This window comes from Nesoenas mayeri (genome assembly GCF_963082525.1).
Source record: "Nesoenas mayeri genome assembly, chromosome: 4".
Taxonomy (NCBI): Eukaryota; Metazoa; Chordata; class Aves; order Columbiformes; family Columbidae; genus Nesoenas; species Nesoenas mayeri.
The window spans coordinates 40,160,204-40,448,561 of NC_137540.1; the positions used below are offsets into that span (position 1 = coordinate 40,160,204).

General features: G+C 35.6%; 3 protein-coding genes across 11 annotated transcripts in view; 1 reads left to right on the forward strand and 2 right to left on the reverse strand.

The window, feature by feature from the left end:
- Nucleotides 1-41,768: 41,768 nt before the first annotated feature.
- On the reverse strand, nucleotides 41,769-152,900 carry GPM6A (glycoprotein M6A; the record flags this gene model as incomplete). Its single annotated transcript, XM_080343137.1, has 7 exons — nucleotides 41,769-41,969; nucleotides 48,231-48,296; nucleotides 49,558-49,634; nucleotides 51,795-51,948; nucleotides 64,823-64,979; nucleotides 78,361-78,553; nucleotides 152,864-152,900. The coding sequence occupies 7 exons, from the start codon at nucleotides 152,898-152,900 to the stop codon at nucleotides 41,817-41,819; spliced, it is 837 nt and encodes a 278-aa protein (XP_080199263.1). The 3' UTR covers nucleotides 41,769-41,816.
- Nucleotides 152,901-225,260: 72,360 nt separating this feature from the next.
- Nucleotides 225,261-267,008, forward strand: WDR17 (WD repeat domain 17; the record flags this gene model as incomplete). Its single annotated transcript, XM_080344228.1, has 30 exons — nucleotides 225,261-225,371; nucleotides 230,723-230,851; nucleotides 231,936-232,119; nucleotides 233,859-234,089; nucleotides 239,772-240,023; nucleotides 240,529-240,651; nucleotides 240,990-241,177; nucleotides 242,327-242,495; nucleotides 244,493-244,584; nucleotides 245,724-245,806; nucleotides 246,726-246,812; nucleotides 247,547-247,711; nucleotides 248,263-248,465; nucleotides 248,605-248,754; nucleotides 248,858-248,988; nucleotides 250,771-250,896; nucleotides 253,151-253,306; nucleotides 253,573-253,637; nucleotides 254,036-254,168; nucleotides 255,144-255,235; nucleotides 256,109-256,208; nucleotides 257,394-257,533; nucleotides 259,883-259,903; nucleotides 260,816-260,927; nucleotides 261,674-261,815; nucleotides 261,903-262,005; nucleotides 262,871-262,972; nucleotides 265,309-265,404; nucleotides 265,589-265,772; nucleotides 266,889-267,008. 30 exons carry the CDS (start codon nucleotides 225,261-225,263, stop codon nucleotides 267,006-267,008), a joined length of 3,990 nt encoding a protein of 1,329 aa, XP_080200354.1.
- An 8,578-nt stretch (nucleotides 267,009-275,586) lies between these two features.
- Nucleotides 275,587-288,358, reverse strand: part of ASB5 (ankyrin repeat and SOCS box containing 5) — a 37,755-nt gene continuing 24,983 nt past the window's right edge. For 5 of the 9 annotated variants that reach the window (XM_080344491.1, XM_080344484.1, XM_080344492.1 and 2 more), the window contains 5 exons: nucleotides 282,961-283,040; nucleotides 281,814-281,921; nucleotides 280,073-280,223; nucleotides 279,805-279,939; nucleotides 277,255-277,716 (listed from right to left, as the gene is read on the reverse strand). In XM_080344491.1, coding sequence (XP_080200617.1) covers nucleotides 277,391-277,716; nucleotides 279,805-279,939; nucleotides 280,073-280,223; nucleotides 281,814-281,921; nucleotides 282,961-283,040 — 800 coding nt within the window. In that variant the 3' untranslated portion in view covers nucleotides 277,255-277,390. Of the gene's footprint in view, nucleotides 276,167-277,254; nucleotides 277,717-279,804; nucleotides 279,940-280,072; nucleotides 280,224-281,813; nucleotides 281,922-282,960; nucleotides 283,041-286,334; nucleotides 286,757-287,566; nucleotides 287,633-288,358 lie in introns of those variants that run through there. The other 4 variants (XM_080344490.1, XM_080344489.1, XM_080344487.1 and 1 more) reach the window with 4 other exon arrangements.

Below are 288,358 nucleotides of genomic sequence, written 5' to 3' on the forward strand. Positions count from 1 at the left end.
CTTGTGTGGAAAGGGTTATGTGCACTAATTAGCACATAGGGAGAAGAGTATAACAGCAGGACTGCTAAAATGTTCCTACATAAAAGTGTGTTACCATGAGGATGGACAGTTTTTGCATCTGTATAGTAGCTTGTCCTTTAAGATAACACACAAAATCAAATGAAAAAGCACCAACTGAGCACAAAATGAGCAACTCTTTATCAGCTACATGTTTCTAAATAATTCTTATTGCTCCGATTTTATCTTGTGAATCATCCACTATCCAATATACCATAAGATCAAAGAAAAAGAAGAAAGATCATAGAAATCAGAGCAAATTATGTAATACTATCAGGTAATTTCATAATTGCTATATACAACACTTAATTAATTACATAACACTTTAGAATTAGCATCACTTTACATATATTGCTTTAGTGACCATTTGCTGTCTTTCAGAAAGCAAAAATTTAAAGAAAGAACAAGAACTTATCCCATATCTTTTACATGTTCTCCTAATAAATTGATTTGAGTTTATTGTGCTGTTTCTCTTTATGCTGTTGAAATTAATCACTTAAGGAAGAGTTCTTACTAGTACATGTGTACATGTATTTAAATGTATACATATACATATTTGTCATTATTTTGTACATAGTCCATATAAAAAACTTATGTAATCATCACAATTTTACTGTGTGATAACTATTACATAATATAACATTTATTATACTATAGTAATATAAAATTTACATTGCTATCTATGATCAGCCAGCCAATACCAATTCTAAGCTACTGATGAAATTTTCCATCTTCTGTTCATAATTATTTGCTTACTAGACAACCACTTTTCATGGGAAACAGTAGCTTGTGACATACTTTTAAGAATTGTAGTTTAAATGTTATTTATGAAAAGCATGCTTAATAAATGTAATTATGCAAGAATAAAGTATATCAATTCAATATATTATATCGTTCTGTGAGCTGGCCTCAAATATATTCCTTTTTTATTTTAACTGCTCATAGAGCAGAACGTCTCTTTATGGATTTCTAAGTACCAATTGGGCTACTCAGCTATAAATAAGAATATTTATACCTTTCCAATGTTATATAAAATTTGGCTATTTTTAATAAATGTAGAAAAAAACCATTTCATTTGGATCCTTTCTTTTCCCATATAGTCATACATATAATAAGTACGATCTCTCTGTATTGTGCAGGCCTATGTGTAAATACCAGGTCATTTAGATTTTCTCTTTGCTAAATGATAAATGCAGTCTGAAGTGCCCCACCTAAGGAACAATAGATTTTCCTTGTCTCAGTGAAAGACAGGTTAAATTAAGCTATCCATTTTTTAAAATAATGTACAAAGCCCTGAATGGTTCTGAAAGAACCTGAACCACTTTTAGCATATATAAGAACTGATGCTTGAGTGCTGCATTTCAGTGTGTCTCCTGTCCCTTCCTCTGTAGAACTCATATTTCTCCCCAGCTTAGAAGTGTAGAGCTGAAGACAAATTATGTTCTGTATTCTAAACACCAGTGCTACTCACACAGTAGGAAAATATACTATATATGTCACATGAAGAAAATTAGTCACAGAATTGTTTTGTTTTGGTTTAGGTTGTTTTGGGGTTTTTTTTGGTTGGTTTTGTTTGGTTTTGAGGTTTTTGGTGGGTTTTGTGTGTTTTGTTTTGTTTGTTTGTTTTTTATAAAGGGTAATTTTCAAATTAAAAAACAAAACAAAACAAAAAACCTTATTTGAACAGCTCTCCAGTCAGAAGAACTGATTCTGCCTGAAGCTATTACCAAAGATCACAAATAATTGCTGGAACAGCCCTTGGTCCACCTTACTCCTTGTTGTGCATCTGACAACAGTGGTGCCTAGAGACAACTTCAGAAGTTTCAGGAAAACATGTCTGCAAATGTAAGATGTTGTCCTTATCAATTAGATTTTATACTTCTACAGAATTACTTCAGCAATTTAAAGTGATCGCCACAGAATCTTTCTTACAGTCAATTGCAATAACTGTATTTTTCTGTTAGCCTTATGCATGTTATGTTTTTTTAATCTTGAAATGAATGGCTGTGTTGCATTAAAAAAGGTGTGGGGCTTTTTTTAATGATCATTTGGAAAATGGATTCTGACCATTTTTTGTATTTTTTTATACTTAAGTAAATGCAACTAAGGAAACATAGTGAGGTTGATTTTTGCACAGCTAGTTTAACTAGATTTCACATAGAAATTATGATACAGGAAATGCATCCTTGTAAAGTAAGAAACTTAGCAAGTTCCTGGACCCAGGATTCCACAACAATTTCAATAACTCCAGATATTATATGACTATAGACCTGACAAAAGTAGTTGAAGTTGTGCAAGAGCTAGACTCCTTCCTAGGCACTTTGGCAAAGCCATTATTGTGAGCGGAATATTCTGTGCATCGACAAACCAAACCATCACCAAATATTTTCAGATCAATTGCAGTACAAAGTAAACTTTTTATAATGTGCAGAGACAGAGTATAGAGACTGCAATACAAAACAGTGTTTTCTTTTGAGCCCTTTGGATTTGAAAGGGTGCTTCTAAATGAAATAATCTGGATTTTTTTTCTGTCGCTTAATTCAAATATTTTAAGTCTGAATCTCAACTCACACCTAGCAATTCCAGTGGATTTCTTTCTGCTATATATTGATCTAACTGGCAGTAGAATCAGACCATGCAATTTGGTACAGCTATAACAAGAAAAACAGTACATATAGTGTAGCTTTTGAGCATTTAAGTTTTCTGTTTAAGCACTCATTTAACATAGATTTCTGGTGGCATTTCAAGGCAATGCATGCTTGCTTCTTACCGTATTAGTAACAAAACTAAAACAAGTCATAATTTTTATATTAATATACCTGATATCCAGTTCTGCTAATTCACTCAGAATCATTATTTGTGCTGATCCCACAGAAGCAGAAAGCCTTTCAGCCTTCTAGACCATTGAATAATTATGTTTATATTTTCAGGAATCTTTCCAGAATGACTGATATTGTAGATTGCATTCCCTTCTCTACTGCTGTATGACACACATATGCAATAAAGTCACTGAAGAGCCTTCAGCTCCTTACAGATGAATAAAAGTCTTCACATTAAGCTCAACAGACATATTGATTCCTCTTAATTTTACTTTCATGACACTTTGCAGTTTTGCCAGGAATTCATGTCATCCATGTATTCCAGACAAAATTACAAATGTCAAATGTAATATGTAACAGTAGATAAACTCAAGCAAAGTCTCCAATGATTTGAAAGTTAATGAAGAAAAAAGACAAAGGAAAAAAAAGACACAAAGTAGATTTTTTATGTCCTTGTATTGCTGGTGAGTGGCATACTGAATCTAGGTTTTAGTGGCATATTACGACATCTTGTCATTCATCTTTTTACTTCAATATAGAAAGAAATAATATATTGATCTAGTGAGATACAAAATGCTTTTTTTAAACATGGGTGATGCTGTATTGTTAATGCAACATCTTCAGACGGAAAACAAGTGATAAGATAACTGGAAACTAGGATAACAAATAAGCTGCTTTTTACTTTTGCTATGGTTAGTACTATTTTGTTTGATAATAAGGTATCTAGAAGTTTTTATTTCTTTTTGGTTCCCTTCAGGCAGGTAAACTGCAACCTCCTTTAAAGTTTTCATTAGGTAGCCTATTATTCCCTTGAAAGAAATCATATTCTATGCATTATTCATTAGGGACAGCAAATCTTCACAGCAGCCACACAGGCTGCAGTATCACAGAACTACTTAAAATTCTATGGCTTCTTTCTCCATTTCTGCTGAATTCAGTTCTGGTCTAATCTCCATGTATAATGGAATATCTCTGGCTAATTCTGATATTGCAATGCTGAAGGAAACTTATATTCTTTACTTTATAAGTACTGAATAAAATACCCTCACTTCTATTTATCAAATGCTTGTAGTGTACTCTGTGTATGACAGTTTCCTCTGCTCTCTCCTGCTTGCCTCTTAGAGTTCTATTTTTTCCAGAAGTCTGTTTTATGTCTACTTTAGTAGCTTTGTGTACTTGTTAAGACTGTTAGGGTGTGCTTCCCTCACTGTTTCCTCCCAGCTGACATATTACACTTTATGGGGACAAACATTCGACCCTTCTTTTATAGGCATCGGAAAATCCCCACTTGACAAACTATGCTGAAAGTGGTCTAGACAATGAACTAATAAAATAATTCAGATAGTTTTCTTGAGTCTTTTGTTTTCTCCTTCTGTCCTCAACATGTTTCTTCTAAACAATGTGATGTAAGACTAGGCTCAGCAGAAAGGCCACTGCACCAAGGCACAGACATTCATCCCATTCCTGACTGGGCTACTGACCGTCCACGAGTCACTTCTGTTTTCTGTTTTTCTCCCTTTACCCAGTGCTTTTGCATGTCATTTCTGCTTAGTATGTAACTAAGAACACCAGGGTGTCATTTGGTATTTATATATTCAAAGACTCACAAAATCCTCATGACACTGGGGAACTCCAGAGACCTTTTTTTTTTTTTTAAAAAAAAAAAAATCATATGGAGTTTTTTAGTTGCTGCTTTTCACCTCATGTCAGTCATCTCATATCAGTGCAGTTATTGATTTTGTCCTTCATTTCTTCTCTCACTTTTCATGTCTCTGTGTATTTTCTGACTACTAACAGTTCAGGTCTTTTTAACTGCAGAACTTCATGAAAGAATTAGGAAGGTAATTGTGGTGTTACAACCCCAAATCTGTTGATCTGCACCTTTTCTACCTTTCAATTACTGTATCTTTACTACATTAACTGCTGCTGGGGTACTGTGAAACCAAATATGCTACCACAGCTGTTCTGTGACAAAGCTTCTCTCTAGTCAGGACTAGTTTTTGCTTAAGCTATGAGACACAGTATTTCACTGTATACCTTTTTTAACTTTTATTTTTTTCTCTATTTGTAGTACTTAGTGCTTAGGAGATTGGACTAGATAATCTTTTGAGGTCCCTTCCAATCCCTAACATTCTGTGATTCTGTGATTCTCTTTGATCTCTGAATAAAAACTTAAAAAAAGAAGAGAAAATTTTATCTAAGAGGCCATCTGAACTGTTTAAAGACAAAGTAAATGATATCCTGCAAATGATACTAAAACAAATTCCAGAGTTCCATAACCATATAAATACAAAGAACATCAGAGGGGAAAAAAAGAAGACAGTTATGCAATAATAATTGGGAGATAATAGACCGTTATACCTCCCCCAAAAAAATAAGTGGTGCTGGTTAGTTTGGTTTTTTTTTCCTCTAATTTTGAACTCAAGTATGAGGTGACAGTAAAATACCTACAGAAAATATAATAATGAAAATATAAATTACTTTATCTAGCATTGAAGCTAATTTGAAAAAGCAAAGAAGGGACTTGTTGTCTAAATTACCTCCATGCATAATTTCTGAATCTAGAGTAAATAAATACATAAATACATTAAAAAATTATTTCACAAACTTAAATTCACATTACAGAATTAATTAAGAGGTTTAATAATTTTCACTGAATACTACCATACTTCTTACATATAACTATCTCTTTGTTTTCCAGTTCTATTGGCCACTTAATCTGCTAGAACTACGAAGTGGATAACTCTTCTTATATGAATCACAGAATCACAGAATGGTCAGGGTTGGAAAGGACCTCTGGAGATCATCTAGTCCAGCCTCCCTGGTAAAGCAGGTTCACCTACAGCAGACTGCACAGGAATGTGTCCAGCCGAGTCTTGAATATCTCCGGAGAAGGAGACTCCACAGCCTTTCTGGGCAGCCTGTTCCAGTGCTCTGGCAACCTCAAAGTAAAGAAGTTTCTCCTCATATTCAGATGGAACCTCCTATACTTCAGTCTGTGTCAATTGCCTCTCATCCTATCATTGGGCACTACATTTCATTTCATTTTCTTCAATTATGTATTAAAATACTAGCACTGTATTCTTCATCAACCACACTCATTTGGCATGATAAAATATGTACTAAATGTATATACAAGTGAGATCATGTGGGAAAAGTTCAAAATGCCAACATAGTAAACCTTTTTATTATTATTGTTATTTAAAGATGTCAGATACTAACTAGGATCAGGATTTTCATTTCACTTGTGTTTCCTTCAGAGACATGAAGGATTATCTATAGCTTTGAGTATGGGACTGGAAGGTAAGGTCTTGAACTAAGACAGATGATTAGTATTCATATTTTACAGAGGATAAATTTTCACATTAAATATACAGACACTCATGTATACTGAATGTCACTAGGGATTAGCATAATATTTCTATTAGTGATGCTAGCTTATCTAACTGAACAACACAGTGTAGTTAAGAACAAAGCACTGGAATGGTGAAAACGGGCTTTAAGTGTTTCTAGAATGGGTTAAGGAGGGAGAGTGACCGCTTCCACTGGCGACTATTTAACCTTAACCTCTCTGTATTTCCAACAAAAAGTCTCTGTCCTTATGTAACTTTCTTCTGTATTCTTCTTCCCTATTTTCTGTATTCCAATAATTTCTCCCTTTCTCCATCATGCTGCTTACCCCAGACTCTTAACCAAATGAAACAGAAGAAACTAAAATTCTACTATGGAATCAAGGAAAACTGAACTTGCTGTCTTTTAGGATAGTTTCTGGTAAAAATAGCTCTTGTGTATGTCAGTTATATCTTTTTCAATGTTGTGTACATCCCAAAATAAGAAATACAGTATTTTGTGTTATTATTATTGCTATTTGCTATTGCTACTGCAACTGATCACTTAAAGAAAATTATTTTCTTAAATGTTACATTATTTATTCTATGTCCACCTTTTCCTAATTTTTTATAATTATGCTGTTTCCAGTCCACACAGAGGGATTTAACACAGAGTATCACTGCTCTTTATATAAACATATGAAAGTTATATGAACAGTGCAGATTACATTTACACCATGGATCACAGAACAGGATATTCTTGACGTTGTCTCCCAAATAAGTGTTCAGGAAGATGCTGTGACTTTAACCAAAAGTACAAAGAACAGTGACAAGGTTTCATTTCAAAGCTATGGAGTTTCCTTTGGAAAGATCTTTCCACAGTGAAGACCTGGTACTGTTTTCATATTTTAAAATAAAGATATCAGACTGAAATATTTGGTTTAAGCCAATCATCATTCTTATTACAAAAGCACATTAACTTAAAGGCTGAGACTGATCACCTTAATACAGGAAGAAATCAAAAGAAACAAAGCAAGGCAAGGAGCCAGGACACAAAGTGCATCTGAGTTAAAAAATCCTCTCTGATTTCTGGCTCATTTTTTTTTAAGTCAAATTTTATCTGACGCAATTTTATTTTTTTTCTAAATCATATACAGTAAAATCTAGGGTCTTCACACTGTTCTGTACCCCTAGCTGAAAACAGTTGAAACAGAATGGAGAAGGGTGCCCTGTGTGTTAAAATACTGACAGTAATTATTTCACTATTTGGATACATAATGCATATGCATAGAACTATGTCACTATATTTTCAAATAAAGTTATTAGCTCATATTTTGATGACAGGAAGTAAAAAAACCCACTTTCTGCACAGAAGGAAGAGGAAACGTGCTGGATTGAAATTCATTTCAGATAAGTGTAATACTAATTAACTTTTAGTTAAATAATGACAGAGAAAACAAAAACTTGATAATTTAGATGTCAGTAGCACCCATGACAAAAAAATATTTCATGAAAAAAACATAATGCATTGATTCAGTATATAGATCCCATCATGCTCCCAGCCCTATATATCCTTTTGTGTCAAATCAAATCAAATCAAATCAGAAAGAAGGTGAACTGAAACAATTTTTTAAACCATTTCTTTAAATTCTATGAACAGTTCAGGAACACAGATTTAATTTTTTTTGCAAGTCCACTGCAGTATAATATATCCAAAACAGTCTTCCTTGCTTGAGCAGCAATTTGTGATTAGAGGTGACTGAATATCAGAATTTCCATTCTGCTGGAACTTGATGGGAAGGGTAGGAGTGAAAGTGTTCAATTTTGTAGAAGAAAAAAAGTTAGAAATTTCCTAACAATCAGGAATTGAATTCTATATAACTGAGCTTCATTTGCAAAGTTTTCAAATAAAATTGAGCTTGAGTATAGCTGTGCTCCTAGCTTCTTGCATACTCTTAACAGAGTGATAAGGAGCCAGAAACCCAGCAGGCAGAGCTTCCAAACCTCCAGGTCTGCAATGGGGAGTACAAGGAGGATGACTGAGCCAGGCCGTGGATACAAATGTACATAATGGAAATCCCCACCAAAAAACGAAAAGCTTCTTATTCCCATCAGAACATAAGTAAACTCTTGCACTGAATTAATCAATGTTTTATGCATTATCGTGAGCTTGATCATGTGATGTCTGGCTAATGTTCTCTCCCATTGGTTTCCCCTTCCCTGTTTTTATTTATTATTTCACCAAGTCCTTGCCCAATTAATGTATTTCATGTGTCACAATCCAGGCCTATCAGCAGAAAGGTGGCATCTTTCCCACAATGGGAGTAACCCCAAACATGATTTATTGAATGACCTATGAAATCTTTCCTTAGTCTGCATTCAATAAACATATTCTCATTTTGGTAGCAGAAGGTCATTATCAAACCTCCTCAACAATTAATATTCCTATCTTTATGTAATGGATGATCAGTCATAATCACTTGATATATTTTTCCCACAGAAAATTCCTGTTCTATTTCTTCCAATAATGATCTTCATGTGAGGTGATGCACAGATTTTCACTGGGCATCATTTCACCAAACAAACCAACAAAACCCGTTTCCATTGCTTGCTTTCCTTACTTTACTGGTGATTCAGGTTCTCAGAAAGCCTTTATCTGGCAATACCCTTTCTCTACTCCATCATATGAATTATTACCAAGCAATCACTAGCCATATGTCTTCTCATTGAAAAATAGTTCAAAGACACTATCTGCCTTTTTCATTCACTGTGTGATTTTCTGGTGGAGAGAATTATGCTAGGACAGTCTGTCATTACAACAATGCTCTCAACACTACTGCTTTCAACATCTCAACCGGCGTAACATCAGTGTATGTCACCATCCCATGTCTCATCATCTTAGCAACAGGAGTTTCCACCACAACAATAGACCCTCTGGGGCTGTTCTTTGAACATTCATCCCCCTACAGTTTCCTCAGATGTTTTTACTGAATTCATTTCTGTAAAATCACTACTGTCTGCTGATGACTTTATTATTCTTCTATCTATTATATTCTGACCCTGCATAGGTTTACAAATCCTTATCATCTAGCCCAAAACTAAAAAGGATTTGGCTGTAAGACCCCAGCTTTGCTCCTGCTGAAGTACAAACTTTCTGTTAGTAAATTTAGACATAAGCATAGCAATAAAATAAAAGTTTGTTTGTTGTGGTTTTTTTTGTTTTTCTTTTTTTTTAAATGTAACGATCAATTTTTCCTCTAGACTCTAAAAGATGTCTAGGCAAAATTTAATAAAAATATCTGATGGCTACTTTCTGTTCCACATATCACCATAAAAATATATGTGTATTTTGCATTCTGACTGTAAAGTGCCCTATGGCTATAGCTTTGATCCACATTCTTTATTTTTTAAAAATATTTTTTAAATTTTATTTATTATTTTTTAATCTTATTGCCAGATTACTATAAATGAAACAAGAAAAGTAAGATCTGTCATACATTAGAATCGTTAGCTCTTGCAAAGGATTTGTCCAAAAAAAGCATAAAACAACTCCTTATAGTGAAAGCAGAGATATTCCTTATTGTAATGCTAAAACCATTTGCCACTCTCTGAATAAGGTTTCTATGTTCAGGAAGGAACAATAATAACCATATCTTAATCCTATCAGTGCCAAGGAAATTGTGTTACTGAAAGCAACTAACATATTACTTATTTCTTTTTCACATAGCCAAACTAATTCTGTTTGAAGTTCATAAAACATCTAAGAGGTGCTGAACAAATGTGTAATTATTAATTGGGGGGAAAAAAAAAAAAAAGGCTTGTATTTAAAAATTAGGGTTCCCTTTGAATTTTTTCCTAATTCTTGTACTGGGAGTCACATAACAGAATCTGAGGAACATTCAATTATTGCAAATAGCTTTAAGATGTAATGGAATCCCAGGTCATTAATTAACAGAACACTATCTAAATTAGGGAAAACAAATCCATACAGTCCATGTACAGAAATGTCTGTAATACCAGAACAAAAAGACCATCTTACATTGCATTCATTTTTTAATAGAAAAGGCTGTATTTTTAATTTTTGAGTAGGAAATTCTGAAATGTCATAATTTTCAGTAGAATCAAAATTCTCAGAAGAGCAATATTGCAACCTCCCTAAAAAAACAGTCTGTTTCCTCGTGCATCCTACTTGTGGATTTTGAGCACAGATCACTGTAGGTCAATGTGTTGTCCTGATTCCTTTTCTACATAGATATACTAAATGTAGACCCTGTAAGATGTTTGAGATGTTTCTGATTTTTTTGTTTGTATGTTTTGGTTTGTTTTGTATTTTGTTGTTGCAGTTGTTGCTTTGGGGTCATTTGTTTCTTTGTTTTCCTCCAGTATTAATTACATTGTATTTCTCAATAGTGAACTTTATCATCATACTTTGGGAAATACTAACCCACATTAGTAACTGTGAGTTTCAGAAGAGTGAAGGTACCTTTCTGAGTCATGGAACTGGACATTTCACTCTCTGCAAGGTGCAGGATTAAGTCAAACTTTCTTGTGGCCATTTTGTGTTTCAGTGATTCATCATTTAGTGTGAATCCTGAATCCCTTTAGACCTCACATTTCCAATCACTGTAAGGGGTTCTTGGAAATTTTCTTACTGGTGAGACATCTAAATGTTGAATTTAAACACCTAAATTGTGTTATGGCCTATTCATTATCCATCAAATAGTCTAAGTTTCTCCGCAAAATTTTTGGCTCATAATTAAATTAGTCTTGGTAGCTCAACTAAAAGCAATCGGGTCTGAAAATTTTGTCTTAGTGTATCAAAAGTAATCTCCATTATATTTCTTAATGTTCATATTTTGGGAGAAAATCATACACCAGTCATAAAAATTTGTCCTTATTACATCCTCGTATTCCCAAGGAAATCATGAGGGATGTAAATCTCTGCTTTAAAGAACTGTGTACAATAGAAAACATATCTTAATTTTCTGTGTGTGGGAATCCATCATGAAGGAATAATTAAAACTCAAGACTGCATGAAAAAAATATTTTATAACTCCTAAGCATTCATGGCTTTTCTTTGATTTTCTTATTCCTTTTTTTTTTTTTTTTTTTTTTTTAATGGTGCTTTATTCATTTGTCGGTTTTACCTCATATAAGCATATATTTCATTTCATCCAAAATAGTATTTTACCAAACTAGCCAATGCTGTCCAGAGGGTTGGCAGTGTTGAAGTGCTCATATAAAGAACCTGTGTGTTCAATGATTCTGTATAGCAAAGTGACCAGATAAAACCAATGGAAAATATTCAAAAATGTATTTAATATATGATAAAATAGTTCTTTGTGGTTTTATTGTAGATTTATTTACATAGTAGAAAATTAGCCGTGGTTTCTAATTTATGTGCTTTATATTCTTACAGTCCTAATGGTAGTTATCCTAGTAGGCCCACAATGACATCTTGTGGCTACTTTGGGCTGATCTTTCAGTGATATTATGAAAAATTCTACTGACTTTCCTAGAAATCTTTCCTGCATGAACAGAAAAGTTAACTTTGGTGAAGAGTCTGTATAAAATCGCTGCCTGTGACAGCGATGCCTGGTCTTTCTAACTCACCAACAGCCATTCCACCTTCTCCATTTTACTGCCAGTAGAAGATAAACTAATTAACTTTTCATAAAACCATCTTCTGTGAAAGTGGCTACACTACACTGAGGTGACAGTTGAAACACTTCAGCCTTTCAAAAGCTAATAAATGACTTTAAATCTCCAGCATTAGGAAGACAGAAGTTAAACCTAAGCGAGTGAACTACAAAAGGCAGGTCCAAATTAAAGCCTTTTGCACAATCTTTGGAAATTTTGTGTTCTGTTTTATCCTTTCACTTCTTTGAGATGGATGGCTGTTATGTTGGTTGACTAGTTGCACTTCTTTGTTTTACATCAGTCCTGAAATATTTTGATCAAGTATCCATTCTCATTCACTTCTCTTTCTGCAAATATCAATTGCAATAAACTTCTTGGGATATGTACCTATACCTAGAGCTCCGAAGCGAATGGTAAAATTACTATGGCTGTTATCTGCCTACACATTTCTCTGACTTCTTACACACTTTTGAATCCTTGACTATTTCTTCAATGGCTTCTTAACTTCAGGTGAACTCTTTCAGTGACTGTCTTGGGGTTTTTTTGTTTGGTTGGTTGTAGTTTTGGTTGGTTTTTGTTTGGATTTTTTTTTGGTTTCTTGTTTTGTTTTGTTTGTTGTTTGTTTGTTTGTTTTTTCCTTAGATATTCACTTTTTAATACACAGTGGCCATGTCCTCCCCCTGCCTCTGCTAGATCATAGCTTCTGAACTGAAATGCCTGATAAAAGTTGAGGATGCATTGCAAACATTTATTTTAATATTTCCACAAATCTTAGATATTTATGCATTTTCAAGGCAGTTTTGGGGTAGAATGGTAACTTTCTAATTTTGCCTTTTGCAGACCTATATGCCCTCACTGAGGAATTGTCAGCAGTAAAATTTGGTATATTATTTGATTTCAAAGATAGTTTGTTTTTTTTTTTTTTCTTTTGGAAGACCAATGCATGAAAGTACCATGACAATTTAACAGAGGTAATCCAGTGCTCAAACCCTTTCCCTTTGAGCTAGGTCACAATGAATTATAAGTAAACTTTTATATATATGCATTTATGCACATATATCTATATATCTCCATATATACATTTGAAGTGTGTGTTCTGTGGGGATTGGTAGGGAATTTATTGAAGACAAGAGGAATGTTTATCTTTTATTAAATCTAAGATTTGTACAGCCATGCTTCGTTTTCCCGAACATTACGTGTGGTAAATCTGATGAAATGCTTATTTATTACTCTTCTCTGAACACAGATAGTTTTATACAAGGTCTGAAGTATGGGATACATAAAACAGCAGTTTGGCTCAGGGGGTAACACTGGGGGAGTCATCTCTGAGGGGTAGGAAACAGCATTGTACCCCTTCCAGCAGTGCAATGGGAGGTTCAGGGAAGGAGCCGGCAGGATGGATGTGAACTGTGGGCTCCTTGTCAGTGGCTGAAAACTCTCACTGAAGAAGGAGTCAATGTCAGACTGAAGATATGATCATCAGTTATCCTACCAAGAATCAATAGCAGCATGAGATGAAGGCTGAGGTTGTGAAAGGGTTTTGGCAAAAGGAGGCTGCTGGAAGAGTGAAGAGGAAAAGAAGAAGTAGAGGCAATCTGTTTGCAAACAGTTCCTTGAGTGATTGTCATTGAAGGTGGCCATACATACTTGTTACATATAAATGAGTAGGAATGAGTGGGAAGAATGACAAACTCTGAATAGCTGAGCTTGTCCCTGAATTATTGTGTGCGAGATTCAAGGTCTAGCTCTATGATGGAATTGAACCTCACTCTTGGTGAGAAGGTGCAGTTTTTTCAACTATTACTAGTGTGCAGTTGATGGACTAGAAATTACCAGCATTAAGAACGTCTTGCTACTGCCAACAGTATTACAGTGCCTACTGGTATGCTTTAAACTGTGAAGTACTGGCTCAAAAACCTTTGGCAAAAAAAATACATGCAAGTATTTGTTATGAATATATGATTTCTATTAGCTAAACAGCTAATAGGCAACTTGAGTTGATCAGTAGCATATGCAACAATGCTAGGAAATAGCACTAAACCCTAGAAAAAATCAAATGGATTGGAAGGGACCTCTGGAGGTCTTCTAGTCCAAGCTCCTGCTCAAAGAAGGTCAAGCTGAAGCAGGTTGCTTGGGGCCTCATCAGTTAGAAATCAGAATATCTCCATGGATGGAGATTTTACAGCCTCTCTGGGAAATGTGATCCAATGTTTGACAGTGTAAAGAGTAAAAAAATCTCCCTGCCCTTGCAGTTAATTTCTATTTCTTTATTACCTCAATTTCTGCTAGAATTTGGTAGGCCATGAGTTAATAAATGAAAAGTAATTTGTGTTTTTCACCAAGTTACAGCTACAGTATTTGTTCATTTACTCACACTGCCATTCCAACCAGAATGATGATAGAGCAAAATTTGTCTAACTCTACATTTGGAGATGACGCCTTAGACATCTGCTGGCAATCTTCACTGAGTCATAAGCCAGAAACTGCCACCATCCTCACAGAGGTAAGAATCCAGTTTCCTCGGGCACTTTGAAATTCAGGAAATTAATAGTGTTGCACTTTGGTTCCCTGAGGACATTGATCCAATATGCACCAACACACAAAAAAGAATTCATTGCGAAGTGCCCGATTAGGCAGATAAAAGTCCACCTTTCACAAGAACTGCCTTATGTAAGGAGTTCAAACCACCCACATGCAGCCAGCCTCTTGACATACATGAACAGGCACAAGCACAGGGAGGTCTTGTTTGGCAGTAACTGTGTATATGTTGTTTTGGTTTGTTGGACAATAGATTGTCACTGTCAGCTGACTGGCAGCTAAAATCAGTCAACTCATTGAAGCTCTTGGCTTTCCCATCCAAGCTATTCACAAGGTCTGATCAAAGAATGCAGGCAGTCCTGGACTTGCATCCCCCCTCAGGATACCACAACAAGACCAAGGGAGTACCATGTTTGTGAGGCACTAAAAGTTAAAAGCAAGATTTATATGACAACACAGTTTGGGGTCCAACTGCAATCATGAATAATAGGAGTAAGAAGGCAGGAAAGAGTATGGAACTGAATTGCTGTTACTGTGAAAGAGGGGGGCTAGCAGCATGTATCCAAACAAATGCAAGGTAATTTGCCTTTGGTTATACCTCATCCAACCTTTTCCTCACTAATGAGTGAGTGAAAGGCTCAGGTTTGCTTCCCACACTTAAAAAGAATTTTAAAACAAACAAACAAACAAAAAACCACAGAAACAAAACAACAAAAGAGGGAAAGAAGAAGAAGGGAAAAAGTTAAAAAGGAAGAGGGGATTCTCCTAGGCACCAGGTCATTATATAGCTTTCTACAGTGAAAAGAATTCTTCCTGTGTTTCCTGTTGAATTCGGTCAAGAGTTTAGCTAAGAATATGAGCATCATAGTCCTAGGCATGATGCTGTATAGTGTCATAGCACATACCTGAGAAAGTAGAGCCCATTTATGATATTTCCAATATTTGTCTGTTGAGGATGGATTTTTGGTTTTGTTTTTTGTTTTGTTTTGTTTTGATTTTATTTATTTTAGTTAAATTAAAAAAGTCTATAATCTCGAGATTACAGAACACAGCTTCAGGTCACCTTGGATTCTTCCACAGCCCCTGAGGAGGTTTCTTGTAAAACACAAAAATTGTTAAGATATTTCCAAAATTATTGCACCCTCCACATGAAGCTTCCCTGTATTCTAGAGTTCAAAGCTTCTCTCCAACCTTAAAATGGGAAAATCATCAGAAAACAGTCTTATATCTATTCACTGCAAGGCGAGTCCTAATTGGTCCCTGCTACATTATATCACTCTCACCTTTTGTCAATATCTTATTCAGCCCCCAAAGTTCCAAAAGGACTGTGATATGGCATGGGTAAATACAAACGTGATGGGAACAGCAGGATTTCATAGCTTCACCAACCTTTCTTGTGACAAGGAAACCTGTGCCAAGCCTAATGCCAGCACATACAGAGGGGATAAAAAGCTGCCTGTCCAACTTGGATAAATCCACAATTTCTTATTTGGACTTCTCTTCATATAAACCTGAAAACCTAGCAGTGGGATCTCATGCTGTAACAAAAGTCGAAGTAAAATCTGGCTGAGGCGAATCTTGCTGACTCACAATTACACTGAATAGGTTTCCTCTGAGACTCAAAATATTGTTGTCACAGAATCACATCTTCATCACCCATGGGAATCTGCTTATTTTCTCTGCCTTCATTCTAATCTTTAGAGTGTGAACAGTAAATGCCATATTAGGACAGAATTCCCTCCTCTTATCTGCTTCATTCCCCAGATGTTTGATATCATACTCTAAACTCAACCTTTAAAGGAAAGAATGAATAATGGAATTCATTAGACTTTATTGCTATCGTAAATTGTCCTGTGGTGCACAAACTATCCTTTTATTACTTTCTTGATTACAACGAAATTGCACCTGTCTGTTGTATAAAAGCTAATGATCCAATAGTGTTAATGGAAACACCACTAACAGCTAATAAAATAGTTAAGTAATGTATGCCATTAAATAGCTTAAAATACTGTATTTATGTCTTACTGATAGTAAAACTATTCATCTACAGTGAACTTCCATCATGATTAAGAATTGCAGAAATTGTGTAATAATGCATCATTTTAGTAGTAATGGAATTTTCCAGTGTAGAACATAATTCAGAAGATTGAGATCAAAACTTTTAAAATCAAACATGTAGGATAAAGCAATGATACACAGCCCTGACAAATGTGAGTACTAGTTACTAAAGCCATGTTATGGATTAAATCTTTAACATGCAATTTACAAGCATCTCCAGAACAGACCACTGAAAAGGATGGTTTGGGGCTTAAAAAGCAATGAAAGCATGCAGTGGATACTTGCAGTGTTATAGGGAAAAGAATATAACAAATGTAATATGTAAATCGATATGGCCTGAATTAAACGTATGATGCTGTTTATGACTAGAACTTGGGTGTGTCCCTAGCAACCAGACAAAAGAATAAAACCAATAGAAATGGCATGACAAAGACATAATACATAATTAATAGATGCAGGATGAGTAGATGAAGAGTCATTGATATAGGAATCACAGTTCAGATCCATGCTGCCGTGTGGCTGTAACTGAATGTCACTTGATTGGTCGCCAGCACATCTACTAGTCAGCACAACTCCTACTTACTCTATTATTCTAGTGCAAAATAATGGCTGGTAACTCTGCTTACCAGCATTCCTCAAGTGGAGTTTTGATGATGAACCAGTCTGGTGACACCAGAAGAGGCACAAATGCTTTCCTGAGCTGGCCAGACCCTCAGGGGGAAGAGTGTAGTGGCTCAGACCAACAAGGAGTATAAAATCTGACCAACAAACAAAATGACCTTAGAAGAAAGTAGAGGAGCCATCTTCAACTTATGTAATCCTTCCAGAAACTGGGGTGGTCCAGCCTTGTGACAGTGAGCACTGGTAATGGGAATCGCATTTGTATTGTCATCCAACAGTATATTGCAGTTGCTATATTGTGCTTGTGTTCTGGTTTCAATACATTACTGTATCACACTGCTAAATCAAAATCCTGTGCAGAGTCAAACTTCTTCAAATAAGTAAATTTGGTATTAAAACATTAAAGCCTTCCTGCATGGAATATCTCAAAGAATCTGTTCTGAGAGTATGGGACCCTGACATAACTTGTCATAGTTATGTGGAATTAATCTAACCTGGAAATTTGTGTGCTCAGTTTGCAAAGATGCAAATGTATGCGAGTCTCTCTTGACTGGTTGTGGCACATGCTTCTTCTTGATTTAAGACATCATATGCAGTATTTCTTCTACCTTTAGATGCGTGTAACACAACACACAGTTAAATTAACATGGTTAATTAGTATTCTAGTTCAAATACCATGAGTTTTCTGCTTCCTGCAGCTCTTGATCAAGCCAATGCTTAACTTCCTCCTTAATAACTAAGGGCTTTTAAAATTTATCTCAAACAAGAAAGTTGGTGAGCTCTAAAATAATTTGTGTTGCTTCTGAAATACAATAGCCAAACTAGGCAAAACATTCTAGTAAAAGAGCTCATTATTACCATGAAACATTCTTTTTCCTATTATGTTTAGTTCATAATTTCCTTAGAGCTGATTTATGTGCATTATAATTTTTTACATTTTATTTTACCTTGTGTTATACTGCAATGTCCATTCTTATTTGGATTCAGCATTACAAGATAAACTTTTACTTTTATAAACCAGCATATTTTTCTGTAATTATAGGACTAGAATATTGAAGTTTAAATCCAGGATAATAAATCATTAGGTAAATGAAGCATAAGATCAATTTTAAATCAAACAAAGTGGAAAATATTGAATTGAACTCTCTCAGGACCAGTGCTTAAAAATCCTTAAGATTATACTGTTCCAGTTATTAAAACAAGCCTATATTGTATTGTAGGTCACTCTAGGAAAAGCTACTGTGTTTATTTGAATCCCTGACTTGTAAGATGAAATTTCACTTCCACAAACTTTGTGAAGGAGTACAAACTATGAACAAAGCCCTGTACAAAGCAAATTTATTGATATGAAACATCCCTTCATCCCCACCTTGTGGAAGTTTTCTGCATACATTATTACTTTAAAAATAGGTTTGTTGGTATGATCTGAACCATTCCAGTAATGTAGCTGTAATATGTAATGTTAAGATCCTCTTAAATTCATCTTGTCACGGAGTTTGTAGCCTCAAAATTAGGTTTGCATTTAGATGAGTCTGAGAGGAATCTGTTCGTCAGAATCATCAGGAGAACAGATGAAAGGGTAAGAGAGGCGATCACAGTATCAGAGTAGGTAAAAAATTCAGACTGAGATTTTGTTCCAAAAATTATGGATTCCAAACTTGAATCTGAAACACAGATACTAAAATATTAAATAAGCTGAATTGATATTATAGGATATTGTAAGATGCTGCTATATTTCTTTGCACTAGTCCTACCCATCCTCAAAACAAGCCACTGAAGCACTGAATAGTTCATTATACAAAAAGAAAACAGAAACTGGTGGTAGTATTAAAAAAATTCTTACCTCGATCTGTAAGTAAGAGTCCTGCAGTGTAAAACTTGTTTAACTGACAGCTCCCCTGTGAATCTCTCTTCTCCCAGTTATCTTCTGTCACAGAAAATATATTTTCCTCTGGCATTTAATGATTTAGAAATTAAGGCAGAAGTGCAGACCTAGAGTGATTCCTGGGATTATTGCATTTGATTCTTTGCTATTATAAAAAATTGCCATAAAATTATTTAAAAATCACTGTTAAGTTCTGTTTAAAATATATATATATATATATATTTTTCCCCTTTTATTTTCCCAGTAGAAGTTTGTTACAGAAAATCTTTACATTAAAGGTTTCAATCTTTTTAATTTTATTTTTTAATTTCCAGCCTAAAACAATGATGGTTAACTTTTACGTATTTATTGTTTTGTCAGTATTAGCTAATAGATTACATAACTATTTCACAGTATCACAGAACGTTCAGGATTGGAAAGGATCTCAAAAGATCATCTAGTCCAATCCCCCTGCTGGAGCAGGAACACCTAGATGAGGTTACACAGAAATGTGTCTACAGCATAGGAGACTCCACAACCCTCCTGGGCAGCCTGTTCCAGTGTTCTGTTACCCTCACTGAGAAGAGATTTCCTCTCAAATTTAAGGGGAACCTCTTTTGTTCCAGTTTGAACCCATTACCCCTTGTCCTATCATTGGTTGTCACCAAGAACCTGGCTCCATCCTCGTGACACTCACCCTTTATATATTTGTGAACATTAATAAGGTCACACCTCAGTCTCCTCTTCTCCAAGCTAAAGGGACCCAGCTCCCTCAGCCTTTCCCCATAAGGGAGATGCTCCACTCCCTTAATCATCTTTGTCACCCTGCACTGGACCCTCTCCAGCAGTTCCCTGTCCTTCTTGAACTGAGGGGCCCAGAACTGGACACAATATTCCAGGTGTGGTCTCAATCAGGGCAGAGTAGAGGAGAAGGAGAGCCTCTCTTGATCTACTAACCACCCTGCTTCAAATACACCCCAGGATGCCATTGGCATCCTCATTGTTATGAAGGTACCCCAAAAGTCAATTTAGGCAGGCAACAAGCTCCAAACAGACTGTATTCTAACCAGAACCAAAATCTTACATTCTTACAAAATGAAGACTCTCAAAAGTACCCAGATGGCTTACCAGGTCACAAGGTGAGGATCCTTGGATGGTCAGTCTAAGCAAGAGAGTCTTCAACTGCAGACTTGCTGCTCCAAGAAGACCAACTCTTTGGCAGGGACCCTGTTTATAGCCTGGTCAGATCTGGCTGTGGTCATAGAATCACAGAATAGTTTGGGTTGGAAGGGATCTTCAAAGGTCATTCAGTCCAACCCCCCTGCAATGAGCAGGGACATCTTCAACTAAGTCAGGTTGCTTAGAGGCCTGTCCAGCCTGGCCTTGAATGTCCCCAGGGATGGAGCATCTACTATCTCTCTGGGCAACCTGTGCCAATGTTTCACCACCATCACTGTAAAAAATTTCTTCCTCATTTCTAGCCTGAATCTCCCTTTCTTAAGTTTAAAACCATTACCTCTTGTCCTATCATAACAAGCCCTGCTAGAAAGTCTGTCTGCATCATTCTTATAGGCACCTTTAAGTCATTACAAACATGGTCCAGAAGTTTCTCTGGGCCTGGGCACCTCCTTGGCTGAGGACTCTGTACACTGATCGAGGATCCTGCCCTTCCTACTCCCCCAAGCTGGGGCAGGTGAACATGAGGAGTGTCCTGCGGTGGGGGGATATGACTATTGGCAGGACCAAGGTGGACAAGTGAGGCCAGGCACAGGAGGATACAAAAGGTGCTAAACAGCCATCGGCTGCCCTATTGAAAGCTCCAAATCTCATCAGGGCGTTGTGCAGCTGCCACGCTCTTTCCCACAAATCTTCTGTTACAGAGAACAACCATATCCCCTCAGTTTTTTCTTTAGTTGGCTGAATAGGTCAGTCTCCTTATGCCCTCTGTTGCATTTACCTGGTCATCTTTGAAACATTTTCATGAGTTTTTGCTAGAGTCAACTGCTTTGAACTACACAGTGTTTTAGCAGACACCTTACCCAAGGTACTTCTGATATCATATTAAAGCATTTCTTCCAAGTTAGCATGACAACAGTATGAGAGTTCTGCAGAAACTCTGCCCACTCTGCCTGCGTTTGATATGTTCAAAAGATATATATTTTTCTTCAATGCTTCTGATTTCCATTACTCTATTGGCAAAATTTATTTGTTGATATGGGACAAAAGAGAAATAAACAACAGTACAATGAAAGAAAGAGGTTTCACATTAATTTTCAGCTAAGAAAATTCCACATTTTAAATGTTTCTTCCTAATCTTTGTTTAGTATGGTTTCAAATCCAATATATGTAGTAAATATGGTATTGCTTATTTCCCAGTTTGGAAAAGACAAGCAATTTTGCTGGGCAGCTAAAAACAAACAAACAAAACATCAACAACAACAAAACCACCAACACCCAGACAAACAGTAGTCTTACTATTTTTGTAACTAGTATATTTATTTCTGCTATTCTTTATGTGTTATTCTTCATTTCAACTTAGGGACAAGAAGGAAAAAAAATGGGTGGGTTTTTTTTTTTCCTGACTTTAGTGAGAGATGGTGTTTTCTTCTTGTAGAAAGCCTTTCAGGAGTTTTTAAATCTCCTGCTCCAAGCTATATCTTAATGGAAGAATGTAAAACCTTTCAAAAATACTACTGAGAACACAAACTACTTCCACAATAAATGCTAACAAAAGGAAGATTATGTAAACAAACAAATAGAACAAAGCAAGGCACCATTGCCTCAAGGTGACCCTGCATGGTATAGACTGGCCACATCCATACTGCACAGCTCTTGACTGTCTCTCTCCTCTAGCCTGTATATGGTATCTTGACAACTCTATAACATAACTTATTTTCTTTAGTTATTTAAAGTTCTGAGTAATCCATCAGAACATTTTTATATGGTAAACTAAGGATGGGTGTTATAAACATTATATGCAAACATGGAAAGATAACAACAAACTAATAATAACTAAAGAATGTAACAGTGAACACCTATTTTTACCTATTTTTTTTTTTCCTGTGATGAACGTCTTGAAATGTATCTTATGAAGTCAAGCTAAATCTACAGAGAATCTGAAAGGAGCTCTGAAAGGCCTTCCTCAAACCACCAGGACCAGTGGTCTGGAGGGAGCCACATGCCAGCCACCAAATGGTTGTGGCTTGGAGACAGGGAATGCTGTTGCCACTCTTCTCTGTCTTACAGAGTTATACAGAGGCCTCTTGTTTTTATTTGTCAGTTACTACTCTTTCATTAACCCAGGAGAGATTTACAGCCTTTGATATCTTGCTTGGGGGAGTGTCCTGGTTTTGTTAAAAAACAAGTATCTCTTTTAGTGAATTTACCTGTCAGCTAAAGCCTTCATATTAACTGCATTTTCCTGGAGAACCAGACACATGTTTTGGTAAACATAGCAATGGAATGTGAAGTTATTGATAAGCATGGATGGACATCTCACCAGAGGGACAACGAGAAACAAGTGACCAAGAAACTGACCAACTGTGTATAACATTCCATTCACGTGAATACTTCATGTACAAGTGGGAGATCATGAGGATCTCGTCCCTTTTCCCTATGACCGACATTAGGAGAGGACCTTGCTAGTTGTCCCTTTGAACTGAGGCCTAGTGAGAGACTGAATCCAGCTCCGGTTGGCTGCAGAGTCCAATCCAGGACTTTGGGTGCCGGCTCTGCAGTTGTTGAGACTTTCAAGATTGGTTTTGTATATTTTGTATTATTTTCTCTATTCTTATTAGTAGCGTTAGTAAAACATCTTTAATTTTTCCAACTCTCTTCTCTCTGTCCTTCTTTCCCTCCCGATTGCCTGTCCTTAGTAGGAAGAGGGGAGAGGGAGGGGCAAACAGGGGAAGTGGCGGGGAGAGGGGGTTAACAATACATCTGCCAGGGTTTTATTGTCACCCCGCAATCTAAACCCTCGACAGGGAGGGAGAGATCCCTGCTTTCATCTCTTCTTGGCTTTAGTCTGGTTAAAGCAGCATTTTGACAGCTGTCTTTTTTGTTTGTTTGTTTTAATGGCACAGCTGTGTACATGCTTTTATGTGGATATGTAAGCATGAGATTTTGAGAGTGGCAGATATGGAAGCATATGAAAAGCAGAGACCTAAATGGACCTCCAGCTGACATTCAGGCATAGCATTTAACCCTGTATTTTTTTTCTCATATGAATATCTACACAATTCAAGGGACTATACAATTAGCATAGCATTTCCATTTTAATCTCATAATTAAATTAATCAGAAGGATAAGATTTGGAATCTTCCTTCAATCTTACAAATAAAATCTCCTGTACTTGTTTAAAAACTGTATCATAAACTGAATATTTTCTCCTTGTTTAAAGTCTATTTAGAAAGTACAATATCACAAATGTAATTCAATCCTGGGGATAACTATTCCAACCACTCTATGTGACAACACCAGATGGCAGCAAGAGATCTGTTTTTAGCCTTCAGAAAAACACACTGGTTACTAATACAGGAAGTGATCAGTTATTTCCAACTGGAGTGAGTCCTCTCATGAAAATAGTTTTCCCCAAATCAAACTGTTATTTGGGAAAAATGGCCCCCAAATGTTTTTCACTGAAACTGAGATAAAAAGGCTTGGTTTGGTTTAGTTCTAGATAAACCAAAGCTACCTGACACATCATTTCAAATTGATTTTAAAAAATCTTAAGACATTAAACTGTTTCTTTTGCATAGCACTTTGGGGAAGTGGTAACGTGAGCCTTCAGTCTCCTCAGGTGAGTTCCTGAATGTTCTGAAAGGTGCAAGAACCTCTGCAATGTGGGCTCAACCAGGCCTGACGGCCAAGTCAGTGCTGCACCATGCCAGTCTTGTGAAGACATCCATGTGAAGAAAAAACAAAGTAATTTAATGACTAACAAAATATTTACATTTCAGAAATTCTGAAATAGAATGAAATGAAAATACAGAAGGATTTTTTCACAAAATTCAGAATCAAATGCATTCTTAGGGTTTTCTCTGGTTTTGAAATTTATTAATTCCATTTACAAACACTGAAACAGCAAAATTTCTGAATTTCACTAATTTCTGGCTACTACTTCCCTCTGCCTATTTTAGTATCCTCCAGCTAACCTAAACAGACCCTTACCAGAATAGACTAGAAACACCGGTATGTCACTAGGCAATCTTTCATAACTTTTGTTTGTCATGTACTTAATTTGTTTCACATCAGATCCTCAGGCCAGCACATTTTTGTGCTTATTGTTAAACAAACATAAGAAAAGGCATTTGTGAGAGCTGGAAAACAGATTAGAGAAGAAGATGCAGCAGACAAAAGAAAACTAGGACCTAACCCAAGCCAACATGAAAGGCTCTGTGCACATCATCATCTATCTGTAGCCAGAGAACACATCCTCTGAATTAAACACTCCACAAACAAGTAACACAGCAGACAATTCCTATCACCCTAAGAAGTTACAAAAAGACAAAACAGAGAGGCTGATAAGAACAATCACGATGATTACATTGAAAAAAAAAAGCAGATATGAGGAAAAAAAAAAGTATTGGTGTTGCCTCATCCTTTACCTCCTATCAGAAGGACTCTTAAGATGCACCAGGAGGCTCTGGCATGAGCATCAGTATTATTTCTGGCTGAGAGTTGGAGGTGTTGTGTGCTCCCTGTTTCCGTCTGGCTGGGCAGCAGTGCAGACAAATTCATTTTCCATAAAGGATATGTCTTGCCACAAATATAAAATTATAACACCTTCTGAACCTAAACCTAAACACTTCCAATATACTTAATTTCCTTGGTTTTGTTAGGTTTATCTTTTTCATTACTATTGCTATTTTGACAACTATTTTGACATTAAAAAAAGGTTACTAGCAAGAAGTACCAGACAAATCACAAAATCACACAGGCTATAGGTCCCTTTGTGGTGTTCAGTGTTCAGTGGGACACGGATAGGCTCTGGAAATGTGAAGACTCAGTCTCAATAAAGAAAGACAGTTTCCTTTTCCAAACTCATGGAATAGATAAGCAAACTACAGAAGACTGGGTAAACAGCAGTTTAAAGTACATTTACATTTTTATGGAAAGAAATTACCTTTGGGAATGCTTGTTTTATTTCCTGTAACTATGTGCTGTATAAATTCTTAATATTCTACACAACTTTTTAAAAATACAGCAGAGAAATCCTGCTGGATGTTTAAAATCTTTTTGCTGCTTGTTATAATTCTGATGTTATAAAGGAATTCAAAAGGTAATACACTTCTTTCATTTACTGTCTGTTCTTATGTGATCTTCTTCCTCGGTCTCAATGACTAAGACACTTTGCGGTGACTCACAGAGGAAGATCTTTCATCTTTCCTTTAGCTTTTTGTTTCATCCTTATTACAGGTGTTCCCGGATGTTTTACTGTCAAGAGGCACTTAATGTAAGTGTCTCCAGGCAACTCTTTATTTTTTATTCCAAGGTTGCACTGAGTTTGCAAATTGTCCACAACTACTTTCTCTCTGGACTCAAGAGCAGGAGCTCCAACTCCTGCTAAGCAGTTTTGCATATCTATTTGTGTATAGTTTGTGTATAGTTTTTTTCAATTCTTTCCCACCCATTCAAATCTGCCCTCTAGTCTTGTATAAGTTTGTCAATTGCCTCCCCGCTTCAGTGGGTTTCCCACCCTGTCCCTTGTTCTGGGAGTGACCCATCCCTGCTCTGCATTCACTCTGAGAGTTCCCTGCTACATCACATCAAGTTCTGAGTCGCTCCCGTCCCCGTAAGGCCCTTAGTTGTTTTTAACCTGTCATCCCTCATTTTGTCTTGTCTCTTCTTTTTCTCATCACATCCTCTTTATCCTACTAACAATACCCATTTGCCCATTTTTTCCACTGCTTGTCTGCACCAGTTCATTGGAATAGTTTGCTGTCCTCTTTCAACACCAGCTCTGAGAGAGGTGCGCACAAATCACCAAAATGTTTACCAGCCTGTGTAGCACAGGTGGCTGTGTGGCAGTTAAGTGGAGACACTGCTATCATAAGCATAAGTATTGACATGTGGGAAATGTAGTGAACCAAGTAATCAAAAAAATACATTTAAAAAGCATGTGCTGACAGTCCCTTTACCTGTGTTTCACATCAGAAGCCAAGTTCCAGGATTCTTTCCAGGCTGCAGAGGCTGCAGAAGTAACAAGAGGGGTGGAGGAAGATAATTCACACCTTTGGGGGATGGAAAGGGGGAATGACAGTGAAGTCGGTCTTTGGCAGCTAACCTGTGTTTAACTTCTGCCGACACTTCTACCTGAACCAGAAATCTGACTGACTACAGATATTTTGCCTTTGAATTTGTCTAGTCACTTATTTTGGTGCCTTATTCTGGACTTAGGGTCTGACTTTCACAGTATCACAGTATGTTTGGGATTGGAAGGGACCTCAAAAGATCATCTAGTCCAATCCCTCTGCTGGAGCAGGAACGCCTAGGTGAGGTCGCACAGGAATATGTCCAGGTGGGTCTTGAATGTCTCCAGAGAAGGAGACTCCACAACCCCCCTGGGCAGCCAGTTCCAGTGTTCTGTCACCCTCACTGAGAAGAAGTTTCTTCTCAAATTTAAGTGGAACCTCTTGTGTTCCAGCTTGATCCCATTACCCCTTGTCCTATCATTGTTTGCCAACGAGAAGAGCCTGGCTCCATCCTCATGGCACTCACCCTTTATATATTTATAAACATTAATAAGATCACCCCTCAGTCTCCTCTTCTCCAAACTAAAGAGACCCAGCTCCCTCAGCCTTTCCTCATAAGGGAGGTGCTCCACTCCTTAATCATCTTTGTTGCCCTACGCTGGACCCTCTCCAGCAGTTCCCTGTCCTTCTTGAATTGAGGGGCCCACAACTGGACACAATATTCCAGATGGGGTCTCACCAGGGCAGAGTAGAGGGGAAGGAGGACCTCTCTCGATCTACTAACCACCCCCCTTCTAATACACCCCAGGATGCCATTGGCCTTCCTGGCTACAAGGGCACAGTGCTGGTTCATGGTCATCCTGTTGTCCACCAGGACCCCCAGGTCCCTTTCCCCTACACTGCTCTCTAATATGTAATTTCCCAACCTATACTGGAACCTGGGCTTGTTCCTGCCCAGATGCAGGACTCTACACTTTTCCTTGTTAAATTTCATCAGGTTATTCCCCGCCCAACTCTCCAGCCTGTCCAGGTCTCGCTGGATGGCAGCACAGTCTTCTGACGTGTCAGCCACTCCTCCCACCTTAGTGTCATCAGCAAACTTGCTGATAGTACACTCTATTCCCTCGTCTAAATCGTTAATGAATATATTGAATAATACTGGCCCCAGTACAGACCCCTGAGGCACTGCACTAGATACTGGCCTCCAACTAGACTCCGCACCATTGACTGCCACTCTCTGGCTTCTCTCCTTAAGCCAGTTTGTAACCCACCTCACTACTCTATTGTCTAGACCACACCTCCTCAACTTAGCAACTAGGATGCTGTGGGACACTGTGTCAAAGGCTTTACTGAAGTCAAGGTAGACCACATCCACAGCTCTGCCATCATCCATCCACTTTGTTACATTCTCATAAAAGGCTATGAGGTTGGTCAAGCATGACCTACCCTTGGTAAAGCCATGCTGACTGCCCCTAATAACACTCTTATCCTTGATATGCCTTGAGATGGCACCAAGGAGTTTCTTTGCAGTGAGTTTTGAATTAGTTTTAAGATAAAAGGTTTGTGAAGAAACTTACGTCTCAGTCACTTCAGAAAGGAAGTCCAGGGTTCAGGAACCCAGCAAGGATCTCTTCTCATCCCACATTCACTGGTCACCTCTCTCTGGTCATTTTTCCTACTTGAACTGCACAGTCCCAAGTCCTGTACTGCAGTCCTCCTACTCTGCTTCACAGGCTCACACCTCAGCAACCTCTTTCCACTGACTATAGAGCTTCAGCAATTTCACATCTCCCTTTTCTCTTTGTCAAGGTTTAAGGCAAGGCGGCAATAAACTGTGGCAGACACTCCCTGTTATCCCCTTTACCTCCCGCCACCCCTTCTCATTAGATCAGAAAGATGGTAAGAAAGATAAGGGAAAAGGAAGAGAGACTTAGACTCCAACTTGGAGAGTTTTAAGGGGTTTTACTAATGCTACTAAAAAATAGAGAGTATATATATAAAATATACAAAACCAACCTCACGGGCTCGATGTGGAGTTGGCGTCACTCCAGCAGCAGAGCTGGGTGTGCGGAGCTGGCGGCTCCAGCAGCTGAAGCTCAGGCCCCCAGAAGTCATGGGCGGAACTTCACAGCAAACCAGAACCTGGTTGCAGGGATGCAGGGCCCAAGGCCTGTAGGTCACAGGCAGACAGACAGGGTTCTCTCTAGATGCCGGCCATGGTCGAAGAGAGCTTGACCCTCGTGATCACCCTCTTAAATAGAGGGTGTGATGATTATGGGATAAAATACTTCTGTTGGTCAGTTCTAGTCACCTGTTTTATCCACCCCTCCTCAAACACGCCCCACTTTCAGCAGAACATGGGAAAACTTATCAGTCTTTCTTGGCTACCATAGTAATAAATCTAAACACGAGCTTCTTCAGCATTCCGTTAGTCTTCTTATCAGCACCGAGTACAGCATCCTAGGAAAAATATGCAGGCTAAGACTCAGAAAAGTACAGCTACCTAGAAGAACTTAGCTGAAAGAAAAATCACTGAAAGAGAACTGGTCTTGCTTTTAACAAAACCAGGACACTCTTGTAGACCTTATTTCTTCATAATTTGCTACTCTTCTCTATGCTCTGTGGCTGAAAATTTTGTAATAGTGTTTGTCTTGAGTTCTCTGTTTCACAGGGTACCTTTCTTTTCAACTTTAGCCTTTAGACTTCATTTGGAAACCTTCAAAATACAGCCACATCATATCTGCTGGATGGATCTCTGCCTGAGTCTGCAGGAAGGCAAAACAGGACTTCCAAGAGAAAAACAGCTCCAGGCCTCTCAGTAAGACATTACCTCTGATATTTAGGATTTGTGTGCAGAAGCAAGCAAGCAAGCAGTATAGCAGACCCAGCTCTGATATCCAAGTAGATACCGCTCAGTCATGGAATAATGTATTGCTGTATGTCAAACCCCGACTGCATAGAGAGAGGAGACCTGCACCCCAAAACTTCTCAGCTATTAGATTTGCATTTCTAATTAAGTTAGCTTGACTACATAAGGTTGTACTTCTTGGCTTTCATCAGGCGTATTACTAAAAACAACCCCTAAAGTACCTAGAGCATGCCTTTAATATTCCTGGGCTTCTGTACATTTTGATCATGTGTGTATTTCTCAAAGATTGCTTCTACTTCTGGAAATTTTTGAAGTATTGTGATGCTCGAACACCTGAATTTAGGTGTTTGTATATAAGCAAAACATGTAAGATCTCATTATAGCTAGTTTAGATCTCAGGTTCAACTCAGTTACCTGAATGCACCTAATGCCTTTGGAGATGACACCCCGGTATATCTGTGATACGTGCATGGGGCTGGTAGTTGTCTTGATGGATCTGGCATAAAAATTACAGGGGACTTATACCTTTCTGTGCTGGCAACTGAAGGCCAAGTGGGACATCCTACAACATCTGAGTAAATACCCATGGCTAGGCAATCAAATCAAGCCATATTGGTAGTTGGTGGATCTTGCAGTGATACAGCTACCGAGCTCCTGGGTATCATATTTTGCTGGTCTGAAATGCTTTCTAGATTCCGTGTGCTGGAAGAGGAGGAGCTTAGACACTAGATCACACATACGCCTGACACATGCGGGTGCCTCTAGTTCTCTTACTGAAGAGCTCAATTCCCCTCTATTGTCCCACTCCATGACAGTGCTCATCTGTGACCCCACACAGATCCAAGAGGGATCCTGTATCTTTTTCAGGAGCACAGCAGTCAAGTCATACATTCAGCCTGCTAATATATAGAAAAAAGGAGAACTGCAACTTGCATTCAATCACTACTACTGAAAAATGATTCTACTGGTTTTGAGTCTGTGATGGGAACTTTCCAAAACCACTTCTCTGAAATCAAGCTATATTACAAAGTGATCCAGATTACTAATATTCTAAATAGTATTTGTGTGTGAGTGTGTTTAAAAATACTTTAACAAATATGCCTTTATGATTTTCCAGTCATATTTATGATCAGTATTATGTATATGAACCCTAAGTAGTTGTGATCCCCATAATTTCCAAAATAATCATTTTAATGTGAATAGTCTTTAAGGAAGACACGACACCGCTTCTTCATAATAATCTTTAGGAGAATGTTGTCCTTGTTGATTTTGGTAAGAAGCATGTCTTGACAGGTAAGTAATTAATGTTTCAATTAATATCAATATTTTATACTCAACTCTTTACACTAGTGTACCAGTTATAATAAGGACATTCTTTACCACATTGTCACATTAATCATCTATATTTTCATGTAATAATGGCATCAAATAATTATATTCAAGAACCATTTGGATAATGGCCTCAGACACATGGTGTGAATTTTGGCGTAGTCTTATACAGGGACAGGATTTGGACTCGATGATCCTTGTGGGTCCCATCTAATTCAAACGCCTAAGATTATTTATTTATTTATTTATTTAATGATTCTATGATTTAGTAAAACAAGAGTTTGTATTACCATATTAACTCTTGCCGGAAAATATAATGTTAAAAGTGATCAAAATGTCAAATTCCACATTTTCTTTGACGTTAAATAAATGACGAATTTACAGTAAAGTAATTTTCAATACTAGTCAGAGCATATCTAGCAAGAGGTAATTGACATTTTTCTCATGTGCACTAGACCAAATAAAAATTGTGCTAAGTTACTGACCTTTGTTTCAGGATGTTGATAAATCACATGTAATACATCTTTTCTTTTTAGGAATCTTTAAAAAACAAATAAACAACCAAAATCTACTAAGGTGAAGAACGTTGCTCTTTGAATCAAGTTCCCTGAAAACTCATAGAGAAGCAAGGGCTTAGCTAAAGAGTTTTACAGAATATTTATTTAAAGACAAAAGTACAATAACCTAAATTCAAATAAAATTAGTCTGGATATCTGAAAAGTCTTAATGCAATTGGCTCCAGAAATGATAAAAACATATTTATATCCAACAACTAATTTTTTATGCTGTTATTTTTTGGGGAAAAAAAAAAACCACCACAACAAATGTCACCAATTCAGCCTAACAATTAGTTCAATCAAACAGGATACCAAGATGTATTGGTATCTATTGTCACCTAGACAAGATCTTTATGCAAGTCAACTTAAGTACCTCTTAAAATTAAACAGTGGCAAAGGCACACTTGCCATACTTCAAAATATCACAAAATATCACAAAATTTCAAAAAACATTTTGACCATTTTATTTAGAGCAGTCCTTTTGTGCTGGTCTGTAAGTTTCTTCCTGGGAAGGGACTATTCATTATTAAACTGAACTAAGGAAGGACTAAGAAAATTATGTGTTTAGCAAGGTATTTAGCTCTTTTTTTTTTTTTTTTTTTAATAGGTTGTGCTCCTCTTGCTATAATCTTGTTTCCATAATGCCTTAATTACTGATAAGGCTCCCTTCACTTAAAAAAAGCACAGACGAATTGAATTAATTTATTTTTAAAAATATTTTTCTTAACATTAAATATAATTATTATTTTCCATTTCAGTCACCAAGTAAGTCTGCTCTATAAAGGCACCAGACTGTGAAGGGTTAAGGTTCTCATCTGTCCTGAGGAGTAATCCTTCCTGAGTAAATCATATCCGTATTTTAATGATCTGTTAAGGGGAAACGCTATATCAGGAGCAGGGCTACATGTGCAATGTATGTACACGTTGTTCCTCCAGCTGGGATCCTGTGAGAGCCGGAAGAGCCACAGATGGATTTGCCTGTGCTGTCTTCTTGCCAAGGAGCACAGACTGGGGGCCTGAGCCAGAGACAGCAGCAGGGTTGGCTCTACTGGCTTCCCTGTGCTGACAAAACACTGGAGATCAAGAGATATAAGACTCAACTACCTAAGCCTAGTAACTTAGTGCATTTTGTATGTTTTAGGGTGTTTGATACCCTCTACAGGGCTGCTAGGTGTGAGACATATGTTTGAAATCCCTTCTGGAGTAGTAGCTGAAGACAAGGAGAGATACCATAAGGCATCTAAAATGACCACAAGTGTCACCCAGTCTGTCCCCCTTTATGTTTTAGTCTCTGGCTATAACACAACTTGGTTTTGAACAGCTGCTTGGCTAGTTAGATGCTAAGGCAGCTCACCCTGTACCTTCCACGTCTGCAGAGGTAACACCACTTACCACAACTCCTGGCTTCTCGACCAAGCAGTGCTCTGTTCCAAGTGAATCTAGAACTGTGCTTGTTGCTCTAATGGCAAATAACGCTTAGATATCACTAAAAGCTGCTGCTAAGACAACTCACTAGTTTAAATTAAACATATGTTTATGCTAGAAAGTGGTAAGGCATTTCTAATAGACAAGCAGCCTTTTTCTTTTTTTCCCAACAGGTAAGGTAAGTAAGCATCATAGATAGATTTTTTTAGAAATTGCACCTGTAATATAAAAAAGCCACCCCATACTATATAAATAAGTAGTATATTTTTCCTTTTTTATTTTGTTTTTTAAATTCAGAGTATTGTCTTGCAATAGTAATTATTTACGAAGGTGATTCTTAAAGCAGATAGCAAAATTTGTGAAATAATGCAAAAATGCTTTTAGCTTAGTAAGAAATGCCAAGAAGTCAGGTTCACCACTGAAATCTTTTAATTATTCACTTCCTGTAAATTTTTTGATTACAACTAAGATTTAAGTGATGAATCTACCTATATTTTTATATAAGGACAGAATGTTTATGTGTTTTTCAGCTATGTTATGGAATAATATCTAAATACACACAACTAGAAAAGAAACAGATTGGTGTAATCTACTGAAAGAGATTATTTAAAATCATACTGTGATCTCAAGGTGACATAAGTAGCCCCATCTTCCTGTTTTAAGTATTTTTACCACCAGATGTCAGCATTCTACAAATTTTATTATGAAATTTACTAGCGTTTTCCCTTTCAACCATTTTCCTTATCGTCATTAAAAGCTACAAAGTAACACCTTACATGGATAATCTCCTTATTCTGCAGGGGTTTATATATATATATATGTAAAGATACCCAAATGCAATGAGGAATAAGCACGAAGATCATCATGCTTCATTTTATCCACAACAGTGTTTTATACTGCTATGATAAAAGCACTGAGTTCTGTCCTACGGGCATAAAATATATTAATTGCACAATAGTTCCACTTCTGTTAGGATTTTCACTGATGTTTATTTAACTTACCTCAAACAGATCTGGTGGGTCTGGTCATCAAGAAACAAACGGACTGAATTTCATAGCAAGATTGTTTAAACCTCACGTGGCTCCACAGGCTATTCATAGTACATGCTGACGTAATGCAGGAGAGAAAAATATGACTAATATCCAATTTCAGTGTCACCACAGAACTTTTACTTGATTACACCCATATTTTTTGTGAATCAAGTTATTTAAGTGGAAGAAAGTTTCAGTTTGAATTTCAGAGACCTTTTAAAAATGAATATAATTTTAAAAGAAAGGATAAGTACAATTAGTTTAATTAGATTTCTCAATCTGAACAAATTCCTAGAAAGAAACAGAGCTGAGATTATTGGATTTTCAAAAATTCATACCGAAAAAAAAATACAAAAAATAATCAGATATATATTTTTAAATGACCAAAAACTTCAATGTCAAACAAGCAAAATGGGATTGACAAAGTCTCTCTACTTACAACCAACACAGCAAAAAATAAATTAGGTCAGCTGTAAGTATATGAAGCAAAAACTGAAGCTGCCACAACAACAACAAAAAATATAGAATAAACAAGGGTACCTTTCTTCAGGCAAATGCAAATTTTGACACCAGATTTCAAGGCACTACAGTCTGTTATACTGGTTGAACATGATCTATGCTTCATAATGGAGAAGAAAAGAATCATCTCCACAACATTTATCAAACCTCACAGGCAGTAGCCAACAGATTTGTTTTTTCTTAGAAAGCTCCCTATTTGGTTTTTTTTCAGTAGGATAAAAGAAAATAAAACAATAGAATTATAAGAAACACCATGGCCCTGAAAAGAGTCACAAATTATGCAGTCTTCTCAGTTAGCCTCCTGGGAAAACCCGTCACAGAATTTAACTGTGATCTTCTGGAACATAATCAAATTGTCTGCGTTTCTATTCATAAATACCTGTTCCACAGATTTGGCCCATATACGAGTCCAGGAACTGAGTAGATTTTGTTTTCGAGAACTTAATCCAATTAGAGAGATTAATGCAGGTAACAAATTCTTACTGCTCACCATGGCACACAGGGAAATCTTTGGTAAGAGGAGACAACTTTCACAGTTTGATAGCTCCTTCAATGAACATGGCTTTTATGTTCTAACAAATACAAATACGTATATGAATCGGTGTATTTATTGTCAAAATACAAAAATATCACATCGTACAGAAATTACCAAAACATTAAAATGCATGTTGTTCCAGAATACTATTAGCCAGCCTTGTACTTTAAATAAACAGTGGGGTTTTTATCTTTTTCCTTAAGAAAAATTTTTAACATCTATAGATCACTTCAGTATATCATATAAATTATGGCAGGAGCTCATATTATTACTTCCAATATTTTTTCATTAACTTAGAGGATTATTATTTTTTTTTAGTCAGCTGCTTTGTCACAGATTAAAACCCCTCCTGAGATTTAGGAAAATATTCTTTTATCTAATATCTTTATGATTTTGTTTGATTTGAAAGAACATCAACAATGAATCCTGAATAGCAGTTGAAAAGTATTGGATAGCACAGATTTGCATAGGATTTGTGGTAATATGATATGGTTTGTATAAAGATGCCCCCAGTTCCTGATTTTCCCTTATTTTTATGCTAAGAATATTGAAAGATGATATATACTGCTTTAGGGAGCTCAGGTTTTTCTCCTTAGTTAACATCTTCTCCATAGTTTTCACCGGGTACTCCCATTACTGCTTTTTCCTCAAATTTGGATAATCAGGCTAAGACAATGCCAGAAGAAGCATGATGAATAATTGTGGCAGGGACTTGACTGGGCAAGAGCTTCACGTTTGCTCAAAGTCGGGTAGGATTAACCCCAGTGTCATTTTCAGCCACTGGCTGCCAGAGAAGACCTGACTTGCAGAGATGAAGGTGGAAGCCGGGCCCAGCATTAGTTACCCAAGGGGCAGTGATGTGTTGGTGAAGGTGGCTACCAGAAAAGAGTTAGGGGAAAGCAAGCATGAAGTTGCAGCACCTGAGGTTACACTCCAGACAGGGGGAGGAGGAATAGTATTTAGCTTGTTAGAGAAAAAAAACAACACCACCAACAAGAAAAACACCTACTCTCACACCTACTTACATTAAATTCTGGCAGAAATCTCAAGTGTTATTATGTTTAAAATTTCTGTCAAGTTGTTTGGAAGATCTGAAGGGGAGAAAAAAATAACACCATGAAGACCCAGAGGCCTGCTATTACCAGAAATCAAACCAAACTGAATAGGCTTAGAAAGAAAAGTCAAAGATGTTATTATTTTCATAGATTGTCTTATAATTTGCACAAGTATCTGATTAATATGGTAGAGTAAAATAAATATCATTGCTCATAAGAAAGAAAGTTCACTAATCATCAAATTTCCTATTTTCCTTTAAAGGTAGCGTTGATATTAGCATAACATGGATGTTTATTCTCTGACTATACAGCTGTTACAAACTTCTAAGGAGGAGGGAATGCTTACTAAGATAAGATTTGTTCAAAGTAGGAACAAGAAAAAGAGAGCTGTGTACCATAAAAAAGAAAGAAGTCCAAAACAACCATCCTCATAAAACACAGAAATGATCAGAAACTCTGCCTGAGAGTGATGGGGATATCCTTTCAGAATTAGGAGGAATCATCCTTAAAGATGAACCCAGAGTCCCAAAATGACCTTGCTCCAGCATAAGACTGTCTTATTTATGATCTGTTAACTAATTATTTACCCATACAAGAAATTGCCTATGGCTGACTAGTCTTAAAACATTTTGACAAGAAACTATGTCAAAAGCCTTTTGGATGTCTAAATAAATTGGAAATGAAAGAGACTGCTGACAACCACATGGCTGCTGACACACTGAAAAGACTCCAGAAGGTTTGTTAATGGACTTCCATTGATAAAAATCATGCCGAGTCTTTCCCAAATGTATTTGATTTATCCAGGTACCCATTAATGTATTTTTTTTTACTGTAGATTCTAAAAATATCCTGTTGAATAAAGATAATGGGCTTACAAGCCCACAGGACATCAGAATACTATAAGAGTCTGCAGGATCTCAGCTGACTCTTCTTCTATAACTAGAATAGAAAAATTTCAGGCAATAGAGTACTGATTAACTCTATATTTAAAATTAAAAAAATCTGTTTTATCAGACTAAATATTTTCTGCATGTGAGTGTATATTTGAAAGATATGAACAGTGCAATCACTTAACTTTAACTATTACATTGCAAAAAATCCTAACATATCTCACTTGGTTTTAAACAAATGATGCAGATGCCAGATTTTCCTGACCGCTCAACCTCAAATCTTGACTTTATTTTCTGTTAATGAATACAACCCTGCTTTGGTGGGGCCAGGATTATGTCTGCAGCAGTGGTCCTCTTCTGCATCAGCCCTGAGCTGCTTTAATTGACACAAACTCTACCTGATTGTTCCATGCTGCATATGTAACACATCTGCTCTGCCATCATGTCACTCATGCTGGGAAGGGAAACCAAGAACACATGGCCAGACCACCAGTGAATTGGTCCTGCTGTCACAATTAAAGGTGACTTGCAGGTACAGGTTTCTGTTGGCCATCATGCAAGCCTCTTGTTAATTTTTTCAAGTCTTTTTTTATAATGATGGGGATCAGTGCCAAAATTGCTGTTGTTACCATGTTGTTGCTATGGCAATATGCAAAGAGCTTCTGCCCTCAAATCATCCTTCTCACAGAAGTTTCAAAAATGCAAAAGAAAAGCAGGTAGATCAGAACTGCTGATTCAAAGAGCAACTAAAGTTATGTTCCCTGGGGCTCACATTTACCTGTCCAGACTCCACTTGACATGGAGAAAGAGTCCACAAGAGCTTGTACAACATGGGCAGAACCATTTTCTCAGGACAAATTTCTCCCTGCAGAATAGCTGCCAGGAATCCTGGTTGATGCTTAGATTACTGAAAGCTCAAGATAATCCACTTCTCTACTAGTAACCAGATCTCTCTTTGTACCAGCAGAACCACTTACCTGCTGCCATCATTGCTAATAACTGTTAAATACTGAAGTGTTGGCATCCTCTGCAGATATCTGAAAGAAAAAAGAAATTATACTTGAAAATCTCAAAACGCAGAAACTGATGGAGTTCTACTCTTGTAAAAAATGTAAGTCAGAAGAATTCACATGGGACAGAAAGAGCTGTTATATATACTAAGCGCTTTGAGCTTGTTCTTCAATGTAAAATGGAGGCAGTATTGAAATGTGATATCACCTGGAGACATGAATCAGTTTGCTGCCTAACAGTATTTATTTGCAGCATTTCTGTGCAACCCCACAGAAAGAAAATGTTGTTTTTTTTAAAAGAGAGCTTGTATAAAAACCACTTTTCCGCTCCTGGGATGAAATTCATTGTAGTTTGCTCCTTAATCAGTAAGGTGAATTGATCTGTGTTCTTCAGAAAACCAGCTATATTAATACTGGTGATAACCTAGAACTGAATAATTAAAAAATGCATTGAATCTTAATGGTGGAAAGAACTCTATGAACTTATGAACTTATGATCAAATACTTATGATCAATGCATACACATGACAATTCAAATAACTGCACTAATTCAAGATTAATAATTCTGTATACTATTAAAGACAATGTATTTATAGATAGCAGAAATTGTAGTAGAAATCCTGTTTTATCTCCTGTAACTAAAATAATAATATCCTTAACTGTTTAGAAATACAAAATTAGCAAATCATTACAGTGTCTCCTATTTTAACTACAGTACCCAACTATATGATACATTGCCCTCAGGAATGAGGAATAGCTGCCTTTTTCTCACACCCTACTGTGGATGCTCATCCCCAATTCACTACTGCCTAAACCACACTGATTGAATGGTTTGTGTGGTTGTGCTGAAAACTAGACATAATGATAAGATCCTGCTGAGGGATAAAATAACCTTGTGTAAAAAAACCATGAGGTCATGTGTGTAAAGGAAAATGGGTTGGAAGGATTTCTAACTGAAACAATTTTTAATCTGTTTTGTAACATGCTATTAGCAATATTGATGGAGCAGAGCAAACTGTGAAGAATAAACAAAACTAGGGCTGAAAACTTCTTAAATTGGAATTTTCATTTAACTGCATCCTTTTGTACAGAAAAAAAAAACCCAAACAAAACAACAACAAATAGATTGATCTACAGTTGGTTTTCTTGTTTCTGAAAAGCACAATAGTCACATGTTTAGACTAAACACAGAAGATACTATAGAAATCACAATTCATGCAACCTACCTTAGGATAAATCAGCTTAGGTTGTCAACAAACAGAGAAGAGTCTGGATTCAACCAAATATGCCCAGACATTGAAGCAAATCAGTTATGACTCATGTGCTGTGGGAAGCTTCTCTGCTCCCTTGGCTTGTGCTGCTGATGAAAAATTGTTTGCCATTATGGCATCTGTTCTCATTAAGAGCACACAAAAAGCCATATAACAGCTAGTTAACCAAGAAACAACCACATTACGTTTTCTTAGTGAACTTGTGTTGATTGACACAGCTATAGATTTCTCTTAAGCATTTAAATTACTTTACATGCTCGGAAGTATGGTAGTACTGTTGTTGAGGTTTTAAAGCATTAGCCACCGTGAAACCTGGGTATCAGTATTCTTAGCAACATTCAAACTGATGTCAGACCACCTTCTGTTGAGCTATTCCAAATGACACTGCAGTAATGTGAATCATGCCCAGTTGTTCCCTTGACTAGCATGTTAAAAATACAACAATATGACATGCTACCTTGCTCTTGATAGACTATGAAATTTTGGTTTTAGAAATTATTTTACTCTCTTGTTGTCAGGATATAGCATTTCTGAAACTAAATGCTGATTAAGAGACTTATTTGAAATAATCTGCACATGGGCAATGACTGGAAATTTTATTGCAGTGGAACAAACTATCCAAAACTGAGGCAGATTTTCTAAAAATGGGAAGGCTGTACACTGTACTTTTACCAGTGTGTGGTTTGTAAAGGTACAGGCCAGAGGGAATTGTGTCATGAAAGGGGATGAGAATATCACTCTTTAGAGTTAGGATTATTTTATCTTAATTATTCATTGCAATGAGATTTTTTTGTCACAGATTTGACAAAGATACATTCTCTAATTAATGTAAAATCTGCAGATTAATATTTTTAAAATTTTATTCCTTGTTCTCATAATTTCTGCTGAAGGAACTATCTCCTTGAACATCTAGAAGTAGGTTGTACAAAAATTGTGTAAAAATTGAGAACAGTCCTCCAATAACAAGGACAACAGAAGGAACAAGCTTATTCCATTTCTGATTACAATGATTTCTCCAGTATAGGCAAAAAACCCCCAAAACAAACGAACAAACAAAAAACCCTACACAACACAAACAATTAATAAGTACACAAAGTACACAAGTGTGTTTATTACATTTTTGCAAGCACTTTGTTCTACATTTCAAAAACGCCACCATCAAGCTGTTGGCACATTTATGTACAAAACAGATTAATTGTAATGCCTGCTACAAAGCATTCTTTGTGAAAATACAAACTCTAATACCAGAGAGGAGCCAAAAGCATTAACATCATTACATGTGTTTAAAAGACATAGTTTTAAAAATCAGCACAAACGTTTTAAGACACAAAACTGAAACACTACAATATAGAATCCAAAAGAGGTTCCTAATACTTTTTGCAGAACTGTAATACCTGTACTGCACATTATCAGAAAACTGCTGATCCTGTAGGACAGCCTAAGCGTTAAAAAAGAAAAGAAAAAAAAGAGAAAAAAAAAACAAAGGCAAAACCCCAAATCAAAAACACAATCAAAAAACCCCCAAAACAAGCAAAAGAAAAGAAAAAGAAAAAGAAAAAAATAAATCAACTAATACTACTTAATGCATTATCATGCCACAAGTAACTATAGGATTACCCTCTACTTACTACAAGAATTGTTAAAAATTACTGATGATGCATGACTAGTAATAGTACAAAGAAGAGTTTTACTCAAGAAGTTTTATTAGAAATGCACTTACACTGAGAGAGAATTCACAATGGTCCAATAAGTGCACAAAACTACCTAGGATTTTTAACACTGACAAAAATGTCTTGTCAGGCTACATCACTTTAAAAGACACTTTACAGCATTCTTGTAGCATTAGAAATAGGCAAAAAAAAAAAAATCCACTAGATTTGGTCCAATAATACTGACTTTTCTTAAATAGGGTTTTTTGTTTTGTTTTTGATACAGGTAATTCTTTCAAATTAAGATGACCTATCTTTCTGATAACATTTTCCTATCAAAATAAAGGTTCAAATATATTACTACACTTTCAAATAATAAGCTCTGTAGTGGTCTTTCACCTTACTTTAACGTAATACAGGTAAACCATTATGTGTAGGAAAGCTAGAAGCCAAGCTACAACATTTATGGAAGTCTCCTTTAATATATCTTTACAGTTCAGACAGGTGCAATCCATTTAAATTTTTAAAGCAGGTAAAAAGACATCTGACTCCTACGGTCACTGCATTTTTGATATATTACTTTCATAAATGTAGCTAAGCAGTAATTTCTTACATTATCACATGAATAGCTTCAATTTAGCATAACCATCTCAGAATTAAAGAGAGATCATTCTGTAAAAAACTATGGTTAACTATCACTTAATTAACAATTGTCTATGTACCATAACTGTTTAACAGGTAGCCGTGGTATTGAATTCCTTCAAAAGGCAAGTGGCCATGCATTGTTAGCACCACGGTCTGCATGCTCACAATACAAACAGGAATTATCACCCATGGAACTTGGAACAAGAGAATATTCTTTAAAAACATCAATAATAATACAATGTTAACAAAGATAAGAAGCACTTTTTTCTTTTTTTTTCTTTTTTTTCTTTTTTCCTCTTTTTTTTTTTAATTTTTATTTTTTTTACCCACTATTACAAATTTAGAAATTGCACCTTTGATTGTTTAGAATGTTCTTAGGACCTTCATTCAAGTTGATCAGGGTCCATCTGGCAAGTTTTCCAAATATAAAGGAAAGTCATCAGAGTATTTTCTTCATATATTGTACATCATGTACAATGGTCCCTTTGATTTATACCTGTAGTTAAAGTAGTTATTGAACTCAAAACTAAAAAGTATAAAAAGCTACCTTTTTTTCAAAAACATATAAGAAACAATGCAAAAGGTGTTATGCATAACACATACAAAGTGATTAAAAAAATCAAACACATATTTGTATCTGACAGTAGTTTAGTATCCTTGATCTAGCAGAACTAATTAGCTTAAAAGGATTCAGAAAAGGCTATTTAGGAGTTCTGTGTTAGAGAATGGTCACACAAAGTAAGAACTAATTAAGAAACCAAGTGCTAGACAACCAAGAATTGTACATGAGTGATATGTAAGTCACCCAAACTATCTTTTGTGAGAAGCACTTTCAATTGTTTTTAAAATAATTGGATGGCCTTTAGTTAAACAACAAAGCATTCACATTAGAAAGTAAGACAAGGTTTTCTTTTATGTGTAAGCATTGAGCCGCTCTTTAGAGCGAGTAGAATGAATATCATGAAGCTCTTGTTCCTCCTTTGATTTAATATCCTCATATTTTTGCATTCTGCAAGCATCTTTCACATAGGCCCAGTTGGCAGACAAGACCATGAGATAATGAACCTGTAAGAGAGGTAACATGGAGTTAGGAATCAACAGAGCTAGTCAGAACAGAACAATTTCAAACTTGAAAGCTGTAGGATAGAGATCAGGTTTTTGTCAGAAGGAACTAAGCGTCTTTAAGTCAAGAAGTAGTACAGCAACATGATGTGAAGTTCAAGCTTGAGTTTCTTTAGTCCTCAGATTACCCAGCTCACAGTTGTTACTGTTACTGTGACTAGTAATTGGTAGCAATGGTTATTAAAAAAAAAAAAAAAAAAATAGAAGAACTGAAAAAAAATCAACAAATCATCCATGCTTTACTATTTCAGTGAGTTTGCAAATCTACATGGAAAAATGCCTTCTGGTTATTTCTGGCAGACTTTTCCCCATTGAATCACTCTTTGTTAAAGTAGTTGCTTAAGACAGAAAAGTGCCATAGACACATCTGTAAACTTCTGATTACATATCTAGTACAATTACAGCAGGATTAGTGGTTGGTTTTTTTCTTGTTAAAGTTAGCATTAACTTTCCATTTAGCCATGATTTCTTTCTTTCACCTACAATTCCAGCTATTTTGTTGAAACTGGCTGATTTGGGAAAAAATGTCAAAAATTGGAAAATATGTTCAGCTAGGCAAAATAAGACAAAATATAGCTACAAATAAACTCAAGGTCTTAAGAGGGCACACATCTGTCATCATTTAATTTAGCAATTTTATTTCACTGTTATATTAGTTATACCTCAAGTTATTTATGTAATTCTTTAAAATGCAGGGGAAACAAAAAAAGTCATTTGTATGATTCCAAAAGACAACTTCTGTATACATCCTGAATGGAGCAGAAACAATTTTTATGTTCCATGTAGATTTTTGAATATGTAAAAATACATTTTTTAAGAAAATGAAATTGTGAGCTTTCCAAGTGTTCCATCCAAAAATAAAATAAAATATTATCTGAAAAGGTGGAGAAAAAACCCCACAGCCTGTGATTATTATACAGTTTATTGGTGAGTATTGGAGATTGGACCTGACTCACTTGCAGCCAACACAAATCACTGGATGAGCTACGATTATATACTGCCAAAGAGCTTGGTTTATATATGTTAGCAAATGGGGAGGACGGAATGTCTATGAATACGTCTCAGGATAAAACATCAGTTAAAGGATATTGGCAATATTGTCACATGAACAAATGTTTTTTACCTGGCTTTAAATAAATTTAATCTGAAAGTCAGTGAAAGGTATCTTACCAGTAGAAATGTTATGTCCTGCAAATGTTTTCCACTATAAATACTGGATGTAAAACACCCTAATTTTACCTTTGAGATGAAGCTTAGTAGCTTATAAAAATCAAATGGCAAGGCTGCCAGTGACTGAGCTTAAAAATCAGTAGATGTCCGGTCTTCTGAATGGTGAAAATGAGTGGTCAAACAAGTAATAAATTCTAACACACCACCAATACAAGGAATGAAGCTGAGGCCTCCTAAGAACTGCTGCCAAAAATACTTTATTCAAAGCTCCTCCTTCAGGGGCAGTTAGGTGCTGCCTGCCTTCAGTATCTTTTGGACTTAGTTTTCTCAGTCTTTGCACTTGTGGCCATCTACAGTGTGAAGTCTACCTCAGCTGCCTGGTAGAGCAACAAACTGCTCTCCTGTTCACTTCAGCTTCCCAAGTCTGAGCCTTTCAGGACATTTGCAGACTTTGAAAGTTTTCCTTTTGAAGGTGGACCTCAAATGTCCAACCTTCAATCTGCTGGATCTGCTTGCAAAAGGCTTCTCACTTTCTCTAAACTTGTCTCCCCCTCACATTAGGATGTGCTCTGTTGGATTTGTATTCAGCCATAAAATAAAAATGTTCAGTAACAGTATTCAACTGATCTGTTCTAGGACTCTCTGGACATTTATTCCTCCACTAGCAGGCTTGCAAATACTTTCTGATGAGAGGATCTTTTAAATTTGTGTTAATCAACCACCTCAGAGGCCACAGATAATTTCCTGAAATAAAACAAATGTTCCAACTCTCCCTAAGAATTCAAGAAACTAAACTAGGATTCAATTAGTGGAAAATGGAATAGAGTAATCATAAAAACACCCTGAGAGCATGCAAATTCCCCTGTCCATATTGGACTGTTGTAGACACACAAGTATCTTAGACTCATATTAAATGAATTGAACCAATTTAGTATGTTCTTTCTTTTTTTTTTTTTTGGAAAGGACAATGCTGGATTTTTCCAGAATGTTTGGTGGCAACTGTTACTGACTAGTGCAGGCTAATGTACGTTCCTTAATCTGAATAATTAAGACAAAGGAAACCATTTTGAAACTCCTCAAAGGACCAAATATTTTTGGTGTCTTTTTTGTCCTGGTGGTTTATGGCAAGCTTTTACCCAGTTAATCCCTGTTTGAGAAATATACGCTGAGTGTGAGGAGCCATAAAACAGGAAGAGGTGTTCAGAGAATCTGTCCTCTAGGAAAAAGACTGCAGGTAGTAGTAGTTCTACTTATCCTTAGGAGTTTCCTAACATCTGTAGCACAACACTAGCAGCACGACCTATAATGATAGTGCAAGTGCTGGAGATGGCAGCATGCACTGTGTTACTCTGGGGCACTTTCTGATCATAATTTAGCACACAGGAAAAAGAAACACCTTATATCTAACTCAGTTGTTCCAAAAGCATTTACTATGAGTGCTCTTCAGATCCGATATTTCTAGATCAAATGAGAGACACTGATGTTGGATCCCCATTCTGCCGAATTAAATGCCTTAAATTTCCTCAATAGTAAAATTCTTGAGAAAAATCAAAAGAAATAGGCTGGTAATCTTTATAATTCTGTCATCTCAGACAATAATAATTTGCATCCAATGAAAACACCAGCACCGGTCCCTCAAGAGTAACATTTCAATTACAAAATGCAATCTGAACTTTGAACAGATTGTAGATACAAGAATCCTAGAAGTGGGGCATTTCTAGGCCGTGTATTCACATCTGCCAGAAAAACTTGCAACTGAAGAATATATGATAGAAATGGGACTGTGTAGGCACATTTCTTATCCTCACCAAATATTTGCTAACAGCCCAGTAAGAGACAAATTTAAAACGAATGTCTTGTAGTTTCACTTGGCATTTTTCTTTTACTAAAAAAAAATAGAAAAATTATTCTGAAGACACACTTGCCACAGTCTGACCTTCACCCAACTCCTATTTTTTGCCTATTCCTTCCTTAAAAGTTCCAGAACCAAACATCTGGAATAACTGTTGAAAATTCTTGGAGTTCACATTCATTATAAGTAGGACAACTTTCCCAGGAACAACTACTTTATCTAATATAATCTCAAATACATATCCATGTTACATAATGACATGTACATTTAACAGTCCCTGTGTTTTTTTTTGTTTAACACCAAGTTCCTAGATAACATTGTAACATGAAGGAGGTCATCTCTAAGTGGCTGTTTAATTGCATTTCACACTTCTGTGACCTGAAAAGCCTGAAGCCAGTGGGGCCCTGTCAAGGCTTGTTCAGACTGAAGCAGGGCAGCTTCCACAGTCTGCCTCAGGATGTTTCAATTACAGACATATGCAAGACAGCACAAAATTGTTCCATACCTATGATACATTCTTGCTTAGATTTCTTCATAAGATGAAATAGTGCTTCAGCCTTTTGAAACTGTGGAATTGCATCTAGGCTAAGAAAGGGATTGGTTTTGCTTTGTTTTTCCTTTCCTTTTGGCATATGTTATTATCTCAGCAGGACAGGAGGCCAAATAACATTTTCCTAGCCTTGCATACATCTAAAATCCTGCAGAAGTGCACAATCATACTGGGGGAGAGAGACTAGACCACTTACACATTTAACTTGTTTCAGGAGAACTGATTGCATCTCCATCTTACAGGACATAAGACTTGTGGAAGTTCAGGCAGAAGAGTACTGCTCATATGGTGACTTTTGAGAAGGGAAACTGTGTATCTCATAATTCAGTTTTGCTGTAGTGGGTTTGGGAAAACATCACAGGCAAGATGCTTACTAACTTTACAATTAACCCTTTGGGATAGCAGAGTTTACATTAAACAACTTTATATCTTCTATATGACAACACTGACAACAATAAAACTAGTATGTATTACTTCAATTATCATTTCTGTATCCATGTCTTATCCATTCAGACATAAAAAATAACAGAGATGTTCAGAATTATGCGTTCAAATGAAGTATGATTCAAAAACCTGGCTATTTTTTCTGTGCCTAAGACTTGCAAAAAGCATCTACAGCATAAGTAATTCTATCAGGATTTTTCATCTTGGCCTGGAGTTTAAGAATAATGATTTTTTTAAACAAACTATTTTACATTTTCCTTTTCTGCAAAATAAAGCTTTCCCTGACAGATACTGTAAAAATATGAGCTTTTCTATACTTTGATCCTAGCTCATATGTTAATTCTCTTTTCAACCCAAAAGAGCATTCTCCTTGGGAGACCGAAGAGACAGCTAGTGAATTGTGAAAAAATTCCAACATTCATATAAAAATCTGAGAGCAAGTGAGAGATTAAAGTAGTAGATATGGGAAGATTGTGACTTGTGACTAATGGTTCTGCAAGTATTAACTTTTGTGTGCACGTGGTTTTTGCATTAAATGACTACATTTTGTTTAAATATATCTTTAAAATACATTTTCATTAAAAGTATCCTGGTGACAGATGGTCTTAATATTTATGAACAAGTTGATTTTTTTCTTTGTGAATTTCATGACAAATATTGACATTAAAAGAGTTAAAGAAATCTGCACATATTAAATAATCTTGCACTTGCGAATGCCTACAAATACAGAAGTTAGGAGAATATCAATGTCATGACTTAAAATGTCATTTAATAGAGCAGGTTTTACCAATTCAGCTATTCAGCAGTCTCACTGATGATGTACTACTATTACTGGTTGGCAATAAATACAAAATACTACTTCAGTCAGATGGACTATTCTATTTTAATCTGTTAACAAGAAATATTTTAAAAGTGTCATAAATTCATAAGTTTTCACTTTTGTAAAGGACCAGTATTTTAAACTAATTTTGCTGTTAAGTAGTAGTATTAAATTGCACAAACACAGAGATCTGCTACTGTCGTGGATATATACAAAGACCAATTTTGTTAAATCATATTTGTGATTATTCTTGCAAAAGCACATATAGGGAGGGGCATTGGTTATCCAGTGACTTAAATGGCTCTGCACACTTTGTTCCTCGCTGTAGCCCATTGCTGATACCTTACCACCTCTCCTAATTTGAGCACAGGATCTAGAGAAAAAGATGTTTTCTTCTTCCTATATAGACATTTAGGACCCAAAATTTATTTTTCCTCCCCTAAATTACTTCTTCCTTGTGAAAGCAAACTTCCCTTAAAGAAAGAGAACCTGTTAATATCTGCATGTCTGACCACAAAATACTGAATTTTCCTTCATGTCTTGTCCTCAGTCTTTGGGCTACAGTGTCAAGTGTGAAGTTTGAAGCACACTGCTCAACCTATAAATGTGGTCTGGTATGTCAGTTCTAGAAAATACCACCATCAAAGAGTGGAATGTGCTAGTCTTTATCAGGTACCCAACATATCATAATCATAGGACAAACCCAAACAATTAAAATACCAAAATAATATATATACAAAACAATTGTGAGCATTTAATAAAACACACTTTAGCAGCATTTGCACGCTACACAATTTACTAGGACTTAAATCTTTAACTTATATTTCTGTTGAAACAGTCAGTGTTACCATGCCTGCACTGTGCAGTCACAGAATCCAATAAGAAGCATACTTGGGTTTGCTTCAAAAATATGTGAATAAATGTGAGCCATCAAAGTGAATTCCTACTGGATTAGTAGGATTCTTTGATATGGTACTGGGAGCGTTGAAGGTTTTTTTTTAAAACTTCATTGAATGTATCACATATTTAAACTACATGGCTTAATATATTTATTTAATTTGCTTCCATTGAAGATCTGTTTGTTTTCACTGAAAATGTTTTGGTGGCTAATCTGATTCAAAACTCTTATGTCAAATGCAGAATTGCTATCCCAACAAAGTAATATTTTATAATTACTACTGAATATACTTCAAAACAATAATGCACTAGAGAACTAATGGTCTCTTGGGTATACCTTTCTAACATTAATGTATATATAGTAATAGCATTGAGTGATAGTATGGAAATTAAGTAACTGATACTAAGTAACAACCAGAATGTATTAGCAATTTGGGTGATGATGGAAGTACAGAGTGTTGGGTAGCTTACCATAGCAATGACTGCTGCTCCAGCTCCAGCAAGTGCCACAATGAAGAGGTGGAATGTCATGTTTAGCTGCAAAGGGGAAAAAAGAAAAGGAGTTTCATGGTCCTAAACTATACAGAAACTGAACAAAAAGTCAGAATAACGTAAATCAAATAATTACCTTTCTGGTGTCACCTCTCTACAAAAGTAATGATGACTAATATTTTTACCAAAATATTGACATCACCCCATGACATTGTGCTTGCTTTGCTACAATACTCATATTAGGGCATAGAGCATAATTATATTTTAAAATATTGTATTTAAATCATAAAATATCAGGAAAACTAATTATTTAAAGATAAACAGTTCAGCACTGGGTTTGGTGTTCTTTGGTTTGTTGTTGTTGGGGTTTTTTTTTTGGTTTTGTGGTGGTTTTTTTGTTTGGTTGGTTTTTTAATTACGAATCTATCTTACCAGATCTACAAATGTTTGTGGTGGTTTCTCTAGTGGCACAAGCAGCCTAAGAAAACCACATTTCCCTTCATTAGCTGTAGCTTTCCATCCTCGTGTATTGATTTATTTGCTTCCCAAATTTGCCAATAAAATTTGTTCATAGTGACATACGATCAAGTTAACCACCTTCCTCACCCCACCCCAAATCAAATTATTATGTTTGGTTTTAATTTCAGTGGTCTATTTTACACAGCATCCACTGAGTGTTAACTGCACAGTAATTCACTCTAAGAAGATTTACTCAAACATAGTAAGACCCAGTGAAACATTTAGTAAAGCACCATCTGTCTCCAGAGTGATGTTCGCCTCTTTTTTTTTGTTGTTGTTTTAGATGTAATTTTGTTTGTCCTTTCTTCATCCCAGATCATTTAAAAACAAAACCAGAAACCTCAGCTGCACTGATATAAGTGGCCTTTGCCTAGAGGGAAAAACTACAAAGAAAAATGTACTAGGAGTTATTATCCTAACACACTGCAAGATTTGGTCAAATCCATTTGAAATTTTTACTTTCCTGTCACAACAGCAATCATAAAATCTTCAAACAGTGATTCTTTCTACAGACCTATTCAGTGTGCAGCAGATGCATTAGCTTTCAAAAACATCTTAGTGAAAATATACATGAGAGTAGCATTCTTAAAAAAATAAAATATAGGTGTATTTAGAAAACAAAAGGCTGTAGAAATTAAGTACTTGCTGACAGTATGTTCCACTGGGATTTTATTTCATCACCATAGCTAGAATTAGAGCATTAAGAGTTAGAAAAACAAACACATCAGTTACTTCCTATTATAACATATGTTAGGGATTTGCCAAAAATATTATCACACTTATTCACCTCATTAGAGTCACACATCTTGATGAAACTTTCTGATGCGGTGCAAACCTTCTTTTCCTCTCCAATAGTTACAATACCTGGAGCAGAATAAATATGCACAGTATTTAGTATTCTTAATACATAGAAGCTTACTCCATATGAGCCAGAAATGCCAAGAAATTCTCATCTCCTTTGCAGAACCTTTTTTGGCAACAAAATCAGTTTTTGTTGATGATCAGGGGGCTGGAGCACCTCCTGTATCAGGACAGACTGCGAGAGTTGAGGTTGTCCAGCCTGGAGAAGAAGAGGCTGCAAAGAGACCTTATAGAAGGCTTCCAGCACCTAAAGGGGACCTCCAGGAAAGATGGGGAGGGACTTTTTGTCAGGGAGTGTAGTGATAGGAGAGGGATAGAGTTTTAAACGGTAAGAGGGTAGATCCAGATTCGATATTAGCAAGAAATTCATCACTGTGAGGGTGGTGAGGCACTGGAATAGGCTGCCCAGAGAAGCTCTGGATGCCCCATCCCTGGCAGTGTTCAAGGAAGGTTGCACAGGGCTTTAGCAACATAGTGTAACAGAAGACATCTCTACCCATGGGAGGAGGCTCAGAACTAGATGGTCTTTAAGGTCGCTTCCAACCCAAATCATTCTATGATTCTATGATAATTTCAGACATCACAAAACTAAAACATCGTTTATTTAGTAAAAGCCCTAGTAGGAAACACACAAATAATGATTTTTCAGCCATTTTTTGAATATTTTCATTCTAGATTTTAATCAGCCCAATAATCAAAACACAAGAAAATTATTTGCAACCAGTATATAGGCTTGCCATGTTGTTCACAAACATTCTCTAACCTCATGTTGGAGAAATGTGCTATATAATTTTTTCAGACATGTTCATCTGGTACACTGCTTCTTTCACAAGTTATAAAAAAGCATCACCCAAATGTATACTTTACTGTTATAATAGTTTCTCTATCAGCAAGAGTAACTGGAATCTGTTATATTGTTTCCTTCAGCTAATCTCCAGATACTAAATCAACTTCTATAACTCAGTTATCACTAAAAACAGTACTGTTCTTTCCTATTAGTAATCATCAGTTTTTACACTGAATTTACAGGAAACCAGTACATTCACAGAATACACTTTTTATATGTTAGTATCCTATGCACATTTTAAATAGAATAAATAATAAAAATAGACATGAACATTAACAAAATGAAAGGTCATAGATTGAAGAATGGATATTCTTGATGAAATCTGTATAAAGAATTGCTTTTTCAACTCACCTGTCATGCTGGGTGGGGGGGGTGGAGTGCAGAATCAATAAATGAAAAAAATATTTTTTCCCCCTTATGAACTCAATAAGGTGAAATATTTTGTTTCAGGTTGAAGTAAAATTTTTAATATGATCTGAACAGTTTAATTACCAAGCAATACAGCTTTTTTAATATCTCAAAATAGCAATTAAAAATATACTCTGAATTTATGTTAGGCCAAGGCAACAAAAGAAAAACTCGAGGAACTTCCTGACAAGAGCATGATTTCCCAAAACTCTGTTGGCTGAGAAACCATTGAGGCCAGAACATCTGGATTCCAATAAGTCTTGTGGCAAAAAGAAATTCAATTATCATCACCAACACAAGAATTCTCAGACTTTTTCATATTCCAAGCCCACTTTTGTCCAAATTTCCTGTTGTCCCAACACACACATATGTGTATATTCCAAATTTATTCTAATCTCCACAGTCTACCCTTTAGCCTTTCCAACAGCCTCTTAGAATGTTACTGTTTGTGTTGTCACTTTTCACCAAAATTTTTGCAAGAAATGAATCTCATGCTGTCCCAATTCATCTCTAGGCTCTGCAGAGACAAATGATAACCTAGGATCTCACATCTCCAAATCAGTGTCCTACCACATGATGAGAGTCATTCTCCAGATAAATGACTAACTAAGCATTTTAGACAAGTTCCAGCAATTCTGAAAGAAGAAACAAAACAGAAGCCTCAGACCAAATTTTCAGTATTCTGGGAAGATGGACAATGTTGATTCAATTTTGTCAGAACTGGAAATGCAGTGCAATTCTAATATACTGCCTTGATTAGTGGGCAAAAGGATAGAAAGAGTTGCTTAACAATTATTTCAAAGACACTGAAACAGTTCATTTCAGATATATGAAAGTAAAGCAATATGATGTTTTCTTCATGAAATCTTGCTATCTTGCTTTACATTTAGTGCTCTTCATTTACATACCATACTGGCGAAGATCCAAGCAGAGATTAGCTCCATCCACTATGGTGGCATTTCGGCAAATGGTCCACAAATTGAAGTACATGTAAACGGGCAGAGAAGTGAAAGCTGTAACACCAAGCCAGGCCAACATAAAGATGTATGTCAGCATAATAAACTGCAGTAAAAGAGGGAAAAACAAAACCAGTGGTAAGTCAGACCTTAACTGGTACTCCATAGCAAAAAAGGAAGCGCAGAGAAGTAACAAACATATTTCTGACTGTTTTTGTCCATTTCTGTCCTTATTCAAATTACAGTTTGGGTCTGATAGTAAATTCATGATCTAGTCAAACTGAGTGACAGAGCACTAACATTATGTTTCTGAAGAACGCACAGTTTTGCTTCCACAAGTGCAAGCTTACTCTACATTCCTGTCACTCTTGGGCCTATGATGGTGTAAAGCACCACATATGAAGTAGAGATAGCTGCATGTTTTGTAAAACATGCCTCTCACTCTCTCTACCACCACCACTACTCCATAGTTAGGAGATCACGTTTGGGTTTTTTTCCACTATCAATCAAGATACAGAAAATTAGAATGTAATACTATACACTTCAATTGGGTTTTTTTTGTAAAGTCTGGATCTTAATAAAAGTGAGTAATTATTATGGCTGCCACAGAATCTCACTGGCAAATCCATTTTGCATTGAACCAATGAGACAATATATTTGTCATATTGTTACTGTGTTTAGACATATTTGAGGTATACGTACAAGCGAATTCATCATTCTAGGGTGCATACCTCTGATGATAAGAAATGCCTTAAATTACATACTTTGCAATGTGTTCTCCAAAGGTTACACATTTTATTTTTTTAGCCATAAGCCTCAAGAATACAGCAATCTATTTGTAGGAGGCATTGAACTCTACTTACCTTCAGGGTCAGTAGTTATGCTGGCACACCCAGCTTCTGTAAATACGTGAGCATGCTACATTACTGCTCTGCCACTAACCTAAGACGACTGGCAGACACATTCATCAATAAAAAATTACCCTTTCAATTTATGCTGTGGAAAGGATATGAAGATGCTACATATTTAAATGTGGAAGATAAGTCAGCCTCTAAATGCTGAATCCAAATAGCCCCAAGATTTGATGGCTTCAGAAATGCTGATGAATCTAAACACAACACATTACTGAAACAGAAAATTCTCAGCACACTAACATTTTTGTAGCTCTTTGCCACAGAAAAAAAAATGCCTCTGAGAATAAGAATTAAGAGCTCTTCTTGAAAGCTGAATAAGCTGGTCCATGATCTGGATAAAATTAAACTTTAAAGAGTAAATAAGAGGAAAACAAGATATTTTCTAGTTCTTTTTTAATGTAAGATCTCTCATATCAGATGATAAAGGAAAAAAAACCAGTATAAATATGGATTTTATTTATGGAAATCATATGAGGTCACACTCAAAAGAGTTGTGAATGGTAGTAAAAATTGTTAGAGTGGCGACTTGTCCATGTGGACCTGATCAGGAAAAGCAATCCAGAAAAAAGTTTAAGTTTCAGGTGTGGTAGTTTTATAACTTTGAAGATATGGGATGGACATTCTCAAGCAATATTACAGAGACAGAGACCTTAATTTGATTTACTTTATCGCTTCCAAAGAATATTAAATAAAAGCCATTTTAATTCTGAGGAAGTGCATTTACATAGGGATTTAATTAATACAGTTTAAAATTCAATTCAGATTAATTTTCCTGACTGTCCCTAGGTAGATGAACCTTTCAGCACTAGTTTGAAAAGCTGGAGGATTTATATCCCTAAAAATAATTATCAGAAGTTTGCAGAAAAGTAAAAGATAAAGTGGAAGAAAGAATAGACATATTCCCTTCAGTACTTTGGGTACCTTCTTCCTAACATTTTCTTTATTTAGTACTCAGCACTTCAGCTTTACCTCCCACTTTGTAAGTTAGGAACCATTTTAACTTTTCTCTTAACATAAAACTAGTTTAAAAAGGAAACTGATGAGTTTAAGTTAAGTTTAAAGATTTTTGAAAAGGTATTCATGCAGGTGACTGTATTCCTTACTCCTTTTTCTCCAAAGCACACTTACTAGAAAGCCAACAGATAAAATAGGAAAAGTGATAGCAAAGTCTATAACAAATATACACCCTTCAATGTTACAGTAGACTTTTCTGTATGTCAGTTTCTTTAGGTAATAGAAGTTTTATACCACCTATTGCAGAGAAAATAATCAACAGAAGTAAATACTGCTCTGTACAAACTACTATTTATTTTTAATTATTGCTCCTTTATTGTTTTCTTTCTTTCTTTTTTTTTTTTTCTTTCCTCTCCATATCACAGTGTTAAAGCTAATAAGACAACATCTGGTTCAACCCCAGGCACTCATTTATAAATAATTACTTGGAAAATTACTTGGGAATGTAGATTCACTTCAAGGTTCTGAATTCCAACTAAAACACTATGTCTGATTTTAATTTATTATCAAGCTAAAGAGTCATACTCAATTTTTCTAAAGCAGGAGCAAGAAATTAGAAACAAAGCTCTCTGTGTGTTCTCAGAACAGCCTTTAAATTCTCATTTTACTATATTCTAGAAATATTTTAAAGGTAAAACCAGCCTCCTAGCTTATATTCTATGAGACTGACAAAAACAAGCAAGTCTGAGGCCTTATTTTTGAGCCTCCTTCTAGAATTTCTGAACTAAATAATACTTAATAAATTTAGTATATCTCGGTGTTGTACATGCAGATTAATTTGAGTACTTAATTGTTGATATTAGTTATATTACTGAACTGTTGGAACTGTTTATAAGACTGGGCTCCGCACAGATTCAGGAATCTTCCCTATCTGCAATTACCACCAAATGGAGGAAGAGGATGAGCCTTACTATGAGCATTACAATTTCTATTTAATATATTTTTATTTTCTGATCTGTAGTAGGGATCAAACTCTCTGCAGCCTTGGTTGTTTAAGAAACTTGCTTAAAAATCTGTATTGAGATAATAAAAAGCATTGGTATAGCAAAGAGAGAAAAAACAGCTTATTAGCTTCCAAAACAATCTGTGTTGGGCATAGAATAAGAGAAGGAGAAATCTGTCAGGTGATGGCTGCTGGGAGTCACAAGAGCTGCCTTCTTAGAAAGAGTTGCGTGATTGTTTACGGAAGGGATTCTCTTTTAAAAACATGAATCTGTGTGGCTGAGTATCTCAGAAAAAGTGAATCAAATGCTGATTTCATTTTAAAATGGTATTTTAGGAAAGGAAGAACTTTATTTTTCTTCTTTCAGTGACTCAACAGAAGATCCAGTGGCCAATGATATGCCCAAATTCATGTCCTAACACCAAGAAGATGGGGGGAAAGAGAGAAAATTCCTTTGTTTCATGCAAGAATAACTAAAATGCAAAATTTCATGTTTAACCACTTGGTAGCTGTGAGTTATCCCTGGAAATTGCTATTACTAGCATCTGTGAAGCAAACCACAAAAATGTGATCTGGGCTGTAATATACCTTCTGCGATAGGGGCAGTAAAAAGCAAAAGGTTAATCTTGCACAACAAGTTAATAGCTTCTAACAATAGAAGGTATTAGCTTATAAATTCTTGTTATAATGGAATGAAATTGTTATTTTTAATTTTTTTTTTTTTTTTTAACTACAGGCAAGGGACTGAAGTGGGTTTTTTAGATAATTTTCTCTGCTATTACAATCTTTCCTTTTTGCTCTAGAGACCTTATAAGAAACATTTAAGGATGCTGTTCACTCCAGAAATTAAATTCAGAACTCAATCTTCTGAGATTCAAAGGTATCATTCTCCTCTGAAGTAACATTTTGCTGTGTGACAAGCCAGAGATTTATGAAATAGCAGTACATCATCTTAAAGAGGTACCGCAGTTTGTTCTTTAGTATGCTATGTATTGCATTGGTAGTGAAAATTACTTTATCTGATCAGTTTTCACTGTAAGAAGCCAAACACATAAACTCAAAAGAAACTGGAAGTGATGTTGAAATTAATCTATCAAATCATTAATATAAAAATTTATTAACCAATACTCAGTTCACATTGGGAAAGAATAGCTAAAGTAGTTAATTATTTGAACAAAACAAAACTTCAATCTTTGTAGCAGTTAATTTCTTGTACCAAAACCATGGATAGTAAAACCCTCTTGCTGTATTTTATAAGGTTTTCATTGCCAGTAATGACTGTCCTGGATCATAAATTATCAAAGTAAGCAAATCCAAAACCCTTTTGGAAAGATTTATATATGCATATATATATATATACATATAAAATCTGTTGCACAGATCAAGGTCAGGAAGTAGAGATTTCAGAGCATGTTGTGAAATGGCATCTATTAATTTATAGCACAACAGCTATATATTTATGGTGGTCATAGCTGTTTGAAATCCTGTTTCCATGGAAAACATTACCCAAATCCTATCTATTTTAATAAGATCAATATTTCAGCTACTGCTTTCTTTTTAAAATTTAAAGGTACTGGTTCCATGAAAAGCACATTCATTAAATTTCAAACACTGTTCTTGTTTTAGTTTTGTTATAAATCTTTTAACACCCCTGAAGAAACACTGTATGATTGCTTCAGTAACCCTAGGGACAGAGACAGTGAAATCGTATCTAAAAGGTACTGTTTCTACAGAGAGAGATTGAAATGGAAACAAAGTAAATTCCAGTCATTTTATTGTATGAGGAGACTGCTGCTTATTAAAAACAAACAAACAAAAACCACATAGCAACAAATTCATAAGTGCCAGAATAAAACATAACTCCAGAAACCTCATGTTGCCAGGTAATTTTATCTTTGTTTCAAACCACTCAGGATTTAGATTTACACCTTCTCTCAATTTAATCATATAGTTATTTTATATTAACTCCCTGACATGAACTCTCAACCCAGAGAGTTGTAACACATACACCTTGCTGTGTTTATAGCTCATTTAGATTTATTATCCTATGACAGACACACAAAATTTCATTGTTTACTTTCCACTTGATGACCTTCCAGACTTCTTCACAGGCTCAGAAATTCTCTTTGACAGTTTTTGCTAGAGATCAAGCCTGCATCTACAGAGATCTATGTACCTCCATCCTGCCAAAAGCCTATTATGCTTCACTATAAAACCCTGCCAGTGCAGAATATCACCTGAAGATGAGCCCAGGACTAGCCTGGCTGTCTCTAACTGGAATGCTGTGAGGCATCTGACCTCCACAGTGTGTTGTGTAGTCCTGGTTCTGGGTGCAGTTTCCCAATTGCACATCAGAAAAAGGTTTTGTATGTCATTTGACAGCAACTCAGAAGCATGAACAGAAAGATCTTATCAATTTCTTACTGAATTGCTGTCTCTCTAATGTTATGATCACATTCAGTCATCTACAGATTTCATTTCAATGCCTCAGTCTTGTCCACTTTTCCTAGGAGCAATTCCTCAGAGTTAATGCTACTGTCTCCTTACCCTGCACATATTCTGCATAAACACATTTACATACTCTTTTAAAATTATTCATTGCAGTCACTATATGTTTTCTGAAATACTGAACTTGTTCTTGCTGAAGTCATACTGACAGAGTGCATAGTTCTTTCTGCAGTTCACAAGAAGTCAGACTTAAAAGTACTACATGTGTTCCTACCTTAGACCTATTGTTTACTTGCATTTGGTTTTCTATAATGCAAGGTTCTGCCTACCACCTTACATCTATAGTCAAGACTCAGTAACCTCTTTTGATCAATAAACTATCATCATAGATAGTGTAAATATTACATATTTTGTTCCTGTTCACAATCTGTATTCTTACACCACAGATGTTTAGATCTTTTTATTTTGGGGAGGTTCAGAATTCATCCAACAGAATTTTTCAGTTTTGCAATTTAAAATAGAATCTCTACATAAATACTCCAACCTCTTCTCAATATTTTTGGCAAGAGCATCTTAAAGATATAGATTCCCATGTGCACATAGTACAGAGAGCAAGTGGAAAACTCACTGAGTCCCTCTGGAACAGACTTTAACATTGCAGAAGCTAAAACAGTCTTTACTGCTTAATTAAAAGTGTTAGGTTGTCTAGAACGAGCAATACTATTCTTATTTATTTAAATTCAAATAAATCATACTGGTTTCTTAAGTGGTCAAGTGAGAAATTAAAAAAAAACTATATAGATGTCTTTAAACTCATGGACATGTCAATGCTTCATGTGTTACAGATAATTCTTTGCCACCCCAGCCAACCTCTCTTGGCATTCGTTCACCCTCTACTTACACACGTTTTGAAATCTGAATGTGTTTCAGGATTGTTAAGTAGGGAGACCAAATGGTCTCTTCTAACATTCTTATTTCTGTGCTAACTAGCACCTCCTGCATCCATGCTTCATTCCTGAACAGAAGTAAAAGGGGAAGCAAAAATATTTTAACTTTTTTCATTTTACATATAATGCTGCTGGAAGAAAGAGACTGATGTTCTGATATTACCACCAAATGCACTATAAATCACCGAAAATACACACAAAGTCTTTTCTGCTTGATCTAAAATATCACTGTCATTGCTAACAGTCACTTGTTGGTCATTTATTATTGTCTCTGCAAAACATGTTCATCCTATCTCTTTGACATATCATATTCATAAACACAGCTCCAAGAGTCTCGTTGAAACATAGGTGCATTCCATGCTGTGCTGTTACTGACATGTGGTTGATTCTTCTTGGCTTGCATTCAAGTCAACTAGTTCAAGAGGGGGAAAGAAAAAAACAAAAACAACAACAAAAACCCACAAACAAAACAACAACAACAACAACAAAACACAAGCAACCAACCAAAACAAAAAAATAACCCACACCAATATTGATTCAAATTTCTCTTCATAGTGGGACAGACTTCTCAGTTTTGTCCAACTGCAATTCATCCATATACTAAATAGAAGTTAATATGACATTCCTTAGATTGTTAAAATCCATTACCAGAAAATTAAATCCCTGAAATTTTAAATTTTAAAGCATTCATTTTATGGAACTGTTTTGTCTGGCGTTTTATAAATATTTTTCTTCTACAAGCATTGTAGATGGATGAAAAACTGATTTTGACAAAATTAAGTCTCCTTCTCTGGAGACATTCAAAACCCACCTGAACACCTTCCTATGTAACCTCATCTAGGTGTTCTTGCTCCAGAGGGAGGATTGGACTAGATGATCTTTCAAGGTCCCTTCCAATTCCTAACTTTCTTTGATTCTGTGCGATTTTGTGAAAAGCAGTTCTCACTATTATTTTCTGCTTTTTCATCTGCACATACATTTTTTTCTAAAATTTCCTTTAAACGTATATTTCAAGGTTAAAATATTCTATGTATGATTTCTATTGCTTTGTGCCTCTTTAGATGCCTGTAAAAAGCTGGTTTGATTTACTCTGAATGGATATACTGGTAACAGTGGGGGAGAAGATTGACACTGCTGTATCAGAAATATGAAAAGATTCTCTAACAATATATTCATTTTTTGAAACTTTGCTTTGTAAACAAATCCACTGGCTATCAGAACATACTCAGTTTGAATAAGATGGCTTTGCATTGATGCAAGACTAGGTTTTTGATGAAGATTCTATAATTTATCTTTTTGGTACTTCCTTATAAACCAACTCTATATTTTTTTTTTTTTTTAATTTCTGAATCTTCTCTATAATGTAAATGGTTTTGTACAATTTTGCTGCTTAAAGTTGTTAGCATTAGTTACTTTATATATTCTTCAGGCAAGACTATCGTTCTTGTAGTCCAATAGGCTTCTGAAGTCCTACAGAGAGCACTGGAGCTTATCTGCTATTTAACAGCAGCAGAATTTCCTACTTCCTACTTAATTTTACAATATTCCAGATAGGAATTAATTTTTCCAAAGATGTTTATGCTTATGTTTTCATATCCAAAGTTTTCATGCTCTTTCCCTTTTTTTTTTTTTTTCTTTTTTTTTGGGGGGGTTGGTGTTTCTGACACTTTGATGTACTCTGGGGATACAGCTCAGCTCTTGGTTCATTGGTGTTGTATTTAAATATGATTACAGACAAATAATCAGGTTCTAAAACTTTTTTTTTTTTTTTTAAGGAGTAGATGTCTTCATTGAATACCTGTGCTTCACGAGTTCTTCAGGCTGTGCTCATGACACATAACTATTCAATTCAAAGACATAAAAACTATCTTTTTGATCATGAACCACTCTCAGCTGGGAAAAGACTGCATTATACAGATTGTTTACATTTTTTATATTGCCAAGATTGTTTACATTCTTTACATTGCCAACACTGCAATATTTGTTCAGAAATCTTGCATGGTCTGTACTTTGGAACAAGACATTGAAGCTTAAACAAGAAAGCAGAAATAATAACTTCTCTACACAGATGTGTCCCTCCACATGAATGCTTGGCTGCCAAAAATAAGAACACGTGTTCCTAACAGGGCTTGAGAAGCCGAGAAGCCTATGAGAGAACCAAGGGGCAGGAACGTTCCTTTCTTGTTTGCTGTCTTGCCAAGCAGTGAAAGTCAATAACACGGCTTTTAATCAGCCAAGGGATTCTAAAAGTGTGACTTTAAATGTTAAAGCTCTTCCGCTGAAAAAAAGTATTGAAAAAAACACTCTGGTTTCCTAAGTTTAGCCAGCCTAACTTGAATGCATGAATAAAAGGGGATAAATCTACAAGTTTCCCTCTTTATTCTTTGGCAAGTGTTAAGACAATTACAATGGTAACTATGAATTTATAAGGCATCAATAGGAAGCTGTAGTTGATATGGAGAACAAGAAGCTCTATATGCTTCGTGTGGATTTGGGGGATAGTAACTTTAATAACTTTCCCTATTTGCCATGTCAGTGTCTGAAGCTACTTGAAGAACTCTTTTCTTCACATTTAGGGAAACAAGAGTTTTCTTGAACGCTTCTCTTATTTTAGATTGGATTAAGAGATTCTAGACCTGTAAGTACATCTGCTGTCTTGGAGAGACTGTTCTTTACTTCTCATAAGTGAAGCAGCAGTGGTATGAAGTGTTCTGCATTCCTCAGATACAGCCGCATTCAGTTAGAAGGAAAGCTTTTCTGTCTGTCAGCTCAGCTTTTTGCCACCAGAACATCCAGATATGGTATCTGATTTTCAGAAATGAGAGCTTCATTTGTACCACTCAGAAATGTTGCATTTGTTTTGGGTGGGAAAGCCAGCTGAGCCTGCACTGAACTCTGTTCCTCATGTTACACAAAGAACCAAATGTCAATATAATGCAGTTTTGCTGCCTCTACGATAACTGGTCTGGTAACAGCAAAATGAAATGACAAGTTCACATCCCATACAGATGTATTTGCAAAGTATTTGCAAAGCTCCCATGGTTTTTCTTGCAAAATAAAATCTGGAAATATTTTGGAAAGTTAAAGTTTTAGTTTAAGCACTCAAGAAACATAGGTCAAATAGTACATAGTTATTCAGGCAGCCAAAATAATTTTCAAAGGCAGAAAAATCCCTTTCACTCATTAAAATTAAAGGTTCCTAAAAACTAAAGATACAGAAGACATATTAGTCAATGCAACTCTGCAGAGCCTTAACATGTTTCTTTGAAAAGGTAAGATACAAAGAAAAATAAATACATTTGCTAGGGTGAAATCTTTATCCTATGTTTTCTGATTAAATAAAAGGTCTGCTTTCTCATTTCATTGCATAAAATTTTCACGAGTAAAATTTTTCAAGGAAGAAAAAGCCTCATTTGTGTTTCTTTCTTTTTTTTTGTGTTTTGTTTTGTTTTGTTTTACTGTGTAAGTAGACATTCTAAAACAAAGTGTAAATGCAGTTTTCCATGATCAAGCTAGCTGAATATAAATAAGAAGGGTATAAAATCACAAATATACAAACAGTGTCACGGTTGACCTCAGGCCTGTCTCCCATTCTTCACTAATCATGCTGCAGCAGAATTATATATAACTGTTTATTTAATTCTCTAAAAGCATGTTCAGGCATCGAAAAACAAAGGCTAAAACCACAGGCATCCCTCCTCGAATGTGACTGGCATTTTTATGCTGCTTTTATTTTAGTTTTCACAGTAAATTAATTCTGAAAACACTGCCAATGAGACTCTTCACTGTCCCTTTCACAGACTCTTGCTCAGATCTGAGGGGGCTGACTCCTCAGCAGCACCAGCATGACTTGTATGTTAAGCCTCTGAATGCTCATACAGGTTGATTAATCAACTATACAATCACTAGAAATGTTATGTTGAGCTATTTCATTTTGGCCATGTAGAGCCAGAAAGTGAACTAATCACAGTGAAGGAGGGAGGTCAAGAAGGGCACATGAAAAATTTCTGCAGATGCTGGCTTTCAATGTTCTTAAAAGCCTGCTTTTCAAATAATATTTTGATAAGAAAGAAAAAGATGTTACTTCTCAGATTTCCAGTGAAAAATATAGCTTGCCCATACAAAGTTAAAATGAGCTCTTTCTCCTTTAATTTTTTTCTTATTGTTTTTCCTCCATTTATCGAACAGGTTTAGTTGCAGACATAATAAATATGCTTATGCAAAATATTAATAAGAAGTAATTGGTGACATGGTGAAGCAGAAGGACTTCATTTTCAGAATTGCTAAACTGATATTTAGAAAGACCGTCAAATTTGATGTAAAATCATAGTCACAAGTGGATTTTTACAAAGGTATTTTTGATGTGGAGCCATTTTTGTCATTTTAATTCTTCAAAACAACAAATATCCTGTGTGTACATTTCTCTTAGTATTAAGGTATTGTTATAAAAACTCAACTGTTTAGTCTTTGACAGCTTCGGTTTTAATATTTACAAAATTACTGTCTCCAAATTTTATAAAGGAAGCTTTCTTGCAACATGCAGTATCTGCCAATCCTCTTCAATAGCATTATATCATTTTGGCAACTGTACATAACAAAATTTATTACAGTAAATTTGCATAGCAATAGAGCAATCTGGGCTTGACACACAAGGGTACTAGTTGGGTTTGATTTGCCTCTCCAACCACCTCTTTGTTGCTCTTAGAACTTATTTCTTCATACCATTGCATGATTTAAGGAACTGAATAAATTATAAACATATCACTGCTGGACTGAAATGTTTTCTAATTCCAATTATTTTAATGTAAACTGTTATTTGTCCCTTAAGAATTTTAAATATGAGATAATAAAAATAAACCTAGTCAAAAAAGATCTCAAGTTTTAATTGACAATACTTCTGTATATACTGTCTTATTCTCAGACCTCTAGAGCACAGAAGTAAAAGCCAGAACAATAACCCAAAATAGCTCCAGACAATCGTATAAGTCTTACTGATATATCATCAGAATAAGACAAGGAATCAAACTGCAGATTTTTTTATTTTTCAAGGAAAAGATAAAAACTTTCACTAACTTAAAGAATAATAAGAACAATGTGTTTAACTCAAAATGATTCATGACTTATCTTAATTGTCATAACAAATAGTATACAGCCTTAATCTTAGCTGCACAACACGTATCAACCCAAGGTCTCTTAAAATAAAACACAAACACTAGAAATTACTGATGAGGAAAGCCAAATGCTGAATAAATTAATTTGATTAATCATTAATAACAACAGTGATATTAACCACAGAACAGCTGCTTAACTGTTCATTTTTTCTAGACACATACTACAGAATTACAGTTTATACTGCAAGGGCATCAAAACTGTGAGAGGATTCAGCATTGGTCTGCTGCAATAATATGCACAGGCATCTCTGGTAGCTGTGAAGAAAAAATAATGTTCTAAAAAATGTGCTACTCTCTACAGAATTTGAACTAGCTTAGTAGGTTCTCAGTGAATATAGATTAGACATTTCTTTCCAGAAGACAAAAGCAGTGTTGGTATAAGCAATTATTATTCTTTACTTAAAATGTTCCCAGTCTTTATACATTTATTTAAAGGCTTTAAAACAATTCTTAGTTAAAGTGCCAAAATCACACAATGACATTTGATAGGAAAAAAAAAAGTTGAAAAAGCAGCATTCCTGTGGAGCATGCTACATCTATGTAGGGATGGCATATTCCCCACATTCTCCAGTTTCCAGTGTGTAGATTATCTGAATTCAGTTTAAGCTTAAATGTCAGAATAACCAAAATACTGGTTTTCATAGACTTTAGTGTGACTGGAAAATATTCTCTATTGCCTATAATTGTTCCTGGTCTGTATTGCTGTTTAATAAATGTTGACATTTGTAGGAGGTTACAATGGGCAACCGTCTTCTGGCTATTTTTTTTATACAGCAGTTATTGTAAATGTAGTATAACATTAAGTGTACCTTAACACCCAGATCTACCTGGCTGGTTTTAGCTGTTTATTTTTCATCAGAAAATATGATTTTTTTGTTACTGATAATGTTTGCAAAAATATCCAATGCCAAAGCTACCAAGCATTCAGTTCTCTTACCTTAGATGCAGAAAAGTCAAATACCAAAACAGTTACCTACCTGATATTGAAAAGACACCTTAAAATAATTCCAGTTCAAATAGTCAGCAATTTTAGTATGAGAAACCTTTGTGTAAGTCCAGGTACAAATCAGAATTTTTTTAATCTAAGGTTTCCAGGATCATAAGTGATTTGTCTCTCCAAACAAGAGATAATATGGGACTAAATAATGGGCTGCTTGCCATTTAAATATAAAACCAAATCTGATTACAGGTCTCAGCTTGTCCCAAAGAGGAACAGGCAAGACTTCTAAAATAACAGTTAAAATATTAGTAAGAAAAATATTTATTGCCCGGTACAGCTGAAGGCTGACTTTGAGTCCTGTCCCAAACAGAAAAGAATAAGTTTTCCCATTCAACCAGCAGAACTAGTTACTCCTTAGCAAGAGCTGCTAAGTGATTAACCTATACAGAGAAGATTTCTGACATTTCTATTCTCCTTTGCTATGATTTTTAACCACTTAACTGAAGTATCAGAAAACATTAAAGAAAAAAAATCATGAGCCACTACAAATGTAGAAAATATGTTGAAATTATCATAAGTACAAAAGCTTTCTTAACTACTTACCCAGGCACTGACACATCTGCCGCAAGTGGTGATTTTGAAATCCCCATAGAGATCCTTGATGGCACCAGTTGTAAAGAATCCCTCCACCATCAGCAAAATGCCATATACAAAGAATGCAGCTGCTACACCATATATCACATACTTGAAGATGTCAATCCTGTATAGGAACAGCAAAAATTATTTATCTGCATAAATATTTAAAGCTGACTCTGAAATTTTAGAATTTTAGGGTGTGGTAAACAGATCCACGAAGCCTCAAAGTTGCTACACTGGTGTCAGCTGCAGTGTTGATGCGCTATAATGACAGCTGAAGCTGAGGACAGGAGTGAATTTTGGAATAAAATAGTGTTGACATAAAAACCATTGGGCCATTTAATTTAATAAAATGTAAAAATGGACAGGTATAGGCAAGACAGCATAATTTGTCAGAATAATTTAAAAGTCAGTTAATTTTTCTTTAAATAAAACACCAAAGAAAGAAAAAGAAAAGAAAAAGAAAACAAGAATCTGACACATCTCCTGAGTAACACATCGTATCCAGCACTTAGGTTATAGAAAGTATATTTTGTTACAATCGTCAATAAATCTTTCTAAATGTACAAGTAGTTCTCAAGCTGCAATGTCATTCTGTATTATCTTCTCCTCATTATTTTTCCACTTATTCTCCAACAGACAAAGTATCTGACACAGAATAATAAAGTCATCGAGAGAGATCCCTAGCTTCAAACCAGAATCATGTTATTACAAAAGTAATAAGGTCAGATCATCTTGAGTTCTTCTATAATGGGGCTTGAAAAAAAAAAAAATCATTTCACAGACCCAAAGCTCAAGAAATAGGAAGACGGCTTACAGTGTAACATGCAGAGCCCTAGAAGGCTCAATTTATTACAAAGAAGATTACCTGGGTTATCATGTGGTTGTGCTGCCCTGCACTGTTTAGAAGCTCAACAGTGGCTCAAGGATAGTCTGCCTTCTACATATTCTCTGCTGACCAAGTTTTATGAAAATATGTTTGAAAGCATCTCTCTGCTCTAAGTGTTTTGTCTAAAGTTGGAAACATTCCCCATGACCATTTTCTTGGATCATCAGGTTTCAATGTTTCCCACTTTTGAACTTCTCTAGAAACTAGACACAGTAAGCTCCCAGTTTATCAATATGACATGGCAGGAGTTGTGCAACTCTAAAGAAAATGGTAATATGCAGGTGTAAGATGTTCATAAGTTCCAGTCATATCGTCCAGGTCAAGATAGTAACAGCTTATAACAATGTAGGACAAAAAATAAGCCAGAAACACATTCGGATCTGCAAGATTAGTTTTGACATGCACCAAACAACTACCCAAAAAGATTAATGCTTGTACTGTTATGAAAAGAAATATTTAATGATAACACTTCTTTAGGATCACACTTTCCATTACCATGCCAAACACAACTCTCAATACATACTTCAAATGTACAATGCAATAAAAAGCTTAAAACTCCATTGAAAGATCTTTGAATTTGGATGGTTTCAAGAGATTCAAAGTCAGATTCAAGTTTACAGTTGGTATTTCAGATGTATGACTGTGTATATAACTTCACTGAAGTATTTTAAGCTTGAATTAGTCTCATAAAAATGCCAGTAAACTTATGACCTGATTCAGAGTGGGAGCAGTATTATAAATGAATACTTTTGGCACCTATTCCAGTATTTTTTCAGAAGGCGATAAATGAAGGGTTCTGGGAATCAGACTAGATATGTTTTTCCTTTGCATTCCAATAACAAAGCTCCCTCAGCTTTATTCTATATCACTTTTTATTTTATTCTCAAGCGAAAACTAGGGTAAGTTGATATCTGAATGGAATAGATACATAAACTATTTAAAAAGGTGAAACAAATTTAACACTATAGACAATCGTTGGATGGTGTGAAGATGAAATTTATTTTAGTACATATAATTGCTGATTACACTGTAAAAAAATCTCACTTCCCTAATTTTATAGTAAACACTGTTTTAACAGGAAAACAATACTTTGAGCCTATCTTGTCATTATTGATGAAAACAAATTTACAAGGAACAGACATCAACTTTGTGACCTCCACCAGTGGCTGAAGTGTGGGAGTTCTGTCAGCAGCAGCTCCCCACAGACCTCTCTGAGCTCAGTGCCGTAGAAATCAAAAGCTACCATTGCCCTAAAGGGATCAAGACATTGGAGAGGTCCAGAGACTATTTCAGGCCTTTTAAAGCATCTGTGCTGAGCCTCCCACTGAGCTGCTTGTATCAAAAAGCGTACTAAAAGATTGCTGCTTTTTCCTTAGCCTTATGTGTAATAAAGGAATAACTTTCACTTAGGCCTTCCTTTCACTAGGCAAGAATATGTGTAGCTATACACTAGCCAAATATAGAAATCAACTTCTTCCTCATACACTCTCTACGGGAAGTAGTAAGATCTCTACTGATCAGACTACATGAGATGAAATATCAACTTATTGCAAGCAGAAAGGATCTTGTATAACGCAGAGTAAAAATACAAACAAAAACTGAAAACAATTATTCAACTACCTCTTAAAAGTCAGACAGAATTATATTGCAACATAACTCTATTTAGTGGGTGCTGTATTTAAAGAAAATATACAACTGTAGCATTTCATACATCTACGGTTTTGAAGAGAGCATTAGTATTAAATTATTCTGCACCATCTAATAAATTTCACATAAGCTTTGATTTTGCAATTAAATTTTAATAGATAATAAAATAAAGGCCTTGTAAAATGGAGACTGCCTTTCTTTGAAATAAAATTTGGTTCTTTGTGGATGAACTCTGAGAGATTAATTGCCATCTGTGTTTCAGCGAAGTCTCTAATGCTGCAGACGGAACATGAGATCAACCAGGGACGTAGAAGGAAATGGCAGAAAGGGTGATGAATATAAGCCAATGGATGAAAAGGATAAGGACAAAAACGAAGTACAAGTAGGGCTTACGCTTGTGTAGGTTGGAATGGAAAGAAAGTGGTAGGTAAGGAGTAAAGGAAGAAGAGAAAAAATTATAAACTGTGTACTCCTGACAGGACTGGAAAGATACATGTTAAGTGGAAACGAAAGCAACACTAAATGAGGAGAACAAAAAGAAATCTTGAATACCTATTCACTAAATGCAGGAGCCCTATGAATATTACATAATGATATAATTAAGGTCATGAAACATTTCTATTAAAAGGCAGTCAATGAAGATTGCAAAAGATAAACCTGATTTTAACAAATTTGCATTTATCATCCAGTCTTCACATATTAGCCTAGGTTGCTGGGTAGAATAAGCTGGATGATTATCTAAACAAAAGTTAATTGTGAAAATCATCTTGAAATTATTAAAAGCCTTTTTTTTTTTTTTAATATAATAATCTAAACCATGTTTTGTGTACTGTCTTAATCTCGTAGATGCTCCACAGGTTCCAGGTCTGCTTTTTCTAACGCTATGTTTAGAAATGTCAAAAACATAAATACCACTGTTTTCAATTTGTGATTTAAATCAAGCTGGTATTTCAATTTTTAGTTGTTTTTCTTATACCAAGTCATTAATTATTCCATATTAAACAGACTTCCTAATTCATTAATCTGAATCTGGATTTCATCCAACAAGATTAATATTAAAATAGCTCTAGAGAAAACACTTTCTTCCTCTGATGGAAGTTATTAATGGAAGCCGTCAATGCTAACATCTCAATGAACAAGTTGTAGCTGAACACAGATTAGACTATCCTAGCAGAGACAAGTCAGAGGTCAGTGAAATCATTCTCAGTGAGTTAGATCAATGTTGCAGATTTCCTACTGTGTATTTTCATGGTGCTTTGCAAATTCAAGAATTAAACAATAAAATAAATCAGCAAGCAATAAGATTAATTGTTGAATGACCATGTGTATGTTTAGCAGGTTTTTGTAAAAAATGTGTTATAACAAATTATTTTTTTGTTCTTGAGACTTCAGTCAACTAAACTTACAATCACTATATCCTGTTTGAAAAATATTTCAATATTCATAATTAGCTTCTGTTTATTTTGTGTAGAAGTAATAATGTTTTAAGCTTGTATAAAAAGTTGCTTCACTGGAGTAAACCAGACGTGTTTCACCATAATAAATTGATCTACTACCCCAAAAGATAAGCCAAGAAAAGCTGTTAACATTGACCCTTTATATTTTATTGTGTCCTAAAAGGAACTGCAAATTGTAGGAGCCCTGAAGCATTTACACTATTCAGTCTAATCACGGGTACACTTTCTACCCTCAGTGTTGAAGGTCAGTACCCAGCTAATGCACATCCATATATATTTTTCTACCCAAATGTTGCTTTGGAACATTCTACATACTAGCTAGGGATACAGTTCTTGAATTTGGTGAGTAGTGGAATGCATTGCAGACTCTTATCTGCAATTAGCAGCAGCAAAGAATACATCACTTTTCACTGTGACACATTATTCTCATGCTGTCCAGAAAAAATTCTTATACAAATAGAGTATGTGTACACTTCAGCCTGGACAAGCTATAAAACACTAACATTACAGAGATTTTGGTTGGCCTAGCCCATCGGTGTACTGGTTATTACTGTGGAACTAGTTTTCCAGCATTTATAATTCTGCTTCACATTCCTCTTCCTCGATTTATAACATAACTTCACCAATATAGATAATGACATTCACAGTATCACAGTATCATAGTATGTTCTGGATTGGAAGGGACCTCAAAAGATCATCTAGTCCAATCTCCCTGCTGGAGCAGGAGCGCCTAAGTGAGGTTGCACAGGAACATGTCCAGGTGGGTCTTGAATCTCTCCAGAGAAGGAGACTCCACAACCCCCCTGGGCAGCCTGTTCCAGTGCTCTGTCACCCTCACTGAGAAGAAGTTTTTTCTCAAATTTAAGTGGAACCTCTTGTGTTCCAGCTTGATCCCATTACCCCTTGTCCTATCATTGTTTGCCAACGAGAAGAGCCTGGCTCCATCCTTATGGCACTCACACTTTATATATTTATAAACAGGTGCAGAATAACCTATAACTGCCAGCAAACTGTACCTATACTCTCTGAGTGCAAGTAGATTCATGTAATTATACCTATTTCCAAGATAAAAGAACATAATAAGGAAAATAAAATACCAAAGCTATCAAAGTACTAAAAAGTAGGTTAGATTATCATAGCACAATTCCTAATTAAAGATTACCTTCTTGTTATAGCTGGCATAGACAATTTAGAAAGATGAGAAATGCATGTAATCATTACTGTTGGGGTAGGTCAGTTCTACTGTTTTGCAGGCTTTTTTTAAAAAATTTATTTATTTTGTTCAATCACAAGGAACTTTGAATAGTTGACGTTCACATCTCAAATACACAATAATCTCTATTATTCCATAAAGCAGTAATGCTGGCCTTTGTGCTAATCTTCTTGCCCCTTGAGGGACTCATGCTAAGAGGATATTAAAAGACTGAGATAGCAGCCTGCCTCCTCAAGCGATCTGAAGCTTGTAGCAGCAGTTTGAGAAACGTACTTTTCGAAAACAAACAAGATATAAGCAGATGTTTGCAAGCAAGAATATTTGTTTAGGGTATGCAGAAACCATGCCCCACAGAAGATTTTAAAAGAGGTGCTCAGGCTCTCCTGCAAACCATCCGGGAACAATTCATTGGTGTAAATTAATGACATTATTCACTTAAGCAGTTTGAGCAAAGAAGAGAGTTGGTATCAAGAAGCATAAAGGAATTGTTAACAAAGGGAGGAGACAAGCAAAGGCAAACTTCAAAAGGCAAACATAACCAGCAGGGAGAAAGAAGTATTTATTAATAATCATGCACTACTTGCAAAGTAAGACTAAAAAACTCCAGGTAACAACATAAATGAGGTAAAAGCAACAGAAATATCCTCACTGTGGAGAAGGGAAAGATGAAACCAGTAAGAAAATGTCAGCATAGGTCCATGAGGGATTTTTCTGGAATTAGGTTAATATGGAGTCTGTACTTTTAAATTTCAGGTGGAAATAAAACAAAATTAGAGTACAGAATGCTCAATTAAAGTTTGTTAAGGAATGATAAAAGAAGAAAGGATTAACAGTCGACAAAGGATAAGAACAACAAACATCTAAATGTATTTTTCTTTTATTAAAGTAGAAATAAAACATAACAAAAGCAAAACAGAAACTCCTGATTCTGTATTTCTGGAAGAAATTTTCTATGCAATCATACAAGCCATTTGCACAAACTAAAGCCAAATTTAGGATTATATAAAGAAGAGATCATCATACTATAATATGCAATTTACACTCACATTCTGTAAGGACAAGATTTTGTTATTCTACTCTGAACAGAAGATGACGTGGCATAAGATCCCATTGATTTTAAGAGATTAATTTGTTGTGTACAACTGTCTGCAGGTATGCAGAATACAACCCTAAATCATCATCCTCTGAAAGTATGACGGTTGCTTCCTTGGAATAGTAGAGTTGAGATGAGATTTCAAGGAACACTTCTAAAAGCAGTAGAGAATTGCAAGGTAATGGAAGAGGAGCAATAGCAGTGAAAACCATATTTCTGCCCTATGAATCTTGCAACTTCCTTGCAACAGGAAAGGACACAGCATAAGAATTTAAATAATCATTAAATATTTGAGTCTAAACCACAAAACTGGTGCATCTACCAAATGATACCAGATCTAAAATGCTGTCTTCTGCGTTTAATCTTTAATATGTTATGTTTGCCCGGTGTTAATTTTCATCTGCGACTGAGGCATTCCAGTGAAATAGAAACTGTTCTCCTTAAGTAAATGGCACTTAAAAAAAAAAAAAGTATCCTTCAATGACTTAATGCTCTCTCTGGTGGTTCCTGACAAATTATAATACACAAACAAGACACACAGGCCAAAGTTAGGCCTTCCTTGCAGAGAAAAAGTCATTCTTCTACACAGAGTCAGAATCCAGGTAGAAGAGCTCAAAGAGTGCTATTAGTGGAAACTCGCATTAGCCTAGTTAGAAGTCTTTTTAGCACTGAGCTCCACGAACAAACCTTTAACCCTACAGCAGCAGGGATTATAGGTACACCCCCATTAGCGTTTTTCCTCAGGAGTGGATTTTTATTTTAAGCAAGTGCTGCATCTGTCCCTACTTATTGAGATATGGTTTGCATCGTGGTTTTCAGAGTGCACAACATGGATTCCTTTCCAATTAAGCTAAATGGGAAGTATGCTCCAGGAGCGCTCCTACTGCACTCCAGCCACTAATGGATGTTCAGTCCATTGTATCAGGTAACACTGAGTACAAAATAAATCCCTCTAATAAATACTGTATGAACAGCAAGTTATTAGCACCAAGTATTTAGGCCTACCAATCACTTTCTATTGTGTTAGCACTGCTTTCTAATGTCTATATAGCCCTATGACTCTTCTGCCTAACTCTGGACTGCATCTTCAGAGCTCACATCTCAAAAACATCAAGAGAGCAGAGTCTCTGAAGAAGGTTTGAATAAGGCAGTTCTCAGCCCACTGTTGTCTGTTTTTCATAGTGCAAGATTATCAGTCTGTGCAGTATACACAGTAGACAGAGAGTATTGCATATCAAGCTAGGAGTTCCACAATACTTAGGTGAAATAAGATTGATTGGTAGAGATTCGCTGTCACAGAAGAAACTACACTTCACATGCACCAAAGTAATAATATTCAGGGATTTTAAGGATAGTTTCCAAGCATTGCATTTGTAAAATATTTTGTAATAAAATATTTTTGCTTATATTTATAACTTTTCTTCAGATACATAACTTTTTTTTTTTCAGATATTTTAGCGGTATCAAATTGACCTAATGCAAAAATAAAATCTATTATCTAAAATAAAACATACTTCTAAGAAGGCATATTTTAAAAATTATTAGCTTTATATAAAGCTATGATTTTATAAGAGCCTTTTAATGCTAATTTTACAGATATTAAGCTAAAAATTCCTTAGATTACACTCCCTAGATAATATATTAATTTGTTATGTAAAGAAAAAGTGAACTATTGTTTAAATAACTACTTGGATATTATCACATAAACAGGAGCATGAAAACAAAAAGGTAGTATACATCTCAAACAAATGATCATACAAGCCTGAGCTTCAACCACAGGGAGTCATCCTACTAGTTTGGTGTATGCCAACTGTGTACATCTCCATTTCTTTCCTATCTCTTCTTCCCATTCATAGGCTCAGATAGCTGAATTGGTGCCCAGAACCAGTGGGGTCATCTCCAAATATTAGTGTGACATACTATACTATACTATACTATACTATACTATACTATACTATACTATACTATACTATACTATACTATACTACAATACTATAGCAATAGTATTTTTAGTGCTACCAATATTTAACTTGTGATAGCTGCAAAGACAACAACAACAACAAAAAAAAAGAACAGTAGAAGATCAGAATAACATCCATTTATCTACCGCTCAAAACATTGGTTTAAAACACTAAGAGGGGGGATATAAAAGCTTCTAAACATGTTTTTTTTGTTTTTCTGCAAACAGTTGCATATACATGCGTGCATTACTAAATTATATGCTTTTAATTAAAAAATGACTATACACTGACTAACAGAAAGGTTATCAACAAGTCAAGTTTGGACACAACAGCATCTGAAACACAGGCTTTCACATTTTGAAAGGAAGAAGGTGGCTCCAGTATAGTGTTTGTGGCACTTCCAACAGAGAAGATGGTGACAACAGATTTACAGATTGTAAATTCATTTAGTTTACTGTTTGGTTTCACACCTTTAAAAGGAAGCAAATTTGCAACGACTTGAATTAGCTCTGACTATAGTAAGAAATGTTGTTAATGTTTCTATCAGGAAGACTTCCTCATTTTCCAGTCTAAGAGCGGGATTCCCTTGTTTCGTGGCCTATATATCACAAACATGTGACAGATGGCACTAGCTGGCCTTGCATACTGAAAAGAATGAACTGTGAAAAGATGCTGTTGGGAAATACACCAAAGTTACCTTGTGCTGCTGATTTCCTGAAACAGTCTTCTGGAATTTGTTCCAAAGACCAAAAAAAATATAAAATCCAGCTGATACAATACATGTTTCATAGTCGTACATCTATTCCTGCTGAGTTTGGAATCTTGTCAAAATCAGTGAATAAGTAAGCAGATCTAGTTACAACCAGTACTTTGCAGATACAGTGTTCATTGGAGTTTATTAAGCTGTTAGAAGAATGACTGAATACCATATCTGCCTCAAGCAGATTACTCAATTTAAGTGAAGCCTACAGAGCTGTTAAGCTTACACAGTGGGCAACATAAACCATTCACCTCTTACAGTTAAAATATTATAAAGGCAGTTTTTAGGATAATTTGTCACCATACTTATTTTTGCCGGATTCCTTTGAATCACAAGGGATTAAAATAACTACACTGTGCACACTCAAGGAATCCACATCCCAAACAACATATTATGACTTGTGTACCTTAAATCCCCAAAAAGGCATTTCTTCACTTGGGGTTGTGAGAAAAGCAGCTACAATTAGAGCCGTGATAATGTTGACAGTGAAGTAGTCTGGGACTATGGAGAATGAAGTTTCAAAAACGTTATTCAGAAAGCAATAGCAATTAGTCCCAATGAAAAGGTCCCTCGTGGATAATTCTGAATTTTTTAATAAACATTTACAAAATATTTATATTTATAAACAAGTATTTAGAAATGACTGTGTAAAGAGCGAAGAGTCTACCTCATTCAGCTTTGTGATTTTTGAAGATATGCTCTCTGCATAAGGAATACCTGTCTGTACAGTATGCCTTGTCGTGAATTTGGATTCATTCTATTTATTTTAGTTTTCAAGAGTTTAGAGAATCTGTTTTACCTGAATCACCCTGAAGAAAATCAAGTCAGGTTGTAATCCAGTACTTTGAAACAAAATCCTTTTTTAAAAAATCATTCTTCTCAGAAACTATTGTTTTTAGGACCACGTTACAGGCCAAATTTGGGGTTGTTTTTTTCCCCCTCAAAACAAGTAAGTGAAAGAGCATTCTTTACTGTAAAACTGTGCTATAAAAGCACTATCTCTACCCAATCCAGAATATCCCCATGACATCTCAAATACCTCAGAATTATTGACTATGACCATTTCATATTTTAATTTGAAAGAAAATAATTTGAGAAAATTGATTTAACTGTCTGGCATAGAAGGAATCTTAAAACCAGACACAAACTTGCTCTTCATTTTTAAAATTATAAATATTTATTACTTATTAGTATTTCCAAAGGATATATGAACAGCAGTTGCTGTATATTATTTGAACTCAGATAAGAGTCCAGGAATTACCAACCATGGTGCAGGGCCAGCACTCGGACCTCCTTTTCTATTCCATGGGGCTGCTGCTCTTAGCTGAACCCCCAAGGCCAGAGCTCCCCAGGGGGACTTCGAGGTCTATTGCAGGTTCATAATTAATTCATCTCTCCCTAGGCATTAGGATACCACAAGGGATGAGGGCTCCCTGTGAGCCACCGAGGACGCATCCCAACACCTCAGCGAGGGATTAGGGTAGCCAGGGCAGTCCCAGGGCCATGGCCAGGTGGGTTTGTGGTGAGGGACTGAGAGCCCCCAGCTGGGCTGAAATTGGATTCTGGACCATAGGCAGGTTGAGGGGAAACCAGGCAGGGCTGTTGATGCTCTCAGAGACATTGATATGTACATTTCTTAATGGCTTTGTTGGATTTAGGTACTTTGACTTTTATTTTAGGTACTTAAAGAGTGTTTCAGATCTTGTTTATGCCCTACTTTCTCTACAGGGGTCTGCTGGTTCTTTTAACTTCCAATGGGCTGCTGTATTGACAAAGATAAAAGGTACAGGTTGGCTTGTGAGTTGTGTTATTTCTGTTCAGAACAAACATAGAAGTGGGAACAATTTAAAAAGCCCTTATTGCTTACCACCCACATAAGTGGCTCTCAGATTGGGACTGATTTTTATTCTGAATGACATTTGAAATCCACTGTGCTAATAAAAATATAGACAGAAACCATGAGCATGATTAAACAGCATCTGACACACTTCACTCCACTGTAGCACCTGCCTAGCACATTTTTCACAGAAGAACAGACTTCAGGTCAGCCTGAGACACTTCACAGCACTAGAAGCATTAAAAGCCAAAATGTCATAAATAAAGAAGTATAATTTAGTAGGGCACACTTTTAGTTTGTTTGGGTTTGGTGTTGCTTTGGTTTTGGTTGGTTGGTTTGGTTTTGTGTGGTTTTGGGGTTTTTGTTTGTTTTGTTGGTTTGGTTTGGGTTTGTTTCTTTGTTTGTTTAAATTCTTATTATTTCTATTCAGAACAACACCAACTAGGTTTTAGTTCCATTTCAATATGTATAGTTTTAAGAATATAGGCACTGTACTGTTTGTTTCTACTTGCATATTTTTTTCTTTCTGCTTTTTGGCCTTTCAAAGCAATATAATTACCACAGGGCTTTTGTGCCATACACTATTAATCAATAGTTGTGACAAAATATTAAGCATTTCTTCTCCCTAAAAATTATTTTAAACAACACATAGAGAATTAGCATATGCACATTTCTTTGAGACTCATACAGTTTATCTAGTTAAAAGCAATGGCTTATCTGCTTTTAGACATAATATTTACTCCTCCTACCTTTAAGACATAACTTTAGAGACATCTTTCACAACTGCATAAACTGAAATTTTTACTCCAGTAGGTTTGCCAAAGAAAGAATTTGGTCTTGTGTATCTTTAAGTGAAGAAAAAAGCCCAAACAAATAAAAAAGCTACTAGCTGAGCCAAACAATTAAATGCCAAGAAAAAAAAAAATCACCTCTACAGTTCCTTAATCATTTTCAGTGCATTATATGGATTTGAACTATGTCTCCTGACTGATATTTTCACTTAAGTATTTAACAGAGGGAAGCTGGAAAACTTGCGATGAAGAGAAACCATCGATTTGTGGCTATTCTGTGCTAATGGCTTCCTGGGGACTAATAAAATAAGTTAGAGCCTAATAAAATGACTGATCTTTCATTCAGGATAACAATGAACCTTAGCCGCCAATTCAAGTCAGATCCATTATTCTAAATGACAAGGCAAAAAGGCCACGCAGAAGCCACACACTTCCCACCAACCCGATCTATTATTAATATGATTATAAAAGAACATCTAAATTCTTTGGTCCTAAGAAGAAATTTGGATATGGCATAGCAGTGACACACTTATTTGGTACGTACTCCCTTCTGGCTACTAATTCCATAAACAATACAGCTAATACTCACAGGGAAGCTTTGAAAATCCTGTTGATAACATGGCACTACACAAGTTGAGAGTTTTAAGATTCTGTTTCTAGCTATCATGACAACAGTGGTACCAAGTCAGATCAAATATCTATCTTGTCTGTTTTCCTATCTCAAAAAATGAATAGCTCTTAATCATCCTCTTTCTCAATTAAAGACTCCTACTACACTAATTTTTTATCCACATAGCCTCTGTTCTATGACTCTAATAATCCTGTTTTGCCTCCTTTAGGGCACCAATATTGTACACAGTATTAATGACATGGATGAAAGATGGATTTATACAATGGCATACTATCTTCTCTGATGCGTTATGATTTTCCCAGTAGTTCCTGGTACTTGATTTGCTTTTTGACCACTGCTAAACAATAAGCTGCTATCATCATGGAACTATCCATCATAAAATGTCCCTGTTTTGACAGATGATCAAATCACTTCACTACTCCAACAAACATTCCTGAAAGAAAAGGCTTACGAATTTGTGGATAGGATGCTTCAGCTGTAGTCATGACCATTAACAGCCAGATAAAACCTTGGTTTTCAAATATCTAAGAAAATCATGTTTTAAAGGGACATTGTTAAAGAGACTTGAAAATACGTCATTTAATTTCAGGTTACAGTAAACTGCTTTATTAAATGTACTTAATTTACTAAAAGGAAGTAGATGTTCAACAAAATTAAGGCCTTCCAGAAACAGGTTTTCAGGAGTAGCAAAGCATGAAACCTTCAAAACAGATGAATTCTAGAAAACCCAGAGGCAAGAGGGTTTTGATATTTCAAGTCTCAGAGTTCTACACAAGTCTCCAGTTACTTCTTTATTGTGTTTATTCCCAGAACAAATCATTCACATGTTAACATGCTCCTGCTTTATCTCTTTAGAGTGTAGAGTTACTGCTGAATTTTATGGGGGTTTTGTTTGGTTTTGGTTTGGAGTTTTTTTACATCTTTCAGCAAATAAATTGTGACAGGATGAAAAGGGTAAAACAAAGGATGTATGGAACAGATTCATTAATATTATGTGAAGTAACGTTAGTAATAAATTAAACTATAACTATGGGATACTAAGTATTATTACAAACTGCTGTAAATATTAAAATTTAAGCTCTGTCAAAATTTCATCTGCTGAGCTTATCCAAATCATTCTTTCTAGGATTTTCATTACAACACATTTTATTGAGTCAAATTTATATCTCCTGTGGAATTTTTCAGCAGTTTTAAAAGAAAACAATCAAAAGAAGCTATCAACTTACATGGTAAAGACATCAATAACATCTCCTGCAGCTCTTGTCATCTCAAAGTAGGTTTGCAGAATGTTGACAGTTCCTGAAAGTGCTTCATGTCCGCAACCACAAAACAGTGCAACTCCAGCGTACAGCAGGATGGTAGCAATCAAAGATGCATAGGGAATACCTCCCAGACATTTGATGCAACACTCAAAGCACCCTACAAGTAAAGAGTATGTGTTAATACATTGTATGAAGAAAGCAATAAAGCTTTTATGCTCAAGAAACACTTTTGAAAACTGAAGACTGCAGGCCAAAGAGAGATTAGGTCACATATAACAACTCATAATGTCAGAAGATCTGTGAAAGGATACAGGCTAATTCAACTTCAGAGTTTTCTCAACTTCCAATTGACCTATTAAATGTAGACATGCCATCTGATTAACATGAGATGTTAAACAATTAATTCCTTGTGCAGCTTAATGTTTTTATTCAGAGCAGGTTACAATATCAATCCCAGGTTATACCTATATTCACAATTCCTGTTGCTCACGTATTGGTTACTGAGGAGGATCCTCAGTAACAGGAAAACCACAAAAAGAGGATATTAATTTCAATCCCTTCCATCACCATAGGTTTATTGCATTTTTTCATCTCTACAAGGCTGACAACAGAATTGCTTCTGCCCATGGCACCAATTCTTTGTGCATCACTCAACTACCTCACAAGAATTAATGAAGATATCCACCAAAATGGCACAAAATTAGACAAAAAGTAGAAGTGGAATTTTACCCTGTGCAATGTTTCTTAAGTGAAGGGAATTGCTCTTGAGTTATACAATGACAACCTTTTGTCCAGCCATTACAGTTTCTAAACCAATGCCCAGTTCTGCAACACACCCTTTCCCCAGCAAGGGTGCTGGAGGTTCCAGCACTGTCTAGTCTAGTTTGTCAAGTAGTTTCGTGAATGCAGCATCTCTGAGTCTCCCAAATCTCACCACTCTCATAATGATTTTTACATCCTGTAGAGGCCTTCCTCTTGCCTTCTGGAAGGACAGAGAGGCTGGAACCATTGGCTGAGGGAAAGCAAACATGCATTGTCTCTGTAGTCAGAAGTTTTATTTTCTCCTAAGCATTACCAGTTTATGAAAGAAAGGTCTACAAATTTTAAATGCTCATACAGATAATTGCCAATTAAAAATTACTCATAAGATGTTCAACAGGTGTAAGTCAATATATTTTAACATGCTCCAAAAGTTTTAAGCTATGCTAAATCACAGGAACACCAGAGATATATTAAAAGAAACAAAAAAAAGGCACGAAGAAGCCATTCTTAAAAGACAGTATGTCTACTTTTCTCAAAGTCCATGTAGACTCTAGATGTAATTTCCTCTTTTGTCCTTTAAGTTAGTAAATTCTTGCTTCCTTTAGCCTGGAAAAACAAAGCAGTAATTTCCTCTGTCTATTCAAACATTCATTTGTTGCTTTTAATGAACAAATATCAATCTGTCTGATATATAGATGTTTAGCAGCTATTTATATACAAGATTCTCTGAAGAGAACAGTTTAAGCCATTTCCAAATATACATACATTTTAGTTAAATAGTAACCTCTATTGATATTTTGTAAATATAGGTCCTACAAAAATCAGTATTTAAAATGCTGGATATTTCCTGTAACAAAAATAAATTATACTACACAGGTGATGGAAAGCAAAATGTGGGAAAGCAAGATGTGTGGTTCCAGCCATCTGGATGATAAAGGAAGATCAATACTAACATGACCATCTGGATGGTTGAAGACATAATACTAACAAAATAATATATAAAGGGCCTTGGACAGATTACTCTGAAGTACGTTCCTCATAATTGTAAAAAGTTATAGCCCAGACTCATGAGAATGGTATCTCGGGCCGGATAACCGCCCCCAAGTGCATGGGATGTGTGAATGTCCTTGGGCCTGGTCTGTGAATGAGTGGAAAAACAAGTGAGACAAACATCACATGAGTTTAGTGTGTTCTTAATAACAATTAGTGGAAAAGCGCCCTTTTGTAAACATCTTAGTTCAGGCCCATACCTGTAAATCCTATAAATTGTCAATGGTGAATAAAGAAGGCAGGCTAGGTCAGCTCTCAGCTTGGCCAGGCTCTGCGCTCCTTCCTGAACAAGATCTCTGCCTCTGCGTGAATTTCTGTCTGCGTCCTGGTATGCGTCGTTCCTAATCGCCGCACACAGGTACAAGACAAACAGGCTTCAAAAATTGGGGTAATTCCCAGCTATGTATGCTGGTTGTATAAAAATAGAAAGATAAGGCTTGAGACTACTTTTGTTTAAGGGCAAATTACTATATTACAGCTACCTGTAAAATACGAAATGAATGTAACACCTTCTACCCTTCCAACGCTTTGGTAACATGATTTTTTTTTTCCCTCTCTGAGCCTATGCAACACTGGATGAAGGATATATCCTTCTTGCAATTCATGTCATCTTACTATATGGACAGTAGGTAGTTTTCCTATTCAGCAGCACAGGGCTTTGAATGTCCAGTGATCACTTTGTGTCTTTCTTCAGTGGCTGTTAGAGTATGGGGTTTATACTCAGGAAGTCTGTGGGCTTTCCAACTGTGGGAGGTCTTAAGAACACACTAGGAAAACATATAAATGCTTTTGGAGTAACTAATTCTGCATGCAGATAAATACAAAAAATCTCTCAAAATTCCTTCAGTCCTCTTTTCTAAGATTACCCTTAACAAGAACTGTGTTTGTTTCCTCAGTGTTTAAAAGCCTACAGAAATACTAGAAAAGGATCCTTTACTGGCTAATACACTGTATCAAAGGCATAAAAATAAGAAAAATGTATTGCAAATATATCCACTGAACAAGGACTGCAGGGAAATACATAGTTGCATGATCTCACAGTTTATCACAAAATGCCCATCACCGTTTTCAGCACGGAATAACAGCAGAAAAAGCCCCAGGACACTAGTAACACTCTACACCTGGCAGCATTATATGAAAAGTTAAAAACAGGGGAGAAGACAACAGTAGAGTAATAATGGGAGTGATGTATGAGAGCCTGTAAAGTGAAAGATGAAGAAACAAGGAAGACCTAAATATTTACAGGGACATATGAACTGTAGGGAGAGCATTTCTTAATATTGCAATAGCTTGGGGCTGGGAGATGGAAGACAGATTTTGTAAAGATTTCTTTTTCACCCTCTGAGACAGGCAAAGTGGAAGAGAGAAAGTTAAAAATATAACAACACAGGAACAGAAAGAGCTAATACTCTGATCTGGAATAAATTTCATTAGGGTCCCACTCACACACAACTACTGTGTTTAATAGACTGACTATTGTTATCTGGAAACAGCTGGCTGTGAACCACCTCCACTTATTTCATGATTAACTCCAGAGTTTTCAGTATTGTCAAATCAACTCAAAACTAAGGAAAATCAGTGAATCAGGACTAAGATTTTTAAAGAGGTATCGCACTTCATTCATACAGCACAGAAACTAGTGTGCTGTAGGTAACATTTGCTCCGATTCTTTTCTTTCAGCTGTTCAGAATGTGAAAATAGCTGTTTAATAAGAGAACAATAGAAATTCTATTTTAACTTGCACAGTGATATTGAACTACTGGTACAGAATGTGACTCAGCTGTGCGATGTGTACATGTCTGCGTGAGACAGGCAGTCACTCGTTACTCTGAACACCACCTTCACAATGAAATTAAAACATACAGCCACAGAAATAATTACTAGGAAAGATAAAAAAAGATTGTATGCTCCTTTGATGTTTGTTTTCTTCTGCAAATACAGGTTTCAGTACTTTTCAAAGAGTTCATCCTGCAAAGTAAGCCTGCACAATAAACTTATGCAATATAATTCAGCATTTAATATTCTTATTTTGCTTATGTTTAACAATATTCTCCCTCAGGTAAAAATCTAGGTCTGCTTGGACAATGTATTTTTACATACACATTAGGAAGCAATCCAAAATACTATTCTTTGTAGCTTTCAATGTGAAGAACTGTACTATTTTTTTTAAAAAAAAAGTTTAACTTCTTATAAAGCATTCCACAGAGAAAATGGAATAATGAAATACATAGAAGATGGCAAGACAAGGAATTTTATTTTACATGGGGGAAATAAAACTTCAAATACTGGTTATATTCAGCTATCGAAATAGTACACATTACTGTTACATTACTTATGTCCACATTCCAGTGAGCAAAGATGTCATAGGCATCTGTTTCTCTCAGCACAATTATTACTGTCTATATGAGAAATACTCTTGATATAGGTATATAAACTTCTGCTTTAAAAGGCCTGCAAAATGTCCCTTATGCAGGCAAATATGTGCATACCTCTTCTAGTTTATGTTGCTTTTTGAGTTCAAGTTTTCTAAGATATCTACAAGTGCACCAGCCATACATAAGTTCACCTTGTCTATTTATACAGTCTCTTTTCTACATTAAGAAGGTAAACGATATAGATCCTGAGCAGAAGTAGAAATTGGCCTTGTGATTTCCATGCTAATTATGCACACAAATTACACTGCCACAATAATTTGTTTGTTTGTTTTTTTAGTGATATGTGAATGCTTTCTCCTCAGCGCAGATCAGGACATATAACGTGATAAATAAAACGCAAAATTACTTTTGGCCAGTGTATTTAAATGAAGCAAACAAACAAACACAACAACAAAAACAAGAGATTCAGAACCTACATATCTTCCCACATGTCTGTGGTGAAAGTGAAGTTTAAACCAATGATTTCAGAATCAATTTCAGTATGCTGTTATGTTACTGTCTTTTACACAAACTGTTAAGAAAACACACCTACGTCAGAATTCTATGGAAAAATTAACATGGAGAAAATAAATATTAAAATGAAATAAAAAATAAACAGAGAATACAGAAGGTTTTTCTAGTTTTGCTTTTTTTTTTTTGCCTTTTCAATGTATTTTCAGGTAGAATTTCTAGGATGATTAATCATAGATATCTACATCTCTAATGCATTACTGATTAATCACAGATAATTACATCTTCAATGGGAACAAGCACCTCTAAAGAGCATATAACATTTTAATGACATTTTTTCTTAACTTGTTTTTCTTAGAGATATTTATATCTAATATTAGGAGACAAGACAGCGGAGCTGAAGCAAAATGCAAGAGAACTATATAAACTTGAAATGGGGGAAAAAAAAAAGAAAATTTCTGTGCCTTCCATGACTGGCTAGATAGGTATTTTTTCATTTCCAAATTTTTACCACTTGTCACACAGTTTTCATGCTGAACCAACTCAAATATAGGTTCACAGACCATCATGAAACATGCAGATTCAGTTCTGAATTTTATTAAGCTAGCCATAACCTCATGAAGCCAAGCTGCTACTATGTAAAATTTTTCTTGAAAAATACATCAATCAAAATACACAGTACTGAAAAAAAGCAGCACATTTTACTTATGTCTAGAACCAAAAAAAACCCAAATTGTTCAACATGTGGCATAACTTCCTGATCTGAAACTGCTCTCCAAGGCATCACAGCAGAGCAAGAGGCAGAAGCAATCCAGCTCCCTTGATACTGTCCCAAGTACAGAAGCCAGGCAAGCCATTTGAAATGCAGTTTAACAAAGCTGCAAATGAGTGAAAGCAACATTTGGGGAATTAATCAGCAAAGATCATCCTTGTGCTGTTATTTGAAAAACCTGTTCAAGAAGTATTTCATGCACATCCCACATGATTGCCCTTTAACTGTCACCCAGGGTCATTCAAGGGATACATTCCCACTCTGCTCCCACAATGTCCCACTATACAAGATCTACAGGAAATGAAAAGAAAACTGAAGTATTGCTCAGGAGATGACTTCTCCTTCAAATTAGCTTTCCATGGGAATGTTTACTATTACATAATTACCTATCAAGCAAAAAAAATTACTGTTAACAAAATATTAATCCTGAAATATTAGTTGCTGAGACTACAGTGGAAGAGTAAATAAATTACACACTATTTTGATTAAACTATTATAAGCAACATGATATGTAAAAGAGCAAGAATAATGCCCACAGAAAATCTCAACAGGATTTTCAGGAAAAAAGGCCAACTAATTGCAAGAAAATACAAAACAAATAGGCAGATATCTTCTTACCCATTAAATTTTGTGTTGTTACTGGATCTACCCTCCTTAGTGTGACTGGATGTTAGCTAATCTGAAATCAATACTGAAAATCAAAGTGTTAGGCCTTTGCAGTCGTTCTGCAGTTAGTAACAGGATCAGTTGCTGCACTTAACAAGGGGACCAAGGCTAAGAGAAATTGTAAAAAGCGTTTTGCTTATTTAGATGCAGAAATTCTTGAACTAAATTGAAATAACTGAGATCATGCATTCTCCCATTTATTGTAATGCATGTTTACCAGTAAGAAACACTCTGGCCAAAATGTCAACTTTAAGCAGTTGAGATACAGTCTGTTTATACTGGATCTTAAAGGCAGCTCCCACAGACCCATCACTTCATCAGACGGCCACCTTTATATTATATTGCATAAAAAAATTCCCAGAAACCACTTTTGGTTTCTGGTAAGGATAACATTGATACTCAAGGGAATTATATGAAGGATCAATATCTCAGCTACCTGCAACCAGAAGCTGCTCTGTAAGGTCTCAGGCCTCCAAAGTTCTCCCTCTGTAGAAATATAACTTTATGCAAACCCATCCAATAATGCAAAAGGAACACGAGATTTACATTTGAAACACTCATTCCAACTGTCTGTGCTCTGATTCTCTAACTTATAGAAAGCTTCAGTTATCAAAAAAATATGACTTAAGTTGTTTGAATGATATTAGGATTATCTGACCATGGACAAGGGAAGTCCCCACATAGATTGGCCACACACAGAAGCCAATAATAATAATAATGATAATATTGCAGCATAAAAATCCACAATTTTCCACCATATTTACTACTACATTTTGTCTTCAGGTTATACACAGAACTTTCAGCAACACCAAAAAAAGCTATAAAAACATAAAATCCTTAAAAGATGTTTCAAAACAAAAATGAAAATAAAAATGACATAAGTAAAGTACTGTGATCTGAAAATGGAGTCTTAAGAAACTGCAGAAACTGAATGTGCATGTGAGGAATCCTTTAGTGACAAAAGAGGCACAATATTATTGCCATCTTTAAGAGGTGATGTTTTATGTGGCTAAATGCTGAAATAGTTGAAATTGAAGTAGTAAAGGTAAAATCTTTGGTCCTTCAGCATAATTTGAATTCTAGAAAATATTTGGAAAGCAAAAGGAATAGAGTGGTCAAAAGGTAAGCAACCTGTCTTAGTTTAGCATTTTCTTCTTAGTAGGGTCACAGAAATAAAATTGAAATAATCAACTGCTTATTTACTCTACTGTATAGAAATGTAAGATAGTTCTGCACTTGTAATAGGAAAGTGCAGACTTACAGATACAGTGTTGTAAGAAGCCTTTTTCTAAACTAATTTAAATCAATTATTTGTGAAATTTTAGTTAGAAATTTTAGAACTATAAGACCGGTTTAGGTCAGTACTCCAATGTGAATTCAAATGTCACACGGAATGCAATTTTTTAAAGTTTCCAAAACCTCCATGTAGCAGCACTAATATTTGTTGAAATAGCAGATTGCAAATTAAAGTGCTTTTTTCAATGAGAAAAATACTATGACCTTCAAAGACCTGCTTTACAAATTCATTTCTTAATGTCTATTAGTGTATATACAAATTGTAAAGTTCTTTCCATTCATTATTATTTTCATTAATTCCAAGTATGGTGATCTGTAGATTACATGCCATTGTAATAAAACATAGTACATGACACAAAATCTCTCCCTCCATTACTTATATTGATACTCTCTTGTTCTGAGTAATGGATAACGATTAAACCTGAACAAGGGCAACAGAATTTGCAATTTTTGTACACTGTTTAAAATTAGCTATAATTTCATTTGAACTATGCACTCAAAACTGCAGTTCAAACTGTAATGTTTAAAAAGCTGCATTCACTAGAAAAACAAAACAAAACAAACAAACAAAACCCCTTTATTTTAACAAGATTACTAATCTATTACTAATCTATCGTGGAACCTTCTATATCAGAAATATAATTTAGACTTGCATTTTCATCATATGCATTGAACATGCTTCTTCAGTTACATTCAGGCTAATAAAATCTCAAATGGGTTGCTTAAATGGGTCCCAAATAATTCACAATTTTAATGCACTCTGGTATTAATATGCAATACACCACTCAAAGAGAAGAAATATTATTTCAAAAAGCCTGCAACAGAATAATACTGAGCTGTTAAAAAAACTGTATTTAGCAAATCCACCTGGCAGAGAGATCCATAATTTCTGTGTTTACATCCCATGCTATAATAAACTTTCAAAGCCAAATTAAAGATGTATTTTATAAATGAGTTACACTATATTAAAAATAACTTTACAATGAAGTATATAGACACACCTAACATAAATAAACATGGTTTTAATTCTCATCAAAGCATTTAGCATGGCAGTTTAAGGCAAGAGGAGGTCCCCTCTCCTAGATTAAGAGTCACATGTATGTACTTACTTATCCCACAGATAATAAACATGCTTCTGCTTTGTTCCACCCTTCTTAACTGCAATGAAACTAGAGAATAATAAAAAAGAACTATCTACAGTCTCTCTTGCTGGGTGACTGAAACACGGCTGGACATGGAGAAATATACATATATATATATATATATATATATACACACATATACTATACATACACACAAATTTTTATTATAATGTCCAACATGGAACAGAATGAAATGCAAAATGTATATGTTGAAAATATTTTTAAAGTAAATCTGAATTAACCAGTACATACAATAATTTCATCCCTTCTTTCATTGGTCATACTTCAGCAATACTCAGTGGTGAGGGTACAAAAATTAATAATCTGTCACACAATGAACTGTAGTCTTTTATCAATGATCAAGTAGCTCGTTGGCTTCCTCTGTTGCACCAAAGTATTCTGCCAACATATTGGTTGAACTTGGATGACTTTCTAATGAATGATGAGAATTGCTAGATATCATACATTAACAAAAGAGCACTGTGCATCAATCCACCTGATTAGTACCTTTTGGCAGAACACAGATCTAAGCTATTGTGACAGTAGAGAATCAGCGGCTTGGTAAAAGTGTCTCATCATGAGTCATGATCAAAGGTCTAGATTTCATGTAGTGATGGTACCTTCCAATCTTTGGCAGAGTCTGCACAACATCTCGAGGACTACTCTGCATCTTTTTCCTACTCTATAACTTTTAAGAACACAGGGAAACTATTTTGGATTCACTGGAATTGCTTCTTTAAAGCAAAATGCTTCTTTCTCTTTGCTAATCAGAAAGGAAACTAGCATTTCTTTTCATCACTTTGTTTTTGTCGTCTTCTTCTTTGATGGGCAGGTAAATGAACATCCTGCATGCTGTATACTTCCTTTAAGGTATCACTGTCACCTTTTCCAGCCCTGTCAATTGTAATTTTAACAAAGAACTAATCTAAGCAAAAGCTCCTGGCTACACATCCCACAGCTTGTCAAAGAAATTGGCTCAGTTACTATTTAGGTGCCCACACAAGGCTCCACTCAGTAAAGTATTGAGCATGTGCTTGTCTGCAAACACGTGGCTTGTCTCATCAACTTAAAATCAAATTAACACTGTAACCTCAAAAAAATATACAGAATCTGAGGCTGATAGCCAGAAGTAGGTGACATCACATCACTATTGTTTCCAAATAGCACCTGAATATCTTGTTGTCTTGGATAAAATTCTATTTAATTTCCTCTAATAATAGCTGAGCGGAAGCAGTAGTAGTTCAGAAGAGGTTTTAGGTCAATTCCTTTCTTTTTTTTTTTTTTTTTTAATACTGGATGTGTCAAGCCCATTAGAAAACACTTCCCACCTCTTGCCCTTTTGTCCCTGAGATCCACCGTCTTTGCTGTTTTCTTTAAGCCTGCTTATATAGTTTGATAGTTGTACTTTAGAAGTAGCTGTAAAACCTAATAAGAATGAGACCTCAGCTGGTGTGCTATATGAGGAACAATTCCAAAAGTAGACAAAATCTGGCTCAGACTTTTCTTAACAAACTTTAGACACCAGTACACATGACACCTTTACTATTTCACATTTGCTTAAAAAACTTTAGAAATGCCCATGATGATTTTGTTTACCCATGTCTAAGTGGGTGATGCTTGTGGTGAGAAAGGAACTGATTATTAAGTGAAAACATTGGAAGGGGGATCTGTACATGCTTGAGAAAGTTTTCTCTTTTTTACAGGTACTGTTAGAGCTTGCAATGTAAACTAATGAAACTTTTTTGAGACAAAGTATTAATTAAAATATTATATATATATATATGTGCAAAAACTTACATATTTACACCTTTAAAAGAAACTACAAATATTAACAAATATTCACATTTGTGGGACATTGATTATTATAACAATGCACATAAAACTCTGTTGTGATTAGCTGTTACAGACTCTTCAGTACATTAGGTTTATTGCTATTTAATGAGACAAATCTTAATCTAGCAGTTAATAAGTATTAAAGTTACTGACACAGAGCAGTCACTGCCTGAAATACAAATCAGTCAGGCATAACACAGTCAATCTTTGTAATCTTAAAAAAAACCTGCTGGCTGATTTAACACAGACAACATTTGTCAGCTTCAAAATCACTCTAAAGCTAAAGGGACAGGAATGAAACAAACCAGTTGCACAAATGTGATACAATTAAAGATGACTAGGGTCAATTAATCCAAATGTTTTGCCCATTATATGTACTTCATATATCCTGTATCTAAGATCTGTACATTAAAGAAACAACTCATTATTGTTAATAAATAAGTTATAAATATGTTATATGTATCAATAATGCATATATGATGATTGACATTATTATAGAGGTTTATAATTATGTTTTTGATCTACTGGAAACAAAAATAGTTTGTAAGAACACTAATGCAAGGGAACATTAATTACTTTTATTATAAAGCAAAAGACAATGCCATAGGTCATAAAACTAGAAAATAAGTAACCTTTCTATCCCTCTCACTTAGAGTTTGTAGAATCAATCCCTCAATCCTTGTCCTCAACCTTGAACAGAGCTATTTCTCCCAAATGAAAAATACTATGAAGTATGTACTGAAACATAATTCTGCAGTATTTTTTTTTCCTCATTCACAAATAGATTGAGTTACACTGGGCTTTAAGCCACATCTTTTTTCTTTTTTTAGTGCATTATCCAAGTCTTGCAAAATCAGAGAACACTCCTCCATGAATTTTTTGTGCATTTATGTGTTTAATTGGAATGTTCTACAAATCTCTTACATATTTAAAAGGTATTTACAGTTTTAAACACCCTCATTTTAGAGAAAGTAGCATCCTCCTTTTTCTCAGGTGGTGGAACAGAGGAACAAACAGATTATTTGTCAAGTGACTTTTCACTTTGGTACTCAGAATAACATTAATATGATTTCTCAGAATACTTATGTTAATACAGCTTTATATAATCACACACAATATCACAGTATCACAGTATCACAGTATGTTTGGGACTGGAAGGGACCTCAGAAGATCATCTAGTCCAATCCCCCTGCTGGGGCAGGAACACCTAGGTGAGGTCGCACAGGAACATGTCCAGGCGGGTTTTGAATGTCTCCAGAGAAGAAGACTCCACAACCTTCCTGGGCAGCCTGTTCCAGTGCTCTGTCACCCTCACTGAGAAGTTTTTTCTCAAATTTAAGTGGAACCTCTTGTGTTCCAGCTTGATCCCATTACACCTTGTCCTATCATTGTTTGCCAACGAGAAGAGCCTGGCTCCATCCTCGTGGCACTCACCCTTTATATATTTATAAGCATTAATAAGGTCACCCCTCGGTCTCCTCTTCTCCAAACTAAAGAGACCCAGCTCCCTCAGCCTTTCTTCATAAGGGAGATGCTCCACTCCCTTAATCATCTTTGTTGCCCTATGCTGGACCCTCTCCAGTAGTTCCCTGTCATTCTTGAACTGAGGGGCCCAGAACTGGACACAATATTCCAGATGGGGTCTCACCAGGGCAGAGTAGAGAGGAAGGAGGACCTCTCTTGATCTACTAACCACCCCCCTTGTAATACACCCCAGGATGCCATTGGCCTTCCTGACCACAAGGGCACAGTGCTGGTTCATGGTCATCCTGTTGTCCACCAGGACTCCCAGGTCTCTTTCCCCTACACTGCTCTCTAATATGTAATTTCCCAACCTATACTGAAACCTGGGGTTGTTCCTGCCCAGATGCAGGACTCTACACTTTCCCTTGTTAAATTTCATCAGGTTATTCCCCACCCAACTCTCCAGCCTGTCCAGGTCCCGCTGGATGGCAGCACAGCCTTCTGGTGTGTCAGCCACTCCTCCCACCTTAGTGTCATCAGCAAACTTGCTGATAGTACACTCCATTCCCTCGTCTAAATCGTTAATATTGAATAATATTGGCCCCAGTACTGACCCCTGAGGCACTCCACTAGATACTGGCCTCCAACTAGACTCCGCACCATTGACTACCACTCTCTGGCTTCTCTCCTTAAGTCAGTTTGCAACCCACCTCACTACTCTATTGTCTAGACCAGACCTCCTCAACTTAGCTGTGAGGATGCTATTGGAGACTGTGTCAAAGCCTTTACTGAACTCAAGGTAGACCACATCCACCCCTCTGCCATCATCCATCCACCTTGTTACATTCTCATAAAAGGCTATGAGGTTGGTCAAGCATGACTTACCCTTGGTAAAGCCATGCTGACTGCCCCTAATAACCCTCTTATCCTTGATATGCCTTGAGATGGCACCAAGGATAAGCTGTTCCATTACTTTTCCAGGGACAGAGGTGTGGCTGACCGGTCCTCCTACTTGCCCTTTTTGAAGACTGGAGTGACATTTGCTTTCCTCCAGTCCTCGGGCACCTCTCCCGTTTCCCAAGACTTGGCAAAGATGTTGGAGAGCGGTCCAGCAATGACTTCAGCCAGCTCCCTCAGCACCCTCGGATGCATCCCATCTGGACCTATGGATTTATGGATGTCCAGACTATTTAATTGCTCCCTAACCCAGTCCTCATTGACTAAAGCAAACTCCTCCATTGACCTGGCTTCATCCGGGGTCTCAGGGGTACAGGGCTCCCCAGGACAGCCTCCGTCAGAGTAGACAGAGACAAAGAAGGCATTCAGTAATTCTGCCTTCTCTGTATCTTCTGCCACCAGGGCACCCACCTCATTCATCACAGTATCACAGTATGTTTGGGATTGGAAGGGACCTCAAAAGATCATCTAGTCCAATCCCCCTGCTGGAGCAGGAACGCCTAGGTGAGGTCACACAGGAACATGTCCAGGCGGGTTTTGAGTGTCTCCAGAGAAGGAGACTCCACAACCTCCCTGGGCAGCCTGTTCCAGTGCTCTATCACCCTTACTGAGAAGAAGTTTTTTCATCAATGGGCCTACATTGCCTCTGGTGTTAGTTTTATCTGCTATGTATTTGAAAAAGTTCTTTTTGCTGTCCTTGACCCCTCTCGCCAGCTGTAATTCTAATGCGGGCTTGGCTATCCTAGCTGCCTTCCTACATCCTCTTAACAGCAGCCTTATATTCTTCCCAAGTGGCCAGCCCCTGCTTCCATGACCTGTAAACTCTCCTCTTCTGCTTGAGCATACCCAACAGATCCCTATTCAACTACACAGGCCTCCTGGCTCCCTTCCTTGACTGTTGTAATTAGTGTTGTAATTTCCAGTTGTGTGCACTAAACACTTGGAAATAATAAAAAAATACAATCAGAGGCAAGTTGTGAATACTTTGATCTCAGGAAATTTTCTGGCAGCTGTGCAGGACACACTGGCAAGAAGTATATCAAGAAAATACCAAACTTTTAGCTGCCTTAATTTCTTTTGCCTTACAAATCTTTCCACTGCTGAAGCAAATAGGGCATGTAGGTTGTACGGCTGTTACCTGATAGCAGTGGAATTCTAAAACTCAAAAATCCTGAGCTCTTGGATGTGACAACGATTAGAACTTTCTCCTATGTCCTCTTGTTTTACATCACTTTTCTCTCAACAGCCTCTCTTTAGCTTCATCTGCTACCTTTACCCTCAGGCTGTCTTCATCCTGGCTACTCTCATTCCCTTGAACACCTATTGGCCTGAGAAACAATCAAAGCAGATAATCTTGCTCATTCTCTTCAAAGCTGGGAGAAACAACAAACTCATCTGCTCTGGGGGATGAGCAGTGTGAACTCAGCATTGCTTCCTTCTTCTCTCCCCATCCTTGTTCTAGCTATCTAATTCCACCACCCCTCTCCAAGGCACTGAGATTCTCCTCAATGAAATGGACACATACATGTTGTGTATGTATTTATTATTCAAAAAAGTAGAATAATTTCAACTAAAGTAGCAGAAAAAATAATTTGGAAAGCTTCAGTCTGAAATTTCAAATATTTCCATCTGGAAATAAAACCATAATCTTTCAACTGAAACATTAAATAACTTTTTATACGACTGTCACTTCCACACATCAGAAAGAAAATAGATGAGGAAATAGATAATGATGAGGCAGATAGTCATCATCCTTCAGGATGATCTGAATAATCCAGTCATAACTTGACTAGTTATGGGAAGACTGTTCCATGAAACTAATGAATATCATCTTGTATATTCTTCAAAATATATATATGAAGATATATAACACTTTAAAATATCTAATCTAGACTTCTTTATATAGTGATTAACCCCTCAATAATTTTTAAAAATGCAGACACATATAAATCTGTGAATAAGCAGTTTTGCAGACATAAATAAAACAGAAACAGAAGTGTTTGCTAATGAACTTAGAATAAACACTTTAAAGGTATCATTTACTTAGTCAGTGCACATTTACACATTCACTTTTTTCATTGATAACAACTTTAAAGATATATGCCATCAGCGAAGTCTCTGTGGACTAGTATGTTACACATTTTCTCAAGCTTACAACTAATAAACTTAACTATATCAAACTGATTTTTTTTTTTTACTGGAATAGAGTAATTAGTTTCCATTCTGCCAAGACCTCAAGTTATGTATTTCTTTTTAACAGGAACATCTGTACTAGCTAACTTCTGTCAGCTTCATAAGGACTATATATTTAAAACCTAAGCCATCTCTTATTAAACGGTGTTTACTACTGACTGCAGCAAGAAGAGAAGTCTCAGCAATTATTCAGTGAAGTGACAACTTTTAGAGTAAAGGAGTGAATAACTGTATCAAGGAAAATGACTCTCAACCAGATAGATTAGAATCTAGTCAAAGATCAATCTGCATTAAGCATGCATTTCATTTTCACTCTCTACCTAAAGTGGAAAAAGCATTTATTCTTGTATATTAAAATACGGAAAGACATTTACAACTTATATGAGAGGTAGACAAGAGAATTCCATTTCAAGAACACAGACTCTGAAATCATGTTTCATATTACTCAACTGCTGCTTTGCCATGAAAGACTTTTTTCTTTCTAGTTTCACAAAGGTTTATCTGTAAGATACTAAAATGCAATTATTTTCATTAACATTTATAGTTTAGTCAATACTCAATGTAGAGAGGATGCTGAAAGTCACCAATAAATCTTAACAACTTTTGTATAGAGATATCTTGACCCCCTCCCCATTTGTGGGTTGTTGGTTTGGGGTTGGTTTTTTTTCCACTAAGTCTTTCTTCAATTAAATAATTGTTAATTTTTTTGAAAGACAATTGCTGCACAAAATTAGAATGTTCTACTAATTCCATGCTTTCTGGAAACTTTTGAGCTAGAATCAAGGCCTATTTTTTTCCCTAAGATAATTTGAAGCTTGATAAAATAATAGGTAACACTGCAACGAGTTCTTCAAGAGCAGAGAAGGTGAAATACAATACAAAAGCCAGTATATCTCCTATAGAACCTAATCCTTACCTAAAATAGCATTAAGACTGTAACTTACAGTTGAATAGTTTTTAGAAAAAAATGAAGTATTAATTTGTGGATTTGAAATTACATGGACCAAAACATATCTACAGGTGATTTAATCAAAATATGAAATTGCAAGACTGCATGAAATTCAGCAGTATACTGATAGCCTGAATAGATCCAGTTTCATCCTCCACCTATTAAATCTTCCAATGTCCTTATCTAACTTTAAAGTCAGAAATGCCTGCAGTAGCTGAATACGATTTATGTTCACTTTAGAATGTTTTGTTACTACAAAATTTATTATTTTTCCCAATTTCCAAATAGCAAGGAAAGGAAAAGCTATCCATGAAATAGAAGAAGATAGGCCCATCCCGAAATAAGAAAGCATTCCCCACAAGCCATGATCACAGAATCACACAGAATCACACAATGTTAGAGACTGGAAGGGACCTCGAAAGATCACCTAGTCCAATCCCCCTGCCGGAGCAGGAACACTTAGATGAGGTTACACAGGAAGGCATCCAGGCAAGTCTTGAATGCCTCCAGAGTAGGAGACTCCACGACCGCCCTGGGCAGCCTGTTCCAGTGCTCTGTCACCCTCACTGAGACGAAGATTCTTCTAAAATTTAAGTGGAACCTTTTGTGTTCCAGTTTGTACCCATTACCGCTTGTCCTATCATTGGTTGTCAATGATCCAGGATGACTAGCTCTCATTTATCATGTATCTCCTGTTCTGCTGGTTTGCTTTACAGAACGAGAGCTCTGCAGTTCTTCACAGTTAAGCCACTGTGATAGGATGCTTTATAATCTCACTTTTCACAGTCAGAAATATCCACCTTCTTGTAAATTATTTCACTGAAGTTATGCCAGAAAAAGAAATAAAACAAAACTAATCAAAAATCAAGAAGCCTGTGTATCATATTGAGAAAGAAACCATAGATATAGTAAAACAAGTTAAAAAGAAAATTTCACATAAGTATTAGAACTTTGGCAGTGACAACCGTGTCTTTTCAAATTCTATTTATAACACCTAAGATTTATACTGCACTTTCCTTATTTAATAGATTTGTAGTTATTTTCTTTTGCTTAACCAAAGAAAATTTCCAGGTAGTGTGCTAGTCTGTCTTTGAGAAACAGATGATTCTTCTCATACTCTCAAAAGGTTCAAGCTTAAAAGCTTTCTAATGTAATATATTATCTTATAAAATATACTAGTGATTTAAAGCAAGGTCACCACAGAAGTGAACAACAGCTGCTTTAGAAACACATAGCTATGATTAGCATACAAATAACAGACATTTGTCTTTTTTACAGCAGTTATTTTTACCTAACATTGTTATTATAAGTCCCATAGTGACCATGGTCAAATACTACTTGGTGAATATCAAATTTATTTTCATTTTATTACCTGAAATGTATAAGTCTCCTTACTCATTCGGTAATCATGAACGGATGAATTGAAGAGCATTAACTCCTATTTGATAAAGCAGTTTAATGTTATGACTAAGTTTATTAAATAAACTATTTTTTTTTCTTTTTTTTTTTTTTTGGCAGGGAGGAGTAAAGGAAACCATATATTTTTACACTAAAATTAAAGCTACAATAGCTGTGAACCACTATTTTTTTAAACTTGAAGTTGGCAGAATGAATCCATTGCAGCCTTTGTGCACTAATTTAATTAGGTTAGTATTAGTATTAGTAGTGTTAGTATTTAAAAAAGTTCACAGTCTCAGGAAGTCTTATTTAGCTCCTGTACAGTCTCTCCATTGTAACACTGTGCTAAGAGTGATATATTTTACTTCTGGGAAATTAAAAAAAAAAAACAAAGCAAACAAACAAACAAACAAAAAAAAAAAAACAGAAGCAAAAAGGTCAACAGAAAGGTTTGAGACAAAAAAAAAAAATAATCATTAAAACAGAGCCAAGCACTTTTGAAGAAAAAAAAAGAAGTAAAAGATACGTATCTATAGGTATCCATACCATACTTATATCCAGAAGTATTTATATAATTTAATTTATGTTAAACTGTTTTGGATGTTTGTTTCTTTAAAAAAAAGCAACTGGAGAATTTGTCTTTTTTTTTACTGTAACAATTTTGATGTCTATGGTAATTATGTCTAAGTTTGGGAATGCAAAGATGAGTCCTTCCATCTGAGATCTCACACATGCCTTTGCAACAACATTAGTCCAGGTACACATCTTCATCCACATTTACATGAGAAACTTCTTGCTAAAGAGAAGTTTTTTTCTTGGAGAGATAAGCAAAGAAAAAAATTTCCGGTTTTCATAAATTGCCAGACATAACATACAGAAACTTGAATTTACTGTCAGCACAGAAGACTTCCACTTTTTTCCTAAACATTTAGCTCTAAATTATTGGAGAGATTACTCTGCTTACCTTCATTAAAAAACAACAACAAAAAATCATATACCTAAAATGCTGACAAGACCACCAAAACAGGGCCAGAACAACATGATTTTCAACAGTCCCTCAAACCAAATCAGTTCTTTTGCAGGTTAGGAAAGCACAAAAACATGGAGTTTGGCAAGATATTTGCCAACAAGTTCCAGTAAGCCAGGTAAAAAAAAAACTAATGAATCTGCAAGTATACCTCCTCTAATGACAGAAAACGCCTCACTTCCCCAAGCAGGAATGCCAATAATGTCTATATGAGATAATGTGAATGACCTTAAAAAGCTTTCTTCTGTTTTGTCAAACAGCATCCTCTGAGAAAAAAAATCACTCTAAAAAGACACGAAAAGGTCAATATAATACTTCAGATTATGATGATGATAAGAAACCTAGGAATCCTTCTGAAACTTAGGCATACCTTCAGACAGCAGGTATACATTTCAGATCCACTCAACTAACATTTAATAAATGAGTTTAGGACTTCCAGAAAGAACCTAATGTGGTAGGGCAAGTACAACAAAGGAAAACTGCAAAACACGCAGCAGGGTGTATCTTCAGCCAAATGTTCTGCACTCTAGTAAAAATCTATTTGGGAGAGCAGATGGTATTTCAGTATGGAGCAATTTGCATCTCTGCTGATGGAAGGTTTTTTGTGGGTTTTTTTATTTGTTTGGTTTGTTTTGAAATGGGTTATTTTATCTTATTTTAAACCTTATTGCAGTTTCAAAGACTCCTACTAAGAGGCTTCTGAAGAACTGTGCTGGCTTGATGGGCTCCAAAATTGCACTAAAAAAAGAAGACAGCTCATTTTCTAGATGATGCCCACTCCCACACACCTAAAATTAGGAGAGTTAAGTATGACCAAAACGTTTGTTCATGTTCTGCTCCAAATAAAATCTTAGTCAAAGAGCCAGTGCATTGCCTGGGAGCATGGTACAACATTTATTAGTGGTGCAGTGTTAAGGTATGCTGTCACACATATGGATTCCCAGTCTGAAATGCTTCTCATGGCCATTGCACTTATGTCCAATGCTAGATAGGCTTCAAAAAACACTGAATATGTTCTGGTTAACTTTTTCTGAGACAGAATTTTTCTCATATACTTTTTTGCAAAGAAGGAGGATTTTACTTCCTCAATAGAAACTTATACATAAGCTTTATTCTCCTATTCACACAGGAAAAGGATAATAAATATTATTTCTGGTTTGTGTTCTAGACACCTCTAGGAATGTCTTGTGAGGGATAAAGAAAATCTTCAGCTGACTACTATCCAGCAGAGATTGGATATTTTAAAGGTCATAAACAAGATAATACAGGTCCTCATGAGAAAAGTACTATTACTGCAGTCATCAATGCACTAGTATTACAAAGACAAGACGAAGACAAATGCAGAAGTTACATAAAAATAAGATCAGTAAAACAATGACACCAGCTGGAACAAACACAAAGTTAACTTGTAATAATTTGGAGTAGAACACTGTTGAAATTGTAGAATCATTATTAATATTTAAAATAATGATTCAAAATAAATTCTTTCTTTTAGAGGTTCCAAATACCAAGCAAAGCAACTAGGAAAAGCTTATGTCCTGTGAGCTATCTTGTGAAGGAAAAAAAAAAAAAAAGAAGTGTTAAGAATCTTCTAGCAAAAACCACGCAATGTCATTGCCTCAGTAAATTAAAAACAAACTTACAGTGACATTGGCCACAAAATATGAACTTACCGCTTGTCAAAATCAGTTAAAATGTTAGAACCTATTTCTGTGCTGCAGTTTGCATTTCCAAATCTAGACTCTTGTCTTTCACTGTGCTGTGTTTTAGCCGTAGGCATTTTTGTGACAATTGTACGTAAGAAAGAGATGTACAGCACTGAAAGTCTCTAGGAACTCCATAATTCAGATTAGTTTTTAAGTCTCTGGCAATACTCACTTTTATTCTGACACTCTAGTACTTTATACAACTGTAGAAACACACTTGCAGACAAGATAACCTTAAAAAAATCCTAAAAGAAAAACATAGGCTAGATAAGTCACCATCATCTTTTCTATTAAAATGCAAGTGTCTTCATGATTTATGCTATGAAAAAAGAAATTCTGCTCTTTGATTGATCCCAGGCAGCTGTTAGAGCACAGATACTCTGCTCTTCGCCTCTTCCTAACCCCAGATGATTTTCAGCTGGGATCCTTTCTTTCCTTTCTAGACCCCCCATAACTAGATTGGCAGTAACCAGCTCCTACATTATCCCTGGTTATCTTCCCTACCTGCACCAGTGTTTTCCATGGATTACATACATCCTGAACCAATGTACTATAGAAAGAAAGTAAAAGGGTTGTGAAGAAAGTACAAGGCAGCCAGGGATGCAGGGAAAAACAATTTCACTTGCATGAGAGGGATATGTAGTGGACAAAACCAAGACCATGTAAGTTAAAGTTAATTTAGTTAAATTTTACGAAAATCCTTAGGCAACCTTTTTTTTTTTTTTTTTTAAATTAAACCTGTGCTTAAGACTTCCTGAACTTGTATACTTTGCTTACTTTGCTTTAGAGCAGTGGTGTCATACTCATTTTCACCGGGGCACACATCAGCCTTGCTGTTGCCTTCAAAGGGCCAAATGTAATTTATACAGTCCTAAAATGTTTGCTCAAAAGTACATCAGAAGTACAGAGAACTGCCTTGTGGTTACATTCAAAATAGAGATGTGACCATATTTCAGAAGGTAGATATTTACGTCTTACAAATTATAGCTATTTTTACATGTTTGTGTGAATGTTTACTTTGATAAAAACATTTCAGGAGTCCCAAATCCTAGAGATTAGAGAGCCTGTTCCCTGCTCAGATCTTCTAAAGACGTGACCATTCAACATGTCCCAAATAGCAAGACTAATAAAGAATTTGCAGCTTGAGTTCACAGTTAGAAATTACTGTATCGCAGTAATTCCTGGAATTCTAAATCAGGCAGGTATACACTGCAGTATGTTCCAGTGTGCTCAGCAAAGCAGTTGTGTCATCACATAGCAACAAAAGCTCCATAATCCACCTGAACAACTCACTCGGTTGTTGGCCTACATTATTTCCAGTGTACACTGATGAGAATACCTAAGGATTTTTTAATGCTTGAAGCAAGATCAGAGATGTCTCCAAGAGCTGCAGTGATATTTTAACTTCTTATTTCTTCCTCCTTTTATAACTACCGTCAATTTACAATAGGCCCTCTAGACAAATCTATCTAGTTCTTGTACCATTGTAACACAAAGATTCTGAAGCAACACAAAAGTCTTCAGTCCACAAAGCAGGTGGGTCAGGTAGCTGGGTCAAATTGAATTTGATTTTATACACATATACTGTAGCTTTTATAGTAAGATTATTTTCTCTGTTGAGGCACTTAATAAGCTACAATTTTTTATTTTTCTGACATAAGCCTGATAAACAGCTTTTAAGCATTTACACTGGCCAAGGGATAAATAAAGAAATTAATAAGACAAAAATGTTTGCTGCAGTTGGCTTAATTTGAGATGGCCTATAAAGGTGAAGAATACTTTAAAGATAAAATACATCTATTTTGTAAGCAAGGGAACAGAGGTGGTGGCAATCAAAGTAAAACAGATTGAATATAGTACAAAAGTCATCAAATATTTACCTCCCTCAAGTGTACAGTAACCGTGGAACTGCACAGGCTGAGAATATTTTCCCTATTGGTGTGGGGTTTTCACTATACTTTCAGTTTGCAAGCACAGTTTTGCTATCAGATCTCATACATGTAAGTTATGTTTTTCACTAATGACAAATTTTGATGATTTACATTATATGTAATTAAAACAATGTTTATAAAGTCAAGATATGCAAAGTAAAAGAAGAGATACAACATATTTATTTTAACAAAGAATAAAACTATTGCAATCAAATGGCAACTATTTATTCAGTGTTGCTAAGAATGGAAGAATGGCTGCAAAGTAACTTTTGTTAATACTTTAAGATTCCTGTCCAGACAAACCAAATCATTACAAAAATTACTTAAATAAAAAATAATTGTGTAGGCAGAGTGTTATCATATTCCTTTGAAAAACGCAGGATCCAGACAAGTTAATGAGATAGTATGTTCAGATATAACTCACTATCCTTCCTTATTCCCAGCCAGATACATCACAACTTTACACCTTTCTTCCTCTTTCTAGATTTTGTAGATCTACATGGAGCTCCAAGCATTAGGATTTTGTTCCTATGAAGCTAAATCAACAAGCTGTTTCTTTATGCCAGTTCTGAATTTTATCTCATCTGCCAAGGTTGCAGAACGATGTGGAATGAATGAACACCTGCTCTTGAAAAGGAAGCCATCTGAAACGCCAGGCTTTGGCAAGAGCAGTATAGAATATGCATGTCACCCAGAAAATCTGTTACAATGACCATTTGCCAAGGCATTTGTTCCCAGTGAAGCACAGGTTAAAACTGCTGTCAATTTGTCTTCAGAAGACAAAGAATCAAGTAGAACCCAGCCAAAATGGAAAGAGAGGGAAAAAACCAAAACAAACAAACAAACAAAACCCCACAAACACAACAACAAACAACAATAACAACAAAATCATAAACACATTCATAAACCCTACATTTGAAAAAAATATGTAAAGCAAAAGATTTGAGGTCATTCTTCCCTACTACTTCTAAACATCTAGAAATAGCTCATTTTCATCGATACATTGAGTCATGATTTGGCCAGATCTGAGTCACTACTTCATTATTTTCCTTAGGGAGAAAAAACTTGTCGATGTACTTTGTAACAAAGTGACTTTAACAGCAAAAATCTGGTGCAAACCTCACCTAAAAACCTATATTTGTTGTGAAGTTAGAAATACAAAAATACGCATACAAAGTTGTTTTGACTATTTAAATTATTTTTTATGTTCTCGTAATGAGACATACAGCCTTCCTTGTCTATTCTGAGAGATTCACCCTATATGAGTAGCATGTTACTGGTGATTAGTATGAGATAAGGTGTAAGGTAGCACTGAAAATCTTAATTCAGAAAAGTTCACTAAATAATCATACATTTTAAGTTGTCAAATTGTCAAAAATTCCAAAATCAGTCTTTAGGCACGAAACAAATTAGGAGCATTAGGAGAATCAACGGCAGAGAAGCCATGCTAATAGGATCCCCTACTTCTGGGGAAATTATGTCCTCATATAATTTATGAAATTTCTTCTGTCTTGTTACATGTTTAAAGACAGAAATGCAGCTGTCTTAGACATTTGCAAATAATGTAATCTTCTGGGACCTATTTGGCATCCATAAGCATGATAGTCTTAAATTTGGTTTAGAAGACATCAAAAGGATAGGTGTTACTCTTTTCTGTTTATAATGCACAGTATTAGACAAAATAGTAGCTTTTTTCTAAAGATAGTAACAATTTTTGTTCTTCATTAGTTGAACATAGAGGACTGCTATTGGCTCTTTTTCTTGCTAACAGCATTTGGCATATACAAGACTAAATTACAACCTTCTTGGCTGCACATTATTTTGTCTTCAGCCAATGGTCTGATACTAAAGCTTTAGCAAAATTCCACCAAATTTTATCTTTTCTCTTACTATTATCGCTGTTTATTTGTTTGAGTCTGAGACATCTCCTTTTAAGGATTTCTACTGATTTCTTCTGCAAAATATCTGTGTGTTTGATGACTGCAAAATCAGATCATTGCACAGTTCGGTTGAGTGCAAATGCATCATTGACACGGAAATCTGGAATAGCCTGTACAAGGTTTCGAAGAGACCACAAAGTCTTGTACAAGTTAGTAAAAAAATAATCTGAATGAGAGTCTATCTACATAATTTTAGGGTGTTGTGGTTTGTTTCTTTTTTTTTTTTTTTCTTTCCTATAGCTTATTAGAAATATTATTCTTCATAAGATTTGTTTTCCTTATTGATTATTGATTTATTTTATTTGTCTTATTTCTCAAATGTCAAAGCCTGGAAGCTAAAAGTGGGACTGTGTGGTTGACTCCCCAGCCGAGGAGAAAGTTCTCAGGGACAACTGGAATTCTTTACATAGTATCTTGCTCTGGCCTCAAGAGATATGATGCTCTAAAATAACAGCATGGGGACTGACAGAGATTTAATCATATTCTTAATGACTTTGGCAAGGAAATACCAGAGGTTTTATTGATCTTAAGTAAAGGCTTCACCTAGTCTGGTTAACATATTTACTTTTGGGCAATTAATTACACATGTCCTCCACTACCGGAGAATGCTGAATTTCTCAGTAACTATGACAGGTCAGTAGGGCAGACGGCCTAAAGGCTTTACAATTGAGCGATTAGCTCAAATTGAAGCTCGTATGGATTTCTAGTTGTAGCAACCTCATCACTGCCTTTTAAAGCTGATTTCATTTTAGTCTTTATAGCACGATTTTATCAAACTGTAGATTTGAAGATTTTTTAAATTTAATTTTCTGCTTTTCCAAAGGATTTCACAGCTTACTGTTCAAAAGTGTTCTATTAGTCATAACATGGCCTACATGTTATGCCCCCCCTTTTTTATTTCTCCTAGCATTTCACAAACTGTGAAGAGCAGATTTTATGCTAACTTTTTCCATCTTTTCATGCAATTATTATAACAGGTGTCAAGATGCAAGTGTAGGAGGGGTAAGGTATGCTAAACTTCCCCCCTCTTACCTTTTATTCTTTTGTTTGTTTGTTTTAACCCAGAACAGACCAGCAGAGTTGCCTGGAACATCTATGCTGAATATAGCATATTTGAAATGTGGAGACTTTAATTTCTATCATTTGATACAAAATGAGAATGAAAAAGCTTCCAAGAGTCACCTAGACCATTTCCTACCATCACAGAGAAAACAGTCATATACAATGCATCATAACTTTCCAGTAGGCTGATCATGAAACCCCTTGCCAATGGATATTCTATTACTTCCGTTTAAAAGGAATTGAGGTGGATTGGCATCTCAGTACATTCTCATCTAACAGCCATCATTGGCGTCTATCTATCCAACAGCCAAAGGTATATCCTCTCTTCTTATTTCCAAGTCAATAAGATAAAAGAAGTTATGAAAAGTCTCCAAAGGTGGAGAAGCTTCTAGGAATAAACCAAGAATATTTGTGGAAAACCAATCTTCAAGGAAAATAAAATAACTAAATAAAATAAAAATGAGGCCCCAAGAATTGCATTTGTCCCCAGGTAAAATGGAGTACGTATTTGGTTAAAGGTCTGGATCTGGATATAGGTCTATCACTATACTATAAGTAATGTGTTACATCACTTACTATGAATCCTTGTTTCCTCATAAATGACTTAAAAAGCCCTGGTTACAATCTCTGTCCTACCTCTTCCTGCTGAGAAAAAAAAATCAGAAGTTATATCATTTAATGATCTATATGAAATTTAAGACATATCTGATACACTATGTAGTAATAAACTACTATGAAACTGTGTATAGCATAAAAACCACATCAGAAAGATAAAAGCAAAGCTAGGGAAATATATAGCTTTTCTCCCACTTCATATGACACCATGACTAGCCATTTACTAAGAGTAAATGAGTCACTAAACAAGTTTTCAGCATTTCTGAAACAGAAACAGCATTTCTGTAAGCAGGCAGATATTTTCATTTGTCAGTATTTCGACATCTGCTAATTGATGACATTACTAGTATGAAAAATTAGGTGTCTAAGATCTTACAAATCAATAACAAATCACAATATTTGGGGTAACAACCCTAATTAAAAGCATACTTCTTGAAATTCAGAAAAACATTTTCATATTAATAATTTTATGTTTTTATGGATGCTTATTGATAATCAATGAGAGAAGTTACATTACTGATTCTCCAGCAGAGTTGAACATAGTGGCAGTACATCTTCCCTGATTTTAAAATACTTAAGAATGTTCTGTTAGGAATAGAATTTCTTCTCAGTTAAGCAAGAACTAAGCTAATGCTTGAAAGGTCATTGCTCTTCTATTATTCTTCCCTTGTAAGCCATTGCTACAATAAAATCAAAAGAGAAAAAATTATTTTCCTCAAAGTTTTCCCTACTGTTCCTATAGAACAGTATCTGAGGTGCTAAAATGTTCCCCCATATGGTTGGTGCAAAGTATCTGAAATCCCTGAAACTACTTTGAAGAGGACCAGAGAGTGAAAAGCTCTTATGTTTTCCATAGCTGAAGTGTCATAAACAAACAGCCTCCAGGCACCAGCCCACTTTCTGCATTAGCTGTCCTGTAAGACAAGATTAGAGGTATAAATTGAACTTAACAAGGAAGCATTCATGTTGACTTCCAAATGGTACACTGCTAATTCGTGTAGTCATTTATTGTATGCAGTGAGGTAACACAGATAAAAGTGAGGTTGTTTTCTAATCTTATTGCTAAATTCAGTTTATTCTAATCTCCAAATCTTGTCAACATCTTGCCTATCAGAACTGAGAGAAGTCGTCACAATGGCCTTCTAAGTACACAGAGCTGGTACAAATAATAAAAATATTTTTTAAAAAAATCATCATGAATTTGTTGTCCCAAGGTAAGCATATTCTAATAGAGGATATCAAAGGTGGTATAGCCTTCCGAAAGACCCAGGATGCGACAACTGAAACTTCAGCAATAGCTTTGTTTGAAAAAAAATACACATTAAATGCATGGCAAGGTCTGGAACCTACAGTAATTTCCAGGCAAATTTTCAGAAGGTCAGAGAGTGCAGAAAATTTCACTTGCACAGTCCAAGGAAATGGTCCAATGGAACAGCTGCTTTATTAAGCTCTCTGTGCAGCTGCAACCTAGATAAAGGCTTCAATACAAAGGAGAATTCTTTTCCAGCTGTACTCTCATTTTTACTGGGAAATCTGCTGGCAGAATAATGCAAAAATGTGTTGAAAAATGGTAAATAAGGAGAAAACATAAGCATCTATTGTTTTAATAGAAGAGGAAGGAACAGAACCCTTCAAGAGGAAGGAAGAGCTTGGGCTGGGTTTTCATGAGTTGATAACACAAACAGCTCAGGATCTATTGATATTTCTAGGAGGTTTAGAACTCTCTCAAAACCACAACAGTAAGTAAAAACTATAGATTCGTATTTCAGGGTATTGAAAAAGTTTTCTAGCAGAAGGTATGCTAGAAGGAAGTTACTACATGTTCATTTCCTGAGGCTGCAGACTTCAAGCTGAAACAAAATCCCTCACACCAAAATACTTGTGTTCACCAGGGACCACCACAAATAGTAACAATGAGGAAGAACAAAACTGTAATCAGCAAACTTGGGGATTATTTGCGGTTTTATTTAGTAATAAAGAATTTGCCTAATAATGGTAGTTGTTTTATTGTCCCATATAAACCCGTCAACAGTCATGATACTTATAAAAATTACTCATGATGGTATGCACTTCAACTGCCTTTGCAAACGGCAAGCTACGGTAGAAACAAGGTCGAGTCTGCTTTATATCTAGCATTAATAAGAAACATCAGAAACATATTTCTGTACTATACTGATTTAGTGATTAATCTATAAAATAGAAATTCCATGGAAAAATATTTAAGTTCTTTTGCCTATATCAATAAAAGTAGAAGACAATGCAAGTTATACATAGTCTTCCAGTCAGTGAACACTGAACTAAGCATAATTTGGACAAACTTTAGATCATTGTTAGAATACATTTTTACTCATTTTTCATGCTCATTTATTCAAATACATCATCCTCCAATGCCTGATATATAAAAATTCAGAAGCTGTAGTTATTACCCTTTCTATACAACTTCTTAATGACTAAATTCGTAGACAAGCTGCAACTAGCACAGCTTTATGCCTGAAATCATTTGACTGAGTTCCCTTCAGCTGTCACTGGGGATATGACTAGAATACTAATCCTCCTTAACACAAACTGCTTGTACAAGCTCTTCCTGTAAGAGTATTTCTTGAAATCCAGAATTCAGGAGTGTGTGATAGTACAGTGGGGATGGGGAGGGAAGAAAAAAAAAAGAAAAAAAAAAAGGCAAGCTTATGAATAAATAGGAGATTCTTAATGAAGTACTGACTGATAAAACTACTGGCAAAGATCTTATTCACTCACTTCATGTCACTGGGCTCTTCTGTATAATCTTTCTAATGCACCAAAGCATCTACAAAAGCACACTATAAATGCACATTGTCAAACACCCAAGCATGCACAGTTATAAAAGTCACAAAGAATGTCTGTATCATGTAAAGACTGCATCTGAGATAAATGAAGATTGTTTACATCAATGAACATCAAGAAACAACCAGTATTTTATGAAATATTAATATTTCTCACATAAAATAAGGATATCTTTGTATTTATAGTAAACCAGGAAAAAAAAACAAAACAGTTTTGGTTGTTTTGAGTATTCTTACAAAACATGGAAAGGTTTCCTTGCTTCATCAACTATGGCTTAACATCTTAACGGCAAAAGAAGGAAAAAAAGTGAAATTATAGTTTTCTAATACTGTGAACTATCTTAGTTGTACTTTCCAGGTCAGAGGTATGTGCATGTTTCTGTTTCTTCACTGAAGTGCTTCAGAGCCTTAAGGTAAGACAGCTACACAACATTATCAATAAGATTACTGATGAGAATGAATTTTTGTAGAGTCCATCAATGAGGGCAAAACTTTTCTTAGTCTTTCATAAGCAGATATTAAATGTTTGATATCATGACCAACATTTAAAACATCATTACACTTTTAGGCTGAAGTTTAAGGGAACTCTTGGAGGCCTGTTCCCTTTTACTGACCCCATACACCATGTATCTCTGGGGAAACACAGAGATGCAGCAAACAGCCTGGGACTGGGTCAGTCTGCAAGAGGTACAACTGCAGGTATCTTAGGAGTATCAGCACCTGTCATAGGCAAAAAAAGACCTTCCAGCTTAAACTGAGACCACTAACAGGTGGCAGATAATGGTGTGTATGTATGTAGGAGGGTTGAATGTCAGGAATTGAATTTTTCAAACTGTCAAACAGAAGTTTTCTATTTGCCAGATGCAAAAAACTACACTCTGTTTGCAAATTTTTGTAACAGCTGGTATAAAAGTGGCATGTCTCAAATCAGGAAGGAAACAAAGTAAGATGAAGAAAAGTCATACTACAGCTTATCGTACTACAGCTACACTCATATACTAAAAGCAGTTTCTGTTACAATTCTAAGTATCTTATAGTAATTTATAACCATACAACCTGATTTAAGTGCTATACGTTTCTTCACTATGCGGGTGATGAGGCACTGGAACAGGCTGCCCAGAGAAGTTGTGGATGTCCCATCCCTGGCAGTATTCAAGGCCAGGTTTGGTAGGGCTTTGAGCAACATGGTCTAGTATGAGGTGCCACTGCCCGTGGCAGGTCAGTTGGAACTAGACAATCTTTAAGATCTTTTCCAACCCAAACCATTCTAATGTAAGTCTATGATTCTATGACAAATAAATGTTAATACTTGCATTTTTCATTAATTTGGTTCAAGTAAAATATTATTTCAGGGAATATATTATAGCAAGTAATTCCTCACAAAAGAGCACGGAGAATTTATAACTTTTAAGGCCTTGGGAAACCTTAACTTGGCACATCCTTCAGTGTATCAAGCAGGTAACAACATGGGTCCTCACTGGGGCTGCACAGGCCAGATAAAAGCTGATACAGCAGAGATCGAGAGAAGCAAAAGCAAATTAATTAAGGCTTGAGACACTCTGACATTCAGTAAAATATTGGGATATCTCCTTCACTCCAAGTGCCCTGTGGCCAGAATGCAGGTAAGGGATCAACAAACTACTGCAGTGAGTTGAACCACACAAGGTGACTGTGACAGGTTCTTTAGCAATAAACTAGAGAACGTATGCTTTGTCTTCTGGAATTCTGCATGCCATATTCAGAACAAGGGAAAGCATATTATAAATTAATTATAAAACCACCAACAAAAATAGACTAATTTTGTGCAAGTTGCCTTTCTGCAACATCTTCCACTTTTCTGTTTCTGCTGTTTTCCAGTGGTTTGGAACTGAAAGGTGAATACCAGCATAACAAAGAAGAAATCATGGCAATTTCTCACATTCATCCCTTAAAAAAAAAAATCCACCATATAAAGCTGAGGCAAGAAGAACTGATCCCAAACCCATACAAGCCACTTGCCCAAACAACATCTCAGGAACCAATCTGTGGAAAATGAAACCCCGTCTCTTCCAGAATAAAAGCAAGAAAGCAATTCTTTTTCCTCAAATGTAAAAGCTTGCCTTTTTTTTTTTTTTCTTTCTCTGTCTTTTGTTTTTTTAACTTTAATAAGCTATCATCACTCCCATGGGAATGAGTAGAAAAGAGAGAAAGGGGAAAAATAAAAATTAAGACTCACTTTTGTTTCAATTTTCAAAAAGTATAAAACAATTTAAAAAATCAAGTGATTAAAATCTTAGAATTTGGGACTCAGCTTTTTTCTTTAAAAAAAATCATTATTTTTACCTGCCTTTGTTAATATTGGCTCTACTTTGTTATCTCTTCATATTTTTCCAAAAGCTTTTCATATGTCCCCCTACCTTTTTACTAAAATGAATTAATTTTCCTTTTATGCTCTCCCTATTTTTTTTCCTTTTCAGTTTAACTAACACTGACATTTTTATTGTTACTTCATTATTTTCCTTTTCTTTTGGGAGCTATTTTTTTCTTAGCCTTACATCTTTAACTGTATCATGAAGGCACTTGGCTTTTTTCCTGTTTCTTTCATTTTGTTCTCTTGGAGATGTGATCAGTCATGCCTTAATCAGTGCGCTTTTTAAGACTGCTCAGCTGTGTTCCATTTTGGCAGAACCTTCTCTCTCATTTTTCACTTTACTTAGTAAATTTCTCAATGCCTTCAAGTTTGCTTTCCCCAATTCTAAAATTCTTGTGTGGCTATATGCTTATAGGACCTATTGTTTCTAGGATGAATCCAAGAAGGCTGCTAACAGTTATTACCAGTCCTAATTTCATACAGTTTCAGGTAACTCATAATAGTTTATATTTGGATAATTTTATAACCTTTCTCTTATTTAAATATTTTGTAAAATTTTCCTATGGCATTTAAACTCCTCAGAATATTTTACCTCAGGAAAAACAAACGCTTACTCATACTACAGATACTAAATCATACTACATATGTTGAAAACATGATATAAAATAATAATTCAATGCAAATGAATTTAGGAAAAAATAAAAATTAAGAAAGTATAACATATATACATGAATAGTTTTTTCATAAACAAAGAAGGAATTCAATTGCTATTTCACAAATTATTTTTTGCAGAGTTTTCTGCTTTTATCCAGATAGTACCATTATTATGCTTGGCACTTTACAGATGTCTTTGAAAATGAGGTCACTGCCTTGAAGAGCTTATAATTAAAACCCCTGTGAATTATATACTAAGTGAGGATAGTACGTATATCCGCCTGTAAGCTCTACAGACAACACTATTCACTGTTATATATTACATATTCCTATTACTTTGGGTTCCAGTTCATATGTTATCTGACATGAAAATAAAAACAAGCAAATGGTGGAAGATACAAGAAAAACAACCTAGCCAGATTAGTTTCCTCATTTGCTTTTTCAGAAATGTAAGCAAAATGAATGGGTTACCAAGACAACCATTTTATAAAATCAGATTGTTAAAACCTGTTAGGAAACAAGTACTCTATAAAATGAGCCTTTGGCTAAATGAAGTCAGCTGATATGATGTAACTTAAATTACCTCATCATTTCAATTAAAGCAACTTGAACCCATTTGGTCTGTGAATGTTGATCATTATCACAGTCCACAATTGTCATTCTTCAAATGATTAGCACTGAAAATGAATAGTCCAACATCTAGGGAACATATAAGACCACGGCACTTCCACTCTTCCTTTCCCCTTCCCTGTTCTTCAATATACATTTTTGTTGTGCTGAGAACCACAACTGAAAATAATTCTCTTGCAGAGCTAGCAGAAAAAAGGTTAAAATTTTCCCAGCCAGAAAGCTGAATTGAAGAGATTGTTTAGTATTCATAATATCACTTGTTTAGGCTCCTTGCTATCTAGGCAACTAGGGATTTAGATCCTGTGTATATAAACCAAAGAAAATAGTGTGAGAAGAATAAAGGATTTGTAATTTCCATTTATATTTGTCACTCCATCTTTGCTTCTCTTTTTCAAGTTCTTACATTTAAAATCAGCAAAAAGTTTTCACTTGCCAATACCATGAACTTTCAATGAGTATTGCTATCAAATGAATGACGTGTTGAGAACATCACAATCTCTGAGAAGGTGTATACCATTTCTGTAATGCTAGTCCTGTATACTGACCTCTTTACAACTGGGGGAGAAAAAAAGCAAAACAAAAACATCTACAGTTTATTTCTGTTTCTTCGTATACATAACATATGCTTTTTACATGCATTCTGTACTTTAAAACACAGAACTACACAGAGATCTTTAAAAGGATGCACTTCTATAACAATGGTCAAAGGGACCTTCCATTAGAAATACTTAAGCTTAGCTGTAGCTTCTTAAACATTCCGATTTTCTGGAATCTCTGGAAAACACTAAGAGCTCCAGATGGAAGAATTTTTTGCAAAGCTTGATTCAAAAGACTTCTGAATTTTGGCAGATAAATGCTGCATATGTTGTGTGGAGGTGATCTCCTGTGGGGGACAGGAAGATGATCTCTTAATGCACATTCACCAACTGTCATAAGGCTGAAAATAATATGCATGTATTGTGCAAAGATACTTACCAAAATTTCAAACCCTGTTTTTCAGTGCAAAAGCTGAAAGAAGTCATAGAAGTGAAAACTTATGTTCTTCAGGGAATGAATTAAACATTCTGTTAAGTGTATTCACCATTAGGAAAAAAAATGTGGTCCTTTTTAATATTTATATAACTGTCTTTAAAAACTATACTTCCAGCAGCATTTTTATTGGGAAAAAAAACAAACCAAACAAAACCAACCAAACACAAAACAAACAAACCAAAAACAAGAAACCAAACAAACAAAAAACAAAACAAAACACAAAACAAGCATGCCAGCATCACATTCAACAATCAAGTTGATATTTTCAGCCTAAGTGAAGGTACAATTCTAAACTAAAAGTAAAATAACCAGACTAAATTAATTTAACTATGACAAAAAGCTGGTTCTGTTGAAACAGCGGCAGTACACTAACTTCTCCACTTAAAAAAATTAGATATCTGTAATGCTATAAAGGATTCAATGGAAGATACAAGCCATTTACTCCATAACAGATCTAAAGGGTACTCATTAAAAAAAACCAACTTACAGTCGTCTTTAAAAATTCTGTCATTTAAAACCGGCCCAGCTGTTATCTTGGCTCCCAAGAGGGCCAGGACAAGTCAGGGAGACCCTTCATGGGCCATGACTTTTGACTGAGTAAAAAACATGTCTCAGTAGACAAAGTTTGGGAAATACTTCTCTAATGGCTGCATGGCAGTATAGAAGCATACAATAAGTTGTGCTGCACTAAAAGTTATACTTCAAATCTCAACATCTTAGTCCTCTGTTGCCAAGTATGGAATAAGTGCCTACTATGAGGGCCATTGTTTGTATAGGAAGGATGAAATAACCTGAAAAACATGGTTCAATAAATTATCTCTGCCCATAATCCCATGTTAAAATTTACAAGGAAAAAGAATTATCAGCAAATAAACAAAAAATCCCACCATTTACATAAAATTGAGATCATTTAACAACTAAGTATATAACATCATTAGTAAATATACCACAATAGGCATTTTTCATTGAATTTTAACTCTCTTACCTACACAAATACTAAGGCATACCCTGTTCAACCACAACTCAAATGATATTTTCTGAGTGGCTACCATGTACATTTTAAAAGATTCAAAGGAAATAAATGCAATTTCCTTGAAAAGCAAATGGCAAGATTGTTTTTGAAAAGACAAAAGTGTTTTGTTAAATGATTAACTAAAATTTTGTTGTTATGCATTTTATTTCTAAACCATTTTTGACCTTTTATACAATTTATTTATAAACATGTATTACATACCAATTACAAATTATTTAAAAATTGTGAAAACAGAAACTGAAATAAATCCTCTCAGCCAGAGACCATTTGATTGGCATGTCCACATATTTGTAAATGCAAAATTCTGGATTATTTGCACAAAAAACTAAAGCAAGCAAACATTTTATTTCTTCAAGATAATTTTTTCTGAAAGTCTTTGTTTAATTCAGGCCAGAGACCCTACGGCACAAGCCCTACAACCTATTATTGGCACCCTGAAACGTACAAACATCTTAGAAACAAAGTGAAGAAACTTTCCCTCATTTTGGATGCTTTATACAAAGCTAATGAAAAAAAATCTCCCTAGAGACACCATAAGCTTCCCCTGCTCTGCCCTCTTCTGCTTTCCCCAGCCAAAGTGCCTTTGCAAAAGCAGTTCAGAAGAATTTTTCTGTAATAAAGAATAAAATGTTTGAAGAATGACTAGAAAATTAATAGCATTCATAAAAAAGCATTAAATTGATTTGGTTGGGTAATCTTGCCTACATAATTTAGGATAGTGTTAAATAGAGGAAAAAAAGGCAACAGTTACTATAGCAACACAGCTATGGATGCAGTATATCTTGCAAATACCACTGCTCCTTTGGCTGACAAAGCAGAGCAGTGTTGTGTGCTTAAGTACACAATAAGAAACAGTAACAAAAAGACTTGAAATTGTATTGTTTATAAACTATTAATATCATAAATAGTGGGTTTGAAGTCTTATCTTTTGAACCAATCACTGTAATTTACACTTATCATAAATGAAATTGAAGTATTTGAAATCTACTAATCCCTGAGAGCTGGCTGCATTTGGGCACTGGCCATAGTCTCTAGTGGCTGTTCTTGTAAGCTTCAAGTTATGAAAAAGTTAATGGCCATAAATTCTTTAAAAAGCTTCTAAGGAAGAGTATGATTATATTTTTTGGCACTAAATTTAGCAGCAGTACCATACTAGTCATTCTTAAAGCAATATCCAAAAAGATTAAAAAAACAAAAAACAAAAACAAAAAACCCACAAAACAAACAAACAAAAAGCCAACCAACCAACAAAAACAACCCACACCACATAAAACACTGTTGTCACTGAACTATTTCATTTCGGTATTCAACATTTCATCTTCCAATAATATGTTTGCAAACATACATATCTGAATTACATTATCTAAGATGTTTTTAGCAGACTTTTAGAAGTTTTAGTTCCACGGATCTGCTTTCTCAAGTCCTTAACAAAGACACTATTTAAACAATAACACAAGCACAGAACTTTAAGAGCTGTAGCTAGTGAATATATACCTCCAAGACACTGTAGTAATATTTGTTAATAACTTGTTACTATCTAACAAATGCATAGAAACATGCAACTTTTCATTTCTGAAAGATATTTTTAAAAATTTGATCTTTTTTCCTTATATATATATAAAAGCCAGTGTCATGTTAAGGCCACTTCTCTTTGGAAGGGCTATAATATATGGAGACTAGGAAGGACAGAGTTGCAGTTAATGTAACTGCCACTAAATATCTGAAATAGACACGAAAATAAGTCTGGTTATGGTTAATATATTTAAATAAGTATAGTCTTGTGTGTCATTCTTCAAATGAATATCAATCATGTCTTTGTTTTGTTTCTTTGCGGCTTTTGTTTGGTTGGTTTTTTGTTTGTTTGTCTCTTTTTTTTGTTTTGGTTTGTTTGCTTTGGTTTAGTTTTGTTTGTTTATTTTAGGTTTATTGTTTGCTTTGTTTTATTTTTCTGCAGTCAGCCAGTCAGCGTCAACTATATCCCAAATAAAGTATGATGTAGTGTCTTATTTTACAAGAAACATTAATAGCAGTGAAAAAGTAGTAAAAATTACGTGACTTGGGGAAATTTTAGAATTACAGGTTATTTACTATACAGGGTGTTTCAAAAAACAAGTTTTAGGAACAATAAATATAAATAAAAATACACTTACTAAGTATTATATTGCATAGCAATTTATGGATGCTTCTTTTCTACAATTAAATTTTATCAAATTGATATCTAGTAACATTCATATCTAATTAAATATTTTTGAGAAAATTTCAGAGGTTAAACAAAAAGCTCTTTGTATCTAATGACTGCCTTCATGGTTCAAATTTTTTTGAAATTGCACTTCTGGAAGAATTGGACAATAAGACTCACAAACATATGCACTAGCACTTTTATTCCTGCTTATACTGGAATTTTATATTGATATCAGTGTCTATAGATTTCAGTTTACTATACAGAATGCTGTAACCTCCAGTATAGGGAAGCTTTTTTACTCAGAAGAAAAAAGAAACTAGTCTGAAACTCACCTTCAAAATAAGGTGTAAAACAACCACATCTTAGATACCATTCATCTGCTAAGTGCTGGCAAATGTTCCTTTTTCAATAATGTTCACATTTTAGTTCAGAAAGAAACTGCTCCACATGAGCTGAAAATGCAACCTTCATTAGACAATTCTCACAGCCTTAGGCTCCTGGCAAAATACCTAGTAATGATTTTTATTTTTTTTTCCAACTTAGAAGATCATGTTTTTGCAATAGATATATACATCCATCTAAAATAAGAAACCACAGCAGTAGCAAAAGCATAAAATCAGCAAGATGAAATTCAATTATATTGTTACCCAAATCACAAGGAAATTAAAATTTAAAAAAAGAAAACAGAGAGAATTACAAGTCTCAGACTAAAAAGGTAAGACAGTGAGTGAAGAGGTGGAAGCTTCTCTGCACTGTAATGTCTTTATTAGAGAACATGTATATCATGTGGTCACTGTTAACAACACTGTCAAAATAACTGCTGTTACAGGAACATTGTGCACAGGAACTCAATTTATCAAGAACACTTCCTGACACTTTTAGAGACTTTTTCACTTGGTTGATTTAAAAGCTTAAAAAGCTTCTTAAAAGTTATACCCATTGGCCAGTAATTGCTTGTGGGAAGGAGAGAAAATGAAAGAAAATACTCCATTTAAAATAATCTTCAAATAAATTAAAAAGAAAACTTCTAAGTTAAAATATACACTGATTAACTGGCACTGTATGGGCAACACCATAATACATGCAAAATTCAAAGGCAAATAAATGAGGATGCTCAGCCAGAAAACAAACAAACAAACACAAACAAAAAACCCACAACAAAACAAAACAAAAAACTACACAGAAACCATGAATAAAGATGCACTAAAACATACGAGACTTAATCAAAAAATAAACCACAATCAATGTATACATTAATAACTACCATAAGGCTTTGAAGCATTTTCTAAAGTTGGGTTTATTTGCCAAGGCTGAAATTTTCGTCAGAAATTTTCATTTATGGTAACAAACTGGGGTTGCCCACATGAAGTGGTCAGACTGTACAGAGCATTGTATCTTTGTACGTGAATGCCTCTCTGAAGATGGGCAAAATATGAGCAAGTTTTGCAATTTTACTCCCTAAACAGAATCCAGAAAGAGGCACAGATGGTGTGGCTTCCTGGTACCCTGCCAAGTAGTAAAATTTAATGTAACCTACTGTTGTGTATTTTAGGAACAACTTGCATACCTGTAAGACATGAAACCAAATAAATTTTCCCATTCAAGAGGGAATACTTAAGCTTCAAAAAAGTATTGAATAGATTCACTTGTAAAAGTGAATTTTATAAAGCTAACCTTGAAAACAACAAGACATGTATTCAAGTCTCTGTTTTAAAAGACCAAAGAATGAAAAAAAAATCAAGGTTATATGTCAATGTTGAAATAGCAAGATAAACCTGGGTATACTTGCGTGCACCTCGCTGTGTTCATATGTCTTTATCTAAAGTATGACCATACCCCTTTTATTTTCTAAAGGTTTTGCTACCTGTGGTCAATTATTTAGTTTTCTCAATATAATGCAAGAATTTTTTTTTTTAATTAGCTACACCATACCGTGCAAGCTAGTATGCAAAAGAAGTGAGAAAATTGTGTCATGTCTTTTTCATATAACTCATACAAACTAGGTATTTATCATGACACTTAGCACACAAACAGTGACTCAGACAGTTAGGAGCACAAAGGAGGTGAATCCAGATGGGGCTGGAAAAAAATAGATTGTGTGATTTGGACCAATTAGCACAGTTCAGAAAACTAAAATTTGGATTGGTTCCAAAAAGGTCAGGTGTGAAAAGTATTTCTTTGATGCCTTAATTTAGTTTGTGTATAACTTATTCAGATACTGATGTTAGAAACATTACAAGGATAGGCTTAAAAAAAATATGTCCTTGAATAAATTATCTGCTCTAGTATGTTACAGACAGACTTTCCTTCAAGAGTGAAGTTTTTTATTCTTCCTATTGCTTTTCACCCCAGAAACCTCTGAAAAGGACATCAGAGTAGTACTACTGTAAGAGTACTACTAGAAGAGTAGTACTACTATGCAATTTGGTGTTTTCACATTTAGATAAGAGCTATATACACTGTAACATCTACAGTTCTAGTATGTCCTGGAAATCACAGCTGAGTTAGTTACTGAAATGTACAGCTCTTATCTGAGAAGTTAAACATAGACTTGTATCCCCCTTACAATATACTTAGACCTATATTTTCCACATACAGATAATTAATGTGGGGGCAGGGACTTTACCATACACCTTATTCTCATCACTCAGTTACTGTTGCCACACCAGCCAATCAGTATGCAACTGTGCTTTGCTAATATATCATTTCTAAAGTACTATAGTCATATAAAAGCTGAGTCTTGCAAATAACTACCAGTGACTACTGTATATTTTAAAAGTAGCTCCCAAATTATGAAAAATAATATTTAAAACATTTTCTTTCTACATGTCTAAAAGAGCTGTCCAAGCACACAGAAAAATTTAATAACCAAGACTGGAGTTGTATAGCACCAAATGGTATTATTTGCAGAGAGAAATCTTCATGGGTTTCAGAAGTATCACTGTAAAGATTATTGACATGAAGAGAATGTGAAGAGGTAGCTCTTAAAGAATAAGCCATGAATGCAAATTGATTTTGCCTTGAATGAGCTGCTGCCCATATTAAGCTGAAATATATATGCAAAACAGTAGCTTTATCATGTGCTAATGCAGAGTACCAGACACACTAATGCAGAGAAGACCAGACTAGTACTTGACTTTATAGTTCAAATTAAATAGATGGGATTTATGTGGATTATATCACAAGTAATTTGTGCATATAGAATGACTTCAAAACTTTGAGTGTTAAGCCATTTTCATGTAAAAAGCATTCTATTTTACTAGTAACTCCTGAAAAGTCAGTCAAGATAAATATATTCAATAATCTATCATGTTAGGAATATCAAATGTCAACACATTTAGCATGCATGCACTTAGCAGTTTTGTGTTACATCTGAAGGTTTTGATAAGGACAAAGCCTCATACCTATAAATTCAGTATGAAGTATTTTGAAAGTGATAAGTACCTCACTGTCTACTGTAAATAACTCCTACACACGTACTAAACCAAAACACATGTAAAACCAATATTTGATTGTGAGATCAACCACTGTCCACAGAACACCAGTACTTGTTCGATAGATCAAATGGTTGGCTGTCTACCAATCAGAACCTGAAATGCATATCTAACAACTGTATGCATACATTGAATGTCTGTTTAATTGTGACTAGAAGGGCATGTTGATAGGCTCATCACTGAATGTTTCACAACACTGTGTTACCTAGAAGATTTCTAGGAGGAAGACTGTAGATGAAGAGAAGTTTGTTGTGAAAGTGTAAAGTATCTGTAACATTAAGGTTTTCATAAACATTATTTGTACCTATTAATCTTTTCTACCTCATATCCAGCATACGTGTATTCTTTGCCTTCATCATCAACTTATTTTCTCCAGCTGATTTCTAGGACAAACATTTATCTTTTTCTGTGATTGTAATGCCTGATGGTCCTGCTAAGCAGAGGAGTGCCACCTGCCTCGGGAAACAGATGACCGGCTACACACAGCAGAGCATGTTGCAGCCAAGGCTACCACGAGCTGACATATGATTCTGTGTCTGGTCAGACAGCTTGCTAACACCTCAAGGTTCAGAGATCCATATTCTTCTTCAGTATATGCAAATTACTAAATGAAAATAAGGCCGAGAGATTTTTCAAATCTTACCTGCCTAGATTGATTACTTTAGCTTTTGCATTTAAAACTATGACAGAGTGTAAGTGTGCAGGCAGGAGGGATGCCTGAGGGCACTGGAGACTTTCTCCCTACCTGTTATGAGAAGAGATAAGAAGCCCTAGCCCCATCATGCCATTACAGTAGATATGCACCCCAAGAAATGCTAGACAAACATTTTTTACATATTACTAATGTATTTAAAAACATATTTTTCGAGAGTTAAAAGTGTTTGTGAATTTATGTTGAATTTTACAAGTGATACTGCTAATGGTCAAAAAGAAAGACAAAAACTAGAGCTCAAAAATTAAATGCACCCTGGCATTAAATTAACTTAGAAATGTAAGCATGTCTCAAAGAGTGAATGCTCTAACTGTTAATCTGTGAAGTAATTTTTCTCTCTTCCTGGAGAAAACCTAGGCAGGCCCTTTTGTTGGCCAATTTGATTCAGCACAACTTTGTTAACAAGATAAGTAAATTCAACTGTTATATTGATCGAATTAAATACACAACTGAAACTGTAGAAATAGCCCAAAAACTGAACTGTGTTGAAATGCAAAATGCCCCATATTCCATGCTATGTTTATTCATATAGTCCCATAATTTTCTCACATTATCAATATTTTAAGTGTCCTGAATAAGTTAGATACAGCAAATTTTCAGATATTACAATATAGAACTATCTCAGGTAGAAAAATAACACAATGAAAGTGAGACTAAAACCTCCACAAATATATATTTACAGAACAAAGGAGTTTGTTCACATTAATGTGGCTTAAGAAACTTCAGTGAAATTTATCAGTTTTTTATTGGAAATTAATTGATGGCCATGAGCCCAAAACTAGAGTAGTTTTGAACCTAGAAGGAATCACTAACAGTTTAAATAATTTTATAGGCATGATGCAAAACTATGTTATAGATTACTCTTAATGAAGAAGACTGTATCAACAGGAAAAAATAACTTAAAGAACGGTATTTTATTCTTCCCCTGTAAGTACACATCAGCAGTGTCACCATCGCCTGTAGCAGTTTTGTACTGGTAAGGACAAGAAAAGTATCAGTTGTCAAAAAGACAATCCAAATTTCTTAGGAGAAAAAAAAAAATCACCACCTGGAAGTCAGTATGACATCTCACTATCAACCACAAGTCAGTTACAATATCTCTATTAGCCTTCTTCAGAGTTATTTAAGTCTATCTCCACAGCTTCCTAACGTGGTATAGTTTAAGCTTATTTGCCTGGTGACTATTTTAAGTCAACATAGGCAGATTGAAATCAAAGCTCCCTCATGGCATGCTTTACACCAGACTAATAGATTGGGTTAAGAAACAAGTTTGAGGCTTTGTTGCTCTAATGTAGCAGAGATTAATTCAATTAAAAAAGGCAAGGATGGACTCTACAGGAAGTGAAGGGCACTACGTATTTCTGCATCAGCTTCTCCTATTACTTAGCACAGGTAAGTAAGCTGTGAGTTGAAATGAGTACCAAAGCAGTGCTACACTTTAATAACTGAGGGCAAGAAAACAAAACTCAGATATTCATTTCAAATGAACACTAGCCACTGTCAGAAGAGCTGAATAAGTTCCTGAGAAACTTCCTTACTTTTGCAGTTGTGCTCAATAAAGAAGATAGGACAGTAAGAAAAACTCCACTGCAATTCTAAAGCTGCAATACGAATCTACCAGTAAAGAGGTTAAAATTACAAATTGCTTAGCAGTTTCTGAAAAGTAGTCATATACTAGCATGACTTCTGCTTAAGCAATTGAAACCTGAATATGCCTATTGTGAATGATCTAATTAGTATTTATCTCAGTCTTGTAAATTTTGGTGTAATGAGATAGAAATATATAATAATAACACTTCAGCCAGTTTTGGTGGTTACTAGCAGTTTTTTGTTTGCTTAAAAGGCAAAATTTTCCGTAGATTTTGTTGAGCCCTTTTTTATTCATACAAAGAACTTTCTAACAACAGCATCATATGTACCAACAAGAAATAAAACAAACCAAGGAGATATATGTACATATATATACACTCATACTGTTTTTTGAAAGGGAAAAATATTATTTAAAGTCACAGTATCACAATATGTCTGGGATTGGAAGGGATCTCAGAAGATCTAGTCCAATCCCCCTGCCAGAGCAGGAACGCCTAGATGAGGTCACACAGGAACATGTCCAGGTGGGTCTTAAATGTCTCCAGGGAAGGAGACTCCACAACCCCCCTGGGCAGCCTGTTCCAGTGCTCTGTCACCCTTACTGAGAAGAAGTTTCTTCTCAAATTTAAGTGGAACCTCTTGTGTTCCAGCTTGATCCCATTACCCCTGGTCCTATCATTGTTTGCCACCGAGAAGAGCCTGGCTCCATTCTCATGGCACTCACCTTTTATATAGTTATAGACATTAATAAGGTCCCCGCTTAGTCTCCTCTTCTCCAAACTAAAGAGACCCAGCTCCCTCAGCCTTTCTTCATAAGGGAGATGCTCCACTCATTCATCTTTGTTGCCCTACGTTGGACCCTCTCCAGCAGTTCCCTGTCCTTCTTGAACTGAGGGGCCCAGAACTGGACACAATACTCTAGATGAGGTCTCACCAGGATGGAGTAGAGTGGAAGGAGAACATCTCTTGATCTACTAACCACCCCCCTTCTTTTTATTACCACATAATTTCTGTAATGTAATTTTCTATATTAAAGCTGTACTATAAACAATATAAAAATGATTTAATGATGCAAAACTGAAACAGTCTGAAAATTTGTGAAGGTTACAAAAATGCAATTAAGAAATAAGAGGACACCCACACTGTTCATAGAACCAAGCCTTTATTTCCAGCTATCAAAGTTCCTTGCAGCCAACTGCTTCTTGAAGCATACTCACATTAGCAAACTCAGATAATGCTGTAACAAAGGGATAAACATAGACTAATGCAGAATTGTATAAAAGAGAGATGCCATCACTGATAACAATGAAAGTTAAATAACAAATCTGGAAATACAGTCACAACTGTTATTAATTATGTAGCTTTGTATGAGACACTGCTTTTACACAGTTCGTTTAGAAATTCACAGTTCCCAGCCATACAGCCCAGCAGCCACACAAGGGACACAACCCCACTGAAGCATATACTATATATTTATGATTCATATTAGACAATTAAATGTTAGGTAGGCTTAAAACTGATAAATAGCGTGATCTAATACTGTCCTTGCTAAGCTAGGCTAAGATATTTGCCTTTGACCATTAAATGAGTTATTCTACACCTGGAAAACTTTGTTCTGTGCCATCTTACATATTTTTACTGGCAAGTGAAGCATCTTCAGTTTAATTAACTTAAAGTACTTCATATTTTCTGGACACTGTCAGTAAAAATAGGGTGTATTTTAAAAATTAGTGGTTCAAATAACAATTTATTTGAATCAATGTATGTGAAGCACTCCAGTCTGGCAGAACATTAATTCTGAACTAAGAAAAGTCATAAACACTGGTATGAATCCAGGTGATGGGGACTATACTAGAATGAAATAGATATGTATATATCTATTCCATCAGAAAACTAATGTGTAGTTGTAACACCAAAAAAAAAGACATTTAAAATATCCCACTCTTCCATGTTGTTTTCCTTCTTTTGTAAACTCAGTAGGAGTTATTATGGGGGTTAACTAAGCCATTTTCTTCTAGTCTCCTCATCCTATTTAATACCATCACTGGAAAAGTATCACTAAGTGATATCAAATGCACTTACATAAAAAACTAGCTAGACAATGACACAACAGATAAGAACAATTTAAACTTCACAGAATTTTGTTACTGTATCACATTTCATTGAATTATTGAAGCCTTTGTTTTTATTAATGCATCATTTACTATTGAGACATACATAAGAAAAAAATTAAGATATGTAAGATATCAGAACAAAGCTTTTCACTGTTACATTTGCTATATCTCACTCATTATATAAGCTTTGCATTTCCCCCAGAAAATTCACCCTAAATTATCTTCAATTAACTGCTATGAACTACTACTTCTAATTTTCTTTCAAATATCTCAAAGAAAAAAATATTTAAAATTTTTAAATGCCTAATATTTACATGGGAAAGTGTCAGCTACATACTTTATCTTCATCTTTACTATTTCATTTACAACAATATTTAAAATTTCAGTTGTTTAGGCAAGAGTCTTTTTTTTTTTTTTTAATATATTTAGCTAGAACCTACTAGATTGTGTTTTAATAATACATGCAAAATGTGCCCATTGAGATCTTGAATTAAATGTCCCATGTATTCTAATGCTATAGGAAGGACTGAACACAAGAGTCTGCACTAAACTGAAATACTCTGGTTTTGAAGGACCAACAACCGCAGAAGCTGAGCATCTAAGAGTATCAGCTGTACTCTTAGGGGACTTCACATTCATTATATTGCATTTTCAGAAAGGTACAAGTAAAAAGCAACCTTGGTATTATATCTCTTTTACAGCATTCAAAAATTCTTTGTAAGATGCACAGGTTCCCTGCCCAGGGCAAGGGCAAGAATTACATGTGTCAGAAAGGAAACAATTAAATACCAGCAAAATAAATAAACTTTCAGGTTCTTATTTCAATAATTCACTTACTGACAGCTTATTTAAAATATAAATGCAAACACTATGCTTCATCATCATGCTCTGTTTATTGTTCCTTTTTTTTAAAAAAAATTCTTCTCACTATTCTACTGAATCTGTAATGATTTTCAGTAAAATCAAAGTTTGAGTAGAAATGGAATAGCCGCCACTTCAACCTGACCTACAGCTTGGTTGTTAGAACATACTCAGAGACACAGAAAATGTGGGTGAGAAGGGAATTGATCCCAAGCACATGCTGTAACCACTAACTTAGCACTCTCCATCTCTGATGTAATTTCAGAAGACACTTTGAAAGATGAAACCTGCAAATGAACACAAGCAAAACAAGACTCTGCACATAGATGAACTTCACAAATGTGCGAAACCCACTAAACCAGTTACTGACAGCTCCACTTCCAGGATGTCTCTAATGCAACTTAGATATTTTGCTAAATAAACGTTTTAGAAGCCACCAGGATTAGGTTTAGTGAGGATCAGAATAAAATACACATACCTAAACTCTATATCCCTCTTGGATGTGTCCTAAGTCTTCCACTCCTTTCATATGGACAATTGAAGAGATTCAGGCTGAGAACATGAGAATATAGTGCTACGGTCCATCACGGCCAACATGGAAATACTGTCATAGACTTCAGGAAGCCTCTCTGCCAGTTCAAATCCAAAACTGAGATGTGGGAGGGTCTCTGGGGACAAGCACCTAGGAATCTTTGGGGAAGACACAAAGAAAAAGACCCGCTCTAGCCTCCACCCCAGGAAAAGAGAAAGGGAGGGAAAGGGAGAGAGAAAAGGAAAAAAAAGAAAAAAACCCAAAGGGTGAAAGGGGGGAAAAAAAAGGGAAAAAATGGGGAAAAAAAAGACCAAAGGGAAAAAAAGGAAAAGAGGACAAAAAGGAAAACAGGAAAAAATTAAAAAAAAAAAAAAAGAAAAATAACAAAACAAAATAAATAGTATGCTGAGAAGCTCTTAGATCTTCTTTTTACTGTTAGGTAGTTTGTATTCCCATGTTTGCTTTTGAAAAGGAGTAGAGCTTGCTTTCATTTATTTTAAAACATAGATATGCTTAAAATAAGCCTATCTGAAAGTTCATGATATAAACACTTGACACAAACCACTGAGGAGGATTGTTGAATATCTTGTGGCAGAAAATGTCAAAATGTATGGCTACCATATCAATGGCTTAGGGCTGCATACGTGTTGAAATGGGGAAAATGCATTCATACCTTTTTCTGAGCAGGAACTTTGACAAAATTATGGTCAGGTCCCAATATTTCTACTGCAGAAAGGTAAGAGAATAGGAAAAATTGCTTTTCCACCCTTTCCTTTCATAGTTTTTTGCTCAGCTTTTTTTTTTGTTGTCCCCTTTAAAGAAGACAAATTAAAAAATCATTGTAAAAAAAGAGGTCCTTGAGTTTCCAGAGAAACTTTAAAATAAAAGACAACAGTGAGATATGTTACAACCACACTGTCTACTGTGCAAATAGAAAACGTGGAAAGAGATGCTTTAGTGGCATTCCGTTAACTCTGCAAGATCTTAAAATACAGAAAGATGTAAATAGTCTCTCTGATGTTTCAATACCTTAAGCTATGCACTATTTCCCCAAGAATGCAGTGGAACTCATATCTAGCACTTTCAAAATTGCCAGTCAAACAAAATATAATTGGAAAAGACTCTGTAAGAAATCCTGCATTGCCAGATCTCAGGCAAAAGACAGATCTTCCCTACATCCCTTTATGGTACTTTAAATATCTCTTGTTTGTCTTTTACTTCTAGTAGGATATTCAAAAACATGACAGCCACGCCAAGAAAAAAAGCTTACCTTTCATCTTGGCTTATAGGTAAAATATTTAATCAAAATAATTTAAATATGAAAATACATTTCTGAGGTTTCTGAAAAATAAATATGTAATTTTATTTAATTATGCAGCAAATCACTTGTCAAAAATTGAAGTGATAGGGTTTTTAGGCATATTTGGCTTGGGAAACCTAGGCATTTTTGGTGCAGGAGAAAGTTATTTTTCCTTAACCTCTTAAAGATATCTTTGTCCCTGCGCACTTAGCTGATTGGGAGCTGGCACAAGCTTAATGTATGCTCAAATGCAGTCCATCTGTTAAAACTGAAATCCACTGAGTATTTAAGATACAGGTACTAGCTATCTCCAAATATGCTGTCTAAAGAAGGGCATCACTGTGGGTGAACAAAGCCCAAGTTCCAAGTCATCTGACAATTAAAAGGTCATTTTGAAGAATATGGAACACACGTTGTAAATCACAGTGCTACAAACAGGAAATAAAAGCAGAGGAAGCTGTGAGATTTAAAGTTGTGACGTATGTCCTCCACTGTCTTATACATCCACTTGAAAATAAACTCCTTAAGCAGAGCCTCTAAAAATCCGAGTCCCTCCCGAGAATTACTGGAGCCATGGTGGATTTTATTTACTGTCCCTGGTTTTATTGCAGCTCTGTCCCTCACATTCTTTCATGTGTTCCAGGGAAATATGATGTATTTATTCCTGGACCTGAAGAAATTTAAAGCACTGCAGAGGCAGATAATTTAAGATCTGACTATACAGCAGTAAAGTCTGTGCAGTTTCATCATTAATTTCCATAAAAGCAGCACTGAGCCCTTAGCCACAAGGACAAATGAGTTAGAATCACAGGACTACTTGAGTCAAACTGAACAGCAGTATGTCTGGCTGTTTTGCTCAGAAGTGAAACAAACAGTGAGAAAATAATAAAGAAAAAACTACAAGAAAATGGGAAAAAAATAAAACAAACTTCCATATAGGAAGAAATAGACAACTCTTTTTGTAAAAATAATAGTGACAAGCTGAGATTTTACATAAGGTTACTTCCCACTTACTCAAGGAACATGTAATGCTTTCAAAGGCCATGGAATTTCTCAAAACTAGAACACAAAATGAATGAAAAGGAAAATTTTCTCTGTTTTTTTGACTGAGAACAACACATAGACTAGTTAATATATGTATCTTGGCCTTAAAAATGCTTACATAATGTTGGTTTTGTTTTCCTTTCTTATTAAAAGGACACCTTTAATTGCTTAGTTAATAATTCAGCAACAAAGGTGAAAGGTTAAAACAACCAGTTTTTCTACCTTAGAAACTGTGATGACTTTCGGTTTGGGTTGGGGTTTTTTTGTTTTTTTTTATTTGTTTGTCTGTTAGCTTTTAAATCAAAACCTCCTGTTCTACTGCCTAAGTCTAGTTCTGGTAGCAGTAGTATTATAATCAACTGATTTTCTAATTCTTCTATTCAAAGCTTCATTTAGTTAAACTATGCAGAGCAAGAATCCAGTCAGACAAGGGTGGTATATGAGAAAAGGGGAGGAGAAATAATCTTAAGAGGACCAAGACTTGTTAGCTTCACATGTTTTCCTCTTTTGCCTAAAATATACACAGACCATAATGCAGCATTGCACCAGATCATGTCACACTGTCCATCTAGCCTCACTTTTAAAATGTAATAACTTTTATCATTAACTTACCCAGCTTCTATTTTCAGTTATTTTGAATTAGAGCTCACATACTTATTTGCCCAGTGTGGCATTGTTTATAAGTGTATATACTTCAGCATATTTTTAAAACCCTTCTGAAATCCCAGGTATGCAAAGCATACACATTGTGAAGGTGACAAGAGTTTCATGCTGTATCAGGTCCAGATATGCAGCATTATGAGATTGGTGTTGCTAGTTTTTTTGGAATAGCTGAGACTTATGTGAAAGATGCAGGGGAGCCTGGCCCCCTGTGGTGTCATGAATGGCAAAAGAGAAGTGGCCGTTGCTAGTGTATCCAGCTTTATGGCTGCTGCTGTGAGAAAACTGAATTGTGGGAATTCCTACCTGAATACATTTATTTTTAAAACACTTGATAGCTACAGAACATGATACAACCCCAGCTCCAAAAAATGCTTTTTATTTTACAAAAACAGGTGTTTTTTCCAATGCCATCAAGATAACAGTCTAATAATTTCTCTTCCAGTCATCAGCTGCTCAGCTGAAGCAAACAAATATGTTGTACATGAAGCAGTGTCACTAACAAAGCTTAGTTTCCTCCAGACACAAGACTTTCATTGATGCCTTGACTTGGTCAGCAGAAATATTTTCATCTCTACGCAGTTATGAAATTCCTTCCTTTTCCCTTCACAACCCTTCTCTTGCAAAGTATTTTAGTAGTAACATTCAGGCTTCAGCATCAACTGTACAAACCAACCATGAAAAAACTCCATTAATTCCTATCTTCTTTACTTGCAAGTGAAGTTTCCTAACTTAGGGAGAGAGAAGCATCTGAACGACGCAGTATAGAATAATTTCCCTTATTTTTTTACCTGTTTAAATCAGAACAAAATTGGTTCAAGAGATTCTGACAATAATGACAAATCTGTAGTTTTAAAGAATGGAGACAGAAACATCTTTTCAGTTATATGTTTGAAGCATCCAACTATTTTCACATGACTTTATTCCCCACACTCTTACATGTGTTGATAGGACAGATCAGAATTCCTTTCAAGTTAGACACAAGAGATTTTATCTTTTCTTTGTTTGGAATTATTGTGTAGTCACAAACTCTAAGTTTATTTCACTTGAGTAAAAATCATACATACGCGACTTGCTTGAAAGTTATTAATTATGCCGACATGTAGAGTCCATTTTGTGGGGACTGGAAATAAAGCTGTCTTTGCACAGGCGGTTTTTAATTCACTGGAGTTTTAACTGTTCTCTGTAAAGATAGCAAAAATATATCACTACAAACACCGAAGAAGATACTTTAATCCCAGCTGTATGAGTCACTTCAACTCTATTTTGAAATACCATTCCAACATCTTCATGTATTGAAGTAAATGAAGTTTTAAAGATATCTACAGAGGATGCATCAACATCTTGCCTTCTTGTAAACATACTAGAGTATTACTATATCATACCATAATTACTACTTAATACTATTAGCGATATCACTAAAATGACTATAACTATATTATTGCTAGCAGTAATTATTACCATATTGTAGTACAGAATAGTATCCTATGCTATTCTAACACCTTTATCCACACTAAAAAGTACAAACTATTGAGGTAAATTTATTTTCAGTTACTTATTTTCTCACCACTTAAAAACTCTAGATTTGCAAAAAAAAATTTAAATCAATGAGAAGGTGATAACATCTATGAAAAAAAAATCCATTAAAATGAGACCAGTTGAAATTACATAATCTTGAGAAATTCATTGACTGCAAAGAGATTATATTAATTTTCTTCTTTCTTTATTATGTGATTTGCCACAATCCAGATCAGGCTGAACAAAAAGCCTGAATTTGTAGCATTTGTATAGCTTGGAAGAGAATTTTTTTTTTCTTCGTCAGCATTTGATGTGCTTCTAGATGAAACTATCTCCATCCAAACTGCTTGTTTTAAACAACCCAGTGAAACAGAAAAATTAAAAATACACAATGGACAATGAAACTGACAGCCTATGGAGTTTATCCTCCTTTTTGTGCCTTTAAGCAAGGGCAGTTCTCTCTCCTTCACCAGTCTCTTCCTAACACCAGGCATCAAAAATTAAAAAAAAATAAAAAAAAAAAAAAAAAAATCCAAAAAAGTCAATGAAAGGTGTCAATTAGTACCACACATAAGAATTCCAACACATGGAATTCTGCTTATTTATAGATTCATGGAATAAGTAATTTATCAGTTGCTTTTCTATAGGGAGGTGTGGATGATGGGGGAAGAGAACAGCAAATCAGACCAAGATCTAAAGCAGTTATGAAATATTTATCTTCTGTCATACATTAGAACAACTAGATCCAACTGATGTATAATGTATTCAATCCCCTCAAACTAAAATACTATCCAAAGACCTAAGTACGAAGCCATAATATATAGCATCAATTGCTGTGGACTACTGCATTTTATTTGTCAGTTTGCATTTCCACACCCCCCTACCACCACTGAAAGGCAACACGCACATTAAAAAAACAGGGAAGAATTCACTGCGCCTTTCAGAATCCCAGGGATTTTTCCTCCCTGCCCTCCGGTGACACCATTTGAAGGCAGCAGGCTGGGGCTTGCTCTGCGCATGTCTCCTGGACCACTGCAGTTGCCTTGCCAACGAGCCGGGAGAACTGGGGGCTTGCAATGGGCGTTTCAGTGCAGTGACCCAATTACTGTCTGTCAACAAATTCAGTGGTACAATAGCGAGTGTAACATATTACTGAGATTAAAACCCAGAGACTGAACTACAAAGATGTCTGGAACAAAATCTTAGTTTGAAAGGCCAGAACACTATAAACAGACTTAGCTGCAATACCTTTTAATCCTCCAATGTATTTGTTGCTTTAGAGGAGAAATTTCTACTGTAATAATCCACATTCATTATTTTTTTATTTATTTTTTAACTATATTGACAAACCTAAGTCAATATTACTGTAATAGTAATTGCAATTAAATATCTTTTGTATATTGCAGTCTTGGCTGGAATTGGACAGAATTAAAACACTTTCTTCCAAGTTGTAAGAATGCAATGGTTAATGTAGACTATATTAATACTTGCACAGACTGTCATTGTGGGAGAAAAACATTTTAAAAAACCCAGTGATTTCTGCAAGACAGTTACTTCATGGTTTTACATTTTAAAAATTAACTATGTGAAGGCTAGTTACAGGTTTTCTGTGCTGTTCTGCTCCTTCACAAATACATTATCACAGGCATGCTCAAAAAGCTTCCACCCCTTCATTACCTAGTTTCATTCTGTTCGTTTCATTCTCTGCAAATAGATTACTTCAATTTAAATAATTTGCTTGAAAAGACTGGAAATCATGAAGAGAACTAAATAGACAATGGCATATGACCAACTGCAAAAATATATATTTAATATATATTTACCTACATTCTTTAGTTTCTTAGCACTATTACTGTCACTTTAAATGAAAGTCAACAATTTTTTTTAAGGCATGTGTCACCAGTTACCAAATGGAATTATCTGAGGAACCATGCAGAGAGCAAAAAATAGCTGCAGCCTTCTGCAGTATCTGTAGAACAGGCTCTTTTTTAAACCACTAAGAGTTTATTTATATGTTTACTCCTAATATATTGTGTACATGTATTAATTGCCTGGCTACAAGAATCCATATTGCAGCAATTTGATATTGTTAAAATTCCGCGATTGTTTCTCTACTACCTGCCTCCAGCAGAAATAGCCTTCTGATTATCACCTAGGAGTGGGTATCATTTCACATCTTGAAACTGAGGTTTCCAAGCCTCATCTGGCTTGTAGATACCCATAGTGTCCATACAACACACTTTTTTCCCCAAAAAAACCTTACTGTCAAGGATGTGGGGGGGATACAAATGTTTGTTATGCTTGCCTGAGATCACTGATACAACACCAACTTAAATGTGAAAACTTCATTCTAGAAAATCCAGCATCAGTAAGCGTAAAAATTGCAGTTCTAGATTATACACATTATCGCTGCCATATTGTGTATTAGTTCAGCTAGCTTATAGAAATGGTGAACTACATACAACCCTTCCACTTCCAGCCACCTTCCTCATGCACTTTTTTTATATCCCACACTACTGAGCACTTCGTCCTTCCTCTGGGCTCTTCTAGCTTTGGGTTTTTCCGAAAATTAAATCCCAGATCTGTCATATCTTCAAAGTGCTCCCTAAGGCCATGCTACTATGCCATGCAAAAGTAAAATAGGATCTCTCCTTTCTGTCCCCCAGGAGAATTATCTTTGTTTATAACCTTACCTCATTCCTCACACAGCAAATTCTCTTTTATATTTGCTCCTGAAAATATCGGAATATTATAAACTACATATGTTATTGATACTTCACACAATACATATTTTGTCAAACCCATATCTCTCATTCTTCACAGATAGTCCACTCCAGTAGTACAGATAAACGCCTGTGTTGATTTGTTATTTCCACTCTTTTCCCCTCTTCCTTACACTCAACTTCTCTCCAATGCAGGGACTTCCCTCGTTATATCAATATTTTCCAATGTAAAACACTGGTTTTATTTACTAATTTTTCAAAATCAAATATTAAGGATGGAATTGGCTATGCATGGTCTCCCTCTAGGCTGCAATCTTTAAAGTTGCAGCCAAAAAACCTCCCACTATTCCAAAGAGTGAAGTTAAAGAAAAATACACTAATTTGTCCTCAGGGGTGGCAAATCTACCAAGCTTTTCCTTGAACAGCTGTAGGATCTCTTCTAGGCTTTACAAGAGGGACATGAAAATGACAATGGGATAGGCATAATCTCAGAGATACGCTTTTTGAAGGATTCCACAAAATTCCCTCACACTTGATGCATGAAATTACCAGTACACACACAGTAGAAATTTGCAGCGTCTGTGGAACAACTGCTGTCAGTATTCCAGTTCACATCAGCTGGGGCACAGCATAGCTTCTCCTGCTTCTCTGTGAAAGAGGACATCAGAATTATCCTGAACTGACTGCATCCTGTGCAAACCCTATGGTGCGTTAATGAAGAGGGAGTTATCTGCTGGTTTATAAAACACTCACCATGATTTCCAATTCCTGGCAATTCTAAAAGATTTAGCACAGCCCAGTCTGCTGTTCTTGACTGCAGGATGTACGAAGCTTCCAGTTTTTCCCACCCTCCAGATCACCTGCTCTACATCTGCCAGTGACTAAAAGGTGCCTAGGTTTCTCCTCAACACATCCTTAAAGCAGAATCATTGTGAAAGAATAAATTCAGAATTTTTGCCTCCATGCAAGTGGAGCTTTCCAAATATCATTTGGCATCAATGTCCTCAGGAGGGCTTGAGAAGGGAAGAAAGCACTACTTCAGCTTTCTGTCCACTTCTCAAACCATAACTGCAAGGGAAAAAGTCACACTCTACTGTCTGCTTTCACTGTTAGGTAGCCTTCCTCTACACACCTCTGTCCTCTCTCCATAGCAGCTTATGGAAAACTCACAGCCAATCCCAGTCTAATGCATTTTATCTCCATAAGAAATGGCAGCAAAATACTTTCAACAGTAACAAATGCTTCCTGACACTGTGGTGCATTTTCCAAAGCCAAAGACTGAGGGCAATAAAAATGAGATAATTCACTCTTTTGTACTAGAGGAACATTTGTGATTGACTGCATATGCTGCACTCAGCTTTTGGTGAGTATCAACAGCTTTAGCATTTTACTATACTTAGGACTTACTGCTCAAAGTAAAGCAATGTTTTTATAAGAATTAGTGTGTGCATCCTACGCAGCACTGCTAGGCAGCTAGTGATACGGGCTAATAGTTCACGGGAACGCTTAAGCTAGAAGCAGACATAGCATTTTCTGTTTCTCCTGTTGTTGCCTGGGGAAAATACTGAAGTTCTCAAGGCTTCCTCTCTGGCTAAAGTTTCAGTGCCAACGGCTACCCCACACACAGCTTCACACAGATAACTGCTACAGAAACGCCTCCTAGCTGAAAAGTGATTCTGGTTTTCTTATCTCAGCTTCTTGTTTCGATAGAAGATAGCAGGAATAAAATATCATGTAGACATCATATCACGCCCCCTAGACACAGAATGAAAGATGGAGACCATCCTGTCATGACAACTCCCTTTCTACACTGAACACTCCCAGTCCATCTAGTTACCTCATTTGCCAGCCACTGGCAACTCCTGTAGCTACCCACCCTCACACCTTGTGCAACGCTATGCAGCCCTGACGGTCTCCGACCCCTCAGAGGTACTTCACTATCCAGCTGCTGCAAGCACAGGTCTTCATCGAACTGATACAGTGATCTAACATTATCCACTCACTGCATTTTACAACAACATTAGACACAAAGCCTCCAACTACATATTCTGAATACCCGTGTTATTAACCACTTTAGGAGCCAGAATATCCATGACTCAAGTGAAAGCAACATCCAAAGCTCTCATCCAAGCAGGAGCCACGGTGGAGTCACGAGCCTCGTTACCATAAAACAGTTAACCGTGCAACAGTACCTTGGTTGCTATAAACTGTAAAGACAGGAAAATCAGGTCCCTTTTTCAAAGGTTCTTGTACTTTCACATGTTTTCTGGTTCCTGAGCCTTCAGAATGCACACTTCACATTTTCAAGATGTTTCATACATTTATGACAGTAAGACTAATATTTTCATTTAATCCCTGTTACTTAGGCCTTGCAAATTTTGAGAACATCAGCAGACATGCCACATAAGTCCAGGCAGCATCCACCTTATGTATTGCAGAGCTGCTCAAAATTCTCTCTTTTTTGTTGGTTATTGTTGTTGTTGTTGTTTTCCAGTGCTAATGAATAATGGTAATCATTTATTTCTCCCAGGCTAATTAACTCTCAGATCTACTTGGCTTTGCTGAACAGTGGAGCATGGGAAAGCTGCAATCACTTTCCATTTTCTTCTCTCTTAATTTCCCTTGGCAAGGAATACTAACATTCAACTGTATCCAATGCTGCTAGCAGAGGAAACCTTATTGGTCTGTTTTATATCATGACTCTGAAATACAATGGCCTAATGCTTGCTTCACAACAAGGTAGAGATTCTACAAAATGCATTTTTTCCCTCAAAATATTTTCTTGAAGCTCTGCTCATCATCATTTATAGGACTTAGTTTCTTCCACAGAACTGAGAAAACCAAAACGTTCTGCAAAATTTCATACACACTGCTTTTCTGGCAACTACAATATAGTTATATTCAGAATATACAATAGTTATTGCACAGTTAGCACAACCTATCATGTGATATAGACCAAGACTGCAATTTCACACATTCCATTTGTCTTCTGAGCACCTTTTACTACTACTTCACCTGCCTCTACTCGGGACTCAGAAAAGCACTTTTCATGACTAAACCAATCTGCTGTACATTTGCTACCTCTTCCAGCAATATATCTGTCTCCCAGGAACAGCAGTGTTTACTTACAAACAAATTGTTTTCTATGCATGTCACAGTATAAAGAAAGAACTAGACTTTTTTATGGAAAAAAATCAAGCAAAAGAGAATAAAACTTTCAGCCTTCACTAGAAGCTGCCATAAGGTTAGATAGAATTTTGAAAAGACTAATCTTTTTCCAAAAAGTTTGAATTAATAAATGCTAGTCTGGATGCTTGTAGCAACTTTGTGCAAAATTAATTCTAAGCTTTCCCTTTCTTCTACTCACTTGGGAAAAAAATTGAAATAATTGGAAATATTCAGTTTCCCCTTTCCTTCTTCCTTTCCCACTCCCTTCACCACCACCACCCCCTCACATACACACTTCTAGCACAAGCAAGTACTCAGTTGTAGAACATATCGGGATATTGACATTTAAAAGCCTTGTAAGCTATGGGTATAAAAACTCTCTTGGCCACTTTAGGGAAATGTTTATTTTATCTCTATACTCCAAGATATTGAATACATGGGCAAAAAAAAAAAGCATTGTTAAAAAAAAGCTGACTTTGTAGAGCTAAAGCTCATTTTGCAGTCAAACAACTCCAATAAAGAGAAAAATTTTAAAAAGTCAGTGAAGTATTCCTCTTTATATAGTGTATGTGACACATATAACTGGTGGATGAATATCACTTCATTATTGAAAGTCATCTGGCATGACCTGATAGCTTACATGTGGTTACACTGTTGGTGAGCAATGAACCACTCTGGCTCCACAGCAATGGCACCCTTTTGCTTGCTTTTGGCAATCTAACTTTGAGTCACAGCAACTTCTTGGCCTTTTCTGGCTATGTAGAGGATTTAAACAGGCCTGATCCTTTTACAGTCACCAGGACACTAATTCAAAGAGCTCATCTGAAAGTGATTGGATCAAATTTCAGATAATCATTACAAGCAATGACAAATGCATTATTATGACTACTCTACATTCAGTTACTAGATTATAATAAAAACTCAGTCAGGGGCTTTGGGGTGACATTTTTTTTTTTTCCTGCCAGTTATGCAAGGAAATAAATGCTTATGGTCTAAAAAAAAAAAAAAAAAAAAAAAAATTACTGTACTATTACTGTACTCATAACACAGTGGTAGTAGAATAGTTCCAATTACTTCACTGACGGTCTGAGGGAGTCATTCCCACCAATATGCTTTCAGACAGATGACTGTTAGCCACAGAAACCAAGCCACACAGCTTCTCTTCCTCTTCCTCTTCATCTCCCTCCCTCCCCCCTCCCCTCCTTTGCCCCACCCAGCCCTGAAATGCACCTTTTAAAATCTTTTTTTCATTCTCCAAAGCCCAAGAAAATGATAGGAGTTGTGACAGAACCTACAGACGCAATGTGAAAACCATGTTTCTTCAGGGATGCAGTACATGGGTTGGTGCTTCAGTGGACTGACATCTTAGTATTATCATTAAACTTCCAGGGAAATTACCCTGCTTTAACAAGTCTTGACTGAGTATTGAAGCCAAAGGTCCCTACAATTTTCCTCAACCTACGTATAAAGAGCCTAACTTCGGAGACCTTTATGTCTTACACTTCATCCGTTTCCTTTGTAATACATTCTTCCTTCTTATTTTTATACCTTGAGAAGTGTATAATAGTTTGATATTGCTCTCAGTCACTCCAATCTTGACATTTGTTGTCTCTGGTCAGACCACAAGGAGAGCAGAACTGCTCTTCATTGTTATTCAGAAAGTTAGGGACAAAGGCTAGGTCCGTCATGTGCTTTGACTCTAAAACTAAAATATCAAAGCCCAAGAGCTACTCTTATTTGCCACAAAAAAAATAATTAAAACAAAACAAAATACAATAACAAAAAAATAAAACCAAACAACATTTCAAGTTATTTGGAAGCATGCAAATGAAAATGAGGATAGCCATATGCATGCTGCAAGTGTCACCAGCACTGTAAGAGTCTCCATATAACCTCTATCTTATTGGTAGAATACATTATATATGTAATTTTAAGAATAACTTTTTCTTTGAAGCCATGAATGACAGAAATTTGCTTTTGTAATGCAACAGCTGAAATTTTGTTCATATTGCATGATTTCAGGAGCTGCTACTGAAGAAGACTTTGAACTTGCAAAAAAGTGAGGGCTGCCTACTTCAACAATTAATCTAAGCGTACATCATGCTAGCAGACAGTGGTGTTAAAGAAAGATCTATAAACAACATTTAAACAAGGTAGTTTAAGTAGCAAAAATAAATCTTGCTATAATAGCGCAGCACTCAACATAATGTACACTTTCCACTAAGATAAATTAGATGGTGATGGTGCTTATAGTCCCAGGTAAAGACTGGATGCTCTGTGACATGATGGGGCACACATCTCATACACCACTGGTGAAGACACTCCAAGTCTCTCTTTGCAGGGGCAGTAAACCAAGTGTATTCAAAGAAGGCACATTTAAGAAACCATCTTCTCTATTAAGAGGTAGGTCTGCTAATTTCCTTCCATACTTCAGTAAGAAATTTTCTTTTTATTTGGGGTTGTATGCTATCATGTGTTGTTAGTGCAAAGTCTACACTTTCTGCTGCCAAAGATACAAGAAACCTTTTAATCATTCCATTAGCTGAAAAGGTTGCAATCACCTTCCTAAAGAAAAATAGCCGCTCATCTGAAGAAAATGCATATTTAAAAAAAAAAAAGCAAACACAGGCCAATTTGTCACTGTTGGGTATCACTTCTGTAAAATGAGTAAGAAGAGACACTGATCCCTAGTAGAATCATATCTGCCTTGAACTTTGCATATCACACATCTATTATCACTAAGAAATCCAGTTCTTTTGAAGGGTCTGAAGTTAACAACTTTCTGAACTGTTCCTTCCTTTGGCATACTGCACAGACATCCACCATATGTATATCACATCATTCTGCCTTAGATTATGCCACTGCTGAAAATCAAAGGTCTGTCACTCTTCATTTTAACAACACATATGCCATATGCATACTGATTGCAAATCCTTTAGTTTTGCTCATTTAAATAAAATATTTGGTTGGAAAATAAAGTGGGAGAGACAAGATACTTCAAGTACCCACTATTCTACCCTTAACAGCAAAAAATATTTAATGGCTGCAATTTGTTTCTTTACCAATCGGTTAGTATTCCCTAGAATATTTCATCTCTCTTTAGAGGCCTCAGCTGAGATTCCCATTGTAGAAATGTAAAGACTATGACCTGCTAAAGCAATAAACAAATCATAGAATGGGTGGAAGAAACGAAAGCCTATGCATGTCCTAAATGGATTTTCACAGATGGGAAACCGAGACACAGTGAGTTCCGAGACACAGTGCATTACTGTAAGATTTCTCAAGGGTACAAACAATTTGGTAATAATTTCTGTAGATCAAATTGGAAAATGTAAGTGACGTAGATAGTCAGTTTCAGATCTTTCATATCCCTGTCCAGAATCTTAAATGATATCCTAATAATTTCAAAAAAATACCATGTCTAAAATGGCAACTAATAAAATACTGACTGAAAGAAGAGCTTACTTTTTAATGCAAACTTTTGATAACTTCACTATTTCATAACAATTTCATTCCTCAGAATAACCAAGCACAATGGAAATTATTGCTGTGACATATTTCCTTTTTTAAACTGTGTACTCATGTATTGGACACAGGTCCAATGTTTGTGCCTACTGAAGCTGCAGACTACTGGAATTACTTTGGAAAGGTCTTTGGCAGGAATTTTTTTGATTGTTTTTACACTATTTGTGGAAAGGCAATTTTTGGTATTTGGTAAAGCTGTTACAGTAGAGCAGTTGTTTTTACTACCGGCTTATACAAGTGTTCTGCCTCACAGAACCAGGCATGTGTTCATTAAGAAATTTATTTCATATCCCCTACAGGTTTACTTTCATCCACATTAACATATTTATGCTTCTGTTGCAGGAGTTTCATAACCCAGTTTCACAAATTGAAAACAATCTTCTCAGTATTCCTTTCTTTAAGTGGTAAAACAGATTAAGATGAGCTGGAAGAGCTCACTAACCTGAATATAATCTTAAGAATTTTGGCTGCATATCACACCTCTCATTTACAAAAAGTGAGGTTTCCCAGGTACATACTGAATACAAATGATCCAACAGCTTAGTTTCGTTGTACATTATCATTACAGTTGCAAACATTCTGGCTGTCTACCCACCTCATTATTAATAGCCCATATATAAAAATCAAGAGAATAAAAGCACATCATTCTGTGAGGAATGCAGCTGAATAATCTATTTGCCCGCCACCCCACATTCTTTTGAAAAAAAAAATCTTTAAAAAACTTGTGTGATTTTTTAAGTTTGCTTTCTCTCAAATCCAACTAGAAAGCTCCAAAAGAGCACAGTATTGGTGCTTAGCTAACATCAACATCAGATTTTGCCAGAGGCTAGTTGCATTAATAGATCCTGTGAAAATTATGTCTTAATACATAATTATTAAAATACATTGCATTCACAGTCTCTTGTCTGGATAACACATTATGTCTTTGAACTGGACAAAATTAGACTCACTATTTAGCTTTTTGACTGCAACAAATTATTCAAATAAACCAAATCAGCTGTGGCCCTCAGTGTACTAACTGTACCAAAAAGGTGGCCACTATCAGGAAGGCGAGTTTACTGTAAACTAGGGAGAAGGAAAATAAAGAGCAATTAAGCATGCAGAATGGTGCTCAGGGCTAAGAAGCTGAGCTGATAAACCTTTAACTAATGTCAGGAGCAGATAGCCTACTAGGGTACATCAGTGGCACTACGGCTCACGGGATGCTCCTCTTGTACAAGAGAGGAGGATGGATTTCATTCATTTCCAAGCCATGCAGTTCACCAGCACGGAAAAATAACAGTAGAATTGAGATAGGAAGCTAAAGGACAGTATTTGACCAGCTAATAGTTCTGAAGAAATGAAAGTATAGCTGATATCAACAAAATAAAAAAGGCCTGTGCTTCTGCACTACCCTGATACTGAGGAACCTATGAAGTTTCGTTTGAAGTTCTTTTTCCTTCGTATTTGTCCCCAAATAGGAATAGTATTGAAATAGCAGAAAAAAAGATTGAATTATATTATGGTTTTTTTCCAGTATAAACCCAGTTCCAGAGCTACAGACTGTTAAGATGTTTTCTTTAATAATATGGTTATTACTACTTTGAATATTCATACCTATTTTTGAACTTCTCTGCACTGCTAATAAGCAAGACCTGCTGAATGCATCTGCAATCTGAGTAACTGAGATGCATAGCACTTTTTACACCATTGCCACTGAGGATGTAAAAAGACATAACTGATAGCAGCTCCAAATACATAATACATAACCAGTTCTATAAGCTGCCTTTAAAATTGTCTAAAATGTCAGACATTAGAGCAGATATTTACCCTCCACATACACATAAAAGCTCAGTTCTTCTTGTATTGAATAGCTTAGATTTACAATGGATTTGTTGGAATGTGCAAGAAATACAGGACTGGAAATGTGGATATTTTATTAGCTGTAGTCATAAAATTGTACACTGACAAGAGTATTTGCCAAGCATTATGTTATAGAGAAATCTACTTTCAGTTTTAAAGCAAATGATGGCATATTCTGAAATGAGAGCACCCAGAATTAGTCATTTTCATTAAAACTATGAAGTAGAATTGCCTAGCAACCAAGAAAATTAATTCAGAGATTAAAATAAACACTGTGACACTGACAGAGCAACTGCTATTCTCTGCCAACAACCATAAAAACCACTCAGAAGAGAGGTTAGTGTTTCTTTAATTTTTCTTAACAAAGGAAAAGCAAACAACTTCATGAAATGAGTCATATGGACAGAGAATAAAAACAAACAGTCAATGCAATTGCATAAAGCAAATGTAATTGCCCTCTTTTTACATAATGTCATTAAAATGAAAAATATGGAAAGTTTTTCATATTCTGACAATAGTGAACAAATTGCCGTGGAGATTTCTAACATGCTTTCCTACTTACAATAAGCAAATGTGTTTCAATACATTCATTCCATGAAGTATTCCATATTTTAGTACATGCTAGCTTAATTTATTACAGAATTTATGACCATGCCTACCTGAAAACACTCTGCTGCATTATTACCCACTACTACCCCTAGCCAAATTATTCCTCATCACATTTCTGTAGGGAAGCTTTTAAATTATCCTGTTTATCACGCTAGGGTTGCTATGGAAAAAAAAAAAAGAAAACGTAACAGATTAAGGACAGTGACGATGACTGTAATAATTTAGTTTAATGACTGCTACTCTAATATTACTTGTTACATCTGGGCCATTGTGCAATTCATTGTCCCTGAAGGGCTACAAAAAGCCTAGTAAAATTATCCCTTTAGATATAAAACAACCACATTCTGTAGTAACACTGAAGTCTATTGCCTTGTGAGGATATTAGATTAGAAGAATGATTACAGATAAGAGATTCCTGAGTGGCAGAACTTTCAGATCTCTAGTAGCAGACAGTCCACCTTTAGAGCTTGAGTTTGGTACACACTCAGTAAAGATAAGGAATTATATGGGCAAGAACAACCAAAAGAAAAAGGAGATCCCAGAGGGTATTGCAAGATTTAGCAACTGCAGCAGCTACATCAAATCTAGTTGAGTCTACATTAAAAGATAATAATAAAATTAAAACAATATGAGAAATAAATCAAGACAGACAACTAAGTATAACTGTGGGTTACAACTGTCCAGGCATGGGCATAATTGTACTCTTCTGTCGAGAAATAACAAGATATTTCAGCTTTTTGGTCATATATAATATTCACAATATACACACACACTTTGCTACAGGTACTTTGAAGTCTTCAAATCTGTGTATCCCAGTCACATTCAAGAAAGGCAGAGGTGCCTAATTTGGATGTTAGAAGTTAAGGCTGTCCGTAAGTATGTAAAAAAGTACATGTTTTTATCTTCTAGGAGGGGATAGGACAGGTAATAACAGAAGGATACCTGCTGGAAGCATAGGCCATACAGATGGTTTTGACATGTGTAACAGATCAACATAAAGAAAATATGAACAGCGTAAGTCCCCCATATGCACACACATCCATAAAGCTGGTAAGAGACCCGAACTGTCCATAACAGGTTCTCCTGTGTTTTCAATATTTAATGACGGGACCAGATGGGGAGGGGGGAGAAATATATCTTGTCTGAACCATTAGCATAAACACAACTGACCTAAAAGACCTACTCACTGCCAGGTTATAATTACTACATTGTTTTCACTAGTGAACAATGGTCATAAACCTAGAATAAATTTGAAAGGTGACATTGCCAGGGAAGGTTCAGATTGGATATTAGGAAACATTTTTTCATGGAAAGAGTTGTGAAGCAGTGGAACAGGCTGCCCAAGGAAGTGGTGGAGTCGCCATCCCTGGAGATGTTTAAAAGACATGTAGATAAGGTTGTTAGATAAATGGCTTAGTTCTAGATATAGGTTATGGTTGGACTTGAAGATCTTGAGGGTCTCTTCCAACTAAAATGATTCTATGATTCTATCTTTGAGAAATGGTAGCCTGCATATACTGTTGAACAGCTGAAATAAATTTACTTTTTATTTTCCGGCTTTTGTGCCACATGGTGTGGGTGTGGTTGTAGTATGCAAGTTTTACTAAACTCTTAGGATAGTCACAGTGATAAGCACCTTTATGATTAATTTTACCTGTATGATAGAAAGTTATAATAAAACCAGAAGATACTCCTGTAAACTCTATACATATCTGACAGTAGTATATTTTTTCCCTTAATGATTTTAAACAGCACAGTTTACATGGCAAAAATCTCAGAATCAAAAGCCCATTTACTTTGTTCACACTGGACATTGTCAGGGTCCAGAGCCTCGTAATAGCAGAAAGCCTTGTAACAGACCCTCAGTTCAGAAGGATTTATCAAATATCCATTCCACTCTACCCTACAAACCACAGGCCACTAACCAACATGCTGCTTTAGATCTGCATTAAAAAATCAAAATTCTGACCTGTAGTTTGTTACAACAGGACAGCAAGAAGAATAATACCAGTGCTAGACTTTGCACTGGCAGCAGGATTTTAATGGAATTAAACTCCTAGACGATCTTAGAAAGCAGACCACTATCATGTTACAGAGAAAAGGTAAAGAGAAGGTCACTAGTACCCTGCCTTGGGGAAAATTCCATCTGCACAGCAAATTTGATGATCAGCTTGGCTTAAGTATGTGAACAAGACACACTAACAAAATATTTCAGTACCACTAGAAGGTCCTGTATACCCTGTCCAAGTGTGAATCCAAATTCTATTAGTTCAAAGGAAAACACAAACAAAAACCCTTAAAAATTAAAACAGACAAGAAAAAAATAATAATAATTTATTGGAACCTGCAGACAGCCACAGGAGGCCTCAAGGCATATTAATCTACTATAATACCATGCAAAACAAACAAACAAAAAAAAGACAACTGATAATCTCCATTCAACCTTCTTTCCACTCTCCTCTCAGATCATTAAATTGCATCATCATATTCTCTCACAGATTTCCTGCCAAAAACCTGACAGCTACACACAAATTACTCTATGGCATTGTTAGGTCTTAATCATAAAGACTGTGCATGTGCTTCCTTTTTGCTTATGTGAATAACTGTTATATAGCCAATGTGATTACTCACAGTACATGACATTAAATACGTACGTGTAAATCTTTGCAAGATCAGAGCCTTGGCCATTGATTTTCCAGATTTTGAAGTTACTTCTGTCTGTAATTTTAGAAGCATTATATTAACCTAAAATGAAGAGCAATATATGCATTTACAGGCGTATCCTACTCATTTCCACAGTATTGGTGGTTAGTGTGAATGAAAGTTGTCCTTAGTACACTACTAGGACTATGAATTTTCCAGCAAAAGGGAAGTATTTTGTAGCAAATATAGTCAAGACTAAATAGAAGAAAAGCTTTATGGCTCAAAGGAGTAGATCTCAAGCTAATTGTGAACACTTGCAAAACAAGATAGTGTTTCCTTTATATCTAGTTCAGCCACCTTGTTAAGTAAATGGTGGTTAGATGCTATTGAATAGTGTGAGAACCACAAAGAGAACCTGCAAGTGTTTATAAGGAACTTCAAACTCCTACCAAGAGGAAAGGCAAGATGGAAAGCATGGTTATGCTTATTTATAATGTGGAAAGTGTATGTTGAGGAGAAGCAGCAGTCAGTCTCTCAGGAAGAAATTAGGAGGCTGAGAAAGTCTCTGAAGACAATGTTACTGCTGTATTCAAGCATCATAACAAGTAGGAAAAGCTTGTTATATATCTAACATACTCAGACTGCTTCATGAGACAGTAAATCACTGTATTTGTGTTAGTCAGTTAGAAACGTAGGTTCCTTTTCTAGGTTTAGCAACAAGTCATAAACAAAGGCAAACCATGTTAGGTGGTAAGCACTTCATGCTAAAGCTACTCAATTTAAAAAGCAATAATACAACATGCAATAATGTAATTTAATACCTTTATGAACAACACAGTGACCAGTAGTCAATTGTCCCTTTCTCAAGAGAGTTTCAAACATTTATTTTCATCTTCAGTTATGCATATCGAGTTACTATTTACAATGACTTAGGAAACTACTACCCCTATAAGTTCACATACATGCTCTTTATTGGTACATAATCTTTATGAAGAACTCTGTCCTTTAAAATATTTTAAGCTCTTTTTTGCCATATACAGAATTAAAAATGCTCTTGATTTTACCATTATTATTAAAAATAAAAATCTGTTAATGGACATTGGTTCAATTAAGTTTTTTCACAATGGACTAATCCAACAGCCATAGAGGTTGAATTTGGGCTCACTGCACCCAGTAGCAGCTACTGTATTCCCTTTCTGCCACTCTACCTACCTGACCTGTTTAATATTGTACTCAGGTAGGGCACAGGAGCATTTGTCTCTTCTGAGTGACAGAAGCACCTTCTGCTCAGTTGTTCCCCACCTCCTCCATTAAAAAAGGACCATATCAAACATAAGCATCCCACAGACCAGATCCAGCCTCCAAGTTGCTCCATGAATCTAGCAAAGAAATTATGCAGAAATATGTAGCTGGAAATGGAATCTTCACCATAGAGGTCACAGAACAAGCAGGCCAGTGAAGAGCAAGAAGTTGCTGAATATAAATCACTTTGTACATATGGCATGAGGACATAATGTGGTATTTAGCTGGTAAAAGGCAAAGATTAATTTACTGGAAAGGTTAAGGAAACTTTAACTTATCATTGCCATTCACTAACAGGGAAGGCAATCATCCATTGAATGATTTCACAGTTAGTAAGGTAATTCACAAATGCTCCCATCAGATTCCTTTTGATCTTTCAAGAGTATGTCTCATCTTGAATGAATATTCTTCTGTCTCTTGAATCAGTAAATGTTAATTCTCCTGTACTTCATTAGGAAGGGTAGATACTTTGTTATATATTACTCAAACTATGTATTTAATTCTCCTTAACCAATAGGAACACCTCAAAATTTGCAGTACCTGTTAGTATTAGCAAAGGCTTATCACAAACCACAGCAAAATATGAGTTATTCAGAGAGCTATCTACCAGTAGGCTACATGCAGATGTCTTTGGCAGCATGCCTAGAAAGCCATGAAATTCAAGGTGTTCAATAAATTCCCACATCATATTCTCAGGCCATTTGGGCTTTCTGCTCAAAATGTACAACTTGAATTTTCCCAAAAGACCAGGCAGACCTGAAATATGGGAGGCTTACTAATGTCTGCAGCATACTTCTATAAGCCAACAAAGAGACTACAAGTTTATTTGGGACACATGCCACTATAATATTTGGAGTCTGGATTTTTTATTCTTTTTCAAAGGATATCAGAAAGAGAACCACCCAAAACTGCAAATGTTTACTAATGGGAAATGTTAAAGAACAGTCTTAAGACTTAGGACTTTTTTACTGATAGAACAAGAACATCAGAATTACCAACACGACTAACTTTTCCGTGGCCTTCCACCTCTAGTGTAGACTTACAGGATTCGCCCTCAGCAGTCTGCATAGTGTCTTGCTCACCACAGTCCAGATTCTCCTTGTCATATTAGGGAAACCTACCACAGCATCAACTTCCATGTGCAGATTCTAGTCTGTAAATATTAAGACCCAAAACACTGAAAAGGTACTGTTAGTTACCTGCATTATATCAGAGCAGAAGACCCTTTGAAGGTGGAAAGATTTAACTTGATTTGAAATTATGCCAGCTGCTTACTATTGCATATAGCTTAATAGAGTGAGAGAAGATTTGGTGGGAAATCAGGGGGTGGCAGGCATTGATTAATTACATAAAGAAAGCTAAGCTGATTCACCAGTAGTAGAGGGTGCCACTACACTGTGGAACCTCCCACACAGGCTACCTCATCTTGCTAAGCAAGGGTTAACAGTATCATCTTCTTTCACCAGAGAAATTAGGCCAATGGGTCAACTGTGATAATGCTTTTCCATGAACATGAAGTGATATACTTTCATTTTCCAGCTACAAGAATCTTGCCTATCTCTCATTGCTTTTAAGATAAAATCAAACTTGCTCTCCCTCTTCCCCTCATCTATATGTAACTTCAAAATAGTTAAAAACTCCCCACAGTTACAATATTACCATAGTAGTATTAACGTAGTAATACTACAATATTACCAATCGGTCATGAACATGGCATGACTACTGTTTTACTCGGGTGAAAAATGTGTTTAAGTTACATATTCACTGTTTTAAAAAGATAATCTGAATTTGTTAATCTGAATTTATGCTTGTAATAACATTTTATGTAAAACTTCTCAAAGGATTTATTTATCAACATTAATCTGCAAATATCAATCTAGTACTACTCTGGTCAGATTACTAACATTTCAGGTGGGGCCTTTTAAGTTTAAAATTATTGAACTTTATTACATTATGTCAACACCTTAAGATTTTTTTTTTTCTTAAGAGACTGAAACAAAGGTTTGGAAGCCATTTGAAAACACTCTACCTTAAAACACACATTTTATTTATAAAGAAGAAACTCCTAAGATTTCCATCAAGGCCCCCTATAGGTCTCGTCTGAAAGGCCAAATGTTAGTATCTTTCATTCTTTTAACTCTAATATTGTCTTCGTCTATTTCTGTATCAATTTCAATCTTCTGAACCCTTCCAAAGGTCTTGCAAGGTATACTGCTTATTCCTTTTTTATTTTCATCATCACAGAATCACAGAATGTTAGGGACTGGAAGGGACCTCGAAAGATCATCTAGTCCAATCCCCCTGCCGGAGCAGGAACACTTAGATGCGGTTACAAAGGAATGTGTCTAGGCGGGTTTTGAATGTCTCCAGAGTAGAAGACTCCACAACCTCCCTGAGCAGCCTGTTCCAGTGTTCTGATACCCTCACTGAGAAGTTGTTTCTTCTCAAATTTAAGTGGAACCTCTTGTGTTCCAGTTTGAACCCATTACCCCTTGTCCTACCGTTGGTTGTCAGCGAGAAGAGCCTGGCTCCATCCTCGTGACACTCACCCTTTATATATTTGTAAACATTAATAACGTCACCCCTCAGTCTCCTCCAAGCTAAAGAGCCCCAGCTCCCTCAGCCTTTCCTCATAAGGGAGATGTTCTACTCCCTTAATCATCTTCGTTGCCCTGCACTGGACTACCATCCTCCCTATAAAACTATTAAGAGGAAATAACATATTGTCACCTCTTTAACTGTAGAAACAGCTTTTTATAAACTTATATTGCTGGTTTGAGACAGTATTTTTCAAGAATTTGTATAAATTACTCATTTTAAATGTAGTCAGTGTTTTTTTCTGAGCATTCACATCTCTTACTTATGAAACATCTTATTTCTAAAATAGCTTATTCATGAAATTGACATACAAATGTCAAAATTACCATGAAGACTTAAATTCTCACACATCGAATTGAGGATTGCATCTGCCTTAGGGCAGCTGGAATACTTTTTTCCCTGTAAGAATATAGTTAAAAGTATAATTAGGTCCTATTAATGCTGGATTTTCATGCCTATGACTAGTATGTTGTTAAGCCTCTAAGAAATACAAAGTTTTCTACTATTAACAGAGACATTTCAATGCTACAGATTAAATAAGCAAGCAAGACTAAATTTACTTACATGTTTATCTGTGAATAAGAGCCTAGTGTATTGAATAATAATGTACTCAAATTGCAACTCTGTAACTCACTGCTCCTAATGTAAGAATACTAAGCAAGGTAGTCTGTAGTTACTACATATATGAGAATAACTCTTACAATATTAGAATAATGAACTTCAAATTCATGTTGAACATTATTTCATTTTTCTTTAATAAACCTTATTGATTAACTACTAATGAATATTAAGCAGGAAATATAGTGAGATACTTTGCCAGATGTTAAAATTTACTTCCATATTTAACATTGATTATGAAGGGAAATTATTTCCTCTGTTAGTGACTTTGATTGTCAGGTGAGTTATTATATCTGACACTTAGTACACACACACACTTTTAAGAATAGGCAATAATAAACATGATGAAAGCTATGACTATTCTGCTCTGAAGGAACAAAGAGTAAAAATGAAAATATATTCCCAAAGGAAACAGAGATTGACCTCTGCCTATCATGTTTTCTTTAAGAATCAAGCATTGCAAAGCCAGGTTTTGTATGAAGAATATGAGCCAGCAAATGTCTGCTACTTCTTACTTACAAGGCCAAATTTAAAAGCTTTTTCCAACTTACAAAATGTATTGTAATGCAGGAGTTCTATAAGACTAGATAGAGTACTAACTACATTAAAAGATCTAACTGAAGGTACAAGCACGGTTCATGCTTACCACTTCATTTACATTAAAGAACAGAAAATAACTCTTCAGCTTTATTTACAAGTGAAAAATATTGAGATTTCCTCATTTTTATTTTAACCAACTTTCTAACAACAGTCAATTAAGAAACAGGACAACTGCTCTTGTTTAGAGGCAGATAAAAAGATTTAGAAGACCAAAACTGCAAAGGATGCCAGCAATGCTTTGGCTATTTTACTGTTGGTTTATTTCTTAATATGAAATAAAAATCACTTTCACCTAGCCTATAGAATCCTACTAACTCAGAGTCTGCCATTTCCCAAAAGTTACTGAAGTAAGTGGAAGTAATTCAGCCTCTCATGGCTGAAGCAGAGGCTGTGTGTATATATCAGTGATAGCATCCTAGACTCCTTATGAATTTCTTCTAAATCTCTGCTTAAAACTTTCCTTTACTGGCATGCTGTAGAAAAAATGAAAAAGCTTTAATAATAGGTTGCATGTGCACTTAAATCACTAATGCAAATCAAATACTAACTCATTATTTATTTTCTAGTATTCAGCCATTTCTTTTCACAATAATCTATATTTTCTGCTATCGTACCAGTGGAACCTTATCTATTTTTGTTAGGTATACTACAGCCAATAAAGCTTAAGTAAAATTAGCTCTTTCTCATGTTTGATGCGGTACAAACACAGATGCTCCATCCATGCTCAGAGTTTATTTTATAAAGGAATTTTAACAACAAAATGAAGTTATGGATGAACCATAAAAAAGGCATATTTATCTACAATTTAGTGCAAAGCATATAAGTATGTCTTGCTGTGCTACCAAATGTCTCTTTCTTCTAAAGGAGGTATGTGGTGAGAATAATCCTAAATTCCACTGTGTCAAGTCCTGCACAAAGGAAAAAATTACAGCACCTGCCCTCTGAAAAGTCTTCTATTGGGATGAGTGGCTGGGGTTGGGGACATGGTTGCAATCTCAGTGTTTTCATGGAGAGAAGACCTGTTCTGCAGGAACTGGACTGATATATGTTTCCACATAGCAAAGCTGTTTGACGTCATTGTCTTTCAAACACCGGCAGTTGAAATCCACCACTGACACATGCAAATTTATTCATGAGGTTTTCAAAATTAGCATGCATCCCTAAAGACATCAGTGAACCTTCTGCTTCTAAGTGGAGCTGATCATTTTTGAAAAATAAACCAATCAAATAAATTACAGGCTTTGGTTATCCTAGGTTTTCCAGACAACAAATTTGCAATCAAAGCTCTCAGTATGATACACTTCTAGGCATGTAGCATAATGCTAGTATTACAGAAATTGTGAACAAGTTGATATTTCTGAGATGTTATGATCTTTTACTTTGTTAGAATATATTTTAGTGTTCACATGTAACTTACATTTCAGCTGGATTTTCTACATACTTTCAGCTCTTAGACAGCTACAGACAGCTGAGTAGCAAATACCTTTGAAACGTCCTCCCCAACCTCTACCAACTTGCAAGCAAAGGAAATATGTCAAGGAAAAAAAGGGGGAAAAAACTAGTGTTCCAATACTTTAAAAGAGAAAATTAATACAGTTTATTCTTACTTTCATTTTTTACAGCTTTACATATGAAAACTACTGGACAGCAGCCTTATCTCAATTTACCATGTTTAAGGGTGCTGATGCCAAGAAAAAAAAAAAAAAACACACACACAAACACACTTTCCAAGGTCAATAGAAAGAAAACTGGGGAGGAAGGGGGGAAGGAAAGTAAGGAGGGAAGGAGAGAGGGAGGAGAGTTGTCCATTTATGTTTTCTAATCATTACTTTGAACTATACAGTTCCTAATAATTAATTATTTTCAGAAAACAGATGTAATATATTCCTCTGCTGACAATTTTACAAGATACAGCCACAAACAAATTGTGTTAAATGCTAAAATGTACAGAGATAATGTAAGGCAGAAGGTCATTGTTTGGAACGACAGTGGCAAGAATTATGTTTCCACTTATTAATATACTATCACATAAAATTCTCTAAAATAACAAGACTTCCAAATGTGCAAGCCTCTTACTAAAGCTATCTTTATTGTATTTATGAAACGCATCAATATGAAACTATTCACTTCCGTCATGGCTGCAAGCAAGATGTAATGCTGTTCAGTGGGAGGTTCAAAGCATCTGGTGTGAAGAGCACAGGAGCTGATAAGCAGTGACAATTTATACTCCCATCGATTTTGTGGAAAGCAGAGGAGAAAGAAATAAAGAAACAGTTCCAGTCGAGGTGGCAGGAGAACAAAAATCAGAATATATTATAGTTGCTGGGATACTACAGTTAGAAAAGCTAGTCCAGATGACCTGGAACTATACTATAGGTATCAATTAAACACTTAAACAGAATATTCTAAATGAAAGGAAAAATCAACCAACCAACCAAAAAAAAACAACAAACAAAATCAAACAAAGAAACAAAAAACCCAACCCACACACCAGGAACTATGAAAGAGAAGTATCAAATCACACTAGTAACAGCCCATATTTTTCAAATGTGAAGCCAAACCTTAGAGAGACCCACGATTTCATAATCATCCCTATACTACAATTCCAAAATCTGCATTCAAGCACTCAAAACAAATTAAAAAATGAAAACATTTTTTCATTTTCCTTCTGAATTGCAAATTTTCTTCAAAGTCTAAATACATTTTTAAAGTTCTTGTAATCCAAAGTGTGAACACAACAGGTTGAAGTGACAGGTTCACAGGTATGGTCACAGCAACTAAGCAGCATCTCCTTCCACAGCAATGAGGAAAAATACATATAATTTGCAAGCTCTTAACATTCTCCTGTCACTGTCTGTGGTGACAGCTGGGTACCACTAAAGAGAAAAAAGGCTGAACACATGGCATTGTAAATGGGGGGTGGGAGGTAAGTAGTGTTAGCTGTTGTAATCACACTATTAATCACACAATTTTGAGTGGTGATTGGTCATTCAGCTGCTTATCATATGAACAATGAGGACACAGTTTATCAATGTTCTTTTAATAAATAAAATAATTCATTTTTTTCTGATTTATTCTCTCTAATAAGAATTTAAAGATTTGCATTTCCCACTGTTCCTTCAGTCAATATCATTCAGTAACAATGAAGTATATTGATTCAGTGGTCAAACAGTTTAACTCACTTGTTTTAAGCAGGAAAAAAAATGCATTTCGGACTTTAAAAAAACTAATGTCATCAATTTCTGAATGTAAAACACACTAATTATTTTGAATCATACAATAAAGGCATTGACTTTACATTTAGGAAAAAAAAACAAACAAACAAACTGTCTTGTACTTTCTCATTATTTCTGCCATTTGCAAATAACGAAATTCAAATGAAGAAACTGCTGAAATCACCAACCAGATACTAATCTATTTATCTATAAACATAAGTATGTATACACACAGAGGGGGAACATATATATGCTCCTTTAGTCTTCTCATGACTACCTACTCTGCATCTAAATCCAGTCAAGACCATAAACAATACAAAGCTGCATTCTGTCTAAATGGGTCACCTATAATGAGAAAGAGTGACATTTACATGTAGAACGCAGATTGATCAGGGAGTGGAAAAACAGAATATGGCATCAGTGCAGAAAAATATGCCTTTACAGGCAACTTATATTAAATTATTTGGCAAGTTCCTAAATCGTCCTCAAAAATGGAAGTGAATTAAAAATAAATGCAAAGCAAAAAATACACATTATGTAATGTGGCAAATATTCACTAAGATTACACTTTCTGCTTGCAATAAAGTAAAAGGAAGAAACCTTGATTCCTTTCACTACTGTAATGTCACTTGTACAGAATAACACTTAAGTGAAAAGACTAAAACCACTATATTTCTTAGAGATCCACAAATTAAAAAACAGTCTGCAATAATATCCAGTTGCACCTTTAAGTGCTAACACATCCCATCACATTCAGTTATTTTCAACTTGAACAGAAACAGTGGAACAGAAATGCTCTACACTTGCTGTGTACATCTTGCTAAAGCAATTTCAGCTGCAACGTGCAAACAAATTTTGGCAAAATGCAAAGCTGTACAATACAAATATGGGAACTATAGCAAGGATGCTTCAACACTTTGCAAAACAGAAGTGGAAAAAAAGCAGAGGGAAATTTCAATACTGCCTAAATAATTAAAAAAATACACCCCATGTCTTTGTTCAGTCTGGACTCTTATTCAAGGTGTAAATACTGGCTATATTGTTAGATATCCAACTGCAACTGGCTCCAAATATTGTGTGAGTAGCTCTCTCATAGTTCACACTAGACTCCCTTGACCCAGCTAGACAAGCGTGAAAACGTGAAATAAATGGAATGTTAACAAAGACTGGTCGGGAAGCAGGCTGCATTAAATGCTTGCAATATTATTAGTATAGATGTAAAATTTGCTATTTAGGTTCTTTTAAGGCTAGATATCAGATGACAGTCGCTATATTAATGCTAGGTGCTATTGCAGAGAGATAAATGAAGTAAATGGTATGAAAGAAAAAAAAATCTTTCCCCATCTGCCACATAAGGATATTCAGTAACATTACAGCATGCTGCTAAAGCAAACAAGGAACTGCAAAATAATAATCTCATCGCAAAAAAGAAAGCAATTTTATCACAATACCTTTCTGTGTTTGTCCCTCTTCCATATTCTCTTCCATGGCTACCTTTCTTCACTAGAAACAGCTACAGAGAATTAATCAAAAGCTTCAGTCAGATGCAGGAAAAAGTGTGGATTTTTTTTTCCCTGGGAAGATCCAACAGCAGAGGCTTAGGCAAGTCCTCAGAGCTTAGCTAAGGCTCCCTCACTCTCCTTGTTTGCTTGGAGACAGGCTGTCAAGTGTAATTTCATTCAAATTACTCTTCCGTGAAGATTATCAATTTTTCTTCTCAAAGCTGCCCATTGTGTACCACTGTAAGCAGGTATTCAAATGAACAGCCTGTGAATTTTGGGGGAAAATTTGGTCTGAGCCCTTATGGCAATGACACGGATTCATAAGCCTCACTTTGCACATAAAATGGAGAAAAGAAATTGAGGTTTGTATTGAAAACTGTGTTTTAAATTGGAAACAGGCTGTACTGAAAACAGATGGAGGGGTGTCCTCCTAACGGGAAGCAGACCACCAACCCATAATTCCCCCTATTTGCTAGTGAAGTGGGAAAGCCCAGATGCCTGTGGGTTCTTTATGCTGTATTCCTTCTCTTTCTCTCCCCCTCCTGCCCCCCCTTTCCTCCTCCTTCCGTATCAGCACATTTAAGAATAATATGATTCTTCATTTCCCTCATTCTCATATATCTGTATCATCTGGAACTAACAACAGATATACGCTATTACTCCTATAATATTCTCAAAAACAGATTTATAATAGTACTATTTTGTATGCAACTGTGTATTCATAGACACATACAAGCACAATTTCATACGTGACATTAATAACTGCAAATTATATGCACCCTACACATTATCTGTCAGTGCCACGGCAAATAGGAATTTAGGAGCAGTTCAGAGTTATAAAACAGTACTTGCATCATTTTTTTTTTCTGATTGCTAATATCCAAAATGGACTGTACACTTGAAATCTCTATGAAAAGAAACAGTGACTATCTTAAAATGGTGAAGCAGCACATGTGGATATGTATGTGAGGAAGCAGGTACAAACATGCATACTGTTAGGAATTTACTCAGGAAAAGCATAGGTTAAATACATTGTGAGGGCACCTACTCATTTGGGGAGCTCTGCAGTCTGATTTGGAATGCAAATTGGACGCTGCAGTCTAGCAATAAATTACCATCTTTATACCTTGGTCTACAGAGTAGAATGTAACATCATTTTAAGACTCATAATTTCACCAAAAGTGAAAGTGGAACAAGTCAAATTTTTCTTTACAGTTTTCACTTCTCATCCTTCTAGGGAAAACAGTGACTAAAGCTTATTTGTGTTTACATATAAATTATAACCAGCTCATCCATTTATTTTATGATATCTAAATAGATTGACCTAGTGCTGCCGTCTAAGTCCCAAAAACAAGAATAAAGTTGTTTTGAGTTTGTTTTGTTTGTCTGGTCAGGGTTGTTTTGTTTGTTTGGCGTTTTTTTGGTGTTTTGGTTTTTTGTTTGGTTCATTGGGTTTTTTTATGCTGTTGTTGTCTCTCTCATGTTTGGCGGGGGGCTGGTTTTGGGGGTTGTATTTTTTTTAAAAACACAGTTTGTATATAAATCTTTTCAAATCTGGTTCATACCAGTATATATTTTATAGATGAAGGATACAAAGGATACAATTTTTATATATAATTGAATAACTGAATGCACATTTATTTAGTTACCCAATGTATTTCCTACTCCTTTTTTCCTTTTTAATTCACCTTTCTAGGACTCTGTTTTCTGGAATAACTGAAAAACAATAATCAGGTTTTTTAGTTCTCAGATCTAACTGATCGTTTCAAAATCAACACATTGAGACTTCCTACAGACATGGAAGTGCTGTGACATCATAGCATCCAAGTGTCTTCCATCTTTCTAGGAATTATTCCTTCAGTCAGAATTTTTTTAAAGGAATATTTCTTTCAAAACAGAAGATTTCCTGTGCAAGTCTCCTCTGTAATACTTTTTTTTTCAAAGAGTTTTCTTACATAAGCGTTAATAAATCTTTATATTTTAAAAAGTGTCTGGCAAACATTTTACTTAGTGTGACAATTGCTTCTACACTTTTATTTTTTTCCTTGATAGCACCAAATATGTGAGATAACCAACCTCTTTGACAGGGATATTTGCAACAAAGGAATCCAGAGGTTGCTTGCAATACCAAATGACCTCATTACTTGAAACAATCATGCAAACTTTGTTTCAAATATTAAAAGTATCTAAAAAAAAAGCCTGGAAAGAGATAACTGGGAGAGGATACAATAAAGATTGTACAATAATGAGTGACAAAAGAAAGCTGAATAAGAAACTTGTTCAGTAAAGAGAGGGGGCTGCAAAGAAAGTAGACTCAGAAGAAAGCAAGGGGACAGTATACAATGTGTAGTTAAGCTGTGGAAATTGTTACAGAAGGGCCTTGTAGAGGGGAGGAAAACAAAACAAAACAAAAAAGCAGCAAGGAGAATCTGAATCACAGTGAGTCATGGATATGAAGATGTACCTCTGAATCAGGAGTTTCCAAGCTCCAAATTATTGGAGAGTCAGGAATATTTAGTGTAAAAGTTTTATTTTCTTGTTATATTACTTACACTTTCGTACACAAACATATGAGATGTTGGGCTGAGTGTATCCTTGGCGTAGTCCCTACTACGGTCATTTTCACATCAGTTTCACGCAAGCCTTCATTTTAATGACAGGACTTCTAACTTCCTAAAAAGCCTACACTCTTATGCTAAAGGTTAAGATGAAATCACAGTGACTGGTGAAGCAAAATACGGCATTGATAACAATGGCTTTGAGCTTCCCCTGACCCCTTGCAATGATTTATTTTTCTGCATAGATATTATTGCCATAAAGGTACTAACAGGGACTCCTTTTAAACACCAACTTCTCCAAACTACACAAGTGTCAAAGCTCCTTCTTAAGAGGATGCTGATTAGTTTCAGGTGCTATTAACTGGCCATTAATTCACAGCTCCTGTGTGAGCATGTGCAAGAGAGGATGTGAAAGAGAATTTATGTCAGCTTCTGCCATATTTAACTGCATTTTATTAACATATTAATGTTGAGACAGAAATCTACCTCCTAGATGATTCTTTAAAAACTACTCCAAGATGAAATTATGAATAGGTGTTTTCCCTAAAATCAAACAACAGAAAAGCTCTGCAAGTATTAAGAGGAGTAATAAACAAAATCAGAAAGTGCCAACTTTACATGATTTTTCTAAGGAGCAACCATAGGGGCTTTCTTTCTTCTGCATACTGTGAAACATATTTACCACCAGTTACGCACAAGCTCCTTCTGTTAAAGCCATACCCAGAAACTACCCAAGCTGTGAACCTGCCCTTTCTGAGCATACTTCTGCTACAGAAGAAAAAAAAAAAATATTTTAGTAGGAACTACATGTGATTGCCTAAAACTCCCTCTTGAGATGAGAAGAGATGATGAGATTATTGGTGCAAGTGATCATTGGACAGCCACACCGTTTGTAAATGGCAAGGCAAGACAGAACATGCAACTGTCTAATGAGACTAAATAAACAGTTAATCAAGAGAATAATTAGAAGTTGATAACATTAACAGATCCCCTGGTGTCCATTATTATATTATGAATTGTAGTTGAGCACTTGCAGCTTTAAACAGCAAGACACCAGACTTTTACTCCCAGTTTGATGTGGTCTTCAAATCAGTTCACCACTCCATCCTTCCTTCCTATTGATTTTCAACTAGATAATAATGATAATGTTGTGGTACAACAATGTCTTGATACCTAATTTAAAAGTACAATGTTAGTAATGTTGCTAATACTACTACCTCAATAAATGAGCAAGAAAAATCAAAAACCCGCTCGAATTACCTCAGCGATGTTGCAATGCTTTGCTTAGGACTGCATGAACAAGATGTGATGGACCTGGGGAATGGAGCAATACCTGTTCTTTGTGTTTCAGGGGAATTCACATTGGCCTAATGCCCATCAGGTCTCACAGACTGATTGCCCTTTAGGGACTGGGGCAGTATAAAGTGCACTTCTTGAAAGCATGTTCTGGTTTGATTATAAGGATAACCACCTCTGTTCTTAGAGAATATTCTGTAATATAAACCAACATACAGCAGGTGGGGAAAACTGGGACATTGACTTCAAAAGCTCACTCCTGAACTCACCAGAACACTAATATAGGTGCAAATGCAGTAATTATTTTATGAAAATTAGGCAGATTATGGAAATCTGTAAAATGTTCACAGAAAAAAAAACAAAAACAAAAACAAAAACAAAAAACAACTGGATGCCCAAATTTGATATTTAGAGTGCTCCATGATTAATATTTCTATTTTATATTCAAAACAGAAATACAACTATAAAATGATGGCACAGGGCACAAGGTATTTCACTTTTGGAATATACCAAAAGAGTAAGGTTAGAGGAAGCACTGAGAAGCTTTAAGACTTCCACAATGTGTCTAATTGCCTGTTCTGGGATGTGCATTTCTTATTTACAGCTTCACAAGATACTTATCAAAATTAACAAACAGCACATGATCCATTTCAGAATTTAACTCATGCTGGACATTCACACAAGTGTCCAGGGAAATGAGAAATGCTTAATGACATGAAAAAATATCCAAATTAGTGGTGAAATGAAACGTTGAGAGAGGAAGGAAGGAAGCAGAAGGTAAAATATAGCATTGATAGAATATTGTTGCTCATCCCATTGATGCAATTGTGTATAGTTCTACTAATTGCCCAAAATTATGTTTCTGGGGAAATTACATTATTCTAAAGGAACAAAGTACCAGTTTAGAACAGGTAGTTATAAAAGAAATAGCAGGATTGTCATTTAACAAAGACATTTCAGAATAGGACTTCACATGATACAAGTGAGTCTACTACTACTTGAAATAAATATTTCCATTCTGACTAATACAATCAATCATTGTTTGTTAAACAGAGGTAAAAAGAAAAAGTGATTTGCAAACACAAGAATACTAACAAAGAGTTTTGAAAGGTTATTCTAATCCTATTTGTGCTCAAGTCTGGACATTACATTTGACAAAAGTATAATAGACATCCTTTCTTTAACAACCTTAATTTATTCTCATTTCTTTATACAAGCTTCTAGAATCTAACACTTCTAGCAACCGGGATTTTCTTGAAGAGAAGACTGTGAAGGGTGAAGGACATCTCCTTGCATATAGCCTTATTAGGTTCTATACTAATAAACACTAACATAATTATCATGTTCAGAAAAATTAACCCCTTTGTGAAATTCTCATCTGGTTAAAAGTATTTATTCACTGAGAAAATCTTTCACCACTGTGTATGATATCCAGCCTTAAAACACAACATATAAGAAATTGTTTCTGTTGGTACTCAAATGTATTTAATTCACACGGTTTCAATCCAGAGAACATAGTAAAAACTGATTAATAGGACCCCTGATTCAGAATACCAATCTTAATAAACATCCAGACTATTATCTGTAGCCCTTGTATTATCCATAACTTAAAACCTTTAGTCTGACTGGATATGTTTCATAATTATTATCAGTAAAGTTTTACTTTTGAAAATAAATAAAGCTTTCCTAATTAAAAGGAGTTAACACTGCCAATACCATCCACCTGAAATTCTGAAGAACTTGAAACATTTTGATAACTATAAATAAGAAAATTATGCCTTTTTTAACTGGTCGAGAGTGAATTGATACCTTTAGGAACAAAAGTAATTGGCCACATTCCCAAAGGGTACTATTACTCATTCAGTAAGCTTTAACTCTGAAAAGATACTGACTGGTGGAGGGAATCGTGGAGGACAGCCAGCTGAACATGAATGTGAGACAGTAAAAGTCAAGGAGATCCCTAATACCACATTTATACATGAGGGATTCTAAACTGTATGGCTAGATGCTCCACATGGACACTAAGTCTCAGCTCTAAGCCTGTGAGTATATTTAAAGCCCAATGGCAGCTGGCTGTTCTCATCCCCTTTCAAAATTGGAAGCCATGGCATAACCACAACATTGTGGTCATCCAAGTGAACTCTCTTCCTCTCAGATAGTATTGTGGGTAGTAGACATACTGATAAATACCCATACTGATGTGTATTGGATGTCCTGAGAAAAAAGAACATTTCACATGGCAGTATACACACACACACACACATACACACAGTTCTAGTGGCCCTACTTTTAGGATTATCTCCAGGGCTCTTCTCCAACCTCAACAACACTGTGATTGTATTCTGAGATTTCCTGCTGGTGTAACTAATATTGAAATATTCTATATAGTTTTTTGGTGCCATCAATGCAAAGATGTTGATGAAAAATGGAGGTACTTCAAAAGATGGCCACAGACACGGTTAAGGAAAACACCCTTTCAATTAAAAAACTCAAAGTGATTAGTCTGGTAAATTTTACAAAAGAGTTAAGAAGCAACTACATTACATCAAAGTATCTACAAGAAAACAAATCTAATTGAAAGCTGCTTGAGTTAGTTAGCATTGCTGGAATTTGAAACTAGACAAATTCAGAACATAAATTTTGTTCAAATTTTTCTTCAAAACAGCAGAGAAATTCAGCAAGATTGGATTCTTGAACACACAAAAGAAATTAAATCTCTGACATTTTCCTAGTTATACTATGGTTTAATTAGGTCATAGGAATTCTCTGATTAATTTCTGCATTCTCCAGGAGTTTGGACTAGATGACCACACTAGTCTCTTCTGTTTTTTTAGTCACTTAATTAATTAAAGCTGTAATTATGTTTGCTGAGAGATTTCATATCTTAATGTGCTCTGAGATTTCCTTGACTTCTGTGGTCTTTGTACACCACAATGTTCATTCAAATAGCTTCAAAATTTAGATGTCTGATATATGTAAGAATTAGTTAAAGCCAAGACCTTTGCTTTTTCTTCCCACCAGTGTTTTGGAATAAGTTGCTGACACACAGTGATTAAAGATGTTGCTTACCCCACATGTAACAGTATGCATATCACCCTGTTTGCTGATGCTCCATTAGAGGTAACAGTCTATTAAAGCATTCAAGTTTCTATTTGGCTCTCTAGTGTCTCTCTCCTGTGTCTAAAGTCTAAGAAATTTCTGAAAGCACCTTTTGATGATTTCAAAAGGCTGTACTTGTTCTAACCCTTTCCCTTGACAAGGACACACAAGTCCCTTGACGACGTTTACCTCTAAGCTAGGAGCTGAGAAGGCAGCAGAGCAGAGAACAACATGCAACACACACACAACATACAAATAAAGTAACAAGAACAGATAAACATAACAGTAGGGAAAAAAAGCAGCAAGGAGGAAGGTAAAAATCCACAGAGAAGAGTGCACCTTTTTTTCTAAATGGTCCTATCAGTCACATCTTGCTTCCACTTAGTGAGAAAGAAGAGTGACCACTCCCATTGGGAAACAGCAGCTTCCCGTAGGAAAGAAATCATCACATTTTTACAGCTGAACTTATGCCCCCTCACTTCCATCACAAAATTCAAAGAAGCATTAAAACAAGGTCGACTATTTATTACCCACATCCCACCTACAAGATTCAGATGAAAGAGTTGATTTACACTTAGTGATGGGCTGTTTCTATAAACTTATCCATTGCTTCTGCCTGCCAATTCAGGTTCTAAAGTTTCTCCACATGAATCACAACACAGAAGAAATAGCCAAGTTACTGCACATGGACAGCACACAAACCACAGAATAGCAAGCGACCCAATAGACTACCTGCAATAACCAAGTTGTGCTCTCTCCATCACTGTACAAATTGTAGTTTAGTCATGGTCTTTGTTCACACATTATTTGGCACAGCTTTGCAGTTAAGTCTTTCAGATATCATAAGCCATAAGAAGAATAATCAGGAATTACTAATGCTTGGCTTTCCATACTATGGAGTGAAAAGTGATGTGAAATAAAATGAAACCAAAATAAAACTGTAGGAATTAAAGATGTCAGGTTTTAAAATAAAAGTCCATGGGAAAAATTCTGATGACCTTACATAGAGCTGAAGGTGTTATTTACTCTCAACAGAAACTCAGAAAACACAGACATGAAAAGTGTTGTGGCTTTTTAATCTGTTGCTTTTCAGAACTGTAAAATCAATAGGTTGTTATATACATTTAAAAAAAAATAATAAAATCAATTTTGAGACTGTATTTTATATTGATGATTTTCTCATGAGAAGAGCAGCACATTACAGCTTCTCATAAACCACATAGAAATATTAATGAAAATTATGCATCTAAGACCATCCATGCATCATGAAGTGCATGGGAGGCACAGGAAGGATGCTGAGGAGGTCATTTTGCTTCAGAGAATTTTCACATTAGCTAAGGTAGAATATTATGGAAGATTCAGCTAGCTGAGCTTTATGGAATATATATGAAGTTAGAGAAAGAAAAGAAAAAAAAAAAAAGATACAACAAACCAGATGTCCTAGAATGGCAATAAATATTTGGTTGCTAATGAGTTCAGATGTCCCACTGCTGAGTCTTTTCTTCAAGGTCTGGTTAGGGAGCTACAGTAGATTCTTTGTGTAGATGCCAGCTACATTTTTGCTTCCCCTGGCCTTTTCTCTAACTGTATTCATTTTATCCAAGCTCTGAAGGGAATAAGGAAGGAAAAACAAGCCAAAAAAAAAAAAAAAAAAGATTAGCAGTAGAGTGAAAAAGAGAAACAAGCAAAATACTGCTGTGTGCGTCTTCCCACTGGCACAGAAAGCTCAAGGCTCATGGAGAATTGTGAAGCTGACTACAATCATAGATGTTTAATGCTTATTTTAAGGCTAAGTTTGGTTGTCTGTGTTTATTTGCTAAATTATTCTATTTGTAAGATAATGAAAGTTAAACTGTCCTTATAACAATTTACCAGCAAGCTTTCTACTCCTTAGTATATTCTCTAATGAGCAATGCATCACTGTCTCTGATGGCCTACATGTGACGAATATAAGGAATCTAAGTCAGGAATCGTTGTCATTCTCTTAGAGTGATGGTCATGACCAAAAAAAAAAAAAAGGAATAGATTGCATACTTCTAACTCTGTTGGGAGAGAGAAGTCCTAAATAGATAGATAGATAAGTTTATAGATAACTTTTATAAGACTATATGCATGTGTATGTATATATGTATGTAGATATATAAATATAAAACACAGACACATATATACTCCTATGAAGTTCTGTGCAGCTGCAAAATATTTAACAAATGAGACCTTTCTGCATACCCAGTGACAAAAGGCATGTAAATCCTGTCCTAACAGAACTTAAACAAAGTTCTGCACTGTGTCCATCACCCCACTCCCTTATCACTCCTAGAAAATCAGAGAAAAATATTTAAAAACCATAACTGAAATTGACTGTTCAATTACATGCTACAAAAGAGCAGTTTATAAATATCTTCCATGAGCTCTGGTATGACGATGCTGGTTCAGCAAACTCCCTGGATCCTGTAATCCCTTTTTTAATCTCTGTTATGTACTCAGTGCCTTTGAAAGTACAATATCCTCATTGCACAGAAACATTACAACAGGACAGGTGGGGGAAATTAATTTTCTAACAAAACTGCTTTTTTTTTTTTTTTTGAAGGTGCACGTTCTGGGTGATATTCAAGCTAAGATTCCTTTACAAACTCTAATTGGAATCTCTTAATACAACATGATTAGAGGATCTTCCTAATCTGGAAAACTAAATCACATAAATGGATTGGCAGATCAGTTTTCAGATGACCAAAAAAAAAAAGGTTCCCACAAAGATAGTAAAAGCCGTTGATTAAAACACAGCAAACCAAACCACGTCTCCTGAATTATCACCTTTAAACTAGCGTAAGGAAGCTGATTTGTGTTTTAGACATTGGACACCTCTAAGCCTGCTTTGCACTTATTAAAATCTAGTGTTTTAACAAGTGAGGCATTGTACTCTCTACTCCAGAAGTCTCACCAAATAAAAGTGTCATAAAATATGTTTTTCACTAATCTCTAGATAAATATAATAATTTAAAAACCAACATTTACCCTGATGAGAGATTATAATTAAGTTTACTGGTCTGTCTCTCAAACTATGGTCCAAAGCATAATTAGAATGGAAAATTCTGGCTGAATAAAATCAGGATTATATATATATATATATATACATATATTCTGATTATGTTCATGATATTTATCCTATTAGCAAAAAAAAATGTTTTACCATTAAGGATTCAGGTGTGGGTCACAGTAATGCAAACACTCTTCTTAAGTGTGAAATAAATTATAAACATTAAGATTCTTTACAGCTTTCAGAACATATCGCTTAGCATTGTAGATAACAATAATGCACACTTATTTAAAAAAACTATTTTCTAACCATTTAAAAAAAATATATATATACTTATCACACAGTACCTAAAAGAACTAATCTGAGATGTTCGCGTGTGAAATAATCACCTGCACAATCTTTTTAAAGAACAAGTTTAATAAAACACTAACTTACTAGTGTCCCTTTTACAATTATCCTGCACTAACTAGATACTTTATTCATTTTTTAAATAATTAGTTATGATACCTGTAATAACAATAGGGATCAAAATATCATACCTTTGATTATTTTGTTTATTTTTAAAGAGAGTGGTTTGTGCATATTCAAATGTAAATATAGTTTTGCCTTGAGTGAAGACATTAATAAACTAAACACATCAGTATGTGAAGGGAAAACAGAAGGGAAAACAATCAATGAGACACTGTAATACTAGAATTGAAAATATACCGCAAAACACAGAAAAAGCTATGACAAGACAGAGAAAAACAAGAAAGAATATCAACCATTGTTTTACTAAATTTCAAATAGGTAATTGTGTAGAAATAAGGAAACTTGTTAAAAACAAATAAACAAGACAGCCAAAAAAAAATAAATCCTCACAGAATGCATAAAAACTCCTGAAATTAACATTACTGGATGCACAGCATGCACCTAATGTAAAGATTTGGGAAAGAGTGGAAGCTGGCATGGATATATATGGGGTTTAATAAAACTAGCAGATTTTTCCCTGTTTTTCATCCTCTAAGCAGGCTATATTAATTTATTATTTCAAGTTTGCAAGATCTACCTTTTAGGAACTCAGATGCAGTTGTCATTCACTACATACGTATTTAATTATATTAACTTTTGAAGGAAGGATGAAATATTGTATCAAACCAAAAACAATGGCAGATGAAAGAAGAGACATTCTATAGTTTGCTTCTAAAGTACGATCTCTTTTAACATTTCCCTCCTTTTCTCAGAAGTAAGTAACACACACCTTTAGAGGAGAGGAGCAGAGGGTCAAATCATGTGCAGTCTGAATCATGCTTTGTCTCTCTCTGAATCAGCACAAAAATGTTCTTTTTTTTTTTTTTTACAGGTATTATGCGCTTACAATGCTTCAACTAATTTTAACATGTATGTACAGAAAAAACTGTTACAGTGGGAGCCATATTTGAAGACATAATGAGGAATTAGTGATCCTGAGGTATACCCTGACTCAACTAAGCCTCTGCAGCTAGTACTCATATCTTAGCCTAAGTGACCATTGAATGACCCCACAGTATGTCCTGCCATGCTGGCTTGCAGGTGTTACAGGAGGATGTACAGGAGGTGTTGCAGGTGCTACAGGAGAATGGTCCTGTCTAATGTTCTAACGTGTGACCTGCCCTTCATGGACATTTCACATTCTTTAGATGACAAATTAATGGTTTTCTTGTAAGGAAAAAGACTATCTGTAACTGATAAATTTAATGGTGAGGAAGAAGACTATAAAAGCATGGCAGGTGGTGTGGTATCTCACCATGTATAGGAATTCTGTGCAGCATGTCTTGCACACCTGGAAGAGGTCTGTCTGACACTGACACACCTCAAGGATTCCCAGCATCAGAAGTGACATAGGATTAACTCATTACTCTCACTTTCTAATTATGCGGTAAATAGCATTTAACTACACATTTGAGTCATCTTTCTTAACAAGATTCAGAAAAAAACAAGTAAGACAGAACTGTAAATGACTTGAAACAGTTTTTAAGTACAAAACTGTTTTAGCAGCAAGTCTTCTGTTCAGAGAAGTATATGCCTGCTGTCTTCATATCTGCCAATATTTGTTTCCTCCTCAGTCTTTTAGCCATCAGATTCTAACGGACATTAAAGAGAAGTAAAAGTATGATAAAGGAAGTATGGCTGTTCTTTCTTGAAACACAACACCACCAGTACAGAACTAAAACTATAAAAAGTAAAAATAGAACATGTAAAATACTTGAAAAAAAAAAAATCCAATTTCCATGACAACAGAAACACATCATTAAGGGCCAGTATACTTCAAAAGAACTTGATGGTACACTAGCTGTATTTTTATTATATTATTAAAAAAAAAAAAAAAAAAAAAAAAAACACAAAGGGCAGAAAAATCTCTTCCTCTGAAGTCTTTCCATAAAAAAAATCTGATAAGAGAATACAAAGCAAACAGTTTCTTTTGATATGTAAGCAAGAAAACCTCACTGTACGATACTTTGGCAAATGTCAGTGATTAAATAAATAAACTGACCAAAACATATATACACATCTTAAAAAGAAACTATGCACTGTAAAACAGTAGAAGTTTCTGAACATTCAGTGGTGTTCTTGCAATATATGATAATTGATTGTGTTAACTATAATGATGGAAAATAATTACCATCTACTAAGAAGTCTATTTAAGCTTTCCTGGGGTATGGGAAAGGCATGAAATAGATGTCTGGACCACAGAAACTGTTTCAGCTGAGGTCAGACATAGCTGGAAAAACACCAGGACTGAAGAGTTATTTGAATCTTATTTAAATGAAATTAGAGGTGCACCACTTTGGATAACTAGCCGTTAGTACACTCTGTCCATTTGGTGGCTGGATTTTCACCCTTTTGAGGACATCCACATCCTCCTGAGACTGCACAACATAAACTTCTTTAAAAAGTGTGCTAGTTCTAATAGTTCCATATAGGAAATTGGTCCCTCAGATTCACCTAATTATGGCCTGACATGGATGATCTTCCTCCAAATTTCCTCACCACACTATATAAAACACCAGACCCTTGACTCGAATCTGATGAGCTACCTGCTATTAAGTCAAAGAGAACTGCTACATTTTGTTTATACTCTTCCTGGGAATGTTACAAATATTTATGATTAGTACATTTAATAAAATAATAATTACATGACATCTGACTTTAAGTAAGCTACCAATCTACCAGCTTAAATGCTAAAGATGGAATTTAAAGTCACTGTACTATGACTCACTTTGCAGTCCTATACTATGCACAATAATCTTTGTTTCAGAGATGAGAGTGAGAACATATTGAGTGAAACACTCATCAGATGGAGTCAAAGTCCAAGGTACTTCTCACAGTCATTTTGTATTATATCATGTATTGTAGTTGTTCAAAAATACTTAAGTTACACACAACAAATAATATTTTTTTTCAGATTGGAAAAGGAGAATGAACCACTAAACAGGATGAGCAGTGACAGCAACCTAATGTGAAGTAGAATAGGATCCAAGCTTTCTTTCTCTACTAGAGTTGAGCATAGAAGTAATGTACTTGATTGTATTAACAAACACTAAAGTCTAATGTTCAAGATTTTACCTCTTCATCATCTTATCTCACTTAAAGCTTCTCTTTGCTACTCATACAATAACATACAATACAATAATAGATTTATTATTTTTTCCCAATGAATGGAGGCACTTGAACAGTAAATTGAGGCACTTTTCTCACAGGGCAATAACCTCAGCAAAATACCTCCTTAAACATCCTTAGTTCTTATGGAACAACTTGCTTGCATCTTGAATTTTGTCATACATCCTTAGAATGTGTACGTAACATTGGTCTGGCAACACAGTAAATATAAGTCCTACTTCTTTTTTATTAAGTTTTTAAGTCTACTCAACAGCATCGATACAGGTCAGTAACAACAGAGTTCTGGAGTACAAAATATGTTGAGTGACCTGTAATTCTGACCTCTGCAACACAACTTCAGAACACTCTTGGTTTTGAAAGTGTAAATGTATTACCCAAAGACATGTGAAATCACTTTAGGACCTGAACTTGCAAGAGAATAGTCTTGCACAGAGACCCAAAAGAACTGCACACTCTTATATTTGAGTATAAATTTATGAAGGAAAGAAAATGTGGCCATGCAAAGTAATGGGACCATACGTAATATCCCTGTTTACATGTCAATGAATTTAATCTTATCTCTGAGTACCATACAAAACTATGATTCTTATGCATAGATAATTAAGAAGCAAAAAGACTATCCAATATTTAAAAACAAAAGTAACATACTAAGCTACCCACTGTAGGGTGTTAAATTTGCATATTGTATTTTTATCATTAAAAAGTTATAAGTATAAGTTAAAAATTGAATAGATAATGTAGAAAATTATTTCATTCAGAGATACGCTATGTTGGGTGGGAGAAAGGTAATTTTGCTCTGAAAAAGGACAAACACCGCTCAGGACCTATCAAAGCATCAGAGTCATTAGCTGAATACTTTTTAACTAACTATTTTTTTCTAATTAGACAAGAATCATACTTCATATTTCCAAATGGACTCTGAGCAGGGGATGATAAGTGATGCTACAGTAAAATAAAGACTGAAATAGGTTCCTAACTAAACTTTAACTTAAGAGCTTCAGACAGAAGGAACGGAAGAGAAGAGAGAGAAATGGAAAGAAAAGAATACCTAAAACTGATTTTTAAGCTAAAATAGTTGGAGGATCTAATAAAAGGATGGCATGTTCAAATTCACATGCCATTCCATAAAGACAACCTGAACATGTAGAGCTGTTGAGGAACTGGATCCTCAACCACAAAAACTGAACCTCTCATAGCACACAAGCTAGAATTTACTGTATGAAAATTACTTTTCGAGTGAATCCAACATACAGATATATGCAATGCTTTTATAACTGTTTAAATATTTGATAAACTTTGCAAAGCTCTATTTAGATTTTTTTAATTAGTTATTTCACTAATTCTACTTTTTAGCACATTCTTTTATTTCAAGTTTATGTGTTTTATTTTTTACGTATATGCAATCAGACTAGAAATAAGCCAAGTCTAAAGAAACTACAAACCTCCTTCTTTACCTTATTTCAAATGTTTGTGTGAGTGAATTACAAGAGTATCTTCAGGGTATTTTTTCCTGCTTCACATTTGCATAGACAGTCCAATAGCTGCTGCTTCGTTGGGGTTTTTTTTTGGTTGGTTGGTTTCTGGGTTTTTTTTCAAACCACAGTCCCAATTTCCTTCACAGTGCCTGCAGCTATCTTTGCTGAACAATCGTCAAAACAAGCTATAATCTGGTGAATGTGAAAAGCATCTTTCTAATGCAGTATTTTGTTTAATGTTCACAGCAGCATAACTTTTGTGGCAAACTTCTTGGTTAGCAGTCCAGCCTGGTTTGGTTCTTCAACACTGGTATCCAGCAAAGCAGGCTTCTTGCTACATAGTCAGCATCCAGAGCTCTGCTGTTTCTAAGCAACTGCTTATTCCCAGTAATCTATTGGGCCAAATGGCATCCTATTCCTGAAGCTTCCATCCTGTTTAAGGCACCATCACGAACCATGATAGACAGCACCTGCTTCCTTTATTTGTTAACCACTTACTGTCTATAAGCTGCATTCTGTTATCATGGCTGAGCTGCAGAGGAGGGGCTGTCTATTTGCCTTGTGTTTGCTGCTGGGGACAAACATAGGTTTTTGGAGGGTAAAAACATTGTTTTGGAGGGTAACACCTCACCTTCATTTGGCAAAAACAAAACCTGCAGATGTTACAATGGGAGACTGTGAAAAAGGGAAAAGAGCATACTCCCAGACATAATTTAGAGGTGACTAGAGAGGGGGAAAAAAAAAAAAGAAAAAAAGGAACACACCACACACTAAAAACATAACAAACTTGGCCTCAGAAACCCAGCGAGGATTGCTTACTGCGACCAAGAATGCCAGCTGAACTACAAAGAGAAGAGGAGTAAAGTATCCATCACTTTAACATCCAAGAGATCTGAATTTCTATTTCAAAAGCAACTACATTTTGGCTCTTGTCACAATAAACTATCTTTAAATTTGTAAAGATGTTTGGTGTACACACTTTCAGGAAGTGATGTTTTGCCAGAGTCCTGTCAAGCAAACAAAAATGGAATAAACAATCCAAAGATCTCCCAATCTCCCACACTCAAGTAATGCCTGAATTCACACACATGTCCACCTGCAAGACATGAGGATGGAATAACGCAGTTGGGGAAAGTAAATAAATAAATAAATAAATAAATAAATATTAAAAAAAAAAAACAACCCACACAACAAAAACACCATCAGGGTCAAACCCAAGACATTTGGCTAACTAAAACAGGATGAAAACTTGATGTCCTCCCACAATTGTTTTTCTTAAAGTTAGCATTAAAAGGAATAGCAGATCATACATGAAAATCTGCAGGCTTAATCTGTGACAAATATAAAAATTACAAATGGAGTCTGAGTTCCATCATCACCTTTTCCCCTATTTGGTCATCTGCTGAAAGGATTGCCAGCATGGATGACCATCTTCCACAGTCCTGTCATTGCCCTGCGAACTATTTCCTTTCAGTAATGTCTTACAGTATGATAATCACATTTTCTTTTATGCTACCACCACGAAGGGAAAAATGTCACTAAATGCAGTGTAACAGCTTGAAAATACACTGAGAGATAACTGCTGAGGCCTCGTCAATTGTTACTTTAAAAAGAAATGCAACCCTGAAGACCTGTGTTTGGGAGCATTGCTGTGAGAAATGCATAAACATCCTTTCACTCTGTCCCATCAACATCAAGCAAAAATGAGAAAGGGAAGTCGACAGAGGTCACACGCTAATGTGAGGAGCTCTGTAGAAAGGTCTCTAGACTCTAATCTGGACTGACAGCTATCCTATTCTTCACCAGTGTTACGTATAACGGACACATAACTCTTGCTTCAAAGTCAGAATAACCCTCTGTCCAACTCTCTTAAAAAGACAGAATTACTAGACCTCATTCCAGTCTCCTGAACCAAACTATACATGAATCAGCTATTTACTTGGGCATGTAGTAGTCCAAGACAATACGCTAAAAAAGAATATAGCAAAGAAGGCATTCAGTAATTCTGCCTTCTCTGTATCTTCTGTCACCAGGGCACCCACCTCGTTCATCAGTGGGCCTACATTGCCTCTGGTGTTAGTTTTATCTGCCACGTATTGGAAAAAGCTCTTTCTGTTATCCTTGACCCCTCTCACCAGGTTTACTTCTAAGGAGGCCTTAGCTTTCCTAGTTGCAGGATTGGACTAGATGATCTTTCGAGGTCCCTTCCAATCCTTAACATTCTGTGATTCTGTGAAAAAATCCCCAAAGTACATTGCTTTATTTATGCAGCTCCAAAAGAACCAGCACTTCTATTATTTTTAAGACCTTAAGGAAATTATGAATATTAGCTTTACCAATTCAGGTTGTTGACACATTGTAGCATGTGGATCATGAAGAAAAGGAAGACATCCTTCCATCAAGTAGAAAAATTCCTTTCTATAAATGTTTCACTGACTGGGATATTTAATTTAACTGTAATTGATATAATCACCAATTTCCTTCCACAGCATTAAGTATCTGTTTATCTGTTTCTAAATCTTAGCATACATGTCAGATCTCAAGGTTAATTCCTCCAACAGAAATTTATAGCTCATTTTTTATCTGGTATATTTTTTCTGTATCAGCTCTTGCAGAGGAACATTGACACCAGTCAAGACAGTAAGATGTAAGGTTTTCAAACAGGTAACTCTCACACAATGCTGCAGAGTCCTTATGGTAAACAGAAAGACATAGCGTCCTCTTGGGTCTCAGAACAAGGTAGATCTCAAGACCCTTCCTCACTACAGGTGAGGAAGTAGGTGACAGAAATGGTCCTTCTGGAGGAACAAGAGAGGCATCATTACAAAAGCAACCTGTACAGGAACTTCCACATTTTATTTTGGTGGTATTCTATGGTGGTATAATTCTTATGCAATGCAGATAGAGATCATGTGTAACAGAAGAAACAAAGGACAATTCACATTTGAAGAATATCTTTGAAACACTTTGACTTCCCATGGAGTCTCTTTTCAATGGCTACTGAACATCTGCAGAACAATGCATCCAAAGACAGTATTGTTCTTGATAACACAGTGCTGTTATTGCAGACAAAGATATTAATAGACAAAATAGAGATGGCTGGGACTAATCAGAGCAAACAGTGCTATGGAGGTTTGCACACTGGACACTTTATGCCTTAAAGCCCCAAAGGTTTCACCTCTTGAGCTTTCAGATTTTCAACCATATATGGCAGAACACTGTCCTTCATCTCATGAAACTCACCTACATAACTTATAGTTTGCTTTCCTGGTGTAGATATCTTCCTGGCAATGGTAACATCCCAATAACACTGAGAAGATCGAATCTCTGATTTAAATTTCTTCAAAACCAGCTGCTTAACGCCCAACACAGTATATACTCTTCAACTGTATCGCACTCAGTGTTTGCTTTCCAGGTAACTAATATCAGGTAAACTGTGAAGGAAAAACAAAAACACAACAACCAACAACCTTGAATAGTTGAATAATTTGGGCTGGAGACATCCCATTTATTCTCTGTGGTTTCTGAATAAATGCAGGTCTATCTGCCACACACCTTTCCTGTCATTTTTTTCTCCTACTAATTGTTAATTTCTCTAGGAGAGTGAAACCTATTTAAAGCAAGAGTAGAGAATAGATCATTCTCATTCAAAGACTGAAAAGAAGAAAAATCACTACCTTGAGAAGCAGGACTCATAATACCCTTGCTATCACCATTGAACGCTGATAGCTTCTTCTACAGTGATACAATCATAATGATGGAGTAATAACCCCATCTTGCAGGATTTTGATTTTCCCAAGTCTGAGTTCCATCAAGCATGGACAAATTGACAAGCTACATTATATAGTTATAATCTATACAACAGCATTTCACAGAATGAGGATGTAGCTTTTTCATTATGTGGTGCTCAAAAAGACAAAACTATTTAGTTAAGTGCATTCATGCATCTACTGGAAAGATGGTTAGAGCAGCAGAAGACTTAGACTCTCTCTTCCCTCCTTCTACCTATTTATAAATCAGAAGTAACTTAGCGTTTAATGGACTGAGACACTATGAAAGATGTTAGGGATCCAGACTCAAAAATGCTGCTGCAAATTAGCTCTAAGTGAAGACCAGGGGACTGTCTAGGAGCAAAATTAGTGTCTTAAATCAGAAGCAATCTGCATGGTTTAAAGTAAATCTAGAACACCCTTTGTTCTTCTCACTCTTATAACCCATCTGCTCATCATAATGTTTTATCATAAAACAAAGTCTTTGATTCCTTGCAATGAGATGTTTCTTTAATTCATATCATATAACTGAAACCACAAAGCATACGTGCTATAGAAGAATGATGAATTTTCTGTGTTTTCTGTCTTCCCCATAAGTAGTAGAGGTCCATAAGTCAATAATGCATTAGACATCCATTAGTTCCGATGTATCAAGATGATCGCATGGGAAATTAGGAAAGTAAACTGAAAATTATTTCTGTAGTCTGAAAACGCTCATCCTCATTGTGGTAAACATTCAGTTATTTCACTGAAAGAAACTCTTTTCATAAGCCCAAAAGCCTTTTTGGCCACCTGGGCACACTGCTGGCTCACATTCAGCTGGCTGTCAATCAACACCCCCAAGATCATTTTCTGCCAGGCAGCTTTACAGCCACTCTTCCCCGAGCCTGTAGCACTGCCTGGGGTTGTTGTGACCCAAGTGCAGGACCCAGCACTTGGCCTTGTTACACCTCATACAATTGACTTCAGCCCAACAATCCAGCTGGTCCAGATCCCTCTGTATGGCCTTCCTACACTCCAGCAGGTCAACACTCTCACCCAACTTGGTGCCATCTGCAAACTTACTAAGGCTGCACTCAATCCCTTCATCCAGATTGCTGAGGAAGGTATTAAACAGAACTGTACAATTTTAAAATGTACCATTTAAAACTTGTATCACATCTATTTTTAATTTAAAAAAAAAAGCCCGCAACATTGATTTCCAGAATCCCTGTCTGCTTTGAAATACATCATTACATTAATTTTGTCAAGCAAGATCTACTTTCTATTAACCTCACCTGACTGCATTAATTATATTCCTTAAGTTTCTCATAAGTCTAATAAGAAACATTTAATCTCTTGCCTGGGATCTTCTGCTAAGTATAGAAATACTTATTTCTTTCACTCCGTCTTTTTCCAATATTGGAACTGTTCTGCTAGTTTTCAGGAGCTACTCCTTCTGTTTTACAAGTGTTTTTTAGGAAAACTCACAAAGCTGGTTCTTAAAACTAAAAGGCTTTTGTGGGCTTAAGAGAGAAATAATAAAAGGTACATGAATAGGATGAATGTTTTGACAGCTAGGAGTGCTTCTAAGAGTTGCCTTTTCCAAGCACAAAGAGTAATACTACTTTCATAAATGCTGAAATTTATTAAAAGGACTCAAAAAACCCCTATCTTTTGCTGAGACTATTCAAACATCAACTAAAAGATGTGGTTTTGCTAGGATGTGAAGTAGTTTGAAGGTAAAATGTTGGGCTTACAGGGATAACTTGTTACATAAAATATAGCATAATCTGTGACTCCAAACCTGCTGCCAAGCAAAATTTACAAACTCTTAGAATCTATTCCATCATTCAGAAGTTGCATTATTTTTCATGACCAGTTCAGTCAGTGCAATTACTCTGCTTTCCTAACAACTTCAGTTCTATAATTATAAATTAGTCTTGAAATATCAAGGTATCTAAAGCATATCTGCATGTTTAAGTGCATGGTCAGGACAATTGTTTCTAGTGGAACCCTTCAATTCACACAACAACATTTTCTTACTGAGATGGAGGCACAATGGAGAGAAAAAACAGACTTTATGTGACCATTCTTCTCAATTAATAATGCAATAAATGTTGTTCTTGATAATGCATTATTTTATTAAATCATGTACTTCCAGTATTATCACAGAATAACAGAATGTTAGGGATTGGAAGGGACCTCAAAAGATCATCTAGTCCAATCCCCCTGCAGGAGCAGAAACACCTAGATGAGGTTACACAGGAAGGCGTCCAGGTGGGTTTTGAAAGTCTCCAGAGAAGAAGACTCCACAACCTCTCTGGGCAGCCTGTTCCAGAGCTGTGTCACCCACACTGTGAAGAAGTTTCTTCTCATATTTAAGTGAAACCTCCTATGTTCCAGTTTGCATCCATTTCCCCTTGTCTTATCATTGGGTATCACTGAAAAGAGCCTGACTCCTCCTCCTGACACACTGCTCTCCAACAGGTCATTCCCCAACTTATACTGGTACCTGGAGCTGTTCTTGCCCAGATGCAAGACTCTACACTTGCCCTTGTTATATTTCATTAAATTTTTCTCTGTCCAACTCTCCAGCCTGTCCAGGTCTCACTGGATGGCAGCACAGCCTTCTGGCATGTCAGCCACTTCTCCCAGTTTTGCGTCATCAGCACACTTGCTGACAGTGTACTCTGTTTCCTCATCCAAGTCATTGATTAACATATTGAATAATACTGGTCCCAGTACCGAGTCTTGAAGAACTCCACTAGATACAGGCCTCCAACTAGACTCCATCCCATTGACCACAACTCTCTGGCTTCTTTCCTTCAGCCAGTTCACAGTCCACCTCACCACCCGATCATTCAGTCCACATTTCCTCAGTTTAGCTGCAAGGATACTGTGGGGGACGGTGTCAAATGCTTTACTGAAATCAAGAAAGAGCACATCCACATCATTGAATCATTTCAGTTAGAAGAGACCCTCAGGATCACTGAGTCCAACCATAACCTAATCTAACTCTAGAACTAAACCATATCCCTAAGAACCTCGTCTAAATGCCTTTTAAACACCTCCAGGGATGGTGACTCCACCACTTCCCTGGGCAGCCTGTTCCAACGCCTGACAAGCCTTTCTGTGAATAATTTTTTTCCTGGTATCCAATCTAAACCTCCCCTTGCACAACTTGAGGCCATTTCCTCTTGTCCTATCACTTGCTAATTGGGAGAAGAGACCAACACCTTCCATGCTACAACATCCTTTCAGGTAGCTGTAGACAGCGAGAAGGTCTCCTCTCGGCCTTAGTTTCTCAAGGCAAACCAGCACCAGCTCACACAGCCGCTCCACATAAGACTTGTGCTCCAGGCCCCTCACCAGCCTCATTGTCCTCCTCTGCACTCTCTCTAGCACCTCAATGTTCTTATGATGATGGGCCACAAACTAAACACAGTATTTAAGGTGTGGCCTCACCAGTTCTGAGTACAGTGGCACAATCACTTATGTAGCTGACGCAGACTCAAAGAAGAGACATTGAATGGAATATTGCCATGAAGAAAATTAAATTTCCATCCTTGAGCACCGATGCCATATATTTAAGTCAGTAAGAAGGCTGGATGATGACATCTGCTGATAATTCTGAAAATTTGGATATTATGAATAGAAACAGTATGGAAGTTCAATTTCTGAAGTGTTACAGGGTCATTTTAACCTAATAAATTAGCATGTTATTAAAAGAGACCATGTGATTAACATGCAGTGTTCTACTAACTGAGCTCTTAATTAGGCTAACAATTTAGAAGACACAGGAAATAAATGAGTTAATTTAGGCAGTTTGCACAGGAAGAGAATTAAAAGTTAATGCTAATCATGCACCAAATAAAAGTGAAGCCAGACGGTATAACCTGTGAAAAAAAAAAAAGGGGGGGGGACTCAATATTTCCATTTTCACGAAACTGTAATGTGAGCAGCATCTTGTCTACTAATTAGCAGAACTTGATGATTCCCACTTCCAGTGTATGTAACATATGTACATATGCAGCATATGTACTTGAGCATATGTATAACTTTCTATAATAAATATTGATTGAGATACCATACTATTTATTTGATATTTTTTCTAAAGTCCCTATACAGCATTTGAAGAAGTATGTAATATTGTTAAATTCCTATGCAACTAGAAATGCTAATTACATGGAAAGTTGAAGGGAACCACACCATTTTTGTAGTAATACCGTCATACTGCCTAGAAATTCATGACCTGCAGTGTCATGCACTGTGAAAAGAGAAAATCAGAGACATGGGCCATGTGCCAAAGCACTATTATTTCAACTATTAAACCAAATCCTCTATCACAAAAAGAAGCAAAAAAGCAATCCATTTACATATCCCCTGAAACAGTCCTAAAATAAAAGGCCAAGAGGGTGGTGAACGGGCTTCAGTGCAAGAGAGGGATAAGAAGGGCAGAAGTATTACAAAAATATCTGAGGATCAGGAGCAGAAGTTTGACATTTGTAATTTTAATATGATCCTTAGCCACTTGGGGAGCTCCTAGACTTCAGGACATGCTGGTACTATTACCCAAAACCCAGTGCAAGACCAAATTTCATTCATTTTTGTTACTTTATTTGCATCTCTGTTTTAAAGATAAATTACTGCACCTAATCACTTGAGAATTCCTGTCTGTCCAAATCCTCAGTCCTCATCTTTCACACCTCCTGTAAGCATAAAGTAAATTATATGGATTTAAACACCTACTGTGGTGTTAATTGCAGTTGTTACATGCCAGCTACACTCATTTGTGACCTGGTGAGTGGCTAGGCTAGCTAGTGCAAAAATAACACTGAAATTACAGGCTCACAATCCTTATCTCTTTACATCTCTATAGTAGAACTTTCTGAGAAATTTCCTCCTGAATTATGGCAAGAATTATATGTCACCTGAATAGATATTTGTCATTCTATTGCCTCTCATAATTGATATGTCCATAATACTGAATGGTTACATTGATGTACAATAATTTGCACTGACAAGCCACAGGCAAAAAATTTGAATTAGAATCAAAATCACACTCCAGTGATGGAGGTGGTTGGACTGCATTTGCAGTAAGGAGAAATAGTAGTTAACTTTTTTTGTGCTAATGTTGTGATAAACACAAGCCCTTGGTGCTATTACAGAAAATCTACAGAGATTCAAACGTTTGGACATTTATCTCACATTTCTAAAATTTCCTTAAGCTGTACCATAAGTCAAGTTTGCAAAAATATGTGTTTTTCCACAAAATGTCTATTGTTAGGTTTCAACATCACCATTTCTAAAAATCACAGCCATTATGTAACAAGAATTCTCATGAGTTGAACACTCTCCTTCAGCAACTGTAAGTTTTCAGAAACTGGAAAAGACCATCTTCTTGACCTACAACATTACAAAAGTCAAAGAATCAAACAAATCAAGATCTAGAGATTTTATTAGTAAAAAACAAACTTCAGACTGAAAATAAATCCTCATGTTCAAGGTAGATGTCAGTGAGCCAGAGTGTAGGAGGCAGATTATATCCATCATCTTTCTAATGAGAATTCCTTCCTTAGGCTCCTGCAAATTCTGACCTAAAGAGACAATAAAACAATGAATCAAGACAAATTATGTTTTCAATATCAATTGTAGCTTTTTTCAGCTTGCTAATTATTTTTTTCTCTTCATGCCTTTGTTAAGTTCAAGTATAAAAAAAAAAAAAACAAAAAAACAAACAAACAAAACACCAAAAACAAACAATCAAACAAAACCAAAACAAAAAAACTCTTTGCAAGACCCAAAAAAAGATGTAATAAAAAAAAAGATGTTGTCATGCTTCCTAAAACCAATCTGAACACTAAGTAGACACATCTTTGTTTAGTTATTACTGCAGGAAACAATTATCCCTATTAAGTGTGGCTTACTGCATTAGCTCCATCAAAGACGATGAAGTCATCACTCATTTTGTATATTTTAGTTGGTGCAGCAAAAGATATTATTCACTGTTTTCATTCATTTTGCAACATTACTTGTGTTTATGTTAATTTTTATTTTAATTAATCTATTATTTGGACAGCCTATTAGACTATTGGTCTATTAAGGCTTGTTTTGGTTAGTATCTGAAAATAGTGTTTTAGAGTTAATCTCCAATTTAAGTTAGATGTTTGATCTTAATTGTCTATCTACTGATCCACTTCCATTGTTGTTTACCAGGACTGGGAAAAGCAATCAGGTCACATTCCCATCTCAGTTATATCCATTATATCCCCGCGTTCTGGACCCAAAAGGAAGGAGTTGCCTTTAATCCGCAGCAGCAGTCTCTCTGTGTTTTAAGTCATTATTAACTGCCAATTGTCAATCCAGAAGTTACCACATGCAATTTTTTGGTAAATTTATGGCAATTTCTAGGATCTTAAGGCATAGTCATTTTTGCAATATTCAGTGATCTTAACAGGTGTAAGATAATCAGTTATGTGGGACAAAGAGCTTAAATTATCATCTCAGTCTGAATCACTAGCTGGAATTAGGACATACATTTATAAACGTATCTTAATGCATCTTCAAGTCTTCAGTTTCCAGCTGGGTAGTCATTCCAGTTTCTAGATTTCTCCTGAAAGTAACCAGCAGTTAACACACCCCCTGACACACTAGTACCAAGGTCTTATTTACTAGCTTTGCTAAATACAAAATAAAATCTAACCTAGCCACCTATCATGCTATTGGATCAAGGAGAATAGCAAAGAGCTAAAATGGCTCTTTATCCATTCTACTATAACTAAGGTTATCAACAGGCATGAGTACATCAAGGACATCAAACTCTAGGGACCAAAACAACCAATCGTGTCACTGTAATTACTTGGAAGCTAAAACACAGTAACTGGAAAAAGAAGGGAGAAATAGAGGCAATACATTAAAAAAAAGGCAAGCAGAATTGTGAAGAATAGATGTAGCAAGTAAAATAATATTTCAAAATAAAATCTTGAAAAACAGATCATTATTTTATTCAAATGTATGATATTGTTTTTATATATATCTGTATTACACACATACATGAACACATGATCATAAGTCATCCAGACAGGTGCACACACAGCTAATGTCAGTTCTTTTAATGGAAGTATCACTTAAAAGTAAGCCCAGTAATTTAATAAAGAGCAAACAGTAAAGCGGCTTTTTGAACCACAAACACAGCCTTCAGAAAGCACTAAATGAACTGAGTAAGAATTAAATCATGCCCTTTATGATTTTAATTTTCATTAAGACATTCTCTGCCAAAGAAAATAACTGAATGGTTCCAGAAGCCAGAAATATTTTTCAAGGTCTATTAATAACTAGATGAATGTTATTCAACTAATCTTCATGCAACCTGACTAAGTCACCTAAGTGTAAAAAAAAAAAACAAAAACAAAAACAAAGTACAAGTCAAGAAGCCAAAACTGCATACAATAATTACTCAAATGCATGAAACTATGGCAAACTGTTCTGTCTTACACAATAGAATGTCCCTTAAGTATTGATAATGCATCTAGTATCTATCCATTTTCTGAAAGCAGAATAAATTATAGTGCATTTTAGGATGCTCTGTATAATAACACAAGGGATTGTAAGAGATCTGTGATTCTTCTATGTATATTACTGTTGAACTAAGCCACAGTAACATACACCTACCAGACCACACATCCAGTGATACTTACATTGTTAGATATTGAGGATCACTTTGGCTAGGGACAATATTAGAAAGATGGGAGTATTTTATTTCTTCAGATGTACAACATCTGCTTTTGTACCTGGCACATACTGCACAATTAGTCTGTTTTGCTCTCAATTCAACTTCTGTGACATTCTTACAGGCTGCATCTAGATTTTAGGTCAGAGTGTAGGTACCTATTTGTTTATCCTTGCACAATATGTCTGAGTGAACACACCTGGATGTTTATAGCACAGCACCTTATCTCCTCAGCAAGATCTACCAGGGAGCAGCAGCTCTTGTTTCCTCCAGATACAGTACCTACCTATGTCAATCCAGACTGGTACTACTCTCCTTCACCACCAGTCTTCTGCCCAAATCAGATATATAGAAAAAGAAAGCAGCTGTACAGGAGGAATTTCACATTTGCAGAAATTAGATCTAGAAAAGATCCACAAAAGGACACTGGAATGTGGAAGAGTACTGCTTATTGTCTTCTGTATTTCCTTGAGAAAAAGGCTGTGAAAAACACTGCCTTTTGGGGATCACCCCCATACATAGAAAGTTTATCACCAACACTTGCACTAATGAAATTTAATAAAGTCCATAGGTAAATAAAAAAATAAATAAATAAAAAGCAACATCAAATATTAGCCAGGTCAGTGCAGAGTGCCTTTGAAACTCCTAGTTTAATCAAATCTTTAAAATGCAAATGTCAGTCTCTCTCATCAAAAGACTGGACTGAGTTTAGCCCTGACTATCATGCCAGGACTAAGGCGTAATCCTTATTTCACAGTTCAGCTAAGTAACAGCTGCTTTAACTGCCTCTCCAGCTGAAGTGGACAGAATCAGAAGACTAAGAATCAGCAAACTAAGTGGGCAGATGTGTGACAAAAAGCCACCAGGAAAGAAAGAAACAGTGACTGCACAACACAGACTAGCTGAGAAAGTGAATAATATGAGGAGTGAGAAACACCCAAATAAGTCAAACATCTTCCTCTGAAACAGCTTCAGGCAATCTCTTCTGTAAAAGAAGAACTCAAAGAAAAGGGTGAAAATAATAATGAATCAGAAAAAGCAAAAATAGCAGAACAACAGACTTGAAAGGAAATGCAGGAAAGACAGCTTTTATAAACAGAAATTCCCCACTCATATTACCCTTCTAATACCAGAGGGAAATATGTCTGACCTGATGCTTTTATTACATAACCAGAGGTAGCTAGAAAACCCATTCAGATTATTTCAGTATGAGATCAGCTTACTTCATAAAAGTTTAAACAATTGTTTGAGTTTCATTATAGCTGAAAGGGTTTTCATGTAACTTGTTTTATTATGCTACAGTAAAGTCCCTAAGAAACTGAAACAGAATATTTTTATTCTATTTAGTGGTATGACTCACATAATGGTCTTAAAAATACTGAAATTAAAAGAATATGCATATATGTAAGAGATAGTGTTTTATTGATGTGTTCTTCATTTATGATATGTGCCTTTAACAGACTATATAGCTCAGGTAAGATCCCTTGAAAAAAATTGGATGGCACAGGAAGTCTGGTCTTTCACCAAGGAGCAGCTGAGCATGTTTATGGTGGAGATACTTTGAAGGGGGTAACAGGCAAAGAAAGAGGTAAGAGTGTAGCACCAGAAAGCTTCAAGATACAGTTTAAGCAAAGAGAATAAGATTACTGCTGAGCAACATGTGCAACAGGCAACCAAGACTCAGACAAGAAACATCTCACTTACCAGAGAGGAGTCCACAGAATTTCTTTTAGGTCAGAGAGTCACTGAACCCCACATGCCAGAATACTGGGTGGGTTTTTATAACCCTCATTTTTTTTATTTCTTCTCTCCCTGACGTAATCACTTTTAGTTTTCTGTATTTAGGAAGGTAATTATTGCAGTTTTATTCTTCTAAACCTGGCTTTTGTGGGTCAGGGGAAAACAAAACAAAACAACAACAACAACAACAAACAAACAAACAAAAAAAAACCAAAAAACCCCCACACCAAACCACACTACTCTGGAGACCCACTATTAAAGAATATTTACACAAATGCCCTTTGTCGTTCTGGAAAACTCTCATTCCTGTCACATTAGCATATCCAATCAGAGGTATCATGGCACCACCCCTACATAATATTAAACAAGTATTATAGGTAAGATCTGAAATAAATTCTAAGCAACAAATGGTCATAAGAAAATTTATGAGTGCTCCAATATTCCTGAATATACACTGTCACACAGAAGTAATTTGACTCTCTGTGAACAATTCACATTGAAAACAAGTCAGGTAAAAATCCTCTAGTCTTACACTTCATGCTGCAGTTATTATACAAGGTTTCTTCCCACAGAATACAATAGACATGTATTAAATAACTGCAAATGTGATTGTATAAAAGAAGGTGCATCCTTTTTGTCCACAACAAAGTGTTTAAAAATATTTTCAAATAATGAATAAGAATATGGATTTTTATTACGATGCAAGTGTAAAATGTTTGATTAAATACTAGTAGAATAAATTCCTATATTTCTGTAGTTTCTCTTTATTTCATTAGTTTATCTTTCAGTATTAGAAGCCTAATGTAATGTTGTGACTACTTTCCTGAAAAGAATTTTCACACTGGAAACATTTTTATACTAACCTGAATTATACTTTACGCAGAATACACATCTTCAATTCAATAAGTGATTGGACATATCTAATACTGTGTTAAATATTTGTCCTATATTCTGAAATCATGCATATTTCCACCTAATTTCATCTAACTTTGCACTGAGTATCCTCATGCAATATACAAATATAGTGTCAAGTTAAGCCCATTTTATAATAGAAACAATGTTTTAAATAATCAGATTAAATGGTAAATTTCCAGGGGACAGGTGGTTAAGACATATGAACAAAAACATAGCAAACTTTTCTGATGCAAACTATCAGTACTGCTGAGGTAAAATACATCAACTTTACTTTGAACCAACTTGACTGTTTAATGTAGATGTTTTTCTATTTCTATAACTCATTAAATTTTCTGCATATTATTCTTGCCTCCTGGGACTTAATGTCTTATCATACTGGGGGAAGGCAGGAGGCGGGAGGATTTGGAGGAAACTTTGTTATGATCATGTTCTAATAAACCATATTTTATTTCCCCGTTAGTCTCATTACTTTGTGTTTCTGTCATGTATGTAATACATACACTCTCACTGCCATGGTTGCAGCTGGGATAGAGTTAATTTTCTTCCTAGTAGCCAGTATAGTACTGTGTTTTGGGTTTAGGATGAGAATAATGTTGATAACACGCTGATGTTTTAGTTGTTGCTGAGCAGTGCTTACACTAAGTCAAGGACTTCTCAGCTTCTCAGACTGCCCTGCCAATGAGGAAGTTCAAGGTGCACAAGAAGCTGGAAGGGAACAACACAGCCAGGACAGATGACCCAAGCTGGCCAAAGGGATATTTCATACCATATGATGTCATGCTGAACAAAAAACTGCGAGGAATGAGCCAGGGGGGTGCTGCTACCACTTGGAGATGGGCTGGGCATCGATGAGCTGGTGGTGAGCAATTGCATTGTACACTACTTGTTTTGTATAGTTTTTTTATCATTATTGTTATCATTATTATTATTTTCCCTCAATTTTCTGTCCTATTAAACCATCTTTATCTCAACCCACAGGCTTTACCTTTTTTCCAGTTCTCTTTCCCATCCCACTGGAGGGAAGTGTGTGAACAGATGTGTGGTGTTTAGCTGCCTGTCAGGTTAAACCATCACATACATCAAAAATCCTTGCTCCTAGTTAATGAAAACAAATTCAGTTTAAGTTCTTGGTGCCACCCCATCATGTCATTATTTACAATGAAATGGGGATCTGGCACTACAAGAGACTTCAACGACAACAACAACAACAAACAAATCTAAAATTAAAAAAAACCCAACAAAACAAAAACAAAAACAAAACCCATCTAATATCAAAAAATGAGAAACTATAAACAGTTTAAATAAGCTTCCTTTAACTGAAAAGCCTTATAGCTCTATTATATCTCAAAATAATGAGACTTCAGGGAGAAGTTGTGTGGAAGAAGAGGAAAGATTGAGTCTCTGGAGATTTTATGCAGGATGAATCTGCAACACATACATATACTCCATATCTAAAGGCCTAGATGTCAGTCAAAAGATAAGACATGGATTACATAATTTTGTCTGGTATATAACATTCCTTGTCTCTAACAAAAAACAAAACAAAACAAAAAGACTTCAATGAGGCAGTGATGCTTAGAGGAAACTAACATAAAGCTTTGGTAGCAGTCTGTATCACCTAGAGAACATTTATTTATAACAAAAAAAAAAACCAGTAACATTTTGGTGCGTTTCACTTCAAAGTTTTTACTGTGCTTTTCTAAATCCTATTAATTTCTCAGTTCATTAAATCTATCATTACTCTCACCTTACATCTTTCACTGAAGTAGTCTTCTTTGTCTATTTTTTTTCCTCTATTTTAAACATCTAAATATGTAATCCCAAATCATCCTCTTGATGACTAACTGGTTCAGCATTTCTCAGTATCAGCATTTATGTTTGAACACCAGGAGCACTATTTGAACACCAGGGACTAGAGTCATTGCTGCCATTTCTCAGGCAATATAACCAAAGGAAAGGTTCATCAACTTTGAAAAAACACTGCAGTCAGGCACCATCTTCCACCAGAAGCCTAAATTAAGAAGTCTATTATGCTTAAAATAGAATTTGGTACAGTCAATTCCCAGAATTCTTATTTGAAGTTTTATGTAAATTGCATTCATGCTTATGGATTTCTGCAGAAATTGAGAGACCCATTACTAAGCCTTCTACTTATTGCTGTGAATGACCCATTCTCTGCAGAGCAGCACTTCCTTCAGCACTCAAATAGTTTATTGTACTCAGCATTTATTGCTGAAGCATAATTAAAAGTATATTTTAGAAGACACCTATATGGCATAGTGGAATAATAATGAACTATAGTACAGATGGCATCAAGATGTGAAGCATTAAAGTACATCTCATTCATCAGGAAGTACTGTAAATTAAGTTCTCAGTTTATTCTCTGCTTTATCTAAAATCGTGTTCCTATAGCAACTATGTGAATATGCAGATATGCCTGAAAGAGTTATATACCAGTAAGGATTCTCATCTTGAAAGCATACATTGCAATTTAACATATCTTTGGGCAGGAGCTTCCATTTAGAGACTGCCAGAAAATCAACTTGTCCTCTCAATCAGGGGTATTACAGTCCCTGTCTTCTCCTAACATGCCAGGAGCTTTACTGATATGCACAAGCATCTCTATCTCTGCCTTACTAGAGTTAAATTCATTAATTAAAACCCAATTTCGTCAATTTCAGGTGGAAACAACAGCAACTGTTTGATCACAATATTGAAAATGAAAGACTGGATTTAATTTCCCAAGATCCTTAGAACCATCTTATTTTCATCATGAAAACATTGTGATGGAAAATGTGACATTTGACAAGACAGAAATGTTTTTCTATAACCTTCTCAATGAGCTAAAGCTACTAGTCTCCCTTCATTATACTTTCTCAAACCATTAAGAAATTGGTATTTGGAAGGATTTCAATATCATATGTAACAAAAATAAGGATTTACAAAAGTAAAAAGCAATGGTACACATATCAAGACTAGAGATTACAAGATACACTGGAGCTACCATTTGTTTCTTGAGTTAGTCTTGAGTTCTTTCAGAATAGGTACACAAGCTAACCTACAATATCAGCTGTCATACATAAAACGAGTCAGAATGGGTTGAGCTTTAGAGTTTTCTATAAAGGGCACAGATATCTTGACAGATTTTCAAAAATTAAATCCCAAGAAAGCATGAGTCCTTTTAACACTCAAAATCTTCAAAGTACATTTTGCAGAGCATCTAGCAGATTTTTAAGTGGAATAAATATTTTGCAACAGGGAAATTGTCCACAGGCTCTGAGAAAGTGACCTCTTTTTCTCTGCTAAATGGGACAGTTATATTCTAGAGCAGTATTAGCTCAATGAAACTATCAACTCAAACAGCAGTCTCACAAGCACAAAGGACATTATTTGATCCACTCCTTGAAACTTCTTGGAAAGCATTGCCTAGGTTGGCATTTAATCCACCAATCCAGGCCCTCAAAGAGCTCTCTGTAAACTCTGCTTTGTAATTTCTGGGATCACAATAAAATAAATAAATACAGTATTAAAACATGATCTTGCACAAGCCTCAATAATGTTTTAGTGCCCTTTGAGGCGGTCTTGCTGGCAATGTAGGTTTTAGGTGACAGTTCTTGTCTTAGAAATATTTATTTCTAAGCAAAACAAATTATTTTGAAGCAGCATGACCACTTATCTGCTGTTTAAGAGAAATTTTATCAAATTTATACCTTTGTAGAAATCTAAAACAGTTAAAATGTTAACTAACAGCAATTATTTCAAATAAAACTTAATAGCCTCACCTTCATTATCCACATTACATACAAGAAATTATGCTTGTTAAGAAAAAGGGAAAGTCTGCTCCTCCAAACATTCCAGCAGGCAGTCAGAGAGGAGGCGAGTTATTTATAGCTCTGGTTATAGCACAGTGGGATAAGGGTTATGAACAAGGCCTTCTGTCAACTACTTTTCAAAATGATTTAGTTAGTATTTACCCAGGCATAGAGCTCCTACACAGGGCTGTGCAGAGACTGCAGTGATGCTCCAGGTCACAGCAGAAGATAAAATACTAGGCTGCAGGAATAACACCAATAATGTTCAGTTCTAAAGAGTGTTAACGTTACTCCGACACACACTCAGCACTGATTTTATACTACTCTAACATCACTGATTTCAGCAGGGTTAGTCATGATTGACCTGGAGCAAGTCAGATATGACCCAACCATTTCACTTTATCCCCTGGACCACAGAGCAAAATATCAATATTCACTATCTTCAGTTTCAAATATAAATTCAAATCTGGGACCCAGCTGACCTCCAAAACAGTGAAATCAGCCACAGTGAAAATTCTTCATTTTGCATCATTTTCCATTTCCCAAGGAACAGTAGAAGTCTAATACATACTGTTAATGCAAGTACCACAGTCTTCAAAACAAAATACCAATATTGTGAAAAACCACAGACAGCAGAGTATTCTCACCTGCATATATCAGGAGATCTTAGAAGATGAGATGGTAAGCACACTACCTGGTAATCATGAATAAATATGACTATGTAGAAAATGTCTTTTAGTGTATTCAGTGCAGGACCAGGTTCATCAGTCTTCTATCGACTCACCTTTTGAATTGATAATCTAGCATGTAAATAATCCATCAAATTAATATTTTAAAATAAAAATGGATCAGAGGGCCCAGGGATAAAACAGGAGATGGTAATTGGAAGAAAAGTGAAAAAAGAAAACACTATCAGACAACAAAGTTCTGCATCCTTCATGGTTATACTGGAAAACATCCAGGACCACAGACAGAAGTAACTTTTCAAGCTAAGCAATTCATGCAGTATACTTTAAAAATCTACCTAATCAATTAAGCATAAAGATCTTCAAGCTCATTAAAAATAAGAACTCTATCCCTTAAGGATCAAAAAAGCTGGGTCACCTCAAACTAGTAAACAACTCCCTGGGACAATAAACCTCTATGCTGAATATCAACTTGCATCAGACATTTGCTACATGAACTGTGTGGCAGAGATTTTATCTGAAATCCACTGATTTGAACTCATTTACTAAGTCAAGACAAAATTAAAATAACATGTTGTTTAATCAGAAGTTGTTGATCTTCCTTTTTTAGGTTTTTCTGGTTTCCTTCTGCCTCTGTGGACTTCATGTTAATGTTGTAACTTGCATAAGGATTAATCAATCTTTCATTAGGCCATTAAGGGTGGGGAATTAAGAGTTTTACAACCAACAGCACATTTTCATCTTCAGCAAGGATTTAGATAAGAAAAATCACTAAATGACCTGTGTTAAACAGGACAAGAAGCAGTAGAGCATTTAGAATATTTCTATGCATTTTTATTTTCTCTTTTGCAACCAGCCATCTGTTCCATCCTAATCCAGCTACATAAAGCAGCTAGAGTCTGAAGACTGTTCCTGGAAAGGATAAGGCCTTCAGGCCAATGATACAGATGCTGAAACTCTAGTCAAGCAACGAAGACTAAAAGTTAGTCTGCCTTATGTTACAAATGAGCTTTTCTTAGCAGAAGGGGTTTGGAGACTGTCAGGGTTTTGCTTATGATTTTTAATCATTATTTGAATGTAAAAGATATCTAAAGTAGAATATAAAATTTTGCTGTCTTGTTTTGGTAACTACTTGTATCTCAGATTTATAAGAAAGAGGTTGATATGCAATAGCTTTATGGTTCTTATTACACTATAGCATAGAGCTAGGAATTAAGAGATTTCATAGAAGAGAGTGTTGTATCCCCGCTTCATGGAGACGGGAAAAAAAAAAAAAAAAAAGCAAACTATTAATGCAAGGAAAAAAAAAAATCAGGACAAAGAAGCTCAACTCAGTGACATGGCTCCCACCCTTTGCCAAAATCATAATTAGTCATCCAGCTTGAAGCAAGGACAGGTTTTGTTTAACAGTATTGTCAAAACTCATAAGAATGTCTGTACTGAGAAGCCTCAGCAGATTGTGATATTTTAGCTGCTCCACTTTGGTTTTCTACACCACCACTACTGAATGCCCATCAGCGCCCAGTACCTTCTCCATACTAATCTTGCAACAAAGTTCTATATTTTTCAACTACTTCAGTGCCTATTTTAAGCTGTCCTTATCACATACAGCCAGTAATGACAGTGAACAGAGCATAGCCTTAAAGTTGCATGTTCCAAAAACAAACTGTTAGGCCTCTATATTCCATCAAATTTTGAAATTTGGACATTTGACACTCAGACCATGTGTCCAGTTGGATGCCTGACAAAGGTTTTCAGTTCTCAGATCATCCATGTGAAAATCCAAAGCATACATATGGTAGTAATATTAAATAAATAACAATTGAATTCACAGTTCCAAATAGGTGCTATACCCAAGAAAGTTCTCCATCAAGGGCAAAAACAACTTACCAGATGTTCACATACCTGACAAACTACTTCTGCTCTCATTTAGGTATATAAGAAGTTACAATTTAAAGAGAAACAGTGTCTAGTTTTTAATGTTTTAAAGAAAAAAAAAATGACTGGGTGGAATACTGCAACATGCAATTTAAGATGTTTCTAAGAAAGATACATGCTATTCAAGGGAGAATGAAGAACCATGCTTTTGTTAAACTTCAGAAGACTAAAACCTTGAGAGTAATCACTTTCATTTTTATGTTAGAGTCACCACATCAGCATCTGTGATATGACTGATGTTGGAATACCTTTTTCTTTCACCTATCCATCAGAGAGTGAATTAAGAAACACCAGAATATATTTCATTCTGATGCTAACAGTTCTACAGGAAATGCAGAGATGCAAATAAATGCTTTAACAAATTTAACATTTAAACAAAATAGCTTTGCCAGTGTGGATCAGATAAAAATACTAAATGTAACAATCTTGCTATTCACACACACACACCAAAAAGGAGAATAAACACTTTCTAGCATCCATGTCAGCCTACCTTCTCCAAAGAATTTGTCCAGCTATATATTTAAAAATGAAATCATGACTGTTGCATATTTTCAATCAAATACCTCTATTAAACTTTTAATTCAATACAGATGAAGGCATAACATACATACATGCAGATGATACCATACTATGAACCACTGCATGATAAAACAATTTCATCTTTGTTCCTTAACATAGCATAAATATATATATCAGTATTTTCAAATAGTAGATGAGTTGGTCTTAGAGTAAACCTCTCTGTAGACTTTGTTAGGATTCAGAATGCAATGGTAGTGGCAATTCCAAAATAGATGTACTAGGAGGGAACAAAACTATTTTCATTTGCCTGGAAGGCAGCAGATAGTACATTAATAAACCAAAATTTCTATTTTACTTTTGTAATAAACTTAGCTGACTGTGACTAGTTAAAATTAACACACTTATTCTTTTGAGGCAAGTAGTTTCTGAAATAGATTTTCTACTATAAATACAATTTCAATTCAACACTTGTTGAATTTCACCAGGGAAAAAAGTAATCTTTGCACTCTATGGCATACAGAGTAATATCTGCAAGTAAACATACTACTTATTTTAAAGCTGTATATTTTTACTTCTTCTTTCTATTTATATATAGTGTGGAAAAGTATATAACATTTAAAAACATTTCACAGTATAAACTAGATCAAAAGAACTCCATTCAGTTCCGAAAGCAACTCTTGCATTCTCTGTCACTTGGCAGTATGAATACTTTCTGTTTACAATACTGTCCTAGTGACAGGAATATTATTTTTCAAAAATCTCTCTTTAAAGAATGAACCAATTAGGATTCTAAAAACTTTTTAGTCTTTTAATTAAAAGAAAAAACAGAAAGCATCTCTACAAAGAGATTTTTAAAGTTACCTAAAGCTGTTGTTACAGACCTTATTTTAACTGTTATATATTTATAGCAATAGCTACAGACTGTTCCCTCTTTAAAACAGCTAAGCACCTTTTGTAAGATATGTCAGAATTATACACTCTGGACAGTATCTCTGTTAACCCAGGGAACACCCCAGAACTTGCCTACAAAGACAGTGGAGACCAAGATCTATTCTTTCCCAGATGTTAGGGGAAAAAAAAAATCTGTAACTCAGGGCAAGTTTTGTACTATAAACTGCAATGATTACACATCTTTTGTAACTCAGATTCGCAGATCACCTAATACATAAGCAATATCTCAATTATGCAGCCAAAATCACAGACACATTGGCAATGTGTGTGAAACAAGCAGGGAGGCTAAGTTGTCCCTGCATATAAAGTAAAAAGACAGAAAAAAGGACTGGGAATACAGCCTAAATCTCCTGGCACAAGCCAGGATAAGCTTTAACTTTCCTACTCCTTTAAAGAGCTTACTGCAATGTCTGTCTCAAAAATATTTAGCAAACCACTGAGGTTTGCTATGCTCCTAGCTGTTGCAAATCTATTTTGTTTGTTGCAGAAAAAAAACAAGGTATGATTCAAGATAAATCAGATATCAGACTTCTTAGTCAGATGGTTGCTGTGTTCTCAGCGTGATAGCCTCTATATGCTCTGTGCAGAAATGACTCAGAAGCAAGTTCCATATTTTTCAGTCCAAGCAAGGGATACAACAGCAGTTAAAAGCTCTAATAATTGGTTGAGGATCAAATAGATGTCATCTAGATCTAATAGATGAGGATTGATTTTCTAGAAAATATTCAACACTCTATCATAATACCTAAATACATTTGATTAAAAGATTCATTAAACAAACAAACAAAAAAATTAAAAAAAGAAAAAAACTGGCCCAGTTAGGAAGTCAGTTCATGAAAGTGCAAGTCCTCACTGGTCGTTGCAACCAAAGGATTCTTATTAAATAGTTCTTTCTTTGAGACTTGAATACATTCCCAGAGAACAGCACTAGAATAAGAAAAAAACTATTTACTCAATTAACTCCCATGTCTCGACTCCTTGCTGGTTTGACATCAGCATGCAGTTAAATTTTCATATATGTTTTCAGATATTTTCAATAGTTTGATAAGAATTAGTTGTAGTAAAAGCCTTGTATATCTACAAGTTACTTTTCATTTTAATTTTTAGCTGCTTAGTCTGAAGTCTGAAAGTTAGGAACCTCTGACAGGACTCCAAGGACAAAGCTAGACATTTTAAAAGGTACAAAAAATACCTTGCACACCAGTCGGGAAGTTGCCTAGGAATATCCAACAGGAAGACTAAGAAAAGGCAAAATATATAAAAAAACATCACTTGCCTGGCATACCTTCAGTAAAGCAGGTGTCAGAATGATTGTAAGTGCCAACTGCTTTTCTTTCAATAACTAGGAGGTAATGATTCTGTTGTAGAATACAGTTGGAGAAAAAAGAAAACCTATTTTACACCAAAGTACAATCCAGGAACACTCACCTGTGAAATGGAAGATGTAAATTCACTTGCCTTTTCTGCCTGAGGCAATTTAAATACAGTTTCAATGACGCAGCCTCATCATCAAATTATAGCCTTCTCTGGATAGGACCTTCTCATTCCTCCCACCTAATGTTAAGAAAATAACAAAACATCCCACTCCAAAACCTACTAAATACTCAAAGCTAATTCTGGACTCTGCCCTCTAGCTTTTCCCCAAGTAGATCAATGCCTCAATTACTGTGCTTTTGACACTCTGACCCCCTATTGTGCTCTCTTTGGCCAAGTCAATTCAGAGTTATTTTCTGTTCCTTTTCTCTTACATTCATCCAATGGATTGTAAAATTACAGTTTTGAACATCATTTTTCTTTGCTACTTTTAACATTTAAGAACCCAAACTAGCAATTAGTATTCTTCTTCACAAATTTTGATATTCTTTCACAAGAGCTATTAAGCTCATCATACAGACCATAAGGGACCTTCTGAAGTACTATATTATATATACATGCTGGTAACAACGGTGTATTATTAATTCACTAGCAGTTAGTGGGTACATTTTACATGAAATTAGACACATACCTTGCTAGTCTAACTTTTAATAGCCTCTTTCAATCTTGGAAAGACCTTTCCACACATGAACAGAAAAACTTAGTTACAATTTCACCAGCATAAAAAAAAAAAAAACACAAGACCACTTAAAATAGCCCTAGAAGACCAGATCGAAACATCACACTAGCCCAATAGTCAGCTTTCCAAAAAAGTGTTCGCTAATAGACACTTTTAGAAGTAAAATAGGGAATATACTTTTTATATAATACAGTGTGATTATTAAAAAAAAAAAAAAAAAGAAAGAAAGAAAAGAAAATAAAAACATTCCTTTGCCATCTGCTACTTACCTAGTACCAAGCCTGGTTTTATTTGTAGATGAAACACTAAAGTTACCAATTAACCAAATTCAGGTTTCTTTCAATAGTCTCAGATGAGTTCTATTAGATTCTGGTAATCAATTACTATCTTCCTGATTAAATACCTCTTCTACTAAACATCATATGTGTTAGGTTTACTCCTCATTAGGTGGAATCTAGCTCCTATATACTGAATAACAATGCAGTGAGTAATGATCATAATGGTTTAACTTCATGTATTATGGCTGTGTCTTTCTTGCATTCAAATTTTATACTTCATTGGTCTATTAGTTCCCCTCTGGTGGCACCTCCATGACATGAATAAGTTTTGAGGAGGGATTGTGTCCACACTAAGTTGCTGCTCAAATCTGTTTTCATTTTACTTAAATACCGTACTGCAATATTATTCCTGAGTTTTTGCTCTTTTCTATGTTTAGATACAATTTTGACTTGTAAAAATAATCTCTTTAAATAATCTCTTTTTACTTCCAACAAGAATCTGCTTAGGAACTTCATTTTCCCTTGTGCTCTCAAAAATTCCCTGCTATTTGTGATCATTTTAACTATTTATTTGTTTCTTCTAATTCCTTCATTTAAATAAATAAATAAATAAATAAAATCATATTTTACATAACTACTACTAAACTGAATGGGTGGATTATTCCTACAAAGATTTTGAATTTAACTGTATTTCCATTACCATATATATAAAACCCATCACAGAACTACCCTTTTCATAACTGCATCTCAAACTAGGCTAAAATCAAGAGATACTGCTATTTTTTTTCAGATCCACTACCAGTCACTCTGAAAAACAATTATGAAATCTAAATGTCTGCATCATAGCCCATCAGAACATTCATCCTGTCAAAATAAGCACTTCACATAATGTTAAACATCTGAATTTCATGCTTTTTAACCAGTAAAAATGTATTTGCTTATAAAGTATACCCTAAATTTCAAAGCCAATAGATACTACAAAAATCACACTACTATTGTTTATATTGATAACAAAACCACAGACCATAGATGAGTCACACAGAATATTTTTAACCTTTTTAGAACAAAGTAAGATTTTTAATCAATGCTTCACATTGAAGTTCTTATACAACATTAACTAAAATATTATGAACAATCCTGTTTTTAGCAAAATCTGTTTCCATCGTCGAGGCAAATGCTTATTTCCTCCAACTATCAACAACACCAATATACAGAACATTTTAGACAAAAGAATATGAATAGTTGTCTAGGTTAGATGAACCCAATGGCCTTAGTTTACTGAAGAGAGTAAAGTGTTATTACAATACAGCTCATAGCGCACATGGAAACTATGCCACTTGTACAGCCATTTTCCGATCAAAGGTATTTCCAAATCAAATCCACATTAATACATTTTCAACAGTGACTAGCCTGGAGTACCCTAACACTGAAGTCACATACACCCTATGAAAATACAAACTTTCTTATAAAGCACTATAGTCTCATAAATTTTAAAAAATATCTTTGACTTCACTGATAGTAAGATAGTAGGTATTCTGTGACAGAACAAATTACCTTAATTATACAGTATACTACCCCTTTCCCAGAAATATAAACATGTCTAGAAGTCTGTAAAATGCCTCCTAGACAAGAACTATAGATAGCTATAGATAGTCAAGAAGTCTTCATAAGAGTTTTGATATGTTTTTAGTAACCATTTTTATATAACTTGAAATATAAGCAGCATCTCCTAAGTTATTTCATTGTTATAGCTCAGAGTTTGCTTTCCATTGCTGTTGTTGATGATAACTTGTCGCGGTTGAGACGGACAAACGACATGGACCAAGTTCTTTCAAGATGAAAGTAATAGAGTGCCATTTATTGCTACAAGTGCATTTTTATACAATTCTACCAGTTCATGTGTCTTTTCACTATTGGTTACAAGTTACAGCTCTAACATCTCATTGGTTAATTTTTCTATCATCCATGTTATTCTTCTATCCCCTTCTCTCTCACGGGTACATCTCTCCTCCCTCCGGATACTCCTTTACTCCCATCCTTCTCAAGGGTAAATCTTAATATCTCAAGGCTGATCTCTACTCTCATATTTTCTGTCAAGGATTCTACAGACCCGCTGCAGTTTCCCACAATAACTTTAATCTAAACCACAAGAATTCAATCATGAGTATTCTAAATCTAAAAAAAAATCTTTAAAACTCAAAGCACTTAGTGTTTATTTGAAAATCACCCTAATAACACCAAGAAAAGTCACAGTCAAACTGATTCTTTCTCCTCTTCTATCTTCTGTTCAAGAACATCTTATTTTGCCCCAGTAGCATCATGTTTCCTGAGACGGAGCGGCTGTAACAAGGCTGTAACATTTATATCATGTCACCAGGCCACACTTTTCTCAATAATTGTTTTTTCTTTCAAATGTGATCTTGAAAAAATAAGCCTTTGCTTTTCAGCACCCCTGATTTCCTACAAATCTAACAAGCATGCAGCCACCTAAGTACAGCTTTAGTAAATAAAATCTCCCTTCATGCAGGCACATTTTTCATACCCCTGTTCCTTGATACATGCAGGGCTTTTGTATGTACAAAACATCTGTGCAAAGAAACAGCATAGGAGAACTTGAAAACAATTTTGAAGAATCTCAGTTCTGTCACATGTGTACAGAGGTGCTGGGATGTTTAAAAAACAAAAAAAAAGACAAACCAACCCACTGCCTCAGGAGAAAAAAAGCCTGGAAGTTGTACTTACTAAATAGGGCACTATACTGAATTGCCCATGAAAAATACATGGCATCCTGGGGTGTATTAGAAGGGGGGTGGTTAGTAGATCAAGAGAGGTCCTCCTTCCCCTCTACTCTGCCCTGATGAGACCACATCTGGAATATTGTGTCCAGTTCTGGGCCCCTCAGTTCAAGAAGGACAGGGAACTGCTGGAGAGGGTCCAGCATAGGGCAACCAAGATGATTAAGGGAGTGGAGCACCTCCCTTATGAGGAAAGGCTGAGGGAGCTGGGTCTCTTTAGTTTGGAGAAGAGGAGACTGAGGGGTGACCTTATTAATGTTTAGAAATATATAAAGGGTGAGTGCCATGAGGATGGAGCCAGGCTCTTCTCGTTGGCAAACAATGATAGGACAAGGGGTAATGGGATCAAGCTGGAACACAAGAGGTTCCACTTGAATTTGAGAAAAAACTTCTTCTCAGTAAGGGTGACAGAGCACTGGAACAGGCTGCCCAGGGAGGTTGTGGAGTCTCCTTCTCTGGAGACATTCAAAACCCACCTGGACATGTTCCTGTGCGACCTCACCTAGGCGTTCCTGCTCCAGCAGGGGGATTGGACTAGATGATCTTTTGAGGTCCCTTCCAATCCCAAATATACTGTGATACTGTAATATTTCATCAACAGATGTTTGTTTGCTTGTTTTGTGGGTTTTTTTGAGTTGTTAAGGCACTGGCGTGGGGTTTAGCTGTCTGAACACAACATGACTAAGGAACATGATAGAAATTGCTGGATATATTGAATAACAGAGTGAGAATCTGACAAAAGTTGCAAACCATGCTGAGAGAAATGGCCCAATTTCACAGGTAGTTAAGGGAGAGTCAGGGCAGAGATGGATAAAACTTGTGGATAATTAAAGGGGTGCAACAGGGACCTTTTGGGGAGCAGACTCTTGCAAAGCTGATGGTGCTACTGGGAGCACAACTGGGAGGCACGAAGTAGAAGTAGTTACATGCAAGCTCTTAATTTTGGGAAGATATGAGTGGATAAGGAGGGATCAAGGTGGATTAACAAGAAACAAGACCAACAAAATGGAGAGGAGTCAGGGAATAAAGGACACCTGACACATGTAAGCAAGCTATTGGTCAATATGCTTGTCTGGCTCAAGTTATTCATGCTTATGAGCACCATGTGTTTATGTAGGTGCCCACAAAGGCTGGCTATGCCTGTAACGTGTGTGTTTGTGTGTGTATATGTGTGGGCCCTCTGGGAAGTAACCTCGCTACAGACTGTCTGGAAACAGAAAAGCTGACACCTTGCATCTAGGAAGTTCATTGGATTCAGCTACCTTTAAAATAAGTAATGTCATTTGAACTCTGAACAGGGTAACATTAACTTCTTTAAGTTTGTAGGCTCAATTCACACTTTATCACCAAATATGAGGAAAAATCAAACTACATTCTCATGTGATCCATCTGTTTTTGCATCTTTTGTATGTTTGTTTTTTTTTTTTTCTCCCTCCTCAGTTTACCAGAGAAGTAGGTAGCAATTATTTGGTTATTCAAACATACTAGGATCACTACAAGATCATTTAGACAATGCAATAAAATAGTAAATTGACAATATATTTAAAATGAACAGATGTAAGCAGTCCTCTATGCTATATCAATTAGGCTTCAAAAATCAGGACAGAACAAGGTTTGAGTTGACTATAAACCATAACACAATGATGTCACTTCCATCTGCCTATAATAAATGACCAACCATTCTATTCAAATAAGATGCCAATTTACTTGAAAATGTCAATACATTTTGAAGCAAGAATCCACAAGCCATTTGGAAATTCTACAAGTAATTTCACAGTTAATTCTGATGAGAACCAAGTGATTATGTACTGTTAGTACAGCTCCATAGTTTCTAGTAACAATATTTGCCTATTTACTTGAGCTTTTAGAACAGTGTTCATGGGAATATATGAGAATATAAAGGATTTTGGGACTTTTTAGATTGGATTATGTTTGAGTGTACTGTGCTATAGGCCACCTTCTGTTGATTACTCTCTCCAATTACAACAGTACTTTTTGATAATAATATGATGGGAGTACCCAACAGCTGAGAGAGCATAAAAAGAAACATTCCAAGTATTCTGCATCAAACTTAGTAAACTTACTTTTTTAGTTTGGTGGGGTTGTGGGGTTTTTCTTTTATTTATTTATTTACTTATGGGTTTGTTTTTGTTTCTTTTAACTTTGATTCTTTTATTGACAGGTCAATTAGTAGCTCTACCGGTACTGTTGAAACAGAATTTTTTACACAGTGCTCACAGAACTGCATTTTAACCCCATTAATATTTCACCTTCTTAAAGAATACTTTACAGATGAGAAAGTGAAACAGTTCTACATTTTACACTTAAAAGCATATTGCAATTTGTTGTAATGCATGACCAGAAATATGGTCCCTGAAAAAAAGCATATATTTCAAAATGTAAAAAAAATACCTTTAAAGTTTAGTAGATAAGTCATCTTATGCAGGTAGATTTCTACATAAGATATCTTAGAAAGTTCAGAGATAAAGACTAAAAATGAAGCAAGACAGATTTAACATTAAAAAGCTCAGGAAAAAATCTGTCTGCAAACAATTTTCCAAGTGAAATATGAGACAATAATTATTGTCTTAAAATGAGTGTAGCATCTTCTGATACACATGTGAAAAATAACCCAGAATTGATTGAATTATAAACTTCTGCTAGTACAGGTTCTAGGGAAGTTCAGTAAAGGTTGGCAAGGTTTTTTAAGAATTGCAAGCATATAATATACATTACAAAAAAAAAGACAAAGTTCACTACACAATATAGAAAGGATGTTTATGGAAGAAGCAAATAGGAGAGGCACTGGATCTTCTGTCTGTTCCATGGTCTAAAAAATGTTGAAGAGAAGTATGTTTTAAAAGGTACTCAAATGAGCATAAGCGTTCCATACTCATTAAAGATACTTAATACCCATATATGAACCAAAGTCAGTGTGTTGTCTTTAATAGTTTACAATTCTAGATTATTTACAAATATATTCAGATTCTAATTCATGTTCTTTGCTCACAGAAAGACTTTTACTGAAGTCAAAGGAAATATTAATATCAAAAGCATTCATTGTGTAGCAGCTCAAGTTTTAAACGAAGTTTATTGATGTTTTTCACACAGGAAGTAAAATTTCACCCCTAGCAGAGATCTTTTCTGCTAATTAGAAGCTCAGGAGAAAGACCTATGTTCATTTCAAGTCAGAAACAAGTGTAAAAAAGTGCATTAAGTACATACATTCAATTGGTCACCTTTACATCAGTTTGAATGACAATTATCTCAATAATTTCAGAATTATTTATATTAGCTCTTCATATGCACTATATTTCCTAATGCATACTACTTCACTGGTTAGATAAGCCAATGAAACAACATAAAAAGTAGTGAAGTGACAGAACACTCTCCACATAGCAAAGAGGAAGTCTGTATTTCACACTTAGCTGAACATGTGATAAATAGATGACCTGTATAGCAACACCCATAAAATAGTTTTGCTTATACATATTTCAAAGTTCTATGTTTCAAAAAAACTTGCATTTTAACTCCAGTTCAAATCTCTACAAATCTGCAAATTTCTACCTTCATCCTAAACATTTACAGAAAGTCTAGTTTGGATTCCTGACAGAATAGATTATTAAGTCAGAAGTATGGAGAAGACATTTTAATTAAGCATGCTGTTGTTGTCAGACAACAATCACAATGCAAAAAGTTCTGATTCTCTTCATTTTATTTTACACTGCAGGAACATATTTGGGAGGATAATGCATTAGTATAGCCAGGGCTTCAGAGGTGGAAGACAGTTGAATAACAAACTGAAATATAAATATTTGACATAAGAGAAGATTGTACACTAATAAGGTAAAATAATGAGACAAATGTCTGTTTCACTTAGAAAACAAATATCAATAGGTCTTGTCATGGTTTTTGACAGCACTGATCATCAGCTGCCACTGTTTAGTACTTCTTGGAAAATCCACCCTTTTTTCATTTGTGACTTATCCTGCAGTCACTACACTTGAATACCTTCTCACTGAACTATATGTCTGTTTCACCTGCACTGAGTTGTAAAACTTGAGTCCTGCATATAGCAGGTTCTTCAGGACAGAAGATATATCCAATTCCGTCCCTTTATTTTGGAAGGAAAAATATATACTTACCTAGGAAGAATTTAAAGACATCAGAGACTTCACATTGATAAAAGCTAGAGAACAAAAACGGATTGTATTGGATATTCAGTATGCCAGATAATTTCTGTAAGAGCCACTGATTATTTATAAGTGCTACATAATTTGAAATGAATGCATCAACCTTGGGTAAAATACATTCCTTCTTTAATATGTCTTCCTTGACACAGAACTAAACAGGTATATATTTAAAGACTTATTTTCTTTTTAATAAAATTGAACAGATTAACTATCATGTGCTAATGTGCCACTTTAGGATTAGTTGTAATAAAATGCCAAAGAACAAGCTGCAAGCTGTTTGTTACTTAAGATACTCAAAGAATTAATTTTATGCTGGCATATACTGTAATTAGAAGTAGTTCTCTGCATCATGATTAAACTAGTAGCTATGGCAACCAAAGCAGACTAGAATAAGTGTAAAAGGAGAATATGGAATAAACCAATCAGAAATCCCCTTTAATCTGTTTATTTTCAATCTTTTTTCATTATGCAAATTGGATACTAAGGGTAGATATTACTTTAGTTTTCTTAGCCATTGTATGTTTGGAAAGAACAGTATTCTTTCCAAACTGCTTCCTTGCAAAGGTAACAGATTTTATTTTCACATCAGAACTTCTTAGCCTACATGATCTTGGGAGTTAAAAGCACACAATTTTTAATCACCTATTTTGTATTAAATAATTGTATATATTTATCCCTTTGTAAAATGAGAATTCTGTGTTTTCAAGAGTGTAAAACCTCCACTGTGTTGCCTCTCCTTAACCATTCTGAGAGCCGCCTGCTGAATATATTCCAGTTTAGCAATCTCCTTATAGGTGGGGGGAAGGATGGACCTATCTCTACACAGTACTTACCTGATGCAGTCTCAGGTGCTGAATGAAGGGGAAGAACCCTTGCTATGCTGGCTACATGTAGTGTGACCATCAAGCGTGCAGACAGCTTTTACCACACAGTGCTGACGCATTTAAATTCTCATTTACCCACAGGTTCTTTACTAAGGAGCTGTTTCATGGCCAGTCACTCACCAGCTTATGCTGTTGCATGGGGTTATGCCAGCACAGCTGCAGGACTTTATGGCTGTTCTTACTGAATTTCACCAGATATGTTTTGGTCCACTCCTGCAGCTAGTTGAGGTCCCTTTGAATGCTAGCCCTGCGTATAGCCCAGCATATAGACCCCACCCTATTTCATTCTCATTCACAAACATAAGGGCACCTTCCATCCCATCATCCAGGTCAATAATGAAAATGTTAAGCAATAGTCACACTAGTATCAGCCTCTAAAGTGCATCACTTGTTTGCAGTCACTAATTAGGCTGCAAGCTGTTCACCTCTGCTCTTTGAGACATACAGTGCAGCTACTTTCCCATCCATGTTGTGGTCACAAGCCTATAATGCTGTAAGAAACCATGTCAAAACACTTGATTAAGTCAAGGTAGACGTTATTGTTTACCTGTTCTCCTCTGGTCCATAGAGCCAGCTGCCTCATTACAGAATGTAATCAGGTTAGTCAGACATAATTCGTACTTGGTAAAGCTACTCTGGCTGTTCTCAACCACTTTATTTACCTCCCTGTGACTGGCAATGGCTTCCAGGAAGATTTATTCCACAGTATTCCCAGGAACTGATATGAAACTGTCCTGTGTATAGTTCCCTGGAGATACTTCTCTTCCCTCTTGAAAGTGGGCATGTTATTTACATTTCTCTGTTCACAAGAGGCTTCTCATAATCACCACAAGCTTTCAAAAAAAAGATGGGGAATAGCCCCCTCACAATAACAGCAACATGGGGTGTGCATCCAGCAGTCTCAGTTTGCTTACATGGACTCTAACTCAATCTTGCTCTAGCAGAGATAGCATTTCTCTTGTCCAAACTCTCCCAGTAGGAAAAATATTAGGTATACTAGCTATATTACAGATTCATAAACTGTACCTGTCTTTACAAAGGCACAACTTATGCCACTCTGTGCTGGTATTTGGTACAATTTTGGCCATTAATGTAAGAGAGCTATTCAGAAAACAAACTTTTCTCAGAAGAAGACCAGGGACCTGGTCCAAATGTATGCCATTCTTCATGCTGTGACAAATGATGAACGAACATTTCAAATATGATGTTTGAATCAGTACCTTCAGACAGACTTAAACAGTTTTCTGGTATAAAAGGTCTGATGTTGACATGGTCAGAAAAGATTTCATTGTTGATTGGGATGATGTTTTGAAATGAAAAAATTACATAGAACATACTATTTTTTTTTCCTGACTGCCAAAATAATAAATACAACAGCAGATAGGTTCTTATGCTTCCAAGTGTCTTTTCAGGAAAGCACTTGGTCCAAAAAGTTAAATTTCATCATTTTCAGTTAAGCACTTTCCTGGGCTGCTCCTTCTGCTGCCTCCCATCACCAGTGCAAATATTCATAAAACAAAACATGCAGAGCAACACTTTGAAGGACCCAGACATAATTTTTTTTCCTGCTACTTCTTCCTGCTTTTCTTCAAAAAGTGTTTCCTACTCTTTTATCTCTACTACTTCATAGGGGCTAACAGCTCTGTATCTCTGTGCTAAAGGAAGAAAAGGACCTCATCAGTGTTCATCATACCAGCCTCACTAGAGTAAGGAAAAATGCTGTTCTATTCAACTTTAAATTAAAAATCTGTGACCTGCACAGTGACTACATCCAATATATTTTTCTGCATTTGAAGTCACACAGTATCACAGTAGAGATAGGTAATAATTTCTTCCAAACTTTGGAAAATAGGAGGTTACAAAAGTAAAACAGGGTTTGGGTTTGGTTTTGCAATTGTATTTTTACTACTGAAGGAGAATGTGAAAATAAAAAACAAACAAACAAACATGTTGATTTGCCATGTCCATTTCTCACAACTTATACAAATATTGCACTGAAAGATGAGGAAAATCTCCAATTGTTATATTTACTATGCTATTGGAAGATTATAGTTTTGGATGTCAGTTGAAAATTTTTACCTCTCAGAGTGCAGGGATGTTGTCAATGAATTTAAGTGGTTTTGGAGAGAAAAGGAAACAAAAAATCTTTGGTAAAATAAATCAGTATCCAGGATGAAGAAATCATACCTAACTAGGATAACTGTTAAATTTTACCTGTTCTGTTAATAACAGTGAGAAGTCTTAAGCACAACAGTCAATAGCAACTGCAACAGTATCAGTCCCTTCTTTCATTTATGCTATTGTCATCCTCTTTCCCCACACTAATAACTTCAGTGATTGTACTGCCTTTCTCATACAGTATGAAAGCATATCTGACAATATCCTGACCAGTTTCACTATTAGCAACACGATTCTCATCAAAAGTCAAAATTACTCAAGAAGATATCCCAGAAAGGGTGGGGTTTTTTTGTCACACTCAACAACATTTCTATTTTCAAATATCACCAAAACGTTGTATATTTCACAAGCAACATTTTGGAACCAGCCTTCTCCAACATGCTCCTTCCCACTCACTACTAGCAGTATATTTTATTTTGTTTTCTTTAACAGAAAATTGATTACTGCAACTTTGTTGAGCCACTGTCTACCCACCTCACCAACATCTGAAACAACTGCTGGACTGCTTCATATGGTTAGAAGGGCAGAAACAACCACCTACCAGGACTAAACAAATATTCCTCTTGGCAATAATCCAGGTCAGTTGGTGTGATGCCACTGGCATCTACTATCAGTCATTACTATTTACCTGCAACCAGTCCTGAGACACAATAGCCAGTCACTAGTAAGATTTGTGTCACCCTTACCATGGCTCTGTTTTTACTAAGAACAGCTCTATTGGCAAGTAAATTACTAAATAAAGGAAAAGTAATATTATATAAGTGGTAATTTAAAAACCTACACAGGATTATCATCCTATACGCAGAGCATGATGATTGAAACAGAAACATACACAATTTAACAGATCTCTGTTCAAGTTAAAAGCACAGCATAAATTACTTTTGCTTTTATGAAATAACTAGAGAGTACATACTGGCATTTTGCACCTTTCAGTGCATGCTGGCTGGTGGTGGCACTAACAGATCTACATGAAAGAAATCACTTCATAAGATTTTAGTTTGAGAAGCAGAGAACACAATAAAAACACTTGAAACTAGAAAAAGCCCATATATGACATCAGTAACATATTTGCTTTTCCTTCTTTGAAAGGGAAGAATTTCAGAACAGGAAGAACTATTATATCATGTACTATTACACATTATTTTCTTTAGCAGAGTGGTGTTCAAGGGCTCTGACTGAGAGAGAGAAAAATTTTTCCCTCTGTTATCTTGTGCAGGTATATGAGCTATTCCTCAATAAGATCCCAGACTACAGTTTACAAGCTCCAGCTTACAACACTGCATTTCCAAAACAAACTGAAGTGAGCAATACCTTGATTGGAAAATGAGGTTGTAACATTTTAAACAATCCTCATCCATTTATCAAAACTTCATATTTTTACCCAGGTTGATTACCAGATCGCAATCTGCATCACAACCTCATGTTGTACCACAGCTAGCATCCCTTGAATAAAAATTCCCTAAATTTCTCTCTTACATTTCCCTACCTTTTTTTTTTTTTCCAAGCGTGATACTGTAAAGGCTTCCTAAGACTGTATCTGTGTATAAGCATGCTCACCTCAAGACCAAGGGAAAAAGAAAAGTATTCCTCCTTGAGGTTTTCAGTGGGACTGAGAACCTGAGGTACTCAAAAACACTTGGTGGAAAATAAGGGAAGTTGAACAGAAGGACATAATAAGGAACTTCATGAGGTCTACTAAGAGATAATATGCCATTTCACAATATCTGAAATATTTGGATAACTGTTTGCAGTCTTGGTAAAACAAGTTCTGGATAAAGACCACAAAAACTTTTCAAAAAGGACGGAAAACTATATAGAAGGTCTCTGTTCCTTGGCACAGATTCTACATCAATCCCTCCAGATCTTTTTCCCCTCCTGAAATGCAGAATTTAATAAAGAGCAACTTATAAAAACAGCCAATGGACAGAACACTTCATTCCACAAATCCTTTGAATGATCCCTGTCTATAGGTCTAAATATTAATACACTCCTCTGTGAACCAAACCAACTCTAATTAAGCAGAAAAAAAGTGGTTAGCTTTATGATGGGACAGTGACTTGAATTAAGATCAACAAATTTGACTTCAAGAAATTCCTGTCTAAGATTAGGAACTGCATTGCCGTCTGTGTCCTCCCCCATGACGTGTGCTCTCTATGAGACCTCATTCTTCAGTTCTCCATCTGCAGGCAGGCAGAGGCACACACATTCAGCACGTCCTGCTGGGAGAAAAACATTATCAACCTAGATTCACTCTCCTCCTCAGATAAAAGGGATTTCCACTCACTTTAAAAACAAATGACGTAGTCATTGCTGTTTTTTATAGAACAGAAGTAACTACCACAGGCTACTGGAAAGGGAAAGACAGAATTAAATAAAGAAAAAGCAAGTTGCTAAGAGATAAAATTATTCCAGATCCTGTTCTCACTTTTATTCTCTTCCACTGATTTTAAATATTCTCTAGTTAAAAATTGTGCTCTGCTCCTCATGAATTCTCAGCGAAGAAAAGTCATAACTAAAAGCAGATTGGAAGGGACGGGAAACAGTTGACCAAACCATTTACAAATCCAAATCAGGAGCAGCCTCCTCCGCCTACCGGCGGCCTGCGGCGGCGCAGCGCCCCCTACTGGGCCCACGCCCGCCGCGGCGCTGGGAGCCGGCACAGCCCTCCGGGAAACGGGCTCTCTGACACCCGCACCAGCAGCAGGACGTGGGGCTCTATTTATGAGTGCTTGAAATACGAAGTCAGCTGTTGCAGAGAAAATACACGGGGATTTTATTAGTAATGAGTGGCTCCGAAGGGCCACTCATTTTTGGACAGCTGTTGTTGTGAAAAAGGAGCTTGCCACGAACCTGCTATCTGCGCTGCCTGGCTGCTCGGCAGGATGCCGAAATCAAGCGATGACTCAGCGCAAGGCTCCCCAGGCAGCGCTTTGAGCCCGCTCAATGCATGAAGGAGTCTCATAAACCTTAGAGGGACGCACAGCAGACAAAAGCACTTGCCACATTCCCATGTTTGCAGGGATGGCTTTTGACCGCAGGTTTACACAGCTATTACAGCATAGAAGCAGCCCCTATCTACCACTGTTCATAAAGAACAAATATTTCAACAGGCTTTCACCCTGCTTTTATTTGTTTGTTTGTTTGTTTGTTTGTTTGTTTATTTAGTGCAGCTATTGTTTGGGATTGGAAGGGACCTCAAAAGATCATCTAGTCCAATCCCCCTGCTGGAGCAGGAATGCCTAGGTGAGGTCGCACAGGAACATGTCCAGGTGGGTCTTGAATGTCTCCAGAGAAGGAGACTCCACAACTCCCCTGGGCAGCCTGTTCCAGTGCTCTGTCACCCTTACTGAGAAGAAGTTTTTTCTCAAATTTAAGTGGAACCTCTTGTGTTCCAGCTTGATCCCATTACCCCTTGTCCTATCATTGTTTGCCAACGAGAAGAGCCTGGCTCCATCCTCATGGCACTCACCCTTTATATATTTCTAAACATTAATAAGGTCACCCCTCAGTCTCCTCTTCTCCAAACTAAAGAGACCCAGCTCCCTCAGCCTTTCCTCATAAGGGAGGTGCTCCACTCCCTTAATCATCTTGGTTGCCCTACGCTGGACCCTCTCCAGCAGTTCCCTGTCCTTCTTGAACTGAGGGGCCCAGAACTGGACACAATATTCCAGATGTGGTCTCATCAGGGCAGAGTAGAGGGGAAGGAGGACCTCTCTTGATCTACTAACCACCCCCCTTCTAATACACCCCAGGATGCCATTGGCCTTCCTGGCCACAAGGGCACAGTGCTGGCTCATGGTCATCCTGTTGTCCACCAGGACCCCCAGGTCCCTTTCCCCTACACTGCTCTCTAATATGTAATTTCCCAACCTATACTGGAACCTGGGCTTGTTCCTGCCCAGATGCAGGACTCTACACTTTTCCTTGTTAAATTTCATTAGGTTATTCTCCGCTCAACTCTCCAGCCTGTCCAGGTCTCGCTGGATGGCAGCACAGCCTTCTGGTGTGTCAGTCACTCCTCCCAGCTTAGTGTCATCAGCAAACTTGCTGATAGTACACTCTATTCCCTCGTCTAAATCGTTAATGAATATATTGAATAATACTGGCCCCAGTACTGACCCCTGAGGCACTCCACTAGATACTGGCCTCCAACTAGACTCCGCACCATTGACTACCACTCTCTGGCTGCTCTCCTTAAGCCAGTTTGTAACCCACCTCACTACTCTATTGTCTAGACCACACCTCCTCAACTTAGCAACTAGGATGCTGTGGGACACTGTGTCAAAGGCTTTACTGAAGTCAAGGTAGACCACATCCACCGTTCTGCCATCATCCATCCACCAATAAATAAACAAGCCTGAGTGAGGTACAGAGTTGCTCATGTAGTCAGCAACACTGTCATTCTCCTGTGTTTTACTGGATCAAGTACCATGACACAGAAAGCCACAGCATCCTGCCATGAAGGTAACAAGAGCGGTTATAAAAAATAAAAATTAAAAACAAAAAAAAAAACAAAAACAAACAAACAAAAAAAAAAAAACAAATGCAGGGGAAAAAAAAAAGCCCACAACAAACAAAAACTCCAAAACCACCCCACAATTCTCATTGGTACACTGATTCCTCTGCCAACACCAAGTCAAAGTCAGTATCTTTTACATTAATCTTCAATATTCCCCAGTTAAATACTCCTGAAAAAACACATCTCCATCCACAAAGCCAACCCTGCTACTTGCAACATTTCTCAGTAGTGTTGAGTGAAATCACCAGCTGCAACAAGCAGAGCTTATAAGGGCAGGGGATGGGGTCTCTCAGCAAGGAAGGCAAAAGCTGTGAGGCTGTTAGTGGAGATGAATGGTCTGAAAGCTGTGAGGTTAGTAGGGAGGAAAACTCACTTAGCTTACCTTTTACCAGAGATACAGGTAAAAAAAAAAAATCACACAGAATAAGAGAGGAAAGAAAAAGTGAGGGGAAAAGTGAGAGTGTGGGGGAAGAAAGTAAGAGAGAGAAAAATTTTAAAAATAATAATAATAATAATAATAATAAATCCTTAATACCCTTAACTACTTTAAGAGAAATAGGAAAATTAGAATATTGCCCTAACTTGCCTCCTAAGCTTCAGTTACGCCGCTAAAGGCACATTATAATGATCCCTAAGCCCATAAAACATCTGGTAAAGAATAAGTACCAGAGTTGGCTTCTGTTGAAAGCAATGGAGTATCCACTGACACTGGATTATGAAATGTTCAACATTGTGAAAGATAAGATTGGTTATTTTGTTGAAGAAAATATTACTCACTTAGGCAAGTCAAGCAGATATCTGTCATTCTTTAACAAGTGCAACAGACCAAAAAGATGGTTTTGACCATTTTTCAGTATTGCATATTTTGTGTTTCACCAGCAATTGTTTAAAAAAAGTCCTATTGTTGCCTTTCAGATGCTTTTCTTGTATTTACACAAATACATTTTCTTTATAAGAAAGAAATGTAGGCAGATCACTGTGATTTTTTAAACACTTCAATAACCTGAGCAAGACCCAGATGCAGAATATAAAACACGTCTTCAGAGCTAACAGGCTGCCAACTGCAAAGATTAGAAATCTGTTTACGGTATACCAGGCAAATCAAATCTATCTACTATAGGCTACAGAAAACTAACGTTATTCTTCATCTGTAACATGTACGTTTTCTAATTGCCTAAAAAAGCAGATTTCCATTATTGTACTAACCTATTTAAGATGGTAAATGATATGAAGAATTAGCATTCATCAGCAGATTAAAATACTAGCTAGAATAATTAGTCCAAAAACTGATCAGCTCCCAAAAAATGTATGTCAATAGCTAGTGCAAAATTGATAGCTTTTTGGTTTTGTTTTTTACTAAATGGCAGCAATAAGTAGGTGTTATTCATTAAATATTCCAAGTAAGTCTTCAAGATTTTACAATACAAATTCAACTAGTGAAAAAACAAGATAGCATTTCCATAAAAGAGTGCTTTATGGTAGGGGGCTATTTTGCTCTCAGAGATCTTAAATTTAATGCATTTAACCAAAATCAGACGCTTGCTTTTGTCATTGCAGAAGATTATTAAAAACTGATATTTTATACCATGGGACATCTAGTTGTAAGGCGTCTGATGAGAATTCACTGCCCATGATCACTTCTTCTACTAGCCCCCTTGACAGAAGACAGCATGAAATGCAACGAACAAAACCAATTGAACAGCTTTCCAGCCCCTAGAAAAATTCTTAATGCTACCACGGAGTTTTTAACTACAACAGTTATCAACCTCTTGCTCTGAGATATTGGCATATACCAGCACGTGATGGTAGTAGAATTTCTAATACAGTTGTTATTATGAATTAGCATATTGATAATTTTAATAAATTATGAAATAATTTATTTTTCAAATACAATAAATGTGTATTAGCTCTAAAACTCACCATTAAGTGACTGTCACTTAATAATTGCACACATGTTCTATTTTGCTTCTGTTTATTTCCAAAAGAGGCTAGACCAGGATTAATATCCAAAGACCTATAGTTAAAACAATCACATCTGCAGCTTTCCCAGGGACAAGAGGGACAAGGATTATTTGTCCTTGTGCCATTTAAGAGAGGAAGTTAACAGAAAACAAGTGCAATTCTTTCCCTTCCACTATCCATTTTATGTTGAAACTAGCTGGTTTATTATCTAATTTGGTCATTCTTCCTGGCAATATAATTTTACTTGAAGCTATAAGTATTAGAAATGATTACTCAAAACAGAAATACATATAGATGCTGAAGTTATAAAGTGTAAAGAAATAAGCAGCTCAAAAGGAGTAAAATCAAAACTCATGCTTCATGAATGAAGAATCATGCACATACTGAAATAAATTCACATTCTTGCCGTAATATTAAATCTATGAGCTAATCAAGATCTAATGCCAACAAATTTTAATCAGGATCTCAAACCAAATATTTTTAAAACTCAGTCTACCCCCAGTACATTAACTGTCCTTTTCACTTACACCAATAAATGAATAAGGCTGACTTTGTAGATATGACTAGGGAGACACAAGACACATAAATTATATGATCAACTGATTTTCGTTTCCTCATTTAAATAAAATATTTCAGACAAAAGCAACATGTCACTGCAAAACCATAGCAGTCTAGAAGCAGATGTGTTCTTTTTTCTCTTGCAAAAGTTCTACATAAAAGAAGGAATCTAGGCTTCCTGTGCTTTTGAAGGTTTCAGATTTTTTATGAGAGCTGGCGGGAAGTTAAAAGATGTTCTTTAACATTGATGATTAATGTGTCAGTCTGAACTGTCATCATGTAGTTCTCTCTTGCCTTTTACTTAAGTAATTTAGAATCACATTCTTCAGTAGTTTAGCACCGCACCCAAAAAACCCAAGAACTTATGATGACTATACAAAGGAAATTAATACAGCTATATAATGCTCAAAATCAAGCTATTAACAATTCCTCTAGCTTTGCCGTACACCAACCAGTGGCATACTTATACACAACTAAAACTATTCAAAAGATAAGAAATTAAATATACATATTCAGCAACTAGCTTGTGTCAAACAAGTTCTGAAAAAAAAAATGTTTTCCTTCCTCTGCTTTGGTTAAGATATAAACAATAACATGACAAATCAAAATAGTGATACCACCAGACATATTTGCCTGGATTATTATAAATCTGAGCACTGCAGCAGTTCTCAAAAGTAGAGATCATTAATTAGAGCTCAAAAATTGACATTTCTTTCCAGCATTTTTAAAGTCAAAATGGTAGAATGCATCTACCGCAGTAGTTCTGCTGTACTTTCCTAACAGTATGTTTGATGTTTCAGTAAATTCTGAATAGTGACAGTGCCCTGAAAACTGACCTTATCGCTCTGTTTCAAGTACACCCAGGTGAAATCTCGCCCCCACTGAAATCAGTGACAAAACTCTCTTGATAAAATGAAGGGCAGGATTTGTTACCCCTGGATCTTACTACCACAAAGTTCTCTAAAAAGCAGGGGTTTTAAAAGCATTGCTTCTATAAAAATTGTTATGTTACTCTTTGTTTTACATTGATGTCATAATTTTTCAAATCTGAAAACAACAAGATCTCAGTTCTGGACTTGATCCCATTCCAGCTACATACACTGTGTTGCTCTCCTGAAAGTCACTGATTTAGCTAGCCTTCAGAGATAAGTAAGCAAGCATGAAGAAATTATACCTGCATGAAAGCACCTGACAAGAAATATGATATCCTATTTTAGTCAATGAAAACTGAAAGGTCTGAGTGGCACCAAGAGGGAGCCAGGAGCAGGTAAGAAGATGGAAAGAAATGTGAATTAAAATTGAATTGTTCTTTAATCTTCCATTTTCTGCAGACGAAAGACTAATACTCATAACATCTTACTGCAGACAAGAAGAGGGTGTGAACTGAACTTTTTTTAATTCTTTAACAGCACTGTCACAGCTTGATATCATGTTACTAAGTATTAACTAAGTTAGCACCACTTACTTAAAGCTGTCAGCTTTTAACTTGTAATCAAGAGATAACAATAAGAGAAGGTGAAAGGAAAGCAGAGACAACTGCCAAGGAAAGGCTACGATAAGGTAGATTCAAGCACTGGGAAAAGAGGGCAAGTATGACTTTCTGATTGGTCTGATCTCATTTGCCAGTTATGGACTCTGTGACAGATATTCCATTTCCTGACATGAATTCTAGGCAATCCCAATGCTGTAACTACCAACAGACAATAGCAACAGCATCACCAAGGTATAAGTTCCTCCACCTTTTAAAAGCTATTGATTTTACCCACAGCAGAGACCACATGCATCTAATAAAACAACTGCATGAACTAAGCATAATGAATGAAACCTCTTTCAACTATCTTCTTTTGACACCTTTCAGTAAGTACTTCTCAGCAAAAATACAGAAAAATAATCATTAGCCTGGTTCCTACATGAAATCCTTTGCTAGATGCCATTTGGCAGTTAACACGAGGCAGAAAAGCATATTATCCCTGCCAAGTATCAGGCTAATAGTATTATAGGATCACCAGTGTAAAAAAAAAAAAACTTATTGGGAAATTAAAATATTTGCTGATTCTCACCAGAGGTCAGCCACATCATAGGAATAAAATGAGTTACCAAAATTCTAAGTACTCATTGATTCTACATTTAATGGAAATTGAAACTCTTTTTTTGATCCAATTTAAAGTTCTACTTCTACTTGTTTTATTATTCATAGTTGGGATAAAAGTATCTTGCTTTAATAACATGAGAAAATACAGGTTTCTGGTAAGAAAAAGAAACATCTAGCTGAATAAACTCCAATTTAGCTTTCAGCGATTGAGGAAGAACAAGAAACAGGTCTGTAAAAACTTTAAACACTGGTAAGTATAATAATGCTCTAGATAATTCTGTGTATAATGGATGTGGATGGCAATAAGCTAGCACACTTCACCATGAGAGTTATTACGTATGCCTAGATTAATCAAGACTCCTAGTGGTTAGTAAAAGTTGTATTACTTTTTCTGAATAACTAAAATAAAACACAACAGAGATTGCAGTGCTAAACACAATTTCAGAATCCAGAGAAAATTACAACTTTATGCCCTCAACTGTGAGCAGTCTTATTTAAATAAAAGGTTTCGATATTAACATGTGAAAGATTATTAAAACGTTTTCTATTATACATATTTAACTTTTTTTTTCTCCACTCAGCACTTCTTAGACCACATCTGTAATACCACATCTTAAGATCCTATGAACCTGTCCTATGACCCACAGACCATCTCTTTTCCAGGAATAATCTTCAGGCAGTTCCAGTCACCCTATCTCAAAAGAATTAAGTAGAACTAGAAAGGATAAAGAGAAGGGGAACAAGGATGGTCATTCGAATTTATAGATTAGGTCTTACCTAAGAGGCAAAATATGCTAGATCTCTTCAAGGTGTGAAAGAGATGGTTGGAAAGAGCTACGAAAGCATGAATAACACACAAAATAAAAGAGGAGCACATGGATCACTAGATAGATGTTTTTAAAATAATAAATATATATATGGAAATATGATATCATATCATAACATAGGATATTAGGAAAAAATCTCTTCACAGAAAGGGTTGTCAGGCATTGGAACAGGCTGCCCAGGGGAGTGGCTGAGTCACCATCCCTAGAGGTATTTAAAAGATGTGTAGATGAGGTTTCTAGGGACATGGTTTAGCGTCAGAGTTAGGTTGTAGCTGGACTTAATGATCTTAAGGGTCTCTTCCAACCACAATGATTCTATGATTTGATGATTCTATAAATGCAGACGCTTTTCTGCAGGACTTTAAAAACAGAATTCAGTGTGGTGGGATATTCTGGAGACCAAATGTTTAGGGGGACAGATAAATGCCAGAGGTACATATCAATGATCTGAATGTAATATTTAGTACAATAATCTTGTAGTTTATAATTCCCAAAACATATAACATCAAGAGGGGAAGAATATTTTTTTTCACCTTATATTCTTTGTACCTACCTTCACTAATACCTTTTGCTGGAAATAGAATATAGTGCTGGTGGGACCATTTGTATGACCAAGTCCCTAATTCATGATTGTTAAAAGGCATATCGTAAAGAGGAAAAGGATGTATGGCTTTCTTCCTTACCCTCTCTGCACCTGCTTCTTGTACTGGCTTTGGCATACAGTGCTTGGGACTCCTGGTATGACCAAGTATCTTTGTTATCATTCAAGATCACACAGATCAAAACTTGGCGTAGGCTTCTAAGGAAGGAAGCAAATTCAGCAAAAATTTTCATGGACAGGTGGTGTGTGTTGGAGCTGTATACTTTCTACTCATTAAATCATGTACAAAGTGTCACTTTCTCCACCTCTTCCCAGTTCCTTCTACTAAAGAAGAATCTATTGTTAAGGTCAGGAATTACACTGTAGGACTGATCTCCTCAAACAATAGATTAATTTTGTCCAGAGAACTGAGTAAGAAGACATTTTTTTCTTATTTGAGCATTCACAGATACCAGCTACAGTGGATGTAGTTAGTTTTAATGAAAGAATAAAGAACTATCCTTGGAGTTGAAGTTCCACAATTCTTGGGCTACTTTCCTACATTGCATTGACACAAACACAGTGACGGTGATGAAGTGAGTTGAATCAGGAAATTGTTCTGTCTGCAAAAATAACTAAAGCAAAAATAGTTGTTCAGTAGACAACTTTCCATGCTGCAAGTCACCTTACAGCTGCACAGACAACCGGAGGAGGTAAGAAAGCAGAAGAGAAAGATAATTGTCCAGTAAATGTCAGTGGACTGAAAGCCCACATGATGCACCTGATGGCTCCAGGCTGGTGGAGTTGGATCCAGTGGAATGTGTATTTGACGGGCTCAGTCATCGTGTGACATGATAATCTGCAGTTCTTTTCAGTCCCTCAGCGTGGAGCAACGGTCTCTACAAATGAGGCACAGCTCCAGCTAAATGGCTCAAGATTCATGTAATCTTCAAAATGCTTGGCTTAACAACAGCGCCGTCTGGGGGTATGAGGCCAGCGCTCTGCGGAGATCCTCGAATCACGTAAAAACTGCCCTTCCCTCCCGACACTGGTTTCTGGTCCTCTCACGGTAACGCGGAAGGCAGCTTGCTGCCTCTGGAAAACCTCTCCTCTACCAACTGCCGACGCAGTCGAAACCCGCACGAAAGAGCGGAGCTGCGGCCGGGCTTCTCCCGCTCAGGTCACGCTGGCGCGGCCGTTAACGGGTCTCACGAGACCGCGGAGCGACACGCGTCAAGCGCTCTTAGACGGGGCCGGCGCCGCCCGGCACGTTGCTAAGTAACGCAGCCTCGGCTTCCGCCCGCGCGCGTCTCCCTCTCGTGAGCGCGCGGCAGGGGCGGGCCCGCCAGGTTGCCCGAGAGACGGGGCTGGTTTCCCTGCGCGGCGGCGGCGGACGCGCTGTCGGTGCGGCGGGAGGACAGGTGAGGGCTGGCGGCCGCCGCCGGGGAGCGGGTGCCGGGCTCGGCAGCTGGGCCGAGCAGGACAGGACAGGACAGGACAGGACAGGAGGTCTGCCCGCCGGCGCGGGGCGGCCCGGCTTGGGCGGTTGAGCCCGGTTGTCCCTCGGGCGGCGGTTCTGTGGGGCCGCTTCGCCCCGCGTCCACCTGCGGTCTGGGGACAGGGCGGCCCTGGGGAGCTTACGGGGCTTTGGGCGGTTGTCCCAAGTGTCCAGAAGGGGGCTGACGGTATTGTTGAGGTTTTACACTGATTTGGGGACATTTCTACTGTGTGCATATCTCTGTACAAACGTGCTTGTGTGGAAACATAAAATTGAGTGAACGCGGCGGCAGCAGCAGCAGCAGCAGCAGCAGCTTTTAAAAGAAGCAATTTGCGTGGAAAACGCTTTTTCTCCTTAGGGAGGCAGAGCTTTGGGCTTGTTTATGCTTCTTATGTTTTTCCCAGCTGGGACAAGTGTGGAAGGATGGAGCAAAAGCGAGCTTAGAGAATTTTAAAAAATGTTCAAGTACAAAAGCAAACTACAGGCTCAGCAAACAAAGCTTATGAAAACAAATCTAAGACAGCAGATGGCACAAATGAAGAACTAAGTATTTAAAGTTCTTTTTGTTAAATAAATTCCCCTGATATCTTCAGAGATGTCGCTTTACATAGAAATGGTCACACGACAAATTGAGAAACTATTTTAGAAGGCTCGAATCATGGCAGGCGTTGAATCAAAGTCTGAGAGAGATTATTAATTACTTGGAATGCTGTAGTAAATATAATCCTGGATTTTAAAATCAATGAAGACCATAGTGTTTTTAATAATTGGCTTAACCACTGTGTGACATAGAACATAAATACTTGGAAACTTCCATTTCAAACCCCTGGTTGTTTCAAGAATATTTTTATCTTTCTGAGGGCCATGCACTCAGTCTTCAAAAATGTTCTGAGCTAGGTAGTCCGTTGTGTCTCTTCCTAACTAATTCTAGAGTTTAAGTCTCTTTTATATTAGGAGTGTAGAGCTTTCTGGTTTTATGCCTCATTTAAAAATCTTTTAATTACATTATGCAGTTTCCTGCTATTTAGAAAAGCATTTAGGGGGAAAAATACAGATAAATAAACACATATAGTAAACAATCAGATGTTCTTCAAACTTGAGCAAAGTATTATTTTACTTAAGTTATTCATGGTAAGACATATTTCCCATTGTTTTAAATTAAGTTCAAGTTGCTAACCTTTTCACTTCCTATTTTTTTTGTAGTCCTAAACCAGGGGAAATTCACTTAGATTGTGACATTTGCAAGTAAATCCTTTCCTGATTAAGGGGATAACTGTATAGGTTACTGATATATTTTACAGTTTCTGTTAAAGAACAAGTGCCTTGCTCAAATCAGTCAAACTAACTTTGTGGTGTTGTTATTTGTGTTTTGCATATCAGAACTGTTCAAAAGCTTCAGTTAAGACTGTAGTAATCTTTGGCTAATTGTTGTAACCCATATGGGACATGGTGATCTAAAGAACTTGCATATGGAGTATGTGTGGAGTAATACAGATAATGCATACATTTTAAAATATCTTAGAAGTATTGTTTTACTTGCTGATTTTTTTTTTTAACTTATTCCCCTTGATGAGATATCTGCTGCCTTCTTCCATCTCTCTGTTTCAACAGAAGTGTCATTCTGTGAATTCTGTTATGCCAAATCTTGGATTCATGTGGTAGCTCTGGCTATTTAAAGGACCTGTAACACATGATAAATTTGTAATCTGGTCATCTGCTATGAGGAAAATTTCCACATAGCAAGAACAACATAAGAAAGTCTTCCGTGAGTTTGACTAATGGTCTGTTTAAGTCAGTGGGCCAGTATTTTATTTCTCACAGTGGTAATAAGAGAAGATAACTTAGGGAAGGCTGTACTTTCTCCTCTGCAGTCTGTGAGTCAGAGTTGATGTGGACAATAAGAGTTAGTTCAGCAAATCCTGGTGAAGATACCATGTAATTCACTAGTTTGTTATGTAAGGCAAAAGATACACAGCACAAGAAGTAAATATCAATTTAACATTTGAATTATAGCAACTGGCTATGAGAACTGAGAATTTGCCTGTAGGGTATGGGCAACTCAGTGACAGAGTGTTCTTCAGGCTAGCAATTTTTTATGGTAGCAGCTGAGCTGTATTCTGGGCACTGGGGAAGGATGGAAGCTTTGTGCAGTATTTTTTTCTCCATTTAAGTTATATAATAAATGTACCTTGGCTGAAGCCACTGGGGCCATTTTTTCATCACCCTGTACTAGCACAGGTTGGAGAATTTGGTTTTACAGCTATGTGTGATATTCACTAGATTAGCAGTAAAGGCTTGTACACTTTTGCTGACTTTTTAAAATGTTATTTAACACTATCCTATACTAGCTCTCAAGGCAGTCTTGTCATGAAGTGTGGGAACTTGTCTCTTCCAGTTCTTTCTGTCATGTGTTGGTATTTTCATTTGTGGTAATGACCTACACTGTACTGTTGTCCCTGCTAAGGCTCCTCCTTAGATTTTTTTCATTTAGGCTACTTTTTTCAGTTTTATGTGGAAAGCTGTGTGTAAGCAGACAAGCTGATAATAATTTGCATCTAAAATCTTCATCAGTGAAGAATCTATTTGGTGTCCAGTGTCTAATTTCTATTTGATGATGGGGGATCCCCAGCTCACAGAAGTAGTTGTTTGAGTCAAAAAGTATTAATGTCATTTTTTTCTTGAGCTCTATATTTGGTGAAGTTAATAATGCCTTTTCCCTACCTCTTTTTTTTGTTTTTTTGGTTGATGCTTCTGCTGACTAGAAATTTGGTTCAGGCACAGGAGCCTTCATCTACTTTCCAGTCTATGTGGCCAATTTGAAATCAGCTACTTAGCCTGTATGGTATATTGATTTAAATACCACTTCTATATCTCTAGTAATTACTAGCTCCTTCCATCATTTTTTAAAACACTGTGTTCAGAATGTTTAAATCCATTTCTCTTGAAAACACTAACCGAAAGTAGTGCATGAGTTTCTGGTATAATGGTGTTAAGCTTCTTTGTGTGTTGAAAATAGCTTTTCTAACACACTGTACATCTCCTCATGGCCACATCCCATTCATGTCTCATACTTTTCCCATGGTTTATCGCACCCAGTGTTTGATTTTGTAAGGATTTTTTCCTCTTTCTCTTTTTCTTGTACTAGAGTTGTGTAGTTTTTACTCAATTTCATAGTCTCTTGAAACCAAACATCTTTACTTGCAGGTTTATCTCGTCCCTTCAGTGTATATGTTTTGAGTTCCTCTATTTTGTTTCTGTCTTAGACATAACTGTTTGTATTTACTTGCCACATTAGACAACCTACTTCTGCTTCTTACTCCGTAACCCCTTTCTTAATGAGTTGTAAATTGCCTAGTTTATTGATAGTCTGGACCCTAATCTCTTTGGTTTTGACTTTCTGTATTCTCTTTTGCAGTCTGGTTAAAGAATCATTTGGAGTTTTCATGCTAGAGTTTATTTCCACCACTCCACCCCCTCATCCCTATGGGCAAATCAAGGTCTAAGAGCACTAATAATGCTACTATTTTAATTATCTTAACTTCCTTTTCAAGTTATTACCAATTTTCTGAAAATACTTGTAGTGGGAGACTGATAATGATGCAATGAAAGATGATATGTTAGATCCCATAGACCAATTTCATACTGAAGTTTAAATGCCAAGAAAGAAAAATTAAGACTTCCAAGTGTGAGGTTAGTGTTGAGAAGAGCTCTGTAGTCATTTGTTAACAACCTCCAGAACATTTGTTATACTTAACATGCACATAGTGGTATCCCATTCACATTTCTGGAGAATGGAGTACAATCTTTATGAAGTTAAAGAGGTTTCTTTTTTTGAAGGTGATTGTGGTGTATGTTTTTTCGGTTTCTTTTTGCTTTTGTGGTTATTGGAAAACAAGTGGCCTCTGAAGTGTTTGAACAGAACTGAATAGAACTGTAAAAATCCTTAGAGCAGAAAATCGCCATGTTTTAGAATGTTATCTGGGAGAGAAACTTTTCAAGAGTTAATCTGTTTTTACAATAATGACTTTGGCTATTTAGCCTCTCTTAGCTCACCAAATCCATTCACAAATACATACAGATGATGAACAGCACAGAGACATGACCAAAATCTGAGGGATTTTAACTATTACATTGAGCTTCACACGTGGAGAGAGTGATTTCTTCTGGCGTTGTTTGGTTTTTTTGGGTCTTTTTTTGTGTGCAGTTTTTGTTGTTGTTTATTTGTCTTTTTTGCCTACTGTAGAGAAATACTTAGACATCTGTCTGTATCATTTTTGTAAAAAGACAGGTTTGATGTATTCTTGCCATGTATCAGTAGTATTAAGCATGGTTCAAAATTAAGAATGATTTTCAATCAGTTGACTATATTTACATTTCATAGAAACTGGTAGTTTAGTAAACTTGTCTCCAGATGCACTGCACCCAATTCTATGACAAAATTCATTCTCTATCAATCCATATAGACATTATTTCATAACATATCCCATCATAACACTAAAAATTGTCTACCAAATTACTACATGCTAAAGATTAAGATGCTACAACTTTGTATTTTCTCTTGACACATTTTGAAGCCACAAAATTAATTATAGAAATTAATGTCTTAACAAAATTAATATCATGACAAAAAAAACCCACATAACAAAAAATCCCCAAGAACAAAATACTTTAAAAAGTCCTTAAGTCACAGGAGTATAAAAATTTATTACTTTCATAATTTATATGGCATTATGTACATTCATTACATCAATATCTATAGTAAAGAAATCAGTTTAAAAGCCTCAGGTTTTATTTTTTAATTAGTGCTTTAAGAACCTTTACTTTGAGAATGTATAGCATGTAATGATCCTAAATATCCTAAAAAAAAATCCTAAAATGCAATGTTTACAGTAAGGCTGTGCAATAAGCAATCATATGATAATGACAGAGCAAACTCATGTCTCAGTGATCTTATGTCATATGTCTGATAAGAATGAGATTTCCCCTACTCCTCCCAAACTAACAAACATAAGCAGGGCTCTAAATGGTTGTCTTTTTTATTTTCCCCCTCATTTTCGCTTTCCCAACAAGTTACATGGATTTATCAGGAGAAGATCACATACAGGGTAGCCAGACCACCTCACAGTGATTAGGATAAAGTGTTAGTAACAGATATGCAACATCATCATCACCAGATCTGCACTGAGATGAGACTTTAGGGCAACCTTCCCATAAGAGCACAAGGACACAAGTATAGCTACTTTTAAGACTGAGCTGTATCAGGAGAAGATTAGGCTCTAGCTGCCAACAATAGCAGTGGATTGAACTTGATCACATATCTTCCTAAGGATAATCCATAATCAGATCCTAAAAAATTAATTCAATGAAACTTTCATAGTCTTTTCTTTCTTTTTAAGAAAATAACTTTAACATCTCTTAAGAAAAAATAGAAATAAGTATGTTTCTATATATACAGTACCACTAACTATGGCTTAGCAAATGCTTCCATTCAAATTCTGTGAAGAATACATACAACATATCAGTTTGTTCATTCCAATGGCATATAGATCATTATAGATCATTATTTTCAGAGGTAATCTTTTATACTTTGTTTTCTAGGTAAACTACATATGTATGTTATATTTAGGAATATGTTTTAGTGTGTTGACATTGAGGCCACCATGCCCTTCAGCATATCTGTTCAGACTCTTTTAAGGTCATGTATTTGTAGAGAGAAAGGCAGTAGCTTACTTTCATAATAAAAAGATATCTGTGCTGAAGCATCCATAAGTAAGATCAAGTTTGAAGAAGTAACATCAACTTTCATATAGAATACTAATAGAAGATAAACATTGATTTTGTTGTTGTGTTTTGGTTTTGTGGGGTTTTCTGAGGTTTGGGTTTTTTGTTTGGTTGGTTTTGTTGTTTGTTTTTTTATGTTTGATTTGTTTTTTAGTTCTTGACCTTTGTAGCACTGAACTCTAACCACACGTTGTAATGTTTCAATCCTAAAGCATCATGATATACAACATGACCTCTATTTTATCCTTATGATCAACATGACTCATTCTGTCGTGCTCTGTGTTCGTCTTATTGCGGACAGGTTAAAGCCCTAGTCCTAATGGAAAGCCTCCCTCAGATCCAGACTAAGGGATAAGGAATAAAAACTGCACATTTATATGAAGAGGAAAGAACAGAGTCCATGGTCCTGTATTGTCCAGCTGCCTTCATGGAGTTGTAGAATTTGGCATTCTCCCAAGCATGCTGGCTCATTTATATCCCTGAGACACAACCTCAGCATGACAGCAAGACTTCATGAGGGCTGTGGACAGCCTGGACAATACACTTGAATATGTGCTAATCTGATTTGGGGATGCAAGAGGTGTTAGGCATTGTGAAATGACCAAGAACAGCATTAAATCTAAAATGCTATTTTTGTATGCTTTTAGTTGGTTTAGTTTTTGTATCACTTGCCTTTTAAAATGCACATGGCGATGTAAAAAAGCTTTTTGACTTATCTTGAGGGTCTCTTCCAGCCAAAATGATTCTATGGTGCTGTAACTTGTAATGTACATTGATAATGCTATTCTTGACATATTTTTTATTTACATCTTTGTTGTTACATATGCATAACAACTTGAGTTTCTAAAATGTAGTTATTTTACCAGAATTGTTTCCTTTAGGAGTTAAGTCCTGACCCTGAAAAGTAAAAAAAAAAAAAAAAATTCTATCACTTGCTGAAATGAGAGCACCTACTTCCAAAGGGAGGATTTTGAAATGTCTGCAGCATAGGCTTGATCATAGAATCATAGAATATCTTGAGTTGGAAGGGACACATAAGGATCATTGAGTCCAACTTTGTGCTCCTTGCAGGACTACCTAAAACTAAACCATGACTAAGAGCATTATCCAGATGCTCCTCGAACTGTGACAGGCTTGGTGCTGTGACCAGTTCTCGGGGGAGCCTGTTCCAGTGACCAGCCACCCTCTTGGTGAAGAACTTTTTCCTAATGTCCAGTCTGAACTTCCTCTGACACAACTTCATACCATTTCCTTGTGTCAACTCAATAGTTAATTGTTTTTGCATGAGATGAACAGAATATGTTTTATCTTTTTGTTTCCTCTAGAATATTGCTGATACATTTATTGGACAATCTGTTGAAAGACTGTGTACACCTTAAAGATGTCTCTCTTGGTCTGATCTATTGAAATTCATTACTAACATTCAATGCTTGAACAAAAATTCAGTTTTTTGACTCTGATACCATATTTCATTTTGTTATCCCTAAAAGTGAGAACAAAGAATGCTTAAGTAGATGTACCAACTGGACTTTAGCTTAAGTACATACTAAGTTATTTATAAAATCTTTAATAAAATTAACCTTAATCACAAAAAAATAAAGGATGGAATACTTTGAGATTTTTCATATTTTTATTGTCATATTTAGGACATGGAGTTTCATTCATCCTCCACTAGTGTATTGTTATATCTATAGCATAATAGTTTTTCCAGCAGTTGGAGATTAATTATATAATAAGCAAACAAATATAATGAACCCATGGTGCGTTTGCAGCTACTAGTCTTTTTTTTATTTTCCAGGTATAGTTTAGCTTAAAGCTTTTTCATTTACAGGTAATTGTGACAGATCATTTTTAGTAGTATAACTTCCTGTCCACTATCCTGTGAAGATATTGATTACATCTGTACCTTTGAGCTGAAGATACCACAAGTTTATTGAAAACATTAAACAGTATCCATATTGATTTAACCTGTGCTTTCCTGATGATCGTGAAACTAAATGTGAATCTTGTTGTTAGCCTCTCTTGAAAGACTCATCATTCTAACACGTTGGTATTGAGACTAGAAAATTCAGTTTACATATGTTGTAGAACAGCTATAGTTGTGAAACAGAAACAAATTTTTTACCATTGAACTACATGTAATACTTTGCTCAAGATTCTGAGTGATGCTATCTGCCCTTACAAAGAGACAGGAAAGCCTGAAGGCAAAGCCTTTTCTGAATTAATTAGTGTTAATTTATTCAAAATCATGATTTTTGATTTGTAATAAGGAGTAATAATGTGGATGTGGTTTGTTTAGCAAATTGTAATGTTTTTGTTCATAGGTGTGGTACATCAGTAACATTTTTATTATTTAGTCATAGACCATGGATATGGTCAGGCATTTCTTCAGCTGTATCAAGATGTCCCAAAGATGATTAAGGGAGTGGAGCATCTCCTGTATGAGGAAAGGCTGAGGGAGCTGGGTTTCTTTAGCTTGGAGGAGACTGAGGGGTAACCTCATTAATGTTTATGAATATGTAAAGGGTGAGTGTCAGGAGAATGAAGCCAGGCTTTTCTTGGTGACAACCAATGATAAGACAAGGGGCAATGGGTACAAACTGGAACATAGGAGGTTCCGCTTAAATAGAAGAAACTTCTTCATAGTGAGGGTGACAGAGCACTGGAACAGGCTACCCAGGGAGATTGTGGAGTCTCCTCCTCTGGAGACATTCAAAACCTGCCTGGACACATTCCTGTGTAGCCTCGTCTAGGTGTTCCTGCTCTGGCAGGAGGGTTGGACTAGATGATCTTTTGAGGTCCCTTCCAGTCCCTAACACTCTGTGATTCTGTGTGATGTCTGAATTAATCCTGTGTTTCCCATATATTTTATGAGACCATGCAATTCTATGTACTTCATTGTTTGTTTGAGCCAAACTCTCAGAGGGCAAACCACAAAAAAGAAATCTGCAAATCTGGGAATGCTACTTCCCATAAATATAGTGGCTGTCTTGACTTAATTTTGTGTGTGTGTGTGTGAGTGGTTTTTTGTTTGTTTTGGTTGCATTTTTTTGTTTGTTTTTGTCTGTGGTTTTATTTTGTGGTTTTTTTGTTTTGTTTTCGTTTGGTTGTGGTTTTTTACCCCCTTGGGCACCTGTTATGGTTTAACCCCAGACAGCAATTAAACAACATACAGCTGCTCGTTCACTTCCACGTGGAAGTGGGGAGAGAATCAGAAGAGTAAAAGTGAGAAAACTCCTGGGTTGAAATAAAAACAGTATAAAGCAGAAGCCACACACTCAAGCATAGCAAAACAAGGGATTCATTCACAACTTCCTGTTGGCAGGCAGGTACTCAGCCATTCCCCAGAAAGCTGGGCTTCATCATGCATAACGATGCTTTGAAAAGACAAACGTAATCACTCTGAAGGTCACTCCCTTCTTTCTTAACCAAGATTTATATGCTGAGTGTGACATCATATGGTATGGAATAGCTCTTTGCCCAGTTGAGGTCAGCTGTGCCCCCTCCCAGCTTCTTGTGCACCTGGCACAGCGTGAGAAGCTGAAAAGTTCTTGACTACTCAGCAACAACTAAAACACCAGTGTGTTATCAACATTCTTCTACTAAATCCCAAACACAGCACTACAGCAGCTACTAGGAAAAAAAAAACTCTGTCCCAGCTGAAGCCAGGACAGTGTCATAGTTTCTGAGTAAGAGGTTGGAAAGCAAAAGTATTGCTGCTTTTCTTTATTTCCCTGCTGCATATTTGAGAAAGTAGCTTGCTTTTACAGTAGCCTTAATGGAAACTATGTGTGCTGAAGTACAATTGGTAGTGACACTGAGTTGTTCTTTGGAAATGGTAATGTTGATCACTAACTCCAGTTTAATATCTGGTACTTCCAGCTGTTCTTTTCAAACTTTGCTTTGTTTATTTCTTGAATGAACAATTGACTTCACAGTCTAGCTTTTGCATTTCTTGTATTATATATTTTGGGAAACAGCTTGTTAATCCAGTACATTTCTGTGCTGGGTTAGGCTGAGGTTGTCAGAGTTCTAAATTTCTTAAGAAACTGGGGCTTTTTAGGTCTCCATAATCTCTGTTGAGGATTTGATAGTTGTGGCAACCATACAGTTGGAAAGAGTTGTATGATAATGTCTCCTAAATAGCACAGCTGATGAATTGTGCTGCTGCAGTACTGAATTGTGCTGTGAGCAATACAGTTTTCATTCCTCTTTTTACCTCTTGCTTTTATTGGTCTAATGCACTGTGAAATTTGATATGAATCTTGGGAGCATACCAAAAATGGATAATTAGCTGCAGAAGGAATAAATACAGTCAGATATGCAAAACTCTCCCAAGGGAGAGAAAAGAAGCAGATGCATTCTGATGAATTAGTGAAAATTGGGCTTTTGAAATTTCCCAGCCAGTGCTGGTGGCTGTAGTTGAGCCCTTCAGGCTCTGCTGGCTGTGAACAATGGAGATACAGATCTTTTTTTTCTTTTAAAAAAATCTTTAAACGTAAGATGTTTGGCACTGGCGATAATCGTGACCCCTCCTACTGTGCCAGTTGAAACCACTTCCTACATAACCAGAACATATCGCTCCCTGTGATTCTGAAGGTATTTTACATTTCAATACAAGCTTTCATGCACTGAACCGTATTTCTTACAGACAGTACCTTTGAAAAAGAGGAAGATAATTTTTTAGGAGACAAATAAGAATGACTCTAACAGCACCTCATTTTCAGAGCTCAGACTTACTGTAAAATCGTGCTTGAAGCACTAACCTGCTTTAATTTAAAACACTGGAATATATAATCTAGTAATTAATTGTTTTACTGTTGATTTCTGTTTAGCAGTTCAGAATCTAAAAAAAGTAACATTTAAATTGCTGCTGAAAGTATTTCAGATTATGTATTAATATAAAGCTTATTAATGTAGAATCTTATCACAGAGTTTGGATCTGGTCTTGGGGTAGTTTGTTGTAGTTTTGAGTAAATTTTAGCACTGGACTCATTGTACTTACATGTGTTCAGGTTCCGTGTTTTTTATTTCAACTGTGCCTTCTGTCATGGCTTGGATGACTTATATTTCTCACTGGTTTGATGAAGATGATTGGTATGAAGGACAACAACGAGTAAGAATTGTTTAAATTAGTACTGTCTCTTTTAATTCCTTTATATTTTACTTAAGATGCTGTTTACTATATTACTAGTACCAACAGTAATATTTCCATAGTGGTACTAAGAAGGTATTTTTAGTAGTTTTAATGAAATCTTGAATCATAGATAAGAACATCTAAAATGAGTTTTTTGAAAATTAATGTTGCTACCTGGATAAAAGATATTGAAAGTTGAGTAGTCACTTATTTGCATTTTTTAGGTTACATAATGTAATTAATGGTAGTTCTTTAATATGTAATGAGATAGAAATCCAGCATTTAATTTTATCGTAGTAAGAGGAATTAATATACTGTGCATGGAGTAAACTAAAATAACTATAAGCAGTAATTGAGTAAAAAAAATACATATTTGGGAGATATTAATTCACCTAGGGTCATTTCCAAGTTGTATCTTGGATACCTGTATATTTTTATTAACATTTTTCCATGGAGGAGTTGTTACTATAGCAACATTTGCAGGATATCTTGTGTGGTTGTGCGTTTTGTCGGTTTTTTGGTTGTTTTTCGTTTGGTTTTTTTTTTTAGTGTTTATTAACTGCATGCCTTGGGCAAGCTTGATCTGCTGCTGCTGCTTTCATAGATTTATAATGGGAAGTGTATTTAAGTCACGTTTCTTTCACTTTAACAAGCTCCTTGATGTAACCATATATTTATGTAATTTCTATTTCCCATTTTGATAGTATATTCACAGCTTTAGAATCAGAATGCAGGAGATGCTACTGAAACATAAGAGCCAGCAGCTGCTTTAATTATATTATTGTATATTGGCAATGCCAGTTATATCCTCGTAAGTGTTAAAAACCAGCAGATTTTAATACTTTCCCACTGTTCTCATGTTACGTGTCACTCATGACATGAATGTTTCAGAGGTGGAAATATTTTTCAATAGCTTCTCATCAGGAATTCAGTTGTGAGATGTGTCAAGAGGTAACTTCATCCAAAACCAAAAGTGTCATCTGTAATTTGTCAGCAGAAAAACAATCTTCAGGTGATTGTGATAGCACTGTGTTGGAAGATGAGAATGAAGTTCTTATGGAGAGTCTTGGATGCTTTGCACTGAAATTAGACTTGGTTGTATGTACTTCTTTGTATTACATTCAGTGCCTGAAAACTAGATGTCTGGTGACATATTACTAGCCAATACTCTATAAGTTATGGTTTTGTTACCACTGCTATATATGATGTCTCGGGTTGATTAGGTATGTAGTTCAATACTCTTGGTGATGTATTATTAAAAATACCAGCATTTATCTGGCCTCTGTTTCAAACTCTAGTATTTTGTAATGTTACACTGTTTGCCTTAGGTTTTTTAAGCAGGGTATCTATGTTGGATTAATATATTTGTTTTAATTTCAAATAAGTGTTTGTGCAATACAATATCAGTGTCTGTAAAATACAGTCTCAGGCTGTGATTTCAAATCTAAACTTTTTCCAAACTTCAGCCAGAGGACCACAACATTTTTAGGATTTCTTCCCTTGTGAAGCCAGAGATACTGTGATTAAATCAGTTCAAGTAGTATTTGGCTCTGGGTTTATTGTGGAGGTTTAAAATGTCTGTGAACTCTGGTTTAACTCTTGTTTGTTTAAAATGATCTTTCAAATAATAGTGTTCTGTTCCTAATCAGCATTTGGATAACTGAATGCACTGATTTTTGAACACTTGCTAGGTTATTGAAAGTTCGGAAATGTAATTTACAAATGTTGGCTACAAGAGTCTAGCTCCTGGTGGTTTTGAATAATCTTCCTGAAATTCAAAGCCTTGTCCAGGGCAGTCTCTTCTTGCCTCTGGTTAGTCATCTGATTCTCCAGGAGTCACAGATGGTCTGTGTGCCATGAATTGGATACAAAAGTGGAAAAAAGCCTTTCCAATTTTTGCAGAGAAGCATGCAAACTCTCTGTCTATACTGCTCAGTGGTAAGCTATCAACCAACTTGACATTTTAGCAAGTGGTAGGCTACCTAGGTTAAATCCTGCTGAGAAATAGGAAAGGCTTAACTTTTGGTTAGAGCAGCACTTACATAACTTACACAAACTTACATAATTATTCTACATCGTGACCATCATGATTAATGTCGTCGGTCTTTGCTCAGCTTTTGCTCAGAAGCAGTTTCTTGCAGGAGTGTTTGTACAGTCTGAGTAAGACTAGAGACCTGCATTATTAACTGCATTGATTTTCCACATCAAGAACTGAAAATTCTTTATAATTTTGTAGTATACTCCACATAAAGTAGGAGGAATTTTTGTTTAGAGGGTGTAGCTCAACTGGTATTGAGATATCTGGTTCTTAAGAAATTATAACTGACATATGACACTGCCATCTATTTCTTTGTTTCTATTTTTTTTCCCTATGAATATTAATAAAAATCTGTGACAACTGCCAAAGTTTTCATAGTGTTAGATTTCTTCTCATTATGTGATGTACTTACTTTTCCTTTTGAGAAGGTATTGGTTGTGCTTGATGATTATGAATTGATGAATACAAGCACATCTCTTGATAATTAAAGGGTGCTAAGTGATGGATTTTTAAGCTATTATTATTCAATAAATATTGTTGTTGTACAGTTGGGAAATACAACAAGCAATGAAATACACTGAATAGCTGAAGCAGAGAAAAAGGAGTTAGGTAAAAAATAAAATGGTGCCTGTTAAAGAGCTGCAGTTGCCAGGCTACTGACACTGCCGTTTGTGTGTGTGGTGCAACACAATGCTCAGTTTTTTCTCCCTGCATCCTTTAGTAACTGTATTATTCTGTGAACATCAAGGTTTAGTTCTTTCATCTGTCAAGTAAAGTGATTTCATTCTACAACCAGCGGAAGATTTTGCATTTTTGGGAGCAGCAAGGTATTGGAATGAACATGGGAATCCTTAAGTGGTTTACAAAAAATGATACCTATGCTAAGGTAGGGATTATTAAGTTATTGATATATAGCCATGTCTATGCATCTAGTCCATTCAGTTATTTTTAAATAATATTAAATTTAAGGCATACAGAATTTCAGTTTAATGGGTTTTTTGGGCGTTTGTTTGTTTGTTTGGGGTTTTTAATCTATTTAGCAACAAGGAAGGACTTCGAATGTTGCTGCTCATGCCAATTGGAAAGAAAAAAAAAAAAAAGTTTCTGTTGTCCTTCCTCTGCCTTTCGTCTCCTTGGAAACTGTGGGCATCCTTTGATAGCTTCTCCAATGTGGTGTATGTCTTTTACATGCACAGGTTTTTTTCAGTGTATACTTAAGAGTCCATTGTATAAAAATGCAATGTTTGAAATCATACATATATGTATTCATTCAGTTATACTGAACTGGATTTCTAGTTTTCTGCCATTTTACTCACACTATTCTGATGAATGCTGCTTTCTTCCTTGTAGTATAAGTACGTTCAACAGAAATCTATAAAGTCTGAAAAGATCGGCAGGAAACTGCTTTGATGCATGATGTTTAGAAGACAGTAACAGTCAGTAAGCCATAGAATTGTGATTTCTTCTTCTAGATACCATTGTACTGTATTTCAAAGCAAATGCTTCTTAATATTAACAAGTTTAAACCAGCAAATATTAGTAAATGAAGTGCAAATTCCTTTCTCTAATACAGCTCAGAATATTTTACATATGTATTTTTTACATATGCTTAAATAGAAAAATCTACATGAAGACTCAAAGCTTAATAATGCTTCTTAAGCATGAATTATTAACTCAGTGAAATAATGATGCATCACAAAGCAGCATTTTTCGTCCAATTGTTGATCTTATTTAGGAGACATTTTCATCTAAATATCAGACTTTAAGAAAAATATCACATTATCAAAACAATGATTGCTTTAAATTAAACTTGTGAATGATGCTTTTGTTGGTGGATATCTTCTAAAAACATATTAGTTACCTTTTGTCTTTAGTGTAAAAGTAGGCCAAAGAGAAGACAAATTTTACTAAACAGTAAAATAACATTAAATGGCAAAATCAGAAATTTGAAGTCTATTTTTTGTCACTTGGTAGTGATGATGATGATGATTCTTTAGATACAAAGATAAATTTCTTTCTGTGGGATTCATATCATTTGTGACATCAAATGGATGGCAGATGAACTGCAAGGTGGTGCAATTTATGGAACTGTTCCCTCTAGAACCTCTAATTTGCTTCAGAAGTCAGGAGAATTGTTGGCAGAGGCAGAAAGGAAGTCTAAAAGCCAAAGCACCTGTCTGCAGCAGAGCTCTCTCTTGCAACTTGTTTTTCTGTACATTTCTGTTCTGTTGTTGTACAGTCCAAAACATTCAGAGGGTAACCATGGGTGTTTCATCTTCTTTAGGCATTTAGACCTCACCCAGAATATTTAAGCACTATGACTACAATCAGTGTTACCTTTGAGATGATCGGTCCCAAACGTTCAATCTGATCCTGATTTTCTGCTAAAGCAGCATACAAAATAAGCTTTTTTTTTTTCTTTCACTCTTTCCAAAGTGAAAGAGGGAGACAATCTCATGTAGGTTGCTTCTTATATTTATTAATTAATATTTATCTTCTAAGCAGATACCTCCCAAACACATAAGAAAAGTGGAAGATAAAATTGATCATTTGACTTTATTTCATCCCTTGTATATATGCATTAAAACAAAATTTTGTTAATATTTGTATAATAAGATTTTTGTCAGTATTGACTGATAGATTCCATTGGATACTATAGGTCACTGTTACTATACTAGTACAAAGTTTTTTCTAAATGCACCTTAATGGCATTCAGAAAAATATTTCGCCCTCCATACAGTTGATAGTAAGCAGGTAGAAAGTGATCTGTAGCCAACATATCTCTCTAAAGCTGCTACACAGCATTACATTGCATAACCAACAGTTGCTCCTTTAAAATACTTGATTGTGTTTGAAGTATTAGCATATAGTTTATTTTGTCCAGCTGTCTTTGTGGGGGATGAAGGGAAGAAGAGAACAGAGAGGGCATTGCACTGTAATATAGAAAGTGTTGAAGAAGACTCCAGAAGAAAATGAAAGTGATCAAGAACAAATCAAGATGTATTCAAGTTTTCATGTGCTGTTCTCGCCTTTTTTTCCTCCCAAATGGATTTCTGTGAATGGTATTAAAATCCCTTTCTTGTGTAGCACTGAAGCCTCTGAACATCTGCTTGGCTTTATTTTACATGCATTCATTTGTACCTCATAGACACAAGATGTTGCTGTTAAAACTTAAATGTTAGCTATATTTTTATGTACATATGTCTATATTATTTATCAGAACAAAAACGTATTATTCTGTTCTTTAACATTCTGTCATCTTGTTGTAGTTTAATGAATTTCTGTTTTAAAGGCAAAAATGTCACACGTTAAACAAGTGGGACTTTTAGCTGCTGGATGTCAGCCATGGAACAAGGATGTATGTGCTGCTAGTGGAGACAGATTTGCCTACTGTGCTACCCTTGCTATTTATATTTACCAGGTAAAATTATTTTTATTTAACCGACTAGTTACATTTTTACATTGTTGCCTGTGTCACTTTGAACCCTTTCAATAAATGTTTCTACAATGCTTTTGGAAGTATGATTGCTGCTGAGATGATGTCTCTATAAAGCTCAATCTACCATTCAAGATATCCCTTCCAAGTTATTTTTTCTCCTTGTTATAGCTAGTGCAAAAGATTGATGTAAACTTTGTTTGAAGTTGTATGTGTCAAGAATTATTCTTGAAAGATAAGCTCTTAATCTAGCAAACACTTCAGGTGAATGAAGTGCAGTGATAGGAGAGCAGGTTCTGAGAGAGAAATTAAGTAATTCCATGGTTTTATTTGAAGCTGTAGTGTAAAAGTAATCTTTTGAAGTAGTTTAGTCTCCTGTGCTAAACTGAGGATTCAGTGGCCCACCTTTCCTGGATTTGTAACAAGTTATTAATTTCTTCATTTCTGAACTGCTCAGCACCATGAAGGTAGCAGTTGCTACACATAAAGACCTAATTAAAAATAGAAGTGCTGTGTTGTTGAATTTTCAGACTGGGAAATATGTCAGGAAATAAAGGATGTGCTTTTTTTTTAACTTCATCAGTTATACTACTAGTGAGATTAAAATAAACAAAATTTACCATGTCAGATTTGGGCATTTGATTTTTTTTTTTTTTGTAGATTTTATTTTACTAAGTGATTTAAGCAGTTAGGAGGATCTCAAACTCATTTATGTATTCTATCCTGTTTAACCCCTTGCAGGTCACTAAATGATTGTTGCCATGCCTATAAAGCAATTTAGGATTGTGTTTAAATGCAGTTAATAATAGAGTATAATAGTTAATAACCCAAAAAAAGGATAGATTATATTAATACTGGTTGTGTCAATTGAATATTTGACAACTTTTCTGTCCAAGTCAAAGGTATGAGAATTTAATTTACTGAGATGTCAGGTACTGACAGTTGTTAAATCCACTGCAAATTCATCTCTAAGTCTAAAACTGTTAAATGGACTGTTCTCCAACCCAACAGTACTTAAAATGAGTTTAGAAAACATGTATTTCTAAAAGGAATTTTACTTTTTGTTTAGCTGGATCACCGATACAATGAATTCAAACTCCGGGCAATTATGGCTGAGCATAAGAAGACAATCACAGCCATATCTTGGTGTCCGCACAATCCTGATGTGTTTGCAAGTGCCAGTGCAGATAGTTTAGTGATTATTTGGAATGTGACTGAACAGAAAGTTGTGGCCAAGCTGGACAATACAAAAGGTATTTCAGACATGTTGATCTATTTTATCCATACAGCTTTTTCATCCACAGGTATCAGAAATACTTGATATAGAGTAAATTCTAAGCAGTTTGTAGGCCAGAGGTTAAACAATTGCCTAACACAATATTCTTGTCAGATTTTTTTGCAGTTCATTTTAGAAAATAATGGTGGCATGTTTGAGTAAATTGCTCTGAACCATCTAGTAACTGGTAAAGAAAGAGGTTGTTCTTTTTTCTAAAGTACTTGACCAATTAGTGAACTGACTTTCCCGTTGCCTTCTTGTTGAGCAAGGAGAAGGGAAAAGAAAACCCATCACTGTATAAAAGGATAAATAATTAGGCTTTAAACCTTCTATGTTTTCATGATAATTTCACGGAAGTGAAAGCAAGTAAAATGTAGCCTTCAACAGATTGATGTATAAATTATTGATGAAGCTGAAAAACAGTTTTTGTTTAAATACCCTAATGCTTGCTTACTTGCATCTTCTCTCAGGACTTGAAACTGCTGATTAGGAGATTGTGATAGAAGTCTAAGGGTTTGTGTCTGTCACCTTTCCCTGCCCAGTTCTGATTCATTCCCTTCAGTCAAACCCTATTTCTTTTCTTACAGTCAGTGTCTGTCAGGTGTCCTTGACTCTTACATTGGCATTCTTGGAAAATAGGTACAGCCCAAGAACAGTCAGTATCTCAGGATCTCGTAAGACATTTCAGGACCTGCTACACTGTTTTTTCCAGAGCACTTAGGATACCTCCGTACATCTTCAATGTCCTGCAAAATGAATAAATAGTAAAAAACACATTGACTCGATCTATTCAAACAGGAATATTGTATCAGATTATGCATTAATATAAAAACTTACATTTATTTTTCAGTACGTTGCCTGTTTAAAAAACTACTTCAGCCAAACGTTACCTGTTAAAGACGTGTTATTATTATTTTAAACTTTTTTAAAGCTGTTTTTCTTTTAAGATATTATGTGTAAACCTCCTATAAATGCTGCTTTTACTGTCTTTGATACCACCGTATTAAATTGTCTACATACAAACAGTTTTGAATTCTTAGCTTGAGGAGTTTTTCTTACTGTTGTTTGTTCTTTCAGAGACATACCATTAAATTGTGAGGTTAATGATGGCTGGAGATGTTAAGGTCAAAATCCTTAAACTGAAATGTCTAGAGTTAGGTGTTAGACAACTGAATTTAAACTGGCATATATCCAGAAGGAAGCTATTGAGAGTTCTTTTTAAGAGCTAGCTTTCCAATTTTGTCATAAATATCTGCCTCTCTTATATTTATCTCTAAATTTCATCGTGTTTTGCAAAAATAGACATTTTAAAGTTTTCAGTATTTTTTCCACCTTAGTAGCAAATAGCTTACAGTAAAATATAATGGTAAACAGAATTGTAAATGAATGAAAGTATTTTTTACAGGATCAGACTTATCTTCTTTCATGTGTGAGATTGTTTTTGACACTACTGAAGTATAAATATCATAAAATACAGTCCATCAAAGTAGCATTAAAATAATGTGGAAAATAATTCTACTTCCTGCCTATGGATATGTGTAATTTACTTTTACACCATAAGATGTTCACACAGTTATCTAAATTTCAGTCTAATAGTTTTTGTATAGAAGAATAGTTATTGCTACAACTTTTCAAAACAATTGCTGATACAGAGTCAAGCAGTAATACACTGAATTTCAAATCCTGGTTCTTATAAGGTTTACCTGTATGTTTCAGGAATTCCTGCGTCACTTAGCTGGTGCTGGAATGCAGGTGATGCAGTTGCATTTGTGTCCCACAGAGGTCCATTGAACATTTGGACTATCTCAGGACCTGACAGCGGGCTAACTGTACACAGAGATGCACATAGTTTCTTGTCAGACATCAGTCTGTTTAGATGGCATCCAAAGAAAAAAGGAAAAGTAGTATTTGGACATACTGATGGAAGCCTGTCTATTTTTCAACCAGGTAAAAACTGATATGGTAAAATATTTGTATAAATATATATTATTTTTGTCTGCATATGTGTGCAATTCTGCACTTTTTTCATTTGGGCTTTAGAATGTGTGTACTTACATAAAACTTGTTCTTAGTTTATAGTGTTCCTATTCCTTCCTTATCACAAAAAATGTTTTCTAAGATGCAGAGCACAGAGCATTTTCTCTGCATCTTTTCTCTTTTTGTAGACAAGATAACATTACAATTTTCAACAAGTACAGTAAACTAGTTTTTTTAGGGAATAATAACAGCAATGGGCTTCTTCTGAATTATACTTCCCAGCAAGTTTGTTCTTCTGAATGAACTGTCTTGAATCTTTCACTTAGGCTCTTGCTGTGCTTGCATTTTTTCTGGAGTCTTACTACTTAAAATTCTAGAGTCCTCTTCATTTTTGTAGGTAGAATATTATGTCACACTTCATATTATCTTCATGATTCTCTTCTATTAAAGACTATCTGGGAAAATATTTTTGTCTGAGATCCATCGAGCATATTTGTGCATATGTTATAAGTTGTCCAGTACTCTGCTAATGAAGATATCTTGTTCATAGGCTAATTTGAAGCTAAAATTTAGCTCTCTTTTATAAATAGTTTCATTCAAAGATGGATATCTGCATTAGGTGGACTATTTCAGATTTTTTGGCTACTTTTTCCTCCATTAAAAAGTGATTTTTCAACTTTGTAATAAAAGTTGTTCTGTAAATAATGTGTTAATTTTACATACCGTTATGCTCCAACAGCCATGAAAAATTTATTCTCCCTCAGTTCACTCTACAACATCACTCAGTATGTCACAGAGGAAACATTCCCTTGCTTCAGTAGTGCTGGCTGAATTAGTATTGGCATTGGGAAAAGAAAGTCAGTTTTAAAATCGTAAACTCTAAATATGTACCGAACTGAGACTTCTCATGAAATTTGTCTAGAATGATTCAAATATTAAAACAGAAATAATGGAAAATTGATTTAAAATGTCAAAATTATATTCTGCAAACAAAAATATTATATTGGGTTGAAAAGCTAGCAGTAGTGGCAGTTTTGTATGTACCGTGACTCAAGTTGGTATCAAAAATTTGATTACTGAAAATTATCCATTACTGCTGGGGTAAAACCTACTCTCATCAGCTTGAAAATTGAATTTATCACAGAAATTTTGCCTCGCTATTTAGGATAGTTTTTGTTGTTATTCTAATATTATGCATATTAAGATAATTTAAAAGTAAGAATAAACTATAAAATGTGTTTCTCATTCTTAATTTGTATAAGATTCTTGGTTTCCAAAAGAGAACTAAGGAATTGGAAGTTTATACACAGTTGGGTAATAATTTTTGTCAGAACTTTCACTGAAAATCCGGGATTTAAGTAGTGCAGGTTACTTATACTTAACAAAATCTTTAGAATTGAAAAGAAAATGTTGCACTTCAGGCTTTTAAAAATCAACCTTTCAGGTTTTTATTTTAAAACTGTTTAGAATTTCACTTTTGCAAAATTATTCAAGAAAAGTCATCCACTTTCTGTTGGATGATATTAAGCACTTTTTAAACCTGATCACACTTCATTAAATGCATGTAAAAAACTTTTTAGTCAAGTGGGTATTTTTGTTTGAGTTTTATTTAACAAAATAATCACTGATCTGCAGAGGTCTCCTTATAGATTAGTTGTCAGAACTGAGTAGAATATTTTACTATGTGGAATAAATTAGTACAACAAATTCAGATGCATTCAAGAACAACCACCGCTAATTGAAATACCATAGAGCTGCTGTTCAAAGCCCTGACATGCATGCAATAAGAAATTTGCATATTTCAATTCAAAGAGTTATATTCTTGTAATTAAGACAATGATATTGGAGCAATCATAGTTACTTTGAAAGAACACAGACCAGTATTAGTTTCCTTTTAACTTGCTTTCTTTACACTATTAGAAAAGTATGAAAAATTTGTTTAGATAAAAACTTAGATGTGTTTAAGAATAAATCATGAAAATTTTGGTGAACAGATAAATACATTAAAACATGTTTAAAAATTAGCTAATATTGAAAAATAGATTGTGTCACTGTAAGTACTGTAACTGTGGTTACACTTTTACAAATTACTTTAATACGTATCAACATTCAGATATTAGGTTGGTGCAAAAGTAATTGCAGGGTTTGCATTGTTGAAATTTGCCGTTTGCTGTTGGCATACATTATTAAATAAATGTGGTTATGCTATACATCATTTTAATGTGCTTTTCTTGCTTTATGTTTTTTTGCTACTGCGTTATTACTTGCTATTTATTTTATATCTACTTTGAACTATGGAAGTGATGTTAAACAAAAAGCAAATTCGAGCAAGTTCAAAATGGGTTTTAAAGCAACGGAGACAACTCGCAACATCAACAAGGCATTTGGCCCAGGAACTGCTAACAAATGTACAGTGCAGTGGTGGCTGAAGAAGTTTCACAAAGGAGATCAGAGTGTTGAAGATGAGGAGCATAGTGGCCAGCCGTTGGAAGCTGATAACCAACTGGAGCAGTCATCGAAACTGATCCTCTTACAACTACAAGAAGTGGCCAAAAAACTCGACCTCAACCGTTCTATGGTCATTCAGCATTTTAAGCAAATTGGAAAGGTGGAAAAGCTCAATACTTGGGAGCCTCATGAACTGACTGAAAATCAAAAACATCATCGTTTTGAAGTGTTGTCTTCTCTTATTCTACGCAACAACAATGAACCATTTCTCGATCGCATTGTGATGTGAGACGAAAAAGTGGATTGTATATGACAATTAGCGATGGCCAGCTCAGTGGTTGGACCAAGAAGAACCTCCAAAGCCAAAATTGCTCCAAAAAAACCCATTGTCACTGTTTGGTGGTCTGCTGCCAGTCTGAACCACTGCAGCATTCTGAATCCCAGCAAAACCATTCCATCTGAGGAGGATGCTCAGCGAATTGATGAGATGCACTGAAAACTGCAATGCCTGCAGCTGGCATCAGTCTACAGAAAGGGCTCAATTCTTCTCCAAAACAACACCAAACCACACGTTGCACAACCAATGCTTCAAAAGTTGAAGAAAATTGGGCTAGGAAGTTGTGCCTCATCTGCCATACTCACCTGATCTCTTGCCAACTGACTAGGCACTTCTTCAAGCATCTTGATAACTTTTTGCAGGGAAAACACTTCCACAATGACCAGGATGCAGAAAATGCTTTACAAGAGTTTATTGGATGGTTGTTATTTTGATTAATAAAAATATGTTTGGGCCTAGTTAATAATGATTTAAAAATCATGATCTGAAACTACAATTACTTTTTCACCAACTTAATACAATTGAAAATGTAGGCTTATCCAAGTTATCTATTTTTAAAACTGCACATTTCTATTTTGCAATTTGTAGTCAAAATTAATCTGAATTTTGTAACTGATAGCTTTTAAAAAATAAGAATACGTAGAAGAAGGTGGTGTCAATAGGATGAATGTAGGCTGTCTTTAAAAAAAAAAAAAAAGGGACATGTACACACACAGAGAGAATTGGTACTTTTCAATAAGGAATAGAAGGCTAATTTTTTGCCTTGAGATCAAAGTTCAGCCTTCATCTCCCTCATGTCAGAATGTGTAAAATGGCTTGTTAACCAGAACTTGGTTTGTCATCAAGTAAAATCAATTAAAAACAAAAATCCTGTTCCTTACTTGTAAAGGTTTCAGACCTTTTGTGGAATATCCTGCAAAACACTATCTTAAGAGAACCTGAACATTGACAAGTTCCTGTTAATTGCTTGGAATTTCAGTGTGATTGACTCATTGAAGGCTTTAGTCTTTCTACTTAAGTGTGAGTCACTGCCCCATAATTAGCAGACTTCGCAACTTTTTTATTTCATTACTGTTATCTTCTTAGGTTTTTCTCTCCTGCCTGTACTTAACTTTTGTTTTTTTAATTAACTCCAGAACATCCATTAATGTAGAAGTACAATCAGTGTGAAGGGAAAATAGGCAAGGTTTAAGATTATTACCCTCTTTTAAAAAAAAAAAAAAAAATACAGTGCAGTCATGGAAAGCCAAATGTTCTGTACTAGTTTACCTTTCATTTGTTCTCAAAATAAGCACAGCTTCCTTAAATGACCTGTGACTCAGTTGCATGATTCACAGTGCTGATGTCTTCTTTTAATGGAAAATAAAATTTAACAGTTAGGGTTTCCATGAGCTTTGCTTCTGGACTCTTTTGTGAAGCACAGGTAAAACTGAATAGCTTCTGGATAGCCATACTCCCCCACTGGTTAATTGTGCTCACTGCCTTTGATCGCTTGAGGACTTTTTACCTTCAGTTCTTGAAAAGCTAACTGAAAAGTTACAATTCTGCTTTGTTATCAGTTCTTGTGTTTCATTTGAATGTTGATTTTTTGCTCAACAAAAACTCTGAACTAAAATTTAGGTAGGAGACATTATTAAAGAAGGTAAGAATCCCAAAGATTTTGGCAAATTTAGAAAAGTTACCTGATGATAGTTCTGATGTCATTCCTGATGCTTCAAAAGAGACAAGTGCACCTTTGCACTTATCTTATATAAATACATAAATAGAATGGAGAAATCAGTTTATGTAATTAATTGTTGTGCAGTCTTAAATTATTTCCCCCATTTCTGGTAACTGATCTATAAAGTTACCCTAGATACAATGTGCACTAGTAGCATTTCCCCAGAAAATCATAATGAGGGTTATTTTAGTACTCAGGATGTTCCCCGATGAGCAAAAGCTTTTCAGTTTCTTTTTTTTTAGTATGTATTGAAATAGGCCTTATTCTATATAAATTGTTCATGAGTGTAGGCATCTCATGACATTTTCCATAATATGACAAATTATTTGGATTCTTGAGCATCGAAATTGAAAATTAGATTAAAAACTGAGTAATGGAAGATGTCAATTCATTATTTCTAGAAAAGGAGTCTAAAATTGTTGGGTTTTTTTTTAATAAAAGATCACAACTTCAAAAATACAGATCTGTGTTATTAATTATTTGTTTGGACCATACACTGTCTTATAAAACCGAGAGACTGGGAAAAAAATAAGTGGGAAATAAACATTATGTTAAAAATCGTGGTTTTCTACGGTGTAGATCATCAAGTGAAATATGTCTTTTGTTATGCAGATGTCAAATTGGATATTTAATGGCCTCTTCTGGTTTCTGAATCTATGAACGCTTCATATTTGCACACAGTTTTGAAGAAGAAAAAATCTAAAGACAATTGTTCATAGTTTTTTGACTGCTCATTTTTTTCTAGTTCATACTGCTTTTATTTTGCCTTTATTTGCTGTGGAATGCAGATTTACTTATACTCAAATACCTTGTATTTTAGGCTGTACTGCAAGCTTTTACTCATGGAAATTGTTAGGACAATGTATATGATTTAGCATACTTTTCTTTATTATAAAATTATGTTAATAAACCTGACAGCTGATTCAATTTTCCACTGTGTTAAAAAGAAATTCAGATCTGATAGAGTCAGAAGTATTTTAAATCAAATATTGCAAAGCCACCTTCATTGATTTCACTGGTGCAGGCAGTAGATCAGGCTACTACACATTTCAGGGAGAGGCAACAATGATGTTTGCAAACCTTGTAACTATTGGAAGGTTATACATTGTTTCATTTTCAAACAATCTGTTTTCTTGTGCTCCTAAAGGTTCTAGAAATCAGAAACATGTTTTAAGACCAGAGTCTCTTGAAGGAACAGATGAAGAGGATCCAGTTACAGCGCTGGAGTGGGACCCTTTGTCAACAGACTACCTTCTTGTCGCCAATTTACATAATGGTATTCGACTAGTTGATTCTGAATCTCTGTCCTGCATCACAACTTTTAATTTTCCAAGTGCAGCAGCATCTGTTCAATGTTTAGCCTGGGTTTCTAGTGCGCCTGGAATGTTTGTAACTGGAGGTAAGCCTTTTTACTTCCTGATTTTTACAAAGGTAATAAATAAAGGAATAAGTATTCAAAATTGATACTTTAAGACTAACATTTCTGTTTCTAAACATTTGTACAAATAAAACCATCCCTGCATTGTGCAAGAAAGATACATAAAACTGTGGAAAAGAACAGAAAACTACACAGAAGCAGTTTTTTTGTTGTTGTTGTTGTTGGGTATGTAAACAAGTGACTTCAAGCTATTTTTTATAAGGGAAGTGAGACTGTGAGAATATTTTCTAATGAAAGAGGTTCAATTGAGCTTATCTACTGAAGTTTAAAAAACTAATGCTAATAATTATCATTCTTAATAGTGATATAACGATGGAGATGACAGCACCTGCTTATAAAATTCTTTTTAGGATTCTAAGTTTAATTCATTGTTATATTTGGATAAACTGCATACCTCTGTGTACAGTAAAAGAAGAATAATAAATTTTTAAAATAATGAATTTGTATGGTTTTTTTTAAACCTCAGATTCTCAGGTTGGTGTGTTACGTATTTGGAATGTTTCACGTACAACACCTATAGATAATTTTAAATTGAAGAAAACCGGTTTCCATGGTTTGCATGTGCTAAGTTCTCCTCCAAAGAAAAAGTGTAAGTATAATTTTGATTGTTTTTCATTGCAGTGGCTGCAAGTTAAGAAAATCTTGTTGGTAAATCTTGTTATATCTGAGCTGATCTCTTTAAGTTTGTGTTGGTTCTGTGATTCTTAATTAAACAAAGTAGCCACTGGTGCCGGTGGACTGGACAAAACGGAGTCCTTCTTTAGTGGGCCTGGATTCATACAGGATTTCTGCACTTTTGTTTTTAATGTCATTGGAATACAAGCATTTTACTCTGTAATTGTTACTTAATATGAATTTAAAAAAAAAAACCGTTTTTATATTTTGCTTTTTTAATATCTTTTGCCTTTTGTTGTTGTTGTTCTTAAGCATATTCATCACAGTATCCTACTAAAAGTCGCCACACATCCTCAACAAGTGAGGCTGTTCCTCCTCCAACTTTAACTCAAAACCAAGCATTTTCTCTTCCTCCTGGTCATGCTGTCTGTTGCTTCATGGATGGTGGAGTGGGGCTTTATGACATGGGAGCCAAAAAATGGGATTTCCTTAGAGATGTGGTACGTTTCATCTCTGTCTTTGGAATGAGAGTTTATTTGGCTTGTATACTTTCTTCTAAAAGCAAAAACATGGAGAATGATGTCTTCACAGCTCTGTGAACCAGTTTCTATCATTCAAGAGACTAAATTTCTAGGAAGCAAAATGACCGTTCTGAAGTTGAAAATAATTCTTTATTGCAAAAGACTGAAACCTGTTGGAAGTATTCTGGCAGTTTTTATCCAGAAATGAGGATTTAAGGGCTTGATTTTTTTTTAATTGAAATTTTAATTTGATGACCTGGCGGGTTTTCTATAATCCAGGTAAAGGTTCTAGTCATATCAGAGAGAAAAATTTATACTACACAGATGGTGAGGTCACACAGTTTAAAATGACAAAAAACAAATTACTAAATCTTCTTTGAAGCAGAAATTCAAACCTGGGTTTATCGCATATTAGGTTAGCCTCTTCACTGGGCTTTTGGTTGTTCTTGGGAATTTTTCTGTTTTCCTCTTTCCCTCATCCCTTTTCATTGGAAAAACTTGAATAATTTTCAGCTGTACTCCCCCAGGTGTTTGGATAGAGACTTCTGGTTGGTGTTCTTTATAAATTTTTAATAGTTTTGGTCCTGTAAAGCAACTGAGGCTTAAAAAGTTTCCTATATATGATCTGTTTATCATGTATATGTCAAGTTAAATTCTAAAAATGCATGTCTTGGAAAACAAGCAATTGACATGTGGAATTTCTAATGGATTGAAGTTTAAACTGTAATAGCGTATAGATTGTATTTCGAGCATAGAAAACTCAATGGAATACTAGAAATCTTGTAAAACATGATAAGCATACAAAGTGGTTTTTTTTCAGTTGGATGCTTTCTACCTAGAAGGGCAAAATTATTTCTGTTTTTTTTAAAAAAAACATTTCTCAGTTGTTTTAGCTTTTTTTTTTTTTAATTCTATTTTTTTCTGTCTTTAATAAACATCTTTGAAAAGGAGTGTTATAGTCCAAGCTATTTTATGCCTTTTAATTTTAACTGATAAGCCATAACCTACAAGTTATTTTGAACTCATAATTTATCTGACAGGTTAGAATACAATGAGTTTGATCTAGAGTTGGACTTCTGAAAAAGACCAAATGGAATAAAAATGGATTAAATATTTGTTTCATTTAAGGGACATGTTGAGACCATCTTTGATTGCAAATTCAAACCTGATAACCCTGATCTTCTTGCTACAGCTTCATTTGATGGCACAATAAAAGTTTGGGACGTAAATACTTTAACAGCAGTTTACACATCTCCTGGTAATGAGGGGGTTATTTATTCCCTTTCTTGGGCTCCAGGTAAGAATATTTTGCTTTAGGTCTAAATGTTCTTTGAATTAGCACTGAATAGCAGCAATTTATGTTATAATAGTACTAGTTTGATAGAAGTGTATCTTATAAGCTTTAAACACAACTAAATTATTATCTGTGAAGCTTGTAGAATTCAATGCTTCAGACCTTGTTGAGGCTCACCTTTATGAGGAATTATCTCAGCATTTCATAATGGCTCAGAATGGTGGGCACAAAATCTGTAGAGCCTTTCTAGCATTACATGAAGCAGATGATGAAAAGGCTTTCTTTGCCTGGGGAGCAGCTAATTAAAGGAATTTAGATTCTATTTTTTGCTGAAAAAGTGAAACATATGTGGTTAGTTCTTTCTCTTCTTTCTTTGTGTAGAATTCCAATCACTAAAGAGCTCTACTTTTAGTTTATTAGAATAGGGAACAACTTTTCTGCAAAACATGTATTTTTTTTCTTAGACAACTCACTTAAGTCAGTGGGAAATTTTCTCCTTAAAACTGTTCTTCAACATACTTAGGTGAACCTGGGAGTACCTTTCTGATAGTTACTGATGTCAATAGTTGATGATAGGTAGGCTTTCTTGTGCGTGTTAATCCTTCTAGAGTAGGTGCATTTTTCAAAAGGTCTAAATAATTCCGCTCATTGCTTTTCTTATGCTTTTAAACTCTAAGAAATAAGAGCAGACAGGAAAAAAATATTGTGGTGGGAAGCTTAATGTAGTGTACTTATGTGAAATGAATTTGCGCTTTTTTTCATTTCAAAGAGTCTCTTCCACCTTGTTTCTTTTCACAGGTAATTTGTCTTGCTATATGGAAATTACGGCAATATGAAATACAGTGGGTTTTTTGTGTTATTCTGTTTTGAAATTTAAATTCAGTTTGTAGTAGTATCTCACACGGAGAAAACAGTTTTTTCACTGTGTGGATGCTTTTCAAGTTTTATACTGTAAGGTTTTGAGGTTTTTTAGAAAGTAAATTTAAGATAATTGAAAGCATATGCTTTAATTTCAGTTCTTTACCATCTGTCCAAAAGCTGATGTCCATACCAGACAGAACTTTCCATGCTTCTTTCACATTCCTTACTCCTAGAGAGTTCCTCTCTACCTAGTACTGTCATTGATCTTCATTCTTAACACATAATCCAATTCATGCCACCATTTGATTTTGGTCTCAAAAGACCTTTGAACACAGTGATTACTCTTTTTTTTTTTTTTTCTTTCCCTGTCATCCTGCCTGAATTTCTTTCCATCTTAGATATGTACCTTTCTAGAATCTTCCTGCATAGAGTGCATTTCTGCCTCTGAACTATGGTATAAAATAACAGTCAAATCTTATGTATGAAAGTGCCATATAGCTATTTAGAAAAAGTACAGCTGTATTGTGACAGAGGGTGACTTTGAGGAGAATTTGGTGGCTTTTGGATCAGGCCTGTATTCAATTTTCAGGTTTTCAGTCTGGAGTCATATGTCCATAATTTCCACTCTGTAGAGTGTGATTAAAAATTCAGCTACATTCTTGATGGCCTTAGATGCTGCAGTGGTACAAGATTAAGAAAACAAAGTACTGTTGTGTGTTCTGTTGCATTCTTCCTGATTTGTTTTAGTACATAGTGAACTTCAAAAGAAAATTTTCTAGTAGCTACAAATTTAAGCTTAGAACAATGAGATTGTATCTCTTTTTCAGTTTGAGTCATATGCATCGTGGATAGTATTTTCTTTTTACCTTAACTGCAAGACTTTCAGCGGGCATTGAGAATACTTTTTGTAACAATACAACTTTCATTTTACACTTTCCTCAATACAGGAATGTAGAAAAGCAGGTCGGGCTTTTGTTGAAATTGATACTTGTGACTTCATATCAAATGCTGGCCTTAAACTATGAAAAACTCTTGTTTATGTGACATTGATGTCTTCTGTTTAAATTATGTTTCTTGAATTTAAGTAGAAACGTATTTGTCAAAAAATACTGTGATCTTACAAATATCTTTCTCTAAAGGAGACCTGAACTGCATAGCAGGTGCAACATCCAGAAATGGTGGCTTTATCTGGGATGTCCTAAAAGGCAAAATGATAACCAGATTCAGTGAGGTAAGATGAGAGTACGTCTCTTTATTGTCTATATGAAATGCAAGTTAGTTGTTCCCTAGAGTGTTAACAAATAAAGATGGGTCAAAGTTCATATTTTTTAAAAGGTGCTATAAAATGAAAACCTATAGAAAGAATTCTGTGGTTGCCAATCTGTCTCTGAAGCAGAAGTATTTTTACTTCCTCAGACTGGGTTTATGGCATGAGAATGGTGAAGCACCAGATAGTCTTTGTTATCTTAAAACTGGTCCTTTAGTGGCAAACAGCAAAAGCGTAGCTTCTTCTTTCTTAAATGTGTAAATGTGTATGGATAGATAGACTTAAACTGGGTGTCAAAATGTAAAATGATGTTATGTATTTTCAAACATAAGGCCCAGAAAAAAATTTCAGTCCCTGAAGTCTGGACCAATAGAGCTCGATTTTGCAGCACACTAAACAGTTTGCCTTATTTAACGTCATGCCTTGTATTACCTGAAATCTGTGCAGGCACTCACAAGTCTTTAAACAGTAACATAGTTGTTATTGGAGCTGTTTTCTGTATTCTTAGTATATAGCTGTAATCTTCAGATTCTACAGACATAATTGTGACAGCTGTATAATAGGACAAAGTACGCTCTTTAAGAAGATAGAGACTGGGTGGTAGAAGAGGGAGGGGCAGAAAATGGATTTTCATATACATTCAGGAGTTCCTGAGTTCTAACACTCAGAAGATTTGCACTTGTGCTACTAAACGTATTTTCTCAAACACTTATCCTGATATACATCCCACCTAAGTTTTCACATACCACAATTACTCATGCCCACTAACTTCATTATTCCAACAAGTAGCTAAGCTTTATTCAAGCTTCAGGTTCATATACTTATGGGTTGCTCATTCTTCAACTTAAACCAGTTTTGTCTCTTGGATCTTGGACACTATGGAAGTTTTACTGTATCTGTCCCCAGTCCAGTTTTTTTGGACATGGATTCTCAAATACCGCAGCTATATTGGGGACTCACTATAATGTGTTTTTTTACAGTGTACTTTCCTGGGAGAAAAGGGCTGAAGCCCATAGGAGAATAAAATCAAAAAGATGAGTCAATAGATGAGAGAAAAAGGGGTGAATTATTTCTTATTGATAGGTATTTTGCATTTTTTGAAGCATGGAAAGAATGGAATCTTCTGCATTGCCTGGAGTCATAAAGATTCCAAAAGAATAGCAACCTGCAGCAGTGATGGATTTTGGTGAGTGTTATTGGAAGAAAAACAAAATGCTAAATGCCCTTCTCAAGTCAGTAAGCTTTGACAGTACTATCAGTGAATAATATTAACACTCTTCCTACTGGCCAAAACTGAGATTGTATTAATCTTCTGTACTTTTTAGAATATGTTTTTCATGATTTTAAGAAAAAAAATAAAGGAAATTTTTGCAAAAGGAATAGCGTCTAAGATACTTTGACAGTAAAACTGAATATTGATTTTTATTTAGCCAATAATATTTTTCTAGGTTTTTTTATCTGTAGATATGGAGGACACAAAAGCTATCCCACTTTACTTGTCTTAATTTTTAAAATTTTTGAAGTTTGTTATTTCAAGGACTAGGAATCACTATTTTAGAAAAAAAGTAATTGCAATTCTACTGTTACAGGAGCGTAGAAGTAAAAATATATAAATCGTAAAAACTTGCAACTGCTGATTGAGACCGATTTTGCATTTGTCTTTCAGTACATTTTTAAATCCTTATTCATTCTTTTCTTTTGCTACCCATGTTATTTCAGCTCAAACATAACAAGAGCATGAATTTTAGAAAACAATCAACTAACTTTTTTTTTCTTTAACCCTAAAGATCGGTTTGTACTGTAAGACCATAGCTACAACTTAGATTTTTGGGCTGTGAGGGACCCTTTCAGGGAGGGAGATACCACAGTGGACATTTTACAGCTCCTCTGAAGGAACAAGGAAACATGATCCAATTACATGTTTTCTTGGGAAATATATAGTTAGCTTTGTAGTTGAGGGGCTGTAGGAGTAAAGATTGTATTCTTGTATTCTTTCTGTATACTTTTTTGCTATCTGGCTTATTTGCACAGAATCAAACTTGACTTTTGGATAGCCTACTCAGAATGCTTTTTTCCTCATAGTATTATGTTGTAATTGGTTTCAGTATTATTCGAACTATTGATGGCAAGGTTCTTCACAAGTACAAGCATCCAGCTGCAGTGTTTGGCTGTGATTGGAGTCAAAACAACAAGTAAGTAAAAATCAACACAAATAATTGATAATAGTTACTATTTAAATTGTTTACCAATAAAATAACACAGTGTTATTTAGAATGTGATATTTACTGTAATGTTAGAGCACCGAAATTGTTTCTTTTCCACAGTAGGATATGTCTGTAGCAGCTCTATATTCCTAGTACTGTATTTCATTGGCCAGCATGTTAATGTGTGGAGTAGGACAAGAACCACCTAACTTTCAAAAGAGAATATTTTCATATTGATGGGAGAAAAAAAAAAAATATCTCTGGATATTAATAGGGGAAAAAAAAGCAGACATTCAATACCAGGAAAGGAAGTTTTAGATTGGCTTCCTGTTAATGTCTGCTAAGCTGAAGATATAGCAAGCAACTATTATAAATACACCATGATATGTGTTAACTTTGCAGATAATTCCTAATAACAGCATGAGAGCTTTTAGTAAAAAAACAGTTATACAGTAATTTAATCTCTTAATAGTTGTGTGTTGGGCGCTTGGGCAAACTAGTGCAAATACTATTCCCTGTTGCAACTAATGGATCTTTATCAGATTTTCTTCTGATTTAGCACATTTAGTTAGTTTATCAATAATTACCTCATAAAAAAGACAAAGGAGGAGCAAAACTAAGCTGTTTTTTAGAGTAAATTGCAAAATCAGCATAATATTTATTGTTAAACATAGATACTTGTGATCCCAGAAACCGAGGATTTTACGATTTTTGTTTTGCAGAGATATGATAGCTACTGGTTGTGAGGATAAAAATGTTCGTGTTTACTACTTGGCAACCAACTCTGATCAGCCACTGAAAGTTTTTACAGGGCATACTGCCAAGGTGTTTCATGTACGCTGGTCTCCTCTGAGAGAAGGAATCCTCTGCAGTGGCTCTGATGATGGGTGTGTATTTCTGAACTTTTAGAAGACTTAAAACCTCAAGTGGGATTATTAGAGGAATTTACGATCTTTAGTGCTGACACCTTCAAAAACTCTGTGAATAATATAATAATCTAAATCTCTGCCTTGTTCAAATTGAGGCTGTAGCTTTACTGTTAGCTTAATATAGCTGGGCAGCAGGATAATTATCTAAAATTGTCATAACTGCTGTAGCAATGCTACTTTCCAAATGCTTTCCCAAGAGCAGAGTCAGTGACTGATACCTGTTACTGCTAGGAATGCCACAAGGAGGATACCACATGCTTACCTTATGTCTAAAAATATGGGTACAAGGCCTGCTCTTATTTGATGTCTTTCAAAAGAATAAGTATAATCTGTGGAGATTTTTAAAGGGTGTTAGGTACTTCAATTTTGTTCGTTTTGATGACATATTGCAAATAAATATTCTGATAAATTAAGTTCGGAATATTGCTTAATATTAATATTAAGAAGTGAGATAAATCATATTTCAGTGGGTGATTTGATGGACATAGGTCTCTTTTATCCTGTTTCAGTACTGTTCGAATATGGGATTACACACAGGATACTTGTATAAATGTTCTTAGTGGACATACAGCTCCAGTACGGGGACTGCTGTGGAATCCTGAAATCCCTTACCTTCTAATATCTGGCAGTTGGGACTATACAATTCGAGTCTGGGACACAAGAGATGGAACATGTTTGGACACAGTTTATGATCATGGTGCAGATGTATATGGTAATATTTTAAAATTTGGTTTACTTCTGTATTGAAATCCATTTTAAAATACTTTTTTAAATATAAAATAATTTAATCAAACTGGTTATTACATAAACCTAATTGTTTGACTACGTTTTTTAAATGCCCTCTCTGCTAGGATTAACCTGTCATCCCAGTCGTCCATTTACTATGGCATCTTGCTCTCGTGACTCCACTGTGAGGCTCTGGTCATTGACACCTCTTATAAACACTGTACAAATAAATATATTAGCAGATAGATGTTGGGATGAGATTATCGGTAATACAGGTAAGTAAATTGTATATACAGTTGTTTAATTTTCTGTATTTTACTATGCTACTTTTTTTTTGTTCTTTTTTAATTTTCGTGTATAAACCTTTGTGTGTTTTAGATCGTGCTGTAGAATCTGGTGTTCCTCCTTTGCTGTGTGGTAAAGTTTCCAGGGATATTAAACAAGAACTGGAAAAATTGTCAGGAAATCCTCGAGAAAAAAAACTACGGTGGTTTTCAGAATGTTTTTCAGTAAGTATTCTGCAAATTTAAGGATGTTGTCAGTGTGCATGACTTTATCTTCTGAAGACAGTCTCCAAAACTGAAATTTCTTCTCTACCATTATTTTCTCTTAAAGGGAGCTCATAAAATATGAAAAAATCAATTCTGCCTCTTAACAATTACGCGTGTAAAAGTGTCCATGACTGAATTGTTCGTCAGTTGTGAACACAAATTTTTCCCAAAGTGCAATAGGTGGAATAATGTAATTTTCCATAGTGCAAGTTTGATTTGACAAGAATTTTCTATTGAATAAAATTAAAATATGTATTTTATCAATCTACATTGGAGTTTTAAATTTTAATCCATCAAAGAGATGGATGTTCAAACTTCCCAAATGCATGTGCTAAAACTGCTGTATTAGCTTCCTGTATTACAGGAGCTGTAGATCTGGAGGAATCATGCTCCAGTATCCACCCAATGGAGCCTTTGCTCCATTGCACAGTAATATTTCCTTAAATCACTGCAGCATCTCTGTGCAGTTGAGTTAAAAAGATAAACTACTGGGTCCCTGTGAGTGCTTACCTGCATAGGAGCTGAAGTTGAGGTAGAATAAGGACAAAAATGACCAAGAACCATAGCTGTCTCAAGCACTGTTGTAATTTAAGTCAATACACTGATCTACGAAGACCTAGTTCATCTGAAATATTTGTTTTGATTTCTAGCTAAATTGAAGTGTATGATTTAGAAATGCTGACACAATATTCCTCAATTACAAATCTTGAAATTTCCTGGTTTATTAAAAGATATTTTTATGGGATCCCTTGTTTCACAGAAGTTATAGGTTTTGATGTCCCATGTCAATTCAATGATAGAACCATTATAACAATATTAGAATTTTCAAAGGACAAAAATTTATTGTGATCGGCTGTGGTCAGTGTTTTTTGAGTCCAGAAAATCAAGTGTTGTGATTAAACTATAGAGAGTCAAGTATAAGAGCTTTAACAGACTGTAAAGAGGGAATAGTCTCTTTGGTTTGTTTTTATTTCCTCGTAGGATCTTCTGCCTTTTACCAGCTCAGAAATAATTAGACTTCTAAATTTGTGATCCTGTTATTCTTAGAAAAGCTCCTTCAGGTCAAAGACTTAATTATTATTTTTAAGCTTTTAATTAGTCTCTTCTAGACCTCACTGAATGTTAAACCATTGTCCTAGTTCTACAGGATTGATTCAAACATAAGACCAATAAAAATGCTTTAAAATTATTAAAAAAAAAAAAAAACAACCAAAAAAACCCCCACAACCTTGACAGCCTGCAAGATTTTGTGCACATACAGATATACCATATGTGGGTATTTTAAGATTTAATATTAAGATAGTAAAACAGGTTGTGACATTCGAGCCTTGAAGTTGTTTTTTACCTGGCCCACACCTTTGCTTTACAGAAAATGCTAAACAATTACTGGGGCAGCTCCTACATCCCAGCAGCTGCATGTTGTTTTATGCCAGCAGTAGACACCAGATCACTTGTATTCCTTTAAGAGCAAAAGGGAAAATGCGAACCCTCCTCTGTGTCCACACATATCAAATACTAATGTTCATGGATCTTGCTGTGTCTTCACAGCCTTCAAGAAGACTGAAGGTGTTGTAATGTCTTAAACTAATTCATGTCTTCATAGTAAAGCTTCTAATATGAAAATGGTCTGAAATTGTATTTCTTGGAATTGACTGGCATGTTTTCCAGTGTCTTTATAAATTCAAGTTTCTCTATTGAACATAACTGTAATACAACTCTTTTCTTCCCTAACAATTTTAGCCTCCGGGAGGCAGCAAAAATTTGTGGGATTTAGTTGCTGTAATAAAAGGACAGGATGACACTTTGCTTCCACAAAACTACTGCAAAGGTATTATGCACATGAAACATCTCACTAGATTTAGAATGGTAAGTGAAGCATAAATAGTAGGTGAAATGGTTGTTAACCCAGGTAGTCTTTCACTCTTTAAAAATAACATTTAATGCGTTACAAAAATTGCAGTCTATTTTATGTCTAAAGATATTCGTGCAATATCAGTTATCTGTGCAATGCTAGTTTGTTAGAACAACAGCATCTAGGGAAGTCCGTGTGAATTGATGCACACTCACTGGTGCTAGGTTACATTTATTAACTAGAAAAGTGGTTTTCAAAATAATGAAAAAAATTACAAAGCAAGCATCACTACAGCTTGAGCTACAAAGGAAGTTTGTCTTCCCTATTACATATGCTGTACTTTTATATTCAGTGAAGTAAAATTATTTGGGTGTGTAAACATGAAGTTTTAGTTAGGTTCAGATGCACAGACAGAGGAATTCATGTCTGAAAATGGAGGAGAGTCAGCAAAAATATGCCGTGTAGCTGTGTGGAAGAAGGAGTGCAATAACAAGAACCTGTCATTAACACAGATATGCAGCTGAAGAGTGACTCAAGTGTGAACATGAAATTCAAGTACTAGGCCATAAATTTATGAGTAGCTGCATATATGAATATACAACCAGTCATACTATTTGCACAGACTATGGGAATGCATGGTTTTAGCAGGATGCCGTACTCTAATGACTGGGTTGGAAGTAGAGGAGACATATCTATTGTATGGATCAGGAAATGCATAACTCCCCACTTTCCACCCCCAGGGCTGAATACCTGCCAGGTATCACCTGGTGTTTGCTGTTGCAGGCTGTCTCTTTTACAAAATCACAGACTGTTAAAAAGTGTCCTTCATACCTTATGAATCTTAAGTAATAGAAGTTTTTATTGGTGACATTAATTGTAATAATAGCAGCTGCTCTGTTAATACTGTGAAGGGGCCAGGGGGAGGTGGGGGGGGGGGGGGGAACATGTCTGTGTGTCCAAAAAGCAGCTTTCTCAGCCAGTTAGTCTGAGAAGAAATTCATTCTTGACTCATACAGTGCAACCAGACTGTTTATCCCTGCAACACGATTTCATGCATTTATAACTTGGGTTACCCAGAGTAACTACAGTAATTGCTGATCATTCTGTGAATCTGGATTAAGTGTTCACATTAATTGAAAGCATTTTGTCCCCTTTTTGCTGACTCAGAAACTTGCTTGAGAGCTTTAAGAGAAAACAGGGGTTTGGGTGATGCCAGCTGCTTGTATGTGGCCGCTGATACAATTTTTTCCTTAGGAAACTGGATAATGACATCACAGTACCTAGACATTTCAGAATGAAGTAGGGACCTAGCGCAAGTGTGTCTTTTCTGTTTCTAGTGAACAGAGAGGATATATTGGAGAATTCAGCATGAAAATTATAAAGATAGAGGTGCCAAGGAAAAGAGTAACACAGCTTTTTTTTTTTTTTAAAAAAAAAAAAAACCTAAAAAAAGAACAAGATCCTTTTCCTGTATCAGCAACTGCCACTGGTCTTCTGCAGTTTACTTTGGTGAAGAATGTTCAAAGTTTGTTCTCCATTCTCCATATATAGAGCCATGAATAGCCAAACACTATCACATGTACATTGATGTTAGAATTAGAATGAGAATTCTGAGATGTGAAGCTCCTTTTGTTTTTTGGGGTTTTTTTTTAATGTTAAATGTGATCTTGTTGCAACTTGTTTCTCAGACTCTGCCAGATAGAGAAATTTAGTCTTATCTCTTTAACTAATATAAAAATTGTAGTGGTTGGGAATATAAACCATTTATTGGTCGTAAGGTTAATGGGATATGACTGATCAGGACACACATTAAGCCTACTGTCTTTATTCTTTCTTTATGTGGATATCATTATAATGGTAATAAGTATTAAAATAATTTCCAGCTCTGTGTAGTTTATGTTCAAAAACATTTTTTTGAAATTTCACAAATATCAAGATGGGCATCTGGGTGAACTGCTATTATATAAATGATCAAGAATTAAAAACATACATAAAAGAGATTAAAAGAAGATAGTTGAGGAAAAAATTGTGTGCAACAAAACGCTAACACGGTTACTTTTAACAATATAAATAGCTCGCTGTAATCTCATTGTAAGCTGCTCTAATTAGTTCACTGTAATCTCTTTCAATTAGCCTTTTCTCAAAAGGATTTTTGTCTTAAGTGATAGCTTTTATATGCCATTATAATGTTTGACACTGGTTTGTTCTTCATAAAACTTGTTTTCATCATAGAAAACTATATTTTTTAACATTTTTTTTTCCCTTTAGTCCAAGGCACAAGAACTGACAACAGTAAAAATGTCCAAGTTTGGAGGTGGTATTGGTGCACCAAGCAAAGAGGAGAGGCTTAAAGAAGCTGCAGAAATACATTTAAGATTAGGACAAATTCAGCGATATTGTGAACTAATGGTAGAACTTGGAGAGGTAAAAGAACATTATTGAACAATAAAATATGAAAACCTGCTACCCTAGCAAAGATGGGGTAGCAACAAAATGGGTTTCAAGTCCAGAAAAGGGTAATATTGCTCCAATTATATTATTTTTAACATATGCAGTCTTATGCATAGCTCATTCCTTATTTAACCTCTTGACAATTTTGTTTTTAATGGAAGAAACATGAAACTCATCAAAAATACAGCTGTTTCTCAAAATAAAATGATTGGGTTAAGTGTATTGCTGCTTTCTTCTAGTGGGACAAAGCTCTCTCAGTTGCACCTGGTGTGTCGATGAATTACTGGAGGAAGCTAATGCAAAGGTAAGGTAATAAAAATATGTTTAATTGTCACTTCTGTCCGTAAAAGGACACAGACAAATAGGAAAAATGGAAATTAATGTCAGTTGTACTTGGCTTTTTTTACAGTATTCTAGTTATGTTAATTTTTGTGCAGTAAGCTTTGGGATGGGACTGTGGAGGATTTCAGCAATGACTTTATGTACAGGAATCAAGTTAAGGGGTTGAACATAAATTGCTGCTTTAACTGGAAACTCTTTAGTACAGTATCCGCAGTCTGTAAGTCTTCTGAGGTCTGGAAAGGCAAATGGGTTTCAGTGAACTTTCTATGGCTTCGTCTAACACCTATGCCATAGAGAGAAGCTTAATGACCAGCTATATGTGTAGATCTTTCTTGTTTATTTTTTCATTTGTTTAATTAGGAGAGCTGATCAGTTAATTCAGGAAGAAAATGATGATGTCATCCCATACTGTATAGCTATTGGAGATGTGAAGAAATTAATTTCTTTCTTTACCTCAAGAGGCCAGCTTAAAGAGGCTCTGCTTGTTGCACAGGTATTACGTATAACAGTGTGGGAGATGTATTTAGCTATTTGTTTCTAACTCTGAAGATGACAAGCATATTGAAAAGGCTCACTCTATTCACTTTGGCAAAATTTCTAAATGACAACCTACTCTTTACTTTCTTATTGTATTGACCAGTTTTTCTGCAGAAATTACCGAAAGGTATCTCATGCATGAATTTGTCCTTTAGAAATTGTCTATCTGTATATTGTTGTTCTTCTAGTAGTAGCTGAATAGTGCATAGAATAGAGCTTTGAGGTATGCATAATTTTTAAAGTCAAAATATTTGAACCTTAAAGCACCTTAAAACTTTAAAAATATCTTAGTTTTTCTTCTAAGAGAGACATTGCAGGGATTGCTTTTATTACAATTCAGAGAATAGTCTTTGTCTTAGAGGTTTAATCAGGTAATATAAAATACCAGGGCTTTTCCTTTTAACTGGGCACTGAATTTTAATATTATTCCAGCTACACCTTAAAACACATGAAAGAAATTCCTTTTAACCCACCCCGATATCTTCTCACTTAATGTTAGGAATCATTTGTTGCCAAACATGAAAAAGGTTCAGCTTATGCTACTATATAAATCTTTCCAGATTTGCTGGTATACCTACTGAGAAGTGTCTACAGAGTTTGTCCTTCACTCACAGACACTTGCTGCTTTGAGTGTAAAAATTAAGGTCGTAGCCCCCACTGTCCATTTTAAGCATATTCAAATGCTCAGAAAATCTTGTACAACTTGCGTAGGAAGGAAGAGGTTTCTTGCTTCTGTAGAATTTCTTGTATGGCTGGATAAAACTAGGCTAGAATTTAGCTATGAATAAGTTCATTGGTTTAAACATTTCCTTTATTATAACTGGGCTTTAGATGGATTTTATAGATATTAGATTATTTTGTTGTTGTTGAAAAGTCAAACTTCATATTTAGTTTGATTGGTACATTAATCCTCTTTTTAATTCACTTCTAGGCAGCTTGTGAGGGAAATATACAGATGTCAACTCACTCTACAACAAGTGGATCTTCAAATTCTGGTGGAAACAATACAGATGATTATAACCAGTAAGTTGTTCTAGTTTATATGTAAAGCCTCATTTTAGTGTAGAATGTAAAGTCATCAAAGGAAACAAACTATAGTGGTTTAATTTGGTATCAGCAGTGTAGAATTTGACAAACATTATGTCTTCTGATACTTAATTGATGGAGTTGGCAACTAGCTGAGTAGTTCTGTTATGCCTCCTCCTGGATTTTTCATATGTATGTACTATAATTATTAATATTCTTTTCACTCGCTTGATATTTAAGGTGCATTCCTATGCACTTGAATATGTAGCTTATTAACTTAGAACTTTTGGCCAGTAGAGTAAGATTTAGCATTAACAAGTATCTATGAGACCCTGTTTTATGGATCTTCTCCTCCTGAAGTGTTGCTGTTTATCATCAGTGAAGTTTCTGACAATGTACACTAATGGCCATATTTTAATTGTATGTGCCCATTGAAGAAACTGTACATGTCTCCTTGTTTAGAACAGTGCTCAAAAATCTAAATTACGTTATCAAGTTATATGTGTGATAGCAAAAGCACCTTGGAGACTGTGTGGTTTACATATGCAGTTTTTGAGCAATTAGATATTTATGCAGGGTTCACAGGTACAGAATGAATATCCAGATATTTGATATTTTCTTCTGCCAATCTGAAGACATTTCCATACTGATGTGGATTTTGGGAAACTGACCCACCTGAATATGCACCAGTTTAAGTGACAGATGAAGCTCAAACTGAATGCACTTTGAAAGTTTGTCGTATCATTACTTGTAAGTCAAATATAGAAATTGTAGGGTACAGAAGCAAATGTGGTGACTTTTACATAAAATAAAAACCAAAGAACTCCAACCTTTAAGTGACCTTGCAGAATTCATGGTTTGTTCTTGCAGGCTCCTGCACAATGTCAGCAAAGAACTGGCAGAATGGTATTTCCAGGATGGCCATGCAGTGCTTGCAGCATGTTGCCATCTGGCTGTTGAAAATATAGAGGTAACTTTTTTATTCTCTTTAATTATGGAAAGGCCAACATTAACTTCCTTTTTACATCTTCACATGATAAGTGGTTTTTTTAAATGTATGTACCACATTATAAAATGCATTACTTTTATTTGGTATTTGCTTTGTATATATTTATATAGAGAGTTTGACCCTTAAAATATTGAAGTTAATAGCAGAACTCCACTATTAAATTCCGTTCCTCTCATGCACAGCAAGTAGTATGGTATTATTTAATTGTTTTTTTTCATATATACAGTATTACGTTATATTAGAAAATGTAAGATACTCAGGTACCTTATATATACTTATGTGTATATGTATATTACTGTATACTGTTTATGGTGACTCAAAAGACCCACTCAGAACTGGAACTTCATTGTGCTACAAAAGGTGCAGTCTCTGCCTTGAAGAATTTTCAGTCTAAATGATGAAGTAAATAGTAAAAAAAAAAAACCAACCCTACCCCTCAGTACAAAAACAGAGCTGACATGTAGGAAACATGTTATTAGATTTTAATTTTGTTTGTAGTTTTAGAAATTGTTTCTTTTCCTCATTCTCTCTGGATTTTGTTGTTGCTGACTCAACATGTTCTTCCTCCTCTATGCCTTATAATGAGTAAAGTTCCATCTTAATGTGCTGTTCAGAGAGAAAGCAATAATCAGTTAATGCCCGTATTTCAAAACATATTTCATATATAGACATATTTCAGGTTGTTGTGTAGTCTCTTACGGTTTAATATTCTGCTATGCCTATCAGCAACTCGAGTTGCTCAGAGAGGGTAAGGACAGGAGAGTCCCTCCTGGTTGAGTGTGGGGTTTTTTGAGTCTCCTTTCATCAAAAAAGAGGGGAAATGTGTAGTCTGAAAGCTAGTGTCCTTACTTAAGACTAGAAGTAATTGCTATCATGCTTTTTAGGTAAGATATTTATGTAATCTCTTTAGTTGAATAAAGGAAGATTCTGCTAAAGGAAATCTATTTGGTTATTTTAAAAAGTAACATGTGTTACACGATTATTTACTTATTCAAGGGATCCAAATTATATATAATGTTGCTTTAATCAATGCATATTTTGTCCTTCTCTAAAAAGCAGTCTCATAAATGAATGTCATATGCTCACCATGGTGAATCCCCAAAAATGTTTGTGTCCCTTAATGATATAATTTTTTCATTGAGCAAGCTTGCGATGGCAAACCTGATTCGTGGAAATGAACTGGAGTTGGCAATCAGTGTGGGTACTGTCTTAGGAGAAAGTGCAGCACAAGCAACACATTATGCCCTAGAATTACTAGCAAGAAAATGTATGACAGTAACAACATGGTAAGATTTCTTAATGCAAAGAAGATTTTTTCTTTTTCTTTTTCTTTTTTTTTTTCCCCCCCCTGACAAAACAATAAAGGTGTTTCATTCTGAAACTTCCATAGACACCAAACCACCATGGGTAGATAGAATAGGAATTGCTGCTTGAATAAGAATTGCTATATTAGACCTTTGATGTACAGGGCATGCAAATGTTCTGCTTTAATCTCAAAATACATTATATATGCATTGTAAATGAGAGAAGAACCATTGTCACACAGAGTATGAAACCCGCTGAAAGAAACCTAGATACTTGGGCAATAGGTAGCGTAGTAAGTCCTAGTCTGTACTGAGTAAAAATCGCTGCTTCAGACAAAGTAAAGCTACAATTGAATTCTAAAGTCAAAAGGAACAGAAGCTTAAGTAGGATCTGTAAAGTGATTTTTAAGTACTTGTTTGAAAAATATAAAAACCTAAGAGGCTGAGGAATTATTTTATATTGGTGTTGGGAATACCAGACAGCTGGCAAGATGTAAGGATGATACAGGAGTACTGTTTAATTACATATGAGTAGATCATTTCTGTGTTGCATATAGGGGAAACTTTGCTAAATTTTCTTCTCTTTCTCACAGTGGTTTTACTTTGAAGGATACAGTTTTAGTCCTTTATTTGTCTACCAATAGAAAGCAGAAAATGTTCCTAAGGTATATTTGGCAGCTCTACAGATATTTTGGAATTAACATTTCCTATGAAACATGCTTAAACAGATATTGCAATTAAGCATCAGCTTTTCTGCTACAGTTGGTATTTGCTTAAGCATCCAGAAGTAGCATGAGAAAAATGTAGTGGGACTCCTCACTACAGAGCATGTAGCCTGCCTTAGACAATGAAGCATTTTAGAAAAAAAATAAAGAAGTGGATGACTTGCTTCTCTGGTTCTGTGATGATTTAGCATGTCTGCATTGCACCAGTTCTAACAGGGGTGTTTTGACAACTCCATCTGCAGCTTTTAAAGTCTCTGAAGCTGTTTCTCTGATCTCTCTGCCTTCGTTGTGAAGAGTGATTTTTGTGTAACCTCTGATAGGAAGCACTGGATGAACAGTTAAGAAGTGTATATTTTTTCCAGTTCTGTAACAAAAGTTTTTTCTGATCTCAGTGCTGTACCAAGAACTTACAATAGTATGGCATTTATGTGTATGTGCATAAAACTTCTGCAAATTTATGGCATGTGTAGACTGAAGTCTACATGGGTATACATGATAAAAATATAAACTGGTGTACTGCATGTTGCCCAAGTATATATCTGGATTTATCAATGGGTTTCATATGCTGTACTAAACACCTCTTACAGCTACACCCTGCAATCCTGGATTCAGATTTGCTGCCATTACAGCTTCTTTTTCTATTCTGTAGGAAAAGATCAGAGATTCCTGAATCTCTTTATATTTTGTATTATAGAGATACTGGCACAGCACAGTACCCCATGGTCCACTGAATATATAAAATCAAATATGGGGAAGCTGAAGTTCAGGGGCCTCTGATATTCAAAGGGCTCCCTTTTTTGTTTTTACTGGTTATTATACTTAGGGATACCCATCAATTGGAAATGTTTCACTTGTAGAGACAAACTTAATTCCTCAAGCAATAAGGAAGGACCTTGATGGGTCAGTAATGACATCAGTTATTGGTGGAATGTCTTTTGGGTTTTGATTGGTTTGATTCTTTGTTTTCTGTTGGTTTTGTGTTGTTTTCTTTAGAAGTGTGCTAAAATACATAATCAATCAAACAAAAAAGTCAAAACTAAACCTTCTGCTATTCAGAAGGCTAGTGGTATTTTTTTTGAAATACTGAATTCTGTGTATTCAGACTCAGCCACCAGAATTTCTTCTTTATACTGACAGTGGTTTTAGTTTGATTCTTGAAAAAAATCCAAGGTAAGACAATTTGTAGGTCATTTTATGAGGGCTTCTTTGGATTTTCTTTCAATAAAAAATTTATTTCAGTTTTGGGGCTGACTCTTAAAAATGTTTAAATTGCCTATGAAGATGAGAACCTGTGAGTAACTTATCTTGAAAATAGTGTAAGAACTTATAAAATATGCTATATTCTGAAAGAGCCTTTCAGTATCTTGAAAAAATGGCTACTGCATGGTAATAGTAGAATAGGTTTTTCCAATGGCCTTTTGGCATTAGTTTCTTTAGGTTGTCTAAAGGCACTGGAAAGATTTTTTTATTTTATTTTTAAAGTTGGTTAATCTGACTCTTATATTTGCTGTTGTATTTTAATTATTTTCTGTTAGATTTTTCCTCTGTAAAGTAAGAATACAAAATAAGATTTTTATTCATTACTGTTTCAATGTCTTCCTTTTAGCTTTCCATCACTTGGATACAGGTATTTTACTAGTTTGTAGAAAGAGATATGAAAAGCATGTGACATTGCTAATGGTAAAAACAAGATTAAACTAAGTGTTATCATTTTTTAATAGTGATCAATACTTGAAAGTGGGATAGAAAGCAGTTGCAAATATGGTACAGTAGCTTACTTGAACATTGTTAAGCCACATACATTCTGACAATCCAGGGCAACTTGGCAGGAGTTTTTGCCTTGCACAAGTCAGTCCTGTGAGTCACAGGAGAAAATGTCTGAAAGAATAAGAGAGTCACAGAACAACCAGAATAATCGTTTATTAAAAGCTCAATATAATAATTGTTTCAAAATAATTTCTTAATATTTACATGTGTTCCCTCCAGCTGCTTGTTGTGCTAGGGAGGGGGTAACAAATGCTAAAAAATTAGGAATATTTCAGAAATGTAAGTTTGCTAAAACATAATTTTCAGAAGGATGAAAATAGGTATTATATTCTTTCCCTGTATAGTCTCTCTTTTGTAATGTCACAGAAGCACTAGCTATTCTAGATGACTAAGAGATGCTTTATGCTGATGTCTTGGAGCTCTAAAAGCCTGGAAGTTTGAGGATGACATCTTCTTTCAGATTGGTTAGGTCCTACTCTCACTTCTCCTCCCTACTCACATATCCATCTATCTTGCTTTGATGTGGTTCTCATGTTTTAGGATTACACAGCTGTTTAATTCAACCAACTAAAGCAACCAAACTAGCACATGACTTTCCAGAAAAGATTAATAGATTAAGCCTCATTTATTGCACCAAAATAATCTTAGACACTGAGGTTGCTTCTGCTCTTCTCTAGAAATAGTATTTTTTTTCAGTAAACTTCTTTAGAAAAGAGTTTCCTCCTATTACAAACCATCAAGAGTAACTACATGTCATCTTTTGTTTGTGCAGGGATTTAGCAGCTGATCTTCTTATGATGATTCCTGATAACAAGCTGCAGTTAGTGAAACTATGTGCTTTTTATCCTGGATGTATAGCTGAAATAAATGACCTGCATGAAAAGGTACAATGAAAAAGAATTTACCTGAATACTAGCAAGAGATTATGTATTGATTTGTTTACTAATTTCAGTAAACCTAACATCCAATAAATCTGTAGGATTGATTTGTCACTAACAGTTGTAAATGTTATGTATCCCTTTTACCTCTTTTAGGCCTCATCGAGTTTTTTTCAGTATTGCACAAGAAAAACTTCAGTTCTTTAATTCTGCTCTGTGTGTAGTCTTTCCATGACATCGGTTGCTTCCTGAAATAGCTTATCTTGAGAATTACCTGTCAGTATGATTTATAACCTCCTTATCACTGAAGTGATGCATTCTATGAAGTGCAGCCTAATCATATCTTAGTAGAACAGCTTTCTGTACTAGCCTGAATTGTTCTACATCTTATGTCTGTAATCTCCTTAAATCCTCCCTTTCCTCCTCAGCAGTAGAAGGATCTACTCCACTAGCTCCCTTAATGTTCAACTTATACTGCACATCTATTGAGCAGTAGTAAAAAGTTCACAAACACATTAGCAATGGAAACTGATACTGCTTAAATTACAGCTACAGAATCTTCTCCTCCTATGTTGTTCTCTGGTCTACATGGCTTTCTTAATGTGCATTATGTGCAGGTATGTCCTTCAAACAATTACTCCTCTTTCAGAGAGTTTGATCCTATTGTTGTGTGCAAACTTCAGTATTTCTCTACATCTTAGAGAATTGTTTGAACATTACAGTAATTCTTTGGCAAAAACTTTGTTTTCCAGTGTAATCTTCCTGATGTAGAAGAATGTATGCGATTGGCAGAAACAAGTCAGGCAGATGGAGATATATTCGAAACTATAAAGTACTATCTGTTAAGCACAGAACCTGAAAAGGCTCTTCCTATTGGCATTCAGTATGTGAAAGGTAGGTACTTGGATGAAGAAACCTTTTAAAACATAAGGCGTTTGTATAGTTTGCCTCTTGAGATCTCTTGTTTCTATTTTTCAACAGAACAACTTTGTGGCTTGGATTGGACTTTAGATTCAGTCTGTCCATATCTTGATCTTCTAAGTTACATACGCACTGAACGATTAGTGTTGCATAAATGTAGCGAGTGAGTATATTTTCATTACTTCTAAAAGTGGAGGCTTCATTAAAGGAAACTTGGAATTAAAAAAAAAAAAAATACAGGTGCACACTGTTAGTATCATTTTTTGTTTTCCAGAAGAGGGGTACAAAAAAATTGCAACAAGCAAGCTAGTTCTGCAATCAGGAGACAAGAGTGTAGAATTTTCCTAAGTTTTCAAGGTTTAGCAAGAAGAAAAAAAATAAGATACCTTGCTGCTTCTTTCTCTGTGGGGCATTTACAATGGGTAAATCAATGTTCGTCTTATTTGAAGAATCTCACTTTGATCAGCTCTGGTTTTAGTTTCCTGAAGAAAAGGAGCAGTGGTACCACACATAAGGGGTTTTATGTCAAAATGTTAAGGAAATGTGATCTGTCACTCTCAGAATTAACTCTGAAATAGTTGTATAGCTGTAGCTCAGGTTGTTGTTGGTAGGCTGCACTGATGTATGTGTGAAGAACTAAAAGGAGCAAAAAGCCTAACTGTTATCTGTGGTGTATGGGAAAACCTGGGAAGATGGAAGTTCACAGTAACATGCGGGGCGATTTTATTTACATTTAGAGTTTTATCACATTAAAAGCTCTGAGTGACATTGTTTTTGTAACTTCATATGATTGTGCTCAATAACTATGTGTTGTACGTTACCTAACATTTAATAATTGAGATCGATGTAAAGCAAATAGTGTCTGGTTTAAGTTACATCATACAGAAAGTAAGCATAATCAAAACATATATTCTCCACAAAAGATGGAAGGATAAATTAGGTTTTAAAATTATAGCTTGAATATGAGTTTGTTTAATGTTTTTGCAGATGCTTCTTGTTGTTTATGATTAATATTTGTCCATTTATAGATTTCGGAATGAGTTGCTGATTTTGTGTGGTTATATTGGTGCTTTACTTGCTATCAGAAGACAGTACAATAGCATTGTACCTGCACTTTATGAATATACAAGGTAATATTATGTTTTCAGTAACACTGAGAAATCTCAGTCCCTCTTACGATGTAGGCCATACGTTGTCCTTATTTCCACCTCCCCCCTACAAAAAATAAAAAAATTTTAAAAATCTGAGTTCCCAGTTCTGTTATAAAGTTATAAGGATATACCCATGCCTGTGTATAGAATCTTCTTTACTTTCTGCATGCATTATACATATAAGAGTTTCTGAGGTAATGCAACAAGTTGTGAACCCAGAATTTCAGTCAAACTCTTAGTTTATGAATTTTTAGAAGTACCTGAGTATTCAGCATTACCTCCATGCATTATTATATGTTGACAGTTCTAATTTTGTATCTGTGTGTAGACCATTTGCCAAGACTTACTCAAGGAGCCAAGAGCAACAAAGACAAGCTTTGAATTTAAAGTTCGTAACTGGGCACTATCTTGATTCCCAGCAAGAAACTTGGCTTGACCTTCTGTTTCTCAGTGAACTAATATTCCCAGGCATTAATACACCTGACCTGGCCCATTTGATCTGACCTAGCCTGGTCCTGTTCACTTGGCGAAGCTCAAGCCCAACGATTCACCTGACTTCACTTGACATGACTGGGGCCACCTGACTAGGCTTGACTGACTTGAACCAGCTCAGCCTGACCCAATTGACTTAACCTCACTCACTTGACATGACTGGACTTGGCTTGACTTAACCCGATCCACTTGATGTGTCCTGACTTGGCCCAGTTGATTTGACCAGACTTGGCTTGACTTGACCAGACTTGGCTTGACACAGCCCAATCCAGTTTGGCCCAACCCACTTGACCCTACTTGATTTCACTTGGTACACTTGACTTGACCCCATTTGTCCCACATGGACTTGAACTGACCAACTTGGACTTAAAAGAAGAAAGATTAAGATCAATAATCTTATCTGGTAAATAAAACAGGCTTATATACAATACTTTAGTATTCCTTTCTCAGGGTATAACCACTGTTGTTTAGTCTTCCTGTGTGGTTTGGTAACGATACTGCTATCCAGCTGACTAATTTCCTCACAATTTGAGACTGTCAGACCCATTTGGTTTTGTCCCCTAACTTGCGAGGTAGCAAGACCAGCTTCGAAGTGTCACTGATTTCATGGTTGCATTGGCACTGTTCTAGCTGTTACTGCTCCACTAGCTGCTCGAACTGACCACAGCAGCTTTGATGACAATTTCAGCTCATTTATCTCTTCATCAAGGAAAAATGTTGCCTTATGTTGCTGAGTCCTTTCATACCTTACTAGAACTGTGAGTTTTTCTACACCTCCTGATATTTTATCAGAATTGCCTACCATAAATTTAGCATGTCTTAGATCTGTGTCTTTGCCCCTTTTCTTTGATTCCTCAAGAGCACTCCTTTTCTCTTAGCTATCCAGATCTCTGAAATTTGGTGAGAGGATAGGGAAAAGGGGAAACAACTGCTTGTTGGGGTTTTTGAGGGATTTGTTTTTTGGTTGTTTTTTCTTTTTTTTTTTTGAGCTGCCAGACTTATGTATGGAAAACAACAAGATGAAATATGAGCTTTTACAGAAGGGCCATTTTGATATGGAAATTAGTGGACTAGTAACAAGACATTTTTGAGACTCAGTTTGTGATACTTTGGCTGTCAAGCTTTACATTTTCCTGGGATTTAAAAAACACAGAACAATGCTACTTTTTTTTTTTTTCCCCCCCAAATTGCCCAGATTTTTAGATTCCATTTGATTTGAAACTGGACACTTACATACTTAAGCTGGCCATTTTTAAGGCATCCCAACACAAGTGGAAGTTTGCTGAATTAGGTCAGGTAATAACTGTGCCCTGTATTATGTTTTGATAAATAAAAATGCATTCACTGCAAGGGTTTTGAAACTGTTTTCCACAAGTAATAAGGTGAGACAAGACTATCCGAGAAAATGTATTGAACTGTGTCACTCTTGACTGTATTTTTATCATATCTACTATATAAAGGTAAAATAGGATATTAATTTTAGCAAAGTTGTCATTATTAAGAAGAATGCATGTAGCCTTAAAATTCAGAATGGTCTCAAAGAAAAAAGAATAGAACCAACTAAAGGCAAACTTAAATAAGATGGTGTAAATAGAGATCATTTAAAACAAACTTATATGAAACTATATACTCTTTATCTAGTAATTTAATATTTCTAAGGTTTAATATAGTGATTATTTTGAAGGATCAATTTATTTCCATAAAGTTATTTCCATATCCAGTGAAACATAGTTATATATTACTATTGTCTGTCTTGTTTTTCTTGTAAGAAAATACTCAATATTAGAATTAATTTGGACTTTCTTATTTGCATTCCTTTTCAGTCAGCTTTTAAAAAGACGGGAAGTGTCTGTACCTTTGAAAATCGAACAGCTTTCTGAGGAACTAGATGCATGGAGAGCTTGTACTCAATTCAACAAGTAGGTGGAAAAATATAAAATTACTATGAATGAAACTATTAGTTTTTAAATGTTTAATTGTAAATACAGGATTTATTTCATTTGTAAAATCTGAATATTAATGTAAAAATTAGTATTTTGTGGCAAACACAAACAAAAACAAATTAAGATGTATAGTTGAAAAACCAGTGTCTTTTGCTCATAGGCCTACTGATGAATCGCCATGCACCCCACCATCGGAATTGCACAGAACAGTGTATTCAATACTCGAGTCACGAATGCAAGAGGAGCCTCTGAAAGGGATGATTGGGCCAGACTATGTCACTGGATCAAATCTTCCTAGTCATTCTGATGTTCACATCTCTTGTTTGACAGGGTTAAGGATACAGGTACGATTTCAGAGTGCTAAGGTGTTCTTTCTTGTTTATAGCACTGACTAGTTGTGAGGTTGCCATAAATCTAAGGTCCCTCCCATCATTTCGGAGGAAAAATGTTTTTCCTCTTGGCACAGCAGCAGCCAAATGCTGACATCTGCTATATAAGAAAGGCTATATAAAGAATAATTTTCCAATTAAATAATTGCTCAGTTTCCCAACCCAAAACTAGGGTACATTCCTATGGGAGAGATTTCTTTTGTCAAATGTTCTGTCTGAAGTGCATGGAACTTACTGCCTACTACCTCAACATAGCTTGAATAAAACCCACAAAATTGTCTTCAACCACATACTAACATTATTCTGTTGTTACTATTTATCGTTATGGAAATGCATGCTATCAAGTTTGTAACTCATGGTTAATTAAAGCCAGGTATTAGAAGACTAACTGTTCAAATATATTTATTCATCACTCACATAGAGCTTTATGATCAAAACATACTAGCCCTTATAACACCACTTTGGTAAATGTTGTTATTTCCATAAAGGAAAAATTGACTGAGCCTCAAACACTCCTCTCAGGCTCCTGTGTCCAGACAGTGCCTCTGTGTCAGTTTACTCTCTTATATGAGGCTGAGTCTGTTTCCTCTATTCAGTGCAAGATGTCAGCCCAAAGAGCCCAAGGGTTGTTCAGGAATTAAGAGGGATAGTTTTGCATCAGAAAGTGGAGATTGCAAAATGCTGGTGGGATTTTTGAGATAAACAGGATTCAAAATTGCACACCAACAAGTCTAAAAAAACTTTCTGCCAACACTTCTGCATCCGACCAATGATCTCTGGCTGTGGGCACAGATACCACAATTATTAAAAATCAAAGTAAATATTTAAGCATTATTAAATGTTTTGTTTCTAGATCATGGAACATAACAAGTTCACTCATTTGATAATATTTATCTATTATCAAAGCTTTTAGTCAGTGGGGTACAATTCTTGCAGGAATGTAGATGTTAGTTATAAATCAGGTTTTCATGTCCTCCTGAGATAAAACAAACTGTGTTGTCTGTTGTGGTAGCCTTTACACAACTCATGTCAACTTTTTTCTTTCCCTCCCCAAACACTTTTGCTGTACAGGGTCCAGTGTTCTTCCTTGAAGATGGAAAATCTGCAATTTCACTGAATGATGCTTTGATGTGGGCCAAAGTGAATCCTTTTTCACCGCTAGGAACAGGAATACGACTGAACCCATTTTGATGAGGCATTTTCCTCTGTACTTTGTAGTGCTTAAAATAACACTCTGGGGGGTTAATGCTGATTTAACCTTGATTTTTAAAGGGCAGAAAGATGTCAGTTGACTCCTCTGGAAGGGACTTTGAAAATTGTAAAATAAGAACAAGAAAAGGATTTCTATAAAAATGTTTGTCAATAATCCAAAGAAAAAGTTATTTGAGGATCCAAAGAAAAACAAAAAAGTCCTAACTTCATAGACAGCCATGTCTTTTTTAGAGAGAATAGTGTTGTCAGACAATACAGACATATTTCAGTCAACTCTGTGTAAACAGATGCCTTGTAAAGGAAGTAAGCGACTATCTGCACATTATCAAAACAATGATAGCAAACTGTGAAATCCATAACCATAGTTTCAAATACGTAGTCATAGAATTACTTTATTGATAGCCACTGCAACTCATTTTTACAATAACTGGAATCCTGTGGCTCTTTCACACATTGTGTCCCCCTTTTTAATTTTAACTAATTTTTACACACAGGATTCTATAGCAAAAGTAAAATTTTAAAAGTGCTTACATTATTTTTTCATCAATTAGTTATTGTACTTTAATAGCACTACAAAGTTGTTTACTAATGTTTTGTTTAGATAGGTTTGAATATCTAGATTATAAAATTCTATTTTCTAGTAAGTTCATGTTTAACATCTGTCCCCCTTATAGTTTCTCTGGAAGCTAAATGTATTTATAAAACTTTTTTTTTTTTTTAAACAAAGGGTTTGTATGGAACAAACAGCAAATGTATTGAAATTATTTCATTATGTTACGTACATTTAAAATACTTGTTTTCTTTTTACATTTTGTATTAGTTATAAATATGCATATTAGTATGACAGATTAGAAGTAAATACTTGTGCATATATTTTTATTTACTAAAGCTGTGCTTAAGTGGAAAGAAAAATATGGCAATAGAATACTAGAGCATATTTAAATTTTAAAGCTGTGTATAGTACGGAATTTAATCATAAGGCAAATCTTATACCTATTCTTGTTAATAATTATTCTTATCAATAATTCTTATAATCAGAATTACTCTCGTGTAGAACAGATGCCTTCGTTATAATATTCTTTATTAGCTTCGTTGATGGCACACAAGCAGAAACCTACATGATCTGTTGTTATATTTTTTGCTGTTGCTTAAAAATTTAAAAATCCCAATAGTTACATAAAATGTAAAGAAGTTGCCATTAAAAATTGTCAGAACTATTTCAAGAGAAACTGTTGCAAAACTGGAAATAACACAAGGTCTCTTTTAGCGGAACCTATCCAACAAAATCCTCAATCTACAGGTAAGCAGTGCCCTCATTTAACTAGAAATAACAATGCTGCCATGCTGGAAATCTGTGATGGATATCAGACATAAAAAAATTCCTGTCTATCTTCCCCACCCCTTCCTCCCCCGCTTCCTCCTCTTTAAAAAGTTAAAATTTTGTTTTGTCAGTGTTCTAGAGTATTACTACAGAGTTTCTGCTGTAAGAATATATTTGGTGGGGGAAAAGTTGAGTTGCTTTGTAACCTATACGAAACACTTTTGTACATATTTGGATGTTGGAACAGAATGTTTTACTTTTTGCAGGTGTTGTTCGGAGAAGTGTTTTCCTTTGTTTAACCCTGTGGAATTTGGGGAATGAGAGTTGAGTTTCAATGAAATGTCAAATGAAAGACTAGAAATGTTTTAGCACATAAATTATACAACCTTGTATGTAAAAGTTGTTTATATCAAGTTGAAGAGCAAAGGCAAAAACTGAGTATGCAGCCCTATGACCGATGATTGGGATCTGAAAGATTGACTCAACTGCCACTCTACTATATTTCCAATTTTTTGATCTATCCTAAGGATTTTTACCTATATTTCACAGTTTAAATATCATATGCTATGTAGTATAACTGCATCGATTTGTTGCTCATGAATTGTGCCTTACTTGGAATCTTAGACAAATCGACTCCCTCTTTAAATAAGAGAGTGAGGGTTAAGAACTCTTTCATTGCTCAAATACAAAAATTAAGTCAAAGGGTGCTTGTTATATTGGGAATCCATCAGGTAACAGTCATTGTGAATAACATGAGGTTGCATTTTCTTTAAGGTGGTTGTACCCCATGTGGTGAGGGGAACATGCAAAAGGGATTGTAATTGTGTTATTGCTACAACTGTGGTCACAACTGTTAAAATATAGATTCATCCTTTTCAAAAATACTTTCAGATTGTTTGCTGATGTGTGACTTCATTGTCTGGCACAGCTAGTCAAAAACAGATATTTCCCCTTAATATTAAAGAATTCTTTGTCTTTAAATGTTTGTTTGACTCCTCTGTAAATGTCATACCTCTGTTTGAATGAAGAAATTTATCAAACTAAACAGCTAGTACTTTCCAATTACTGTTAAATCTCAGTTAAGTGTAACATCACTTTATCCCCACCAAATTAAGTTCATTGATCTATTGAAAGAATCTGGCCAACGTTACTGATGTTTGTAAGCTTCACAGGCTGCAGTCACATGTGAGACTTCCTCAGGTGGGTTCCAAAACAATATAAAAAGTTCTGTCATGCTATAAACTGTTCCCATTGCAAAGACTCCCTTTAAAATGAGATATGACACTTTAAATCCACATTACTTAATTTCTTCATTGGGTAAAATAATTTAAATCCAGAATTACTACAGCTTAAGATTACACTAATGCAAGAAAATCCATTAATTCTTTACACAGAAAACAAAACTAAACTGCTGAGTCTAGATACCATTTTCAGAATAGGCATTAGGTTTTTTAAAAAACTTGAAGCTTTTACATTTATGTAGGAAGGAAATTAAATCCAGGATCATCTTTGCTCAAGATAAAAATTACTAAAAACATGGAGTAGGGAATAGATTTAGAAAAGCAGTTGTGAAGACCAGTATGCGTTTGCACAATAGGTCAAAATATGAAGACATGAAGTATGCTTTGAGACTTAGTGAAAATTACTAATACAACAATTATAGTTTGTAGCTTCTAATGTTGTATCAGTAACATCTGTGTCAGAAAAATTCACTGATAAAACAGTAAGCCTTCTTTCTTTCTAGGAAGAAATGAAGCCCAAAAGGAAGCTAGGCAATGCTATAAAAACAAGTAAATTACTGTATTGCAGATATTAAGAAATAATAACAAAAGATGTATTTTAGAATGTGATGATTTCAAAGAGGGTTTTGATTTATTTGCTTAAAACATCATTGTTCCCTAATGGACAATAAACTTAAATTTCTTTTGGTGATTATGCAGTCAACACTACTGTTATCAGAATGGGCTTTGTGTTCCAAAGTTCCACTCCCTGGGTGACCTTCTCAGTGGTCTCCTGGGAGGTACCAAACGTCCATCGTACCAGGATCTGTCAGCTTATTTCGCCTGGTTTTCTTTAAAGTGAAGACCTGTTTTGCCTTTTGTTTCTGAGGAATCTAGATGCAAGGGGGAAGGGGGTGGAACAGGAAAACTATATTAAAAGAAACAGTGGCTCTGAAGGTTCCAAGTAATTTAAAAGTGACAATGCTGTTTAAAATCACCTTTTAGTTTAGTGTACAATTTTATATTTAAACAGTGAAATAAGGCCTTGTCTTCACTTAGGAAGGCAGCATTTTACCCCTGCATGTGTACATGAAGTGGAAGCACTACTATCTTCTGATGCTATGATTATTTGAACCAGTGTAGACCATTGTTGATGGGAAACGGGAAAAATATATACAAAAAACCTGAAAATTGATCTGCTATTTAATTACATTTTACTCCAGTAGCATAACACTGATACACTACCCCAGGGAATGTTGAGTGTAGCCACACAGCAGTCATCAGACACTGGGAAAAATTCAGAAGACTGTACTCACGCCCCAGTCCGTGTTCTCACCTGTAGGGTTTTCATGGCGCTCCTCAACCATGTTTCGTCAAGCCCGAACAAAGGCAGCGGAAGGATGCCCTGCTCCTCTCTGCCTTCACTTGTCATTCTGAAACCTAGCACCCCTGCTGTGGTAAAATATGACTGTCCCACTCTTCTGCTTTTTAAGAAAATAAAAGCGAACATTCAAAACACTCACATGGATTCTCTTCTTTCTCTTGCACTCTCGTTTTCATGTGCACGTTAACGATGGCATCAACCTTCTGTCAGTACTGTTTTTGCCAGTACTGGGTTCCATGGTTATTTCTGTGAACCTGATGTTACTCTTGCTAGCCTTTGGAGCTGGTCATCTGGTAACCATGGCTACCTCTGCCTGATAACAGTAGTCTGTAGAATCAACCTCCCTGTCTTGAAGTTTTTTAATTCTGAAGAAAAATGTGTTTGGGAATTGATTAAATTAAAAAAAAAAAATCAATAGTAGTCATTCATTTTTGCAGTTCTATAACATATAATTAATTTCATCTTGAAAGCAGGGAAACCAATATATAATCATCTTAAGTAGCTTGACCAAAACTATTTGGTCAAGCTGAAGGAAATTGAGCAGCAGTTGATATCCAGGCCTGTGAGCATAATCCACTAGGTTAAAGCTTCTGAAACTCGTCTTCCAGTCAGATTTCCCTTTAAAACACATTTTTCACTTTTGTCTGTGCTACTTCTTGTCAAATCAGGGCAAGATATGAAAGATATTGAAATAAATAACTTACGCTTTTTCTGTGGATAAACAACGTTTAATCCATTTCCTTGTGTTCCGTAAAAACATGTTCATTAGAGCATAAGCAAAACAGCGCTGGGTGCGCGGGGGATTCACTCCGCCCAACACGCACACTTTTAACAATAAGAAGTGTGCTTAAATACAGTATGGTATTACATATTCATAATGACCCCAGAAACGCCTATACATATTCATGACCTTTCCCCCTTTTTATTAAAATGAGTCTCAGATAACCATTTACATATTCCCCTCCTTGACCCTCCCCTGTTGCGCCTGCGCAGTGTCACTTGGTGAATTTGAGGAAGGGTCTTTAGGGGTCTTTGGATGAAGGCTCCTTCAGCTTCGTCACAGTGGACTTTTTACCTTTGGCTCATTAGGAGGAACTGGCTGGAACCCAAGCTACCAAACCGACTGAAACCAGACTGGCGCCCCCTTTTTGCTGTAAATCTTGGCTATCTTGTCTCCTCAAGGTTGCAGCTGGTCCTGTAGAACTTCTTATCTCGGCATTTAATGAAGTCCTGCTTTTTTTAGCACAATTAGTTACATACAGCTCTAAACTAGATATTAATAATGTGGTTTAAAATGTTAGCTTGTTAGTAGGCCCTTATTATATAGTTGCTTAACCCTTAAAGTGTTAGTTCCCTCTATCAATATAACTTCCTAAACAAGCTTCATAACTTTTTACATAGAACTTAACCACTTTTCCCTTTTCCAAGTTCAGAGTCCGTGCCTCATTTGGTTATACCTGTAAACATTAAACATCTTAGCATGAATCACAACTGCATTTTTCACAATATTGAGTAACAGGCCAGCACTAGCGATGAACAGGGACAAAACTGCCCATGGGCACCAGTGACTCGCCCTCCGTCAGTTGGCACCGTGCAGGAGCCTGCGCCAGCGCTCCTGCTGCTCCCGCCTCGCACGGAGCTTCAGCTGCGGGTTTGAAAAAAAACTTTATGCAACGGGAACAGGAAAAAAAAAAAAAAAAGGTTTTGGGCACGGGCAGATGTGAAGGAGATGTCTGGGTGGTCTTGTTACCCATACTGAGATTTCTTGTTGACCCCCCAAAACTCTTTAAGTCACCTGCAGAGGCTTTCAGTTCTAAGATCTAAGTTGTACAAATACAAAAATATGACAAATGTTGCCAAAAGCAACCGCTTAGCTTGTGTGTGTGCGTTTTCTGTATGTCAAGCCTGTGGAGTGGGAACTCAAAATGACGGAATGTAGACCGGCCCCGCGGCCCCGCCCCAACGGCCGCCCTAACGGCCGGTTCGCGCGCAGCGCCGCGGGGAGCCGCCGCGACCTCGGCCCTGGGTGTGAGGGGCGGTAGCGCCACAGGGCCCCGGCTCCAGGCACCGCGGGAGGAGCCCCCGCCGAGACAGAGAAGCACAAGCGAGCGCTGGCACCGGCTCCCGCTCCCCGGCGCAGCCCGGCCCCGCCTGCGGGGCCGCCATGGCGGTGTCGGTGCCAGCCCGGCGGCAAAGGCGCGGAAAATCTCGTGTTGCGTGTGTTCTCTGAGGCGGCGGTGCCGTGTCCTGTGTGCGTCTGTTGGGTGCTTGCTTTTTCAGCAAGCCTGCAGGATATCACAGTTGAATTGCTTTGCTGAATCGAGATATTACACTGTAACTTACACTCCCCCCGGCCCCCAAAACTGTCTTAAAGGCACTTTAAAGCCACGTTTTTGCTGGTATAATAATTCATATAACGAGATATTTCAGCCAGTAAAGAAGGCTCCTTGTAAAAGTGGGTATGCTGTAGTAGTCTTTCACAGTGCTCTGACGTGTTTCAATGTTTATTTCACATCTTGGTTCCCAATATTTTATTACATTTCATACTAAGAATTCAACCCATCATATCTACATTGTAGCAGGGACCCCACATAATGAGAACAAGAACAAATCTGTTTCATTTCTTGCTAAAGAAGGGTTCATTTTTTAAAAAAATAATTTTACGAAACACTAATGTCAGGTATTTCATTACTATATGTTTTTGGTATGTGGCATTAGTGTGTCTGACCTGCCAGAGACCTGTTCCAGTACTTAGTCCTACCCGGGCAACAACATCCATTCCCTATTTTGTTTGTTTCTGTTACATAGTAACAGAAGTGATGCCCATCCAACCGGCTCAGCTTGCCAAAGTAGCTCTATTTTCATATAATTATCTGGTAGCAAAAGATAAGAGATTACGTAGAGCATTGCATATTGCCCAAGACTGAATTAATAATATTGCTGGCAGCTAGTTCTAGATTATTCTTCTGGCTAGTCTACCATTCTGTAGAACTAAAAAGTAATACCAAATACCTGTGAACTCTGACAGTCTTGGTTTGCTCTTTGGATGACAGCAAGGATCAGTGGGAACAGACATTGCAAACGCCATGAGAGTATGAACACAACCCATTTGTGATGAGATGGCTTGGACTCTGATGTGACTCTTAGCAAACTGTCTGTCATCTAGTTTTGTTTCAAACAGATGTTTTGCAGAATAACCATGCTTCCTGAAAACTAATCTTATTGTACAGAATGAGAGTGATTTTTTTTTAATTACATGTCTGCTGAGTCGATCTTGGAAAGCACTATGCCCACCTGAAGGTGAGGGTCTAAATGATCTCATTCAACACAGAAAAGTGCAGCAGTTGTTTTGGCACTTCCTTGTTTCTTGAAGTAATACAGAGCCACGGTATTGAACATAAAAATACAAATTATTAGTGTCTGGATGAAAACCAACACCATCCAGCTTGCTCCATTACAGAGTATGTACATTATGGCCTCCTAAGCAGGTCCTCTTACTTGCATCTGACTTTACAGGGACTCCAGAAGAGGCCCTCACTAGAGTTTTTGCAGGAAACCGAAGCAAATCAAGATCACTTTTAACAAGGGCAAGTGCCAGAGAGCTGCATTTTACTAGGTGGATATTATTTAGCAACCGAGTAAGCACTCTTTTTTGTGAATACTTCCTCTATAGTTAGTTCCTCAATCAGCATCTTTCCAGTAGGAACATAAATACTGGAAAGAGTCACTGAAAAAGAATGGAAGAGGGTGAATCACCGAGGGCAAGTGGTACATTTTCAGCTGTCTCATGCTTTGGTTTGCAGGAATTGAGCATCAGTCACTGAGGCAGTAACCTGTTCTCAGAGGAAGGCCAAATGAAAAGATTGAGAGAAAGAGGGCTGTATTTCGATGAAGCAGTCAGATCACCTTTTTTTGACGTGACTGGCAATCATCACCACACAAGGGCATGAGCAAGGCAGAAATCCTTTGGCTTTTCTGTCTCTTGGGGGTGTCAGCACTCCTCTGGCTAGAGAGTTCAGCAGTAACGTTTCAACCTGATCACAGAAATTCCTGTTGGAGCTTTCTGGGATTCTGCAACATGATCTTTGGAGCTGGGTAATTGTTCATAAACTAGACAGTAAGAGTAATAATGTCCTTTTCAGAGCGATATCTATTCTGATACAGGGAACTGATTTATTTCTTGAGCCTTAAATCCACCTCCAGAACCTGAGGCTGAAGATTCAGTATCCACATCTCCATGATATGCCTTCAGAAACCTCACAGATAATACACAATAATATATGCCTTTCTCTGAGGCAAAGAATTATTCAAGATGCCCATGAGCTGTGATACAGAATTGTTATGAAAAGACCCCAGATAATTCTGTTTCACAAGAGGAGACCAAAAGTTTCTCAGCATTAAGGCTTTTGAGGAATATTCCTCTGGAGCTTTTAAAGTTACTAATTGTACTAAAAACCAGAAAATCAATGTAAACTGTGCATAGCTGAAAAAGTTGTGATTATATTCGCAGCAGCATAATTCCAATTCACAGCACAGACAGTGAGGAACAATAAAGGAAGTTCCTTACTGTCATTAATCAATTGTCCATACAAAGAAAAATTGACATATATTTGTTTTATTTTTATCAGTGTATATAGTGCACCTATCACCAAGTATGTTTAGGTACATAAACAATAGAAATTTAAAAACACATAAAATAATGACTCCAAATGGACAAACTTAACAAATAATAATGAAGAAACCCATTGTTGTTCGGGTGTGTCAAACAGATTTTTAAAGTATAAATACAATTAAAATTAACAGCACTAAAGCTATTTAGTAAGTGTTAAGCTAAAGCTACGCAATCATTTCCCAGAGTATCAGCACACTTATTCAATTCAGCCTTATTAGCACCTTGGTACCAGTTGCTGAATGGCTCCCAGTTATTATTATATACTAACACCAGGTGTCAAAGATACATTTCTTTTTTTAAGTAATATGCAAAAGGCTTTTTTTTTTTCCGCCCAGCAGTTCTTTAGATAAAATGTAGAATAAACAGAAGAAAAAATACTTGTTATTCAAGTTTCTAAAGGTTAATTACTATGTTATCTATACTGTAAGAAATTCTTCAGTATCGTTGGCAACTGGAGTTGTGGAACAAGATGCAGTCTAGCTCTTCCTAGATAATTTCGGATACGTAGTCGGCAGAGCTGACAAAGAGAAGGTGGTGTGGCTGCAAACAAAAAAGGAGTTTCATTATACAACTATAAAAGCCAGTACTTAGCTTTGCAACAGTCTTGCACAGTAACGGGATTTCTGGAAAAAATGTTCACATTTTGCAAACATATCCTTTTCCTTCCTTCCTTTTCCTTCATTGCATTTTGCCCTCAAAGATAAAGACTGGGGCTACTGAAGCCTTATTAATAGTCAGGGAAATACTTAAAAAAAAGTTCAAATCAGCAAATACTATGTGTTTTTAAATTAAAAACCTGCTCCTAGAAAACATCTGATATCCACAGCTTTAAAAACTGCAGTATTTATTTTTTTAAAAAAAACATGGGACAGGTGAAATACATGCTACAGCACTACAAGCTGCATTACCAATGCATCTCTGAAACAAGAATAAGTTGGCAAAATACCTAGATCCTGGATCACGTTTAAGTGGTCTTACCAGCTCAAGGTGACACCTTTGTCCCTGTGTACCCCCCGCCCCCACACCTCACAATGAACACGTTCCTCTCTTTGGGCAATAAAACCATGCGTGTTTCTTGCCAATTCTTTTTTTTTTTTTTTTATGTCTTTGCTGTGGCTTTTAAAAATCCTACTAGCCTGGGTAATTTTGTGATAACTGACTGGTTTTAGAGGCTTTTTTTAACCAGCATTCTGACTACAGAGATGTTTTCTGGAGGAAAACACTAATCAATGTAGTTAACAGTTCACCGCTAAAGAGATGCCCATGGTTATTGCAATAGTTTCTCTGCTTATTTCCCACCTTTGTCTTGTGGTTTATTTTTACACTGTACATAGGCCAGTCTGAATGAATCCAGTTCCCTGCGGGATATTTTTTCTCTCTCTCTCTAAGGCAAAAGATCTTTAAGAGTTTTAAGAGACTCTTAAGTGTTGACTCCTATTTCTCAGGTACTTATAATTCAGTAGAGAAAATGTAGAAAATTAAACTTATTATACTTTTTGCTTACAATCAAAATAAAGTGCTTTATATGCACTTAAAATATATTTTTAAAATATTGGAACAGCTGGCCAAAACGAAATATATCTCAAATCTGAAACTGAAATATTTTGTTTCTTTTTAACAAGGTCTGTAACAGCCAATAAAAATGTAGCTTTAATATCTAATTGTGCAAACACCCAATAAAGAGAAGATGATATTACTGGGTATTTTTATAGTTAGACATGAATTTACCTGAACGTTAAAATATTCATTTCATAAAGCACAATGTTAGCTTCTGTAACATGGATCGTTTGGGCTGTTGGGGTTCTTTGGAGGGCTGGTTAGGTTGTTTCTGTTTTGTTGGTTTTTTTTTTTTTTAAGAATACAAGTTACAGTTGTAAAAGCACATATGTGAAACTTACCTTCATGGAGGAGCAGCAGTCTCTCCACTAAACTACTTGGAGCAGCTAAATCAACAGGCCTCTCAAAATCTGTATTTTTGGCATTTATGTCTGCCCCAAATTCAAGGAGTAAGTTTACAATCTCTGTACTAGAATGCTGGGCAGCAGCGTGGAGTGGAGTTTCCAAATGCTTTCCTTTCTGTACATTGGCACCTGGTCAGTAGATGCACATAAAGAGATGTAAAAAGAGATTTAATTAAATTGTCATTGAGTAAAGGTGATGTTATTATACAAAACAAACAAAAAAACCCCACTGTCCTAGAATGCCACAGTGACTTTAGCCACTTTATTAGTTTTATTGCATAACACTATAGCTAATCATATCAGTAAGATTTTTTGAACGCATACACTTATCCTAGGTTTTATTACCTAAGCACTACTAGATTTTAAAGGAAAATACTTTATAAAAAGCATGAAAATAAAAAGAAAATCAGAAAATACTTTAGAAAAAGAAGGAAGAGAAATGAAATTAGGTCATGTGAGCATCATTGTTGACCTAGTTATAAAAAAAGTACATTTTGTACACGTTTAAGAAAATTTGCACTACATAAAAATATGCTTTCTTGTTTAAGTCTTTAGAAAGAATCACTAAACTGAAGTTTAGTAGTTATGTTTCTGTAAGTACGCCAACTCAAGAAGGAATCCAACTTGGACGCCTGATAGTTTTTCATGTGTTGAAGCTGGCAAAGGGTTTGAAATAGATTCCCATCTCATCCAACCTTTATCAAGAATTTTTCTAATTAAGGTGGGGTACACAGATGGGAAAGCTAATAGGGAAAAAAAGTCCAATCCATTCATTCTCCCAGTCCACAGGATTCTAATTACTACTCTTTTGTATTAATAATGATTTGCTAATTTATTTTAAATTAAAATGGGCTAAATTAATTTGCAATAAGGCATTCCTATTCAAGAAAAACTTATTCATACAAGAGTTAAACAACACCAGCTAGTATGGAAGCTTCCCTTACAGGGAAGCTGTTAGTCCCTTGAAAACTGGGTTTGCCCCAACGGTTTTCTAGATTATTCTAGGAGACGAACAACTCAGACTTCTTAAGAGAGCTTTACTGATCTTGTGACATCAAAAATTGGCTTCTCTGTGCCAAGCTTTCCCTCTTAATTAACGTTTTTTGCCTTTTTGATTCTCATTGGAGTAAAATAATGTAATAATATCACAGGCCTAGCAGGTAAATTGGAAGTCTGAATAATTCACTGTTCTCAGTATTAACAATCTGAGAATACTTCCATAGCATCATTCTCTTGCCGATTTCATTATCTATTTGCTTTTCAACTTCTAATACATTCTCATAAACTGAAAAAATATGAAAAATTCAGACTGACATAATTAGTTACTTATATTCTCAATTTACATACCCTTTTCTACTTCATGGCACCAACAAATGTAGAATATGCCCTTCTGTTACTGTTTTTAATGTATGATAGTATTTGAAGCCCAAAATATGCTAATTATACTCCTGGGGTTCTTAAACATAAAAATCATGACATAGGATAATCAATCATATAAGGAGACTGACTTAATGAGAAACAACTTAACTGCTTGTTTACGTTCTAATTAACCTGCAATTAACTAGAAAAAAAAATCCAGTGCAAGGATGGCGAGTCTGTCATTATTCATCTATACATTTTCATTCATTGTGCTGCAGGACACAAAAGCCCTGTATGACATCACCTGAAACACAGCAAATGATCCTTTAGCTATGCTGACTGTGTCCCTGGACTTGTGCTGAAACAATGTCTCTTTCCCGTTCATTAAATAAATAATGTGAAATTTAGGGTCAAATGCCTTTTACCTCACCTCTTGTCTCTGCAACTCAGCCTCTCTGCCTTGTAAAAAGATCCATTAGAACAGATTGGAGAATGAAAAAGGGCAGGACTATGTTGCTAAAAAAGTTCTGTTGAAAGCTCAATGATTACTATATAAAATTCCTTTTTCAAAGCTCATGTTTTACCTTTGTTTTTCCTACAGAAAATGAACATCTACAAAACTGAAGTAGATGCTAAAAATTTCAAACATATATTCTTATTGGTCTTGCTTCCTTTTTCCCCTCCTATGCTTGTTATGCCACGAAAAAATATGAAAGACACAGTACGTTATTATAAGAAAACATCACAGAATATACTTAGAATCAGAGCCTTGCAAGCAAGCGTTCTAGTTTCATTGACTCACTTCAGTGTGCTTATTTTAACAACTAGTAATATTTTTTTATTCAAATCATGACATACCTGCATATAGAAGCTTTCGAATACAATGGATCTGCTGTGAAACACATGCTACATACAGAGGTGTTCCTAAATGTGGAAGATCTTGGTCAACGTCTATACCCCAGGAGATCAGCACCTCCAGACAGTCACTGTGACCTGGCAGAACAAAGCATGACAGTGTGTTTGATTTCTGTAAGCTGTCTCACAGACAAAACCAGACATGTTTCTTTGCACTACTCCTGAGACATTCATCAGCTGCTCCCTGTTAGTTCAGCAGGCAATTTCCTACCTCTGCTGGCTGCTTCATGAGTTGGTGATGGGAGACAGGACTCCCACTGAGCTTTGGCACCATACTCCAACAGGAGCTCAGCACATGCCGCACTGCCTCTTGAACATGCGTTAAATAAAGGTGTCACTCCATCAATTGTTGTAGCGTTTACCTGGAATATATAAAATCTATTTAAGAACAGAATTGAAATAAAGGTAGATTTTTAAACAGGATATATAGTTAGAAATTGCATTCAAACACAAAACAAAATTAAGCACAGCTTAACTGATCAGTCCCTGTGCTACTGTCTTCCACTCACCCCATCTCTCAGTTGAAATTAGTTTATTATTATTCTTATTAAACTATTTTGAATAAAGTAAAATACACCTGGAATACTAAAGATCACACATTAACATTTGGGCAATAAATAATTTTCAAAAGTTATTGTACTTAGCTTGTTTCATTGATACAGAAAATCTACATTTTGTGTAGTAACAGGAAAATGGGAACCTTCTCTCTGCAGCTCTGTCAAGAATGCAAACTCTGTATTAAATATGAGAATTATTTGCCATTTTCTTCTGTGGTTTTAATCTCCAGGTTGGGGTGCTATTTCACAGGACGGAAACAAAGCTAATAGTACAGGTTCGCTGTTTTAATACCAACCTCACCACCTCACTGGTTAACTGAATATTCCCAGTGTGAGAGAATGAGAGGAACTAGGCAAATTTGTGAGGGCTGATAATACTACAGGAAGTAGCACCAGTATTAGGAAAGGGTTTCTAACAAGACTCTGGACTATCTTCTTCCATGCACCCCCCAAACCCATCAAAACAATTAAAAGTACTAAAAATTTTCAGATATAAAAATCAAATTTGTTCTTATAGTTTTGTCAATAGTATCTACAGTTTTTTATCTTTAGAATCCTTGTGCTAGCTGAAATGGAGTGGAATTTGTTTGGGAAACTTATTTTTTTCTTTTTCTGTATTAACATAGACATATTCTACATGGTTCTTAAAAATGAATAGTAAGGACAATAAATATTTCTATCACAAAGATCAGAGATTTGGGAAACTATACATTTGAACTCTGATGTCAGCAGAGATTGTTGTGAAAGTGGTCTGTAAAGTCCCATTTTTGTTTCCAGATGACAGATGGCCTGTGACAGAAGAACAGAAAAAAACCGGAGCTTTTTTCTACTCAGACCACAGGATCTTAAGAGCACATGGGTACAGTATGACCAAAGACCTTCTGAAAACTAAAAGAAGAGTCTCCTGCAAGCCACTCAAAGCAATAGGAAACCAGTAAAGGAGAGGGACGCATTCCATATTTTTTAAGAGAAATAATGTAATGAAATTCACAAAAGAAATAAGGCTGGTGACATACTGCTAGCAGATTCTCTTCAATTCATAGCTCCTAACATTCTATGATTCTGTCTCAGTGTCTGTTCAACTCCCATCTATTTTCCCTTTTACTGTTCTTCAGTTTGACATCTACTCTTACACATATAATTATGTGGTTTGGTTGGCTGGTTTACTTTGAACCTAACATGCCTGTAATGATGTTTTTTTGACCCATCACTTTCCCTTGCAAGCTTTCAGATGGCAGCTTATTGTAATTAAATGATATGAATGCAATCAATAGCGTGACTATGGAGAAATACCAGTTAAAAAAAAAAAAATCAAGGACTATATCCTTTGCAGTTAAATCAAGGTTAGCATTGGACTTCATATACAAAAAGAAAAAAACCACAACAACACATTACATTTGCTCCTGCTTCAAGAAGGATTCTTGCACATCCTACATGATCTCCCAGGCAGGCTTCATGAAGTGGAGTTACTTGGTCAATTGTTAGTGTGTCAACATTGTACCCCTAAAAAATACATGAATGACATATAAAGATCATACAAAAGCTGTTAGGAGTAGTTCAAATGAATAGTTTACAATACTCTAAACAGGCCTAAAACTCTGCTTGCAATAAACAAATCTTCCATGAGCATAAAAAGAATCTTTCATCAATCAGTGGATCTAACAGAATAAAGGGGTGTGAAGAAGATGGAAACAGACCGTTGAGATGCACAGTAATAGGACAAAAGGCAACAGACATGAGTCAGAACATGGTGAATTCCAACGAATTACATGTAAAAAAATTTCCCTGTGGGGACAGTGAAACCCTGAAACAGGGGTCCAGAGAGGTTAGTGCATCTCTGTTCCTGGTGATCTTCAAAACTCAACAAGGCCCTGAGTCTAAACTGTTCTGTGATTCTATGATTCTCTGACTTCAAGTCTGATATATCTGAAGTCATCAATTTTAGCAATGTGAACACTTCTTGGACTGATAAAATCATCAAGCCTTTGAAATTTTCTGCAGTAGATGTCTTTTGATTCTTAAGAACTAATAATTGCATCTATTGGCTTTCTTCAAATGTATTCTATAGTATATATCTTCAGTATTGTAGTAGCTAATATGACAATACTAGAATATTAAAATTCAGCAGTTTACAGTCTCACCCTTTGCTGTTAACTATATATACTATATTTTTAAAATTACAACTATGCAAAAACCAGAATCTCTCAGTGATTCCTGCCCTCAACAAGTGTCTTCATGACTAGCTCGATTTACCTGAGGGCTTCAAGCACTGGAACTACATTGACTTATACTATGCAAGAGAGGAAGACTTCTATACATTTAGATGCAACTTTGGTAAAAATAATTTTGTGGGAAGTTTTAAAACACACAGAAGAAATATTTTAAATATTAACTTGTATCTTATACAAAAATTTTTGAAATGTGTATTGCTCTGAAAGGTTCAAGTGAAAGAAGCAAAGCATACTAAATCTTCATTTATAATCTATGCTGAGAAATAAAGTAACATTTAAAATGAAAGTAATTTTAAGAATACAGCCTTCACCTGTGACAATAAAGTCTTTAGAGAAAGAAGACGTCCTTGACTGGCTGCCTCATGCAGAGGTGAGCGATCTGCCCAAGAACCTATATAATAACAACATTTATTTAGTAAACCACATGAATTAGAAGGATTTTGGAATGTATAGAGCAAAGCAAAATATATAATGCACAGAATGAAGTCAACTATCCTATGAATTTTTTTTTTCCTCTTTAGAGCCTGTATTTCAAATTATCAGTTTCTAGACAATAAAAACTGCTCTATTATTAACTGTAAAAATCTTTAGTAAAAGATTATGTGGTACAGAGGACAAAATATTGATATATTGATTTCAGTAATCTGATGTAATAAATTCATTAATTGCCATATTTCACACTTCTATTTTTGCATTGTTGATTTTTTAAAAATAATAACTTACTTTTGCAGCTGGCATATAAAAAACTTATAACTTCAATGAACTGATATTTGAACTTAAGCTAGACATGCCTGAAAAGTCCTGAAAAAGCTGATGTATATGAAAATTAATATGGAAACCCTTATGTATCATTAAATTAATCTGCAACTACTACACAAGTGCAAGGAGAGAAATACCATGAGAATCGCACTAAAAAAATTGCTATAGTAGAAATATTATATTAAGTCTAAGTTGTCATTCTAATAGACTATTAGAGCTAAAAATGGACATGCTTAATGTAAAGGTTTGGCATTTATTTTCATTTATCACCTCCAAAAAACAAAAGGAGACAAAATAAAGAAACCAAACAACCACTCTGCCATCACACACATAAACCCCTGCAGCTCCCAGTCCAGGTCCCAGAGTCATCCTGTGGTTCCAGATGAACCTTCCCTTTCCTCTAGACAAGTAGCCACCAACAGGTCCCTTCTGGCCAGACAGGGTTGCAAACACAGCTGATACCAACTTATTGTATGAATTCTGCAAATCAAGTTTTGAGAGATTGTGCAAGGAAGAACCATCTTCAAAATATATCATGAATTATTGGTATTTATTCCTGTAAGAAGAAAATCACTGGGACTATAAAATACTAACACAGTCACTCAAGTCCCCCCAAAATCCCTTAAGAAATGTAGGGAGAATTAGCCATGTGGGATGATTCGATAACAACAGCAGATGAATCTCCAACGCATGAAAGCATGTGGCCGTGTCCCTTGCGATGGAGCGGGACCGCCTGCAGAGCCAGTTACTGCATCTCAGTGCCAAGGCCATGAATTTTAAATGAGACAGCTATTGCTCAGTCACTGCCAATCATGTGTCTAAGCTCTCAGGTAACTACGCACTAGAAATAGACCCTGTTTCTGTTTCCTGTTGGACTCCTCCTGTCCACTAGCCTGTTTCAGAAAGTACACTTTAGGTTCCAATAAACAACTCCCTCAAATCACATGAAGAATATCTGAAAAGATTAAGACTGCTCAACCTGAAAAGAAATCGGAGAAGAGTTAAAAACATATGAAATAGTGCACAGTACGGAAATTGAGATAAAACCTCCATTTTTCTAGAGGTGTTACTGTATAAAACTAAAACTTAATCAGATCTAAGACTGTATCTTCTCAGAGAACATAAAACTACACTGTGGAACTCAGTGATACTGCACGTTATTGAAATCAAAATCTTAGCAAAACAAAAGCACAGCTGAGTATTGAAATTATGATAACACTATACAAAGCTGATCACAGAAGTTAAAAAATATAAGAGATTAAAGCTTTTTAAACCTGATCTTCAAAAAGCATGGAGATTTCTGTCATGTCAGAGTATCCAGTATCTTTGAAGCTTCTTGTACTCTTTCATCTGTAGGAGCAGATGTACCATAGGCGAGATCCAGCTTCCAATACTCTGCCAGAATTATTTGCGCTAAGCTCTGATCATCTGTCTGTGCATGTGTATGTACATGCACGTAGATTGTTCCCTATACTTTTTACTTTAGGTTTATTAAATGCATGATTTCGCAGTTCTTATTGCTAGTCATAACAGCTGAAAAAAACCCAAAACAACAAAGAAACAGACAACCCACCATCCCATACACAAAGTGATTGGGATTTTAAGGGGTATTATACTACAAAATCTGACCTCAGAAATATTAAAGGGATCTGATTTTGAGAAAACATCAATATTTTCTCTGTCATCCCAATAAGCTCAGATGTATTTATCCTGTGTTTATCCTGTTGTAGGTTGGATGTGTGCAGTTACTATAAGAATTTTGACTAATGTTTTCCTTTTTCTGTAGTAGTAACTGAACCAGCACTCAAGTCATTCTAATTCAAATTAATTAAATCCATTAAGTTCTCCTGCTGGCAGCTGCAAAGAATTCCTCAAAATTAATTAAAAGCTGTATTTAGAGGCTGCTTTTGAAATATTGCCCCAGTCTCTACAGATGAGAACCATCTCTCTCAAGCATTTATCTTACTCCTAAATTAATAGGGGGAAAAAGAAACAATAAAAAGACACAACTATTATATGGAAAAAAAAATCTAATAGAATTGTAGTATCATGAGGTTTTTATGCTCATTAAATACACTCATACTTCGGATATTCTTGTAGGCATGTATAACTCAGGACAAAGATGCACGTAGGATCTGAAAGCAACACTTTTTCCAGTTTTCTTTCCTTCACCTCCGTCCCTCTTGGATTAGTCAGAAGAATGTCTGCTAATGTCATAACTCCAATGACATTTGAGATTCAAATGATGCCAGATCCCATTGCAAGCTCTGTTTCGCACCTAGACCCACCTTATATCCCTGTCTTCATGTAGAGAAATGCAGCAGTTCGCTATTTCTGCTAAATCCATTAAAAGCAAAATGCTTGTATCACTTCTACTAGAAGTAAAATTTATAAGCAAAATGCAGCAGAAACATTTTGTGCAAATTAAGTTTGGAAAAAAGCCTTCCAATTCCAACTGATTTATCGGTAAACATAGTAATTCATCATTAAATACCACAGGGACAATAATATGTTCAAAATAAATATGTATCATAAGTAAACTTCAAAGTTGTCTTAAAAGAAATTCTTTGTCTAGATTCCTGCCTTCTGCTAATCTACAAACTTGTAATGTCTCTCACTTAGAAAGCATTAATAAGAATATAAATGAAGACATTTTTTCATCCATTGTTGTCTGTAACAGCAGTACTAGCAAACACGGTCTATTCCAAACCTGTTAATGCATTAATTCCCTACTGATGTCGTCTCTGACAGATGCTGAATACAAAGTATGTCTAACTATATTTAGAAGCCACATTAGTTCCAAGTTCTCTGGTGTATAGTTTACCAGGAAAGGCATTGCTTTGTAAACACTAACAAGAAAGAATAAATATATTCACTATATTAACAGGTGAAGTTAAAAAACAAATTACAAAGTATCATACAATACCTAAATCTCCATCTCCCCATGGCACTTCCAGCCAATTGCAATTATAAATCCTACTCATTGCTTTCAATCTGGAAAATAAAAAATAATAATAATAAAAAAAAATCTGCTCTTGCTAATTAGGCCTGTTCTTAATACACTCCAGCTATGTTTGGAAAGAGATCAGCAGCTCACTGTAATATGAACTTTTACCCTCCAGTAAACACAAGTTGCCAGTTTCTTTTCTTATGCTAAAGGACTATGGCTCTTTTTGTTCATTTTTCTTTTTTTTTTTTTTTTTAAACAACTTTCCAAAGTGCCAATATCTGTACATTTGCCTTCCAAGACAGGTTAACTAGAATTCCAACACAAGAGAAACTCAGTGAGATTAAGAGAACCCTGAGAAGAAAAAGATCTGTAGGACAAACTCCTCCTTTTTTAATCTCATACAATGACACACATAGTTTTGTTCCCTCTAAAATCCATATTACTACATAGATTTGTAAGGGAAGCACTGCCAAATATTCATGTGTTATTTTACTACTTACTCATAATATACTGACATAATAAATAAATAAAGATATCCTGATTATGTTTCAAATGCTATTTGATCTGTATGCTGAACTGCTTTTTTCTTGTAGCCGTTCACTATTGCTTTAGTTATCTTCTGAGCAATTATTTGGTTGTGAAATTGGGGTTTGGATAACTATTCTCAGCAGTGAAAATCCCCAAAAATAGGGATTTGCAATTCTAACTTTGGTGCATTTCTAAGTCATCAATGTTATTTTCTTCGCATTTTCGTATAGACTTCACTCCTTTATATCTACCTACAATTACCTGTAAGTCATTCCTGCATTTATGACCATAGAAGTACAATACTAAGTTAAAATATTTTTGTAAAGGTCATTAACTCCACTCATTCAATTCATTTTTAATTCTAAAAAATTGTGTAGTCAACAAACAAACAAAAACAGTATAAAAAGTATATTAGAAAGCTGGATTTTCAAACCAAGGAGGACTGAAAGTGAATAAAGTCTTCTCACCGACTTCACCAGCCGAAGATTTATGCCAGGGCTCAGCAATTTAAAAAAATACCGCTCTAAGGGTAAATAGATGGTGACCAGTCCTCAGAGAATTGGTATCATCAGAAAAGAACTGAAAATAGAAGCCTGACGCAGACTATTTGGAAAGTGTTGTAGTTTATATTTATGTCTGCAAAACTAACAAATGCTATGTCTTGAGCTCATCACTGTTACCTTCTATTCCTTAAGATGTCTTCTGAATGTTTCAGTTTGTAGCAATGAAAGCGACAGGATCAATAACTGTAACAGAAAAACTCTGTAACATTATAGTCCCAAGATAACAGATGCAGTTCACTCCAGTTGCTAAAACTGCCTGATATTTTTACCGTGGCACTATAAAATTCCCTATTTGTCTAAAGGCCTTGCAGGATAAAAAAGTGTTTCAAGCACTTAATTGATATTTGATGTTAAAAATTCTTGAAAAGAATCTTAAGTCAAGGGTTTGAGAGTTAAGAAATGCATCTGTGGTGCTTAACTACGAGTAGATATGACCAGCAAAATGCAAGCCACTTCTTTTTAGCTGATGAAATTCCAACAATCAACACTGAAGAACTCAAAAGTAATCTGAATTTAGGCTATAGATGGTTAAAATATGTCTGAGAGAGAAGATATAGCCCAAGTGGCATTTAAATATTTCATTTCAATATTTAAAATAATCTTTGTTTTCATTTGACTGAAAAATGGATAAGAATTTATAACAATATATACATATATACACATAAGTATATAAACATATGCATACAAAAAATGAAAACTTGACTGGTTCAAATCAATATACTTTACAGCATTTACCATCATGTAGACTTTCAAAACTTGGGGATTTCAACCCAAATACAAATGCCAATGATTTCCTACTCTTGAAAACCATGCACATTTATTTTCCCACACAGTCTGTTTATGATGCGCTCATATTACAGGACCGCACACGAGTTTTGCCATTCTAGTGTTGTATTCAGCAAATGTGTG